The 288,358-nt window shown below is 39.7% G+C and overlaps 2 protein-coding genes and 1 non-coding gene across 10 annotated transcripts; 2 read left to right on the top strand and 1 right to left on the bottom strand.

Moving 5' to 3' along the window:
• Window positions 1-55,968: 55,968 nt before the first annotated feature.
• On the top strand, window positions 55,969-178,586 carry RHOBTB1 (Rho related BTB domain containing 1). Of its 6 annotated transcripts, none has more exons than XM_030334452.1 (12): window positions 55,969-56,120; window positions 71,463-71,562; window positions 114,901-114,951; window positions 140,074-140,275; window positions 140,656-140,759; window positions 157,848-158,033; window positions 161,230-162,209; window positions 164,030-164,148; window positions 169,969-170,119; window positions 172,930-173,018; window positions 175,777-175,882; window positions 176,405-178,586. In XM_030334452.1, exons 4-12 carry the CDS (start codon window positions 140,084-140,086, stop codon window positions 176,572-176,574), a joined length of 2,097 nt encoding a protein of 698 aa, XP_030190312.1. In that variant the 5' UTR covers window positions 55,969-56,120; window positions 71,463-71,562; window positions 114,901-114,951; window positions 140,074-140,083; the 3' UTR covers window positions 176,575-178,586. The 6 variants fall into 6 exon arrangements, with proteins under 6 accessions (XP_030190312.1, XP_030190316.1, XP_030190313.1 ...); XM_030334453.2 differs by lacking the exon at window positions 55,969-56,120 and adding an exon at window positions 57,130-57,226; XM_030334456.1 differs by lacking the exon at window positions 114,901-114,951.
• Window positions 178,587-241,234: 62,648 nt separating this feature from the next.
• On the bottom strand, window positions 241,235-273,249 carry CDK1 (cyclin dependent kinase 1). Of its 3 annotated transcripts, none has more exons than XM_030335165.1 (8): window positions 273,146-273,249; window positions 270,626-270,686; window positions 263,826-263,982; window positions 262,850-262,973; window positions 260,699-260,869; window positions 259,074-259,237; window positions 258,805-258,946; window positions 241,235-241,352 (listed from the first exon to the last, which is right to left on the bottom strand). In XM_030335165.1, exons 2-8 carry the CDS (start codon window positions 270,660-270,662, stop codon window positions 241,332-241,334), a joined length of 816 nt encoding a protein of 271 aa, XP_030191025.1. In that variant the 5' UTR covers window positions 270,663-270,686; window positions 273,146-273,249; the 3' UTR covers window positions 241,235-241,331. The 3 variants fall into 3 exon arrangements, with proteins under 3 accessions (XP_030191025.1, XP_030191022.1, XP_030191024.1); XM_030335162.1 differs by lacking the exon at window positions 241,235-241,352 and adding an exon at window positions 255,064-255,406; XM_030335164.1 differs by lacking the exon at window positions 241,235-241,352 and adding an exon at window positions 255,064-255,406 and having other exon boundaries at window positions 273,218-273,235.
• Window positions 273,250-274,646: 1,397 nt separating this feature from the next.
• On the top strand, window positions 274,647-274,753 carry LOC115527832. The gene has a single exon (XR_003973068.1). It is a non-coding gene; the product is annotated as a U6 spliceosomal RNA (small nuclear RNA).
• Window positions 274,754-288,358: the final 13,605 nt, after the last annotated feature.

Consider the following 288,358-nt stretch of genomic DNA (forward strand, 5'->3'; position numbering starts at 1 on the left):
CCTATTTCCAATCTCACTGAGACCAGAGGGCACCTTTCAAATGAAGAATCAATGTTCACTGCAGCATTATTTACAATAACCAAGATATGAAAGCAACCCAACTGTCCATCAATAGATTAATGGATAAAGAGGTGGAATACATATGCAATGCAATATTACCCAGCTATAAAAAAAGAATGAAATCTTTCCACTTGTGATCTAAAGAGTATTATGCTAAGTGAAATAAGTCAGAGAAAGAAAAATACCATATGACTTCACTTACATTTGGAATCTAAAACAAAACAAAACAAATGAACAAACAAAACAAAAAAGAAACAGATGCATAGATACAGAAAATAAGCTGTTGGTTAGTACAGAGGGGAGGAGGTGGGAGCAGGGGAAATCAGTGAAAGGCATTAAGAGGTACAAGTTTCCAGTTATAAAATAAATAAGTCATGGAGAAGCATAGGGAATAGACGCAATAATATTGTGATAACTTTGTATGTTACAGATGCTAACTAGACTTATCATGGGATCACTTCACAATGTATAAAAATATCAAATCACTATGATATACACCTGAAACTAATAGAATAGTGTACATCAATCATACATCAATAAAAAAAGAATCAATGAATGATGAGTAGTTATCAATTTTGAAAGGTAAAAACAAACCTTGGAATCTAAAACAACTAACTGAAACACCCAACTCAAAATAAAGACATTTTTATTTCAGCAATAGCATTCAGGATTTTAACCCACTTCCACCATCCTTTTTAATTTTTTTAATTTTTATTTTTTTACTTGAGAGAGAGAGCATGTGCGCAAGTCGGGGAGAGGGGTAGAAGGAGACGGAGAGAGAGTCACAAGCAGGCTCCACACCCAGCATGGAGCCCAACAGGGAACTCAATCCCTGGGATCGTGACCTGAGCCAAAATCAAGAGTTGGATGCTCAACTGACTGAGCCACCCAGGTGTCCTCACTTCCACCATTTTTAAGAGATATATTTCTTCCTGGTTTGCTGGAGGTATTAAAATGAAGACTTTAAAACAAAGAAAAATAATTCTTCTCTAAGCCAAAGAAATTAGTGCTCCTAGAATCCACATTCAATCTGACCTTTCTATAACATATTCTGGTTAGTGCCTGGAGATGTGCACAGCGGTTATGGAAGTCTCTCTTCAGTCTCATTTCCCAGACACTGCACAGGGAAGATGTCAGGGAAGCCATGTTCGCTAGTGTTCTAGAGATGCAAATAGATACTAAAAGAGAATTAAATCAGCAAGAATATCGCAGCACAGGGACTCTGTATTATTTGCCCCTAGAGGTTCAAAAGTGGAAGATAGACGAAATAGACACTGTATCTCAGTGGGCAGAAGAAACGATTCATTATCTTAGAACACAATCCCTAATGCACGTGACTTAAAAATAAAAGGAAACGGCAATAAATTTTCATCTATAGTGGGTTTGATAGATCACAACTCTGATTTCCCCTCCCCACTGAATTATTAAGGAGAAAGTCAATATGAATATGCAACACAGTTGTGTCCTGCTTTCTCTTTTTGGCAAACTGGTCTTGGCTCCTAATTCCCAGCAGCATCAATTAAAATGCGTAATTTTAATAGAATGCTTGAAAATACAGAACTGCTGCTGTAAAAATTAATTGTCTTGAGCTGATTTCCTATAGACACCGTTAATCAATATTTTGCCATCCCACAAGCAGCTGCTAGCCTTCTTCCCGTCATTTGAGAGAGAAAGGAATGTGAACAAGGTGACCACGTACTCTACAGGTGTGTGGGAGACATTTGAATTTTTAACATCTTGGAATGTAAAATCCAGGAAAGAAAATGAATAGTTTCGTATCTTAAGCTAAAGCTGAAGTTCTTAAGAAGATTTCAGAGTGATTTAGATTAAATGATTTAATTAAATAAGGTCTGAATGAAGATTTCCTGTTACAATGGTACCTAAAATGTGATCAATTGTTTGATGCCAAACTCTGGAAATTATACCCATTTATGTCAAAGAGTATTGCATATGATCATTTGGTGTGTTCAGAAATAAAATGATGCAGTTTATATCACAGAAAATGTTTTCAAATCTCTAGATCAGCATGAATATTTGAAAAGGGCACTCACTTGAGAAGAACAGGAGTCCAGGCCCAGCTCTGCCACCTCTTATAACCTTGAGTAGGACAATGTAGAAAACTAACATTTCCCCTCTTGTAGTCAAAGTTCCCCATCTCTAATGGGAGGAAGGAATCTCTAAAGGTCTAGTTCTAAAGTTCCTTGATTTAAAAGCAAAAGGCTTGGAGCATTCACACAAGGATGGAAAACCACACATATTCTTTAACAAATGCTGGATATCTAGGCGTGTTAGTTCTCCAGGCCAGTGGGTACTGTCCAATTCTGCAGCCGTGAGGCCCACATTACTATCAAACACTTGATATGTGCTGTGCCAAATACACAACAGATTACAAAGACTTAATATGCAAAAAAAAACCCAATGATTTTATATTGATTATATATGGATATGATATTTTGGATATGCTGAGTTAAATAAGTAAAATACATTATCAAGATTAATTTTACTCCTCTCTTGTTCCTGTTTTCAATGTGGCTACAATAATGTGTTAGGTTGCTTACATGGCTTGCATTCTGTTAGTGGACCGCACTGGTCTAGGTCTTGGCAGCTTAGCAGTAAGTGAAACAGACAAGTCCCCACCCTTCAGGAACTTGCACTCTAATAGAGGCAAGAAATAATGAACAAGAATAATTAATTTTAAATAACAGTGCTATGAAGATAATAAAAGAGAAATTTGTGCCTAAGTATTTTTCTGTAGATATGGTGGTCAGGAAAGATCTTTTAGCCAAGGGGACATGTAATCTAAGAACTAAATGGTAAGACATGGGAACTTGACACAGATCTGTGAGAAGAATGGTCCAGGAAGAGGGCACAGCAAGCCCCAAAATCCTGAAGTGGAAGCAAACTTGGGATGTTTGTTTTTACTGCACATTGAAACACATTTATAACACAACATTTACCAGAAGTACTATTCAGGCTCCATAATGGATTTCCCTGGCACCAAGCAGTGTTTCAGGAGCTATCACATACATCACCCCATTTTGTCTTCTCAGTGACTCTCTCCCTATGAATCTGCACAGTGTCCATGGCACAGATGAAGAAACTAAAGCTCAGACAGTGTGAGGGGCCCGCCCAAGGACATCTGATGTGGAAGAGAGAGTGGGGACCAGAAGATCCCCTCTTCACACCTCAAATCCAAGGCTCTTTGCAGTGTCCTCTGTCATCTTCACCCAAAGTACACAGCATATGCAAAAATGATTTCCTACAAGAAGTGTGATGTCTCTGCCACTCTTTTCTAGCTGTTCTTTATTGTTCAGTGGCTCACAGAAGGAGGAGTCAGTTTGGAGAAATGCAATGACCACCATCAAGTATTTCACAAACATCAAGTTTGCTCTCAGGCAGCACAGTTACTAAACAACATTGTTCATTTTTAGAAAGGAAGGAAGAAACGCTTAATCCCTTTCCCCTTCTCCTCTCTTCCTCTTAATTACTAAACATTCATCTTACTCATTACATTTGTTAATGGCTTAACAAGTATTTTTGTTTGTGGTTCAGATGACCTCAGAGAGACAGCTGTGTAGTGCGGATCCAGGAGCCTGAGAGACCTGGGTCAATCCACCTCACCACTGAAAGGCTGTATGGTCTTGAACTGTATAATCTTGACACGAAGTCTCAGTTTCTTCATATGAAAAAAAATGGCATAAAAGTACCCACTGAGAGGGTTGTGAAGGTTAAATTAGAGGATCTTGAGCAAGTACCCATCCCAGAAGCTAATGGCGGCCCCTCAATGAATGCTATACAATTATAGGTGTGACCACACTTTAAAGGGGCTTCACTGCACTCTCCTGGCAAGCTGAGGCATGGGGAGTTTGGGCCTATTAAAACCCTTGAGCATCCATGGGTTAAATGAAGATGACCATTTTTCCTTTATTCTGCAATATAACTGATATGTTTCTATAAATTAGAATCTCCTCACACTGGGTCCCAATCAAATCTATTCTCCATCAATTATCATTGGGGCAATGGCAAAATTAGAAACTATTCTTTAGTCACTGAACCCTTTTCTTGTGACTAAAGAATAATTTGGAGTTCCTAAATACTTTTAGGAACTAAAACTTCCCCAAGTATAGTCATGAACTAAAGCAGCTTCTGAAAGATTTCTTTGAGATTCCAAAGGGAATGCCCCAATACCTTCAAATAGCAGTAGCTTCAGCTTTTGGACTGCAGTTCTTTCTCCAAAAACAGAGCACATAGCTTTAAGGTCTCCAGTGATGTCCCCTTCAAGCTATGACACAAACGGCTAAGCCTGGCCCCTGGGAAAGTGCTCCCTGCTTCACAAAGATCTCAACCCGAGCAGTTAGAGGGGAGGTCTGTGAACCATGAAGTTATTGGGAGTGGGGTTGGGCAGGAAAGGGCATGGAGATATAACCTCAAACATTTTTATACCTGTATACTGATGAAACGCAAACAGTATTCCCTGCTTGATACTGACTGTGTTTCTGGGAACTTGTACTGGTTATAGAAATAACCAACAAAATCCAATGGTTTCATGGTGAGAGGATGTTTTCTCTCTTGTCTAATTGTGTGAGTTGTCCCAATGAGCAGATGTTTCTCTGTGAGGGAAGTGTATGAACTTGTTCAGTCCCAAAGACACCCACTCCATCTAAAATGCCTGACACAATCATCTGTCCATCTACCAAACCACTTTTGTTATTTCTTTTCGATTCTAAATCACAGTGTGTCAATTACCCACATACGGCTTCCCATAACCATTCCAAACTTTTCTATAAACACTGAGCTGGGGATAGGGTTTCAGAGGGATTAAAAGGTATTTTATTTATTTGCAGTGAAATGGTGTGGGGAAGTCCTTTAACATCAAGAGCAATCATAGGAGATGCTGTGGAAAGGGACATTAGCTTCTCACCACTCATGACTTTGTCTCATCGTCACGGGGGTTGAATTGTGTAGACTGTATATGAGCTTCAAGAAAACCTTTGTGTCTCCTTCCCTTATTACTGCTCTGCCCCCTTTTGTAGATGCCCCAGAATGGAAGTAAGAGGACAGCTGGCCCAATTCCTTCTTTCTGGAGCTCTGCAAACTCGCATGTGGAAAATCCTTAAGCATTATCTTAGGTCCTATGCACAGATCTAGAAATCCATACTTAGAAAGCACACCAAGGGTGCCTGGATGGTCAGTCGGTTAAGTGCCCAACTCTTGATTTCTGCTCAGTTCATGATCTAATGGGTTTGTGAGATTGAGTCTCACATCAATCTCATGCTCCACGCTATCAGCAAAGAGCCTACTTAGGATTCACTCCTCTCTCCCTGCCCCTCCCCCAACTCGTTTTCTCCCTCCCTCTCCCTCTCTCTCTCTAAAAACAAACAAACAAACATTAAAAGAAAGAAAGAAAGAAAGAAAGAAAGAAAGAAAGAAAGAAAGAAAGAATACACCAAAGACCTAGGACCAATATGGACCAATATGTCCTTAGTATAAACTTTTCTCAGAGTGACAGGGATTTCTGGGAGTGTGTTGGAAGACTCATTTGCTTCTCCACAGAGATCTGTTTCATTCTAAGGAAACATACAAATCCAGTTCACTCATATTTTTACCTTATATTCTATGTAGAATATCTAACCTAAACTTGAAGTTTTCAACTTGAGATACCAAAGAACATAGACTTCCCATTTCTTTCAGAACATAGCTGTTCTTCTAGTTTTAGTGTCTGTCTTCTCCATTTCCCATTCCTTCTTATACCTCAATATGATTGGTCCCCAAGTTGAGAGGTATTACTGCGAGGTCATTTACCTAAAATGTTCTATCAGAGTTATCCCCAGAAAGGTATAGATCTGGGACACATAGGAAGTGCTCAATAGACTTAATGGTGTAGACCATTAATGCTCACAGTCTGGCGGCCAGCCAGCTATGCGTTTCCCACCACCTTCCAACTTTATATCCAGGTAAAATATCTTCAAATGATTTTCAAGAGATCCAAAAAGGGACAGGATGCAAGATACAATTTAGAACCAGAAAGAATCATCTAGTCCAACCTCATCATCATTTTGCTGGGAAGAATATGAGGCACAGATTGATGATGACTTGTCCAATGACACTGTGTTTATAAGGCCAGAGCTTAGGAACATACGCCATCTCATGACTTCCAGGCTAATGTTCTTTTCCACTATCCAATTTACCAACCCCAGGAATAGCTCTGCCTCTTATCCTAAGACTATCCTCCAGCTGTCCATAACAAAAATTTGGAAAGACTCAGCATTGTGAACTGAAAGGACCTTTGACGTGAGATCTGGGGTCAAGTTCATCTATGTGTAAGTTCCCAGGAAATTAACAGCAACTTCTCTGAGCCCTTATTTTCTTTTTGGTCAAGTGGGGATAATACCTGCCTTTGGTGCCTGCATTCTGCATTGTTGTAAAAAAATCAAAGGATACAGGGAATGTGAAATTGCTGTGAAAAGTGTTAGGTGTAATAATCCTCCAATTCAACTGAACTAATAGGCAGAGCACTGGATGCCTGAGAGGAACAGATACAACACCTGCTAAAAGTCCCCACATCATAACATATCTGGAACTAAAGCAAAACCTCTTCCCAGCAGCTCTGGAATGGGAGGAAAACCAGGAGGGGAAAGAAAGAGGAAACAAAATCCTATAACATCATGGTGTTATAGATGACCAACTGTCCTGGTTGTCGCAATTTTAGCATTAAAAGTCACATGTCCTAGAAACCCCTCAGTCTCAGGCACACTGGGATAGTTGGTCACCCTAAAATACAATACTTTTTAAAAACCTAAAATGTGAATCACATTATATTCACTTACAGGAAACTGAAAATGTCTCAGTTAAAATTTTTTCAGTAGCCAACTGTGAACTTTACATTACCCCTCTTCAGTGAGGTCAGAAATGTGAGCCAAACCTAAGTAAAGGCTTTAAAACATATTTTTCTGCCTCTGATGGCCAATGGTTTATTCCCCTCCTTATAAAACACTATACACAGCAGAAAAACAACAGCAAGATAAAATGGGTGAGTATAGAGACAGGATAGGAGATTAGAAAACATCAAAAAATACAATTTTATAACTCTTCTGCTCTATCCAGCCAATGAGTGCCTTGCATCCTCCCTGTCTGTGTGCAAAAGTTAGGAAGCTTCTCAAAAAGATGGTTCAAGATGGCAGCATAGGAAGATCCTGAACTCGCCTCTTCCCAGGGACACAAAACATTCGACAGCTACATATTAAACAAGTCCTTATGAAAAAGACCTAGCAACTAGCTGAACAGTTCCTCCACAACAAAGGACAAAAGGGTCAGATAGAAAGGTGGGAGAGGCAGAGATGCAATCTCACCAAAAACCTTACCCCTAGCACAGCAACCCACAATCAGAAGAAATCTCACAAATACAGAACTCCCTGAGGAGTGAGGGGTTTGTGCCCCACAACAGGCACCCCAATCCTTGAGACCTGCAACAGAGAGACAAGCCCCCAAAACACCAGGCTTTGAAAACCAATGGGGCATACATCCAGGAGATGCCATAGGGCTGCAGCAAAGAGAGATTCCTCTTTTAGAGGGCCCACACACAGACTCACTCACCCCAGGACCATCACAAAATCAGCAGTTTGAAAAGCACCTAGACCATATGTAAAGGCAATTCATTTGCTAATCTTAAAGCATGTGTCATAGGGGCAAGAATCTGTTGGGACTTTCTCTTCAGACAGAGGTACTGGCAGGCACCCCTTTGAAATTCTGTCTCTACCTTGTTAGTGCTAGTACTGGCAGCTACCATTTTTGCACTCTCCCTCCAACCTGTTAGTGCTGGGGCACACACCTCACCCTGTGCCACAGGCCCACCAAAGCCACCCTGCAAGTGCCCCACCCTTGCACTGCAGTCACAGAGCTGCCAAAAACAGTGGGCATTAGCAGCCTACAAGGGACACCCTTGAGTTCCTGGGTGTGATGGCCAGTGGGAACTTCATTTCTGGGTCTCACAGGTCTGAAACTATTTGAAAGACAGTTCTAGCAGAGTATCACCCCCATGGGCACCACTTAGACAAAAGACTAAAATAGGTCCTTAGTCTTCTTGTGAAAAAGACCTATTTATTTGTCCTACAGAGTCAACCTGGTGGCAGACTTCAGTTTAATATGCAACTATGGGGCGCCTGGGTGGCTCAGTCGGTCAAGTGTCATGATCTCGCGGTTTGTGGGTTCAAACCCAGGTGGGGCTGTGTCTGTGCTGACAGCTCAGAGCCTGGAGCCTGCTCCAGATTCTGTGTCTCCCTCTCTCTCTGCTCCTCCCTGTGTTAGCGTTCTCTCTCTCTCTCTCAAAAGTAAATAATAAACATTAAAAAAATTAATAATAATATACATCTAGAGGTTATGGAAATGCTCTCAGGGAACAGAAGCTTTGTGTTCTACCTCGGTGTCACTAGATTTCACTGGCACTTCCCAGAAAGAAGCTCATACACTCATCAGGAACCATGACTTTTACAATTGTCACCAGGGGGACACCTCTAGATCATGTGGTCTGAAGATCCAGCAGGGTTTACAATTGTGGTCCCACAGGACTGTATGTATTTGTATACTTTATAAGCTGCTGCCTGAGGGATTAGCTTTCAATCAGCTTGAAACTAGGTGTTGACTGAGATCCCTTCATCTGGAATGTTGACAGGTCTTGAAACACCTTCCACAACTCAGACCTATCAAGAATAAATTAGGCTCCTTAGATAATCACAAAGTTTCAAGGGACAACCAAGAGCTATGGCAAGGTTCAATGATGAGGTTCATCTCCTACACAAGGCCACTCCTTCGAGACTGGGAGAGATAGCTGTTTCACCTAATACATAGAAACAAACGCAGAGAAATGAAGAAATAGAAGATTATGTTCCAAATAAAAGAACTGGATAAAATCTAAGGGGAAAAACAAAGCAAAACAAAACAAAACCTTAAATGAAATGGAGATAAGTAATCTACCTGATAAACAATTCAAAGTAATGGTCATAAAGATGTTCACTGAACTTGGGAGAAAAATGGACGGACACAGTGAGAATAAAGAGAGAAATATAAGAAAGTACCAAATATCAATCACAGAGCTGAAGAACACAACTGAACTGAAAAATACACTAAAGGGGTTCAATAGCAGACTAGCTGAGGTAGAAGAAAGAATCAATGATCTGGGAGACAGGGCAGAGGAAATTACCCAAACACAATAGCAAAAAAGAAAAAAGAATTTTTTTGCAAAAAAAGTAAAGATAGCTTACAGGACCTCTAAGACAGCATCAAGTAGAATAACATTTGCATGAAGGAGAAAGGAGTGAGAATGAGGCACAAAGTTATTTGAGGAAATAATGGCTGAAAATTTTGCTAACCTGGGGAAGGAAATAGACAACCAAATCCAAGAAGCCTAGAAAGTTCCAAACAAGATGAACCCAAAGAGACCCACAAAAATGTCAAAAGTTAAAGAGACACTCTTAAAAGCAGCAACAGAAAAAAACAAACTTGTGACATACAAGGGAACCCCCCCCCAAAACTATCACCAGATTTTTTTTTAATGTTCATTTACTTTTGAGAGAGACAGAGCATGAATGGGGAGGGGCAGAGAGAGAGGTAGAAACCGAATTTGAAGCAGGCTCCAGGCCCTGAACTGTCAGCCCCGATAGGGGCTCAAACTCACTGAACCATGGTATCATGACCTGAGCTGAAGTTTAGATGCTTAACTGACTTAGCCACCCAGGCGCCCCTCAACAGATTTCTCATCAGAACTTTGCAGAGAAGGGAGTGGTATAATATATTCAAAGTACTGAAATTTAAAAAAAAAAAAAATTCTAAGAATTCTCTACGAGACAAGATTAATTTTCAGGATTAAAGAAGAGATAAAGAATTTTCCAAATAAGCAAAAGCTGAAGGAGTTAATCACCATGAAACCAACCCTACAAGAAATGTTAAAGGGACTTTTTTAAACTGAAAAAAATGGTGTATCAATTACTAACAAGAAAAACATAGGAAAGTAAAAATCTTACTGGAAAAGGTAAATATTTACTAAAGGTAGTAAATTAAATCATTTAAAAAGCTACTATGAAGATTTTTTTTAAAAAAACAATAAAAGTAACTACTGATATAATAATGAGTTACAGGATACACAAAATAGAAAGGTGTAAAATATGACACCAAAAACATAAAATGAAAAAAACAAAATGAAACAAAAATAAATAAATAAATAAATAAATAAATAAATAAATAAAAGAAATGGAGCAGGTAGAAAAATGTAGAATGTACCCAGGGTACCTGGGTGGCTCAGTCAGTTAAGCACCTGATTTTGACTCAGGTCATGATCTCACAGTTTGTGAGTTCAAGCCCTGTGTTGGGCTCTGTGCTGATAGCTCAGAGCCTGGAGCCTGCTTCGGATTCTGTGTCTCCCTCTTTCTCTGTCCCTCCCCTGCTTGCACTCTCTCTCTCTCTCAAAAATAAATAAACATTTTAAAAAAATTTTTTGAAAGAACGTGTCCAAACTTAAATTGCTATCTACTTAAAATAGATTATTATGTATAAGGATGATAAATGTGAACACAAAGCAAAACTTATAGTAAATACACACAAAAAAACAAGAAAGAAATCTAAGCCAAATATTAAAAATGTCATTAAACCACAAAGGAAAAATATAAGAGAAAAAGAGAGGAACTACAAAATGTCATTAAAATATTAACAAAATGTCAATAAGTACACACCTATCAATAATAATTTTAAATGTAAATGGGCTAAATTCTCCAAACAAATGGATTTAAAAAGTGAATGGATAAAAAAAAACAGACCTATGTATATGCTGCATACAAGAGACTCACTTTAGATATAAGGACACATGGACTGAAATTGAAAGGGTGCAAAAAGATGTTCCATGTAAATCAAAGCCTGAAGATGCTGGGGTAGCTATCCTTATAGCAAACAAAATTGGCTTTAAAACAAAGACCATAAGAGACAAAGAGGACATTATATTAAGATAAAGCAGTCAATCCAAAAGAAGACATAACATTTATAAATATTTACGTACACAATACAGGACCACCTAAACATATAAAGCAAATATTAAAAGACCTAAAGGGAGGAATTGACAGCAATACAATAATAATAGAGGGCTTTAACACCTCACTTATATCAATGGAACATCCAGACAGAAAATCAATAAGAAAACATCAGCCTTAAACAACACATTAGGCCAGATGTACTTAATAGCTATGTATAGAGCATTCTATCCAAAAACATGAGAACACATTGTTCTCAAGTGAACAGGAAACATTCTCTAGGATAGATCATATGTTAAGCAACAAAACAAGTTTGAAAATAAATTTTAAAAGATTGAAATCATATCATACATCTTTCCCAACCACAATAGTATGGAACAAGAAATGAATTACAAAAAGAAAATTGGAAAAAGCACAAATACATAAAGATTAAACAATATACTAGAAAACAACCAATGGGTCAGCAAAGAAATCAAAGGAGAAATCAAAAAATACCTTCAGACAAATTAAAATGGAAATGCACCATGCCAAAATCTTTGGGATACAACAAAAGGAGTTCTCAGAGAGAGGCTTATAGCAACACAGGCCTACATGGAGAAACAAGAAAAATCTCAAATAAGAAATCTAACTTTATACCTAAAGAGGAAAAAATAAAGCACAAAGTTAGTAGAAGGAAGGAAATTATAAAAATTAAGGTGAAAATAAATGAGATAAATGCTAAAAAGGCAATAGAAAAAAATAGCAAAACCAAAATCTGGTTATTTGAAAAGATAATAAAATTCACAAACTTTTAGCGAAATTCACTATTAAAAAAGAGAGAGGACTCAAATAAACAAAATCAGATATGAAAGAAAATCTACAACAAATATCAAGGAAATACAAAGGATTAAAAGAGATCATTATGAACAATTACATACCAACAAATTGGACAATCTAGAAGAAATAGATAAATTCTAGAAACACAGCCTTCCAAAACCGATTCATGACGAAACAGAAAAATCTAAATAGACCAAATGCTAGAGAACACTTCCAAACTAATTGCATGAGGCCAGCATACCTTGATACCAAAATCATATAAGAACACCACATACACACAAAAAGATTATAGGCTAATATCCCTGATGAACATAGATGCAAAAATCCTCAACAAATATTAGCAAGCCAAATTCAACAATACATTAAAAGGATCATACATCATAATCAAGGGAGATTTATTTCAGGGATTCAAGGATGATTCAACATCTACAAATCAATCAACATAATAACTCATATTAACAAAATGAAGAATAAAAATCTTATAGTCGTCTCAAAAGATGAAGAAGAAGCATTGAACCAAATTCAACATCCATTGATGATAAAAAAATATATCCACAAAGTGGGTATAAATGGAATATATCTCAATATAATAAGGGTCATATATGCCAGGTCCATAGCTAGTTACTTGTATATACAGCATATGCACTCTTGCTACTTTTATTCAAGATAGTATTGGGAGTCCTAGCCAGAACAAGTAGGCAGGAAAAAGAGACGGCATCCAAATTGAAAAGGAAGAAGTAAAACTGTCCCTATTTGGAGGTGACATGATTTTAAATATAGAAAACTCAAAAATCTTGACCCAAAAAACTGTTAGAACTAACAAATAAATTCAGTAAAATTGCAGGGTACAAGATCACTATACAAAATTCTGTCACATTTTTATATACTAAAAGTGAACTATCAGAAAGAGATAGTAATAAAACAAACTTATTTACAATTGTATCAAAAGGAATAAAAACTGGGGCACCTGGGTGGCTCAGTCAGGTAAGCATCCGACTTCAGCTCAGGTCATGATCTTTCAGTTCATGAGCTCAAGCTCCGCATCGAGCTCTGTGCTCACAGCTCCGAGACTGGAGCCTGCTTCCGATTCTGTGTCCCTCTGTCTCTCTGCCCCACCCCACCCCTCTCAAAAATTAAATAAATAAATAAATAAATAAATAAATAAACTCAGAAAAAAATTTAACCAAGGAAGTGAAAGACCTATATGCTGAAAACTATAATACATTTATGAAAGAAACTGGAGAAAACAGAAATAAATGGAAACATATTCCATGCTCATGGATTGGAAGAATTAATATTAAAATGCCCATATTACCCTAAGCAGTCTACAGATTCAGTGCAATCTTTATCAAAATTCCAGTGGCAATTTTTACAGAAAAAAAACAAATAATCCTAAAAGTGGTATGAAACTACAAAATATCTCAACAAGCCAAAGCAATCTTGAGAAAGAAGAACAAAAGTTGAAGACATCATGTCCCCAATTTTAAAATACATTACAAACCTATAGTGACCAAACAGTATGGTATTGGCATAAAAACAGATATACAGATCAATGAAACAAAGCCAGAAATAAACCCACACTTATGCAGTCAATTAATTTATGACATACGAGGAAAGAATACACAAAAGAGTAAAGGACAGTCTCTTCAATTAACGGTGCTGGGAAAAAAATGACAGCTACATGCAAAGGAATGAAACTGGACCACTATTTTATGCCATATATAAAAACTTACTCCAAATGGATTAAAGACTTGAATGTAAAACCTGAAACCATAGAACTGCTAGAAGAAAACTTACGTGATAAGCTACTCTCAGTGATGATTTTTTGAACCTGATTCCAAAGGCAAGGGCAACAAAAGCAAAAACAAACAAATGGGACTATACAACATTAAAGCTTTTGTCCTGTGAAGAAAAGCATCGAAAAAAACAAAAATGAAAAGACTACCTACTGAATGGGTAAAGAAATTTGCAAACCATATATCCAAAATATATAAAGAACTCATACAACTCAGTAACAAAAGAACAAACAATCTGGCTAAATGTCAGCAGAAGATCTGAATAGACATTTTTCCAAAGAAGATATACAGGTGGCCAACAGGTACATGAAATGATACTCCACATCAGTCATCATCAGGAAATGCAAATCAAAACCACAATGAAATATCACCTCACACCAGTTAGAGTGGCTATTATTAAAAGACAAGAAATAAGTATTGGCAAGGATGTGAAGGAAAAATAACACATATGAACTGTTAGTAGGAATTAAATCTGATGCCATCACTATGGAAAAAAGTGTAGAGGTTCCCCCCCACACCCTCCAAAATTAAAAGTAGAATTACCATATTTTCCAGCAAATCCACTTTTAAAGGATTATCCGAAGACAACAAAGACACTAATTTGAAAAAGTATATGCAACCCTATGTTCATTGCAGCATTATTTACAATAGCCAAGATATAGAAATAACCTAAGTGTCCATCAATGGATAAATGAAAAAAAAAAAATGTGGTGTGTGTGTGTGTGTGTGTGTGTGTGTGTGTGTTAGAATACTACTCAGCCATAAAAAAGAATGAAATCTTGCCATTTGTGCATGAATGGGCCTTGAGGATATTATGCTAAGTGAAATAAATCATACAGGGAAAGACAAACACTGTATGATTTCACTTCTATGTGGAATCTGAAAATCAAAACAAAACAAGATAAAACTCATAGATGCAAAGAACAGATTGGTGGTTACCAAACAGGACAGAGTTCGAAAGATGGGTTAAATGGTTGAAGAAGACGAAATACAATCTTCCAGTTATAAAATAAGTAAGTCATGGGGATTTAATGTACAGTATGTTGACTATAGTAAAGAATACTGTATTGCATATTTGAAAGTTACTAAGAATAGATCTTGAAAGTTCTCCTTATAAGAAAAATGATTTATAACTCTGATGGATGGTAACAAGACTTATGTGGTGATCATTTTGCAATGTAAACAAATACAGAATCACTATGTTGTACGCTCCAAACTAATATAATGTTATATATCAAGTATATTTTGATTTAAAAAAAGAAATTTTTAAAGTTTTAAAAAGAAGTTTATCAAAGCTTAGTATCCAATATGTTATTTTATCTTACATTTGCTCCCGTTTTTCTAAAAACTACAGAAAAATGCAGTAACTGGTTCATGACAGCATGGACTATCCCTAATATCTATATCTATTTTTTTAAGTGCACTTTTAAAATGGAGGATTGTAAAAGGCATTGTTTCAACTCGATTTATTCCAGTTGGCTTTTCTGGTCAAGGCCCTTAGAGCGTGTATTCTCTTGGCCAAGACTAGAAAGAATGTCATCATCAATATTCTAAACTATTCATCCCAAGTTCTAAATTAGGATCAGGCAGTCTGCCTGAATATACACCAATTCTGAAACCTATTCCAAAGAAGCAATTTTGCAGTGGGCAGAATAACTTCTTTAGGACTGTGTGCAGAAAGCATACCAAGATAAATGAAAGGCTTTGGAAAACTTCTGGTGTGCAACCACATTCAGAGTTTTCACCAAATATTTATTCTGGTGCCTCTATCTCCTTTTATTTCTTTTTTTTTTAATGTTTTATTTATTTTTGAAAGAGAGACAGAGCATGAGCGGGGGGAGGTGGGGTGGGCAGAGAGAGAAGAAGGCACAGAATCCGAAGCAGGTTCCAGGCTCCCAGCTATCAGCACAGAGTCCGATATGGGGCGCAACCTCATGAACCAGGAGATCATGACCTGAGCCAAAGTCTACGCTTAGCTGACTGAGCCACCCAGGAGCCCCTGGCTCTTCCATTTCTTTATCACAGATTTTTGAACATATGGCTTCAGGACATTTTCTCTATCTTTCTGACTCCTTCACCATCTCATATTCCAGTTTTGCAAGTGAAGACATATATGAAAATGATGGGTGGGGTTTTTTTGCCCTTCAAATATGAGGAAAATTAGAAAATAAAATATACTAACACAGCAACACTCCTAAAGGACTTACATACAAATCTTGCAATGAACTCTATTGACATACAACGTACAGCAAGCCCCTGAGATTTTGTCCAGCATTATTCTTTCCACAATCCTTTTAGATCACATACAATTATGCCCACATAGAGCTAAAAATAGTTTTAAATTCCGATGAGGTATAGAAGCAAGATAAAATGACAGGCATAGTACACTTAGTAAAATAATCAATAGTACCTCATACATCTGTACTTTCAAATCTCCTTGAGAAGAATGATCTATATATACCAGCGTGGATTATTGGCTGGGGAGAAGAAAAGAGGGCCCTCTTTACCCGTGATGAATTAAAAAAGATCATAAGAACATTTGTCTTTAAAAATAAATCCAGTAAAGTATACACTACACATTCCATCATCAGGCATATGTTTATGATGTGCCTTGACAAAAAGGTGTTTTGTTATGTTTTAATTTTTTAAATATCTTAGCTATGGTTTATTCTTCCATGTGAAATCCACATGGGCCTCTGGGCCTGTGTATACATGCAACCTCATGTTAACAGCACTTATGAGAGTACTTACTATTATAAAGTCCTAAAATTTTTACAAATGTAAATTTAATCATATTAATTAGTATTAAGAACAGTAGGTACAATTCTTATCCTTATTATAGAGATGAGAAAACTGAGCACAGAGAGGTTAAGAGACTTTCCCAAAGTCACAGAGTTAGTAAGTACTGGAATCAAGATTGAAACCCAGACAGTTCGGCCATGATCTTCACCACTGCCTCAACAGGCCATAGCATTTGCTGTCCATACTAGAGACACCTGTTGTTTAGTCTTTCAAAGATTCTTGCCAGTCTCAGTGCCTTTGACATGTTCTCTTTGCCCGCAGAATTCTTCCCTGCTGGCACCTTCTCACCATTTCCCTCCGAGCCTAAATGCCTTGTACTTAGGAGATCTTCCCTGTGCCCCCTCTAAAGTTAAGTATCTCTTTTCCATCCTTCTATCTTTCTGTTCCTTGTTTATATCTCTCTACCATTCATCGCAATTTATAATTAGTTTCTTTCTTGTTTCTGTCAGACTTCCCCACTAGAACATTCTCCCCATGAAAGGACTGCCTATCTTCATCACTGTAGTTTCCCCAAGTACTAAGCACCGTAACTGCCTCATAGTCAAAATCAATAAATATTTGCTGAATAAGTGAGTATTTAAAAACTTTTACAGGGGCGCCTGGGTGGCGCAGTCGGTTAAGCGTCCGACTTCAGCCAGGTCACGATCTCACGGTCCGTGAGTTCCAGCCCCGCGTCGGGCTCTGGGCTGATGGCTCAGAGCCTGGAGCCTGTTTCCGATTCTGTGTCTCCCTCTCTCTCTGCCCCTCCCCCGTTCATGCTCTGTCTCTCTCTGTCCCAAAAATAAATAAAAAAAAAAAAAACGTGGAAAACTTTTACATAGTCTGAACTAATCGCCTAATTGGGACAACTTTGGGGCTAACTTGAAGCTATGTCCAGGTGCAGATTTAAATAAAGAGGTTCTGGGTCAGGATTATTTAGAAAGTTTCTAGCATAGTCCATGAATATGGGTCCAATCTCAACACTTTTTAGACATCCTACTTCCTGCAAATGGTGAGGGTCCTGTAACAGCACAGCACCCTGCATCAATGTCCAAATGCTGCCTTGACTCACACCGAACAACTGGTAAATTCAAATATAGAAGGAAGATGCTTGGCTGGAGGGGATCCAATCTTGTAGCCCCTGGCCTCTTGTGCTGCCTACAGATGTATGTTTTTGCCGTAGAGTCTAACTTTTATATAAAGCCTACCTAAAAGTGTGGTGCTATAAAGGCAATTAGGTCCCCAATTACTTCTGTCAACCTCGGAATGATGGTAAAACTAGAAAGTCTCACTTTTCCAAAGTATTGTTACATAATTATCTTATCTGAACTTCCAAACTGAATAGCTGCTAGTCTGGAGTTCCACTGGGCAGAAATTACTGCTAGCAATTACCAGTGTTACAGGTCTTGCCTGAGATCAGAGGTCCCTTTCCCTGGTCTTCAAGCCAACACTCTGAAGTAGAGACATTTTTAACTGCAGGGTCTGTTTGTGCTCACAGCGCCCTGCAAAGCCATGCCATCCCTCTGCCTGGGCAAAAGTCAGGCCAGCCCCAAAACAGCACTGATTAACAAGTGAGCACATCAGTTACAGTCATGGCTGGAAACAGATGAGACATTCAAACTGTGTAATTTAAAGAGAATTGAGTAAAGGAATTGTTTACAAAATTAAGGTCAAGGTCTAAGCAATCAAAAAAAAAAAATGAAAGAAAGAAAGATGTAGTGCAGTCCTCTAGGACTAGCAACAGCAGGTGCCATTAGCACTCCTAGACATAAACGGGCAAGAGCAGCCAGTGGTTCCCGGAACCAGATTCCAGAACGATTAGCTGTGGAGGCAGGTATCTGGAGGATGCCATCTGACAGGGAGTTGTGGCCTTCAGAGGGATGCAGACAGCCTGCGGCAGCCATGGCAAGAAGGAAGCAGGGAAATGAATAACCCAACCTTCTCTTAACTCACACCAACCACTGATCCAACCCAAATGGGACCCAAAGTTCTGAGAAATCATGTGATTAAATAATGTGACCACAAAAATATCCCCCACACACACCCAGTTATATCTTACAGCATCGCACAGAAGTGGTTCTTCACAGTACAGACTTTGAAAAAAACTGGAAAAGATGACTTCTGTCATCTCTTCCAGCTCTAGCATTCTATGACTCTGGCCAGTAATGAATGGGAAGGCATAGGACATGTGCATCTAAAAGCCAAGTAATGGCACTGTCACCTTGTGTTAACCAATATTACTTGCAGAATTATAGCCAGTCCCAGGATTCCATTCGGTATGGAGTCCTTGGCCACTGGATTAACAACGTGTGGGGAGGGGGTGTCTTTTTGGATAAAATAGCTGAAATTCATCCAAATTTCTTTTTTAAATGAGGCTGGAGGTTACTGAGAATTCACAAGAACCTATTAATTGCCTTCCCAGAATCATGATTGTGACAAGGAGTTCATACCAGATGCTCCTAAATATAATGAGACTAATTTGTAAATGTTCCCATAATGCACTGACTCTGAAGGAGCTCGCTGTCAGGGGAAAGTTTCTTCTGACCTCAGTTAATGACCTCCTTACATCGTGAAGCATGAAGATTGATAGATCTTGTAATTTTATCCCTGTTAATTTAACTGCAGATGCTATTCTTGGGCAACTTGGTGATCACAAGATTTGAAATATTGATAAGAGTCTATAGGACGGCAGTAAAGAAATAGCGGTTTTTAACAGACTGTGAAGGAACTTACAGCTTGTTAAAGAAAACTGGCTGCAGCTCAAAAATGCATGGGAAACTGACAGAGTGGGAAGCATTTAAGATAGAGTCAAGGAAGTAAACCATAAAATTTATATTTATGAAGCCAGCAATACCAAATGAGCAACAGGAACCAATGTGGCTGAGTGTGGAAGAGAAGACATATACACCAGCAGAGAAGCAAGGAATATTAGAAAAATAAAAATGCATGTGTATACTATAATATTTAACCACCAAACATTTGCAACTAAGAACTGTGGAGAATACCTGTGACTTGGTGGCTTTGCCTGGGATGGGAATGGACTGCCCAGCACCCAAGCCACCCCAGCACCTGGGAAGGGTTTTTACTGGTTATCCCTATTTGTCTCCTGCACCCTGCTTCCCTCATTCTGCCCCCATGCTGGCTTCTGGGACATCGTATATCAGAACTCCCAGTTACCGTGTTAGGAAATTCAATTGCACAATCCACAGGGCTGTGAAAGATAACAGCCTTAGTGAGAAGAAGTCCTGAGTAGAAGGATATACTTTTTGTGCAGAATAAATTTCTTTCAGGCATTGCCATGTGATGTTGTTTTTTTGTCCAAGCTGTAACCCACCCCTAATGTACAGGGGAATTATAATACCCAGGCAAGGGGAAAAAATTGTTCATAATTATCAGATAAATTCCTTGCCATTCTATTGAGATATAAAGTATTATCTCCATCTCAGAAATGAAGAAACCAAAACAAAGAGATTTCAGCACATTTCAGCAATGTGACCAGCCCGCTGGGTTGTGGGGAGTCACCATTGCAGCCCAGAGGGAGAGAACCTATACATTTTAATCACTTCTGACGGCTTTACCCCCAAGGACTTGAGAAGGGAAACAAAGCAATTGGAAACGGTACCTTGAGTTCTTCTCTCGTCTCACCATTACCCATTTCTCTTGACTACCCCAACAGTAAGTGGAATTATAAAATAAGTATGGAGGAAAAGGGGAAGAGAGCACTGGCATACAAGTAAAATGGCCACTGGTAGTTACAGAGCCCCAAATCTGTGCTAGGGAGAATCTGGTGGCTGGGGCTTTTTGGGGAAGTGATTTAGATCTGCACAGAAGGGAAGAAATAGAATGACCTCTCCTGAGGTTAGGCATTGTAACACAAAAGCAACAATATTGGACTAAAAGTCCAGTGGGTCTGGAGTCTAACCCCAGCTCTGCTATTCTCAAGGTTTGTGTGACCATAAGCAAGTTGCTAATGTGCCTCCTGCATCTCAGGTTGTTTGACAAAGAATGGAAGTTCCTTCCCAGTTCTGTCTCCGACCCCTCAAGCTCCACTCATAACTGGTTTAAATATATTTAAACCAAATGGCTGAGCAGAATTGAGCTTTTAGAAAGAGTCTCCCTTCACACAGCTGACAAACCAGCTTCCTGTGGTTTCTGTTAGCAGGAAGCTATCCTCAGCAGTATAAGCGCCATGGATCTCAACCAGTATTTCTCGTTTTTCTAAGTTCTCTGAGATAACTGAGTTCCTGTCTGTCATGATTTGGGGGGCGACACTTTGCCTGAAAGGGGCCCAGGGTGAAAGTTCTCACACTTCCTAAAAAATCCAAGACAGGATGCTGTAACATTGAAGAATTCTCAGAAATCCAAAATCCCACACTGCTATAATGGAGTCCAAGTATCTACTCCATGTACGAGAGCTCACAATGAATACAGTTAATAGACTATTTTTGTCAATCTGTTTTCTTAAAGTTCTGAATGTCTTGGATTCGATATTAAAGGTTTCCTTTGTTCCCTTGTAAAAGACATTGCCTGACAAGCCCAGAGAAAGGTATAGTGACATGTTTTTATAGAACATATCACCAAAGCTTTATTATGAAGCTTGAAGAATTAGGTTTTTGAATATATATTTTAAATAAATAGAAAAGTAATGATGGGCTCCCAACAATTGTAAAATTAGAGGTTCCAACATTATTCCAACAGATGGCATCTTGCTTTGTGTTATCGTGTTTGAGTTAGCAACAGTCTTCATTATACAGAGATATTCTTCATTGTGTGATCTTCATAATAGGGATTAAGGAAAGGATATAAATGCAGTAATATAGCAGATCTTATTGTTGGAAAGTGCTCATTTACTTCTAACTTGCAGCATGACTCTGTTGCTTAAAAAATGTTTTCCTGCTGTTTTTTAGCAGCAGGGAGAACACAACACATTGTTGTTAAGGTTGTTGATTCTAACTAGCTTTCATTAGGTATAAAAACCCATAAAGAATCAATAAATACTTTGTGTTTTTCTAAAGAGCATTCAAGGGTGGGTACTGTTAATATGCTCATTGTGTCCAAACAGTATTAGCCCAAGAGAAATAATGAGGAAAAACATGAATAGAAAATGGAAAATACTGTTAGTAATGCTTTCCATGCAATAAAGCATTTCAAGTCAATAACTTGCTTACTACTTACAGGCCAGCACAATATTAAAAAAAATTCCCTTACATAACTGGCCATCTATGTTTAATGGGATTTTCTGTACAAATATTACATGGTCCCTGAAGGAGCTATTAGCTGTTCATGGCAACTGTCCATCTTGATCCTATTCCTCTAAGCTAGCCTTACCCATCCCCACACCACAAAGATAGTGGCCAATTAAAAAAAATGCTATGGCTTCTTCAGCTCTATCTCGGCATTGCCTACTGACCCTGCAAGGCTGATTACAACATAATTGATATGTTAGGTGCTCAATAAATGCTTCATGTATAGGAATGAATCGTCTCTAATAACTGTCTCGAAATTGCTTGCTTGTAGTAAAGTTGGGATTGATAAGAATACTATTTGTAGACAGTTGACTGAGACAATAAACTCATTGTTTATTATTCTAAACATTGTTAATATCATGATCCTTTTGAGAAAATGATAAAAATAATGAACTCTCTCCCCAGAAAAATTCACACACACACACACACACACACACACACACACTTGCTTTCACATACAATTTTATGTGGTTCCAGAAATCTTTTAAAGCATAGCAGATTCGAGGTTAAGGGTCCCTGACCTTCCAAAGTAATAAAATGGGCCATGAAAATACTCATGAGCAATAGTGAGCAAACAATGACAAAATTCTTTGCAATGTTATATAATTCACTTTTTTATTAAAAAAATTTTAATGTTTATTTTTGAAGGAGAGAGAGAGAGAGTGTGAGCAAGGGAGGGGCAGAAGAGAGGGAGACACAGAATCCGAAGCAGGCTCCAGGCTCTGAGCTGTCAGCACAGAGCCCGATGCAGAGCTCGAAACCACAAGCTGTGAGATCATGACCTGAGCTGAAGTCAGATGCTTAACTGACTGAGCCACCCAGGTACCCCTATATAATTCACTTTTCAAGGCTATCCATTGTATGGATCTTACAGGGCATTTGGATTTGGAGTCTGATTATTTGGTTCTCAAAAGTATTTTCCAATCTACCAAAGACAGTAAGTGTCTTGAAGTCAGGAGGTCCATATCTTTGAATCCACAGTCTCTGCCTCATAGCTGACCTTTGGTATATGTTTGGTGTGTGTGCTGGATGAATATATGGTTCTCTTGCCACTTCTGTAAATAGCTATGCTTCACTTAAGTGTTTGCATTTAGGTCATTAAATGCTTGCATGGAAGTGCAAAAAGCCTCTGTCAATTGAAGATTACTCAGAAAAGAAGATAAAGCGCATCTCAAATTGTAATGTGAGTCAATGGGAAAAGTGATTTACTTTACAAAAATGAAATTTATACAAAACTAGTGCATAAATCAAGATCTCCTCTCTCTCATGAATAATTTGAGTCACCTAGTATAATTTATAGCCTTTGTCATGAAGCCAATTTAAAACCCTATTCCAATTTTAGTATGTCTTCTGTTGAAGCTAGCACAAATACTGATGCAGGAAACTTGTCTGAATTGCATAAATATTTTTCTGGAGTAAGGGATGTGAGCTCTTCAAACACTGGGCATTTTGTTTTGTTTTGTTTTGCTTTTTAGGTCTTTGTTGAGACAAATTTTGAAATCTGCAACATCATTGTCACAAAGAATTCTTGTTATGTGAAGGTTATACATAGCTAGTGGCTCCAACTAAAGATGCAAATAAGATACTGAGGGGAGTAACTTCACTCTTCTGGAAATGCTAGAAAATTCCAACGTCCTGATTTGTGGGGAAATATTCATGAGAAAGGATTTTTCCTACTCCTAGCAGGAAAACCTCATTATGGTACAATCCCCTTTACCAATAAGCCTCTCTGCTTTGAGGTGCCAAACTGATTATCCAGGAATTTAGCTTCCTCTATGTATTAATTAGTTTGCTAGGACTGCTATAACAAAATACTGCAGACTGTGTGGCTTAAACAACAGAAACTTATTTTCTCCCAGTTGTGGAGGCTCTAAGCCCAAGACCAAGATGTCAGCAGATTTGGTTTCTCCTGAGGCTTGCAAATAGCCATCCTCTTGCAGTCTCTTCACATGGCTGTCCCTCTGCCACACACCCTAATGTCTCTTCCATTTCTTATGAGGACATCAATCCTATTGGATTGGGGGCCCACCCTAAACAGTGTCATTTTACTTAATCATTTCTTTTAAAGAGTATAATTCCACCTACCATTACATTCTGAGGAACTGGGAGATTAGACTTCAACATATAATTTTAGGGGAGAGGCACAATTCAGTCCATAACACTCTGAACTCCAAGAATCTGGCAGCTTGACTTCTCATGCTCCTGTCTTCACAGATCACCTCTGGCTAAGCCTACTGTCCCAAAATCAGGTTTAGCATGACTTCTTTCTGATTCCAGGGTCCATGGTGTCTCTGAAGCTATTAGTTACTTCCACTTGCTTTTCTACCACTGCCAAAGTAACCAGGGGCGAAAAAAGAGTTCTATGTAGAATTCTGAGTCACTTGCTTATTCTACTGAACTCTGTGTGTGTGTGTGTGTGTGTGTGTGTGTGTGTGTGTGTTCTCCTTGACATAGAAAACAAACCTCCAGTTCCTTGTTTAAATGTAAGCATCAATAAATCTGTCACAGTTTCTCTGACATTGGCCATAGAAACTTTTTTTTTAGATATGTCTCCCTGAGCAAGGGAAAGAAAAGCAAAAATAAACTATTGGTATTACATCAACATAAAAAGTTTCTGCAGAGCAAAGGAAATAATCAACAACAAAAAAAGACAACCTACTGGGGGCGCCTGAGTGGCTCAGTCGGTTAAGCGTTCAACTTCCGCTTGGGTTGTGATCTCGCGGTTGGTAAGTTCGAGCCCCGCATCGGGCTATGGGCTGACAGCTCAGAGCCTGGAGGCTGTTTCAGATTCTGTGTCTCCCTCTGTCTGTCCCTCGGCTGCTTGCATTCTGTCTCTCGCATTGTCTCAAAAATAAATAAACATTAAAAAAAAAGACAACCTGCTGAATGGGAGAAGATATTTGCAAAGCATATATCTAATAAGAGATTAATATCCAAAAAATATAAAGAACTTATACAACTCAACACACACACAACAACAACAACAACAACAAAACAAATAACCCAATTTAAAATGGTCAGAAGACATTAATAGATGTTTCTCCAAAGATGGCATCCAGATGGCGAACAGGCACATGAAAAGATGCTCAATATCACTCATCATCAGGGAAATGCAAACCAAAATCACAATAGATATCACCTTGCACCTGTCAGAATGGCTAAAATCAAAAACAGAAGAAACAACAAATGTTGGTGAGGACATGGAGAAAAAGGAACACTCGTGCAATGTTGGTGAGAATGCAAACTAGTGCAGCCACTGTGGAAAACTGTATGGAGGTTAAAGTTAAAAATAAAACTACCTACGATCCAGTAATCACACCACTGGGTAAATACCCAATGAGTACAAAAACACTAACTTGAAAGGATATATGCACCCCTATGTTTACTGCAACATTATTCACAATAACAATTATGGAAGCAGGCCAAGTATCCACTGATAGATGAATGGGCAAAGAAGGTGTGGTATATATAAACAATGGGATATTACTCAACCATAAAGAAAAATGATATCTTGCCATTTCCAACAACATGGACAGACCTAGAAGGCACAATGTTAAGTAAAATAAATCAGTCAGAAAAAGACAAATACCATATGATTTTACTCGTATGTGGAATTTAAGAAACAAAACAAATGAACAAACCAAGAAAAAATGAGACAAACCAGGGGATTAGGGGTACACTTATCACGATGAGCACTGAGTAATGTATAGAATTGTGAGAGAGAGAGCAAGCATGTGAATGTGAGTGGGGAGGAGGAGGGGCAGAGTGAGAGAGAGAGAGAGTGAGAGAGAGAATCCCAAGCAGGGTCCATGCTCAGTGTGGAGCCAGATTCAGGCCTCCATCCCACAACCCTGGGATCATGACCTAAGCTGAAATCAAGAGTCAGACGCTCAACCAACTGAGCCACCTAGGTGGTCCATGGAATTGTTGAATCAGTATATTGTACACCTGAACTAATATAACACTATATATATATATATATATATATATATATATATATATATATATAACACTATATTTAACACTATATGCTAATTATACTGGAATTTAAAAAAATAATAATAAATAAGTCATTCACAACAATTCCATTTACATTTGTGTATAACTCAACATTAAGAAGAGAACTGTGGAAGAAATTCCAACAAAAGCAACCGAAAAGGAAGAGCCAAACAGAAGGGAAGAGAACAGTGAGAGAACAATGTCAAAGGAAGAAGGAAAAAGGAGATTCACATGCTGCACAGGCACCTTGAAGGATGTTCACCAATGAAAGGACACAGAGTTTGGAAATTAAGAAATCGCTGATCATCTTAAGAGCAGTTTCAGTGGAGCAGAGTGGAATTTGGCAAGCCAAATACAGTTGGTTGAGAATTTAGTAAGTAGTAATTAACCAGAATAGTGAGTATCACACAATATTTTCAAGACACAGAGAGAAGTAAGACAGTAAGCAGCTTGAAGCATGGCCGGTAGGACATGAAGCACCAAGAAATGAGTTTGTAAAAAGGGGTGAACATGGTTGTAGGTTCGGGATGGGGAGGAACTGTAAAGAAATTGAGGATTAGATGAAGAGAGAATATAAAAAATGGAGAAAAAGACTGTCCCAGGGATGAAGCACAGACTAGGACATACTAGGAAAGTGTGTGGAAGACTCGATAAAGAAGAAATTTCACATCAGGGGAGAACAATTGTCAGCATGGTAACAGGAAAGACATCTGAGCTTTTCCTGGGCCTGGTAACACCGGGTAATTTTAGCAGCTCGCATTCAATGACCATTTGATACGAGACATGACATGCTTCAGATGGCAGCTGGGGGAAGGAGGCCTTTTGGGAACTGGACTCATCTTCAAAACATCATTCTGCTGAAAAATTAATTAAGCAAAGAGTCAATTCACCAACTTTATCAGTTTATTTGTAATTTCTTTCTCTTAACTGTAAGTTTACAGCAATTAGTACTAGATGAGATTTTACAGATATTTGAAGATGTGGGAAAAGTTTTGGTTGACTGATTTTCATTTTGTTCTTTATACCACCATTTTAAGGAATATTTAATCGGTCAAAAGCAAAGAATCATTGAGTGCTTTAATCTATTTATGAATATATGTGATATTCAGAAAAGTATATTTAAATACCATAATCAAATCTCAGTGTTTCCTATGGAGTTTTAGGTTATGTACCTAAAACTAATATACCTTATTCCCTTTGCTTTGCCTACTTTGCCCCATTTGAGACCCTTTTGCCAAAATACTAAGTAGAAGAACCCACTCACATTGTTATTATAGCAATTAGGAGCCAAAATTTTGTATGTAATGTAGTTGCTCTTATTACTTCACAATTACTTACCCTCCTAAAACAAGGACAGTATCCCCACGATGCAAAGGATCAATGAACCTGTCAGCTATCGAATAAAACTCATCACAAATAATTGTCCTTTGTATTTGTGCATCCAATGCCATCACTAAAATTTCTGCTGTGGTCTTCAAAACCTAGAATTTTTTAAAAATATGTACATGTCCATCATTTAGTGCATAGCTGTGTTACTTGGGCTCTTTATGACTGCTGGAAGAGGCAAGTTCAGGATTTGCTGCAAGGGTACTGGGGACCTAGGGTAGCATCAGCTACAACGTCACGAGGTGGGAGTGGTGGGGGGGACCTGTAATTCCAAGACAAGATGTGTAATCAGCTCCATAGAAAGATCATTGGAGCCCAGGAGAGACCTGAGCAGCACTTATAACTAACGTATTATCTGATCTCTCTATCACAATTTTGTATTTTGTATTTAGATTTAGATTTAATGTAGCTCAAATCTGAAGTCCTAATCACACGGTCCTTTAAAATAATCTTATCTCAGCAGCCTCACTTTCTTTCTCATCTTTGAACGGTTTCAACCTTTCCTTTTCCTGCAACTGTCAACAAGTCTATGCTTTTGGATGTTTTACAGGGGAGCATAAACATTCATTTCCTAAATGAGCACCAAGACAAATTTTATTTAGGCTTAAAAACTACTTCTCGCTAATGAGAGAAAAACAAATTGGATTATATACGCAATTTATAGAGTCCTTTGGGGATGGAAGAGGGTACCTCTTGACCCATCCATTTCGATCATGGGCCTCATAAGGAGTCTGGTTCATGGCCCAGAACCGGAATGCCGGACCACCACACCCATAATGTCAGCCACAAAGTATGTAAATAGCACAGTTCTCCATAGTGGTGAAAAACTGATATAAGGTCTCCCAAGTTTAAGTTCTGGTCGCTAAGATGTTCATATACCTTAATACTAATATCTGACATGTTATTTAATCTCTTTCTGCCTTTGTTTTATCTTTCATGAAATCAGGTGAGAATTGGATGAGTGTGTGTGTGCATTACTTATATATATGTATATACACATACATGCATATACACACATACACACATTTATATACACAGTTGGCACATAATATACACTCATGTTAGTGGTTTTGAACACACTAGAAAAGTCTCTAGATCACAGCTTAAGATCACACAGCTTAAGTTCTTCCCTTCTTGCTTTTCAGAAGGCAAATCTCAACAGTTGAACTCAAATTAAATGCTATTATTTCTGTGATACATAATTTATTCAATGATTCAAGGAATATTTATTGAGTCATGCTCAATAAATGTCATGCTTTGTACTGAATGATAATAAAATGTAGTGAAAAATAAAATGGTGCAGTCTCCACCCTCGAGGAGTTTACAGTCTAGAAAGGAGGATTTCAAACTATAAATAAAGCACAATTAGAATTCATGTGATGGATAAAAGATTGGACACAGTTGGGACAGACTCAAAGGAAACACAGATTTACACTAGCAGATCTGCTGACCAACTATCCTCATACCCTGGGACACCCCTCAGTCCCAGGTTTGCCTAGGACTGAGAGGTGTCCCAGGATAGGAGACTTTCAATGCTAAAACTGGGATATTCCCAAGCTAACCAGGACAGCTGGCTCTCCTCCTAACAGGGAAGTCCCACAAAGGCAGGTATCTGCTTTATACTCTGGAGCATCTCCAGCGTGAGCCCCTAGGAATGGAGTACAATGGTTAAATATGCGGGTACTCTGGGGTCAAACAACACGTGCTCAAAGCCAGATTCCACTCACAAGCTGTGTAACCTCAGACACTTTACTCTTTCTCTCTGAGTCTCAATTTCCCCAAAATAGTGACATAGTTGATAAGTCGATGATAAGGATTAAATTAAAAATTAATATAGAGAATTATAAGGATTAAATTTTTAAAAATGGATGCAAAGCTTTCTACACACTGCCTGGCACACTGTCCCATTAATTTTGCTACTAATGGCCACTAATTTTGCTACTTTGTAGACCCTCAACAAATATTTGTTGAATGAGCATATAATTGCATATACTTTCACAATTCTATCGTGTTTCTGACAGTTACAAATGTGTTTTTCCTTTGGAAGTTGGGTATGGAGTAATGAATATGACACCCCCTCACACACAGCCCACCACATCCATCTCAGACCACTCCTCATCACAGCTCTCCTTACACCTTTCTACATTCTTCTGGATCTGGTCATATTCCTTTGGAGTCTCTACATCACACCAAGGCATGTCTTAAGCAGAACACTTCATTGTCCTGGTAATAGACAGAGTTACATTCTCTCCATCCCTCCCTAACCCTCAGCCCACCTCCTCAGGATGTCTGGTCTACCTTGTAGTCATTACTACTGTTAACATGGGAAATATTTGGTTGACTCAGCCAGGATCCAAGGAGTGAGCAGAAAGTTCCCTTCAGGAAACTCTCTCTCCCTCTCAGGAGAGGACCACTTGTACTCTTTCAAGGGTGTGTGGAAATGTACAGCCAGGAGCCAGGTCACATCTAATCTCTTAGGAGAGAGAGGTTGAGTTTCATCGGGAAGCAGGTTGACCTGGAACCAAACCAAAAATATCAATATGGCAAGGGGTTCACTGTCTAAATGAAGCAGCCAATGTGTATTATATAAAGAGTAATTCTAACAGGAAGCATTTTAGCTTCCAAAATAAAAGATTTCTAGACTCCTAGGAAAATGTAGGAAGTATAGAAGGAAAGACTTAGAAAAGTACAGAAAATACATTCATAATGCCCATGATTTTTCAGAGTTCTTCTAGGAGCGTGTTAAAACTATCCCAAAATTCTGCAACCACACCAAAACGCTGATACCACCCTTTGGAATCTCATCCTCCCACACAAACGTATACACACACCCTATGAAAGTCACTGGTGTTGCAATCCATGCAATATGTGTCTCATTTATCAAGAGTGATTCCAATCGGAAAGCAAAACAGGGATTCAATGACTGATAGAATGCTGGACCAGGAGACTAGAGATGTTAGTGTCAACCCAATCCATTTGTGACTATGGCAAATCCTTTACTTCTTTGTTCTTCTGTTGCTCTAGCTCTAAAAGGATCATGGCCATCTCTGTCCATTTCTCCTGCATAGGGGATTCATAAAGAGGAATAAGATCAAATGCATGGAGGTATTCTTCAGAATAGAACTTATGCATACCTTATATTATTAATAATAAAAATTGGATTCAATAAGCCTGCTTTAAACAAAAGGCCAGGCAAGGGCAATTTCTCTGTAATAATGCCAGTCTTTTGTATCATGTAGACTTTGGAAATGTGAAGATATTTTGAAGCAATAGGAGGTGACTGTATAATCATTCTCTGTTAAATATTTTCAAGAGCCTTGCTCAAGTTAGTTTTAACTTTATTTAAATAATCACTCAGAGCTTTAACACAGATATTAATTTTAAAACTCCGTTTCTATAGTAGATATTATATAAGCTTATTCTTCCTTTATAAAGCATTCAGTGCACATTGAGAGAAACAAGTAGTTTCTGATTATAAAGCATATTGAAAAATACAACTATCATCAGATAGTGTATGTTGGATAAATAACACTCAATCATGTGAGTCAGCCAACTACTGTGGATACAAACACATTTTTTGAGTCATGCTGGCTATTAATCAGTGGTAACACCAATGAACAGAATGAAAAATTTCACCCCAAACTGACTGTTGAAGTGTTGCACATAATATTGCCCATTCATTCTCCATGTAATTAGTCACACTGCCAGCTTTGATAAGGGGGTTGGGTTTCCTATATCTTTTCTGGTTTCTTGTGTACTGAACAGAAATTGCATTTGCTTTCACTTCTGCTTGTGATTGGAAACTTTGCTGACATGAATGTCACACCTGGAATAACAGGTGGAGCTGTGCTCTCAGTCTTTGATGAGCATATCAGTCCAGTAACAAGCAAACACTGTCATCAATAAGAAGTACACACTTCTGACTCACTGTGCCTGATAGCATTCTTTAGAAGAATGTCAGCAGTAAGGGGTCAATATCTTAATCTTACAGAAGAAAAACCCAACTTACCACCTGGCTGTGCTACTTAGATCTGCTACCTATTCATGTCCAGGTTCCTACTAGTTTGCTCTCTTGAGTGTTAGAGATCAGACAGAATTAGCAATTGATCAGTAATTATTGACAGGGTGTCCTTGAGCTGAGCACTGATTTTGTCTATGTGGATTTTGATTTGATTCCCCTGTGATATAAGATACTTTTCATACTCTCAAAGAGATTATGATCTAGTGGAGAAGTCAAAACAAATATTTGGAAAATTAAAAGACCATGCAAATTGTAATAATATGGCTGAAGTGTAAGAATTGTCTAAAGACAGTAACTGAATAAATGCCAAATGAATGATATTAAGGTCAGTGGTTTAGAAACAGTGCTCCAGGTAATCCCAAGTATTCAGGTGGGGGGAGCTCCCAAGGCAGCAGCAGAAGAGAAAAGAAGCTCCAAATGAGTAGGACTTCAGCCAAGCCCCCATCCACAACCTAGATTCTACCTCCGCCAGAGTAACTCTTGTGTTTGTTTTTTGTTTTCTGGGTTTTTAACTTTTTATAGTGGAAATTCACATACAATTTCATATCAAGAAAGGGATTCAGATTTGTTTTTTTTAAAAAAGCCATTGATGTATTTTTAAATGCTATGAATTTCAAAATTGCATAGTGTAATCACTAGTGTGTTTTCAGTAGGTTTTCTTGGTGGAAGAGAACAGAAGACTTGCCAGATGAAGAAGATTTGGATAGTCAGATGGCTTCCAGTTTAGTGGTTTATATAAAAACATTAAGATACTTAAACAGGTGGAAGTCCAAAGAGCTGGACTAAAGTTAGAGGACAATGCCACTTGCCCATAGGCTGTAGTGCAAGACAGGGAGAAGGGTGATTTCAGAGGTATCATCTTGGAGAGGAGCCATATCACGATCAACACAGTCATCATTTCATTAGAATAATCCATGTACACACATACAGGGCAGATATAAGAAAGCTCAGAGAAGAGAAGAAGGTTTCCCAGTAAAGAGGCAGAGACCTGAGGGGCTCTATAGGGAGTTAGTGTGGGTGGGACTGCTGGCCCATCTAAGGCAAACATAAGAGCTAGATCGGTTTCAGAAGCTAAGAGCAAGAGTCCTGGCTTGCCAAGAAACAATAGAAAAGTGAAATACAAGGACTAGGTCCTCTTCTCCCCCAAATCCTTTAGCCTTGAATAAAGTAAGCAGCAGAGAAAGCTCTAGAAGATGTCTTGATTCCACTTCTGCCTTCAGCTGACCTTTGAACCTAGCAACCAGGAGATATCAATTCTGCTTTTTTGTCTAAAGAGACGGAGTTGTAGGAAGTCAGAAACATTCCTCAGCCCTTACAGCTAACAACAGCAAAATTGGTGTGCATTGTCTGAACACAAGTGATATATTTTTTGAAATTACACAAATAGAGCTAAAGAATATTCAAGCACATCATAAGCATTCTTGGGCTACAAGCACAAAACATGGATAATTCAAGCATAAAAAATTACTAGAAGAATACCAGAGTGTCTTGCAGAATTAAAGATGAGGAACAAGGATTGGGAAGGGCAGAACAGGGCTGAGATGTGGGGACTCTCAACAGCAGAAGTCTAAGGAGCCCCCTCTGTAGGGGCTGCCTTTTAGGGTTTCCACCTGCTTGCATATCTGCATTATATAGAAGATTCACTTTTGCAGATTCTCCAAAAAGAACGGCTAGCTGTTACCAAGGAGTTTTAATCTGTGCTGCAGTCACCTATAACAAAGGGAAAGGGTAAGTGGAGCTGGAGCAACTCTGTGAGCGGTGACGCCTCCACAGTGTGCAACTATTGCATACACCATTATTCCCTGGTCTAGGAGTCATGGGAGAAGCCATCTATGGGGTACTGGAATCCAATGAACTTAGTCAACCAAATATAGTAGTCATGATGGCCGCCATTTTGAAAACCAGAAATAAAACAAGTTGTTCTGCTTTGAACTATTTAGTAGAGCCTAATATTAAAACGAGTGCTCCTCCAATGGGTTCTTATGACAGTGTTTATGCCACTATTGTACATACTATTATAATTACCTGTTTACCTTTGCCCCCACCCCCACCCCACAGACTAGAAGCATCTCAAATATAGGGGCTGTTTCCTGCTCACATTTGCATTTCATCGATTAGGTGATCAATAAACATTTCTTACATGTAGGGAAACCATGCCTGTCAGACTCAGGATGGGCAAAACTATTGGTCAGGAAAGGTATATGTTCTTCAGGCAGAGGTTGTGAGTAAAATAACAGTAGATTACTGGGAGATGAGACCCTTGATCCAAGATTCATGCTGTGACTGTGGTTGGAAGGCTAATTAGAAATCAGGCAATACAGTCAGCTTGTGGGAGGCAGACCTCCACAGCACAGGCTGAAGCAAATGAGCCTTTGGAGGTAGTCCTGGTCCCTCCCCATCCTGGCTCCTAAGGTAAAGCCTGGCTGATCTTATTAAATGTTTGGGCTATGTCTCCAAACTGGTTCTGCAACATCATATGCTGGGTCCTCTTCTTCTTCTTCTTCTAAATATTTGTCCTAAAATGGGAGAAGTAAATGTGGAGGTGCTATGTGATTCCCTTGCATCCTCTACCCAAAGAGAGATAATTTAATATTTTATTTTCTGTATCAACCATCCATAAACTGTTCATGTAAAGCCTGATTTCCAGGCAATCTGATTATGTCTTCTACTTCCCAAGGGGGTTTCTTCCACTCTACTGGTGAGAAGCTTTCCTCTTGTTAATCAAGGATCATGTTAATCATACCCCACCCCCACAGATGGACTTGAATAGTAGCAAAACCATCTCTAGTCTGGCTACCACTGAGGCCCACTAGAGACCACGGCTTCTTTGAAGAACGTTGCCAATATAGCTGACACTTCCCCAAATACTAACAAATCTCCAGGTCATCAGTGATCATTCTCAGAGTTAACAGATCATGTATCCTTGTGGATCACACATCTACTCAGAATTTTTTTGAGATAAAAGAACATGGATTATAACACTGCGAGCTCTTTATGCAACTTCTTAACAACTCTGTTCATGCTAATTAATTGCCAGATCTTTGGAATATGATCAAAACCAAAGTCCCCTAGTGGCCAGGATGAAGGTCCACAGCTGATGCAGAAAACAGAGAGCCCAGAAGAAATTTCATCTGTCCTGGCAAGGAAACACAAAGAGAGAATCTGGGTCAAAAAGCAGACAGCTTCTACAGTAACATTTGCATCAAAGAAAAGGCTGAAACTATTATTAACTATAGAATAAATACATAAAATGTAACAATATTTGAAACCAAATAGCAACTCTGTCCTTTAAAAAAAGCATTATATTGCTTTCTTGGGAAGCATATATCTAAAATTACAATAATTCAGATTGCTTTCACTCAGAAACATTTTGTTAAAAGATTGCCTTACATCATATTTGAAAAACATAAGCAGACTTTTACCAAATATAGAAACAAAGATCATAAACTGAAAATAGAAGCCAGAAGACAGACTCAGTGGAAACTACAGAAATATTAACATTGTATTAGATTTGGCAGTGAAGAAATAGAAATATATCGTGATTTACTACCTTTACAAAAGAATAAAAAATTAGGTGAAAAAAATATTCAAACTATCAGAAATAGCAAGACACTTTTTGGCAATACGTAAGGAAGAAGATTTATTTAACTTTGGAGAGGGTTGGCAGAAAGGGACTAAAATGAGAAACAATAATACCACATATTAACTTTGTTCTTAAACATCTACATTTAATGTATCAACTTTGGCTGTTGTTATATGCCTTGGCAATTCAATAAAGTTACTGGAATGGAAAATTGAAAATTTTTATTGTGATATTTCCAATTTCTCCACTAGTGGAATAGTTTAATAATAAGCCATTGCATATGCTTTCAGCATTCTCATTAAAATGAGTGAGCTACCATTTTTCTTTCTATTCCTAGTTATCAGCAACTTTATTTACCAGTGCATATTAGGTAGGACACAAAGCTCAGCTAACCATTTGTGGTTATAGTTTCTGAACAAGCAAGTATTACCTATTGCAAAGGCATAAGGTTTAAAGCTGAAAGGAATCCTAAGTGGTTTCATATTCCGTATTTCATAGAATCAATGAAGAAACTGAGGCTCAGAATGATTAAGTAACTTGTCCCAAGTCAACAGCTAGTCAATAGCTGAGCAGATGTCATCCTTCTAAAATGTTGTATTACAGTAGACTACCCTAGAATCCAAATTATTTCAGGAGTAGCCATTGAACATAGGCCTACAAATTCTTGTCTGGCAAAAAAAGAGAAAAAAAGAAACAGCCAAGGAGGATACTTAATTTATTAAAAGTCTACTTCAGCCTCTACCTTTACTTGGAATGGTTATTTTTCTTTTAGCTTTTATGAATCTGCCCCCAGTTTTTACATGGTTTAATGTTTTATAAAATGTCTCTCTGCTTTCACACATCAGAGTCGTGCAGAATACTGATGACTCCCTAATTTGTAAGGTGATCTCTTCATAAAGCCGTGTTAATTCCTTTGTTGGTCTTTGCAGAGTAAATCTACTTATAATCTGGTACCTGCAATTAAATTGCTCATATAACAATTTATTTCCCTTTTAAGCAACAATCTGGGCACGTTTCTTTGGCTCAAGCACTACATAAACATTTATATTAACTATTAACCCTCCTGAGGCAATGGACTTGATGGAAACAGGAGCAGAGTGGAGCTGAAAGAACCAGGGGTGGATCCAATTCTCAGTCTGGTTGCCAATAAGCCATGTGGCCTTGAACAAATCATTTATCTTCCCTGAACCTTTCTCTGTGTGTAAAATGTAGGAGGTCATTTTTATGACCCCTAAGATCTAAAACCCTGCATTTCCAAACTGATCGTTTTTAAGCCACCCTTAACAATAATTATTATGTTTACACCCTAAGCTTCCATCCCGTTTACTTCCATGCACCTGATACATATTTCAGTCCTACCATTGAGAAAAGTAAATAAACTGCAATAAAATGTGACGTCTCCCCTACTATTCTGTGAACTCCATAAAAGGTTAATTCATTTTTATAGGCTTAGTGCCTGGCAGACTTGACATTCTATGAATGTTTGATATACGGATGGATGGATGGATGGATGGATGGATGGATGGATGATTGCCACAGCATAGCAGTAAGGAGAACTTAAGTATAAGTTTACATTGCCTCTGTAAATAGCCTAAAGATCATTGTCCTGAACCTCATCAGACACTTATATGTAAGTTGACTTTTTTACAGCATAATGCTCATAGTACATCTCTTATACATAATCTCTTCTTGCCTAATCTTAGCCTGTTAACTTCCCTTCTTGATGATAAGCTTGTTGAGAGCAAGAGATGTGTCTCATTCGTCCCATTCTGTACCTATTCATTGCACTTACCTATAAGACTTTTCATCAATTTAGCTAGTTAAATGAATTTTAAAATTAGTTTCAGTAGAATAGTAGCCAAATAAAATAAATGATACATTTTGTATCAAAGTATAAATCTTTTTGGGGTTGGGGGCAGAGGTTTGGAGTGAATTATCTGGGATGATAAAATTGTGACTTTTTTGTCCTTTTACCTTTTATTAATCTCAAAATTTCACCCCCTATAAAAATCATTCATTCTTAGTGACTTTATTTTGCTTCATATGTGGTCAGCTCGTAATTAACATAATATAATTAGGTCTAATGTAATCTAGGAAGATCTCACAGGAGAGGAAGCATGAAGAACCCTTTATTCAGCTGCAATTCAAAAAAAAAAAAAGTCATGGTAGAGAGGTATTTGCATGGTTTCAGTTTATATGAAATCCAGTGGCATTGCAAAAGTATTCATTCCCCTGACCTTGCATTCAAATCATCTCCACGTTGCTTCAATAGATTCTTTGTCAAATGTTAAGAGTCCACACTCCAGAATGATACAGAATAGCAACAGCATATTGACTCTTGGTGGGATGTCCTACCCTCTTTTGACTTATTATCATGTGGATTACAGGATGTTTACTTTAGTAAGATGTTCTGTTCTCAGATGGATGCCCATTTCTCTGGTCAAAGGAGGATTTCCATTCAAGCAGTTCTCCTTTTCAGGCAACATAAGTTCCCTGATTGCTATCTCATCACTTTCAGATTCACAATGTCATTCTGGCATAAACAATGTATATGAACACATACATAAAGTTAATATTTTCTAACTCAGTTTTTTAATAGTCATCACAATCTAATTATGCTATTAATCCATTATAATTATACTCATTATTACAAATATGATTTGTTCATGGGGATCTTCATTATTATAAGCAGTACATTACTGTTATAAATGTTATCAATAAACCATAACTGTTAGAAACACTCTTAATGTATTTACTCTTTGTTTTATCAGGTCCCACATAATCCACATGGGCATATATATGTCTATATAAACTTCAAAGGAACCAGATAATCTCTTACTCCCAAAAAATTACTGTCATGTTAATAAAAATAATAGCTGAGGCTTATGGAGCATTTGCCATGTGCCGACACTAAGTGTGTTAACACAGATGATTTCATTAATGTTCCAGGATCCTATGAGGTAGAAACTTATATTAGCCCCATTTTACGGATAAGAAAACTAAGGCTTATACAGGTTAAATAACCACTCAAATGTTAAGAGCTAATAAGTGATGGAGATAGAACTGGAACTCAATTTCACTTCAGATTACTGTTTGGGATAGCAGATGAACCTGCTCATCTATTTGTGTAATTATTTCTTTAACTTTAAGTTTGCATGTCACTTTTAAATTCTGTCTTAAAACCAGAAGTATATACAGAGTGCAAGTTGAAATGTTTGCAATAGGAATTACAGGCTATCAAAAATATAATGAATATTATTACTGCAAAATTAGCAAATATAATAAATCAAAGTAGGAGAACAATGCAAGTATTATATAATTATCAGCATAGTTTTCTGTGAATGTGCTGTTGACTGATTAATTTTACAATTAGTAAACTTATTAACTGTGTACCTTAGCAGTTTTTTTCTTTTCAGCGTGTAAGGTTTAAAGTTCAATTTCTTTCCACAAAGATTAAAGATTTTCCAGCGCCAAAAGATAATAAGGCAAAATTGATTAAAAGTAAATTTAACCACAAAGGTTTTGATAGTACCACATTCCATCCCATCCATTTATGAATTGATTTTTGTAAAAAAGCAAATATGCAAAATCTAATATTCATCGTTCCCTTTATTATTTTCCATTTGCTGTAGTCCAATTAGTATCACATTCATAAGGATCATGTGCATAAAACAGATATGAAACCACATTCCCTCTGAAAGTTTAAAAGCATTTTAGAAAATATGTCTAACACATTATCTTAATGAAGACAGCATACAAATCAGAAATGTTTCCTGGCTTTATAACCTAAAGCCAAAACAATATGAAACTTAAGAGCTTTCAAAACTATGAAATCTAAAAAGTTTAAATATTTATACTGGGAAGCCAATAAGTACTTTGAGAATATGAGAATTCACCCAGATAGCCTTTAGAACAAAACAACACATTGTGATCCATTTCAAAACTGCTGCTGTATTTACAAATCAAAAGCTTACTGAGGGTTGTCATATTCAAGACCTTATAAAGCATACTCCATGGAAAGCGCCCTCAAAGAGCTATCTTTTGGACTCTCAGGTTTATTTTGTCTGTTTTTAATTATGAAAATAAAACAGACACCTGTTTCACAATATTTAAAGAAAGAATTAGTATTTCTTAGCCTATTTTTTTTATTACACAAAAATCCAGGTGGACATATCAGAACCAAGAACTCAATTTTTCATCTAGAATTCCTTATACTCAGATCTTCTGAGGCCTATGGGAATACTACATTTTTATCTGCAAAACCATCTACTAAAATTTCCTTTCAATTAAAATAGAAATGATACTTAGCAAAAAGGGTGATTACATGAGTACACTTTTAACAGGCATATTGCTTTTAAAAAGAAACTGAAAATGGGGAGCAAGGATGACACAGTGACTGGTATGAGCTTAGGGTCCGTTAGAGCCACACTCCAATCCTGGTTTTGCCACTGACCAGATACACCGCCTTGACTAAGTCATTTGACTTGATTAAACCTCAGTTTTCCTCATCCAGAAACTAGACATAATTATGCTAATTCCCTAATAACACTGCTGTGAAGGTCAGGTAATATAAGCAAGCATTTAGCAGACTCTTGGAAACAAAGCACATATTCAATAAATGGCAGTTAGCCTCACAGTTAGAAAAGAGGTAAACAACAGGTAAAAGTAAGATGTCATTTGTCACGGATGCTGCAACAACACAAAAAAAAAAAAAAAAAAAAAAAAACATAACAGAAAGCAATTAGACGGCCGTTTCTACTTCCCTGGTGTGTTAGTGTAAAACAACGAAGCTTGGGCTGGACTAAAGAAGGAAATGCAAGTATCTTTCTTCACCACAAGCCATGCAGTTAGGAGATGGGCAATGAGAACTTGACCTAACGAAGAACCACATGCTCTGAGGAAACTGTGGATAATTAACTTGTTAAATAATTCACTGAAATCAACCACTTGTCATGCTGTCAACCGCTTGGTCACGGCTGAAGAGGCTGTGTAAAACAATGATGCTTACAATTCAAAACTCGTACAAAATTCCTTACTTGACCTCAAAGATCTTATTACAAGATTGAAATTAGGGTTACACCATGGCACACACGTTTAAAAAGGGGGAAATGACAATATCTTAGTCATTGCTTTATACCTAAGATTAACTATAAGAATGAAACACATAAAACTCCTCTTGTAAATTAAAAAAAAAAGTTAAATATCAGTAATCTCATATGGCTCAAACTAATTTTCTGGGGTTTTTCATGACACATCATTCTAAGTTCAGGGTAGCTTTGCCAGTCTACCATAGCAGGATGTGGACTAGCTTCAACCTTTTCAGAGTCCCTGTAAAAAGTGGGAAGGTTAGGCAAAATCGCAAACACAAAACCAATTTTCTACAGGACGTTAAAGAATATAAGTAAGGTGACATTATGAAAGTAGAGTCGGCTATGTCACATCTGCATTAAAAATATTTTTTTTTCATGCAATCCTTGAGTACTCCACCAATTCTCCAGGGGCCAGTAATCCAATTTTTACAATATAAATTGACACAAGTTCCAAGGCCCTCTTTTGAATAATATTGAGCTCTGAGCTAAATCCCTGTTTAAAAAAAATTCAATTTCAGGGACTAATACACACAGCTAGTCCACACTAAGATCAGATGCCTCACTCACACAGGTGCCCTCACTTCCAGGCACACTTGCAGGTCGGTATGACCATGTGGGTAGTTCTGGCCAATGAAGTGTGAAAGAGACAATGAGTATCTTCTCAGTGCTAGAAGAAAGCAAAAGGCCCATATGGTTTTCCTTACTACACCGCAATAATCAAGGAGGTCTTGAATTGAGATTACAGAGGCGCAAGATCAAAAGAGCTTGGATTGCCAAGGCACCTCAGACGGGATAACTGCCACAAAGAGTCAGACAAACCCAGTGGGTCCTTGTTTGAGCAAGAAATAAACTTTTATTGTGTTGAGACATTGAGAGCTTGGGCTCGTTTGTTACCACAGAACAGCCTAATGTAACCTAACTGGCAGAAACAATTTTGGAACTATCTGTAACCTGCCAGAGCAAGTGGGCTCACCCCTGCAGAGCCATCACACATCACAGCTGGATCTGGTAACAGACCAGACCTCCCCTGCACCCCATCACAGTCGTACCTCTCAGCTAGGCCCTGCCAAGCCCCACACTGCAGCCCCAGGCGACAGCCCCACCTAGCCCTCCTGCTGCTCCACAGCAGACCATTGGGCACAGTGGACACAGAAGACAACATCTGAGTGCCCAGCTCTGATGATCAGAAGGGATTGCACTCCTGGGCTCCATGCAGTATCTCCTACACAAGGCTACTCCTCTAAGACTCACAGAAGTGGCGTGCGCGTGGGTGGCTCAGTCGGTTAACCGTCCGACTTCGGCTCAGGTCATGATCTCACGATCCGTGAGTTCGAGTCCTGCATCAGGCTCTGTGCTGCCCACTCAGAGCCTGGAGCCTGCTTCAGATTCTGTGTCTCCCTCTCTCTGCCCCTCCCCTGTTCACACTCTATATCTCTCTCTCAAATAAATAAACATTAAAAGTTAAGAAAAAAAAAGACTCACAGAAGTGGCTCATTTCTAATACATAGAAACAAACACAGAATCAGGCAAAATGAGGAAACAGAGGAACATGTTCCAAACACAAGAACAAGACATAAAAAAAAAAAGACATTAATGAAATGGAGATAATCATAATTCAAATAATGGTCATAAAGATGTTCGTCAAACTCAGACAAATGGATGTACACAGTGAGAGCCTCAACAAAGACAGAAAATATTAAAAAGTTCCAAACTGAAGTTAGAAGCTGAAGAGTACAATAACTGAACTGAAAAACATACTAGAGGTTTTCACAGCAGACTGGATGAAACTGAAAAGCATATTAGTGAGCTGGAAGACAGCACAACAGAACTCACCCAGACAGAACAGCAAAAAGAAAAAAAAAAATTAAAGGGGCTCCCTTAAGAGACCTTTGGAAAAACATCAAACAGAATAACGTTTGCATTTAGGGGCCCTCGATAGAGATAGGGAGAAAGGGCCAGAAAATTTATTTGAAGACACAACGGCTAAAATCTTCACTAATCTGAAGAAGAAACACACCTAGGTCTAAGAAACCCAAAGAGTTACAAAAAAGATGAGCCCACAGAGATCTACAACAAGACACATTATAATTAAAATGGTAAAAATTATAGATAAAGAGAGAATCTTAAAAGCAGCAAGAGAAAAACAATTTATTACATGCAAGAAAAACTGATAAAATGATCAGCAGACTTTTCAGCAGAGCCTTTGCAGGCTAGAAGACAGTGGCCTGACATATTCAAAGTGCTGAAGGGAAGACAAGTCCAACCAAGAATTCCCTATGTGACTGCAGAAAAATGAACCTGGACCACTTTCTTACACCATACACAAAAATAAACTCAAAATGGATGAAAGACCTAAACAGACAGGAAGCCATCAAAATCCTACAGGAAAAAACAGGCAACAACCTCTTTGACCTCAGCTGCAGCAACTTCTTACTTGACATGTCTCTGGAGGCAAGGGAAACAAAAGCAAAAATGAACTCTTGGTACCCCATCAAAATAGAAAGCTTCTGCACAGTGAAGGAAACAATCAGCAAAACTAAAAGGCAACCAATGGAATGGGAGAAGATATTTGCAAATGACATATTAGATAAAGGGTTGATATCCAAAATCTATAAAGAACTTAACAAACTCAACACCCAAAAAACAAATAATTCATGAGGAATTGGGCAAAAGACACGAATAGACACTCCTCCAAAGAAGACATCCAGATGGCCAACCGACACATGAAAAAATGCTCAACATCACTCATCATCAAGGAAATACAAATTAAAACCACAATGAGATACCACCTCACACCAGTCAGAATGGCTGAAATTAACAACTCAGCCAACAATAGATGTTGGTGAGGATGTGGAGAAAGAGGATCTCTTTTGCACTGCTGGTGGGAATGCAACTGGTACAGCCACTCTGGAAAACAGTATGGAGGTTTCTCAAAAAATTAAAAATAGAACTACCCTACAACCCAGCAATTACACTAGGTATTTATCCAAGGGATACAAGTGTGCTGTTTTGAAGGGACACATGTACCCCAATGTTTACAGCAGCACTATCAACAATAGCCAAAGTATGGAAAGAGCCCAAATGTCCATCGATGGATGAATGGATAAAGAAGATGTGGTATATATATACAGTGGAGTATTACTCAGCAATAAAAAAAATGAAATCTTGCCATTTGCAACAACTTGGATGGAACTAGAGGGTATTATGCTAAGCGAAATTAGTCAGAGAAAGACAAATATAATATGACTTCACTCATATGAGGGCTTTTAAGGTAGAAAATAGATGAACAGAAGGGAAGGGAAGCAAAAATAATACAAAAACAAAGAGGGCAACAACACATAAGAGACTCTTAAATACAGAGAACAAACTGAGGGTTGCTGGAGGGATTGTGGGGGGGATGGGCTAAATGGGTAAGGGGTATTAAGGAAGACACTTGGGATGAGCACTGGGTGTTATACATAGGGGATGAATCACTGGAATATACTCCTGAAATCATCATTGCACTATATGCTAAATAACTTGGATGTAAATTTAAAAATAAATAGATAAATAAATAAAATTAAAAAAAAAAGAATTCTCTATGTGGCATTCAGAATTGAAGGAAAGATTAGAGTTTTCCAGATAAACAAAAGCTAAAGGAGTTTATCACCACTAAACTAGCTTTACAAGAAACATAAAGGACTTCCTTCAACTAAAAATAAATGGCACTAATTAATAACAGGAAAATATACAAAAGTAAAAATCTCACTGGAAAAGGTAAACACAGAAAAGTAGTAAACCAATCACTTAAAAAGGTAGCATAAAGGTCAAAAGACAAATATAGTAAAATTAACTAAATGTACAATAATTAGCTAATGGATGCATAAAATAAAAAGATGCAAAATGTTACATGAAAAATATAAAAGATGAGGAATGTGTTCAAATTTAAATTGCTGTCAACTCAAAACAGACCATTATATACATAGGAAGTTATATGTGAACCTGACAGTAACCACAAAGCAAAAACTTATCGTAAATACACGAAAGTAAATGACAAAGGAATCTAAACATAACACTAAAGAAAGTCACCAAATTGCAAGGGAAGAGAGAAAAAGGAAGAGAGGAACTACAAAAACAGCCAGAAAACAATTAACAAAACAATAATAAGCCATTAAGTATTTATTATTAACAATACTTATTAACAATAATTGATACTTATTAAATATCAATAATTACTTAAAATGTAAATAAATTAACCTCTCTAATCAAAAGACAAAAAGTGGCTGAATGGATAAAAACGAACAAACAAAACCCCCAAAACTCATCTATAACCTCCTACAAAAGATTAACTCCAGATGGAAAGAACACAGAGACCGAAAGTGAAGGGATAGAGAAAGATATTCCATGCAAATGGAAATTAAAAGAAAGTTAGTGTAATTAGCAAAATGAAGGATAAAAAACATATGATGATCTCCATAGATGCAGAAAAGGTATTTGACAAAATTCAACATCCATTCATGATAAAAATTCCCAACAAAGTAGGTATAAAGGGAACATATAAACATAATAAAGGCCATAAATGACAAACCCACAGCTAACATCATACTAAACAGTGAAAAATCAAAACCTTTCTGCTAAGATTGGGAATAAGACAGGATTCCCAGTCTTGCCACTTTAATTCAACACAATATTAGAAGTTCTAACCACAGCAATTAGATAAAGGAAAAAAGAAAAGTAAACAAGAAAAGTCATCCAATTTGGAAAGGAAGGAGTAAAACCCACTATTTGCAAATGACACGATACTGCATATAGGAAACCCAAAAGACTCCACCAAAAATGTATTAAAATAAATAAGTAATAACTCTATTCAGCAAAGTAGCAGGATACAAAATCAATATACAGAAATTTGTGGTGTTTCCATACTGAATTAGCAAATTATCAGAAAAGCAATTTTTAAAAAGATCCCATTTAAAATTGCATCAAAAAGAATAAAATACCTAAGAATAACTTTAACCAAAGAAGTGAAAAATCTATACAATGAAAGCTATAAGATTCTAGTGAAAGAAAGTGAAGAAAACACAAATAAATGGAAAAATATTCCATGCTCATGGACTGGAAGAATTAATGTTATCAAAATATCCATACTACCCAAAGTAATCCAAAGATTCAGTGCATTTCCTATCAAAATTCAAATGGCATTTTTTTTTTACAGAATTAGAACAAATCATTCAAAAATTTGTATAGAACAATCTTGAGAAAGATCAAAGCTGGTATCACGATCCCGATTCTGAACTATACTACAAAGCTACAGTAATCAAAATAGTATGGCATTGGCATAAAAACAGATCCACAGATGAGTGAACAGAAATGAAAGCCCAGAATTAAACCCACACATATACAAAGAACTGATTTATGATAAAGGAGCTATGAACATACGTGGAGAAAGGCCAGTCTCTTCAATAAATGGTGCTGAGAAAACTGGATAGCCACATGCAAAAGAATGAAACTAGAACTATCTTACACCATACACAAAAGTTAAGACCTGAACCACATATTTCTAAAGGAAAACATAGGCAGTAAGTTCCTCAACATCGGTCTTACAATACTTTTGTGGATGTGACTCCAAAAGCGAAGGAAACAAAAGCAAAAGATTACATCAAACTAAAAAGCTTCTGCACAGCAAAAGAAACCATCATCAAAACAAAAAGGAAACCTACTGAATGGGAGAAGATACTTGAAAATCATGTATCCAACAAGGGATTCATACCCAAAGTATATAAAGAATCCATATACTGAATAACAAAAATGCAAACAACCCAATTGAAAAAATAGGCAGAGGAACTGAACAGATATTTTTACACAGAAGACATACAGATGGTCAATAGGTACATTAAAAGATGTTGAACATCACTAATTATTAGGTAAATGCAAATCAGAACCACAATGAGATATCACCTCATACAAGTTAGAACAGCTATTATCAAAAACGCAAGATATAACAAGTGTTGGCAATGTTGTGAGGAAAATAGAACCCTCATACACTGCTGATGGAAATGTCAATTGGTACAGCCACCATGGAAAACAGTATGGACATGCCTTAAAATAAAGAACAGAATTACCATATGATCCAGCTATTCCACTTCTGAGTACTTCTTTAAATTTTATTTACTTATTTTGAGAGAGAGAGAGAGAGAGAGAGAGAGAGGCAAAGAGGAAGAGGGAGAAAATCCCAAGCAGGCTCTGTCCTCAACATGGGGCTCCATCTCACAACCATGAAATCAAGAGTCGGACACTAAACCAACTGAGCCACCCAGGCTTGCCACCACTTCTGAGTATTTATCTGAAGAATACAGAATATTGATTCAAAAAAATAAAATGTACTTTTATTATAACTGCAGCATTATTTACAATGGCCAAGAAATATAAACAACTGGGGCGCCTGGCTGGCCGAGTCGGTTAAGTAGCCAACTCTTGATTTCAGCTCAGGTCATGATAACATGGTTGTGAGATAGAGCCCTGCGTTGGTCTCCACACTGAGCTGGGATTCTTTCTCTCCCTTTCCCACTCTCTCTGCCTCTCCCCCACTTGCACTTGCTCTCTCTCAAAATAAGTAAATAATTTTTTTTTAATGTAAACAACCTACCAAACTCTACACCTGAAAAACAAATAATCCAGTGAAGAAATAGGCAGAAAACATGAATAGACAGTTCTCTAAAGAAGACATCCAGATGGCCAACAGGCACATAAAAAGATGCTCATCATCACTCCTCATCAGGGAAATACAAATCAAAACCACACTGAGATATCACCTCACGCCAGTCAGAGTGGCTAAAATGAACAAATCAGGAGCTTATAGATGCTGGAGAGGATGTGGAGAAACGGAAACCCACTTGCACTGTTGGTGGGAATGCAAACTGGTGCAGCCACTCTGGAAAGCAGTGTGGAGGTTCCTCAAAAAATTAAAAATAGATCTACCCTATGACCCAAGAATAGCACTGCTAGGAATTTACCCAAGGGATACAGGAGTGCTGATGCATACGGGCACTTGTACCCCAATGTTTATGGCAGCAGCACTTTCAACAATAGCCAAATTATGGAAAGAGCCTAAATGTCCATCAACTGATGAATGGGTAAAGAAATTGTGGTTTATATACACAATGGAATACTACTTGGCAGTGAGAAAGAATGAAATATGGCCTTTTGTAACAACGTGGATGGAACTGGAGAGTGTTATGCTAAGTGAAATAAGTCACACAGAGAAAGACAGATACCATGTGTTTTCACTCTTATGTGGATCCTGAGAAACAACAGAAGACCATGGGGGAGGGAAAGGAAAAAAAGAAAAGTTAGAGAGGGAGGAAGCCAAACCATAAAAGACTCTTAAAAACTGAGAATAAACTGAGAGTTGATGGGGGGTAGGAGAGAGGGGAAAGTGGGTGATGGGCATTGAGGAGGGCACCTGTTGGGATGAGCACTGGGTGTTGTATGGAAACCAATTTGACAATAAATTTCATATTAAAAAATAAATAAATAAAAAATAAAAATGTAAACCACCTAAATGTCCATTGACGGATGAATGGACGAAGAAGATGTGGTGTATATACACAATAGAATACTACTCAGTCATAAGAGACAATGAAACCTTGCCATGTGTGACAACACAGATGAACTCTGAAGGTGTTATGCTAAGTGAAATAAGTCACATGGAGAAAGATAGATGCCACATGATGTCATGCATATGGTGGAATCTAAAAAAACAAAACAAACAAAAGAAAACAAAAACAAACTTGTAGATACAGAGAACAGACTGGTGGCTACCTTTGTGGAATCAGATTGGGAGGTGGGTGAAATGGGTGAAGGGGGCCAATTGTATGGTGATAGATGATAAATAGGTTTTAATGGTGATAATTCTGGAGTACATAGAGATGCCAAAGTATAATGTTGTGCACCTGGAAAAAAATTTGTAACTCATAGCATCCTCCCAGCTACCACCACCACACACACTCCTTCCACAAAAGATTTGGGTTTGTGGTTGTGTGGTTTTGGTTTTGGTTTTCCTTGGTTGGTTCAGTTTTAGGGAAAAGTTATTTGGGGTTTGAGGCTGAAAATTTGAAACTGGGATCTGAGATAGGTCTAAAACCCCCAATCTTATTTTCTAAAACATGTCTAGAGAGGATTGAATCAAAACCTTTAGAGGCCAGAACACTGGAGATACTGTGTTTGGCCCTGACCCCTCCATCCATATGTAATTAATTCAGTTTGATGAAGCAAAATCACATATATGTGTAAGAAATTCTAACAAAGTTCTGACTTCTTTCTCATGATAATTATGCTGTTCTTTCTTTTTCTTTTTCTTTTTAAACATCAAAGATTGGGGCATCTGGGTGGCTTGGTTAAGCATCTGACTTCGGCTCAGGTCATGATCTCAGGGTTTGTGGGTTCGAGCCCTGCATCAGGCTCTGTACTGACAGGTCAGAGCCTGGAGCCTGCTTCAAATTCTGTGTCTCCCTGTATCTCTGCCCCTCTCCCACTTGTTCTTTCTCTCTCTCTCCTTCTCTCAAAAATAAACATTAAAAAACAAACAAAAAAAATCAAAGATTAAATTGTTTTCAATAGGGCTTTGTTTGCCCATTATTTGCTAGCGCCTATATTAAGTTAGGACCAACTACCATCAAGTGATTAAGTTAGGTTTATCTGACCTTCAAGTTTCAGAATGAAATTAGAAAGATAATAAATATAAGAGGATAGTTTACAGAATAATCAAACTGGGCTTCTTTCAATTATTTCAGACAGGATACATAAAATATCCAAAATAGTTTCAAATTTTAACCAACAAAGTAATATAGGGTCCAGCTACTAAGACAATCTGTTTCTAGACTTGTTCCTGGGGTTTTAAGCCAAATAGGATTATCCATGTACAATCCTTCCAATAAAAATGGGCTCAGGGCACTCTGATCCATCGCTTTGGTGGCAATTGTCTTAAGCCTTCTACCTTTGTTTCTTCCTTGCTTCTTGCTCCCACCTGCTCTACCCAACTTCTGAACTTTGTAGGTTTGTGCTTTTGATTTTAATCAAAGAATTTTCTTCCTGGCTTTTTAACCCTGGCATACCCTAGAGCTCAGAGTGTACTTGGCATCTAGCCCACCCTGTTCCTTTCCCATCTGAAGGAAAAACTATTATAGCTACTATTTAGTGAGCAACTGTCATGTGTTAGGCATATGATAAGCACCTTGTATACATCACCTCAACTAATCCCCACAACAGTCTTCACTGGTCAGTATTTTTATCACTGTATTATGATTAAAGCAACCAACGAACTGGAGAAAGGTTATTCAGCAAGAGGCCAGAATTTAATCACAGATCTCAATCCTACCCTTTTAGCTTAAACTATTGCTGCTTCCATATTTTCATTAAAAATAAATATTTACTGACAGGGCTCTTGGGTGGTTTAGTTGGTTGTGTCAGATTCTTGATTTCACCTCAGGTCATGATCCCAGGGTCGTAAGATAGAGCCCCACATTGGGCTCCACATTGAGCACGGAGCCTGCTTGAGATTCTCTCTCTCTCTCTCTCTCTCTCTCTCTCTCTCTCTCTGCCCCTCTCTCTTGTTCACACTCCCTCTCCCCTCTTCCCTGCTCACACACACTCTCTAAAGTGTGTGTGTGTGTGTGTGTGTGTGTGTGTGTGTGTAACTGAGCACCTAGTACGTTCCAGGTTCTGCGCATTCTAATTGAGATCATATCATAAAGTTGCAAGCAAATAGATAATATCATTTCTGGAAGCGATAAGTGCTATGAAGAAAAAAAAATAAAGTAATGAAGAAGGACTAGAAGGGTGGGTGGCAACATAAGATGAGAGGAGGAGAGGAATATTGAAAAGGAGCCAATCATTTGAAAATCTGGGCTAGAAACATTCCAGACTGAAGAACATCCCATTCATAGGTACAGGGTCAGGAATGAGTGTGCTGTCTTCAAGAAACAGAAGGGTGTCTGGTGTTACTGAGGTTAGTGACCCAGGGGAAGATATGTAGAAGAGACGAAAAAGATAGGCATGGCCAGGTCCTACAGGGCCTCGCTGCCAAGGCTAAGAGAGCTGAATTCCACATGCAATAGGAGCCATATTTGAAGGAGGAAGTGCCACGATTACCACATAATTTTTTAAAGCACAGATAATGCATCAGTTTTAACAATGAATATGGAGACACTAGAAAGACATGCATGCATAAGGTACTCTAAAAGGCCAAAGCACAAAAACTCTAAAAGCAAATGGATTTTCTGCATCCTCTGAAATCAGTTCTATCCCAGGAAATATGGAGTTCGTGGGAAATTCAAGGTCAGATTTTAATTTACTAATATTTAGTTATACTTAGGAGTGTCATCTCTTCAGGTTGGAGATGTCCTCCCAAGGTGAAATATCCTCTCTTGTATTGGCATTGTAAAGTAATGGTTTCAAAATTCCAGGCTCTACTGTTTCTCCCCACAAAGCATGTTATAGGTGGAAAATGGATAACACTACCACCATCAAATAATTTTATTAAGCACAGCATATTGAGAAAGAAACATACAGAATCCTCCAATCAAGGACTTGTCTTCTTTTATGGAAGGAGAAAATATGGTGCCACCTGTACAAAATCCATCTGGACAGACATTACAGAGATATATTTTACCATCCAATGTTATCTTTTGTAATAAAGCCCAAAAGGCATAGTACTGTAAAAATATAAACTTTAAAAATTCGAGACTTTGTTAATAAGAAAATTAAATAAAATTTGTTCACAATCCATGGAATTTGGTTATAGAATTTACAAGTCACAATTGTAGGACTACAGATAAATTTCCAAATTCCTTTCAGAAATATTCCACCCTACTGCAACTTTCAAAGTTTGGGAGGGGGGAAATATCCAAGTTAGATAAGATTATGAAATTATAGCATTTTCTTACTTTAATCCATGCCATAAAATCTAATATTAACTAGCTTATCAGGAATATCATGAGAAATACAACTAACAAGATTAAAATCTGGAGTCTAGAGCCAGAAATTCAAATGTTGGGGGAAAACACAAGAACTAAGGTGTGTTCCAGAATAAATATAAGTGCCCTAGAAGTAACAAAGAAAAAATATTCAGCGTATTTTAACAACTAAACTGCAGGGTAACTTCTTGCCCCTGGGAAAAAGAAAATCTTTACTTTCTCATAAAAGAATAAAGAACACACACATTTCAAGAGCCATAAAAGCTGTAACTAAGGAAAGCCCATCTGGGCAACTAGATTATCTTTACAATACACTCTTCACTATTTTATTTGGTCCTATTTTACGTACCTCAGGAAATTAGGTTTCCATCACTCTCAAAAATTTTCTACCAAACTATTAGATATTATTGCTAAGTAGTAACCAATAATCCCCACCAACTAGTTTAAAATATTCTGCCCTCCTGTGTCTTACTGATATTTTTATTACTATTTTTCATTAAGACTATATTACCAAAATAATATTATTTTGTGAAGGTTAAAGTTCTAATTAGGAAAACAGGAGCTGGCAGTGGTTTAGTGCTGAGTTAAATTCTGAGACCCCAAGGAGAAAAAGAAAATAAATAATATAAAAATAAAATAATCTCTAAGGCCTCATCTCACCCTTTATTAATCGCAAAATAAATCTCTAGGAAAGAATGATCTCTTCGCCTTCGTGGGCACCCTTTGCGGTAGGGGTTTTTGGAGGAACTAAAACACCCTGGGCTGCCAGACACGTGTGTATGGATACAGTGAGGAATCGTCCAACGTGTCCTACTTTCTCTAACTCATACTTGGGAAGAAAAACAACATTCTCACCCAGCTCATTCTGCGGTAGCATATCACAACGAAAAGTACTCAGAATGAGAAGTCAGAAGGTTCAGAGCTTTGACCGCAGGCAGGCCCTGTGGTATTCCAAGCCTCAGCTGCTTTTTTCACACAATGAACTGTAGTCCAGCCTCCCCTGACTCTCCAAACGTTATAGTGTAATGATACTCATCTAAGAAAACAGAACTAAACAGAAAGTCCTTCTAGTAACAATATGCTGATACCAATTGTTACACAATGTTGTGGCTCAATAACTGAAAATTTATAAATTTATCCTGCAGATAAACACGGTTAAGTCTTAGAGTAGGGAGAAGAGAAGTTTTCAAGAGCTTGCAAAAAACAGGGAAAACCTTTCTTATGGGTGAACAGTCAGAAGAGTTTGACTGGGTTTTCATATTATTTCAAATCCCAGGATCTGTGGGTACATTCCATTCTAAGAGAAAAGTCAACTAATTTAAAGAAGACAGGTGAATATAAAGTCATACTATTATAAGCTATTGTAATTCAAAACTAGAATAACAAAGTAAGCCAACACTCCAAAGTAGACCCCAAGTTACTTTTATTTGGTAAGTTTAATTTCTGCTGCCAAATACCATAGTAAATTAACAGGGCTTCTTCTCCTCTTATTTCCCTTGAAACTGTGGAATGATCAAAAGAGAAAACAGAAGAAAGATATAAAAAAAAGGTACTGGATATACCCTGAATAGGTATTCTCTGATTAATTAGTTGGTTTTATTCACTTTTTTCTTTCAGGAGCAGGGTTTTGGGTTCTAATGAATTATTTTACCCCTGGTTATGTAAATCAGTATTCGCAAACACTTTTGATAGACAGTCCATCAGTTAAAATGTTCAGTATATATCCCCAATATTTATTCATTTATTAATTTATTAACCAGATAACTTATTGCATATGCCAATATACATTATGAAATATATACATAAATAAAAGTGTTAAAAATCACTTAATGATGAACTAGATATTTATTTTATGCTAGTCACGGTGCTTCATTTTATCATTAGCCTATGACTCAAAGTATAATATATACTTAAGGCAAGGCTCATTGTTAACAGAATTAGATTTAAATCCATATTTCATAGGCCTTCTTGATCATTTCAATGAAAGAGAGAAGCTGATTTCTTGGTAGACTGAATTAAGCAAATCATCAACTTTGTTAACCTCCCATTATGTCAAAGAATTCTTACTGCAGTCAGAGAAGCTTCAATTCTACCAATTTCCTGTTTGCTTATGCTTGTATTATTAGTATTATCTTCTTTACAAAAATCCTTTGAAGCCACTTTTCTATTTTGTAACTGCTGGTTTAGTTAATACTGAATAATAGAATCCTTAATTCCTTAAAAGAACAAACATAAAATCAGTAAGACGCAACACAATGTAATTGAAAGAAGAGCAGGAATCACATGTTAGCTGCTCTACACTATGGATTTCCCAGTATTTCTTCAAGATTCCTCTGTGAGGGAGGACAGGAGACAAGGGACCTATGGGCAACTGGGAGGCCAGTATCAATCTGCATATGGTACACTTGCAAGAGCTTAGGTTTTATGAAATTAAAAAAAAAAAAAAAACATAAACAGAAGTTCAAAGTTTACTCCCCACAGCCTATTTTGGAGATAAAGTGTATAAGCAGTTGTAGTACATAAGGAGAGCTGTTACCTGAAGCATTTGCTACTTTACTTGAATATCAATGGGCCATGATTATGTTCTAGGCACACCACAGCTTAAGAGTCCTTCAGCTTGACCAGTAGGAAACTTTTATGGAGTTTAGAGGCTGTACTCTCTTGAAACAGCACTTTTCACGATAGTGACTAGACCATTCTTATTCCTTCGAGCTTCAGTCATTCATGCCCTCAGAAACAAACAACAACAAAGTTATAAAAGGCATTTGTTTGTGTTAAATACGTAACTCTATTCTTGTGTCCAGGTAAGATTAATCTTCAAACCTCAATGATCCTTGGAGGTGCTCCAAAGTTTGTTCATTGGCTAAAAGTTACACCATCACACCATTTTGTGCATTAGTAATCTTGAAATGATTAGCTATAATATATAATATAATGTATGAGTGTAGATGGTATCTAAACTCTTTCTTTAACATTCTTCATAATTTGTCTTAGTCTGCTGACGCTGCCATAACAAAATACCATAGGTGGGATGACTTAAACAACAGAAATATGTTTCTCACAGTTCTAGAAGCTGGGGAGTCCAAGATCAAGTTGCCTGTGGGCTTAGTTCCTGGTAAGAATTCTCTTCCTGGTTTGCAGACCATTGCCATCTCACTGTGTGTTCATATGGCCTTTCCTAAGTACTAGAGCGAGCTCTCCAGTGTCTCTTCTTATGAAGACACTAATCCTATCAGATCAGGGCCCTTCAATTATAACCTCATTAACCTTAATTACTTCCATAAAGACCTTATTTCCAAATATGGTCATGCTGGAGGTTAGAGCTTCAACATAGGAATTTTGGGGAGACATTCAGTCCATTACATAATTTATACGCTTTCTTTCAACAAATATTTATGTTTTGTCTTCTATGTGCATGACACTATAACCGTTGTTCTCATTTTAGAGGAGACACAGCAAACAATAAATGTATGCATGTGTATGTGTGTGTGTGCATGCACATGCATGTGTGCACATGTATATTACATTAGAACAGGTGGTCAGGGATTACCTCTCTGACATGAGGACAAGGGAGAAAATATCTGATGTTACTGAGGAGCAAGCCTCTAAATATTTAGAGAAAGTGTCTCAGGCTCAACGACAAAGATGCAGGAGCCTAAGGGATGAAAGAACAGCAGAAAGGCCAGTGAGGGTGGCAGGACTGGGGAGGGGACAGTGATGGAGAAAGAGGTAAAGAGAGGTGGGGTGGCAGACATGTAAGGCCTTGGTGGCTAAGGTCAAGTTTGAACTGTCACCATGGAAAGTGACTGAAAGTGATGGGAAGCCATAGGGTGGTTTTTGAGCAGAGGATTGGCATGAGCTAATACACACACTTTTAAAGGGTCACCCAAAATTCTACATGGATAATAGACCATAGTGGCAAGATTAAGAGCAGTAAGACAAGTTCAGAGCCTTTTTCAGAAATCCAAATGGGCACTGCTGGTTTGGAAGAGGGGTAGTTGGGGTTAGACTTGGAAAACATTTTGAAGCTGGAGCTATCAGGATTTCCTGATGAACTGAATATGAGATATGAAAGAAAGGATAGCAAAAAAAAAAAAATCTTTGCAGCATTGAAATAATTCTAGGGTTCAAAACAAAATAGCAATCTAAAAGACCATTTGGAGGGTGTCCTCTCCTAGCACTCCATACTTCCACATACAACTTTTCATAGGTGCATTAATTATGTCTGCACTTGTCTATTTAGTAGCTATCTCTCCCCCATTAGAATGTGAGCTCCTGGAAGGTAGGACTTACATCTCTCTATCTAGTTCACTCTTACATCACCTGCACCAAGGTCAATGCCAGGCAGTTTTTGAGACCTCATTAAATACTTATGAACGAATATCCATAAGCTTTGAGCAATCTTGAAATTATATCTTATAAGTAGCAATTGAAAGAAATAGGGTGCTAAGAAGGCAGTATTCTCATTAGATGGCAGGTAGGACTATAAAGATTCTGTAATGTTTTCTAAGTTACCTTTTTCTAGTATTTAAATTCTAAGACACAACCAATTGTACTACACCAAAAGGATGTGTCTCCTATCAGGTGGTTAACACATTCTTCTGTAAATGGAGTTTTACCCTGATCTGATATCATAACCATATTATACATTTAATCTGTTTAATAATTCTTAGAAAAGTATTTCTGCTAAAAATAATACATACCACCAACCTTCTGTAATTCAAACTCAAGCAAAACGGCAAAACTGAAGAGTGAGGTCTACAGATAATTTTCAAATCTTATTTTCAATGATTGCAGGCTGTGTCTGCCATAAACTTTTATACCAGCTGTTAAAAGCTATTCAAATTGTTTTTGTTGCATTTCATTTTCACCACTCCTCCATATAGCGAGGTAAATAGACTGAAGACTAAAGATAGAAAAAGTTGTGGAGATTTGGGGGTGTAAAGTAGTGACTGGCCTATATAATCCCCGTCACTAAAAGGTTGGAATTATTCAGACGTGACCATACTTGGAACTTGGGGCAGAGCTAGTATGTAATGTACTGGTTTCCAGCAGTAACTTTTTATTTAAAAATTAAGTTCCTTTAACCGTTCTGCTGAAATGTCACTCGGTTGGGGTTTTGAAAGGGGAACGTGCAGACGGCTGCAGTAATGATAGAGACTCTTTGTGTAAACTACCCAACACGACACCGAGTGATGTGTGGTTTGTGATGTCAGCAGAAACCGCAGATAGAATCGCCTGGGTTTCTATCTCTTTGCTAGAGAACGTCCCTACAAGAAAAGGCTGACCCTTGACACCGCCAGAAACTTTCCCCAGACTTGGCCTCCATTGGTAGAAGGAGTCGCCCCCCTGCTGGCGGGCGCCCCACGAGAGTCCCAGAGGTGGGTCGTGGGGACGCCGACACTGGGGCGAGGTCCCTCCGGCCCTGCACAGACAAGGGCGGGGCCACACGCACTTGGGCTGGCAAGGGCTGGGGGGGAGGGGGCCCTGGGGGGGGGGGCGGCGCAGCAGGGGGCCAGCCGGGGGCGGGGGGGGGGGAGTGGGTGGGCGGGGGCGGCCCAGGGCCACGCCCGAAAGTCTCAGCAGGCCGCGAGAGTGGGGAGGGCCCCGCAGCCCCCGCCCCGCGGAGAGGCGGTGGCGGGCCGCAGCGAGGTGGCCTAGCCGGGCGGTGGCTGGAGGGCGGGGGGCGCCCGAGGTGGGAGAGGGTGGGGTCAGGCGGCCTTACATAGCCAGAGCGGCCGCCGGCAGCACCGCCAGCAGTCGCCGCCGCGCCTCCAGCGCCCGCAGGTAGAGTCGGCAAGGGCAGGGCGGGGCCGCGTCCGGGGTGGGGGGGGATGAGGGACGCTCCTGGGTGGGAGGTGTTACTCAGAAGGTCCCCCTGTGTGCGCACCCATATTATCCGCAGACGCGAGGGCTTGGAGCATCCTTTTGCACCTCTGAAAGGGGCAGGGGTGGGAGTGACCCGGTTACCTTACGCTGACCTCCTGACAGCTGCCCAGCTGCACTGAGAAAGCACAGGGCCCCAGAGGGTGCTAGCTTCCGAGATACTTCGGGTGTTTTCTGCACCCTCCAACCTAACTGTCCAACACACACACACACACACACACACACACACACACTCGCTCGCGCTCTCTCTCTCTCTCTCTCTCTCTCTCTTCCCACCCCCCTCCGCCCCCCGCAGGCAGGCGGAATTGGGGGCCTGAGGGATTAGAGGGATAGAGTCACTGTCAGTCAGAAGAGATTAGAATCTGGACAGGACATGTCCAAGCTGGAGTCTTCAGAAAGTAGGTGCAGCATCTGTGGCTCCTCGTGTCCAGCCCTCAGGTGATGTGTGATTGATTTTTCTTGGTTTGTTAGCTCTGAAAGCCCCAGGCTGTAAAAGGTTTGGGTCAACAATGAGACTGATCCACGCAGGCTTCCGTGCCCTGCTCTCCAACATCTCTGGTATCTGGAGGAGGGGCAGATTGGAGGATCCGAAAAGTCTGAAGTGAGTGTTCAAAGGAGCTTAGCGTTTTTAACTTGTGACTTTTTGAAAAAAGGAAATACACTCTTTTAGTTTGAGTTAGGTTTATTCTTTTAATATACATGCATTCATCTTAAGCGAACTGATGATGGCATTACATAGTGAGTCCAGTAGGTATGGCATCATTAGAACTAAAAACCAAGTTTACTGTGTAGTTCTAGAAAAATTGCTTCCTTACGTGTTTTTCTATGTCTCTATTACTGGGATGCAGCTTTGTTGGGAACGCTGTCAATAATCACCTTGGTGTCTGTGAGGTTTCCCCTGGTGTTGGCCACCTGACCCCAGACAGAGCCCAGTATGTACCCTTTTTGTAATACTGTGTTTCTGGTGGGCACGAACCTGCTTCCAGGCCTCTAGCCTTGGTCCCTGGTGAGAGGAAAAAAGTATCAAAAATGTGCTCTTGGCAAGTTTGGGAGCAAGGGAGAATGCTGTAGATTTTTTTCCCCATTAAAGTTTTCACGAATTGGCAATTTAAAACCCAAAGCATTGTTTACCACCTGTCAGACTCACTCGTAAGTGTAAGGATTAACTAATAAAAGATTTGTAAAATGCTTCCTGAATATAAAATTCCATAAATATGCAAAATAGTAATAATCCACCCATTGTTAAATTTATGTAGCTGCTTCTGCCATGCATACAAGATGATTTAGAATGCATGTTTCCTGTCAATTAAACAATGAGTTTGGAGTAAAATAATGAGTTCAATTCACATCCTATGAAACTTTGAAATAAAATTTCTCCCATAAGGCACCATCGGCAGAGAATCATAAAGTAAGCAGCATTTCAAAAATTTATATATGGAATGGCACTTACCTTATGGCTGGGGGGAAAGGGACCCAGTGAACTTCTGAAACCAAGAAATATTCAGCCCTGGTTCGAGTGTGCCTGAACCATAAATATTCCCTTATGTTTTGGGGAATTCTAAGGAGAGAGCAAACAGATTTTGTGGCCTTATAGATAGTCCACTTTAATCCACGAAATATGCCTCTCCATATTTTAAGGCTGAAGTTCAATCTGTGGTTTTGTCCATAATGAAGAAAATCTTTATAGTTACTTGGATAAATTATTCATTCTTCCAATACCATGGGCTTGGTTTTTAAGCATCCTTAATATGAGCAATTATTTTAATATCCTGCAGATAATTAGATTAATTTGTTCCCAGTGGATTGAGTGACATGGTAACATCATATTTTTCTCTTTACATGTATTTAATAATAAAGTATGTCGTTTTTCTGCTTACTGGTTTCCTAAAGTAAAACCTGCTTCTTACATGCTAATTTTAAGTATAAATATTACTATGGATGGTCTTCGCTGTCTTATGAAGACAACTCTAGATTCACCACTAACAGATTAAGCTCTGAGCAAAACCATGAAGTTGGGAATGTCTTTCCTTGACATCGTCCCACCTTCAGTGGCCTTTTCTTCTCATTTTCTCCACTCAGCTCTCAGATGGACAGCCGCTAAACAGGCCCCAGCCCAGTATTCCAGAACTTCTCCTATGCCAGCACTCTTCCTTTATCCAAGTAACTTAACCTCTGCCCTACTTATTTTCCAACAGCTTGGTATGGGTGAAAGTGCACTAGGTGAAAAATCAAAAGAGTTTGCATTTATCAGGCAGCTATGATACGTCAGGCACTGCGCCACCTTATGTCATTAAATCCCTGATGCAGCAAATGTCATCCATGTTTCACACAAAAGAAAACTGAGTCTCAAAGAAGCTCTGGTCCCCAAGGACAAGCAAAGAGCCAGGATTTGAAGCAAAGCATTGTGGTACTTACTGCTGCATTGTGAGCCTGATCCCTAAGAAGGGCTTATGTTCTAGACTAAGGCATGGAAGAGTTCTCCCACTATCTGGCCATTTGACCTTAAACCCTCTGGGCCTTTGATTTCCTTTCTCTAGTTTTGGATTAAATGATCTCTCAGAGATGGAAAGGATATTTAGATGCCAACCACATAAACTATTCCTCCCACGGGCTTCCAGAATGTTCTTCCCTGCCCTGACCTTTCGTCCAACCCCCTCCTTGGTCTTTTTTCCTTCCTGTGGGTCCAAGTATATATCACCTCCTCCAAGAGACTTTTCCTAAATACTCTTCTGTTGTTTTCTAGCTCAGGCCTAGTGATCCCTTCCAACACTGATGACCAACTGCACTTACTTTATTTACACATCAGCATATATGTGGTTGGTGTTTTTATCTTCTCCTCCATCATTCCCACCATCAGACTGTAAGCCATGTGAGACCAGAGCTCCTCTTGTCTGACTTTTTCCATTATTGTATTCCCAAGGTCTACCACAGTGACACAGAGCACATAGTTGGTGATCAATTAGTGTATGTTGAATAATTATGAATTATATGATTATAATTCTATAATGAATAATTATTTCCTACAAAGGACATGTGCTAATGGCCAATATATTGTCCCATCCCTGGGAAAACCTAAATGAAGTATCACCAATCTTACACTGTTACAGTGAGCCTGAATTATGAATGGGGATCCAAGTATAGCAACAGAGACGGCAGGACAACCCTGGGACACACAGGACAAGCAGACACACTGAACATGGTCCAACCCCCATACTTTACAATAGAGAAATCTGAACCTCAGAATGATAATAGAAACTTGGGTTTAGAAGGGCATTGGAGACCATCCAATGGTCCAAACCATTGTTTTATTCATGAGGACACACAGAACATAAAATATGTAACAGATACATCCTGACTTCCAGAACAGCACACCTTTCACCAAGGAGTCAAAAATCTTGGGGACCACCCAGTGAACAGGGGAAGGGAGCTTTAGGCAATGATGCTTTTTCCCCCCAGAAATTCCAAAGAGGCTTAGGTTTCCCAGACCAATCCTGGATAGCAACATTAGTACACAGCAGAACATTCTACTTCAGATAATCTAAGTTTTAAATTTTGTATGGCCTGTATAAATTTCAGTAACTCATTTACTATTTTAATGATCCACCAGGCAGACTTTTAATACCTATCATTAGTTTACCAGTTCTGTTTAAATGCTGGAGAGCTCCAAATGGCAAAACGGCAGTGCTGAGCACTTACCACTACCATGATAGATTCAAGATACATTTAAAAGATGATTGATATTTTGAACTCCAAATGATGATGGCTTGTTTTTAAGGACTAAAATAACTTTTCTTCTCTAACTTAAAGAGCAATCCTTGCTAGAGTATTACATCCCATAAAAAAGCAGTCCTTAAACTTTAGAGGGCATAAAAATCATCTGGAAGGCTTTTTAAAAACCCAGATTGCTTAGAGCCTTTCTGCACATTTCTGAATTAATAGGTCTGAGATTGGACCCAGACAACTGCATTTTTAACACCTTTTGAGATTTTCTCAATCAAATAGTCTGAAGACCTCACTTTGAGATCCAGTAATTATTTTAGTATGTTTTGATTTTCCCAGATTCCTTACAAAACGTTTTTTTTTAAACAAAGATAATTGGGGAAGATGTGTAATGTGTTTCAATCTAGCAAACAGCATACTGGGTATGATGCGAATCTGTTTCCTTGTAGCCAAAGCCATGTATGTAAAACCATGATATAGTTACTACGTTTGATACTGGCCCCAAATCAGGAACATTCCAAAATATTTCTATTGGACTGCAAAAGTAAATCAGGAATTAGCAATAAAGGTTAAGTGTTAAGTTCTGTGGAGCAATAACGAAGCCCCTGCCCTCTAGATGACTATATTCAGTATAGTAGAGAGATACGATTAATATCCACAAAACATTCAAGGACAGGGTTGCAGATCAAGCACAGGATGCCCGGTTACATTTGAATTTCAAATGCACAAATCAAGTTTTAGTGTATAGGCATGTCCCATATATTTTTACTTGCTAAATCTGGGAACCTTGCTCAGTGAACATTAGCATTTAATGTTATTAGCTTCCAGGACTTGGGTTGGGGCGGCGGGGGGCAGGGAAGGGGGGGTAGTAATGCTAAGAGGTTGTTAAGTTTTGAGAAACTGATAAAAGCTCTGAATGTGCTCCTGAGAGCACTTTCCGACAGAACGCTCATACTATTCCATGGACCCCCCACCCCACCCCAGGCTGCCAAAGCCCTTGTGGACATCAGAGTCATCTGCAGTGTAGACAGCAGAGGCCAGCTCTTCAGACTACTTAGGTTGGTGAGTCTGGAAGGTAGCTTGGAAAAGTGGAATGTGAACTGGGCCATTAAGAGCAGAAGAGTTTAGCTGTATTGTGGGTTTAAGAGACTTCTTAAAGCTTTCACAGAAGGCAGGTTCCTTTAGGCTTTGAGGGTGTTTAGTAAGGAATATGGAAAAATTAGCTTGGGCTGGTTTTTGAAAGCCCAGCTTGTGGACAGCCTTAAATTCTAAAGGGTTTAGACTGCCTATCCTGGGAAAAAGTGTGTCCTTACTGATGTGTCAGTTAGGGATGAGGATCAGACAAAGGGAGATCACAGAGAGAAATTGCAGGCAGCTTCAGCTCTAGGGTCAGTAGGCCTGGTGTAAGCTCCTCCATTAACAAGCTGGGAAGCCTTCTGTGTGTGTGTGTAGTTTCCCTGGGCCCCCATCTCCTAAGCTGGGAATTGGGAATAATAAAAGGAGCTGCTAATAGGGTTGTAGTGAGGGTAAAATGAAGTTGTACGGTGCTTGGCACAGTGGGTGACACAGCATAAATATGTGATAATATAACATAATATAATCAGGGTTCCCCGGGGCTATGATCCACTGCTCCTGCTGCTACTGCCCTTGTTATTATTGAAGGGGGCGTGGTCGCCCAGCAGCCTGCAAGAGCGGTTTCAGGGGGAGTAAAACAAGAGAAAAATGATTGTTTGATCTGGATTTGGAGAAAGCTTTAAAATGTCCCTTTTCCAAGTTAAAATTTCTTTATCAAAAATTGTGAAGGCAGAAACTGGTTAGTAAAATAATGTTTGTACTTCTGAGGATTTTAAACTAAATACATTCAACTCTTCATTATTTTTCCTAGAAGAGGGAATATTAAGGACAATCTAAATCATATAATCTGATCCCAAGTCAAGGAGACGTTTTTTTTAATTGCATGTGTTACTCTTAATAGATTTGCCATCTTACCTATATCATTTTGGCTAATATTTAAATTAATTTGCACATAATAAGCTCAGACTAATCATTCAAAATGCTCCCCAAAGCCATTTAAACTGCAAAGCAGATGAGTTTATCAGAAATAATTCACGAAGCAACCTGCCTCCACAGAGCTGACTGAGAACACCGAAGACGGGACCATAAGGGCTCTGGGGTCAGACCGTTGAGGTTCCCATCCCTGCTGCCTCCTGTGACTAGCTTTGTGACCACATTGCTTTGCTTCTCCAAACCTCAGTTTCTCCCAATCTGTAAAATAGAACTAATAATCTCCCTTACCTCCAAGGGCATGGGCATAGAGTTCTCACGTGGTTTCCGGTACCCAGTTAAGCGTCACATAGAATTCTGTGACCTCAGTGTCGTCTTCATCTTATCAGTATATTATTTAATATATGCATAAAGAATTTATTTCAGGAAAACATCTAAAAATGTGAGAGATATTTATGATCTTTAGTCACATCTTAATTTATTTATTTATACAGCAAGGGCTATTTAGAGCATTTTCCAAACCACAGAGTACAGTGTTCTTATTTCAAAGAATTTCTAATCCCAATTTTCATTATGTGTTGCTTTCTCCAGCTCATCCATCTTCAACTTTTACAGGGTGATTGGTGCCTTTCTAGAGAGCTTTGGGTTTCAAACTATATATTAAAGCGTCTGGGCCCTAGAATTTAGTTGGCTCATAAACCTACAGTACAGAACAATAAGGATTGGTTTAAGGTACATTATAGTTACATGTATGGCAGTTATATTTTATTTGGTCTGTGCTGAGCACCTTGAGGGCATGTCCCATTGTGCCTTCAAGACGGTAGACTCAAATATTTATTGAATGAATTTAGTGTATAGTAAAATACATCGCGTTCTTTTTCTGAGGATACTTTTCCCTCACATTAGGAATTTTAACTCCTAAAAGAATGAAAACAAGGAAAAGACTTCTAACTTTCATGCATAAGATCATTAGTCTGATATTTCTAGACTGAAGTACTGAAAGTGAATTCGGAGATCTACCATTCATATTTCTGTTTCCTAGAACAACATTTCCCTTAAGGTCTTCACATTAGCTGCTCCCTCCATCTCAAATGTTCTCCCCTCAGATATTGCTTATGTTCATTTTTTTGTTGTCTATTCTCATCCCCACTGGACTAGAAGCGCCCTGTGGTCAGAGGTCAAGCCTACCTGTTTACTGCTGTCTACTGCTCTAAATGCTACTGAGTATCTATTACAGTGCCAGGCACTTACTAGGCAGTCAGTAAATATTCTGTCAATTAGCTGAATGTCAGAAGACCAATATTTGGTCTTCTACTGTCACCCCACTGCAGAGCAGTAATTTTTTTATACCTTTTGGGTCAAAATCACCTTTCAGAATTGGATTAAAATCATGAAGTGCCTCATTAATGAAATTTTACATGCTCAAAATTTTGCACATAATTTGAGTCCATGGACCACAGGTTAGGAATCCCATTCTAAAAAAAAAAAAAATACATATATATATATATATATATATATATATTTAATATTTCAGTTAGATTTTCTTTATATATATGTATATATATACATATATATATACATATATGTATGTATATATATGTATATATGTATGTATATATATGTATATATATATATAAAGAAAATCTAACTGAAATATTAAACTAAATATCACAAAAATTTAATTACTACGAATCCCAATGTGTTAATATTCATGCATCTATAGTAATACTATCGTAATAAATTATATGTTGCCTTGGGAAAATTGTGCAACCCTCCAAAGGGAAAAAAAGGCTATCTATAAATGTTGAATGTTTTATTTATATGCTGGAAAGGATTTAAGGCTTATAGAGAAAGGCTAATAAAAATACATACTGTACAGCAATATAAAATATATTTCAAATAGGTATGAAAAAATAAGTCAAAGGAAAAAAATAAGGCTAAGAACGTAAGATGGGGCCAGTAGAGAGATTCATACTCAAAATTTATGCCATGAAATTCAACACTCTTGCTAGAAGATAGTAACAAATTTTGTTCTCAGTTTTTTAGCAGCCAATGTGAAGGAGAAAAATATAATCAGTTATGTCTTGCAGAGGGCCATATTTTATATATACTTAAATATGAATACCTGTATGTGTATTTAACAGCAAACTGGTTCTTAAAAGAAGGAAGTTTTATTATCATAATAAGGAATGGTGATTATATTTCCAACGTTTGTTTATGGCAAGTGTCTTCGTACCTGAGCTTGAAATAACCTATAAGAAATGTTCACAAATAACTGGCACTTTGGACATTTATGATTAAGATGTAATAACCTTCTGTTCTTTTTGTTAGCAGGCCTTACAGAAAGAAGCCTCCTTAGGGCAGTAAGACCGCATAGAACTAAGAAGGGGAGGGGTGGGGACAGATGAGGAAAACCGTTTTCTCCTCTGTCTTATACCCCATCACTTCCTGCAGCACCCCACCCTTTCCTCTGCTGCACACTATTTAAATAAGGTGCCTGAAGCTCTCTTTCTCCCCTTTAAGGCATATGCACCTAGGATGTTGACTAATATAAGTTATTCCCCCTAACCTTAGTTTCCTTGGATAACAGTCTGTCAGGGACTTCTACGCCTTCTCTGAGAGAGCAAATACAATAACTATCTTCTCAGAACATTATGTGGATTTGTGGCATTCTCTGAGGGGCTATAAATGGATCACATTGACAGCTTTATTTGTCATTCTTAAATGGAATGTGTTTTTCCCCCTTTGAGTTAAATCAAAATCAGATGGCATTTCTTATTTCATTGTGGAATGTTTTTAGTCTCATAATTGCAAAATTACATTCATAACTGATACTATGCTAATTTACAAAATTTGTGTTTTATTATTGGGGAGTTCCTATTTGGAAAGTAAGTGAGGGAAAACAACTTATGCAACATTTTCAGTTTGCCTATTTATTGAGATCCTGATATAGTTGCTAGAATTCTGTCGCCATATGGAAGTAGAGACAATTATATTGCATGAAATGACATGGATTTTAGAAGGAAGGATATAAAAAGGCATAACCAGCAGAATATCCACAATCCAGAGACTAAAACATTCTTGAAACCTCTTCTCTCTTTTGCCTCCCCAGCATGTCCCTGGTCTCAGTCATCCCTTCCTCCCCTTGCAATGGCTCTTGTTCAACATATGCAGGGGCAAAAATCTCAAGAATAGGGTTGGCAAGTACTACTTTCATACCATGGCATACTTCTTACATGCTAAAGCAGTTGCTTGGGCCCAAGTGAAGTTTTTCATTCAAAAAATCCCTATCAACCTTAGCTTGACAATAGCTAGGCCTCCAGGATCCTGTGAGTCTTCTTTAACATATGAATATCCTTTTGGACACTTCCTCTAGTCTTTACCTCCCCTAACTCCCAAGTATACAATCAATTGCTCTTCAGAATCCCAGGGCAGCTCTTTCTGCCCATGGGTCCTCTCCCCATGCTTTAATAAAACCACCTTTTGTACCCAATTAAACAAACAAACAAACAAAAAAATCCCCGTCACTTCCATCTACCCACTACTAAATCTGTATGAGAAAGGAAACCCTCCTACTTTAATTTCTTAAAAATTAAATCCTCTAGGGGCACCTGGGTGGCGCAGTCGGTTAAGCGTCCGACTTCAGCCAGGTCACGATCTCGCGGTCCGTGAGTTCGAGCCCCGCGTCAGGCTCTGGGCTGATGGCTCGGAGCCTGGAGCCTGTTTCAGATTCTGTGTCTCCCTCTCTCTCTGCCCCTCCCCCGTTCATGCTCTGTCTCTCTCTGTCCCCAAAATAAATAAACGTTGAAAAAAAAATTAAAAAAAAAAATTAAATCCTCTAAAAGTTCCCAATGCTCTTTTACTGATCTCAATACTGTGCTTATCTTTAGAATTTTCAAACGCTATGCAATGGGTAGGCTTTTCTCGCTGAATTTATATGTGTTTATTTTCATACTCATTTTATACACATGCCTTTGATAAAGTCAACTTTACTGAGTACCCACTATGTCTGGACTCTCAGCATACAATGAACTGCATCAGGTATCCCCTGCCCTCATTGGGCCTACAGGCTTGTGGGGAAGACAGACAATAAAAGGATGACACAAATAGGTATGAAACTGACACTCTTCTAAATATGCCACAAAGAAGAGACACAAGGTTCTGGAAAATGAGATCTAAACGATAGGAGTCAACTAGACAAGGAGTACAGGCAGAAGGCATGACGTGGAAGGGGTGGAAAGCCATGATGTATGGAAAGCAGAAAGAAGAAGCAATGTGAGAAACTGGAGGAAAATCAAGTGGTTGGAGTACAGAGGGCAGGGGTGAACAGCTGGAGTCTAGAGATGTGATCAGGGGCCATCACCATGAAAGGCTTTTTAGCCATAGTGAATAATATGTATTTATCCTAGGGACCAATGTGAAGGTTGGGGGAGGGGAAGGGAGATTGTAATTAGTTACATCATCTATTCGGTATTTCAAAAAAATATTTCTGGCTAGAATGCAGAGTATGGGTTGGCAAGGGGAATAGTGATGCAAACCAGTTAAACATTTTCAGCATAGAGATACTGATAGCATGGCCAAGGGGAGGAAGGATGAGATGTTCATGATTTCTAAAAAGTGAATGGATTCAAGAGACATAGAGGAGGTAAACTGACAGGCCATCTTCTGCAATATTTATGTGGAGCCCATGAGAAGTGTCAGGTAACGCTAGAGGAGAAACAAGTTTGCAAAGACAGATGCTAAGTTCAGTTGGACATGTGGAGTTTGAGTTCTTCAGGAAACATTACAGGACAGAGCAAAAAAGACATTGGATTATGGGTGTGGAGCTTGTCAGAAAGCTCTACAGTTTGGATATAAACTCGTGACACATCTTTAATTCATAGTTGTGGATATGATGGATATGATCCATAGATGGATATGACTGCCTAGAGAAAGATTATAAAGTGAGTGGTAGAAGAGAATGCTAGGACCAAAGTCTTAAGAAATTCAAATCCATGCATCCAAGTAGTGAAGGATGAGCCTGTAAAGGATGAAATAAGGGATAGTGAGAGAAATAGAAGGAAACCCTGGAAACTGCTGGATCATGGCTGGGGGGTGGGGAGGGGAAGGGAGCAAGGATTTCATTTCAGGAGGGTGGGAGTGGTCAGTTGGCTTGAATGTGGAAGATTGAGAACTGTTTATTTTATTTAGCAAGAGTGGAGAGCACTGATCAGGAGAGAATTGTTTTGAATTAAAATAAAAAGAAATCAGGGGTGCCTGGGTGGCTCAGTCGGTTAAGCGTCCGACTTCAGCTCAGGTCACGATCTCGCGGTCCGCGAGTTCAAGCCCCACGTCGGGCTCTGGGCTGATGGCTCAGAGCCTGGAGCCTGCTTCGGATTCTGTGTCTCCCTCTCTCTCTGCCCCTCCCCCATTCATGCTCTGTCTCTCTCTGTCTGAAAAATAAATAAACGTTAAAAAAAATTTTTTTTAATAAAATAAAAAGAAATCACTAAGTGATACGTATGGGAAATAGAGTTATAACTAGTTCTATTTGTGGTCATGCCTGTTTGAGAATATTTCACATTTCATATTTTACATCTCTCTTAACATGATACTTGGGGAGCCAGCATGATAGACAGGAAAGTCATTTTGACATGCTGTTGACCATTATAGAGAAGAACTGGGGTGGATTTTGACAATAGAAGAGTCGAGGTCCTGGGGTCTGAACTGGAGAGAAAATAGGAACCTGAGAGCAAGGAACACTACCTGTTCCTCCACCCAGTGGTGCTAGTGTGACCAGGGTAAATAAACCAAATGTTCACAAAGCAGTGTTGACTCGCCTCACCCACTTGCTGGCACCCCTGTGTTGGAGAAGGAGGCTGTGGGCTGACATATTGTATGGCACATTCTCGGCAATTTCTTTGAGGTGAACTTCAACTTCTCTCCCTGCACGTGCTACCACACAAAAGTCTGAGCATGCCCACTGGCGGGGGTGGGAGGTGGGGAGCAGCAGGGAAACCGCAGAGTAGAAGTTAATACCTCAGCCAGGGAACGCTGTGAGGAGACAAAGGTCAGATTGCAGAGGTGTGAGCTGCCAATGGGAGGTTAAGAAAAGAAAGATGACTATTGGTAATTACTTGCAGTAGTCTGGCTAGAAAGATGAAGCAAGAGATTGGAGGGCAGCTGGAGAGAGGTAACTGGATGAGCAACCACTTAATCAACAAATATCCAAATATCTTACATGTGTCTAGTGCTAAGAAAGGCACCAGGAAGAAATTTTCCAGCCTTAATGGAAGATCTGCCATAAGATCTATTTCTCGAATGCATAATGACTAAATATTTTGTGATCTGATTCGTTGAAACAAATGCAACATCTTCCCTCAGACATAAACCTTGCTTGATCTTTATGAAATGATCAGATAAGTTTGTGTTAAGATAAAAAAGAGAAAAAGAACATGTCTACCTGTACTTTTTTTTTCCCTCATCCTCTCTCCTTTCATTCCTTCTGTGTCCCAAATTTGGACAGTTCTGTTACTATCACTTATTCAGGAAACATCTTCTAGAATGGTGTTCTTAAGCCTATGTTCAGAGCGTCTCATAGTACTATTTGATGTTTAGAAATCATCTAATGTATAATTCATAGAGCACTCACATATTGGAGTATTGAATATTACTACCCCATGGAAGTTAGAAATGTGAATAAAGCGGTATTCCCCTGGCCAGATTATAAGCTTTATGAGGGTTCTTGGCCCTGCTCTATTTAGAACTATCGAAAATAAAGTCAGAGTACTATAAATGGGATTTTTGTAGTTAGGTTGCAATTAAGGATCCTTGGGTAGGCAGAGAAAGGTACAATAAATTCTTACACAAGAATTCAGGAAGATCCCTGAAAGAGGTAATATTGGAACTGGGTGTTAAAAGATGAGACTTTCAAATAGCAGAAAGCTAGTAAGCAAAATCGCAGTGGCAGAAAACTACTTTTTGGAGGAGCCAGAAGAGCGAGGAGAAATGGTTTGGTATGGTTAGAGAGGCTGTGTGGAAAGCAGTAAATGCACAGATCTGGGATCCTGGAAAGCTCTGCTGAGGAGTCCTAGACTTGATCCTACAGTGACTGGAAGTGTTAGAAGTTTTCAGGCAAGTGGGGAAGCATGAGGTTTAGGAATAAAACTGGGACCATCAGGAAAATTACGAATCAACGGGGACTGGAAGCAGGGAGTACATGAGATGGGAGGCCCCTGTCTGGATGGGAGATAGATGGTGGATGGTGGGTGAATTTCTGCCATGACGACGGCCTTGAACACGGAAAGGGGAAGTCGAGCTTCTTGTGCACGAAGTGGTTATAATCAGTTGGAGGTGTGTGTTTGGAAGGTGTGGTGATGGGGTAGAATGAAGAGGACGCCAGGTGTTCAAGCCAGGGAGAGAGACAATGCCACTGGTATTAGGTATGAAAGAAAAGCAAATTCAGGAGATGATGGGGATGAGGATCTAGCTAGAAAGTGTGAAAAAAGGTATTAAGACGTTTAAGTCATGGGTGTAAATGAAATTGGTTCTAAGTGGAGAACCTTGGTGAAGGCCCACATTTAAGGAAGGGAGAAGGGCCAGAAGGAAAATTTGAGGCATTTCCTACAAGATTAGAAGTGAGATTTCAAGGAAGCCAAGAAAAACCTTCAAGGAAAAGGACTCATGTTGTGATAGGTTTCATTTATAGAGCTGACCCTTGAATAACATGGGTTTGAAATGCAGGAGTCCACTAATATGCAGATTTTTTTATAAATACAGTACAGTACTATAAATGTATTTTCTCTGCCTAATGATTTTCTTTCTCTAGCTTATGTTATGAGAATACAGTATATAATACATGTAACATATGTTATCTGTGAGGCTTCCAGTCAACAGTAGGCTATTTGTATTTAAGTTTTGGGGAAGCCAAAAGTTATATGCAGATTTGTGACTGCACAGGGTCAGCACCCCCTAACCCCTCCATTGTTCAGGGTTCAAGTGTATAATCATTTGGTTGTATGATTCTTTCTTCCCTTCTGGATTGGCCCCAGGAAATGGGCTGTGCAGCTGCCAGTGTTGTATCACGTCTAGGTTCACACTTCAGGCTTGCAGCTCTACCCACTATTTACTAATGAGCAATGACTGGCCTAGAGTCATCAGCAGTCAGTGACTTCCTTGGGAAACTCCTCCCAACTACTGAGAGTGTGTGTGTGTGTGTGTGTGTGTGTGTGTGTGTGTGTGTTAGGAAGGCACAACAAGGGAGGAGAGCCGGGTTTATATTTAGGATTTCCATAATTGAAGCTTCATGTTTGTCTCTAGGAGTAATACGATTTTATAGCAATAACAACTACCTCCAAGCATAAGTATTGTTTTGCCCTTCATTTTTCATGGTAGGTAGTCATTCCCGCTTTTGTTAAATAGTTGATTTTATTTCACTGTTCGTGTATCCTGTTTTCCATGAAATTTTTTTCCATGAATTTTGCGTCAGGAATATTTCTTTGAGGGAAGTAATGCATTTTTTCTCCTAACAATAGGTGTTATAGAAGAAATTATGTTCTCCTTTTACCTAAATTTCCAAGAAATTCAAATCCAAATGGTAACTTCAATTATTTCAACTGTTGACCAATATATAGGTAGCGTAATGAACTTCCTTTCTTTTTCACTCTCAACCTTGTTATTTTTATTCATATTTCATGATTTTTCTTTTTGGAAGTCACCCCAAATCCTTAAGATGAAAAGCCAGGGCATAAATAAGTACGTTCACTATTAACTAAATGTCTTTCCAGACATCATCTCACTTGATTGTCAGAACAAGCCATTGACTAGCTGGTCTTATTACTCCCACCAGAGCCATGAGGGAACAGAGTCTCAGTGAAGTTAAGGACATAAAGTTCAGCCAGACAAATACTGAGTGGAATTCAACCCTGGGGCATCTTTCTCTAGTGGCAGAGTGGTCATTTCAGCCTATGTGGCTCAAACTTCTGTGGGCAGCTGGCCGATGTGTACATGGCATATGGCTGGCTGGGATAGCTCTTGTTCTGATGAAAACTAATCACTGACATATGAAACTAGTCTTGTTTTGAGCAGTTTTCTTCTTGATGATGAAATAGTCCATATTTGTATGTCCTCCCCAGATTTTATAACATTCAAGAAGCACATGAAAGAGGCCTCTCATCCAGTATTCTTGATTAAGTTATGAAAATGGAATTGAAGCTTATGTTCCCCCTTCGTACGGTAAGTAACTATGAATTTGGGTAACAGAATTGCCTTTCCCCTCCTCCTAATTTCCTCATAGTATTTACAAAAGAAATGGAAATGCTCCTGGTATGAAGGTGGCATGACTTGTGAATACTATCCAGATTTGTCTTCAGAATATTTCATTAAAAAGGAGAATTTCCATTTTTTCAGTTCAGTTGTGTTTTTTATAAATTCTAGTTTAACATGTTTTATCTGGTTTAGAATTGGAGTCATTTTGAACTACATACGAGTTTTGGTAATTAACATAACTCTTCTACCCACTTTATATACACTTGTAATTCTCTAGTGAAAACTGACATGTGGACTCTGAAAAGTCATGGCCACATACAAGGAAGGTTTAGAACTGCCAGGTTGCTGTGCAGGGGCATTTCTCTTCATCCCAGAAGCCCTAGCTTGGAGCATCCACCCCCATTTGGCCTGGGCACTAACTGTCTTTAACTGGAAAGACATATCACCTTGCAAGTGATTAGAACTGACTCATCCCACATGAACAAAATCAGGTTTTAAAGAAAGGGCAACATTATCAAGTTCTTCTAGGTATTGTGCCTGAAGGATTTAAAAATGATTTGAGACAGTTGATTCCTTTGTCTACGTACAAAATCATGTTATTTTCACTCTTCACTATATTTTATTTTTCTTTATATGTGCTAATGCATGTTTAAAGGAAAAATTCTAGGGGCGCCTGGGTGGCGCAGTCGGTTAAGCGTCCGACTTCAGCCAGGTCACGATCTCGCGGTCCGTGAGTTCGAGCCCCGCGTCGGGCTCTGGGCTGATGGCTCAGAGCCTGGAGCGTGTTTCCGATTCTGTGTCTCCCTCTCTCTCTGCCCCTCCCCCGTTCATGCTCTGTCTCTCTCTGTCCCAAAAATAAATAAACGTTGAAAAAAAAAATTTAAAAAAAAAATAAATAAATAAAAAAATAAAGGAAAAATTCTATATGTATAGTTGTGAATATTCATTAATAAATTTCATTCATTGTAACAAATTAGGGAGGGAGGCATATGTGAATTTGTGGGGAGGCTGAATTATAGATAACTTTTAAATAAATGTGGCTTTTATTCTTTAAACTACATGTAGTAACTTCAACAAAACATTACAAAGTAGAAATCCTTAAGGAGACCTGTAATAATAAATCATATGAACATTTTGTTATTAGCATATAGATTGGATGTGTGTAGGAGCTTGTAAAGTGCCTGAGGTTCACTGAAAATAGTTTATTCTGTGTCTAAAAAGTGTATGCAAGATTGAAAATAAATGTTTAAAACACCATATATTACCTACCTATAAGTAAAGTGTTTGCAAAGCAAAGGTAAACATCAGCCCAGCTCATGAACAAATTATCAAAAGATTTTAAATTTATTGAAGCCGTAAATTAATGAGATATTACCATGTGTGCATAAATAACTTAAAGAATAAAATTTGCTGATCCTTCTCTCATATGGATATTTGTGCTAATGAATCAGGATCCTATTTACTCTATTAGTCCCCAAAGTAATTGCTTATTTGAAGAAGTTCTGTCTTATGGGTTTTCAGTTAATTAAATCCATTTGCATTTTATGCACACATTTTAAATTCTCAAGTCCTATTTTTCATAAGCCAGATTCAAATATGTTCATGTAATAATACCTCTCATTAAGGCATTAGTCTTTCATTTTTAAAGGAACTTTCAGAATAGCCATATGCATAAAATGGTTATTAATGAAATTCAATCAATATTTTAGAAAAGTCAACCCATTAAATGTTTTTTTTTTTAGTTTAAATTTTCCTATTTGTAATGGTGATTACTATGCTGAACATACTTCCAATTTCTAATTTTTTGGTTAGCTTAATTTATTCAATGATTTTTTTTTTTTGCTTTGATTTTGCATGGCAGTTTTTAACTTCTAATACGCCTTTAGAATTACAAGCGACCTTTTCTCAAAGGGTGGTTTTTTTCAAGGTATGTGCATATTAACTGATTGATCTTGCCAACCCAGTTGGGAGATCACTAAAACACGAAGCAAAGCTTTTCTAAATCTAATACTAAAGAACAAGTATAATAATTTAACAAGTTAGGGATATTTTTTAAGGGTTTGTTTTCTCTTAGTTTTCAAATATTTGAGAAGTTGTGAATTAAAGTGCATAAGTGATAAAAATTGTAAATGCCTTTGTTGTATCCAAACTGTAGAAATTTTTCCGTGCTGCCCAAGTTTGGAAGCTTGAAAATGCTACTGAATTTAGGAGAGTAGAAAAAGTAGATGGAAGAGAGGCCAGGAAGCGCCTCACAGGATATACACAGTGGGCCCAGGATCTAAGACCCAAGTACTTGGCAAGGCCAGATGCTGGGAAAGGCATCCAGGGGCACAATCTGGAAAGGTGATCTGGAAATCCAGTTCTGAAATCATACCTAACTGAACTATCTCTAGATGGTTATTACATGTCACCCCATTTATAGTTTATCTAGCTTATTAGTTCCTCTTTGCAAAAAAGACACAAAATGCAGAGTCTGGATACATTTGGGTACCAATTCCAGCCTAAGTTTATAGCAGAATCAAAAAAGGATAGAGTATCCAAATGGACAAAGAAAGAAAAGGAAGCAAGGGAGGGAGGGAAAGAGGAAGGATATCCTAAAATCAGGATAAGTATGAATTATTTTGACCTTTTTGGCAATATTGGACAATAATGTACTTTTATTGACATCTAACATGAGATATAAGTATAAAATGGAGAACAATTTTTGATACACTTTAAAATTCATACACTTTATAGTAAAAGAAGCAATTTTCATTCAATTAAGTTTTATTAATTCATTTAAGTCATGATCTATGTAAAGCATAATGCCAATAGTATCCTAAGAAGATAACATTTTCTTTGTAGTTGGAATCGCCCTAAGGAAGCATTTCTTCTCATTTAGACAAAGTAGAAATAAAGCACATGTATTACCACTCGTATAAATTTTTAATACTGAATAAAATATTAGTGTTTAGTGTAATATTGATTCTCAACGTAATACTCCTCCATAATAGCATGCTAATTGGTTAGAATTAAATCAGACAGATTCAAAAACCCTGAGAACAGACCATCTAACACTTGTAATTTTTTTTCATTAGTTTCCAGAACTCCAATTAAAATGGAATTAATCTGCCAAATAAAAGGCCATGGTGCAATAAAAGTTCCACGTACTATGTCATGTGCATGCCTTCCTCCCTCCCAGGGCCACACCCCACAACAAGATACAGAAGTGAAGATCACTTGTGAGTTCGAACCACATAGTAACAGCCTTCAAAAGAGGCAGGCAATCTATGTGCATTCCAGCTCTATAATTTATTAACTGTGAGACCTTAGGCATTTTACTTGAAACTCACAGAGCCACAGTTTCCTCATCAATAATATTACTAGTCTAATAGTACCAACCTCCTAAAGTTATTGAGGAAGTAAAACAGAGGTTTGTTTAAACTAGGGTGATTTTTTTTTTTCCCACCAGGAGACATTTGGTAATGCCTGGAGATGATTTGGCCTGTCCCAACTGGAGGCAGTGGGTGTGACATGGGCATTTGGGGAGTAGAAGCCAGGGACGATGCTATACAAGATGCACAGGACATCCCCCCAGAATAGAGTCCACTGGTCCAAAGGTCAATAGTGCCAAGACTGAGAAACACTGGAGAACAGTGAAGTCATGTATGTAATGAGCATGATGTCTGAAATACAGTAGGCCCTCAAAAAATATTAGTATAATTACATTGTTATTGTTGTCATTATTTGTTTGATAAGAAACTCCAAATCACCCTGGTGGTATCAGGACTGGGTACTACAAGCAATTCAGTAAGCCCATTCCAGTACAATAATGCCTATCTGCTAAGTCATCAAATGGACTGTCCAATTTTTAGGTGCCTTCAGGAATGGACTGACCCACTTAATGCCTGACTAGTCTACCAAACTCACAGATAGGATTGTACCAAAGTCCATGGGCTATCATTTAATTTGTACCTTCTTAGAAATTAGGAAAAAAACAGGAAAAGACAAATAAAAAGTAACTTATTGTACCAGGTGACTATTACTTTCTAACTCTTGCTATTAGTAATGGCTCATGAGTCTCCTGATGATCATTTTTTTTAACGTTTATTTATTTTTGAGACAGAGAGAGACAGAGCATGAATGGGAGAGGGTCAGAGAGAGAGGGAGACACAGAATCCGAAACAGGCTCCAGGCTCTGAGAGGTCAGCACAGAGCCCGACGCGGGGCTCGAACTCACGGACCGCGAGATCATGACCTGAGCTGAAGTCGGACGCTTAACCGACTGAGCCACCCAGGCGCCCCTTGATGATCATTTACTTTACAAAATAAGTTGATGTCTGGACATCATTTGTCTGGCAAATGGAAATATGGTCTTCTGGTTAACATAAGATCTTGACTATATATGGTACACAAATGTTATCAATTTTAAAACAAATTGAATGCAACAAAATAGTTTTAGCTTTATGTTAAAACAGTTTAGAGAGGGAAAACTCTTGCTTAATGCAAAACCTTCAAGGTCAAAGAGACCTGAGTTTGAATTTCAGCTTTATGACCTTCAAGCTGTGTGACCTTGAATGGTTTGTCTTCTCTGAACTCAGTTTCCTCATCTGTTTAATAGGCAGAAAATTATGTCACAGGGTTGTTGAGAGAATTAAATGATACATGCAGCATTTGACATTTATCAGTAGTGAATAATTATTACCATTTCTTCTGGAGACCTTGCATTGCCTTGAGGTTGTTATCATAGCCACTGGTTTTTATTGTAAGAATGGTAACTATGATGTGTAGATACTTTTTATTAACAGAGGAAGCCCAAAATAATCCATAGCCTCAATAAACAAAAAATCTTAGACTTACTTCAATAAAAGTGATTTAAGAAGAAAAAAGAAAAGGTACATATTATACATGGAATTTCCCAGTGAGAATTTTTTTTAAGGAAAAGATGGATTTCCTAAATTAAAGAATGAATGATGTGCACATCTTTCCGGCATATTTTAATATAGTTGATAATCCACTTTTTAATTAGCCACCTAATTATAATTCAATAGAAATTTCCCTAGGTGAATGTAGTAACCTACTTCAGAGAGAGAAATGGAGCTCTGAGTGGGCGCTCCTACTGTGAATTTTGACACTTTTTCAGGTTCAATTTGTTCTAAGGCTAACTGGCCCAGGAGAGATGGGGAGAGCTGTGTTTCATAACCTAATAATTCCCACTGCCAGGAAGGTTGACAATAAGGCCAAGTTCGCCTTTCATTGGTATTTTTATTTTTCTCTTTTCTTTGTTCCCTGGAGAAGACCCAACTCTTTTTTTTTTTTTTTTTTTTGTGCTCCCATCATTCAAATGTTTTAAATTTGAAAACAAAAACATTTATGCATAATCCAAACTACACCCTCCTTCATTTTCTTGGGAGTTTGGTGTCTTCTCAACTCAGGTTTCCCTTACTTCCAGCTCCTGAGAAGCAGGAGGCTGGAAGACATGTGAGGAGACCATCTCAAGGTTTAATTCCACAACCCAGACTGTGCCAAGGAGGGAGATTACTTTTTAATCTATTCCTTAGCAATAGATGTTTGAATTTCTCAATCCTTAATATACTTTTTATCATTAGTTGCCCATCACCTTAGTCTAAAATGTTTTCAAACTCACCAACTTTTGCTTTATTAATTGATTAATAAATTGATTGCTTTATTATATCTCTCTTCCAACCAGTTTTAGCTTTGTGTAATTACAACTTCAATATATTTGAATGTAATTGTATACTATTGTCTCTCATTAATTTCTGGCTCATATCCATTAAACATATACAGACAAGAGAGGTGAACTTCTCACTTTAATTATTTCCTTGCTTTCACCCCTTGCCTCCTACAGTCTGTTTTCAATAAAGTATGAGTCAGATAATTTTGTTCCTTGACTCAGAACTCTCCAGTAGATCCACTTCAATCTGAGTAAAAGCTAGAGCCTAATGATGGTCCTCAATGCCATATATGTGACCACCATAACCACCATCTCCTGCCCCAACTCGTACACTCACTCCACTCTAATTACTCTGGTTTCCTTACAGTTCTGTCGGTATACCAGACATATCTCTGTCTCAGGGCCTTTGCACTTGCTATTTCTTGTCTGAGACAGTCTTCCCCCAGGACTACACATGATTTACTCTCTCATCTCCTTCAAGTCTTTGTTCAAATGTCAACTTCTCAATAAGACTTTCACTGACCACTCTTCTAAAAATGCAACCCCTTCCTTTAAAAAAAAAGGGCGGGGAGGCTGGGTAGCTCAGCCAGTTAAGCATCTGACTTCGGCTCTGGTCATGATCTCGCAGCTCCTGAGTTCAAGCCCCACATCGAGCTCTCTGCTGTCGAGGCAGAGACCACTTGGGATCCTGTCTTCTTCTCTCTCTGCCTCTGCCCCTCCCTCACTTGCACACATGCTCCTGCACTCGCGCACTATCTCTCTCTCAAAAATAAGCATGTTTGTTTTTGAGACAGAGAGAGAGATGGGGGTGGGGAGAGGCAGGGAGAAAGGGGGCACAGAGGATCCAAAGTAGGCTCTGCACTGTCAACAGAAGAGCCCAATGTGGGGCTCAAACTCATGAACCATGAGAACATAACCTGAGCTGCAGTCAGACTCTTAACTGATTGAGTCACCCAGGCATGACCCCAAAATTTTTTTAAATAAAAAATAAATGAAAAAAAATGTAACCCCTTCCCACACTATTTTCCTTCCTTGGTTTATTTTTCTCCATAATACTGGTCATTCTCTAATAATTTCTGTGGTCTTCTTATTTATTTATTTTCTGTCTCCCTCCACTAGAATGTAAGCTTCATGAGGGCAGCAATTTTTGTTATTTTTGACCAAGCACCTACTCCAATGCCTAGTATCTGGCAGACACTTGATAGATATTAGTTAAACTGAATTGAAGTAAAATTACACACTTATTGACCTTATTTCATTTCCCTCAAAGCTTTCATTTCCCTTCTGTTAGTCCTTATCTTCTCGTGTTCTGCCATTATAGCTCCTATAGGACATCTTTGATCCCCCAACCCCCAGGTGGATTTTGGAAATGGAAGAAACAGTTTAACTGTGCTTCCTTTTCACTGATCACTGACAAGCTTTACTGGGATAAGTTTGCATTTTAGCCATATTCCTTTCCTATTAGATGAGGAGATTGTTATCACCAAAATGGTGAACTGACCGGGATAAATTAGATTCCTGATCAGAACACTCCTGGGTGAATCTTGATGGAAAAGAGAGGGAGAGAGGGAGAGAGGGAGAGAGGGAGAGAGAGATGGAAATGCTAAGCTCTATAAATAGGTATCCTTTTCTTAGCACACATGTTCCTAGCATAAATATTAGATCCTTAAACCTGATTCAAGAAAATACGTACTTCCTGATGACAAGAAAGCCATAAATATAGTTCATGACCAAAGATTAGTCACTGTTTATTATTGCTGGTGACACATGATACGTTGGGGAGATCTGGCAATATTTCAGACATCTCCAGTCAGCCATTTATCATTTCACAGTGGAAGATGAGGAGGTATTTCTATATTAACAGCCCCTGTAATAAGGGAGTGAGTGAAGAAACATCTGATGTGTTTTATCATTGAGAGTCAAAGGGACACTGACAATGTTAAAAATGTGCTGAGTAGATTACAGGTTTTGTACAAGTTGGTCTTCTAAACAAGAAGACTCCTTTTTCAAAAAAGTAGTAGAAGAAAAAAGGAACTATGTTCTACGTTGCTTACTTCTCCCTTGTGCCCCTGAATGATATTTCTAGACTTGAGAAACTGTTTCTGAGAAACAGAAGCTTGATTTGTCTCCAAAGCCTCTAACATTCTAGGCAGCAATGATGGTCTGGAGACCCTGCTGCTTCAGGCCATGCTGCGGTCCCAGCACAGGATTACCCTGCAGTTATGCAACAGAGACTCAAGGCACCTGCCCTCCACCCAGTGTAACAATGTTTCCCTATTTCAACCTAAAATTTAGAATAAATCAAGGCACATAGCATGTTAACAACTTCCACCTGATTAAAAAATTCAAGCCTATGTTCCCTTCATAACTACTATGGCCATGCAAGTGAAAGACATAAAGCTCTCTGGGAGAGGATTTTAAAAAGGGGCTTGGGGATGTGAATGGCCAAGAACTGTATCTTAGAAATGGTGGGAGTGAGCCACTGAAAAGTTTTTTACATAACCAATAACTTCTGCAATGCTCTGCAGAATTCTGAAGATACCATTAAAAATTAAATAAAAAGCCTCAGCTTGGTTTTGTGTGTGCTTCAATAGGCAAAAAGATATATTTAATGCAGAGGGTGTTGAATCTGAATTAGTACAAATATTATTAATTTAATGTTCATACTGCATTTTATGGTTTATAAACTGCTTAGCAATAATTTTATATATTTTTCCTCACAGCGCCACTGTAAAATATATCGGTATTTTATTTTTCCCATTTTATAGATGAGGCAACCTTTAATAAGTGATCTATTTCTTTCCTGTGCATATTGGTTAACTGGTAAATGATTAATTTATGTCTGCATGAACTTCATCATGCAGAGTATTTATTTTAGTGTGAGTTGGTATTTATTTTACCGACAAAGCATTACAGTATCCAATTATATATGCATGTTTTAAAGGCAGTAAAGCAGTCACCAGTAGTTAATGCAACATTAAGTCAGAGATTTTAAATCCACAGTAAGTTCTGAGTGAGGGTATTTAAATCAAGCAGCGCCCTTTCTCCCTGCTCTCATCCATGTGGGTAAGCAATGGCCCTTCTATAAAATGACCACATGGCATCCGATGTGACATGGAAAAGATGTGCTGAGATTTTCAGAGCTTAAAATCTTAAATGAAGAGAAATACCAAAAGGTTTATAATTACATCTGGCAAAAGTTCAAGAGTAAACAAATCTTATCATTTATATCTGCCTATAGAATAACTTGCAATTGGGGGGCTTCTACCTTGCCTGTTTTTTCTTCCCTCTTTCTTATGTGCCTCCATTTTTTCCTTTCATTTTCTTTATCAGTTCTCCTTCACTAAGATGGTTGTTGTGGCTGCTGGTATGAACAAGTATAAGTAACCCCACACGAGTGATATATTAAGGCTTAATAAAAAGGATAACGTGTCTACAGTATTTGCATTCTCTCTCCATATTGCACTCTAGTGAGCTATCAGCAAAACTGCTTTTCAATGGGTGTGGCATATGAAGTCCAAGGTTCTCAAAATGCTCCCTAAGCACTAACTCAGCAATACCCTCTAATATCATTTCATACTTTACCCCTATAGAGGACAAAGCACCAAGAAGTTCATTCATCCATAAGTCAAATTTTTTAGCTAATTAGAAATATAATTTATTTTCACAATAACTTATAACATATAATTTTCCCTTATTTATTGATCTCAAGACTCTTAAATTTAGCCAATAAAGCTAAGGATTTTTAAAATTCATTGCAAAGATTCCAGCCCTAATTTCACATGCAAAAGTCTAAATATTGGCATGTTAGCTGTCAAAGGCAGATGATTTAAAACACATTGTGTGTGCTGGATACTTAAATGCTTCCAGATTCAGAAATTGTCTCTTTCAAACTTAAAATGTACTTAAAGACCCAGGAAGTGATACCAATTTTGTGAAAATATTTATATTATTAAAAATTTGGGGGTCGCCTGGGTGGCTCAGTTAGTTAAGCATCTGACTCTTAACATCTCACAGTTCATGGGATCGAGCCCCACATAAGGCTCTGCACTGACAGTGTGGAGTCTGCTTGGGATTCTCTGTATCCCTCTCTTTCTTCCCCTCCCCTGCTCACACTTGCGTGCTCTCTCTCTCTCTCTCTATCTCAAAATAAATAAATATTATAAAAATATTTTGTACACACTGAAATATAAACTCCATTACATCAGATCTACTAGTAAGATAACATATTATGAAGTAATATTTTTTAAATTTATGTGATTTGCTATGGGACCTACTGAACAGTATCTATGTATTCAGGACACAGATGTTTTAAAAATAAATCTGTAAAACAAGGAGCATTACCAGAGAGGAATGTCACTGAAGTACCATCCCCAGACTTCCTGCTTAGAGATCAGTAATAAAAGGAATCAGCACCCCAGTGTGCTATTTTCTAACTCAGAATTAGATGGACTTGACCCTTAAATAAGCACAGTGGATTATTTTCATATAATGATTCCCACTCTCTCTCTCCATATATATATATATATATATATATATATATATATATATATGTGTGTGTGTGTGTGTAAATGCACACACACGGAGATTTTAGCCTTACTCTGTTATAAAAATAGAGAAAACATGTGTAATCAAAAGAAACATTTCAAGTATTAAAGTATAAATTAAATGTATGAAATACATAAATTTCTTCCTTTTAAAAATCGTTCCATCTAATAAAATGTCCAAATGGAGTGCTATCATAGTTTCCTTACATGCCACAGTTCCAATATCTAATACCCCAAGGCTTTTCCCAGTCCAAGACTTTCCCAAAGGCATTTATTATTCCCATTTACATTTATTTGACCCGTATTGCAGCTTCTAAATTGGATACATCATCTTCCCTGAGAACTTGGTGTCCTTACATAGCCTTACAGGAGAACTGTGAGTTATATCACTTTCTGATGCAACAATGAACTAAATGGGCAGAAAAGCGTAAGACTCCCTCACACTTCCTTGTTTTCCACCACCCACCCCTCACATAACATGAAACACAAGTGAGTGTCCCATTATTGTAAATGTTGAACTGGGCTTGATTCCCAGTTCTCAGTCTCGTAATCCCAGAATCCATTATTATGGTGTTTCTGTTTTCATCAATTGTCATCTTTTTATATAATTCTGTAAGCTTTTGCCAAAAAGAAACATTTCGAGGAGGGATTCTTATATGGAAAAACTGAAATACAATGTTCATGCTAAGGAAAAACATTTATTCTTTTTTAAAGAGAGAACTTTTCACCAAGTATCATGATTTTCCAGAACTGCATAGATGGAGAAGTTGCTGAAACTCAATCTTGCTTCCTGATAAAGTCAATATAGCATTTACACAGTTATTACCTAGAACTTCCATGAAAACTAATAAAAAGTATTTCAGGTTAAAATTTCAGCTTCTAGTTTACACTTAACTAAAAATCTCTTACAAGTAAGCATTCTTGTCCATCAGAAGTTGGTACAGAAGAAGGAAGTTCAAAGGAGTAAATATGGGAAGTGCCTTTCCAGCCCTAATAGGGTAAGAAGATCCTGGCCCGAGAACATGGATCTCTAGACCATGGAGCAAATATATCCCTGAAGAGAGAAAAATCCATTAGGTTGTCATGGCTTTGAAACATCAGCCATTTACACTTGCCAGGTCCTGAACACACATTCACTTGGTAATCAGTTCATTGATTAGAATTCTTCTTCTCATCTACTTATGTGTATATATCTATACCTACAGGGAGAAAATACAGCAGTCAATATAACTCATTAGGTTGATGGATATATTTCTTATTATAAGTTAATATATTGGGATTTTTCTGTAAAGACGCTTTTTAATTACTATAAATATTGTCAATGAGATCATTTTAAAATTATAAAACTCTCAGCCACACGTACAGAGGTAAAAGTTCCATTTCTGGAACATGAGACTAAAAAGAGTCATTTCTCATCCATATTTGCTTTTAAAATATAGCCACTCCCATACATGCTATCACAATGCCTTCCCCACCCCACAGGAAAGGGAACTAATGCTTGTAAGAAATGATAGTCGATAGTCTTACACACTATCCTCAAAGAAAGTTATTTGTTAAGGTTCACCCAACCAGTAACTAACAGAGATTAAAACTCAGGTCTGATAGATGCCCTTTCAACTAAACTTATGTCTTTACTTAGAATCCACTAATAGCAACATAGGCTGTGACTAGGAGAAGCAGGTAGGTACTCCCTGGCTGCTAGAGAAAAACACTGATCCTACTGGCTGTTTCCTCTAAACAAGCCTAAACCCAAATCTCCCATCCAAGAAGTTGGTGTTCTCTATCTGGCGCTTTTATCTTCATGGACATGTGCAGAAACCTTGTCTGATGATTTAGCTATATATATATTTTGGAGTCTGATTTTTAAAGTAATTCAACACAAAGACATTTGTTCATAGTAAACTTAAGAATGGATTGTATATTACCAGGGAACTGGAAAAGGAAAGAGAAATGATAATTATTTTACCAAGCAATTTCATAGCTGTCTTTCATTGTCTATTCATATCTCTTTATTTGGTCTGGCTAGTTATGAAACCAGCTCCCATTATTACATTTTGTTAATTGAAATATAGCTTTAATTGTTCCCAAGTATACTTTTATATTTTTTACCTAAAACTAATCTGAAAAAGGTCTTAAACCTATTTAATTGGAGCTGGTAGGAATAGAGGTGAGGGCACTCCTAAATTAATTATAAGCTTGGTGAGACAGAGATGAAATATTTTCGATTTTGACCATGCATGTTAGGTATTAGGAGAATTATATTTCATGTTATGGAGATGAACAGAAAATTCTGGAGATGATTTTTAAATCTTAAAGAATCAGGTATTGGGGTGCCTGGGTGGCTGAGTCGGTGGACCATCCGACTTAGGCTCAGGTCACGATTTCGCGGTTTGTGAGTTAGCACCCTGCGTCGGGCTCTGTGCTGACAGCTCATAGCCTGGAGCCTGCTTCCAATTCTGTGTCTCCCTCTCTCTCTGCCCCTCCCCCGTTCATGCTCTGTCTCTCTCTCTCTGCCAAAAATAAATAAACACTTAAAAAAATTTTGTAATAAAAAAAAGAATCATAGGTATCAAATATTTATCCAGTCAGTTTGACTTCATTTAATGAGGTCATCCTTTCATTTTCCAGGAAACTATTTTGCTTAAACTAGTTCCAACATTAAAATCTTTCTTTAAGAAAAGATTATCACTAAAGATTGATATTGTATAATACAAACAGGAATTCATTTCAGTGTTTAGCCTACCTCCTCAATTTGAGTAAATTCTTCCTAATATCTAAGTAAAGTCTCTCCCAAAATGGCCCGTATCTTCTCCTCTGCAAGTAATGTAGCACTAATTTATTCTCCATAGTCTTGGTTCTTCATCCTTGTAATGCTTAGTTTGAATCTATATTCTCTGCGTCCTCCCAGGCCTCCTTTCTTAATGGGTGTCTCCGTGTTTCCAGATGTCAGGGTTGTTTCTTTGGAGTATAAAACCCAAAGGGTGTTGCCCTCCTCACTGTAGCTCTGATGCTTCTATGATATAACCCCCTAAATATTTTTTTCAAAATTCCTTCAGAAATTTACATATTAAAAACAAAGAGCAAACAAAAGAAGGCTATCTCAGATAAGGCTCAAATGGAGTTTATGCCAAAAATTTTCAAGAAGAGTATGAATACTTTTCTTTCTTGGATGCTATTTTGAACGGTGACAGGATGAACTAAGTGACCTCTTGATGATCTTCCAGCCCTGTGACTCTGTGATAATCTTAGCTTCCAGCATTTCATTTTCTCTAAACACTAAAATCTAATCTGCCCTAAGATATGAGAGTGTTTAACAGATGAAAACCTTTTAACGGAGGAAAGATTCTGCTTGTTTTCTTGGAAGTAATTTTCTTAACAATTGCTTACATTTATATTCAAGGCAGCCTATATTGAATCATTAAATCCAAAGAAAATCATAAAAGAAAAATTAGCAGACATATTATATAATGACATGCAATTTATTTCTTGACTTTTGCCTTTATTGTTCTGCATTAGAAACATTTACTCCTGTAGACGTGGTTAAAGGATTCATGAACCCCGCTTTCTTAAACCTAAAACCATTCTTGCTTTCTATACCACAATTGTTTCTACTTAAAAAGGAGAGGTATGTTAGTACCAGTAGACATTTTACTTCCAAGCGAGGCTACTTTCTGAGCGGGGCAGCCATAGAGCAAATTACATCTGACAAGTCCGTTTAGTAAAGATTAGCTGTAGTTAGATTAAACAGACCTTGAGCCTGCCATTTAATCCACCACTACTGGTTGTGTGTGCCCAGCCAGTGATGATACTTGCAGGCACAGAAATTAGATTATTAGTTTTCATTGCTTTTTAATCAGCTGTTTTTGAACCAGTGGAAAACTTTAGACATAAAGTGAAAAACAGCCCTTCCACATAGCAAATGGATGATCTACTTGACTCTAGATTCAGGTGCTAATATTATTAATTACATTATCAGTACTACTAATGATGATGATAAGAGTGTTACATAAAAACTCGCTACCCTGAGCTAATCTCTGGCAGAGCTTTACACAGATTATTTATATTGAATCCTCAACAACTGTTCTCTGGAGTTTTACCAAAATAAAAATGGTGAGTTATGCATATATTCTGGGACATTTTTTTTCTGATATTGACTCGGAGCATCCATGAGTATTTTTCAATGAGTTGTTCAGCATTCAGTTGATTATTTTTTGTTGTTGTTTGGTCCAACTGCAGTTTGGATGATATAGAATGAACATAGAAAACCATAGCATTAATCTTGGACTGTAAAAGCCCTATTTGTATTGTGACACAAATATAAATGTAAAGCAAGCAGAAAAAATGCTATGTAAGCTCTTTTCTGAGCTTAGTATTGTTAGAAAATATTTAACTCTTGTGTTGTTTGGTAGCTTTTCTATTGTGTGTACCGTAAGTGCAAAAAGAATTACACTAGAGTTAAAAATTAGTCTGAAATTTCATAGTGAACTATTTTTATCAAAAACTTATCAGTTCCTCCAGTAAATGGGCAGTACTGAACTTTATACAATTGCCAAGAACCAAGAAATATAGAATTAATATTAAACACAGATCTGAGTTGTATTGATCAGCAAATACTTGATATAAGCTGCTAAAAAGAAAAGCCATGTATTATCATATTCCTTGTCTCTTGAATAAATACATGTCTTATGGGTAGAATAGTGGGTTTATATACCTACAGAGGGTAGCATTTGGTTGTGCCTAATGTAAGGTCTGCCTGCCACTCACATCATGTAAGTAAGCCCCACTCCATTCAAAACTAGGAAGTATTTTATTTTATTTTATTTTATTTTAACATTTATTTATTTTTTGAGAGAGAGAGAGAGACACAGAGTGTGAGTGGGGGAGGAGCAGAGAGAGAGAGAGGGAGACACAGAATACAAAGCAGGCTCCAGACTCTGAACTGACAGCACAGAGCCCGACACGGGGCTGGAACTCAGAGACCGTGAAATTATGACCTGAGCCGAAGTCGGACGCTTAACCGACTGAGCCACCCAGGTACCCCGTAAACTGGGAAGTATTTTTAATGCAATGTGTATAATTGGAATAGAACTGTCAACAACCACAACCTATGTTTTTTTGAAAAGCTGACACTATTATAGGCAAACAATCACGGATCACCATGCCATTCTGCTAAATGACAGCAAGACTCACCCATAGCACTGAATGCTCGCTCTGCCAGAAACCATTGGAGACCACACTGGAAATGGAGTTTCTGGGTGATGGTTTTACCCCATTGGCCTTGTATGTATCAATTAAGCAGTTGCCCTGGTTGTCCAGTTCTTCCCCTGCTGACATCATAACTCAGACTGTTAAAAATGTCTGCAATCCCATCGTCTGCTCTCCAGGGCTTTCATCTTGAGATGGAGAAAGGGACTGTATGGTCTCGCTTACTCCATCTCCCCAACTTCTAAAAGTACAGCCTGACGGTTACCAAAAGAGCTAAGTCAATGCCACTGTACAATAAATGGTTGGCAAGCAGCTCTGGAACTAAAAGACTCTTAAGGTTGAAGGGTACCTTAAAGGTCATAAATGATGATCCTACACTCTTCTGATGATTGAAGTGATATTCAAACACCACTGATGATAGGAATCAATCTCTTGTCCTCCCAACTTCAGATTGCTCTAATTGATACAAAGTCCTTACATTAACTATAATGTGGCTCTCTGCAAATTCCACTTACTGGTCTTTAATGTAACCTTTGGAACTAATGAAATGTTTATGTCCTCTTTGATACCCCAAGAAGTTCCTTTCCAATGCTTCCTCATTCTCTCTGGTTTCCTTCCTCAATGCCCTTGTCACTTTCCTCTCAACATGGTCCAATTTTTTTATGTTGTTTATTTTTGAGGGGGGAAGGGGCAGAGAGAGAGACAGAATCCCAAGCAGACTCTGCACTGACAGTACAGGGCTCAAATTCACAAACTGTGAAACCATGACCTGAGCCAAAATCAAGAGTCAGTTGTAATGCTTAACTGACTGAGCCACCCAGATCCCCTGAACATGGTTCAATTTTTTAACATTTCGCAACTCCAGAGTATGATTGGGACTTGCACAGGATAAAACACAATTCCAAGCACTGTCTTGCTATTAATACTGAATTTGCTGTTGTGGCAACTATATCAGAGTGACACTTGAACTTCCTACGTGCTTCTCAAACATCTAAACTAAGTCACATGTACCCCATCCGGTACCTGTGTAGCTGGGTTTTTGTCTCCTTGTTTTGGACCACCATAGTAGATTTCATTAATGTTACCTCATTAAATTTGTTCCATCCTACCAACTTTAATGTTTTTTCATGAGGAATGAAGAATGAATTCTAATCCTGTCATCTCACTTATCCACTATGTAAAATCCTAACTAGTATCATCTATAAATCTGACTAGCACATTCTCTATTTATATTAATACCTCATCTTTTTAAAGTGTATTTATCTATTTTGAGAGAGAGACAGCATGAGTGGGGGAGGGGCAGAGAGAGAGAGAGAGAGAGAGAGAGAGGGAATCCCAAGAAGGTTCCATGCTGCCAGGGCAGAGCCTGACATGGGGCTTGAACTCATGAACCATGAGATAAGATTATAAGCTGAAAGCAAGAGTCAGATGCTTAACCAAGTGAGCCACTGACATGCCCTAATACCTGATCTTTTTAAATGTTGACAATAACAGGACTGAGGCATCACTATTAAAAAAATACCCTTTCATGAGCATCCGTCTTTGGTTCAGGTCATGATCTCATGGTCCTTGAGTTCAATCCCCACATCGGGCTCTGTGCTGACAGCTCAGAGCCTGGAGCCTGCTTCGGATTCTGTGTCTCCCTCTCTCTCTGCTCCTCCCACATTCACACCCTACTCTCTCTCTCTCTGTCTGTCTCAAAAATAAATAAACATTAAAAAAAAGAAGAAGAAGAAGAAGAAATGCCCTTCTAGGTAGCCATTAATCATTCATTTCTATTCCCTAGGGGTGGCTATTCAACAAAATTGCCAACACCCTGGATTTTTACCTCATATCTTCACCTTAGCCAACAAGACACTACACAAATGCCTTGGCAGATATCCTGCAGAAATCCAGATATACTAGTTACCCCCATTGGCTAATCCATTAACCCTTTCAGAGAAGGAAATGATGTTCATCATCTACATGATCTATTTCATGGTGAATCTTTTGGAATCCAGCTGTAAGCCTTACCACAGTGATTTGAGGCTCACAGATATGTACATTTTAAGAATCTGCATCCCTGCCCCTTTAGAAATCAGATTCACATTTGCCAATCTCCATTCATGCTTCCCACAGTCCCGACAGTCCCTCAGAAATGTCAGCAGGGGTGTCACAGGTTTCATATGCTGCAGGGGTCTCAGCTTATTCATTGACCCTAGCACCTAGCACAGTGTCTAGAATGGAAGAGGCATCCTACTATTTTTAAGGACTCAAAATACTCAAGTTAAAATACTCAGTCAAAAATATCAGCTCAGATCATTGATTCCAAGGTTGTGAGACTGAGCCACACATCGGGCTCCACACTGATGGCCTGGAGCCTGCTTGAGATTCTCTCTCTCCCGCTCTCTGCCCCTCCCCCGCTCCCTCCCTCCCTCCCTCTCTCTCTCTCTCTAATAAATAAACTTTTAAACAAAGGAAAAGCACAGTCCAAACTTGATATTTGGGTGTTTATATTCATGTTTTTAAAACTCTAAAATAAGAATCTTATAGGTCAGAAGACCATATTAATTTGTACACCACATTAGAATTTTGAATTGAACCAAGAACACTCTCACAACCGATCACATGCCACACTTTCTTCCTGTGGTTGTAAATGACATCCCCCAGGTTTACAGAAAGATGGTCTGGATTTCACCTGGAGACATCTGGGCACTAGTGTTCCTGCTGAGGCTCAGAAGGAGCCATATTTGAATTGTTTGGGGGTGTGGAGACATTAAAGAATATAAGAAGGCAAAGCCGGACTTTGGAGGAGAAGGGAGGGAGGCTTCCAAGTCGTTCCATGAGGTCTCATCCCTCTGTGCCCCTAGCACTGCACCCTTTCTCTGTTCCTCTGTTCCCTTTTGTTCATCTCCAGGGCCAAATTCTCTTAGGACCTGGCCCCTCCTCTGCTAGCATAATATAACCTACAGCTCTCCTTTTATCACACTCCTTAGGGAAATTTAAGCCAGAAGGAAAGGAGAATTTCAGGTGGAACACGCTAACAAAGAAGGTGATGATGACAAATCTCACATTTCAATAAAATCCTGGTAACTGAGATTTGAGATACTCAAAAGAATTACAGAAACACCAACACTGTCTCTTTGCCCCAAGGTTGCTGTCATTTCTGAGGAACTGAAAAAAAGTGATGTGCAGGGACACAGCTCCCACTACCAAGAGTCCTGGAAGGCATGGAGAACGTGGGCATCCTCTTACACCCTCTCTGTTCATCTTGTCTTCCCTCTCAGCAGAAGCAGTCTGTCATCCCCAGTCTCTCCTTGACACAAAGAAAACAGAAGTCCTACAATTCTGCTCTCTTTCTAATCCATCAGTGTTACTGTCACCTCTAAGCTACATGTCCATCTTTTATTGGAACAACGTGTTCCATGAGCTTAAAAAGCAAACAAAAAATAAAACAAAACAAACACACAAAAAAAGCAAACATGTATCCGGACATTCTTTTCAACAGGTCTCAGGTCGTCTGCAGGTTTCCCTTTATATTTGCTGTCCTCCTGCCTGGACAACCCTTCACCTGACTTTTCCCAAGGCCAGTTCATAGTATTCAAGCCCCTGACGAAGAAATGCCATCTTTTCAAAGACGGCCTCTCGACCACCCTGACTGAAGCAATCACACTGCGTTCCTCCCTTCCCCTACTCAGCCCTGGTTTTCTTAAAAGCACACACTACTGCATGCAATTAAAGACACACCTTCTTTGTCCTTCTCCCCACCTAGAAAAAAGGCCTCTAAGAACAAGGACTTGGCCTTATTCACATCAGTGTCCCCAGTGCCAAGAACAGTGCTGCTACCCAGAAGTTTCTCAATAAACATATGCCCAATGCATGAAGTGATAAATACTCAGAAATGGGGAAAAAAGTGGTTTCTTCTTTGTCTTCTCTTTCACTTCAGAATTATGTACAACTAATTTCTAGAAATGGCTAATAATGGTAGAAATGGCTCATTTTAAAGTAAATTTTTTTTATTCTGTAGAATATAATATAACCAGCAATGCTTTGATAATCTGAAAATTTTAGACAAGGTAAAAAAATAAAGTGGTAAAACTTAAAATAAGTTACTTATGTGGCCCCTGGGTGGCTCAGTTCGTCCGGCAGCCAACTCCTGATTTGGGATCAGGTCACAATCTCACAGTTCGTGAGTTTGAGCCCCACATTGGGCTCTGCGCTCACAGCACAGAGCCTGCTTCAGATCCTCTGTCTCCCTCTGTCTCTGCCCTTTCCTGACTCACACCTGTGAACACACTGTCTCTCTCAAAAATAAATAAATGTTAAAAAAATTTAATAAAAGAAATTACTCACAATCCTAATACTAGGGAAAACTGATCTTAAGAGTTTGGGAGTATGTTTAGAATTTCTGCTAACTTCTCAATCTTTTCAAGTCATCTTCCCTTTCAAATTCTTGTGCTGTAGAATTCTTCTAATCTGTTCCCTGAACTTTTAAAAATCTGTTCTCATAAATTTGCCATATTTGTCTGATATTTTTCAGACTTTCTATCCCCATCACAGTTTTTAAAACTACATTTTTATTGTTCTATAAAATTCCTGTTACTTCCACATGGCCAGCCAGTTTCCCCCTCATGAACTAGAATTTCATTTTTTTCTGAAATATCAGTTCTCTCAATTCAAATTTTTAGACAATAAAATTGCCAACAAGGCAGGTCAATAATATATCGGATGTCCTTAGTTTAACTGAAAATGAATTCCAGCATAGCTGGCTAGAGACTACCATTGATACGGTATCTCACGAAATACTTGTCTCATTCAGTCTTAAGACTATTCTACCATTATGGATATACCATAAGAATTAGGTAGTGGGAAAATACTCACAAAAGACTTCCAAGAAATCTTCATTCACTCATCCATCCAATGATTAATTATTGAAGACCCATTATGTGCCAAAATTGTTTGAAGCACTTGAAATACCAAAATAAAGGCAAAGAATGCAGTTGACCCTTGAACAACATAGGAGTTAGGGGCACTAACCACCCCCAACACACAGTCAAAATTCCATGAGTAACTTTGGACTCCCCAAAAGCTTAACAACTTATAGCCTGCTACTGACCAGAAGCCTTACCAATAACATAGTCAATTAACACATATTTTGTATATTATATGTATTGTATACCGTCCTCTCACAATACAGTAAGCTACAGAGAATATTAATAAAATCATATAGAAAATACATTTACAGCATTGTCCTACATTTATCAAAAAAAATCCATGTTTAAGTACACCCACACAGGTCAAACCTGTGTTGTCAACTGCACACTACTAAGGAAAAGCACACAATTATTTTACAAATAGTTACTGAACACCTACTAGGTGCCAGGTGCTACACCAGGCACATAAGCAGGAAGGAATCGTAATGTCAAGGATACAGACACACTTGGGTTTAATTTCCACTACGTGCTAGCTTAAGAATTACTGAATAGTTTATTTCATCTATAAACTGAGAATAACAACACAGGCTTAAAGCACTACTATGAAACTTGAGAAATTAAATCGTCCAACATACTATAATCCAAAGATGAGCAAAATTCCCTATTCTTGAGATACTTGAAATCTAGTAGATAATATACATAAAAGGTAAGCATTCAATAATACTTGTTGAATACAATTAAATACAGGGCAAAATGTGATACTGTAATTATGCTCTCTTCTGAATGGTAAATTTCTTTGTACACTTAGAATCCTTAATATAGTATGTTATGAGTGATGGAATACTCAACAAATGTTAAATACATGAACAAATAGATGTTTTGTAAGCAATTCTGCAATATTGCCCTAAAATGATGAAATTCTCTCTTAAAGCCAAATATTTACTTCCAGAAACTTCATTTTGTATTAATCATATAAATTATGCTTCAAGATTCTAGAAATGAAAGCAGATTAATTTCTGCCTGTAAAGTAGGATTACAATAGATATTACCCCCAATTTTTCAAGTTTTATATAAATAAGTTTGATCAGAAGGTATTTCAAATTGGATCTGCCATGTGAAAATCACAAGCTCATATTTGCTCTTCACTTTGAATTAGTGAGGCTTCTTTGTCCAGAAATGAGTTACAATTACACAGCGTTGGAAATGTTTGTACATTTTCCCTGTATGAACTAACTTTATAAAGAAAGACTGAAAGGGCTGGGGTTTCTGGTTTCTGCTGCAAGTACAAACAGTGACTAACACGTTAGTCATAGTAAACAGCTGTTCCTTAACAGGACAAGAAATAACATGTTTAAAATGCTGCAGGAAAATTAAGATAGACAAAAGAAAGAATTTTTTACGTGTTGAAAGTAACTCTAATTCAGGCAATCCTAAAAAAGCATGCAAATGTAAAAATATTTTTGGGATTATACAGCTAGCCTTGAAGTAATTTTAGTTTTTAATTATGTCCTCCTCAATAAAAGTTGGATAGATGAGATGATTCTCCAAGGTCTTCTCGGATTTCTGGCAGTTTAAGAGACTTTGCTTATTTTCAATATGTCCCCTAGAGGGCAGCGGTGGCCCAAAACACAGGAAAAGATTTTTTTTTTTTTTTTTTTTGGTCAGTCCTGTATCCTCTCTGGCGCTAGCCTCTACTGCAGTCCCTTTGCCATTTCTCACACACCTGTCTTCTGTAAGCAAGTTGACAATGATATTTCTGAGTGTTTATTTCTGAGTACCTAACTAGCAAAACCATTAAATATTAGACAAGAATGTTGCATGAAGTATGTTTTTACAGAGATTGAAAGAAAAGAAAGTGTATATATCACTTAACACACATCCACATCCTAACTGTCCTATCATGCACGTTTCATGCATTTTGGAGTAGACAATGGCTTGAGATGGTTGGGAAAAAAATTATAAGATGTGTCAAAGCAAAGAAATCAATTTTTTCCTTTAGTTGGTTTGAAATAAACCATAATATTACCAAATACCTATTCATTCATTTATTCACTCAAGAATTACCTAATGTGTAAGAACCATATATCAGGTGTTGCATTTAGTAATGTGTGGAACAGAGAAACTACTTCAGGAACCTTATAATTAAGAAAGTGACACTAAATTACGTGATACAGGGAAAGATGACACAGTAATGTACCCAAATAATTACGAACTGTGGTAGCAATGTAACATCAAAAATTGTTGCGCCTTTTACAAACATTCTGGCTTTCTCTTGGAGGCCCACGGGTCTGAAGAAATCCTTGTCCTGTTCCAACAGAACACATAACTTTATATTTAAAAGGTGATGACGAAACCACAGGAAGCTTCCTAAGTAGGAAGGGAGAGCCTGAGTGAGCACTTTACTAATGCTGAGGTTTTCTTTTTTAGTTAATGTTGCTGTTTAAATATTTTATTCTGCTCAGAGGCATTTTTATGCAAAGGGTGCAACTTTCAAAAGAGACTTTTGCAAGGTTGCCCTAAAAGCCTCTTATAATACCTGTAAATTTATCTTCTGGGATCTCTTTTATTGTATTCAGATTATTTGCTGATTAAACTTTTTATTCACTTTCATCTTGTGAAATTGGGAGCAACATGCACTTCAAGTATGTGAAGAAAAAGATTAATGATGTCAGAATTATAATTCAGTCAATATTTGCTAAGCCATTTGGGTTTTCTGTATAGAGCAGAGGATAATGAAAATTGTCTACCGATACAGCAGTGAGTGGCTCTGAGAACATTCTTGCCATAACTTTTAGTCAACCCAAATGCTGTGGTCTGTTTATGTGGCTGCTTGTTTATGCAGATCACTGTGGCTGGGAATTATACATATTTGCAATACTTCCTGGGAGAAATCTACCATATCTGTACCTGTGGCCTTCAGTCTGCATTACAATCAAGGCTTTATTGAGATGCTAGAAAATGGACTTTCAGTCCTAACAATATGTCTGGTAATCATTTATGATGTTCTAACTCTAAGGAATGACGTATTTGTTTAAGTACATTGAAACTGGTGGATAATTTAAGTGAAGTTACTTTCAAGATTTAAAGTAGCAGGATCATAGTACTGTCAGTGAACAGGTTAGGCTGACGAAGCCAGGACTAACCCAGGGAACAAAATTGTTACCACTGGACCAGGAACCACAGCATATTTAAAACTATTTCTATTTGCCCAGAACTGACTAAGCCAACTGTTATTTCCAGAGCTATAGTAAATCATCTTAAGACCTTATCAAAGGACAGATAAGCTTCTAAGTACTTGTCAAGTGGAAAACTTCTTTAGAAAAAAACAGAAAATTATAAGGATCTAGACATTTACACTAGACATTTTATGAGGAGAAAAAAACACTACATAACTTGCTTCTTTCTGAGGGTGTGGAAATTTCCCCTAAAAGTCAAAAAAAAAAAAATTGTTTGTAGAAAGAGTATAAGAGCTAATTTGGACTCCTAACTTTATTTTGCATTTGCAATTTGAAATGAGTCTATAAAATGGCTACTATTAAACATTAATCATTCCTCTCTCCTCTGCTCTTTCTGTGTGCTCATGTTTAAAAAGAACATATAACCATTGGGTATATTCTGATATATTATCTGTTGTAGGAAAGTATCTCCTGTTTCTATTGGAAGCCAGGGAAAACCAGATGATTTTCATGTTATTTCCAACAAGAATTAGACCACTAACTGCACATAATCAGCAGACATTTTCTACCATGTGGTTCATTTTGAAACTTTCTACTCACAGTAGTCCTACCACTGGATGTCGGGTGCAGAAAAATGGCCAGTTCCCTTAAAAACATTATAAATGATCACTACATTTAATGGCACTGCAATAACATATCCACAGAATAACCTATCTTGCTTAGAATTTACAGTTTGTAAAAGCACTTGCACACAGAGTAATGCACTTGAACTCATGCTGATCCTAGGTGGGTGTAGTTAAGTCCATTCCAGACATTTCTAAGAATTAGAAAGCTTGGGGGAGTTTCCCAAGGTCACATAGCTAGAAAATAGCTGAGCTCTTTCCAGACAAGGTCTCTTCACTCGAGTCTAGATCTACGTGACATTCTAGTGAGGCTGCATTTACCACATGGTTGTGTTCATTTTCTTACACCAGGCAGCCTACTTAGATGTACATGTAACATATGCACAGCGGTGCTTTTATTATGTGTAGGCAACACACAGGTCTCCTTTTTAGGGAGGAGGAAGCAGAGCCCCAACAAGGCTAAATAATGCATCCAGAATGACACAGCTAGAGAGCGGTGGAGTCGGGGTTCCAACCTGGGGGTGTCCGGCTCCAAAGCCACGTGGCTGCCAGTAAAGCACTTTTCTTTCCAATGCCACCTATTCTAGACTGGGCTTTCCCTCTCCTGTGTTCTACTTTAACACTCTGTCAGGCAGTTCTTTGCAGACTTCTTTCTGCCTCACTGTTGTGTGTTTTCATTGAATACAAGGTTTCCTACATGGCCCGGATGACGTTGGTGTGGGCTGTTTTGCGTATAACTTGCGTAGAATGGCACAGTGTCCCTTGAGCATCAACAGAGGACAACTGAAGTAATACAGGAAATCCCAGGGCCCTCTGAGAATGGCAGCCACCCCTCCTTTTTCTCTGGTTGATTGAAGGCTTATAAGAAAAAGAGGGTCTGAGTAAAGCTCACTTGACTCTCTGAGTACAGGACAGAGTCATGACTCCCCTACCCACAAACCCAACCCCAAGTCAGTAGAAAAATGAGGAAGGGCTACAGAAAGAAGTTTGAAAAAAACTTCACAATCCTGCTGTCGGCCCTGTTGACACCATGGTGACAGGGCGTCTTCCTGAAATGGCCAGTTCATGGGTATTAGAGGTGATAAACAATGGAGTAGTAGCCAATGGCGCCTAAGGGTACAGGCCTATGGGAGTAGCCAAGCTGCCAGTACAGCTGATGAGACCACAGAAGGTGCATTCCAGCTGTAGTCACCACAAGCCCTTCACAACGTGGGCTATAACTGCCCACAAGTAAGAAAGACTCCAAAGTGCACAGTAGGGGCATGATCCAAAAGTAGTATCATTTACATTTTGCTTATGAGTATTTTCAGTTTTAATACATGGTCCAACCAAGTAGTTCAAACTCTCAGATAGATACTATGAAAATGGCTCTCAGAAAAAGCAGTCTAATTTATTTGATTCAGTATGTGAAGTTGCAAATGCAGGTGATTAAATTTCTAGTTCTCAAAGGGAGTACTTTGTTCCTGTGAACAGCTTATTAACAACTGGCAAAAACCACATGTGTGTCTGTGGACAGCAAATTCTGTTGAATTACTTAAATACACATACTATTTGATTAAATTCACCACCATAATCAATAGGGGGGTCTGGTTGTCACATTAATTATATTCTATAGAAATTCTATGGACACATCATTTAATTAGATTTTTCACTTAGTACTTATCAAAATACAAGAAATGCCATCATAGTTTTTTGCACATGGTAATGAAAGCATAGGTACATTACCAAGATTAAATCATGAAAGAATATCTACCCTTCTGTTTTCCTTCCTGCTAAAATTATCTAGCTTCTTACAGTACCACCTGTGATGATAGGCAGGCTATGCAGAATTTCAAAGCTTTCCACAACACCTACCAATCTCCATGTCAGAACAAATTAGTATTTCCAGTCTACTGTTTATCATTGTGGCATTTTAAAGCCTAATAGCTAATTCTTAAAAACATTAATAACATCTACTTTTATTGAGAGCTCATGTTCAGTGAATGTGTTAACAGCTCCACTTATATGAGCTTATTTAATCTATAGAGAAACACTTTGAGGTTTCTTTTCATTATACAGATGTAGAAACTGAGGCACAGGTCACATAGATGGTATAGAGCCAGGATTGAAACCTAGATCTGACTTATTTTATGGCCCACCTAGGCTAATCTGTTTATTTCACAGACACAGAAATGGACCCAGAGGAGTAACCTGTCTTTCCACAGGACACACAGCTGGAGAATGGAGACAAAACTGGGACTCGGGTTTCCACCAGTTACCTTTATTGTCTTGAGCCATCACTATAGGCCTGAGCTCTTCAGCTTTTTATTCTGTCTTATTTCTGAGCAGCCAGGCTCAGAGACATGTAAACAATATCCGTTAGCACTGCTGCCTGTGATGTGTAGTGCAATCACATTTTTAATGGACTCTGTCTGAGTCCTATGCTTGTCTGCATTGCTCTTAAAGAGGTCTGGAGTAAATCTATTGCTCACTTGGCAGTCAGCACTTGGCACAGTTTCTCAAGTGGTAAAGTTAGAGGTCTGTGGATTTTGCTTTCTCCCATATCTCTGGAAGCTTCTCCTAGAGAATGTCATCCTTAGCTCCCTATTCCAAGGCCAAAATCTATGACTGCTTCAGAAAAGGTCTTCTACCCTAAGCAGCACTGATCTGGCCATGCCTTTCCCTTGCTTTAAATACTCAGATAATAGGTTTTTATCATGAATGGGTTTTGCATTTTATCAATTACTGTATCTGTATCTATTGAGATGATCATATAGTTTTCTATTCTACTAATATAGTGATTTACTTTACTGGTTTTTGAATGTTAAACCAACCTTGCATTCCTGTTCACTTGGTCTTGATATGTTGTCCTTTGTTAAATTGCTAGATTTGCTAATATTTTTTTATTTGATAATATGTTCAGGATTTGTGGGTATATGCTCATGATGTCAAGTTTTGTCATGAGTATTGATGATGGCTTCATCTTGATCCAAGTGGTGGTCACATAGGTATTGACAGATAATGAACATAAGTTATAGACATTCCACTGTATGCAAACTACACCTCATTTAAGTACAATTTTAAAAGTCACTCATATAGTTTCACTGTGTCCTTAAGCAAGTTCATTAGAATGACATCCAAGGGTTCTGTTTGTTTGGATAACTGGGTAATCTTTATACTTCACCTTGCAACATGGCCACACAGATTACTTTTAATTACTGAAAACTATCATACTGTTTCCTACTGTCAGAACTTTGCTAATGTTCTTCCTTCTGCACAGAATGACTCTCCTCCACACCTCTCTCTTCCTATGAGAATCCCTGTCATCCTTCAAGGCCTAACATTAATGATGTTCCTTCTGGGACATTTCTTGGAAGATTCTGACACCCTTACCACCCACAGGCAGAATGTGCCATTGCACATTGTCCTCTCTGTTGAAAATATGGTCGATAGTTGATATTTTGTGAGATTTTCTCAAATAAAAATATTTTAGAAATTCATATGTAAACAATATTTTAATTCCAAGTTTTTAAAGATCCAGTTATGCTTACTCATCAGAAGTAATGTAGCTCCTCTGACCTGTGTAATATCAAGGTCCCAAACCCTTTAAAACTAAAACCTGTTGAGTTTCTTCTGCAAGATGGCCAGCTCAGAAATTTTGGAATTTTTTGGAGGGTTTTTTTTTGGCTAAAGTTTATTAATTAATTTTTGATAAAGAGAGCAAACAAGTGAGAGCAGCGGTGCAGGGGCAGACAGAGGATCCCAATCAGGCTCTGTGCTGTCAGGGCAGAACCCCATGCAGAGCTCCATCTCATGAACTGTGAGATCATGACCTGAGCCGAAATCAAGAGTCACATGCTTAACCAACTGAGCCACCCAGGTGCGACATAAATTTTGGTTTTTAAAAGAAATGAGAGTTTAGCATTTTTCAGAAAACTTAGGATTGCATTAGCATGCTTTTAATACACTGTGCTTGAAACTAAATGTTTTCAAGTTTCGATTTTATACATATAAAAATGGAAGCAAGTCAAGTTCCCTGTGATTTCTTCCTTAGAGGTGCTTGACTTTTCCACCCCCTTTAATTTGGTATTAGCCTTTTTGTTCCCTGCACTGACTCTTTTAACCACATGTTTTGAGGATCCAATTACTGACTTTTTAATCCGATTAACAGTGAAATCTGTGTCTGTTCTGGCAAAGCACAGAAAATACACTCACAAGTGGTATCTGCTCACAGTAAGTCCTTCCACTTTGCAGCAGTACTATATAACAGGTATGAATTTGGGATTGAATTTAGACTTAGGATGTTAATCCTTGAAGTCGTCTTTCTAGGGATGTGACCTTGCACAAGTGACTGACCTCCCTATACCTCAGCTTTCCCACCTGAACAAGAGGATAAAAGTACCTCACAGGGTTGCCTTGAGGATTACATGAGATAAAGCATGCAAACCACTAAACAGTGTGTAGCCATGGAGTAAGCAATCAATAAATATTGTTGTGTTATTATCATTGGACAAATTATTAAGAAAATCAGTTACTCAGAACTGGACTACTAAATTTGTGATTATCCAAAAACTTTGTGGTGTTTTTTCTTCCCTTCTATTACTTACTCACTTGGACCTGCATCATTCTCAGTACCATATAGCATTTGATTCAGGTTGGTTTGGAAGACAGGAGGAGGAGGGAATCTGAGCTGACTCCTAACACTTAGTGGTGGGTACAGCACAGCACCAAACTGTTTGGGAACAGCTGAAGTCATTCAGAAGAGCACTGTCAGCCTATAAACAAATGAGTCCCAACTAAAACTTTTGTAGAATCCCACGTGAGAGTAATTTGATGTATCCATTGAGAAAACTAATGGCTAAAAATTATTATGAATTTAATAACGTGTTTAAATGAAAGATACGTCATCAGCCACAATAGCATACTTTAATTGTTAAACCAGCAAAATTCTTTTCCAAACAACAAACAAACTTGGTGCACATGTGGGTTCCTATCTCTTATGCAATCAAAAACTGGACTCTCCTGAGTATCTATCACTGACTACAAGTTATAGACCACAAATGTAGACTAAGAAAATGCTTTCTAATACTGTGTCAGTGCTTCTATATTACCCTAAATAGTTATACTGCTTTATAATCAGCACTGCTGGTGTATACTGGACTGGCAATTTAAATGAATGTATTTGTGCTATGTAATGATAGCTGGCAATTATCTGTGGTTTGGGGTAACCCAGGACAGCTATTCCTTGAATAATTGACCACAGTGACCCACATGTCTGCCCAATCAGAAGGAAGCCTCCACATCAAGTTCTTTGAAATTAATGCCCCACCAGTACACTGTTTTTCTATTATTTACTTTGATGTTCAGGAAGTGCATTATTCAGTGGAACACTGGATTGTTGATAGGTATTCTAATATCAAAAGAAGGGTTCCTCATCAAATAAATATGGGCTATTCAGCATAAGGCTATTTTCCTCTTATCGTTGCATAATTTACTGTCACATATAAACATCCTGAGAAGTCTTGCAATAAGAAATATAACTTTAAGAAGAGGACAAAATGCAAAGTATTTCCCAAACTTACTTGACCATTTATAAACAAAGTCTATTCCCCTTTATTAATAGAGTTTCACTCAGGACTGCTCCAAGAGAATTGGGAAAAGCTACTTGATTAATATATCTCCTATTTACTATTAAATTCACTATTTGATAATTCCAAAAATATTTTTGTCTGCTTTCCTTCCATCCAGTTTTTCTTCCTGGTCCTTATCCTTTCCAACCCATTACATTGCCAGATATAGCAAATTAATTAATTAAAATAAGAACAGGATACCCAGTTACATTTGAATTTCAGACAATCAATAATTTTTTAATATAAGTATGTCCCAAATATTGCATGAGACACTGAAATGTAATTGGGTGTCCTGTATTTTAACCCCAAGCCAAATGAGGACTATCAGTGAGTAATTAAAGGAACTCAGCTTAATTTAGTAATAAGTACATGCAAGGAACTCATTCAATGCTTGCTGAATGTTTCTTGAATCTTTCATAATAACAAAAGTATGACACACTTTTTGAAACAACTATATTTGGCCTTTTTATAATAATTCCAACATAAGTAGTGAAGTCACTCTGGAACGCAAGACTGAAATAAATTCTTATGCTCCAGTGTGAGCGCTTGATTTTATAGATGAGGAAACTGAGCCCCGAGAGAAGTGACTTGACTTGCTCAAGGAAATTCTCCCACAAGGAGTTGATAACTGTCAGTCTCAAGTTCTTGTTACCTAACTTGCAAGCCAACAAGGCTATCTTTATCATTATGCACATATTTGGTAGGGCTTAAAAAAGGTGATGAACTAGTTAATCAAGTGTTCTAAATTATAGTTGCTAACTTTACCAAAATATAGTTGCTAATTAAGTTAGCTACATTTTAGTAATGAAGCTTAATAAAATCAGAATAAAACGGAATACAATTAAAATAAATTTAAAGCTTTAATTATACTGCATATAAGCTAATGTTTCCTTCATCAGTCAGAAGGTGGTTCAGTATCTCCCAGTGTCTCAGTCCCCCATTACTGTATAGTATGCAAGAGTGCAAATTTAAAAAGAATACCAGGATGTCTTTTGTGTGCCTACTGTTTCTATTTATAAACTATTGTGCAGGACATATATGCTTATTTTCATCCATTAGTCACCTCAAGTGTGTTATTGAGAAAAAACATCAAGCCCAGCAATAATCTCACAGTACAAGCAGTAGTGCTTATACGAGCACAGTTTTTGTTCTATAGAAAGCAGAAGAACCACTTCCATTCACAGATGATACATCACCTTTACTATTAAAAAGAGGTATCGTTTGGATTGGACTATTGCAAACTGCTAGGAAGACACTCAGGTACTGCTTTGTTGCCTGTGGGTTTTGCATTTAGTACCCATCATACAAATACCACTGTCCCTTCAGGTGCTATGTGACTCAGAGAAAGGAGTGAGGGATGCCACATCTTCAACAGGGATTTCAGGTTGGCCAAGAATGAGGAAGAAAGAAGCATCAGTTTCAAACTAATGAGTTCTTACGTATACAGCTTATTCCCTCACTAGATAGATGTGGAGATAGATGTGGATATTTAAACATCAAGAAATACCCTTCACTTGGTAATTGAGAATGATAAGCTCACTAGGAGCCTAAGTCCCTGCCTTATCTGTATTACCCATATATTTAAATCAGACTTCATAATCACATCATCTGTTAAAATGAGCTGGGTTTTTCCTGCATAACCTTCCCCTCTTATCTCATCAACTTGACATTGCTGGCACAAGGTGAAACCATTATAGTATGCCACTTGTTCCATTAGGAAGTAGAGCAATATTTTAATTTCAAGAAATATCAAGAAATGGACTGGGGATTGCATCGTATATTTTTCCATGAATTATGTGCTTTCTGTGACATGGTGGTGGTGAGGCCATATCACTCATCCACACCTGACCCACAGGTATTGGCCATCTTGTCAAGGACCCTGGGAATCCTGAAATTGTCGTCCCATAAAAATGAGCACCCTTCAACTCTACTTAACCTTTAACCTACCAGAGGTTTCTAAAATACAAAGTATTAAGGCAGTTTACCTGAGTTTGATATTAGAGTTTAAGAGACGCTGTGGCCCATTAGTGTCCAATGACACAATGCAATGTCGTACACTGTCATACATACAGCATTACTTTGAATAAATAAGGAATCATAAATATGAAGTGCTAATTATATGGAAGTAGAATCTTTATCAGGAGTTCCTATCTTAAAATGAATAATACTTAGGGCACCTAGGTGATTCCGTTGGTTAAATGGCTTACTCTTGATTTCAGCTTATCTCATGATCTTATGGTTCCTGAGATCAAACCTCATGTTGGGCCCCATGCTGACAGCAAGTTGCCTGCTTGGGATTCTCTGCCTCTCTCTCTCTCTGCCCCTCCCCCTCTCAGGCTCACGCACGCACTCTCTCTCTCTCTCTCTCTCTCTCTCTCTCTCTCAAAATAAAATAAATGAACTTTAGAATGAATAATACTTAAATAGGTATTTTACCTCTGGCAAGTGATTTGACCTTTCTGGTCCCCAGTTTCTTCATCTATAAAATGGGGATGATAGTGGTACCTCTCTCATAAAGTCACTGTAAGGATTTAATGTCAATGTGAAAGCATTTAGCACCATGCCCAACACATAGCAGGTGCTTACTGAATACTAATATAATTATGGATTAAAACGTCTGGTGGTGATCTTGGTGTTTACTACTATTATTTGTGCATACTAGTACCTTATCTTTTTATTTTTACACTTTAATCTTTGCAAAACAGTTTCAGGACCTCAAAGTGCCTTTTCACGAATGACCAATGTAATGTTGGCCGTGATTACAGTGGAACAAATGAAACCATGAAGGGTAGTTTTCCCTTAAAATTGCAGCTTTTTCACAAGTAACACAGGTGGCCTGTATATATGAGTAGTTAGAAGGTAGAACTAAGGTACAAGCTTTCTCATGTAACATTATTGAAAACCATTCAATGTGGGCCTTCTTGCCCACCCTGCTGTTCAAGGCTCTGTAGGAATGGAAACACAAGGACACTGCCATGCCCTTCAGCAAAATCTCAGTGTTTTCTAAGACTGACAGGAGGGTGGGAAGTGAGAACCTGTGCCTGAGCCCAGGACTCATCAGCTTATGTTTACAGGCTAAGGGATTGTGCTCCTTCAGTATCGATCTTGACGTCTAACTGCTTATCTCACTCACATGTGATGCAGCTAACTACTTGTCCATAAAGGGGAGTTGACCAAGTGGTACATTAGAGGTCATGTGAAATATTACAGCAAACATAAATATTTACAGCGCTAAGGAGAGACTCAGTTGTGTGCACAAATACAGCTGCTCTTGTCTCCAGGGCCAGGAGTCAGCTCCTCTGTGTTTTCAGATAAGGAATCATTATGAAAAGAGGGCAAATGCCAATGAAGGAAAAGCCTCCACAACTCAGCTTTCTTCCTAGGGGCTGACTGGTGGGTCTGCTTCCAGGCCACTTGTGTTTCTTACAAGCCTGTATCCATACGTAAGTTGTGTAGTGGTATCTGCACACAAGTTAGTCTACTGTGCACTAGATTACCTCAGAATAGTTACTTCCACGTGGCCAGACGATCAGGTTAGAATTCTGGTGCCCCTGTACTAACGGAGAGCAAGTCACTGTCTAGGAAACTTCATTCCCATCTCTCATATTTGAGATAATTCTCAAGCTTGTCATGAAGATTAAGTGACACGTATATTAGAGATGCTGGGTAAGCAGAAAAATGTGACACGAACATAGGTGGAATTATTCTTCTGAATTGGGCTGTGTGTGTCTGTGTGGCCCATTTATTTTTCTAGTTTCTGAATGTAGTTTAGCTCACTTCTATGGATGGGAGAAAATGCAGCAATTGCAAATCACTGGCAGAGCAAAAAGTCAAATCTCAAATATTAAACTTTCTACCTTATGGAGAGAGTTTGGTGGAAGCTATTATGTCTAATACTTACAGTCAGCACTCAGAGATGAGTTGTGGGAATGAGATAGTTCCTATAGGATTGATCTTTGGCACTCCCAAATCAAGTGATACTCTGCTGCACAGTGCTTTTGAGTGGCCTCATGATGAGTCCATTTTTACATTTACCAGTGTGTACAGAGCTTCATATTTACACTTTCCACAAACATTTGTTCATATAGTCCTCTTAACAACTTCTATAAAGTTGTGTTTCTTTTCCTCATTTTATATATGGAACTTTGAGATACAATGGACAAAGGGATGAGCACAGAATTATGTGGCTCGTTGATGGGATAGCCAAAATACAATTATATTTTCCTACTGTGTCCAGTACACTATGTGTGTTTGGGTTTTCTGGAGTTTTGGTGGTGGTGGGTTTTTGTTGTTGTTGTTGTTTTCACTCGTTTCATGAAGAGAAACAGTTTGGTATTTTTTGTATGAAACAGTTGGTCAGGCAAGATAGCCTTAAATATGTTATGATACATAAATATTGTCATATACTTTTCACTAGGTAAATCTTAAGTCTAGCATTAACACATTTTTAATATTAGAAATATAGCTTATTCCTGAAAGAAATACCCCTTTCACGTGCAGATTTTTTTTCACGTGCAGATTTTTTTATCATATTTACTTTAAAAAAAATCAAAGATACACATTGTGCATTAGACTGTTGTGTTTTTCTGCTTACTAGAGGTATGATACATGTTTTCATAGTTGTTTTTTTTTAATTTTTTTTTTTAATTTTTTTTTTCAACGTTTATTTATTTTTGGGACAGAGAGAGACAGAGCATGAACGGGGGAGGGGCAGAGAGAGAGGGAGACACAGAATCGGAAACAGGCTCCAGGCTCTGAGTGAGCCATCAGCCCAGAGCCCGACGTGGGGCTCGAACTCACGGACCGCGAGATCATGACCTGGCTGAAGTCAGATGCTTAACCGACTGCGCCACCCAGGCGCCCCTGTTTTCATAGTTTTATGAAAGAATCATACCTTTACTTTAAAAATCATACTTAAAAAAATCAAATATACACATTGTGCATTAGATTGTTGTGTTTTCCTTCTCTCTAAAGGTATGACATATATTTTCCAATTAGTAATGCCATACTAAAGAAAGACCTGCAGATAACCACAAAAGCTATTTTTTACCTCCTCTTACCTCCTCTGCTGAGCTAGACCAGCAGAACACCATCTTGGTATGAGAGATTCGGGCAGGAAGAAATGTAGTTAGATTTGCAGAGCTTGCAAAAATCACATTTTTGCCAGACTCACCTCAAGCCAACAGAAAACCTAATGAACGGATCCATAAAGGATTTTTTATTATTATTATTTTAAAGAGAGAGAGGGAGAGAAGTGCAAGCAGGGGAGAGGGGCAGAGGAAGAGAGAGAGAATCTCAAGCAGGCTCCATGTTCAATGCTGAGCCAAACAGAGGCCTTGATCCCACAACTCTGGGATCATAACTTGAGCTGAAATCAAGAGTCAGCCACTCAACAGACTGAGCCACCCAGGCACCCCATACAGAAAGGATTTTTATGCAAACCTGCACAAATATATTTAACATGCTATAAAAAAAAGAATACCTTTGTGTCAATTTCCAGCACATAGCCTATATCCATTAGTGCCCAGTAAAACAGGAACTCCAATATGAAAAACATGTTTGCCTTCATAGAACTAAAAAGTACCTAATATTTAATGTTTCTATCTTTAAAAGGGTATCATGAAAATTCCAAGATTGGATCCACTAGATTATTTTAAGTATTCATGTATTCATCTGTCTGTCCATCTACCTATACTTTCTATATCTATCTATACTTAAATGGCTCTTTAAAAAAAAAAGTTTCTCAGGGGCACTTGAGTGGCTCAGTCGGTTAACTTACGACTTCGGCTTAGGTTATGATCTTGTAGTTTGTGGGTTCAAGCCCCGTGATGGGCTCTGTGCTGACAGCTCAGAGCCTGAAGCCTGCTTCATATTCTGTGTCTTCATGTCTGTCTGTCTCTCTTTCTCCCCCCTTCCCCTGCTTGTGCTCTCTCTCTCTCTCTCTCAAAAATAAACATTAAAAAAAATTTTTTAAGTTTCTCATACAGACTAAATTAGGACAAACAGTGATAACTGGACCACAAACCCAAGACTAGGAGTTCATTTCCACTTGTAGTTTTTAGGTAAAGGATATCTCTTTCCGTTGATTCCCACAGACAAGATTTCCCCAAAACAGTGAACAGAAAGTAGAACCTTCAGAGATCTCAAGAACTGGTTTGAGTAACACCTGAGATAAATTTCCAAGTAGTCAAACACACACACACACACACACACACACACACACACACACAGCTTAGCTACTTGGACTTAAGGGTTTTTACTTTTATCCAAGTGAAAAAGCTATGAACATACAGATTCATGCAAAACCTGCCTGTAGTATATGGGACAGAAAGGATTCACTGACCTCAGGTGTCTCCATTTCATTGATGTATCAACTACATGAAAGCTAGGGATGGGCCCCTACCCTCCCTACAGAATGCTGGACAACATCCGGCCTAGGAGTAGTCTGACACCTTGGAGAAGTATCTACTCTGGCAGAAGAAGTACTAGAATTCCTGAATACAGAAAATCTTTCAGGAGAAACAGAGATGCCAGAAGGCTCAGGTCATTTCCTTTCTGAGCCTTCAATGTTTGGCATTAATGAAGAGACCCACACCAGGGTCCATCTTACCTGCCTGTCATCATTAGCCGAGCCGCACCCAGCCTTTTGGACCCCACTGACCAGACCGACCCCACTGCCAGGTAGTGGGGGCTAGAGTCATGGTTCTTCTAGCATGCAAGATGTACAAGCAAGTCGCCATTAAACCACCGCTTGAGGCCAGGGCCCAGAGACCCTATTCTGTTCGGGAGTCCAGAAACGTTTCTTTAAAAGCCAGAAAACCCAAAAATGTGGGTCAGTAGATCAACTATGCCACTAGCATTTTCACAGTGCAGCGGACTTGTTGGCCGTTACGTGAGCTGCCGTGTAACTCCAGGAATCTGCTCCAACAGCTGTTTTTTTTAGCATCTTTCTACCAAACGCACCTGTTCTTAAAAACATGGGTGAGTTCATTCCCTTCCACGTGTTCAACACTTGGTAGTACTTGCCCATGAAATTTCTCTGGAACACCTGGAACTCGCCACCCAGGATACTATTCTCCAAATAGCAACGACACCCTCCCCACGTCCAAGGGGGATGACGCCTACCGCGCAAGGCGGTCCTCCTCAGGGCGCCCACGGCTGGGGCAGCTGCCTCGCTGGGCCTGGGCGCTGGAGGAGCGTTTGCGCCTGCGCGGCGGCAGGGTCTGGGCTTCTTGGGCTGCAGCCCCGTGCGCTGGCGCTGGCCGTTCTGAGGCTGTTACCCACCGCTGAAATGCAGGTTTGTAAAACCCTGAAAGGGCTGTCACTAGAGAGGTTTCATGTAAGTTACTTCATGTAACTGTCTGAGAATGTTCTCTATAAAACTAATGGCAACAGAAATGTTGAACAATAGTGTTGGCATCAAAATTAGAATTGTCTTGCGGTAGTATTTAATTTGCACTTTGAAAATTCTATTATCATAGCATATATTTTTGAAAAAACTCTCAAAACTCAGTAATTAAAAATAGTAATATTCCGATTATAAAATAAGCAAAAGACATGAACAGGTATTTCAGCAAAAAAGGGATATGGATGGCAAAAAAGAACAAGAAAAGATGTTCAAAATCATTAGACATTTGGGAAATGAAAATTAAAACAATATGTTGTCCCAACAAAATTACTGAACAAGTGAGTTTTTAAAAAATAGTGAGCCTGGGTGGTTCAGTTGGTTAAGTTTCCAACTTCGACTCAGGTCATGATCTCATGGTTAACGTTCCAGCCCTCAATAGGGCTCCACAGTGTGGAGCCTGCTTGGGATTCTCTCTCTCTCTCTCTCTCTCTCTCTCTCTCTCTCTCTGTCTCTCTCTCTCTCTCTTTGCCCTTTGCTTATGCATGTGTGCATATGCTCTCCCTCTCTCTCAAATAAATAAACTTAAAAAAAAAGAAATTAAAAAAATAGTGATAATACCAAAGGCTGGTGAGAATGTGGAGAAACTAGATCTCTCAAACATTAGTGGTGGAAATGTAAAATGGTACTCTGGAACGCTGTTTGACAGTTTCTTAGCATATGACCCAACAATTGTATTCTTTGGCATTCATCCCAAAGAAATAAAAACCCACGTTCATACAAATGTCTATATACAAATGTTTACAGAAGTGTTATTGGTAACAGCAAAATACTGAGAATTACTCAAACATCCTTCAGTGGGTAAATGGATGGACAAACTCTGATGCATCCATGCAATAGAAATTTATTTAGTAATAAAAAGGAATGAGCTAGTGATACATGTAACACCCTGGATGAACTTCAAGGGCATTATGCTTCATTAAAAAAAAAAAAAGTCAACTGTATGCTACCGGTTAATTTAACAGTCTCACAGTGGCAAAACTCTGGTGATGAAGGACAGATTAATGTTGGGGGGGATGCAAATACAAAGAGGTAGGAAGAGGAAGTTCATTTGTGATAATGAAACAGTTCTGTTTCTTGCTTGTGGGAATTTTTTTTAATCCTATGACTTTGGTAAATATTTAACCATAAAAGCTAGTCAAAAGTTTTTACACCACTTTCAAGCAATTCCAAAAGTGTTTAAATACACAGTGTTGGTTTAATTAAGCTTAAGTACCAATTTTGAATATTTATTAAAAGCTAATAGTATTGATTTTATTACCATGCAACAATTTTAGTATTTAAATGTGAATTATTTTGTGGTAATAAGAACGATACACTCATGGCAGTGACTCCAGGGATTCTTTGTGTTCCTTTTCGCTCTTGTTGGCATAATATAGTCTGTATTTTTTGCTCATTTTCTCCCACTTTTACAGAATCAGGGGTTTTCTGTGTAACATTTGGGAGCTACAAAGCACCATTATGACAATCTCTTCCTCAGATCACTGCTTTTGTTTGAAAGGACTTCCTGGAACAGTGACTTTTCCTCTGCCTTATCTGATTTACCATTTACACCAGTTTATTTTCCTGAAAGTTCTTCCTGTCAGTTTCCCTCAAATTTAGACATCAAACTGGGTAGTTCCATGATGACTATTTGTTATTTAGCTCCTATTATAAGAAGCATCTTCTGGAAGACCTAAGTGAGCCTCTGTGTCCCCTGGGGGTGGATGGCAAATGGTAGGTAGCCTGTCAACTGGGTATGGGTATCTTTGTATAGGTATCTTTCTGGTCCTAGTACTTGCTTGTGCTTAAGCATGCTGCTTAATTCTTTTTTAATTTATAATTGAGGAAATGAAAGAAAGGATGTCAAAAAGCAAGTTAATGATAAAAGAAGGTCTTGGCCAGGCTAACGCTGTCAACATCGTTAAAAGAAGGTCTTGGCCAGGCTAACAGCTGTGCAAATGCAGCTGTCAAAATCTAAAAAACAAAAACAAACAAAACAAACACCTACTTCTGCATGCCTCAGTTTCTCATATATAAAATTGTTATGATGATAATAGCACCCACCTCATCATTTGTATTAATTGAGAAAATTGCTTTAAACCTCCTAGACTATCACCTACCACATATGAGTGCTGCAATACATGTTGGTTCCTGTTTCTTTTGAATTTCTACCCTATTTCTTAGTCCCCAGGGCAGTTTGAAGAGAAATAGCTTGCAATAAAAAGGACTGATTGCCAGCAATGAACAGGGTTAATTAACTTTTCCCAAGAAATGTGTTCCTGAAAAGAATCTGTATTGATTAAACCTTTCAAAATAGGGTCATTTTTAAATAGACTAAGGGAGGTCTGTTTTGGGCCAAGTAAATGATCACCTCCTCAGGTCTCTGTCTTGAAGTTCTTAGAGTAGATCCCCATGTTTGACTTTTCACTACCCTCTCTGTCTTCTGGATATCAAAGATTATGGACCCATGACTCCATTTCCAAAGACAGTTCAATGGGGATGGCTTGAACAAAGCAGTTGCCCTTAAAAGGCTCCCTTTTCCCTAGCTTTTCAACACCTTAGGAACACAGTACCTGAAAACTCCTTGGGGACTAAGGGCACATTGTTGCCATCTTTGTATCCCCCTTGGTACACAGCCATCTAGATTTATAAAATGAATAAATTCCTAAGGCAGGTGAACACATCAATACCTTTATCCCCCAGTTCTTTATAGGCCAAGACTAAGGAGGTTTAAGGCACCCTAATTTTAGCAGACTGAGTGAAAGCTCCTTGAGGGCCAGGACAAAGCTGGCTGTGTTCGTTGTCACTCTCTTAGAGCTTCGCAGGGTACCTGACACTGGGTGAGCACTCAATAAGTTTTTGTTATGTGAATGCATGAAAACTACCCCTGGTCCTGTCCTCAGGGGTCACGGCCAGCCTAGAAGAGGGGGGAAAGTTCATGAGGAGGAATGCACTGTCCTGGCCTTCCAAGAATACTGACAACCCATGAGCGCCCGACGCCAATTTCACTTCCTCACTCAGCCATTTGTAGGAGGTCGTAAATCCCCTCCTTCCTCGGTTCTGGGGACAGCCAAGTCGTGCTTACGCCCCCTGCGGGGACCCCAAGTCACAGAGGAAGGTAACCCAGAGGGGGGAGCCCGGCAGCACGTGCAACCTCCCAGGAGAGGAGGAGGCTGGGCTAACGCAGTCCTTAGTCAGCAGCTGGGCTCGCTTTTGAAACAAAAGCCAATGTCCTCCCTCGGAGTCCGCGGCCGGTCAGCTCCTAGGGGGAAGAAAGCCATGCTGCCCAGCCGGTTAGTGGCCCAACTTACTTTTCCAGAGCCTGGGACAAAGGGCCATCAGTTGTAGGGGTGTGGGTGGGGCGCTGGGGAATAGAGAGGGGGCACAGGTCGCCCTGACCCGACCCTCCCTGCCGCGTGGGAGAAGGGTCGGGGTCTCCCCGCTCTGCGCCTGTTTGTCCCGGGCAGCCCGCTTCCCAGCCCGGGCCCCCCCGTATCTGCGTAAAGCTGAGGCACCTTTGCCACCGGCGCCCCAGCGCACAGACACACCAGGCCCTGGTTTCATGAATGAAATCCAATCGTGTGGATATAAATAGCCGCGAAGGCTGCTAACGTCACAGTGCGAGCGGCGGCCGCCACGGCGGCGGAGCTCGGGGCCGGCCGCTGGGTTCCGCCAGGCTGGCCCGCCCGGGAGCGGGGTGGGGGCACAAGCAGGCGGGGAGGGCTGGGGTGGCAAAGGGCGAGCCCCTCTCCCCCGGACCGGGAAGAGCGGCCGCGGCGCCGGGCGAGCCCGAACCGGGAGGCAGTGCCATGCTGCCTTTGTGCAAAGTTGGGCGGCGGGCTGCACGCGGCGCGCAGGGGTCCCGCACACCCGCGACCGCGCGCAGTCGTGGCTGCTGCTGAGTGGCGGGGACCCCCCCCACTCCCCCCACCCCTTGAAGGCGGAGAGAGCTCGCGTCTCGCTCGGCTTCTGGGTAGGTTCTGTGTCGTGAGTGCGCTATGGTATGAAACTTATTCTTGGAGCAGCCGCCGCGGGGCCCCCCTCCCCACCGCCCGGGCCCCAGCGGGGGGCAGGTGGGGGCCTCCGGGCCGCGCCAAGCGGCCCGCAGCGTCCCGAGAGAGAGTTGTGGGACCGAGCTGCTGTGGGAGCCGCCCTCGCCTCTCTGCGAGGCCGGGAACCCTCACGGCAGAGGCAAGCCGAAGAGATTTCTAGGAGCGCCCGCACAGCCGCACCCCTTCTTGGAGCTGAGAAAATGTACAACAGGCACCCTTAGCAGGCTGGCGGCGCTAGGGAGGGGGTGGTGCCGCGTCGACGACAGGGCTCTTTTCCTTCGAAGAACAGTGGTGGGGAGCCGGAGGACCTGAAAAGGTGGATCGCTAGTCCCTTTAGCGCTTGCACCCCCTGGAGAGTTGACGGGTCAGCCCACAGTTTGGCGCTCCCCACCCCCAATCCCGTGTCTATGGAATCTGTTGTGAGTTGCTGTGACAACAGGAGGAGCTGCCATGAGGGGCTTGCAAAACACCTTACCTTGTTTCTGTGTGCTCAGCTTTCGGGGAGAACAATGGCGTGAAGGGTGGGGAAGGGGAGATGTGCAGACAAGGGAATCCAACACCCTTTCGAAAGAAAGATAAAGGAAGGAAGGAAGGAAGGAAGGAAGGAAGGAAGGAAGGAAGGAAGGAAGGAAGGAAGGAAGGAAGGAGAAGTGGAAAGAAGGCACAACTATGTAAAAATATATCATTAGATCCTACTTTTAGCTGAGCCTTTTCTATCCTCAGCAGTATCAAACATCTCAACTGAGGAGCAATGTCAATATTTAGACTTGGACAAGCCAGAAAGTTAGAAGGGAGCGCCAAGCGCAGGGTTTTGACTTGGCTTTGCACGTCAGCACACAAGCTGTGCCTTTTGAGCTGACTGTACACATTTGCTGGGGGAAAAATTGCATGAAGGTTGATATATATACAAAGACATCCAGGCCTAGGAAGATCCAGGAAGTTAAGACCAGAAGAGCCGCCTTGACTTTGAACTCCCCCGAACCTGTTCTGTTCATGCAGTTCTGCTGGACTCCAGCCAGATGCTCAACTTGAGGTTTCTCTAGTTTGGGGCTCCCTCATCCTCAACCAGGGCTATGCTGTATAGTTTACACTGGCCTGTGTATCCTCTCTAAACTGAGGAAAATATTGTTATTGGTAGTTTTCATCTTTGTATAAAGTCCTCTCACTATCAGCAGATATAAATAGCCAATAGGCTGTGTTTGTGTGACCTCCTACAAGCTCCAGGCTTTTCTAAACATACATTGATAAGTTTGTTTACAAACACTCTTTAAAATTTGGAATTCTGTTTCCTTTCCAATAACTTTGTGGATGCAGAAGAGTCACTGGTTGGTAGAAAATAAACATGAGTTATTTTCGGTATAAATAATGTCTGCCTACTGCTCTGCAGGTGGAGTAAGCAGTCAATTATTATATGAGGTTGCCTCTGAGATTCCTGGATCATATGCAGATATAGTGGGAAAGGGGTTTAACCAGTTCCTCTCAGTGTGGAAGACTTTGAAATGATTATTGGGAAACAATAAAATCATGGTCAGTATTCTTCTGACCTTGCCCATTGATTGTTTTTATCCCAAATTTTGAAGGTAGTGCAAATGTAAGTATGTAGTGCTGTGTGTGATCACAGAGGTAAAAATAGAAACACAAATAATTTGATGTCATTCACCCAATGACGAGTTTTGTAAGTTATAAACTTATAAACTATACAAATATAACTTGAAAGGAAAAACCTAGAAGCATATGGTCTTTTATTTATGATAATATAGCCAAAAAATGTTATTTAGGAAGAGTAGTGTGTCCACGTGTATGACTTCTGTATGGTAAAATGCCTGTAAGGTTTTCCTTGTTCCCATCCGTGGGTTTGGGCCAAGTGCTTTTTTTGTATCATCCCCAAATGCTCAGAAATACATTTTTCACAAATGCTACAAAATGTTAACCTAGCTATTTCAGGATGTATTTGACCCAAAGAAATGCCACTTTAACACTGGCACTTGGCAAAAGTAAAGCGGATTCTGCCCTTTCGGGGGGTGGGGGGACAGAAAATTATGTGTTGAAAATGTTAGTGGTTGTCCATGTGCTTCTGGACAGAAGTAAGTCTTATAAAGTGTTTCTCTCTTCTATGTAGGTGAGCCCAGCTGTGAGCAGGGTGTTCTGTTCTTCACTTCCAGCAAGCCAGGTCAGTGTCTTTGTGCAAACCCATGGCCATAGCTCGATGACATCTTGTGTCTAATTCTGAGCATGTATTTCAGAACAGGTTTCTTAGTCATTTGTCTTAAAACAATTGACTTTAACATTTTTTTCAGGGACTCAGTTATGAACATCACAAGTTCAACGATTAATAAAATTATTCTATTTACTCTGTGAGTAAAATGGCACTAAAATGGACCTTGAATAGGTTTGTACTTTGACTTTTTTTTTTTTATGTTGGGATCAGAGTGATGCCAGAATCATTGAGGATACTGGGGATCTGGGTGTTTGATTATTAAAGTTTTACTTCTACCCTAATCTTAACACTCTAGAGCTGGAAGAAACTTGATATAATAATAGCTCTCTTTTTATTTTCAGTTAATGTGCTGCATTCTTTACATTTATGTTCTCATCTGCACCTAAAAACAAAAACCAACAAAAAACCCTGTGGAGTAAAACCACTCTCTTGATCCCCATAAGACAGGTGAAGAATTGGAAGTGTAGAGAGGTTAGATAATATATTCAATTCCTACTTTTAGTAAATGGAAGAAATAGGATTTTTTAAAAATCCCATCTTACTCTAAAACCTAAACTTTCTAGTTGAAAAATTCTTCTCCAATAGGGAAGTTGGGGCAAAGAAAGGTTAAGTGACTTGCCTAAGATAACATGGTGATTACAGTTCATATAATAACATGAAATGGCCCAACTGCTGAAAAAGAATAAATACCATTCTCTTAAATAAAACAGTGAAATAATAAGTATTCATGTGTACTTTCTGGCATGGCACTCTCTAAGATTTAAGAAAGTTTTTATCAGGGGGTCTGTGGTCTTAAGGATCTTACGAACAGATTTAAAAGGCAAGATGTTAAACATCCACATATGAAAAGTTAAAGAATACATCAAGATCATGCATGCCAAAAGGCTAAATTGGGAGGTCAGTGGTACATTTACGAGAAGTTCAGCATTTTCCATTCTGTGGGATTACTTTCCAATTCCTTGTATGCATGGAAGAAAGTCCAAGCACATATTTTGTCTGGATAGATGATAAATGAGTGCAAGTTTAGGAAAAGACAGAAGGCAGAATTTCAACCCAACAGGGAGAGATTATGCAGTCATCTAGAACTGCTAAATTACAGTATCTCATACTCAAAGGTGTTATTGCTTCAAAAGCATTGTAACAAAATTGTGAGCTGTTTGAATCTGCACAGCATCTTTGAGAAAGCTTTACTATTTAGCATGATACTTTAAAACACTCAATTCCTTTTGGAACCTCAATTTGCCTAAAATGTGCCATGTAGATAGATTTGGATGCATAATAGATAAATCCCAAGCAAAGTCCTGAAAATGGCCAGTAAAGATTAAGCAGGACATTTTCCATTTTTACCAGGGTTGACAGCCTTCTCTTCCCCTCTTGCCTATTTTTGCAAAATAATTTGTAACAGTTGTTACAATACAATATAATAATCCTTCTTAGGGAGTATTATATAAAAATAATTAAAAATGAAATGGAGAACAATTGATAAAACCTTCATATATCATCTTTTTTAAAATGTATTGGGGCGCCTGGGTGGCGCAGTCGGTTAAGCGTCCGACTTCAGCCAGGTCACGATCTCGCGGTCCGTGAGTTCGAGCCCCGCGTCGGGCTCTGGGCTGATGGCTCAGAGCCTGGAGCCTGTTTCCGATTCTGTGTCTCCCTCTCTCTCTGCCCCTCCCCCGTTCATGCTCTGTCTCTCTCTGTCCCAAAAATAAATAAAGGTTGAAAATAAATAAATAAATAAAATGTACTAATATCCCCAACTCAAGCTAATAGCCCTAAAACCTTAATTAGCTAAGAGATACTTTTAAGCATTTAAGGGGTTGTTATAAGCTGTCCTATATAACAGCTTTGTCCTGTATAAGCTGTTATATACTGTATTATTACAGAATAGATCATAAGAACACTGAGAAGATCCAATTACAGGTTAAGACCTCATCATCAACTGATATTTGGTTAACTGTAAGATTGATATGTCATAAAAATATCAATATAGCAACTATAAACCTGTAATTATTTAAAAAGTAAAAATAAGAGAGCCTGTCTGGCTTAGTCAGTAGAGCATGTGAGTCTTGATCTTAGGGTCCTGAGTTCACACCCCATGCTGGGCATAGAATTTACTTTAAAAAATCTAAATCTATGGGGCACCTGGGTGGCTCAGTCGGTGGGCATCCGATTTTGTCTCAGGTCATGATCTCATGGTTTGTGAGTTTGAGCCCCACATCAGGCTCTGTGCTGACAGCTCAGAGCCTGGAGCCTGCTTCAGATTCTGTGTCTCCTTTGCTCTCTGCCCCTCCCCCACTTGTGCTCTGTCTCTATCAAAAATAAATAAACATAAAAAAAAATTTTTTAATCTAAAAGTAAAAAAGTAAAATTATACTCTGAATCATAAGAGACCAAAAGAGACCTTATAATTAGCATGTTATCCCTGGTAATAATTTAATTGGCAGTCATTCATTTGCTTTATTGAACTTCAGAAGGCTTTGGTTAATATGCTTGACCTATTTCAAAACATGGGTGGAAACACTTGAAATTTTATTATGTTTTTCACTTGGGAAATTTACCTGTAGTAAATAGGAATTTTAAAAAATCTTTTTGGGGTGTCTGGGTGGCTCAGTCGGTTAAGTGACCGACTTCAGCTCAGATCATGATCTCACGGTTTGTGAGTTTGAGCCCTGTGTCAGGCTCTGTGCTGACAGCTCAGAGCCTGGAGCCTGCTTCTGATTCTGGGTCTCCCTCACTCTCTCTGCCCCTCCCCCCCTTCAAAAATAAATAAATACTAAACAAAAAAAAATTTTTAAATCTTTTCTATTGGTCTTCCTTTTGGAAAACAGGCAGTTCAGTCTCATTATTTGAAGGTCTCACTCTGGTTTCATATAAATAGGGTTCAAAAGAGTACAGGTGATCTGAATTTGGTTTTTGTGTTCATCTTCTTTTCTCTACTCAGGCTTCTCACCAACCTCACAACACCAAAACAAAACTTGGGGAAGGAAGGAAACATAAAGTCACAAAAGAGTGACTTATGTTGTATAGAAAGAGGCTGGAGGTGGGACGGGGGGGAGGGCCGAAGCGGGGAAAGCTTTGGTGTGGAGGCCAAGAGGCAGTCACTCAAACAGATGGGATGTGTATGGACTGGTTGTTTACATGTCAGCATCAGAATTTTTTTTGTTAGTTTATAAACAAAGTCTCCACCTCCTCTTCCTGAAACCCTATATTCCTTGTGCACAAAGGGCAGAAATCGGGAAATGGGCAAATAAAGAACCTGATATGAACTGTGGGTGTGACAGCCCCTCTTTCCAGGTGCCCCAGGACACTTCTCTCTTCAAATACTCCCTCCAGCTGTCCCATCAAGTATGTTAGCATGTCTCTGGTAAGGTTTTATCCACTAAGGGGTGAATTAGGAAGTTTTACAAAGAAAGAAAGGGATGCCAGTAGGTCCAGAAGAAGCAATTACATGTCTCCATTCTGCACCTTTGTTAATTTAGTGCCTAGACACACGTTAATGCCAAATTCCCAGTGCTAATGAGGTTACCATCTCAGGCTCCATCCCTCTGTGAAGAAAGTTCCTTTGAACTGTTACTCAACCATAGTCCAAACCCCTAATGAGCACTAGAATAACAATAACCAGCAATTAATATGCTCCTACTAGATGCCAGACATTTTACTGCATTTCAATTAATATTCATTATCAATTCCAATTTTGTGGAAGCAAAAAATGGAACTCCAGATATGCTAAGTTGAAAGAGCAACAGGAAGTAGAGCTTGGATTTGCACCCAGGTCTGCTTAAGAACTTGAACATACATTTGTTTTAGATGAATTGCTAAGGGGGGGGGGGGCGGAAATCACTATAAAGCATTTTATCCCAGGTTAGCTTTGCAGATTGTGGAGTACAGGGGTTAAATAATTGTTGTTATGGGTTTTTTTTTGTTTTGTTTGCTTTGTTTTTAATCTGACTTGAACTACATAGCTGGCTTGTTCAGACAAGTTTGTTAACCTTCCAGGTCATTTCTAACATGTTTTGATGAAAGTCAAATCTTAAAACAGTTGAGTTGTGAAGGGTAGAATCATGGATCCAGAAAGGTCCTCAAAGATACTTAAGACAACTTCATGTAAGTGGAAAAACCTACCACCCAAAGAGGTGATAGAGCTTACCCCCTCTCATAGTTAATATCTAATGCATCTGGAAGCAAACCTGGGTCCCCAAGTCTGAGCCCAGGACTCAGTTCTAGAACATAACACTGCCGGAACTGTGCCAAGTCTTCCAAAGCCTCCAGCATAGCCAAAATTACAACTATCAAGTATGAAATCCATCTGAAACCTAAGATACATCCCAAAATGGGTGATAAGAGGATCTCGGGGCACTAAGAGAAACCTGATTTCTGTTCATTGATGGTGGTGTAGAACAGTCTTCCTGCTTACTTAAAGCATAGCAGCCCCACACTCCCATCCCTACCACTCTGTCTTCGTGGAACGATCAGTTTTAATCAAGTATGGAGCTTTTCAATTTTGTCTGTGGAGCTCTGGCTCTTTACAGACTATGTCTGTAAATCTTCTTTGGACCTCATTTTTCTCATCTATGAAATGCAGACAGTATCACCTCTCTTAGAGAATTATGAGGATGTTATGAAATGACACATGTAAAGCACATAGTAGTTGCTCAGTAAGGGATAGTTCTCTTCTAAGCCTTTCTAGAGTATTTCAAGGGGAAATGTTAATAACACACTAGGGCAGTCCTATCATTTTTCCCCTAAATGAACTAGAGTTGTTTGAATTTTGATATTGCAGGGGGTTATTACAGTAACCTTTTTCCTTGGGTAAAAACACATGCCGGGGTCTCTTGGGGTACCAGTGGCCCAGTCACAACTACATTTGTTCTCTTTGTACTCTAGGGTTGCTATGGTTTACTTGAATTATTTTATTGCTTCAGTATCTGCCACAAACTAATACCAAGCTCCTCTTGGAGATTTGTGGCTCCCATTTCCTTCCGGAACTGTTTAAGTATCTAACACGTTTTCCACACAGACCTTTGCATCTCAAAGCAACTACTATATTTTCAGCCGAGTAACGAAGAAATACTTTCAGAGAATATTACCGCCAGTAGAACATTTTTGCTTTCAATTTCAAAATACACGAGACTTTCCTACCGTCGTTTCAATTAACTGTAGCATTAAGTATTCTCTGTGCTCTGGCCCTAGCTTTTCCTTTTGTCCTATGTTGCTGACTGATCTATGGATAGGAAAAACATAAGCACTACAATTTCCCCCTTTTACCCTCCATACTTGATAACTACCCTAGACTAAATTACATCTCTGGAAAGTATTTCCTCACACTCCTCTCCCCAGCTGCCGCACTCTGTCATGTGGCTGTCGCTGCCCTGCTTTGGATTTTTGGAACCAAGTCTTTGGCAACGTGTCTTATTCATCACATACATGGAGGGAAGCTAGTGTTGTGATTTTTTCCTTCTTGTACTTCCCCCCCCTTTTTAAATTACTAATCCAAGTGGCCCAGAATAGCCTTTATTTTCCTGGTGGCACAGTCTCCCTTTCAGTGTTTGACAAAGCTATATTGTAAGAGGCACGTCCTTTTCTTCAGGTTTATGTATAGCAATTATGTGTCTTTTTCCTTTGCTATGAAGGGGCTGAACTGGTGCTAGACTGACCCTAACCTTATTACTAATCCCAAATCGATTATATAAATTTCAGTTCATACCAAGGAGTTTATTTTTAAAGCAGTGCTTCTCAAACTTTTTAAAATTTGTTTTTAATATTTTTATTTATTTTTGAGACAGACAGAGACAGAGCATGAGCAGGGGAGGGGCAGAGGGAGAGGGAGACACAGAGTCTGAAGCAGGCTCCAGGCTCTGAGCTGTCAGCACAGAGCCCGACACGGGGCTCGAACTCACAGACTGTGAGATCATGACTTGAGTTGAAGTCAGACGCTTAACCGACTGAGCCACCCAGGCGCCCCTCTCAAACTTTAATTGTGCATGCAAATCCCCTGGGCATCCTGATAAAATGCAGATTCTGATTGAGGAATTCTGGCGTGGGATTATGAATTTCTCACAAGCTCCCCATAGATGCCAAAGACCACATCTTGAATAGTGAAGGTCTAAAGTGTAGGTTTTGCTATATCTTATGCTGAAACTCATGCCTTACAGGCTGCTTATTTTGTTTGCTTGTTTCTTTTTTTTTTTTTTTTTTTTGCTTGTTTCTTAAATCATAATAGACACTCATGGAATCTTAAACATGGAGGAGATGTACACAGCAGTGGGCTAGTAAATCAACCAGGTCTCTGGGGAAAAAAAGAATGTATTTATGTGCATACATAAGTCTATTATAAATTTTACTGACATAAAGAATGTATGTAGCACACAATTTACAAATAATAAAAATATATACAACACTCTTTATTGTAAATTCCGTAAAGCCAGTTGGGTTTTATAGAATGCTCACTGGTTTTGGTCCAACTCTTTTATCCATAAGCTACCTGCAGTACAATTGATGAAAGGGTGTAATTCCCTTATAAATATTGGCTGATATTTTCCATTATGTTAATAAGCAGGATAAAAGTGCAACAACAAAGGCATGTCAGAATTGTACTCATTTATCAAAGATACGAATACCTTCTTTGCTGAACCGGATAATAGTTTTTAAATACTATAACGATATTTCCGAAAGTGTGCTATTCACATGTAACACACTTCTAAATTTAATCTGCATCATTAACATTTTTTAATCATTTTCTTAAGTCAAGCAACAAAACAACAAAGCAAGCCCTGAATTGGTAGTGGTTGCCAATTTCTGTGGTATACAGACTCTCACCTCAGTCAGTTTCAAGCTACCATTGCCACTGAGTGTGGAGTTGGGGAGAGATGGCCCAATAAACACTGTGGTGAAGTATTTCCATCATACAGACAAAATTGGCATAAATAACCTCAAAATGTAGGTAACTGTAAAATGTAATGCAATAATTAGAAAATGATGAGCTTTGAGCATTTAGTACCTTTGTTTTTAGTATTTCTTTGTTTGAAACTTGATCTAATTTAATTTTTAATACTGAACCTATTTTGTTTATTTTTTTAACTGAAGTATAGTGACACACATTACATTAATTTCATGTGTACAACATCACAGCTTGACAACTCTGTACATTAGGTTTTAACAGGTTTGCAAAAATCCTGGAATTTAACAGCCAGCTCTCACGAGCTGGTAGAGGCTGGCTGTAGCACACCACTAGATAGAGATGGTCTGGTCCAGTGAGTCTCAACCTTTGCTTCACATTGGACTACCCCAAGAGAACCATAACCTAAAGCCAGTAGATTTTAGTCAGGGCCGAGGAACTGGAATTTAAAACATTCCTATTGATGTGTATCTTATTAAAAGAAAAATACGTAAATCATAAGTATATAATTTAAAGGATTTTTCACAAACTGAACACACCCACATAACCAGCACCTACATATAGAAACAGAAAGTCACCAGCACCCAGAAGCTCTTTTTAAATCCCTACCCAGTCACTTCCCAAACAAGGAAACCGCTATCTTCACTTGTAACCATAGACTCATTTTCCTGCTTTTGAGCATTTACATAAACAAAATCTCTTTAGTGTCTGGCTTCATCCCCTCAATATTATGTTTGTGAGATTTATTCCTAATGTATGTAGCAAGAGTTCATCCATTGTGTAGTATCCCAGTATATGACTAGAGTTCAATTTCTTCTTTATTCTTCTTTATTCTACTGCTGGTGGATTGTTTCCACCTGTTGGCTATTATTAATAGTGCTGTCAAGAAAAATCGTGAAGCGCCTGGCGTGAAGAACGTGTGACTCTTGATGTTGAGGTTGTGGGTTCGAGCCTCATGTTGGGTGTAGAGATTGCAATAAATAAATAAATAAATAAATAAATAAATAAATAAATAACTTACTTTAAAAAATAATATTATCATACAGGCAGAAGTACTTAAAACAAAACTAAATAAATTACCTGGAATAATTCTAATCAGCTGATATCTTGACTGCCTTCTCTACAACTCCCCCTCCTTTCTTATTTCTCATATAATATGATCAAGGCTATTGATTCTTTTGTGTGAATGTAATTTTAGTACCGTAAACCATGAAGCTGTATGTTTCCATTCATTACAGTATGTTCTCCCGGCTCTTTTCAATTTACGTTCACCAACCTCCCCTTTCATCAAGACGCTGGCTCTTGTGCACTCTAAATAGGGATGAGATTGAGCCTCACATCAATAGCATGGAGGAATAATAGATACAGTGGAGATGCAGCCAAGGCTAAATTTGGCCGCTGATCATTAGGGATCCTAGAAAGAGGCTTCAAAGAAGGGGAATTGTTTCCCTTTGTGTTTATCAAACAAAAATCAACAATGAACCCTTAGAATATTTCAGATTCTAATATTTTTAAAAATCCACTTATGTGAAGTAGACCAAGGACTCTTCTGAAAGAGAACTGAAATCTCTCAAAGTCTGATGACTTGATCTGGAAAGATTAGAGAAGGAGGTTTTCCCTGGTGTTCAGCAGGTGTATCCTTTGCCGCATTGTTCTAGGCTGAGTGGCTGTGTGGTTTTGTGTGTGTTTGGGCCGACTGAGATGTTAGTTCCTTTGATTTAAGTCAAGGGAGCTGAATGACCAGGAGCTCCAGGATAACACTGGTGATGTGGGATGGCTGCTCAGAATTTAAAGAAAGGTTTCTGGGGCAGCAGGCACTGAAAGGCACTTCACGTAAAGCTTTCAAGGTATGCAGAGCAAAGGTAGAGAGTAGACATTAGTTCCACCTAATGAAGGAAGAATGCATTCTCACATGCATAAATATTCTAGTCCCTGGTTTTCCTACTTCCCCATCTCACTTTTCTATAAAATTTCTTTGTTATAAAATAACACACGTTTATTCTAGAAAAGATGGAATATATAGATAAGAAAAATGTTTAAATCAATTATAATCCTAGTTGGCATTAATATTTTAATGTTTCTTGATGCCAAATGTTGCTGTGTATATTTAGGTACTTAATTTTTAAGGAATAGTGTTATTCTGTAAATTTTTTTGCAATCTTTTTTTCATTTAAATATGTTTATCAATATCAATGTACTCCTATAACACATTTTTGATGGCTATATACTCTCCTACTATGTGGACATTTATTGTTGTGGGTTTCTTTGTTTTTAATCAACCCCCTGTCGTTGGATTTCCAAAATTGTTTCCAATATTTTGTTTCCACAAATAATGATATGATAACATTCCTTTAATGGAATCTTTTTGTATACCCTAATTATTTACCCAGGAATAAAGTCTTATAATTAGATGAAAAGTATGGACATTTTAAAGTCTTCTGAGTACCAGTTGCACTCCAAAATAATGGTATTATTTTCCACTCCCACAAACAGTGCCTCATCCCGCTTTCAAAAAACGTACAATCTTCTATGTGATAAGTCGTAGCTAGAGTTGGAGGGTATAGGGACGTGTCCTGAAATTATTAGCTGGAATCTGTGCATTGATGTTAGCCAAAAACCTCTAATAAAATATGAGATTTTAAGGAGTCTGCTTTTTGTCCACAACACTTTTGTATTTATGGTCTAACTTGCTAAAAAAAAATCCTGGGGGAGAAAAACAAAACAGTTTTCTTCATTTGTCTGAATCAGAGCGTAACCTAATCCTAACTGGCATATTATAGTCTCCTAAATGATTAAATGCAGTTGCTTTACTGTCATCGTATCTGAACGTTTCACAGCAAGTGGTCTCTCTGGTCCTGCAGAAGCTGACCCAGTGACATCTTCAGAGAATGCTTTCAGTGAACAGAGACTTTCTTCATTAGGTTGGATTTTTAAGCATATCTGGTCTACAGACTTGATATTAGCTTTCTCAAATGAGCACTTACAACTTTGACATCTCTCTGTAGACTAAACCAATGTGTTAATTATTAATTCTTGACATATCTTCTTGATGCAGCCCTTAGCTAAGGTTTATACACAGCCCCTCCAAAATCAATGTGTAGTGTCTTTTGTTGCTTTAATTTTTTTAACTTAAAAAAAATATTTAAGGATAATGTCTATAGAGAAATGTGTTTAGATCACAAGTATACAGTTTGATGAATTTTTGAAAACCGAACATATGTAATGAGCACCTAGATCAAGAACTCGATATCACCAGCACCCCACTTTTGGACATCACCCCAGTGCACCCTCTGTGTGTTTGAAATGCTCCAGATTTTATGTCCTGGGTAAGTCATTCATTTATAGAATTTGATTTTTCACTGAACCCTCACTTTAATGTGAGCTAGCTGCAGTCAGCTTTGATCGAGCTATCTCCCTTGTAACTGAAAACACGTACAATCTGCCTTTCCAAGTAAAGATTATAACATTAAATTTGTACACTGAGTGTACATCAGTATTTATATGTTTGTGATTTGCAGGTACACAAATACATACACAGCGTGAATACAAACAGATTTGGAATTTCTTTCTTCTTAATGAATGTAAGGCTGAATTATACTATATTGATCCAAGCTTCAAATATCTTAACTACAATTGATTATCACAGAATATTTCATGTGATGTGTTTCTAAACAATTTTTTTTAATTTCTCATTTCAGTTACTCTAACTATTCCCTCTGAACACTCAAAATTTAAAGGCCAAGAATTTTTCATCTTGTGCTTGAAATATATGTGTCCTGGGTGTCCACAGCTGTCTCTCTCTGTGGTTCAATTTCTTTGTCTGGTATTCAGCTAGATTATCATTTAGATTCCCATGGGGGTTTTTTAGTTGAAAGCCTGAGTGAGAAAAAAAAAAAGTTTAACAGTCTCATGAAGCTTTATAAATACATGATTTTGAAAAATAATTTATACATCATCAAAAATCATTTATTATTGAACTGTATATATATATATATATATACTCTTATTAGAATTGACAGTCAAAGGTTAGACTTATGTACCCATTAGCTTTTTAAAAAACTAAGATATTTCTCCCATTGTAGAATACATTTAAGAATATTATTCATCCATAAAAAGTAATGAAGCATGAATATATGATACAACATGGATGAACTTGAAAGCATTTTGTTCAATAGAAGCAGACAGACACAAAAGGGTGCTTATTGTATGATTTCATTTATAAGAAATATACAGAACAGGCAAATTCATAGAGACAGGAAGTAAATTAATGGTTTCCAGAGTTGGGGGGCAGTGGAGAACAGAATGACTGCTAATGGGCACAATGTTTCTTTTTGGGATGATGAAAATGTTCCAGAATTAGATAGTGGGCATGGTTGTAGGGCTTTGTGAATGTAATAAAAAAACCTCAAACTGTATGCTTTAAAAGGATGAGTTTTATAACATGTGACCTTTATCCCAATTTTGTTAAAAAGGTAATATATTTTTGTCATAGAAAATTTGTAAAGTAAAGGAAAGTAGGAGAATGGCAACAAGTTTTAGCCCCATTATCCAACAGCAATCCCTGTTATCTGTTCAGTGCACTTCCTTCGAATTTTCCTTCTGTATATTGCTCTTGCAAGAGGAACAGCTTCCCTTTCAATGATGGAGACACAATTATTAAATTTTAAGTATTCACATAGTAATACACACCTATTCCTCCCCTACCCCTGGGGGGCAGGGGGGTGGGAATGATAGATCCAAGGAAGATCCATTTAGATGGTGGAGGGGAATAATGATGGAGATATAAGTAAAATAAGAAGATAGCCATGGCTATCATGGAGAGGTAATAGAGAAGCATCTCAGGAGAAAATATCTGCGGTCCCAAGAGGCAGAAAGACAGACAGACCTGAGCGGTTACCACAAGGGATGGAACTCTTCAGGGACACATCCCAAAGAAACTTTTTAGGAGTTTAGCTGCGAGATGCCCAATATATATCATGTCAACCACTCCCCTCAATCCTTAAATACCCATGTTGTTTCCTAGCTTTCTGAAAGTCACATTTGCGTTTCTTTTAGATGTGTCACCGTGCTAAGATGGTATTTAAAATGAAAGAACAAGGAGGCCCAAATTTATTTGAGTTACACGTATTTGTTTATTTTATCTGGTTTTCATCAACTATTTTTTAGATTGCTCTCCTGGTCTTGCCCGTAGATAGGGTAACATTAGCATTTTTCTATATTAATGCAAACTCAACATAAACATGATTGTAAATAATGACAGTCTTAATAGAAAAGACTTCTTGGGTATTTTCTTGATGGCAGGTATAGTGATTAAAATATTTTACAAGCATTATCTAATTTAATCTTTACAACAACCCATCAGGGGAGGCAACTGTCCCCAGTTTACAGATAAGGATACAGAAGTTTAGAGAGATTAAGTAATTGGCCCAAGATCAGATAAGCCAGTGCCTTAATTATTCCCTCCCTTGTCATAGATTTGGGTGGTTTTCCTTTTTTTTCTTATTCTTGATAAAGATGTGATAAATATATTTGCTTTTAAAACATTTTCTTTTTACAAAGTCATTTCCTTAGATGGATATACCAGAACATATTTTTTTTTAATTTCCAAATGGCTGAGCTTTTTGTTGTTGTTGCTGTCAATAAAACCATTCCTTTTAACTTTTTCATTTATTTATTTATTTGTGTGTGTGGCTAGGGAATTTGATTGATAAAACTTATGCTTGGGAGGGGGGTTTTCTCCTTCTGGTGGGTTAGTCAACTTCTGTAAATGTGCCAAGAACACCTGAAAAGACAGTGCACTCTCTTATCATGGAGTTTATTGAATATGAGATATCTATTCATTTATCACTTTTTTTAATGTTTATTTATTTTTGAGAGAGAGAAAGAGCATGCACACGAGCAGGGGAGGGACAGAGAGAGAGAGGAAGACAGAGGATCAGAAGCAGGCTCCATGCTAACAGCAAACAGCCTGATGTGGGGCTCAAACTCACCAACTGTGAAATCCTGACCTGAACCAAAGTTGGAAGTTTAACGTACTGAGCCATCCAGGCACCCCCATTTATCACTACTTTTTATGCTATTCAAGCCCTCCCTGTGTTGTTTTTCAGTTTTGCTTTCTTAATCTGATGTTGATTCTGATTCTTCATCTCCTACATGTAGATAATTTTCATTGATTTCTCCTTACAGAATTTGTCTTCATTTTTAGTGTAAGCTTTTTGGTCTGTGAAGGTTCATTATTACTGTTATGCTTTTACCACAAATTGCCTTTTTTTTACCTCCTAAATTATCTTTTACAGATACTTTTTCTATCTAATTTTGAAATCACAATCAAAATAACTATGCAGGTTAGTTTTATATTTTCAGTTGGTTTTGGTTTCCACAGTCCTTTTACACAGAAATAGACGTTTTTTGGTTTGTTTGTTTGTTTTAGTTTTTGATCTTGAATTATCTCTGAGTGTTTTGTCAAGTATCCTTGAGAAGTTTAATTCAAAGAAATCTGAGTTTTTGCTCCCTGAGTCTTTTATGCCTAAAAATAGTCTTATGGTTCCCTTTACATAAATAACAATTTGACCAGATTCAGAAACTTGTTATTATGTCCTTTCTCTTTCAAGGCTCTATGTTTTTCTACTGTCTTAAAATAGTGTATTGGTGAAGTGTGTGGTCGTCCATATTATTATTTCCTTCTAGAAAGAAATGCCTTTGGCTGTTAATTTTAGAAGATGTTTTGCTAAAATATTTGTAAGGTTATTATACAGTTTTTTCTGCCACTGGTATTTAAACCTTTTACTGAAAATAGATCTAGAGTCTTTTTTTTTCCTTCTTCTCATTTTTGTATTGGGAAAATTTTGTTTTATTAAATCAAGGTTTGCTCCTTTAGTTCCTCAAGAAGCCATACTATCCGGGGATTGCCTATCAATGGTCAGCCTCTTTATTATCTTCGGTTACATCATTTGCAGGTGGCCTTCCTTCTATACATAGTTTCTCATGTCTGGTCTGTACCTCATGAATCCATTTTACTACATTTTCAAAGCTCTTTACTGTTGCCATTATGCTTTTTAATTTGGCTCTCTTATATTTCACTTATCCATGGTCTTTACTTGTCTTTTGCCTCTTTATAGCCTCATGTGCTATTAGTTTGTATACCTGCATTATCTTCTTTTGTGTGATCAACTACATGGTTCAGATATTTTTAAAGAAATATTTTCTTCTGCTCTTTCTTTTTTTTTAAGTTTATTTATTTATTTATTTTGAGAGAGAGAGAGAGAAAACGAGTGGGAAGAAGGGCAAGGAGAGAGAATCCCAAGCAGGCTCCCCGCTATCAGCACAGAGCCTAATGCAGGGCTCAATCTCACAAACTGTGGGATCATGATCTGAGCCAAAATCAAAAGCTAGACACTAACTGTCTGAGCTACCCAGGCACCCCTTCTTTTGCTGTTTCTTACAGTATATCTACTTCAGTAGAAGACCTTTCCTTCATGTCAGGGTTTTTAATAGACCATATGTTAGCTGGTCTCTGTTTATTCCATCCACATAGAAAAGGATTCCTCTGGCCAAGGATTAAAGTATATTCCAAATGCTTAGATAACCTAGGCTGTGTTGGAGAGCAAAGTAGGGCTCTATAGTGACTCAGGAGCCCACTCAGTTCCAGAGTGGACAAGCAAAGCTATTCAGTCTTGTGCATGTAGAGACATCTGTGGAGGGTAAGATAAGATCACTAATGAGGGGGCGCCTGGGTGGCTCAGTCAGCTGGGCATCTGACTTTGGCTCAGGTCATAATCTTGTGGTTCATGAGTTCGGACCCCACACCAGGCTCTGTGCTGACAGCTCAGAGCCTGGAGCCTGCTTCAGATTCTGTGTCTCCCTCTCGCTCTGCCCCTCCCCCACTTGTACTCTGTCTCCCTCTGTCTCAAAAATAAGTAAACGTTAAAAAAAAAAAGTTTTCAATAAAAAAATTTTTAAAAAGACCACTAGTGAGGAGTGTCACCACTGAAGATATACCAATGGTCAGCCTTAGAGGTTGCACCCCTACCCCTACCCCTGTCACATTAACAAGATCAGTCACTTCTGTGGCAGTATCAAAACTGAAACAGCTTGGCTAAGCAGGCTGGGGGAGGAAAAACAAAAATGAGTCTTTTCCATGCTCAGTGCTGTCTACCTGGTACACCCTCAGCAAGGGGTGCTTACTGGAACTAATCCTCCCCTAGGACAGCATACCAGGTTCCTCATGACTTTCCAGTGGCTCCACAGCTGATTTCTTCCACCTCAGTCCCATGTCAGGCCAGCTCTCATTACTCCAGACTATGAGCATCTGTGCCCAAGAGCATCCTACTTACCTCCCAGCCCAGCTCTTTTCCCTGTGGAAATGGGCAGTCTGCTTGGTCTTCAGTGATGTTCTCACTTGGCTCCATGGAAGTGAATTTGGCAGAAATCCTTCCAATTTCTGGTATATGGTTACTCCTTAGCTTTATTCTGATACTGTTGTGGAGTCTGCTCTTTGTGCAGAATAAGGTTAATTTCAGTGAGACTGTGTAGCAGGAGATCCAAGGCATGTATTCCAAAGCTGTCTTGCCTTCAGGTCCAACCTATTGCCTCTTGTGATGTCTTTTAGGCATAGATTGAATTTCCTCATTCAAGATTCATTTATAAATCACTCTCCATAGGTAGTGGGTGCATGTACCTCCATTTTCCACTTCTTTCCCAGCCAATTAGTGACTTGCCAAAAAGGTTAGAAATCCCTTGAATGGGGATGTTGAAGTCCACAAGTTGATGGGAGTTTTGTGAGACACTTACATGTGAATATTATTGAGATTCATAAATTGGCTCTCCCCACTAAAGCATGACAAATGATGACATTACTTTTTTTTTCCCCAATCAAATTCAGCCCTAAGCTCCACTGTGCCTATATATGGGCTCCCTCCTGCCCCCTGCCTTATCATTTGGTGAAGGGGCCTGGTTCTTGGTCCCTGGTGGTTCCCATGGTTACTGATGCTCTTCCTGATGGGGAGCCACGGCTGGTGTGATGCCATCTGTCAAATATCGCTCTCATGATGGGCCACACAGATGTCCCTCAAGGTGTTCCTCTCACTGACTGTGGGCTTAGCCACATGCTGCTGCTCTCGAGGCCACGGGCTTAGTGATCAGTCACCAGAGATAGCCGAGTGCAAGTCTGCAATCGGATCCAGGCGGAGGGTTTCCTGAGGAAGGTGGAATCGCTGTACTTTGATATCCCACTGAACAAATATTTATTGAAAGCCACAAATGGCCAAGGCATTGAAAAGACTTGAGGATTTAAAGGTGAATAACAGTCTCTGCTGTCAAAAATGTATAATCTTGGTGAGGTGAAAGCAACTACATACACCTATAAGCATAACTGCCAATATGACAAATTGGAACTTGTTGAATACCCTAGGAATTCCTGGTATAAAGGAAGAATGTTTTCAGTGCACCTTCTTCTAAAGTGTAACTTATATCTGTCTACTTTGCTCCATCTCGACCAGTTCCTGGTCCAAGCCCCCATCCTTCTCCCCGGAGAACCTGGGGGCATCCTAACCAGTCCTCCCATTCCCCACGCTATGTTCTCCACACAGCAGTCTCAGTGTTTGCTTTAAAAAAAACATTTTTTAAATGTTTATTTTTTGAGAGAGAGAGAGCACACATGTGCACAAGTGGGAGAGTGGCAAAAAGAGAGGGAGGGAATCCCAAGCAGGCTCCGCACTATCAGCATGGAGCCCGAAGAGGGGCTTGAACTCACAAACCATGAGATCAGAACCTGGACTGTTAACTGACTGAGCCACCCAGGTGCCCCATCAGTAATGCTTTTAAAAAGCAAATCAGAACCTGTTATTCTTCTGCCTACAACATTTCAGTGTCTTCTCACTGTACTTAGAACAAAATTCAGGTTCCCCTTTGTAGTCTAAAAGGCTGTGTGTAATGTGACACCTGCCTCCTGTCCGACCTTCCTCTCTCCTGTTCCCCTGCCCCCAGCTCCAGTGGGCCTGCTTCCTTTCCCTCCTCATGCCTGGGCCCTGCTCATTCTTCAAGTAGCCAGAAAATGGGCCCTCCTCACAGAGGCCTCCCTCGTCTTTCCTGCAGGCCTCCCACCCATTATTTTCTCATAACACCCTTTCGTTCTTCAAGGAACTGAAATCAAGTCTATGATTACAACTACCTGTTCCTCCCCCCCTGATTACGAAGTCCGTGAGAGCAAGAATAGCGCCTGGCCTGTTTACCACTGCATACCTAATACTGTAGGCCTGCCACTCATGAAGCGCTCAGCCTATTATTTCTTTAATTACAACTGCCTGAGTCCTAAAGGTGCAGAACAATTTCAGTGGTGGGTCGGGGCATGAGAAAGGATGTCTGAGTAGAGTAGCAAGAGCAAAGTCACCAAAGGAGAGGTTACCTGGCATATTTGTAGACAAAATCAACCAGAATGTCTAGAACGTAGCATACAGTTTACTTATGGTGGTTCTGAAAACTAGCCTGGATTTTTTTTGTATGCATCTTTTAAGCTAAGTTTTTTATTCCTTATTTTTCAACTGGGACAGCATTTACTAAGGGCAGTGGATAGATAGCAACTTTATTTCCAATCCTGGCTCACCTTCCCCACTGACAAGTTTTAAAAAAATGGGGAGCATGATCTTGTGGACATCTCCATTATCACAGGGCTCTCGTGAGGATAATGAGTGGATGTTTTAAAAGGTGTCTCTGTATTATCTGTATTCCTGAACTTATATGCACTGTCCTTTCTGTTACTTAAACTCTTTTCCTTTCTGTTTTAATCAAAACTTTGAGTTGAAAAAAATATTGTTGATGTGAAAGGCGATTTTATGCTAGAAATATATTTCTTTAAACTTTTGATTTAGGGAAGCGCAGCCCAGCCCTGACTGCCTCTTTCCCAGATCTGGACCCGTTCTCCATTCCAGCTGAGATGTTTATATTATGCACAGAGCAGCTCCTGCCTGCCTAGGACTGGTGATTAAGAGCTCAGGATAATGAAATCTGCACAGTTGAAACTTGGCTGTTGGCTACAGTTATTACGCAACTCTTAACATTTCTCTTTTGTTTCTGTCAATAATATACAATTCCCAGTTTTTCTTTCTGAGCTAACTCTTCCAACACACAAAAATTTGTTCCACTAGTATTTTTTTTAATGACCAAGTTAAATTATTTCTCAAAGTTCAGACTATATGGTTTTCTAAAGAACAAGAAAATTTAGTGGTTGTGCAATAGCATTGTTCAAACTGTCTATGAACAGCTGAATGGAACTGGAAGTACAGAGGCCTTCTCTGGCCTTAGAGTTTTGTCTTTGAGTGGACTGCTCACCACGCTTTGATTCAAAGAGCAGGCAGAACAAGAAACACAACACAGGTCATGGGAAGAGGTGGCATATTCCGATGGTGGGTGATTTGGAGCAATTAGACAATGCTTTAGTAAGATATCATAGACAAATGATAAACTTTCCCTGCCCACCCTCCCTAATATCTGAATTTCTCATGGTAGAAGAGACTCACACATTCACCTGGACGTAAAGAGTGGCTCTGTATTGGGGCGTCTGGGTGGCTCAGTCAGTTAAGCGTCCGATTTCAGCTGAGGTCATGATCTCACAGTTCATGGGTTTGAGCCCCATGTCAGGCTCTGTGCTGACAGCCCAGAACCTGAAGCCTGCTTCAGATTCTGTGTTTCTCTCTCTCTCTGCCCCTCCCCCATTTGTGCTCTGTCTCTCTCTGTCTCTCTTTGTCTCTCTCTCTCTCGCTCTCTTTCTCAAAAATAAGTAAACGTTAAAAAAAAAAAAAAGAGTGGCTCTGTACTAAAATGCACCTATCCAGAGCAAGCAAGAATATCTTGAGTTTCATCACCCACAGTGCCTCTGAATTATTGAATTACGGAGACAGGACTCTGATGGTCATTGAGCCATAGTGAATGTGTCTGGCACTTCCTAAGAGCCTGTGTCTTAAGAGAGGAACAGGACACCAGGAAGGCCATCATCTCAAGGACTGAAAGTAGGAAAGAGTACCACCATTGGGAAGAGAAATGATTTATAAAGGAGATGAGGTCAGCTAAGTTCAGATTTGGCTATGTCACTATTCGGGTCATGGTTGTTCCTAAAAGAGGGTCACAAATAATGGGGGACCTATGGACCAGAATGAATAGTCAAAGAAAGCTTTACTAAAGTGGGGCATGGTATAGTCTTATATTCCAAGCCCTTTGGCATACCGTAGTACCCCAGAAACACTTGATGATTCATTAAGGGCATTAGATGTGCACTTTGAAGGTATAGCCACAGGAAAAATAAAAAGTTCACAAACGACCATTCTATGGTTTGCTAATATAGGAAAAATGGGGGTATATGTGTATTTGTGCTTGTGATTCATTCTCCCGGAACCATTTATGTTACAGAGGAGAAAGTAAATCAGTCTGTGTGGAGGCAGGGCAATTAGGAAAGCTTTTTAGAGGAGGTAAGATCTGAATAAGGTTTTAACGAACGAATGAAGTTTTCCAGGCAGACAAGGAGTGGTAGAGGGTTGGCTGCAGGAATGGTATATGTTAAAGGGACTGAAGCAGCCAATGACATTTAGAATTTAGGAAACCATTTTGTGGGGCAAAAGCATGCCATCATGCCATCACTGCCGTAAAAAGTTACCAAAAATGTCATGGCTTAAAACAAAACAAATGTATTATCTTATAGTTCTGGAGGTTAAAAATCTGAAATGGGTTTCATTGGGCTAAAATTAAGATGTTGGTAGGCTGCGTTCCTTCTGGAGCTCTAGGAGAAAAATCTGTCTCCTTCCTTTTTCAGCTTCTAGAGGTCACGTGCACTCCTTGTTTATGGCCCTTGGCTCCATCTTCAAAGCCAGCAATGTAACATCTTCACATATCTCTCTGACTCTGATCTCCTACCTCCTTTTTCTATATGAAAGAACCTGAGAGGGGCGCCTGGGTGGCGCAGTCGGTTAAGCGTCCGACTTCAGCCAGGTCACGATCTCGCGGTCCGTGAGTTCGAGCCCCGCGTCGGGCTCTGGGCTGATGGCTCAGAGCCTGGAGCCTGTTTCCGATTCTGTGTCTCCCTCTCTCTCTGCCCCTCCCCCGTTCATGCTCTGTCTCTCTCTGTCCCAAAAATAAATTAAAAAGTTGAAAAAAAAAATTTTTAAAAATAAAAAGAAAGAACCTGAGAGACTACATTGGGCCTTCCCAGACAATCCGGAATGAGCTCCTTAAAGTCAGCCGATTAGCAACCTTAATTTCATCTGCTACCCTATTTGCCCCATGCCATGTAGCAGAACGTATTCACAGATCCCAGAGATTAGGACATTAACATCCTTGAGGGACCATTATTCTGCCTCCCACACATGCAATACAAGATGCTGAGGATGATGGTGAAGAGAAGGTTGGCGTGATCCATCAACCCTAGGTAGAAAAGATCATCCAGGGGCACCCGGGTGTCTCAGTCAGTTAAGCATCCAACTTCGGCTCAGGTCATGATCTCACGGTTCATGGGTTCGAGCCCTGCATCGGGCTCTGTGCTGACAGCTCAGAGCCTGGAGCCTGCTTCGGATTCTGTGTGCATCTCTCTCTGCCCCTCCCCTGCTCGTGATAACAAATCACCCCAAAACGTACTGTACTTTCTCCTGATTCTGTAGGTTGGCTAGGTGATTCCTTAGCTGGGCTCACTCATAAAGGTTCATTCAGCTGGACAGTTGGCTGGGCTAGAGGATTCAGGTAGCCTCACATTATATGGCATCTGGTGAAGCCATCGGCAGGGCTGCTTCAGGTATTCTCACTGGGAATTCTCATCCTCTGTGGGGCTAGGCCAGCTTCCTCAGAGGACAGCCTCAAGACAGCATTCCAACAGCGTGAGGGTGGAGCTGCAGGCCTTCTGGAGACCCTGGCTCTGGAACTCACAGAGCATCACCACCACATTCTTTTGGAATGGGCCACGCAGTCACAAGGCTAGCTCAGATTCTAGAGGAAGGGAAACAGATTCTGTCTCCTGATGGGAGTTGCTGCCGCGCCCACGCTTCACCAAGCAGAGGCTGTAAAGATAGGAGTTTTACTTTGAGAGTAGGATTTTGAAACTCGACATTCGGGGGTAAAATGTTTCTGGATGACAACAATATCCAGCACGTGGCCAAGAGCATGAACGGCCCAAGCAGAGTGTGGGGAAGGTTAGGTGGAGCAGCCGAGAGGCTAGATAGTAGGATGTGTTGCCCTGTGGACGTGACAAGAAGGCTGAGCTGGTGGTGAATGTGGATCTTCAGGAGAGACCTGAAGTCCGGAAGGTGACAGTAATCACGGTGTGAGCACATGGGGCCGTCGTGACCACAGTCTCTAAGTTGATGGTGGGCACCAACACCCAGGGGGCAGCCACCCTGGGCCACCTCACCGAGTCCTCACTCCCCACCCACCACGTTGTCTTGTTCACTGGTCAGTTCTAAATAAACGTAACTGCTTCTGACATCCACAGTGTGCGAGTATGTCCTTCAACACTTAATGGTCAGCATCCATGTCCCGAGGATTCAGAAAAAGTATGAAATGAAGGTCAGGTCGGTTTTGAGTAAGATTACAAAGCTGCCGTGGTAATAGGTTACCAGTGTCAGTCCTTTCTAGCTCTTTCTTTTATACTTTCTTTGTTTCCTCAGATTTGTATCTAAAGGCAAAAGAGTATCTGCACTGATCGGCAGGGTTCATGGTGGTGAAATTTATTAACAGTGTTAAAGGAATAATATTTATTGCTCTCATTCTAGGTAAATGAAAGTCAGAAACCAGATAGTCATTAACCAGATGGTCCTAGGAGCTCACTCAACTGTAAGAATGCTAAATATGAATAAATTAGAGCCCATAACAAGTAAAGAAGGATAATATTGCATATTTTTATAATTATCATAACTTTATTTATAAAGGATGAACAATCAGTTTATAATACATGTGTAGCATGGCTTTGCATGCTTGGCTGTGACTTCTTACACTTAAAATAATTTTTAGATTACCACAAAATCAAATTTATACCCCAAAGAAAAGATTTTCAGTATTTGGAATCCAGAAAACCCTTCCTGGAAATTCCACGTCTGCAGTGAGTGAGCTGGGCTACGAGTGTTTAATTCTGCCCTGCCTTTCACTTCCTTTCCATGTTGTCCCCTTTGTACAGGGTTTAGCACCTTTGGCAGTCACTTGGGTTTTGAGCAGATTGCTAGAGATTAGAGGACCCATGGATGTTATTCTCACCCTTGACACAGAAATTCTTTTCAGAACTGTGCATGAGGTGTGTCTATAAATAAGTAACGATAGTTTTGTAATCATAGCCTTAATATAAAAGCAGGAGAGCTTTCATCCCCTTCAAAGTAGTCTTGTGTAAAAGCTACACAGCTCTTCCACCAATGCTGTCATGATTCAAATTATTTGGGGGGTTCCTTCAGGGGGCTGCTCTCAAAGCTAGTTTGCAATCTGACAAGAAAACCAACTGTGTGTTTTGTGTGCGTCTGTTTCAGTTTTGACTAAATCCAAACGTTCCCCCGAATTTTAAGGATTGGCTCTCCATGGCTTTTATCCATCTAAAAAAATAAAATTCACTTTCAAAAGAGTAAGATTTTCCACCACTTAGGATGATCAAAATAATGTACCTTAGTTTCCAGAGTTGTGAAGCTCCAAACAGATCCTGTTTTTCTGACACAGGGTATATACCCTACAGTAATATCACCAGAAACATATCAAATTTCTTATCCACAACAAGTGTTACCATTTTTTATCCTAGAAGCTAGAAATGCCCCAGGAAAATATTTCTAACCTACCTTTCCAATTCTATTATTGCTTAGCTAACTGTATCCAACTCCCACCCAGAAGTTTCCCTGCCTTCTTGACGCAAAGTCAGCTCTGCTCCTTCTTGCATTTATGCTTGTTTTTCACTGAATTACTCTGTGATTGCTCTACTGAAATTCGTCCTTCGTATAGATCTTCGTGGTTATTAAGTTTATGATTTCACGGCTAATCCTGGGCTTCCCCTGACTGTTTTGTTGTCCCCTCAAGGCACTCAACTCACCTTCAGCACCACGATTAGAATCCTGGGAGTCATGGGTGTGTCAGGTACATCAGTCAGTTCACCAAATCCTCACTACTTTAGTAGCCTGGTACTATAGTTCCCACTTAACAGATGCGGAAGCTATGGCTGAAAGTGCAAATGTCTTGTCCAGTGACAAAATGGCTGGAAAATGGGGAGAGTAGGATTCAAAGTCACATCTCCTCTAAGGCTGAGATTTCTCAACCTCAGCACTGTGACCGTTGGGCCCCAATTACTCAGCGTCGTGGGACCTGTACCTTGTATTAGAGTATGTTTTGAAACATCTCTGGCCTCTCCCCCAACCCCATTGTGACAGCCAAAGATGTCTGCAGACTTTGCTAAATGTTCTCTGGCAGGTATTAAAGGACCACTGATCTGATGCCAAAGTCAGGCTTTTGCCACGTTAGACTATGAAATAGGGAACTAATAAAACCATAGACTAGAAATTAGAAGAGATCAATTTGAGGAGTCACCACCTGTGGGTGATCATCAGAATTGGAGTTTTTCTTAAGCCTCTCTTTCTCCACCCAAGACCTTCAGAATCTACATTTGCTGGTGGGCACAGATATCTATTTTAAGCCTCTCTATGGTGTGTAAACCACAGACAGGATCCTGAGACCAGATCCTGACCTCACCACACATCTGTTGTTTGAATCACTCCACTCAAGTCTTGCCAAATAGTCTGTAGTCTCGGGTTCAACACCTCCTGTTATGGTGTTACAGGAGACAGTCTCATGTTCAGATGGTCCTAACTGGGAAAAAGTATTCATTCTATTTCATATTCTTTCTTCTGTCTCTCCTTCTGTACTCTTAATCTCATATTATCCAAATTATCATTTTTCTCAAATCAGTTGAATTAAACAAACACTTACCGAGCCCCAGTTATGTATCAGGCCCTACTCTGAGCAGTTTCTTTACCAATATGACCACTAAAACCATTATTGGCTCATTAAAAGTGACCATCTAACCAGTTTTCTCCTTTTAACAGTTACTTCCTCAGAGTGCCTGGGTGGCTCGGTTGCTTAAGCATGCTACCCGTAGATCTCAGCTCAGGTCCTGATCTCAGGGTCTTGAGTTCAAGCCCTGTGTTGGGCTCTGCACTGGGTGTGAAGCCTACTTTAAAAACAAAATTAAAAAACAGTAGACTTCTTCAAAAGGGCAATTATAATTCATTAAAACCTTAGAATCTTCCATGGTTGGCCAGCCATCCAGCTGCTGCCAAGAAGCAGTCTGCTCTGCGTTTTATGGAGGTTCCTGACCCCCCCGGGGAAGCACAGCTCATGACAGCTTTTTCTCTTCCTCTTGACCCCTCACTCAGCAACTCTCTTAAACCTTTCTTGATGCTTTCAGGGAGATTCCAAACTAGCTCCTCATCCTGGTAAAATCATTCTTCACCATATGCTCCAGATTTCTTAATGAAAACACAGAGAGAAAGAGAATTAAAAAAAAAAAAATACATTGCTTTATGGTGCCCCTTTTAAGAATATCGTTTTTATGAATTTGATTCATAAAATTCAAATTCATAAAATTTATGAATTTGATTCATAAAATTCAAAATTCAAAAAATAAAAATTCAGTTGGACTGTTGACTCATCTTTAAAGCAGGCTAATCCTCTCTGCTTGCACTTTTGAGCCTCCCCTAAGTCACCATGATGGTGTAGAGCCTGCAGGAAACTGCTTTTCGGATAGAGAGATTGGCTCGTTGGGAGATTGAGATGGCATGGTCACTAATATTGCCAAGGTGGCTCGTGCCCCAGTGTCTAAGGTTAAACCTGCAGGTGACCAGTGTCTTTAGTGGATCAACATGAGTAGCTAGTGAGCTATAAATGTGTGCCAGCACTCTCATTTGCCTGGATAGATTTTCAGTAGGCAGGTTGTGTTTAGAGAAAACCAAGGAGAAAATAACATGTTAACCGGCATAAACCGTTTGGGGTCAAAATAACAAGCCGGCGGTGTTTTTGCACTTGTGTGAGACATAAATAGAAAACTTGAGTTTCACTTAGGCTTAGTATGAAGTTCCAAACCTCTCGCTTATGCCTGGGCACTTCCGAAGAAGAGCCCAGACAAAGGGGAAACGGCCTGAACCCCTCTCCCCTGTGATTGCTCTGTAACTCTCTTCTTCCAGAGTTTTATAAATGGACACTGACATGGACTACGAAAGACCCAACGTTGAAACCATCAAGTGTGTGGTCGTGGGAGACAACGCCGTGGGGAAGACGCGCTTGATCTGTGCCAGAGCGTGTAACACAACGCTAACGCAGTATCAGCTGCTGGCCACCCACGTGCCTACCGTGTGGGCGATTGACCAGTACCGAGTGTGCCAGGAGGTAAGACGTACAGAGTTTCTTTAGACTCCTAAGGGCACATCACTGCTATTGCCAGTCCGGATTTGATGGCACATCCCCTGCTATTGCCAGGGAGTACGGGTAACTTGTGCATGCGAAAGAAAGCTTATGTGTTTAGTGCCACAAGAGAAAACAAAAGTAAAACGCAAACTCGGGCGTATGGCTGCAGTTTCTTGAATGAGGAGGGTTTGGGTCATGTGATTCCAGAAAGAGAATTAGGACTTAGCTCAAGTCCTGTTAGATGCAATGACAAAACTAAAGGCAGGTGGGTCAAGTGAGCCTTGAGGTGTGCTGACCTAGACATCCTTCTCCTGAGGAGCCTCTGAGTGACACTGAGCAGGACTGCACTCTCTCTCCTGCAGGTCCTGGAGCGTTCCCGGGATGTTGTTGATGAAGTGAGCGTTTCTCTCAGGCTTTGGGATACTTTTGGCGATCATCACAAAGACAGGCGTTTTGCATATGGCAGGTAAACCAAGACCAGTGTAGTGTGTTTGTACCTGAATACAATTTCCTTTTCCAAACCTGCAGCTGCTTCATAAAGCAACAAAAGCCACGTCACATGGCCTTGAAATGTGTTGGATTCTGCGCTGTGTTTAAGAAAAAAGAAAAAAAATGTGGAATTGTTTTCTGATGTCAAGAAAAGCAGTCTGCCTTGACCCTAGGTCCCTCCCAGGAAGTCCCTCATTTGAAACAACCAGTGTTAGTCAAACTGGGACGTTAGCTAGAGGTTTCTGGTGTGCCCTCCGGCCCTGGCTGCTTTGATGGCAGGTTTCCTGAATGGTACTTTATTTACCTTTTGCTAAAATGTTTTAAGTTATTTCAGCACTCGGCCACCCCACTTCAGAAGGTCTCTTTGGTCTTTTCCTGACCACATTAGCAGAGTCTGATGTTTTTCGCTTTGGGCTTTGTTATCTGAAAGTCTATTATTTTTATTTGAAGGTCGTTTTTGAAAAGAAAGAAAAATATCTCTGAAATCCTTCACAAGGCACGTTTCCAAAATGAACTGAAGCACTAATGTGTATTTTACATTAAAAATCAAGCAAAATTCCAGAAGAAGGAAAAATCAAGTGAAATCCCTGTAGTAAATCTAGAAGGACGTTAATAAGACTAGGAACATGGTCAAATTGCCTTAGAATATTCAGCAACTTCTTCTTGCCACCATAACTTAATGTCTTTCTCTCAATGAATGTGTTATAAGCTATCAAAACCCAGATAAAGAGATTTTCTTACCTCTTAATTGTAAATTAACACATTTTATCGTAAGTTTAGAATTTAGGTGTCATGAATCAGTTGTCCCTCGTTAACCTCAAATGTCCTGTTACCTCGCAGGATTGGATTAGGCAGATACTCCAACCACATGAGTTACTCCTTGGCGTTGAGATAATCATTTCTGAAAGCACCTCTAGTCCTTTTTTTTTTTCTAATGTTTATTCAGTTTTGAGAGACGGAGCACAAGCGGGGGTGGGCAGAGAGAGAGAGAGAGAGAGACAGACAGCATCCAAAGCAGGCTTCAGGCTCCAAGCTATCATCACAGAGCCTGATGTGGGGCTCGAACCCATGAACCGTGAGATCATGACCTGAGCCGAAGTCAGACACCCAACGTACTCAGCCACCTGGGAGCCCCGCACATTTCTCCAAGCCGGTGGCTCTCTAAGGCTCTGAGCAGACTTTTATTGGCATTTATCCAAGTGGTCTGAGCTACTCAATAAACTGCTGAAAGGGTTTGCCCTATTCCTAAGAAGTTGTTCACACCCTGAGAGAATCTGCCACTTCGACCAGGATGTTCGTGGGGACTCAGAAAAGGGCATCTGGGAAGTAAAACATCGATGTTAATGTCCCCTTGGTAATGAGGACTTTTGAGGTTAATTTCCAGAGTTGTAGATACTTTTCCTCTCCTTGAAAATCCTGTTTTATCATTTCTTTTCTTTCCATGGTGTTCTTGATTATTATATTAGTTGCCACTTTGTGGTTTTTCTTTTGTCCTGTTATTCCACACATACAAACAATAATAGTAAAGTGCCATTTAAGGACCATGCAGTTGGATTTGTAATATCTAAAGCATCATAAAATGATGACTTTAAGCAAAGTAAGGATGGATGTGATAGATTTCTGTGGACATTTTGCACCCTCACTTCCAAACAGCTGTCCGAAGATGATGGGCCTATTGATGAGCTTACTGAAGGTTTTGGGTTTAGCTGCTCTGGACCGTTTCATGTTGCCACTGGAATGTTACACAGCTGAAAAGAACGAGTTTTAACTTGGCCCCGAGTTTTACTTGGTTTAATGTAACGCTTATCTTTGGGTAATACAAGGGCTGCTTCACTGTCATGTGAGATTCCTGCTTAGGATTGATTTAATGGCATGATGGCCTTCATAGATCTCACACTGACAGGCATCCACACTGGGCCTTGTCCAGGTCCTGATGTATCTGGAGTCACTTCACCACGTGTCATGCCTGTGTTTGTTTATGCCCAACAAAAATAGGCTGCTCTTTCATGTGACTGCATCAGTTCAGACTGCATTGTTCTGCTCCCTTGTCTGTAAAGCTCGGTTCTATCAGCTGTAACCTGTTCCTCCTTTGATGGAAACAGGATGTGTTTTCCAAGCCAAGTTTGATTCTCCAAATGACACAGAAGGGCTTCAGGAAACACTCCCATGTTTCTGGCCCAGCTGTCCGTGGGCCTCACTTTATATGCATGTTTGTACCTTGTATTTCCTCTGTCCTCTCCAGTTCTCCACAGCCTCACAGGTGTCCTGCCACGGACCGCACTACTGGTAAAGAACAAAAAGCAGAGCTGTTCTGCCTCAGCCTCCAGCATCTTTCTGTAAATGCTAAATATTATGCAATTCCACATTGATGTAACACCAAAAAATTGCATTTTGTGGATAAGTCTGATGGTAATAGGAGTGCCTTTTACTTGGTATAGGGTTCTGGCCACTGTATTTCATTGCTTTGCAAGAGCTGATCAATTTCTTGATGACTTCCATTTTTAGCTTTGTGTCATTCGTGAAGGAAAAAAACCTAATTACAATTTCTGACAATCCATTTGGTTTGCAAACCTGCTTTTTGACAGATGTTTTTTACTGTACTTGGTGTGAATGACAAATCAGTGAGATGTGATATATTCTTTATACCTGGATGTATTTGGAACCTTTTTAAAATAATTCCTGTGATTCTTTTGGTGACAGTGAGAGAAACCAGAGCCCTACCAAGATGCCTTAGGCCTTGTCTTTGGTGTCTTCTGCCCCTAAGGACCACAGTGGTTAATAAGTTGTCCCCTCAAACATTGTCGGTGTGGACAGGCTCCACTTGCAGTGTGGATCCTGTGCGCCACGGTGGTGTCGGTCTGCCTACTGGAATTTGTATAACTACAAGCAGAAGGGTGTTAATCTTTCACCCCATTTTTCAACCAACTGGAATAATAGCTCCAGTTTATCAAAGGCTTATATGTGCCAGTCAAAATATTAGGTGCCTTGCCAACATTATTTCAGCTAATCCTTTCAGGAACCCTAGAAGGCAGAGATTATCTCCATGTTACAGGGGAGGACAGAGCTGAGTTCTTTTACTCCCGTAACTTGCCCAAGAGTGAGTTTCAGAGGCAGATTCCAACCCACCTCTGCCTGAATCCCAGCCCCCACTCTTTCTTCTGTACCAAGCTACCTCAGCCTCATTTTAAACAGATGCGGCTGCAACCCACCCCCACATTGACGAGCTGGGTGTCTCTTTGCTCTTCTGTATTTGTGCGAAGGCTTAGAACTAGAAGAGGCCTCACAAGGTCATCTAGGTGACCCCTTTTCTTCAGGAAGGGAAATCATCCATCCAAGAAAAAATGTTGAGTACGGGAGTCCTTCTGTGGATGGAGAAGGAAGGTGGCACAGCAGCCTCAGCACCACTTAACACATTTAGAATCCGTCAAACCCTGTCTTGTCTGGAGTGAATGACTCCAACTCTCGCAGCCTTTCTTCCCACCACCTACTTTCTATCCACTTTGGATGAACTTTTTCTGGCTCTTTTAAAATATCAAGAACAAAACTATACCTAGTAACCAGGACTGTGATCAGCTGCCCTTTTTTGGCAAGAAAACAGCCTCTTTTTAAAGTGGCGGCGGGGGGGGGGGGCGCGGGGTTGGGGCTGGGTGGCTCAGTTTGTTGAGCATCTGAGTCTTGACTTTGGCTCAGGTCATGATCCCAGGGTCATGGGATCGAGCCCCGCATCAGGCTCCACGCTGAGCATAGAGCCTGCTTAAGATTCTCCCTCTCTCTCCCTCTCCCCTCCTCACACACACACTCTCTCTCTCCCTCTCTAAAATAATAAAGGGGTATCACTCTCGGTTTTTCTCTCAAACTATTATAAGAATGAAATGTTCACAATTAGGCACTAAAAAGGGAGACAAGGAGGGGGGGCTCTGCCTTTCAACAGGATATCTGGGCCCCTGTCCCTCTCGTATAGTCACCCCACACGTAAATAATTACAAATTTTATGTTTCCTTTCCTTGAAAACCTCCAGCATTGATCTGTCTCAGGATCAGATAACCTTCAAACACATCATAAAGCTTGTGGCACTGAAGGTGGTGATAACAACAGCTACAATTTAATCAAGGCCGGGCCTGTGCCTGATGTCCACCACTTCATTCTTGTGGTGACCCTGCAAAGTAGGCTCATTTCACAGTTGAGCAAACAGGCACAGAAAGGGGCCAAGGTCAGTCAGCTAGGAAAGAGTAGAACTGAACTTTTCCTGCTAGTTCTGTCGGACTCCAGAACCCATACCTTCCCTTTCCACAGTGCTGTCATGGCTGGTAATGATGGCTGATGACAAGCTTACCTTAAATTTATCCCTAGTCCAGTCTAATTTGTATGCTGTTCTATGTGGACAGTGAAGACACTGAAGACCAGTATTCTCCATCTGTCACCAGCTCTAGTATGCCATTGTGCCTCGTAAATTCTTTAATACATAACAAATAGCTTAATTCTTTGTATAGCTAAACATGAGTGCTTTCATTTTCATTAAAAATAATACATCCAAGTGAACTTTCTGAGAGTGAGTAGGAGCCTTGGGTCCTTTATGTGGCATGCTTTCCCCTAAAAAAGTGAACTTAAACATGCCCTTACACCCCACAGTTTCTGGGCATATTTTCTGTTCAGTTGGAACTCATTTATTAATACAGATTATTTTCACACGCGGATTTTTCTCAAATGTTAGCTCCTATGAGAAGTGCAGTATGTGTTTTAAATGATAATATTAATCAGAGCCATGGTTCCTGTGTGTCTATTTAGATAGGTCTAGTTTCATGCTGAAGGCACATGTAATCAGATACACCATGAATACATCCCATTTTGAATGCTTGGTTGAGGCTCTTTTAAAAATTCAGGACTATGGGTGACCAGTGTTTATGTGTTTGTCTGGGATTGGCTGTACTTGTGGTTAATGGCAAGGGGAAAAGTAGGAAATGTCTAATGTGTCCAGATAGGGTGCTTTGAATGAGCTCTTCTTGTCCCTGGCACATTATAAATGCTGGGCCAGAAGTAACATTCTAATGACAATTTCAGGACAGCAAAAAGCCTGTTGGACAGTAAAATGTATCAGGTGGAGGTGAGCCTAGGCCAGGACTAGGCTGAGGCAATAGGGCACTCACATTGGGCATAAAATATAAATAGTAATAACTTTTAAAAGATAGGATCACTAATTTTTTCTTTCTGCTTCAAACTCAGTATGGCTCAGTATGGCAAGGTTACTGGTCCTGACTTTATTTAATATTTTGGTATTTTGTTCACCAGGGATTTATTTTGCCTTAATTTTGTGTTTTGTTTGTTTGTTGTTTTTTTAATATTGGGCACCTGGATTATGTAGTTTTTTGGCACCTCATTGAATTTTGCACCTGTGTTAAAGGAGTCCTACTCACTCACAGGACTGTCTTCGCTAGAGTCCTGACCCCCATGGTAGACTTGAAAAGGAGGAAAGTTCACAATGCATGTACTATATGGAAAAGTAACTCAAACCACGCTTCTAAATGTGGGCACAATGGGATCTAGGAAAATTAGTGCAACCTTTGTCCTAAAGGCCTGTGTCCTGCTGTGGCCTAAAGGTTTGCCCAGGTTACAGAAAACTGTAGAAAGACCAGGGCACTTGGGTGGCTCAGTCGGTTAAGCATCCGACTTTGGCTCAGATCATGATCTCGTGGTCCGTAGTTTTGAGCCCCGTGTCGGGCTCTGTGCTGACAGCTCAGAGACTGGAGCCTGCTTCAGAGTCTGTGTCTCCCTCGCTCTCTGCCCCTCCCCCACTCACGCTCTGTTTCTCTCTGTCTCTCAAAAATGAATAAATGTTAAAAAAAAATGTAGAGAAAAAAACAAAACAATAGAAAGACTTAGAGGAATAAGTAGCTAGACCCAGAAACAGGAACCGTTGTTCCCTAAAAGGTTGAACTAAATTGCAGGCTTAAGTATGCCCGCATATGCTGGCTATTCTGATGTCAGAGTTCTAGGGAGAGGTAAATCAGCACATTTTAGCCAGTCCCTGGATGATTATAAAGCAGGTGGTCCTCAAGGCATGCTTTGGTAAGCACTACTGTGGAATCATCATGATTATCATGCTCTTTACTGAACCTCAGCCAAAAGGGAAGAATCTCTTAAAGATTAGAGACAAAGCTTTTAAGTGAAGGAAACCAGAGGAAAGGAACACATAACTGTGTGATATCATGTCTATAAAATTCCGGAAAATGCAATCCATGGTGATAGAAAGTAGATCACTGGTTGCCTGGGAAAGAGGACGAAGAGGGAGGGATGGATTGCAAAGGGACACAGGAAACTTTGGAGGTGATGGAAATGTTCATGATTTTGATAGGGATGATAGTATTGGGGTGCGTACGTAAGTCAAAACTAATCAGACCGAACACTTTAAGTCTGCAAAGTTTATTGTATTTAAATTGTATCTCAATATTTTTTAAGTACAAGTATTTTTATGAACAAAAAAAATCTATTATGTCTGAGGAAATGTATGTGGTAGACAGCATATGTTTTAATTTATAGAATTTAGAGTTAATTCTCACTGAAATACAAATTATTTGTGTGCACTTAGGGCGGGAAATGGGACAAGATCCTTAATAGAAGAGTATGGGAAACAGGATGGTCTTGAATCTCAAGGCTCAATAATGAAACACTATCAAATTGTCCCCAAATCATGCTGATTCCCTTTTCCTAGAGATAAGCCCTCAGCTGTGTGGATCAGAGTCTGACCAAGTGGCCTGTGTCTTCGGCTGTGGTTATGTTTGTATCTTTTTCTAAAAAGATACATTGGACCAGGTATCCTGTGATAGCTGACCCCACAGTTCCCTGAAAGTTTTCTAGTTCTCTGTTTCCCCATCAAATAGTAACCGTGTGGTCTTTTGTAGTTGGTTCATTCTGGAACTGGAGGGTGCAATGAGAACCTGTGGGAATGTACAGATGACCTTGTCTGTTTTGTGCTCATTCACCTTAGCTGAGAATCAGGTGCAGAGCTGGACGAGAAGTGTCCTTTCCCTGGGTGAGGTAGCTGCACGTTGGATATGAGGCTCCACTCCGGTTTGTTTCTCTGGACTGAGTCCCAGCCTGCCTGTCCAACCTCCTGTCTTGCTCCAGACATAACCCGACATTTTAATTGTGTATGGTCTGTAGCCTCTAGGCCCACAAATGTGCATTACACCTGCATAGAAATTATACTCCCACCTGCCTATTCTTTACCTACTTAATTACCACAACTATTCTAAGACTTTAGAATAAGAGGCACAAATTCCCAGAAGTCCCCTCCATACTCTCCCCCAACTCCCTGTTACCTTCAGGATCCAGGTGAAATGTCCCTCCTTATGTTCCTCAGGACTCCTTGGCAAATCCCTCTCATCACTATGATCACACACTTGAAAGTTGGCTCCTTCATCATCTTCTTCAGTTGCCCTTATGCTATGACTCCTACTATCTGTAGAACAAGAATTTTGTCTGTCTGCCCCTATGCGTGGGCGTGGCACATAGTAAGAGTTTAATGAATGTTAGTTGAATGAGTGCATGAATCTGTCCATCAGTCTTGTACATGGCAGGCTCTTCTAAGGCATTTACAAGGAAATGCCATTGTAACAAACTCCAAACTATTTCACTAGGTTGAATTTTATGTTTGCATTTTTATAGTAAGAATCACAAATCATGTACCTATGTGAAAGTGACAAAGACAGAAAACACTGGTGCCTAACCTCTCCTTAATGAATGAGCAAATGAAAAGATGAGCTAGGAGATGAGCTAGACCAGGAGAAAAAGAATGGAGGTACACTGACCCACACCCTGAAACCCACCTTTTCTCCACAAATATTTTTAGATTTGTGAATTATTTTTGTAAAGCCTTGTTTGAAGGAGTATTCCTTTTTTCTTTTTTAATATGAAATTTATTGTCAAATGGGTTTCTATACAACACCCAGTGTTCATCCCAACAGGTGCCCTCTTAAATAGAAAATTACTTATGTCAATACTAACGATTTTCCAGTTGTAAGGTTGTTTGTCCTCTTAGTGTCATTTCCAAGATCCTTATAAGAATCATATTTTAGGGGCACCTGGGTGGTTCAGTCAGTTAAGCGTCTGACTTTGGTTCAGGTCATGATCTCATAGTTCAGTTTGTGGGATTGAGCCCCACATTGGGCTCTGTACTAAGAGTTCAGAGCCTGGAGTCTGTTTTGGATTCTGTGTCTCCCTCTCTCTCTGTGCCTACCCTACTCGTTCTCTCTCTCTCTCAAAGGTAAATACTGAAAAAGCTTTTTTAAATAATCATATTTTTAAATTTATTTATTTATTTATTTATTTATTTATTTATTTATTTATTTTAAATTCATTTGCCCAAAGATGAGGGCAGTGAGGAGAAAAATTGAAGGTGGATTATTACTGCTTTGTGCTTAACCAAAACAAATAAACAAAAATGCATCAGACTAAATGCATAGAAAGGATTCAAAAACTTAAATGTGGTGGAGATTTGTAGATTGTGCACTAAAACACCCAAACAAGATTTCCGTGATGCCAGATCATCCGGCAGACAGAAAACATGCCGTGCTCTGTACCACCCTCAGCCTACTGTCCCGCACTGTCCTTCCTGCTCTGAACTGCTACATCTCATATTGTGACCGGAAGACAAAACATCAGAAAGCTGGAATTTCTTTGTCCAACTGAGCCCTGGCCCCAGGATGAATCTGTCCTTGAGAAACAACAGTGCCAAATGAGATAGCAACAGGACTTGATTGATGAGTGGGGTCACTCGTGTTCCAGGACCTAGACAGATGCTGGCTGCTGCCCAAACACTGGTCACATGACTAGGAAAAACTGTCCATTGTGGCAGCCCAGAAAAGCATTGATGGCCTCAAAAGGTGCCATAGAGACATGAATAATGAGGCCACCTGAATAGGTAAGGAGAATAGGACATACACATTGTTCAGTATATTAACGTCTTGTGTTCTGCCTTCTTACTACCTTTTTTTCTATTACTACTTAATAACTGCAAGCTTGACCAGTTGGGTCAAATAATAGCTAAGTGTGTTAACTTTTCATCAGTTTGTGATGTTTCTATACTATAACATTCTGATGAGGAAATATATTTCAGCACTACAGTTTTCCCTTTTACATTAGGTGGTAAGAAAAAAGAGACTGTTGAGTAATTCTGCAGTGTCTTCCGAGGATGATTCTGTTACTAGCTTTCAGCAGTTATATTTCAGTTAACGACATGAGCTGGTACACCAAAAGGAAAACATCTCATGATGAGGATGTTCCTCAATTCTTATTGGCTACAACATATAAAATATATCCTGTGGTGACTTTTGAACCCATGATCATATTTGTTGGACAATAATTGGTAGTGTAAAGTTTACAGAACACTTTCACAGATATGTTTCTTAGTGAACCTTGTCAACAGTTCTATCAGTAACTTTTAATATTGGCCATTCATTAGGTTTCCAAAATCGTTCCACCACTTTATTCTTCCCCTGGAACCCCTGTGTCCCCAGCCTAGATATCATCTGAAGGACAGTGCTGAATTACAGAAAGATAAAGCAAATTAGCAGATTGTCTTTTCAACTTATCACCTTGGCTATCTTTCTATCTTACTGATTTTTGTTTTTAGTGTTTGCTATGTTTTTTTTAAAAAACAAGATGGTCTGTGAAATAGAGGGTGTTCCCTTCAGCCTTGATTCTGTGTAACACAGAAATTAGTGGGTTGAAATAACCTATTTCTTTACATTTCCTTTGCTTCTGGAGATTATCTAACTCCATGAAGTGATCATTAATACATTATTATCCCAGTGTTATAAAACTATCCAATTAGATGGGGTAAATGGATTTTTTTAGATAAATTCCAATAATTAAGAAATATGTATTAACTGGTTAATCTCTGCTGTATACCAGAGATATTATATGGTTGCCTTTCAGCAGTAATTGTCTGAAGAAATATAATAGCTCACATACTGTTTTCATTCTTTATTAAAACATATTCCATAAATGACTTACTATACGCCTGAACTCCTTTCTTTCAGACTTTAGGACTGCAGACGTATTTGCATCTACGTCCTTTATCCTTCAATATCTAGAAGGCCATTTTACTTGGTAAACAGTCATTGGGAGCCTCTTTTGTCACAAATGCTGTGTTATATATACACCATGCAAGAGGAACTAATAGGAATGGAACAAAGTCCCTGAAGAAGAAACTCAGGGTACAGCAGGGAGACAGCAACATAATAATTACAGTTCAGTGTTAGAGATGCTAAAGTACAGATGTCAGCACCAGGAACAGGGAATACAGAATCACTCAGCACAAGCTCTCTAGCATCATCCTTGACTCCTCTTGGGCATATCCCACACGTGGCCCATCAGCAAACCCTGCTGGCTCCCCGCTGCGCAAATGTAGGGAATGCGGCCACCTCTCACCACCTGCACTGCTCCCAGGCCAAAGTCCAATCGCCTCTCTCGGGATTGTTACCTTTTCACTGGTTCCATCCTTCTGCCTTTTCCCCCTGACACGCCCCCTCCACCACCACCATCACTACCACCAACACCACCACCACCATTTGGTCAGCTCTCCTGTTCAAACATAAATTATGTTATTCTGCTTAAAAAATCCGAACGGTCCACCAGTTCATTCAAAGTAAGAGCCAGACCCCATGAGGCCCTCCCTACCTCAGTCCAGCATTGCCTTCCTGAGCTCAGCTCCTGCTATTTCCCCCCCTCACCCAAGGGAGACAACCTTCCTCAGAGCCTTTGCATGAGCTGTTTCCTTTTCCACAGGGCTCTCCCCCACAGATAGCAGCATGTTAGCTCCCTCACCTCCTCAGGTCTTTACTGAAATGTCAGCTGCTCAGTGAGGCCCTCCCTGGTCACCTCATTCCAAAAGTATCTTCTGTTCCCTAATATTTCTGTCCCTCTTCCTTGCTTTATTTTCTGTTTGGCACTTGTCACTACCTAACACAGCACCTAGTGTACATATTTTTCTTGCTTATTGTCTTTGTTCTCCACTAGAATATGATGATGAAGATAAGCATGAGTGATTTGTATCTTTAGCTAATTGCTGTATCCTCAGTGTCTAGAAGAGTACCTGATACATAGTGCATTATCAGTTAATATTGCTGAGAGGAATGACTGTGTATTACTATTGGATAAGTAGCATGGGACAAGTCCTTTCACCTTTATGAATTCAGAGAGGATTGCTGAGAGGTCTGGGTAAAGTCTCTTTACCCTTTCACTTCACACTTTCTTGTGTGGTGGAATGATCTTGCTGGTTTACATAGTTTCCTTTCAAAAGAGTTAAGGAGCTTAATCCCAGAGACCTCCCATCTGGCATTCAGGCTGATATGGAGGCTTTCCTGTATCTACAGCTAGTCTTGCTCTCAGGAGAAAACATGAACAGTACAGGAAGGAAGTACCTCCATCATTTCTCTTCAGGGAAAGCCAAAAAGGAATGAAAATGAGAGGTGGTGTTGGGAAGGAATTTATTACCACAATTTCACCTTCTCCTGTTAAACAAGCCTTCTTTATGTCAATGCTTTCTGTTCCCATTGACCAGGAGTTAAATAAGATTTCTTCTAATAAATTACTTGTGCTTCACTCAATTTCCCATGCATTCAACTTTTTCTGATGATTGTATGAGATTTAAGAATATACTAAATGGAGCTTAGATTGTTCAGTATGGAAAATGGTATATTGAGTGAAAAATAGCCAGTTTCTATTGGATGATAACCCACAACCTTCTATGGTAGAGGCCAATGCCCCCTGTGATATTTGTATCGTGATAGAAGAAGCAACCGTTCTTAAGACTCAAGTTTTATCTATCTCAGGGTTTGGTGGCATTGGTGGGATGTTGATATGGCTTTCCTGCACTTAAGAGCGTGCATTGCTTTGGCTACTCAGTTTTGGAGGGTGGGGGAAAGACTGGTTTAAAGTATTGCTTCCTACTAAACGTGCAGTTATGGGCTTAGAAGAAATAGTTGCGCATGCTAATCACTCCCAAATCTGGATATATTGCAGGGTGTTTTGACAGTTTTCCCCACATAACATCTGTACTTAAGAAGCCTCACTGCTATTGGTAAAGTATTGACTTGATTTCTCTGCTCACATCCAGGGCACTGCATGGTCCTGCCCTGCTCTCCCCAGATCCCCTGCCAGGCGCTCCCCTACAGACCTCTCCATCTTCCATGAGTATGAGCTTACAGAGCCATTCATCTCCTGGTGGTTATGTTCACTGATCACTGACAACTCCCCCTGCATCTCATACACACCGGGCTGCTTCCCTACTAAAATTCTCCAAAGCCACGTGTTACACATTCCTTTTCTCTGCCATGCTCCCAGCTGTTCTGTGCTGTTTTGATCTGTTTGCATAGCGCTGTCAGACTACATGCATGAAAGGTGTGTTGTTGACTTGAATGGTTTCAAAAATGTTTCTGTAAAGAACCTACCTAAGTTGTAGGGGGAGAAGGAAGCTTGAAGCCCCAAAGGTGGAGGTCAGGGACTCCTGTGTGAACCTTTGCCAGAAGGAGACCTGTGCTCATTGGCAAAGGAAAGAAGGCCATTAAAATGTGATTGTGATCTCTACCAATATAAAGGATATAGGAGTTTCTACTCGAAAAGGAAATAATAAGCAGTACTGACATATAAAGAGGTGGGGTCCTACCACAGAATGAAAGACTTTAAGGGGCATATTAACAACGACATACTTATTGGTCACCAAGTGTTTGTCAGCAAGGAACTGGCCTTTTGGAGAAGGGCATTTGGCCATCCTGCTCACAGCTATGTGGAGGACCAGATGGAACCCACAAAAGTTCACAATGGCCTGTCAGACTGGCCTGATGTTGGGCTCTTAGATAAAGGATAATTTAGGTATTTTTCCTTCACTTAACCAGATAAGAAAATGCAAAGGCAGCCCCCTAGCCGACAGTGGTGGTGAACTGGATGGGACTAGGAAAGGAAAGATAAACCAAGAAGATAAGAGCACTTGTGTGATAGGAAAGAACTTGGAAAATCCATTCTTAACAACACATTTTTTTATAGTGACTATCTACCCTTTTTCAACCACTTCTTCAAAGGATGAATTTGGTATTTCAGATTGGAAAAGCAGCATTGCTTCTGGTTGCCTCTCTGACCTTTTCCCACCACGTTTGCTATATTTGACTATAGATATTACAAAGACAGGCCTTGGGAACTTGTACGGCCTTTGCTGTTTCAAGTCTAGCTTGGGCCAAGATATGTGGGCAAGATGCACTGTGTTCAGATTTTTTTTTCTTTCATCCTTCAATAAAGATTGGTCCCAACTTTGCACACACTTCTTATGTTATCCAAATACCTTTGCCAATTTTTTACATGCTATCTTTGGCCGGTGTTCTCCTTGAAAGATAAGTGAAAAAAAAATATGCTGTCTTGTTTGTTTAATATCTGAAGAAAAACTGGTACAACTCAGGTTGGCTTTATCAGCACAAGCATTTTTGGAGGACTTGGGCCTTCTGTGACCCCCCCCCCGCCCCGCTGCCCTCTACCCCTGTATGAAGCAAGATCCGCAATTATTTCCACACACAGATTTACTTTGGATTATTTTGTATTTAACTAATCAAAACATCATTGCATGGGCATTATTTGATGTGTTAGTACCCTAGAGACACTTTTACAGTAACGTTTTCCCCTTAGGGAAAAGAAATTACATTTTTCTCCCCAAAATAAACATTCCGTAGGCAAGCAACTGAGACCCTGCATGCTTAAGTCCTTTGTAACCCTGGCTTTCTTTAATAAAGCCACTTAGCCGGGTCCACAACAACAACAAAAAATTCCAAACCTCTTCCTACCCCTTCTCAGTATTCAAGTTCTGGAGTTTAGAGTTTTGTCTACTCTGTGCTTTGCTTCTGCAAAGAATTCTCAAATTCTTGTGCTTTCTACTCCAAATAGCTGTAGGACGCCATTTAAATCCTATCAGATTCTTTTTACAGCTGAAATAGGAACCCTGAGGTCATTTCTAGGCTAACCCTGCTGCATAATATGTGAGAATGCCCTCATCACACATTCCCCTCCCAATTATTTTTAAACTCAACTCTTCAAAGTAAAAAAATGTAACAGAGCCATGGAAGTGGAAATGCTAGAACCTGCCTTTTTCTTTTTATCTTCCACAGGAATGGCATTTTTAAACACGAGCTTGTGTCAGACACTGAACAGTCTCCACACAGGAATGAATGTTTTGATTAAAAGTTATTTAATAGCTCTAGTTCCTTGGAATTCTGCCTAAAGGGGGAGATATTCTTAGCTGCAGGTCCTGTGCCTTCCTTGACTAGATAGAAAAGAGGCTAAAAATCTACAGGGAATATGCGGTGTTCTCAAAATAGTTACTTGATTGTATATGTGTTTATATAGCAGAGAATACTGCTATGTGAAGAATTAGGAATTAGAAAAGAATATAGAATGAGAAAAGAATAAGAAGCAATGTGTCAAAACAGCATCTTTCTGTAGCTGTATCACTACATCCGCTGATTCCCCAGCCTTTTGGTTAAAATCAGGGTTAGGGTACTACATTATTAGGGCAGGCCAGAAAAATGGCCTCTATAATTTATATAGAATGTTTTCTTAACTTGCATTCATATTTCGATCAACAACAGTTAAACCAAAGACGTTGAAGCAAGTTGGTAGGTAAAATATGATCTTATTTCTTAAGTGCTTTGAGTGTAAAGTAATGGAGATATATTCTCTTAGCCCCTAACTGTGCATTAAAAAAAAAAAAAAGGAAAAAAATTTCTTTATTCCAAGGATACAAGTAGAATTTTGACTCAATAAGTTATTTTAGCTTCAAAGGTAGTGTTGTGCTCAATGCAACCTCTTCTCTTTAACTATCATCCTTTTGAGGCAAAATATTTACATAACATGGAATTATTTTTCTAGCCATCCAACAGCATTTCATGCATTGAGATATTGCTGCGACACAGTTAGAAGTCGGGCCCTCCGGACCTGTATTGGGTGACGGCATTATGCTATTATCATCAAGAGATTCCATTGTTTCCAACCCCCAAGGTCCTGTCTGTACTTGTTTACAGGTCAACCGAATAGTAACTCGTGTGTGCTCAGTGGCTTGAGTGTTATCACCGTAACCTTGGCAACCGAGCCAGCTCTGATTTCAAAACCTCACATGCTGTATCATAAAATTAGATAACAGAATTGACATTTAGCTTCATGTCTGTCATATAAATTAAGCTCTGAGAATATTTCTTTTATAGCCATGTGCTTCAATATGGAAATAGGCGCCAATTAGAACAATTTTATGCATATACATACTAGTCCACATTTAGGTGCTGGGTACATTCCTCAATTCCTCCTCTACAGTATTGAACCTCACATATTGCCATGTTAATCTCACTGTGCCAAAATTCACGGTGGCTTTGTTTTATGATCAGGATGAAGCTTATAGCAGAGCTGTATCAGATATCCTATACAAATAGGATTATGAATAATAGAAAACTCAGCTCCTAAAAAATGTAAAATTCAAAGCATTGCTGGGTACTGTTATTTATGCTGATTAGAAGTAAGGCTGTGCACAGAATATTCCACTAACTAAATCAGAATCCCAACGACAAGACAGGCTTCCCTTTCATTTATATATTTATGCATATTTTTACACATATTATATTTTCCAGTGTCTATGAATCTCTGATAATATCTTTATTTCAAGGACATTCTAAACCTGCAGATTAATACATTCATCTACTTTGAGTCCCAGGTCCTCTTTTATAATTTGTAAATATTTTAATCTCAGGATTTTCCCCTCTACTTGCTATGGTCTGATGCAGTTTTCCTGGAGTATAAATTTAAAGACTCAACTTGTGAATTACATTTAATGTAAGCACCCTGCAGTTTTCTGCATTGCAAATGATTATTTTTAGAAATTTTATGGTTGCCTGGATATATTTGTTTGTCTTCATTGATATGTAGGGGGAAAAAGCTCATTAATGATTTAAAAAGAAGGTGTTTTGATTCATCGACTTGATTCTTCTCATTACATAAACAATAAAGGCAATAAATTAACATCTAATAAAATTGTAAGAGTTTATTTCTGAATTTAGCTGCAAGATAGTCTTGAATCCTTGGGCATAATTTTTCCTGTTCTTTATATTCTTTTGCCTCAATGTTTTCAAAGTCACCATTCAGCATATTTTAACCTAGATGATTGGTTTATAATTCTTATTAAAGATACCTTTTAGCAGCTGTCAAACACCATAATTGAACAACCGTTTTATGAAACGGTTCTTTGGCCTCTAAAATGGTAAGTTGTTATGTAAAAATAGAAGATCTTTATGTCAAAATTGACTGTAAAATACTTTTCCTTTTCCCCGTTTACCTGCTGTGTCATATATACCATTTGAGAAATCTGCTTCCAACATTCTCTTATTACCCATCCATCTAACTATTGCTAGTTTTCTGTTAAATACTACCTTCTTGCCATATATCTAGTAAAGAGTCAAAATTCCTGCAAATTCAGGACATTTTCTTTTCAGAAACAGATAAGTGGTTGTGCTCTCTACATGTGTGCTTAAGTGGGAAGAAGGGCAGAAATCCTTCTGTGTATTTGCTGACCCTGTACAGCAAATACCTGTTATGTTTTCAGTAATGTTTAAACTGTTTGCTTTATCTCATTGGGTTGAGTCATCATCACCTTTCTGTTTAAACTGGTAAAAGGTAGTTCTTATTATTTTATTTTATCTTGAAACTATTTCTTGTGATTAACAGAAATAGTTCAGCATGTTGTGGCTCCAGGACTGAATCAAATTTGGGTAGTCATTTGTATTGTAAAAGAACATCTTTGGAAACTTTAATACATAGGCGTTCTGCAGTGCAATATGAAAATGAACTCGGGCTGTGTTTGGTGCTGGGATGTGGGGGCTTATCCGGCTGTTTGCATGACTCTGAGATGTATTATACTATCCTTTTTTTTTTTTTAATTGTGACATGATATGGCATTAGATGGATGGGGGAGGGGAGGAACTATAATGATAAAAGAAAAAAAAAGTTATATGGAAATACAGCTTCTTTTGTGATTTCCTTTTAGGTCTGATGTTGTGGTCCTCTGTTTTTCGATTGCTAATCCCAATTCCCTAAATCATGTGAAAACCATGTGGTATCAAGAAATCAAGCACTTTTGCCCTCGCACACCTGTTGTTCTAGTTGGCTGCCAGCTAGATCTCCGCTATGCTGATCTTGAAGCTGTTAATCGAGCCAGACGCCCTTTAGCAAGGTAAGCCAAGGGACTCAGTATTTTGCTGTGCTGGCCAAATTAAAATTTAGAGGTAACAGATGTCCCTGTAGCCTAGGGTTATGCTCTTCGGTGGTTCTGGGGCCCCATCAATCAGCCATATGCTTTAAGTTAGTTTGTTAATACTGACCCTTCTCGTGCTCACCGTCCCCTCTTAGGTGAGGAACCCATTTTTGTAAACTGGTTGGCCAGTTCTGGAAATGAATTTTATAATTGCAACCTGGTGTGAATAAAAGTGTCTTGGGGGCACCTGGGTGCCTCAGTCAGTTAACCGACCTACTCTTGGTTTTGGCTAAGGTCATGATCTCATGGTTCATGAGTTCAAGCCCTGAGTTGCACTGTCTGTGCAGAGCCTGATTGGGATTCTCTCTTTCCCTCTCTGCCCCTCCCACGTGTGCTTTCTCAAAATAAATAAATAATTTTTTTTAAGTGCCTTGAGGCACCTGGGTGGCTCAGTCAGTTAAGCGTCTGACTTCGGCTACACGAGTTTGAGCCCCACGTTCCAGCCCTGCATTGAGCTCTGTGCTGACTGCTCAGAGCCTGGAGCCTAGTTCGGATTCTGTGTCTCCATGTGTCTCTGTCCCTCCCCCACTCACACTCTGTCTCTGTCTCTGTCTCTCAAAAATAAGTAAACATTTAAAAAAAATTTTTAAGTGCCTTGAAATTTGCAAAATACTAAACAAAATAGTAGCTACTCATAGTAATGTCATTCTTGAAACTATGATTAGTTTAATAAAGTTAATGAATATTCAGATTGACTAGTCCCAGTTCTTGGCCCCCCAGAACATCAGGTTCATGCAAATACACATATCCAAGTGTTTTTAACCTTCTCGTTTTCCCCAATCCAACCTCTGAGAATATTTCAGTCCCAAAATGGTGGTGTCTAGTTTTAAAACATCATATGGACCTATAGTTGCAAAACAGGAACACTGGTATTTAAATGTTACTAGTAATTGTTTTTAAATTTTTTTTAATGTTTATTTATTTTTTGAGAGAGAGACAGAGACAGAGCATGAGTGAGGGAGGGGCAGAGAGAGAGGGAGACACAGAATCTGAAGCTCAGAGCTGTCAGCGCAGCGCCCAATGCAGGGCTCAAACCCACGAACCGTGAGATCATGACCTGCACAGATGTTGGACGCTTAACCGACTGAGCCACCCTAGTGGTGCTCCATCTAGTAGATGTTTTTTAAAATGTCACAACTTTAAAAATCAAACTGAGGGGGGATTTGTTTTACTTGTATAAAATGTGAATACCAATATTAGGGGGAAGTAAGAGTTTTTTAAAGCCCATGCCCCTTCCATTTTCCTGTCATAAAAAAAATAACTTTATATATATATTATGTTTAACTACATTTTTTGCCAGAGAGCATAGCTTTCCCAAAAGTGTTGATATTAATACCTTCCTTCAATGTTTGCCTGATAGGCTTGTTGCAATTTTGTACAGACATAGCTTTTTACACTCTCACAGCAAAAGCAAATAGTATTTTCTTTAGACAATTTCGGATGTTCTTGTTGCATTTTGGATAAATTTTCTGAAAATGTTTCATGTCGTTTTCACAGTCCCTCTATTAAATGCATGGACTAGGAATTGAATGTTAGAAGCCACATAGAGGGAAAGGGGACTCACAGTGAAAGAGAGACTGCCCCTGGCATCCAGAACTTTCTGTGTAAAAGAATATGCTGAGATAATCAGGCCTCACAACCATAGACGTGTGGAGGACAGGAGGAGAGTTACAGAGCACTAGAGGACAGCAGAGGGGACAGTCTCGATCCCATGAAGGATCTGGTATTTGAGCGCAGTCTTGATGACTTTGCCAGTTAGTGATTTCCAAGTCAGTCCCAGGAAGAAGGAGCACAAAAAGCCCAGAGAAGCAAACTTTGAAGTTAAGTCTTCTTCCCTGCACTTCCCTCTGCCTTTGCAACACCCTGCCTTTTTTCCTTGTGCTCTGTCCAGGGCTTCAGATCCAAACTGTAACCAGTATTACCGTATTTCTCCTAAGACCAGTGCCTTTCACACACATTGCCTTCAATTTTGGAAGCCAAATATTTATTTAGGAAGATCAATTCCTAAGAGTGTGTCTCAGCATCAAGTGTGTGTTTGTGAAGAATGGAACGACAAAGTTATGTTCTGGAACCTGTCTTTTACTATGCTATGCCATAGTCACAGCACTATTCTGCCTGGCCTCCCTGGGTTTGATTAGAATGTAAAGGGGCCCTGTGTGCCAGCCTGAAGGGCTGTGTGGAACCAGAGGAAATTTTTAAAAAGAATTACAGCTGAAAGTCATGCTTGTGTGATGTAAGGATGTTTCGTGCAGCAGTGGAAACTGTGGGCTGAAATGTGGAGAGTCTGAAGAAAGACAGTGCAGAGGCTAATGCTGTAGTCCAAGTGAAAGAGGCTGAGGGCGTGACTGCAGAGGCAGAAGAGAAGAGAAGCAGTTAGGCATGAAAGGAGAAGCACAGATCTGATGCAAGAGACTTAATTGGCTATTGGATGGGGACCGTTTAACTAGTCTAGGACTAGGGGCTTCTAGACTCTTAACTGCTGGGCAGGGGTCTCTCTTCAACTTGCGAATGTGACCTGAAGCAAACCCTTTAGACTCTCTGCCTCGGTTTCTTCACGAGGTGGCATGCGAATAACACCCCTAGGGTTTTTGTGAGGCTCAAGTGAGAAAAGGTATATGGATTCACTGTAAAGTTATCAAGCAAAATGTAAGCATAACGTGGTGATGAAGGTGCAGACGTCACAGTTGTGATCGTTGTAACAGCTAATATTTGTCAGGCACTCCCTGTGGACCAGGCACCGTGCTAAGCATATGATCTCATTTCAACTTCTCAGTAGTCCTTTAAGATGTAGGTGTTTATTATTCTTATTCCTATTTTACAGTTGGGAGAACCAAGGCTTAAGAAGGTTAAGTAACTTGCCCAGGATCAAATAGCAAGCAAATGGCCAATACTTCAGTTATTATAGTTACTCCTGAAAGCATTTTTTCCCCTGCAGGCCTGAGTCCTTTATATTTGGAAAGCTTGAGGTAGATCGATTTTTCAAGAGCCTTATTAAAAGTCTGAATAAGGACTTTAAAGGCACAATTCTATTAGGTGCTTTGATAGGCCCTTGTTACCATTTTTTTTTCCCTAAAATAAGGCTGATTATAATTTTTTTTTAAATACTCCATTTTAGGCCCATAAAGAGAGGGGATATTCTGCCCCCAGAAAAAGGCCGAGAGGTTGCAAAGGAGCTGGGCATACCGTACTATGAGACAAGCGTGTTTGACCAGTTCGGAATCAAGGACGTGTTTGACAATGCGATCCGAGCAGCGCTGATTTCCCGCCGACACCTGCAGTTCTGGAAATCCCACCTAAAGAAAGTCCAGAAGCCTTTACTTCAGGCACCATTCCTACCTCCAAAAGCCCCTCCGCCGGTCATCAAGGTTCCAGAATGTCCCTCTATGGGGACAAGCGAAGCTGCCTGTTTACTGGACAATCCTCTGTGTGCCGACGTCCTGTTCATCCTTCAGGACCAAGAGCACATCTTTGCACATCGAATTTACCTCGCTACCTCCTCTTCCAAATTTTATGATCTTTTTTTAATGGAATGTGAAGAAACCCCAAATTGGAGCGAAGGAGCTGGTGAGAAAGAGAAGCAGAGCAGGGATTGCCAGGGGCGGGCATTGAGCCTTGACCCAGACGAGGAGTGGGAGGAAGGAACGCCAAGGACACCTCAGGCCAATCAGTGGAAGGCCTCGAGCCAGAACCTGTCCCAGCAGGAGAGTCTGGCTCTGGAAGGCGAGAGCTCGACTCTGGAGACACAGACCTTATCAGGCTGGAGCAAGGGGTTCCTTGGCATGCACAAGGAAATGCAAGCCAATCCCGTTTCAAAGCGCGTGGGCCCTGTCACTGTGGTCAGGATGGACTCCTCCGTCCAGCCAGGCCCTTTCCGGACCCTGCTCCAGTTTCTTTATACGGGACAACTGGATGAAAAGGAAAAGGACTTGGTGGGCCTGGCTCAGATCGCAGAGGTTCTGGAGATGTTTGATTTGAGGATGATGGTGGAAAACATCATGAACAAGGAAGCCTTCATGAACCAGGAGATTACAAAAGCATTTCATGTCAGGAAGGCCAATCGGATAAAAGAGTGCCTCAGCAAAGGGTCGTTCTCAGGTGAGGGGTCCAACGGTAAAGTCATCGATCCCTTTGGTTGTGATTTATCAAACATTAGCTGTTCCCAAATAGGCAAGAGAGTAACCAGCACTAACATGTGTCCATGCTTATTTTTTTATATAACCTTCTAGTTTGCATGTATCCATCTATTTAATTCTTATCAGACTAATGGGCCAAATACTATTCCATTTTGAAGATGGGGAAATTGACAGGGAGGTTAGGCATATTGCCTCCAGGTTGTACAGTAGTAAATGGTAGAGCCAGCATTTGCACGCAAGCTGCCCTCTAAAGTACCCTCACGGCGCTTCTCAGGTCACATTCCTCCTGAGCCTGCACCAGAGCCAGAGCAAGTCAGCTTGATGTTCAGCTCCTTCAGGCTCCCTTCCCTGACCACATCTGCTCTCCACTGACCTTTTGGCCTTGAAATCCTTGAGGTGATTTTGGCAACCCTTTGCCTTCGTATCAAGGGTGCCTCATCTGTCCATTTCCCCCTCCCTATCCTTTCTCGCACTCTACCACCCTACACTTCTCTATTTCTCTTGCCTCTTCTTTATCCTTGATAACTATGCTGTATGCTGACCACAGTGTCCTCACATAATTGCTTGTTTGTTTCTACTAAATTCTGAAATAGCCTTCTGTGTGTGTGAGTGTGTGTGTGTGTGTGTGTGTGTGTATTTCATTGTTAAAATTTGACTTCCTGACTTTTATTTACATGGATACTTCCATTTTGTCTTTATCTTTCATAATGCCTTGGTAGTACATATTTAGTACTATACATTCAGTAATTGATTACTGAGTCTGTTCATTAATTTTAAAACTTATGAATAATATTTACTTGAAACATTGACCATCATGAAATAGAAACAATCATGAAAAGAAATGTTACAAACCTGCAGTAAACAATGGACCTTAAGTGAAATGGATTGAATCGCCCTCCCCTTAATGCAAAGGCATAATGACCAAATACAACATGGAACTTCAACTGGATTGTCTTTAAAAAAAAAAAAAAAAAACCTATAAATACAATTTAGAGATAATTGGAAAATTTTGAGTATGAACTAGACGATGATACTACTAATTTTCTTAGGAGTAATAATGATATGATTATCTAGAAGTATATTCTTATTTTTAGAAAACTCTTGATAAAGTAGTTAGAAGTGTCATGCTGTTAAAAATGTCTACACACATAGGGGCACCTGGGTGGCTCAGTTGGTTAAGTGTCCGACTTCCGCTCAAGTCATGATCTCACAGTTGATGAGTTCAAGTGCCGCATTGGGCTCTGTGCTGACAGCTCAGAGCCTGGAGCCTGCTTCAGATTCTGTGTCTCTCTTTCTCTTTGCCCCTCCTACACTCAGGCTCTGTCTCTGTCTGTCTCAAAAATAAATATAAACATTTAAAAAAATGTTTACACATGTATATATACACATACACACATATTCACTACGTATACACACACACATACTCATTCACCCATAGTTAAAGCAAACATGGCAAAATGTTAACAGTGTGATAAATGAGTTATCATTGTACGGTTTCTTCCACTGTTCCGTATGTTTGAAATTTTTCATAGTAAGGGAGAAAAACTATTCCTCTCCTTTATGTTACCATGTGGTTCAGAGAATTTGTATCGTGATCTCATGTGTCATCTTATATACTTACTCCTCAATCCTTGGATGACATAGAGGGATCTGGGTGTAGTGGTTGATACCAAATCACTAAGTAGAGACACAGAAAAGAGAGTAAGAGACGGAGGGTGGTGACTGTGGGTTGAACTCTCAGCAAAGCTGGCTCATGGTTATGTTTCTTCGATCTTTGGGCAGATGTGACGTTCAGGTTGGATGATGGAGCCATCAGTGCCCACAAACCGTTGCTGATCTGTAGCTGCAAGTGGATGGCTGCCATGTTTGGGGGCTCGTTTGTGGAAAGCGCCAACAGTGAGGTATGTGCCTTCCGAGAAGCCTAAGTAGTATCTTTATGACTGTGTGTGTGTTTGGTTAACCAGATGACTTCAGCTCTTCAACTGCTTCCTTGGAGGTCACCCTCTTCTTAATTTTGCTGTTATGGGGAGCCATGGTCCGCTGTTCACTCGTGGTGTGTGAGCACCTGAGTGGTACCTGCGCATCACCCTTTTATGGTCACTGCTGTCATTTGTAAAACATGATCAGCTATACTTTTTTCAAATGTCACCAAGCAAGACACTATCAAACTCACATGCAATTGGGACAGTCTGTCTTCCAGAAGTTCGGGGTGGTGAAAAGTTTCTTCGCTTACCCGCATCCTGGGCTCAGCTGAGCCCCCAACCAGATGACGGCCCTTGAGAAGCCACACCCTTGTGCCCCTGTCTTCTCATCTGCACCATGAGGGGTGCACTGGATGGCCCTCGACATCTCCTTGAGCTACAGCATCCCCCGAGGCACTGCCCCGACTCGTCTTCTCCAAGCCTTTGTTAACTGGAGGAAGACAGTAATGGAGCAAATGGTCATTCCTCTGAACACACCGCTGTCAATGCTTAGGTCTAGTGGAAGCCACTGAGTCACTTCTCAGACGCTGGCCCTATCTCCGAATAAAAGATATTCTTAGAGCAGAATAAGCAGTATCTTGAAACCATTCTGTGTTCATCTTTTTACAAACCCTGTTGGAAAAGAAAGAAAAATTCCATTCAAGCACTTCTAACTTTAGTCTAGAAGAGCAAGCATTTTTGTTGAGTTCTGAAAGTATTTTTTAACCATCTTTTTTTTAAAGGGGGACACCCCATCAAGTTTATTGTCCTAAGAGGCTTGCTTTGCTGATCTCAGCATCTCTCCACACTTTTAAAAGAAATAGAGAAAACAAGAGCTAACTTCTCGAAAGGGGCACTCACACCAGAAATCTGAGCACTCCCACAGTGACCCGGGAGCCTGCATTTGCATCCCCAAGTAGGGAAGCAGAGTCACGGCCTCACAAGCAGGGATGGCTGGGGCAGAGGAGGTCACTAGGCCACCTCCCGCTTTCAGAACAAACTGCAGCTGCTCCTAAACCAACTCCCAGCAAAAGGCTGTCTGCTGTGGGGGGAGGAGAAATGTTAGGATTGTTCTGATGACCTCGCTAGCTGTCTGCCGGCCTTTATAAGCCCGGAGGTCTGCAGCTGTGAGTAGTGAAGTCTTTCCTGTGCCACCAAAGATGTTTCCGAGCCATGTCACTGAAACTACGCCAGCGTGGTAGAGGCCGCCCAGTGAAGGGCGCAGGGCTTGAATCTCAGCTCCTCCACGTATAAGCTGTGTGGCCCTGGGCATCCTCCCTCTCTGGAAAGCAGGATAATAGCCACAGTGTGGTGGTGAAGTGCAAAAGTCAACACTCGCAGATCCTCATGAGCATTAAGTAAATGGTCGCTGCCATTAGTGTTATTTTGATGTCGGTCATGTTCATATTCTTTCACTCTCACTTCCAAGAAAATTTGGGGAAGCCACCGATTAATAAGGCTTCATATGAATGGCACTTCACCGGCTCCAGTCATTTCCAGAGATGAGGAGCCCGGAGGCTTGCTTCCCTTATGTATCCAGCTCACTGAAATGTGTGCTGATTGTGCGGCAGAGCACCTGCTACTGACCCAGCAGAGAACTTGATCAAGGTCAGGAACCCAGGCACAAAGAGACACTGTCAGAGCTGACCTCACAAATGCTAATCCCCTTTATCCCTTCCCAGAATGGACTGTAATCGTCTCCAGATTAAAATGGGCAGGAGAGGTGACCAAAACAAAAACTTGGCAGTGAACATGAATGCACTCGTCTATGGTTAACAGCCTCTCTTGGAGGGGGCCACCTGTTTAGCACTACCTCTTAGAAAGACTAGGTCATTTGCCACTTAGAACGATAGCTGAGGCTAATAGGTATGGATGGCTTCTACCCAGCTTAGAAGACAGAGACCATGGACCCAAGCAACAGGAGGTCTGTGCCAAATTCCTTTAGCCAGTGAATCAGGAATGCCATGAGCTGTTGACATGTGTGCCCTCATCTGCCCCTTCTCTTGATTTCCAGAGTAGACTATAATGGTTATATAGTTTGAACTCTAGTCTCAGTTTGACCTTGGGAAAGCGACCGGCCCTCTCCAAACCTGTGTCCTCATCTTTAATATGGGGATAACAAGAGAACCTTCTTCAGAGGGCAGATAAGTCATGAGAGTACATGTGTAAAACATGGAATTTGGTGCTTGGAACATATGAAAGCTCAAGAAATGTCAGTGACCATTGTCCTGGAGGATCCTTGTTAAATTCTTTCCATGAGTAATTGAAAGTCTTTGTCCCCTGAAAGCCCCAAGTTAAAAAAACCCCAGTTCCACACTTCCTAAACCAGCCAAGTGTGGTGGACGGGTCACGGGGAGGGAGGAACATCAGTTAAATGCTCAGTAAATATTCCATGACTTGGGATCTGTCCTTTGTAGGCCACCTTTTAACTCTTTATTGTCCTGTGAAAACCTGACTTCCCGAACCTCAAAATTCAGTCTTTCTTTCTTTTTGGCATTAACAGAATTCTCATACATATCCAGAAAGGAATAAGATATACCCATTGACATTACTTTAACATTTTTTGTCATTTAATATTTAAGAAGACATTGTATTTTACTTCTATTTTTCTCATTACTTTTAATGTAGCAGTAAGCATAATTCTCTCCCCAGAGGTGCTCAGCAAGTGGTTCATTAAAAATGCATGCCTGAATTGTAGTAAGCAATGCTCTGAATCTGGAAAACTTTCTCATCCTCTGTGAGACTGTCTCTAATTATAAGCCTAATAGTCTGAGCTGATCTTTGCAATTAAAATTTTAAACCAACGAAACTGGAATAAGAGATGTAGTTTAGGATAGCATTAGAGTCTCTTTGCTGACTCTTATTTCTTCTAAGCTATGTCCAGCAGGTAGGATGCAAAATTCTTAATTCCATTTCTTATATAGCTTCATTTATATTGTTTTTAAAGTTCTATAAAGTAGTCTCTCCATTGTTATGCAGTTAAACATAAATGTTGAAATGACAGAAACGGGCTTAAAAAAAAAGAAACATGAGAATGGTGTGTGTTCTAAACGTGTTTTTCGTTTGTTTTCATTTGCTCTAACGGTCCTTAACATTATTTGCCCAAAAAAAGCCATCACTTCAAAAAATTGTTTGCCTTATGTTACACAAGAAGGAAAAAGCAAGCCACAGATGATGATAAATGTCAGAACACTCCAGGGGCAGCTGGGGGGCTCAGTTGGTTGAGCTTCCAACTTCAGCTCAGGTCATGATCTTGAGGCTTGTAAGTTCAAGCCCTGCATCGGGCTCTGTGCTGACAGCTTGGAGCCTGGAGCCTGCTGTGGATTCTCTGTGTCATTCTCACTCTGCCCTTCCCCCACTTACAATCTCTCTCTCTCTCTCTCTCTCTCTCAGTCTCAAAAATAAATAAACGTTAAAAAAAATTTTTCATCAAATGTCAGAACACTCCAAAGACATTGAAAGTATTGGGGCAGGGCTGCTTACAGGAATCTGTCATCTCTTGTTGCTAGAAATAATTTCTTTTCACTTAGGATGTTCATTTTGTCATGACTTAGAACACAGTCTTAACAAAAAATGCTAAGGTAATATGAATATCTTCCAAATCCAGAGTCTCCATGAAGAAGAAAAAGCTGAAGGTTATCACCTCTTCCAAATCTCTCCCATGTAACAGATGAGGAAACCGAGGATCAGAGAGGGAGAATGATTAGTCAAAGGTCACACTCATTTTAGTGACAAACCCCCAGGCCTTTCCCAGCCTCTTGCCCTGGCATCTAAGACGTTGTTTTCAAAACGGCAGACCTCCCCGTAGCTGAGAGAGCAGGTTTTCACAGAAAGCTCTGCGACTTTTTATATTTATGATCACTAACACTTTATCACACTTAGGACTTTGTAAAATGTACATACCTTCACTACCAAAATGGTCCAAATTTTAAAGTTTCACAACTTAACCTTCAATTATGTATAAAATTGTACTAATCCAAACACGATCTGCATAAGATAAATGCATGTGTACATAAACGTATATGTATGTAAGCATATGCACAGGTACAACTGATATTAGATTCACTGGAATAGGAATTAATTACAATACAACAGCTTCTTTATTTTAAAATCACACCAGTAACAGTGTCTACTTGCCAGGTTCTATCTACTGTAGAGGTTGCCTAGAAACTTGAAATGAAGACCTTTGTCAAATCCTTGATGGTAGTGACCCATACAGCTTATTTACCAAATCATAATTGTTTTCATTGACTATGTCTGAAAGGGGGTGTGTGTGGAATTTTCTTACTATTTCTGGGAAGTTCTTTGGGCCTTCCCTCTGATACATAAAGAGAAAGCTCTGTCTGAAAGGACAGTCCCTGTCTGAGGTGGCTGGTGGCCATGCAGGAGAATGACATAGAAGGCTGAGATAGCTTAAATGATTCTGGAACCACAACACTAGAATGCATTGACCATGAGACCCATGTAGATTGTGGAGAGAGAGAGAAGGAGGGAGAGATTAGATGTATAATAGAGATGTAATCATCTTTCTGTGGTATATAGAGGTTTGCTAAGCACCAGAAATCAGAAGTTTATAACTGTTTATCCTTCTCAACTTAAAATCTGATTCTTAAAAACTGTTAGTGAAATACAGTACTTTATTATACTGTGAGCCAAACAAACCTTTGTTCCTTGCCGTGAAGGGTTTCTTGTACTGCACAGTGGCTCTGACCACAGACCTTAGAATTATGCTCCCTAAGTTCAAATCCCAGACACTGACTAGCTCTGTGACCTTGGATTTGGGACTTAACCTCCCTGAGCCTCAATTTCCATACCTGTAAAATGGCAAAAATAATAGTCTCTTCTTCCTGGGGAGGATATAAGGATCAGAGTAGATCACAGTACCTTGTGTATAAGAAGCCTTCAATTTTTATCATTATTATTCCAGTAGCTAATACCAATGGTACTGTTCTGTACTGTGCCAGGGTCCGTCTTGTAGAGTTACTTAGAGTCTCTATGCTGCCCAGCAGTGTGCATCCTCATTGATCCATGCCTTGGTTCTCTAGTGAACTCCAGCATATATTAATATTAGCAACAACTACAGGTACTCAGGAGACAGATTAGGTAAATCCTACAAAGAAGATGCCCAACCAACTATTCCCCAGATGTCCCAGGTAAGGATTTCTCTGGGTTCTCTGAATCTACTGATACCTGATAATGTTCCGATAATTTTGAATCTATGCGGTCGTGTCATAGGAAAAACAATGAAGTGTGTATATTGTGTTAGCCGCTATCGATAGAACGTTGGAATCGAGCCAGTCACTGTGGCAACTAGGTGGTTCCTCATCCTCTGTTTTGACATCTTAGAGAGCTGGGCTCTATCGTGTGTCAGCAACAGTGTGGTTTGCAGCTCCCCCCAACACCTGTCATGTCGCTAGGAGATTTCTTTCCCCACAATAGAGTATTATAAGGTACTTGGCAAAGAGAGCCCATAATGTCATCATACATTTACAGCCCATTTGTCTGATTTATAAGTCCAAATAGCCATTTAAAAATTCCAAATCAGGCTTTGTCAGGCAGCCCCACTCTTTTGTCATCTACAAATCACACTGTTATGTGTAAAGCAGTAAATAGTGAATGACTTCTATACACAGCCTCAAAGCAAGTGTCCCAGACTTGCCAATATCAAATCGTGCAGTTGAGATATTTATAAGCAGTGTAGCCTGAAAATGTACCCACTGCTTTCTTCAGCAGAACTTAGCTTTTTAAATAACGTTTCAGGTGTATCTCCCGAACATAAACAAGATGTCAATGCAAGCAGTATTGGATTATCTTTATACCAAGCAGTTGTCACCTAACTTGGACCTGGACCCACTGGAATTAATTGCCTTGGCAAACAGATTTTGCCTGCCACACTTGGTTGCACTTGCAGGTAAGGCCGATGACTGGGGGCCATGCAACGTCTGACTGTCGGGCTTGTCAAAATTACACTTAAACAAAAATAACGTTTCCAGGGAATAACAATTAATTTTGTATCACCCAACATAAGACTGTCTTGTTCAGGGTGGTGGGAATTGATCAGATGTATCAGACAGCCCAATTCAATTCCACAAATATTTTCTTAAGCACCTACTTTGTGCTAGGCCCTGTTGGGTGATGCAGTTATCAAGATGAGTAACGCATGATCCCTGCTCTTGAGACCGATGCTCTATGCACTCTGCCTCATTTGTGGACCATGGAATTTGAAATAAAACTATTGTGTCCATATTATCCCCATAATGTGTGCTCAGACACAGTCTCTAAGAAAGAGGCAGTAGGAGGCAGTGGCTAAGAACATAGGCTACAGAGCCAGATTTCTCGGGCTCAGATCCTGACTCCACCATTTCCTGGCTAGATGACTTCACACTTAACCACTGTGTCTCCGCTTTCTCTCTCTTTGGAATGGGGACCATGTTATTCTACTGTAGAGTTGTTACGAAGATTAAGGAGTTAAGATATATATATAAAGTTCTCAGAACAGTGTCTGGCACCTAGTAAGCATTATGTAAGTGTTTTTTTTTTAAAGCTATTTTAGAAAATGTTCTGACATTGTCAAGAGCATTTTGGGAGAAAGAAAAAAGGGGGACTTGGCTTCACTTCTCAAAATCTATGTGTCATTTCTGGATTTGTTCGGCTGGTAAGCTGAAACAGGTCTAAATAGGATATATATATTCACATACTTTTTTTTTTAAATGTAAACCTTCAGCTTCATTCACTGCAGGTGTCAGTTAGCAATCTGGGTGTTTGTCACTACGTTAGCTGATGCCTGTTAATCGTGAAAGCAGAAATAGTGCCAGTTTCATACATTGGCCTGCCTGTCCCCCTCATGCGGAAAAGTGCCTGAGCATATTAGCTTCCCAGTAAATACCTGTTGAATCATTAAGTGAATGAAAACGAATGTCAGAACAAACTAACTGGTCTTATCTGCACTTGACTTTCTGGCAGTGTCTTTAGAAAAGAAAATGTATTCCTCTGGACTCCAGGTTTCTACCAGGAGATCAAAGTCCTCCTTGCCTTGCTTCTTCCCCCACTGGAAAGAAAGAAAGAGATTGTTGAAGCATTGCTATTTGACTTTTTAAAAACTATTTTTAACCAGTACACCCAGAGTGTACTTATTTTTTAAATGCTAACTCTAGTAGGCTGCAGGAAGCAGTTCCTTTTTTCAGAGGTAGAGATTCTGATCCATTTGACTATCCAGTTTTTACAAGTATTTATCCTCTGAGGATGAACTGATTTTTTTTTAAATAGTCAAAACCAATTTGGAGCCAGATATGCTGAAGAAGGTTTGTGATTAATCTTAAAATAATGCCATTTCTGCTTAAATATTAAGTATGGTGATGAAAACATGGGACTGACTTCTCCGTGAAAGGAACTGAATCAAAGAGAGCTTCTCGGGTAAACGACAGACTTCTGTGCATCTTTCCTTTTGTTATTAAATACTATCATTACTATTATGATTAATATAGAGCTTCCTAAGAAAATTCCCTTAATCATTTATAGTGTTTGGTTAGTACAGAGTGTTTAGAACATGTTTTTTTTTTTTTTTAAATCAGTTTGTGGCGTGAAAATGCTTTGCAAACCTACATGTTAAAGGAATGTCAAGAAATGTTGCTATTAACTTGAAATTAAAAAGTCCAATGACTTCTTTGGAAAATTTAGTCCCAAATAGTTCTTTGTCAGTCCAGCCAAGGAAGATTGTGCCAAAGAAACCATTCAAACATAGATCTCGTATTGACCAGATAGAGGCATGTTGACTAAGACGTACTTAGAGCCAGAACAGAAGGTAAGCATGATTAAGACAGTTTATTGGACTAGAAGAATAGATGCAGTGGCTAGAGATGAAAAAAGCACCTTGACATCAAGGAGCTAGAAATGGGAGCCTAGATTGTACCCACACAGGTCAATCCCAAATGCAGGTGATGGCCCCAAACAGAGGCAAAGACAGTTCAGTCTCAGAGCCACTATTCCAATTCAGCTTCAAGCCTTGGACGCAGCTCCCAGGCTTAAGTGGCTCTCCCAACCATATTTTTGTTACCTCTGGGTGAAGGTCTCCCCAGTCTTTAGACTCTAAGAAGCTGAGCAATAAAGATGTCACCCATCTTCAGCTGTTGAGACAGACATAGGCATTCAAATTTTAATTCCCCATATGGATCCATTCCTCTGATACTCAGTCCCTCCACTGTCAGAGACTGTTGAGAATTGGAGTGATAGGAGTGGAGAAACTGTGAAACAGGAAGATAGCAGAGAGTCTAGAGGATTCTATGAAGGCGCTGGATTCTCCAGAGCAGAACTATCCGATAGAACTTTCTGCAGGGATGGAAATGTTCTGCATCTGTTTTGCCCAATATACATGTGGATATTGAGCACTTCAGTGTGACTGAGGGTGTGAATTTTTAATTTTAGTTCATTTTAATTTAAGTTGAACTTGTCTCATGTGGCCGGTAGTTACCATACTGGACAGCAAAGGTCTGGAGAACTCTGGCTATTTCAGAAGTGCAAACGAGTGTCCCACAGTTGTTGGTACAGTGGCTGGAGACCAGAATTCCCCATGCTGACAGGCTACCCTGAGCTGAGTTCAGATGGCTACCAGAGCTGTGTCCCATACTTCCTCTCCAGTTAGGTGGTCCCAGACCAGACCCCCTAGGCGAGATGTCTGGTTTACAGGGTATGGTTCAACTTTCTCCCGTTCTGTCTCTTCCCCAGAGCAGTATGCTGTTCAGGAGCTGACGAAGGCCGCAATGAGCGGCGTGGGCATCGACGGGGAAGTGCTCTCTTATTTGGAACTGGCCCAGGTCTGTAACAGTTTGCCTTTCACCTTTTCAGTGTGTTCAACCAGTTCATTTAATGCTGATAAAACATTCCGCTGTTGCATCTGTCTAAATAAAGATGTCACCACTGAGTCACAGAGGGCCCTGTGTACACTGAGAAGATCTGAGAGTTTCACGTTTCATGCACCATTCACCCTGCTGGGCTTCGTTTGAGAAAACAACAAGGACCCTGCCCCACACCAGCCCCATTGTCCCCCGAGGCACCAGCTTCACATGTGGGAGAACAACGTGGGGCATGATAGGGGAAGGTTTTGTCTCTCCTTGTTTGAATTCTTGGACACATATTGGCCAAGATCAGACAGTTTCTAGAACTCCACGAAGCCCTGTAATGCCCTACATCTTACTGCAGCTCTCCTGGGGTTTTCCAAAATCAGTATTTGTTAATATCAATATTGTGATTCCATAATCCCAGTACACACTTGCACTCTTCCAGCGAGGACCCAAGATCCAGCTCCAGCTTTGTCATGCATAACTTACTCAAGGCACAAAGCTAAACTCTGCCTCAGTTTCCTTATCATCCTGTCAACCTTACAGATTATTTTGAGAATCAAGTGGGAAAGAATGTCCAAGAAAGAGCAGTGAAGAGTAGAAGCCCTCTCACAATACAAGGCACCCATGCGGGATGCTTACTCCCTGGCATAGACTTCACTGACAATGAGTTTACGGAGGAACTAAGAAAAAATTCTTCAGTCCTTTGTTCAGCCCACTGGCTTTGGTTTTCGCTCCCTTTCTGTGTTAGGGCGGTGGTTTACTAAGTCTTAGATCCTTCTCAGTTAAGGGAGAGGAAGTGGTTTCAGGGAGAAGGGGGAGGAAGTAGCAGGCCGAGATGGCTGGGATTCCCAAGGGGAAAAGGCAGAAGAGGACTTTACAGCAACCTGCTCATTGTAACTTACCATGCAACAAGTATTTTTATTTTCTCCCCACATATCAGACACCACCCTAGACAAAAGGACATGTGGCTACAAATGGTATGGGGCAATCATAGGCAGTGAGAGAAATAGAAGCATGAATTACTAAAATCCAATGGGAAACACAGCCTAGTAGAGGTTACAATTAAAACCAAGAACAGACATCTGTTGCAGTAGGATTAGCAAGCTCCCATCAAAACCAGGGGTGCCTGGGTGGCTCAGTAGGCCAGGGGTCAACCTCGGCTCAGGTCATGACCTCACAGTTTGTGGGTTAGAGCCCCGCATCAAGGTCTGTGCTGACAGCTCAGAGTCTGGATCCTGCTTCGGATTCTGTGTCTTACCCTCTCTCTGCCTCTCCCCTGCTCACGCTCTGTCTCTCTCTGTCTCTCAAAAATAAAATGTTAAAAAAAATTTTTTTTAACTGGTTGTCCATACTTGGAATCTGAGGTCTTTTGAAACAGGTCTAGAGCATAGTTTACAACTTGTGCTCTCTCCAATAAATACTCCTCCTGGAGAAAAATGAAATGACCCAGAATTCCATATAGGGCGAGGCCACTTGAGGTAATGATTTGCAGTTGTGTTGATTTGCTCTGTGTCCCTGCCCTGACATGCGTTGGCAGGAAGAGTTGAGGATGGCATCTTCCATATCTTAGCTCATTCATTATACCCTAGCCTAGTGGCATGCTGGGCTTGTTTCACAATGAGCCTGGGGACAGGTGAGACCCTGATCTGTTGTTGCATTTTCCAGTTTCCATGGTGTAAATCCCCCCACCTTAACAACGTGAAATTGCTGAACTCAGAGTAGGGAAGAAATAGGCACAACTGACTCCCTTGGGCGGGTGCAGGCCAACTCCAGGACACCAGTGCCCTAATCTTACTTTCCGAAAGAAACCTGATTATCAGGAGAAGTTGGAAGCATCAGCCAAAATTGTCTATAATGTTGGGGTTGCAATTCTCAGAATTTCTTGAGAGTTATTTTGTTATTTGAGTTATTTTCTGAGGACTTCGCCTTTCTTCTGGGCCTTTGTTCACGGTAGAGACGTGGGTAGAGAGGAAGCACCCTGTCACTTTCGGGGCTTCACCCAATCAAAGAAACCTCAGGACCAACAAACTGAATGGATGTCTGAGAAAGATGTTGACAGAGTGTGAGGTGTGGAGTAGACCTGCCAAATTTGGGGAGAAATGGGGAGGTGACTGTCGATCCTTGAGCACGAAGTCTGTTCTGATCACAGCTCCCTCAGCTGCTACCTCCCCAGGCACCTGCTCAGAAAGGAGATGCTGTGAGTGTCGACTCCCTGCCACCCTGCCCACACCACCCCCTCTTCTCAGGTAACCAAAGGACAGGTATAGGACAGTTACACATTTGCAGTCTCCTATTTCAGATCTTTGGCCCCAGCAAGTTGAGCTCTGACATGCGACACAGAGTGCTCCATGGCCTAGGCTTCCCTAAACAGAGTTGGTGTCCCTGTTCCACTGCTGGCTGGCACCTTCCTGAGGCCTTGGTCATTTGTCGCGAGTGGGCCAGCAATGGGGGAAGCTGGGAGATAAGGCGCGCTCTCAGCTCCTGATCTGGCATGGTGATTATTTTCGGTGCACCTATCACAGGGGCAAGGAAGGGGTGTGCCAAACACTATATTTGGCTGGCGTTGGAACCATGGCCAAAGTCAAAACATTGTAGTCAAAACAAGAGGTTTACTGAATTAGTCACACGGGCCCTTTATCTCTTTCACCCCTCTCATGGCTTCCTATTCTTTGTGGCCCCACTTTAGAAAGCAGAGTCTGACCCCCCCCCCTTTTTGGTCACTTCCCTGTAGTTCCACAACGCCCACCAGTTGGCCGCCTGGTGTTTGCACCACATCTGCACCAACTACAACAGCGTTTGTTCCAAGTTCCGCAAGGAAATCAAATCGAAATCTGCAGGTGAGACTGTGGGTCCCTGTGTGTCCGGCTCTCATCACCTCCAACCGAAGCATTTACCTCTGTGCCCTTGGGAAGGTCCATGAGCAGCAGGCAGCTCATGGAGAATTCCTTGTGACTGGCTGGCAGTCACATGCATGTGACGTGACACAAGGACTTGTGGGTTGGGAATTCTCTTTGAAGAACTTCATCCTTGAGGGATTTGGGTGGAGTGGGGATCGGGGTTCCCTGCTGCACACCCTGCCAAGGTTGTTGCTCGTCCTTGTGTAGGGGGGCATGCCTAGGGCCAAGCCTACACTCTGAAGTAGGTGGTCCTGGGTTCAGGTTCTCTGTGCCCGACTACTTCAGGCAAGTGTGATGGTAACTCTCAAAACTTGCCTGTCACTATCTGCAAATGGTCCTACACACCGGGCTGTTGAGAGAATACATAAGAGAGCATATATGAGAAGCATTAGGCACAGAACCTAGAATATAGAAGCATTCGATGAACCAAAAGTATTATCATCTTCATCTTTCCTTCATCAGACAACCAGGAATACTTTGAGCGGCACCGCTGGCCCCCTGTGTGGTACCTGAAGGAAGAAGACCACTACCAGCGCGTGAAAAGGGAACGAGAGAAGGAAGACATTGCACTAAATAAACATCACTCGAGACGGAAGTGGTGCTTCTGGAATTCATCTCCAGCAGTCGCCTGAGGAGGAAGAGAAACAAAAATCAGTAATCTGACACACACTTTTAAAAGCACTACTGTAAAATTAGTCCTATTATTAGAGATAAGTCGTAGTTCAGGTTTCAGGCACTGATCTTCCTCCACTTTTGTGCATTTATCTTTGTTGGGATCAAAGCACAAGCCTCCCCATCAATGAGCCTGGACAAAAAGGGAAGTTGACGCTCACTGCATTCCTTAAACCTATATGTATATTTTTTGTTAGAAGGCTTAATAAACTTTAGTCCATTATTCCGTTTGTTTTTATACAAAGGAAAAAAAAATCCAGCTTTCATGTTTCAAATTCCAAATTGGAAAATATTTTTATATGGTCTCTTGTATTTTGTTGAAATGAAAATACTATGTATTACTTTATTTTACAGGCCACAAATTAACCATGAAGTCACCCTGTGATTCTCTGCCCACATGACCACCAAGCATTATTACATAATTAGAGGGTTATCCTTTCGTTGTAAAGTAAAGGGTTGGAATGAAATTCCCCCAAGCGCAAGTTAGAGAGTGTTTAATCTTTGTTCTGCTGAATAACATTGGTATAATTACCAAGTCAACTCCAAGAATGTGTATTTACAATATTTGCCGTGTAAGTGCTAGTAATTATATGGTTATATGTGCCATGTAAAATACAGTGATATCAAATCTTCTGTTGTTTAAAATGTCCAGATTCAAGAGGATAATCTTTATAATCATTAGAAGGGCTTATTAAATCCCAGCATTATCCAGGGCAAACCCACCAGTGGACCTGAATACAAAAGATACCATAAGAGTGTTGGTGTTTGGATTGCTGTGTTCGGGTTTGTGTCACGCAGTATTCCTTGATCTTGCCATGCTTCTGCATGCAGATTCTCTAATGACTTGAATCGAGATGGGCGAGGGAAAGATCTCCAGACTTTGTCCCATCGTCTTTCCAACCGAAACAGGCTTCCTCAGGTCTCTCACCTGCAGCCAACTTCACTTTGTAAGACACGCATTTTTAACTCTTCCCAGGGAAAATTCATGCCACTGTAGAAGTAGGCTGAGGCAGACCACCCACCCCTACTGAGATTCAGCGGGGCCTATGAAAGCGCAAAGCTGGAGGCTGGGTCGTCTGAGGTCCCTGCATTCTCCAACGCAGACAGGAATCTTATTCCAAGAGTCTAGGAAATGGTGCTATTGTGAGTTAGTCCTGACCCTTTGTCATTCTGAGTTTTCAGTGTTAAAATAGAAAGCATTGAGCAGGGGAGCTTTATAGAAGCAGTCAATCATTGCTTCTCTGTACATTAAAACGTTACAGCACTCATACAGAGCATTTTAAGGCGACAGCTCCATACTTGCCATGGGATGTTGTATGGCGGGGGCTAGGGCTTATTTTGTTGAGAGGTCAACTTACTGATGCTAAAGGCTGTTGATTTTTTTTCTAGTTGTCGGAAGTTAGAAGAGAGTTGAGTCTAAACCCAGTGTTGACAACCATATGCATTTGAAAATCTATCCAGATTACGGATGGACATTTATTTACTGGCAGTGGATACACACCAGATACAAGAGTTTGGAGAGGCCCAGAAATGCATCACCCTCTCATGACAAAGGAGAGGGCACTAGAGTAGAGATGGATGGTTGTAAATGCTTTTACTTTAACTTTTGGTCAGTGGGGCTGTAAAGCATTAACAGAAGGAGAAAGGAGACAGAATGAGAGGATAAATGTCAAGACTCAGGACGATTTGACATATATCCCACCATAAAATGGCAACAGTTGAGTTTTTAGTGAATGGTCAGAGTTGAATTTATACAACCAAAGCTCCCATGTGATTGTAATCTTGCCAAAATATAATGGACATGTAAATGAACCTGGGGAATAAGCAATAATATCCACTAGTGTTTGTCATCAGCTACTGTAACCAAGTGGCTGGTTCATTTGGTTGATGCTGATTATGGCCTTTAACCATGGTGGTTTGTTTTCGTGTTTTTTATTTCACAAAAAGCCAATAAAACTGTTTAGCTATAAAATGCCTCCTTTTTGTTTTTAAGGACTACCAAAATATCAAGTGTATAATTTTAATAGCTTTAAAAAAAAAAGTCAAAATGATAAAGGTGCTGGGTCATGGGGGCTGTGTGTGCTTCCATAACAAGGCATGTTAATGACCGTCATCTTTTTGGTATTGCCAGCAGACAATCAAATGCCAAATGAGGGATCTGGCTCTTTGTCCTTGGATAATACAGTTATGTCACTAGACATGACAGAGCATTGGAAAAAGCAGAAATGGTTTGGGGGCTCCTGGGTGGCTCAGTCAGTTAAGCGTCCAACTCCTGATTTCAGCTCAGATCATGATCTCATGTTTTGTGAGATCAAGCCCCACATTGGGCTCTGTACTGACAGCCAGAGCCTGCTTGGGATTCTCTCTCTCTCTCCCTCTCTCTGCCCCTCCCCAGCTGGTGCTCTCTCTGTCTCTCTCAAAATAAATAAATAAACGTAAAGAAAAAAAGAAATGGTGTCTCTACCCTAATGGATTTATTATAGTCTGGGTTTGGACAATTCTTCCAGCAATTAAGTGAAATGTTGCATTTTGGTCTTATGAAGATCAATATTTTCTTTAGAAGCAAACCTAAGAAAGACTATGGGAAAATCTGTAAACAATTTCTAGACTTCTAGTTAGTATAATGTCTACCCAAACTCAGAGGAAAGAAGGGTCTCCAATGAGATCTCATAACAGCACTCTTCTGAGTGGCATATCTCCTATAACTCCATGGAAAGGAGTTGACAACTATACAAAATAACTGCAGAGAAAAGACAGTGAGATTTCCAACACCTTCCCACACCTTTCAAAGGTGGGTAGTCCATATCATGACACCATTTACATAATATATACCAATGAAGTCCTACCTATAGGAAGCACTGATCTAAGTTTCTCCCAGAGGAATGTCTGGCAAATCATCAAAGATTTCAACATTGGCATTATAATACCCACAAATCCTACTGGTTCAGAGGTAACTCAAGTATTTTCTTTATGGACATTCAAAGGCAAGAATTCAGTGTTGCTAGGATTTTTTTTTCACATTTGTTTCCATTGTATGGTATATCAGTTATCAAAATTCAGTTTTCATCACTGTGACATTGACTTCTACTAGTCAGAGGAAAAAATAAAATGAATCCTGAGTTTCAAAACTATTTTATGAGTATAGCATTTCTGAAATGAATGCCTTTCTGCAAGCTAAAGATTTACCAGGCTATTTCTTTTCTTTTTATTATTTAAATCGAAGTTAGTTAACATATAGTGTAATAATGATTTCAGGAGTAGAATTTAGTGATTCATCACTTACATAGAACACCTAGTGCTCATCCCAACAAGTGTCCTTAATTCCCATCAACCCATTTAAGCCGCCCCCCCCACCCATCTCCCTTCTAGCAACCCTCAGTTTGTTCTCTGTATTTAAGAGTCTTTTATGGTTTGCCTCCCTCTCTGTTTTCATCTTATTTTTCCTTCCCTTCCCCTATGTTCATCTGTTGTGTTTCTTAAATTCCACATACGAGTGAAATTATATGATATTTGTCTTTCTCTGACTTATTTGGCGTTTTTTTTTTAGAGCATAATATACTCTAGTTCCATTCACGTTGTTGCAAATGGCAAGATTTCATTCTTTTTGATCTCTGAGTAATATTCCATTGTATATATAAACCACATCTTCTTTATCCATTTATCAGTCAGTAGACATTTGGGCTCTTTCCATACTTTGGCTATTGTCGATAGCACTGCTATAAACATTGGGGGGCGTGTGCCCCTTCAAATCAGCATTTTTGTATCCTTTGGATAAATACCTACTAATGCAATTGCTGGGTCATAGGGTGACTCTATTTTTAACTTTTTGAGGAACCTCCATACTGTTCTCCACAGTGGCTGCACCAGTTTGCATTCCCACCAAGAGTGCAAAAGTGTTCCCTTTCTCCACCTCTTCAGCAACATCTATTGTTTCCTGAGTTAATTTTGGCCATCAGGCTTCTTCTTGAATTGGGCATTTCTTTAATCCAATACTCTAATTGGATGCTAGTGGACAAGTAGCAATAACTCCTCTTATCTAGAAGAATGTGACTATTGCCTTAAAGATACAGAGAAGGGGCACCTGGGTGGCTCAGTCAGTTAAGCATCTTGATTCTTGATTTTGGCTCATGTCATGATCTCATAGTTTGTGATTTCAAGCCCCGAGTCAGACTCCATGCTGACAATGCAGAGCCTGCTTGGGATTCTCTCCCTCCTTCGCTCTCTGCCCTTCCCGCACTCACTCACACTCTCTCAAAAAAAAAAAAAAAAAAAAAAGATATAGAGTTAAAAGTTAACCAAGGAGAATGTGTTTCTGTTATATGCGTAATGAAGAAGCAGCTCAACAAAGCAAACAAACAAACAAAATGCTAAAGATAATTTTAAAAAAGAAAGAAAAAAAGAAAAACGGAGAACAAGCACTGACCAAAGCCACACTTCAAAGTTGCAGTAAGCACTCTGAGACACAGATGTACTCTGTTTCAAAATGCCAAGTTTTGAGATTACTCCATATCTTATGGCTGAATTTATTTTCAGATGAAGACTTTGCTTTCTTGAATTTCCAGTTAGAAGGCAGGTGATGTATGCAACATGTAAAGACACTGGTGTGGCAACACTGGTGACTTGTAAACGCAATGCTTCTAGAAAGCTGTTCTGTTCCCTCTGGCTGGACTTGAAAACTCTATCTTGTGCCTTTAAATTGTATGTGTTTACTTAAACAATTTAGATTCATGGTTTTTCACTGGGTTCATGTGTAGGTGCCTCATAAGTTAGGTATTATCTGACTACAGTCTACAAAATATGGGAATAATTTAGGAGCAGTAACTCTTGGGTAGAAACCAACCACATAGTTGCACATCCACAGGCATGAAAGTGGTAGAAACAATGATAGGAGACATGAAGTGACTTGTCAGCAATCACTCCTATTGCTCACAAAAATTTCTAGGAACACAACGTCTCAGTTACACAATATCCAGTAGAATGTAGATGAAATGGGTAATACACAAATGCGGCCCCATGCAAGGAGTATTTGAATCCTTTGAGTCTGAACACATTCTCAATCCAAAGACGAGAATGGTTAGATTTTTGCAGGCAATCATTGAGGAAAGAACTTGATTCCCTTCTCTCTCTCTGCTTGGATGCCCACGGTGAAAATAAAGGAAACCTCATTTAAAACGAAGTCAGGAAGCCCTGAAGGGGGTGCTCTCACACATGTACCACTCCGCAGCCTGCATAAACAGCAGAAAGAAGAATTATCTTGACAAGAGAGGCATTTTTCACATAAGAATTTCATCTCCTGCTTTTAAGAAAAACAAGGAAGATCCCTCCCTGCCCCAGCAACAGCGCACTAGCCTCCTACCTGCAGCCAATGAGAAACACTACAACCTTAAACTCTTGTTCTTCTCCAATGAACTGCTGTTTAAACAGCGGCCTTCAATTTCCTCCTAAAACCTAATAAAAGCTGACCTTCCCTTTGCCTGTGGTTCATCATAGCTTGCATGTTCTGAACTGCAACTCCACCGCTGTTCCTGAATAAACTCATTTTGCTAGGAAGTAACTGGCTATTTTATTTTTTAAGATTGACACAACCAAAGTTTGGGCATTTTATTATTATTATTATTATTATATTATTCCCTCCCAGACTAATAAAAAGAAACATCCTTTTGCTTTGATGATTCATGGTGGTTCCGATCAGAGTGGGTATCTACCCAGGGGATAAGCTTTTGTGTGAAAAAATACACAACCTCCCTAAGCTTTAGTCATCTAAAACATGGGAATGGTTTTCACTTTTTTGGGTGCAGATTAAATGAGATGATTTAAGCAAAGCACTTGCACAGTTCCTGGCATATAGTAAGCCCTCAGTAAATGAACCTGTGATCTAAGCGCGTTGACTACCAAGATAAGAAATCTGAGAGAGTACAACACTGCATGTTTCAGAATAGAACAATGTGGGCTTTTCCTCTTTTCCTTAAAACCTTGCTGCTTAATGCTTCATGACAGCGATTTAAAAATTAGACAATAAAAGCTATGGGAAAATAAAAAAAAAACAAGCCAGAAAGTAAAGGCAGGTGATGGCAATATGGAGGAAGGTATAGCACTTTCCACAAGGGCTCCTGCCTCCCTAGGCTGCCCTGTCTCTATAGAATAAGGGCTGCACTACCCCAAGGCCAAACTTGGCTTGAATCTCTGATTCCTTTGGAGCATTTTCTCTTTCATTCCTCCCAGTCACCTTTTTTTCTTATTTTTGGATGTGAAGAGTCTAGTTAACCAGGCTCCTCAATGCCCTGAGTGCTTAGCATTATCAGCTGCAGTCCTACAAGCCCCTTCTCTTTCATAATACCCACTCCCATAACATGTTCAATATATGTCTTTACGTGTGTGGATATCCTTAGATACAGTGCTGTTTCGGGTGTGCGATCATTAATTTCATTGATCCATCTTTCAGGCTCCACATTGTTTTTGGAAACCCAGCCACATAACACTGCACCCAGTCCTATGCCTCCCATAGCTGCATGGTTTTCCTTAGATCATATCCACATTTCACTCTCCAATCCCACTGGTGATGGGAATATTAGTCAATCCTCTCTCCCTGGCATTGCAAACGAACCTCCTCACACACACCCTGGGGTCAAGATCTAAAAAACAGATTCTGGGACTCCCTCCAGATGTATAAACCAAAGCCTCTGAGCTGATGGACACATGTGGGAACTCACTGGTGAGTGAACTCAATGATGAAAACCCTTCCCTGCTCCCAGGAGTCGGTTGATAGGATTCTATAGAATTCAAGACTCAAAAAACCTGCAAGGCTCTGACACAGCCCAGACACTTGCTGTCCTCTGGCCCACAAGAAGAGAAAATGGGCTTAACTCCCTGCCACCTGAGAGGCTTTTAAAGAGGCTCTCCTGATGGTGAAAGCTGTGGCCTACTGGAATGAGGTAGTCAATCCCATCTGGCTCTGGCATTTTGTGTCCTGTGACTCTCACGAAACGCCAAAGGACAAGATGGCCTCTCAGGAGCCCCTTGAACACTAACATCCCTGATTTTCTGCCTTAAAAGAATCCTTGCTGGGCTTGTGCATGCTAATTGAAGGTTGCCTTCTAATTTTATGTCACATGAAGTCTAAAGGAAAAGTAAACTGCTAGTACAAATTCAGTAGATTGTTCAAACTGTCTCAGAGACTTTCAGTTTCTTTATGACTCTTAAATTCCCTAGAATCTATCAACTTGAATATAAAACTTCTCTTTTTCCTAGTTTCCTACCTTTGGTGGTCAGCCAAGAACAACACCTCCTAATTCATCAGATGGAGCATGTTCAGGCCACTGTGATTTCCCTCCCAGCCCTACCCCCACTGGGATGCTCAGACTTCACTGTCACCACTGTCAAGACAGTCTTTTACTTAGTGAATCACAGAGATCTCTTTAAAAATAAGCATAGATGGGATGCCTGGGTGGTTCAGTCAGTTAAGTGGCTCAGGTCTTAATCTCATGGTTCGTGAGTTCAAGCCCCATGCCGGGCTCTCTGCTGGGCTCTCTGCTGTCAGTGCCTGCTTTGGATCCTCTGTCTCTCTCTCTCTCTCTGCCTCTCCCCTGCCTCTTCCACCATCCCACATTTGTGTATGCTTTCCCTCTCTCCCTCTCAAAAATAAAATAAACACTAAAAAAAAAAAAATACAAATAAGTAGTCATAGTGGGTCCTTCTTAACTCTAACCTTCAACTCTTACAGAAATGGGCTCACCAATCTTTAATAATAATAATAAATAATAATCTGGACTATCTCCCCAGAAAATTCTGTACTGCTGGTTACCCTTGCTCTCATTTTGCTTACATTTGTGTTGAGAGCCTGAGTGGTGAGACTGCTAGGATGAACTCTCACACACTCTCCCAATAATATTCAAGTGTTTCTTCACAGTGCCATAACTTGGACTGATGTTCCAAGCCTAGGCACCAATCTACCAGAGTCCTAAATAACTGATGTGAGAGCCATAATAATAATACGTCATTTTTCATATATATCATGGCCAATCACTATGATAAATACTTTACATGCATTTATCTCATTTAATTTTCACAACTTTACCTTATGGGGAAGGTATAGGACTCCCCAGAAGCAGACCCTGAGATGAAGATTCACATCCTAGTGATTTATTTAGGAAGTGCCCTTAGGTGAGACCATTAAGAGGAAGGAAGGAAGGAGGAGGGGACAGTTTCAGGGAGTCCCACTCTCAGCTAGATCTCAAGGCATACCCTGGAGTATGAACTACACCTCAGAGTTGGATTTCTTATTACTACAATGGTGATCAAAGGCTAAGTGCTCTGGGCAGGGGAGGGGGAGGGGATAATTGTAAATCCCTGACAATTTAAGGTTCTCTGGCATCAGAGAATTGAGGGAAGTGGCTCCAGAAGCCTGAAGGAAACCCTCCCATGAGAGTCTCAAGTATGGGCTGTTAAAGGTAAGTAGAAGTCATGGAGGGGACATTCAGAAGAGTAAGAAGGACCCGAGGGCATCTCGGAGGAGAACAGTCTAATCTGCCTACTAACCTCTATTTTGAACTTCTGAAAAAACACCTGTTCAATTTGATGGGCACATTGATGGAAGTGTCATGTGCCGGTGAGTAAATATGGGTGAAAAATTTTGCATCCTCTTTTGCTTCTGTGTCAAAAAGCTACTGAAATCATTCTGAACAACATCAAAAGATAAATTCACCTGGATTAACTTGCCAAAATTACAGAATCTCAAACATAATCATCCTCCCACAAATGTACACAAAGCCTTATTCGAAAGGGCATCATTGAATTTTCCCTCGATTATGCAAAAACAAATTTAATAATTATTTACTTGAACCTAAACAAATTTCTGTCACACAGCATTTTATACACATGGCAATTTCTGGAAAAGGCCCGAGATGGCAATTCTGATTCTCCCTTGATATCCCCACCATCTTCCGTGCCCCACCCCCCCACCCCCACCACACACACACACACAGAATCAGTCCAGGAGAGATGATCAAAGGCTAAATAAAGATTTAAAGTAGACTTTTACAATTTTATGCCAATACGAACTGCTTGATTTTCATGGCGTTCACTGCCTGATTTTTATTGAGCCTACCATAGGACCCAAAGTAAAGTCATTGCCTGGAGCCTAAGCAGTGGGATCTATACCTGTCTCCTAAACAACAGAGCATTCCTCCAGCTACCCAAATACTAAGCAACCTTTCCAACTGCAGCATAGGGCAGTGTCTCCCATTGGATCATTTTTCTGGTTTTATCCCAACAGTTCATTGGGGAATAAAATGGTTTTATTGATCCCTATATCTATTTGCAACTCACTGAGATGAGACGTATAGGGAGGGGTAAATATCTGAGCTCATCCCAGTGGAATATCTTTTTGTATTCTTTTCATAGGTTGGGTTATTTTTGCTGGACGGATGTATTGGTAGTGGGTGGATGATGTCTCTGTGTGATGGTAATTTTTATTGGAACTAGTTCTTTCCAAAAATGGTATTTATCTTCAATTTCATTGAGAGTGTTCTTCTTGATTATGCATCTCCTGAAGCAAAAATGATTGCATTCATAACCAATTAGGATATATCTCTCCTGTCTTAAAAACACTTGCCCTGAGTGAGGCCCTCAGCTGACAGCCAGGAAAACATGCTTCTATTGAGAAAAACTTGACCCAAAGTCCACCCAGGAAATCAGGGCCTTCCAGGTTGAGGACTATTCCAAATCTCATTTGCCCTAAATCAAATGAGCAAATTCCCAGCAAAATCTGTCAATGGGGTCCCTTTGATCTTCAAGTCTGAAGGAATGCATTACAGCTGTCACTTTTCCACCCCACCTTCTCCCTCACCCCAAGCCTGACCTCTGCTTCTAGGACTGGCCCTGTAGAAATTCCATTTGCGCCACATCATACCAAAAGCAAGCAGACGATGCAAATGAAGGTCGGTGCTTTGTGGTGGGTTAGGTGGAGAAAGGTCCGCTTTTCAAATCCTACAAAGCTTCATATTGAATACCTGGTAACCCCACATCTCTGGCATCAGACCTGACTTTTTGATCCATTGTATTTGCCAGGAAGTAGCTTCCTTTCATTCAGTCTTCAAAATTTCTTGTACTCGTGTGGTGCAAAGTATTCACCTCTTATCTTGGGAAGCCTCATGATCACATGCTGATTAAGCTCTCCTTCTACCTTGGTAAAGGGTTGATCCAATGATTATTACAATCATCTAGAACTTTTTTAACTTCTAGGTGCTAAAAACAGTGTGTGACTGAATCTATGGCTCCAGATGGTATCTAGTATCTGGTTGGACACACCCAAATAACAATAAGATAATAAATGAACATGTCAAAATTAGATCAGGTATAGAAAACAGGTATAGATCAGGTATAGAAAACAGGTTTAATTTCATCTGCTCAGATCAGTAATGCATGATTGTATTGAGTTATTCTGAGGTATGATGCAGGCTCCAGGGCAAAGAGTGTTGGGACTGTTTAAAAGTGTCTGACGTCAGCTGAATGGATAAAGAAGTGGTATATACATATATATATATATATATATAGAGAGAGAGAGAGAGAGAGAGCATTACTTGGCAATCAAAAAGAATGAGAGCTTGCCATTTGCAACAACTTGGATGGAACTAGAAGGTATTATGCTAAGCGAAATTAGTCAGTCAGAGAAAGACAACTATCATATGACTTCACTCCTATGTGGAATTTAAGATACAAAGCAAATGAACAGAAGGGAAGGGAAATAAAAATAATATTAAAACAGGCAGGGGGACAAAACATAAGAGACTATTAAATACAGAGAACAAACTGAGAGTTGCTGGAGGGGTTGTTGGTGGGGAGATGGGCTAAATGAGTAAGGGGCACTAAGGAAGACACTTGTTAGGATGAGCACTGGGTGTTATACATAGGGGATGAATCACTGGAATCTACTCCTGAAATCATTATTGCACTATATACTAACTTGGATGTAAATTTTAAAAATAAATAAATAGGTGCTCAATAAAAAAAGAAAAAGAAAAAGAAAATTTAAAAAAGCGTCTGATATGACTCCGGGAGAATGAACTAGTGGTAATTGTCAAGTTTTATTTATTCCAGAAACATTTATTGTACAAATACCTTTATAATATGTGTAGGCACTTCTCTGTCAATGTCCCTATCACTACAGAGTTCACATTACACTGTGAGAAGCCTGTAGTGACTTACCAGGTAAGTGCTATGAAGGAAAAAAAGAAGACTATAGAAAATATTCAAGAATAACATTTTAAGGCAAAATGGGTGAAAGTGGTCAACAGATACAAACTTTGAGATATAAAATAAGTCAGTCCTGGGGATGCAGTGTATAGCATGGTGACTATAATTAATAATACTGTATTGTACACAATGGAATATTATTAAGCCATCAAAAAGAATGAAAACTTGCCATTTGCAATTATGTGGATGGAACTAAAGGGTATTATGCTAAGTAAAATAAGTCAGAGAAAGACAAATACTGTATATGGAATTTAAGAAACAAACAAAAATGAGCAAAGGAGAAAAAGGAGAGAAAGAGAAAGAGAGAGACAAACTATAGAGAACAAACTGATGGTCACCAGAGGGGAGGTAAATGGGGGTTTGGGTGAAATAGGTGATGGGGATTAAGGAGTGCACTTGCTGTGATGAGCAGGGGGGATGTATGAAAGTGTTGAATCATATATTGCACACCTGAAACTAATATACACTGATGGAGCACCTGGATGACACAGTCAGTTAAGCATCTGACTCCTGATTTCAGCACAGGTCATGATCTCAGTCGTGAGATCAAGCCCTGTGTCAGGCTCCATACTGAGTGTGGAGACTGCTTGGGATCCTCTCTCTCCCTCCCTCTGCCTCCCTCTCTGTAAGCTAACTATACTGGAATTCTAAATTAAATTTAATTAAATTTAAAAAGAAAAAATAATAGAAATACTGTATTGCATATTTTTAAATTGCTAAGACAGTAGATCTTTTTTTTTAATTTTTTTAATGTTTATTTATTTTTGAGAGAGAAAGAGCATGAGTGGGGGAGGGGCAGAATGAGGGAGACACAGAATCCAAAGTAGGCTCCAGGCTCTGAGATGTCAGCACAGAGCCTGATGTGGGGCCCAAACCCACAAACCATGAGATTGTCACCTGAGCTGAAGTTGGACACTTAACCAACTGAGCCAGCCAAGTGCCCCAAGACAGTCAATCTTAAAAGTTCTCAACACAAGAAAAAAATTTGTAACTATGCATGGTGATGGATGTTAACTAGATTTATTGAGATGATCATTTAGCAAGACATACAAATATTGAATCATTATGTTATACACCTGAAACTAATATAATGTTATATGTCAATTATATCTCAATTTTTTAAAAATACCATTTTAGACAAAGGTGGTCAAGGAAGTGCTCTCCAAGGAGTTATTATTTAAGTAGAGATTTGAACTAAGTGACTCAGAAGTTCAGAGAGAATATGGCTTCACAATGTTTAGAGATTTCACTAAGACCTGGAAGCCAGGGGTAACCAAATGGCTAGGGGCTGGGATCATCTGGACATAGCTACACTCACATATTTGGTGGTTAATGCTGGCACTTGCCTAAGACCTCAGCAGGGCTGTTGATTAGGACACCTATGTAGGGTTTCTCCATGGGGTCCCTCTACCTAGACTTATTTGGGTACCTGAGTTCCAAGACTGAGTGTCCCCACAGAAGAAGGTAGAAGTATAGGGTATATTTTTTATTTAGTCTCAGGAGTCGTTTCCTCCAACCATACTCTATTGTTTGAGGCAGCCAAAGGTTCAAGTTCAAAGAGAGAAAGCATAGACTCCACCACTCAATGGGAGGAGCGTCATGGTCAACTTAAAAGAACAACACATGGAATGGGAGATACTGTTGCTCCCATCTGCTGCAATATCTTAGAGTGAAAGAGTTGGCTGGTTTTTCACAGCTGGTGTTTGACTGGAGGAAGGAGAAAAGGGAGATGGAGAGGCAATGAAGCATACTCGACACCCAAAGGGAGCAAAGGGAGGGAGGGTCAGGGCTCAGAGCAAGCAGGAAATGCTCTGTCCCCACTTACTTTATTATTTGACATCTTCCACATGCAAAACTACTGCCAGGGCTGCTCCCTGACCTTTCCAGCCTGATTCCAACATTAACCCATGTAACCAACAGGAACTGCATACACCTCACCCAAGCTCATCAAGATGCTTACCTCTCCAGCTGGGACAGCCACCATATTTTAGCAGCTTCAACTGTCTAAAGATTATTGACCCCCCTGAAGCCCAACTACTTTCCAAATGGATCTCTCAGATAAGAAACAACCTCTTTAAAGTCATGTTCTCTCATTATCCTCACACAAACTCTCCAGAGAGAGTCTGAACTGCTTGAGCTAATGGCCTTTGGTGCAGTAAAATTTCAAAAAGCAAGTATTTCTTCATAAACAATGATAGCAGCAACAATATTCATCTTCAGTGGAGAAACCAGAGAGCCTAAAAGTCAACATGAAATACCAGTGGGGTGGCGCCAGGGTATCTTGAGTTTTTAAAGCACACTGGGTGATTGTCATGCTCATGGAGGTTGAGAACTACTGTGCCATCCAATCTGTCCTGATCCCCTTCCTGACCACTTCTTCTCTTTTCCTGTTGTGTTCCAGCCTCACTGGTCTTCTTGATGTGCCCTTAATAGGCCACATGTGTTCTTTTTTTTTTTATGTGTGTTTATTGATTGATTGATTGATTGATTTTGAGAGAAAGAGCATGACTGGGGGAGAGAGAGAGAGAGAGAGAGAGAGAGAGAGAGAGAGAATCCCAACCAGGATTCACACTCAGCACCAAGCCCGATGTGGGGCTCGATCTCACAAGATAGGAAGATCATGACCTGAGTTGAAAACCAAGACTCAGACGCTTAACTGACTGAGCCACCCAAGTGCCCCACGTGTGTTCTTGTCCTATGGTCTCTGCACATACTTTTGCCTTAGCCATCAGATGTCCTTCCCCAGTTACCTGCTTGACTAACTCCTCAATTCCAGGACCTGCACCGGGATCACAAAAGCTTCAAGAAGCAGTACTAGGTTTCCATGGAGGTCCCACCACAAATAGGCTTCTTTGAGTTTCTATCCATGTGTATAACCATCTTCAGGGAACTAAAAGCCGCCACCTCAAGTTAGAGATGGAAAAGAAGTCAGCCTTGAATTTCTGTGATTATACACACCACGTCTCACTTGTCTGCTTTATCATCAGAGCAAAGCAGCAGTGATTCAGCTTCCTACTTGTCTCCTTCTCTGAAAATGGCCCCTCGATGGTTTATAGGTAAGCTCATTGTTGTACCTTCAATCAAACCCTGGTCACAACCCAAACCACCTCTAGCTGCTCCTCTCTCTGATTCTAAGGCAGCTATGTGCATGTCAGGAGTAGAATGGGAGGCAGCAGCCAGCAGAGATATCAGCTATGAAGCCCAGTGCAGAGATGAGGACCAGAGGAGGGGAGTGCCGGAGAGGAAAAAGGTCTCCCTTCCCCCAGAGTAACCTTTCCAAAAATAGGCATCCTGTTTTTTTTAATCAAAATCACCAACTCATATGTATTCTTCGGCATCTGGCACCGCAAAGTTCCAGATGTTCTGCAGTTGCTCTCACAAACTTCAACAGGAATGGATATTCAGATCATTCAAGGGGAATGGGAACAAGGCGGACTGCATCAGAGCCAGGTGTCAGAAAGGATATTCATCCAACAGGTTTCCTGGAACCATCCAATTGCTGACTTGCAAGCACCTTGGGCCCAAGCTCTTCACAGTGGTATAACTTTCTCATCACCGTGGGTACAACCGTTTTGGAAGGGAACCCTCAAGTCCTGTCCATGTTTGAGCAGCATTTTCTCACCCCTGTCATGATGGTGAAGTCTTGGGGCAACATTTCTTGAGTTTCTCTCCGCCTCCTGTTGTCTCCTGCCCTACAGCAGTGGTGGACATGGTCGGCGGGAGTGTGACACTCACTAAACAGGGTTGTTCAGTCTGGCTCTTCCTTGCCTTGAGGAAGTGCAGGAAGGGCCAGGAGTCTCTTCTATTCCCTGCAACAAGAGACCCTCTGGATCAGGACTTTGGAAGGCAGCCTAGAGGCCACCATTTTCTCAGGGGCCTTCCTTTCTCAGCCAGCAATGGATTGAGCAGCCTGCAGCCCACCCTGAAGCCAGCTGGGTAAGTGTGCCCTAGCCCACCGTGCCATGCAGCGCTCCCCACCAACAGGGGCTAAAGCGGGATCTGAGAAGCAGCAGGAGGCCCTCACTTGGGCCAAGGCCTCCAGACAAGGTCTTCCAATCCAGCTTCACTGAGAAACCCTGAAATTCAGGATTATTGGGCAGCTGACCCCACTACTGTAGCTGAGACCTTGTTCACCTTCTGGCTGCTTATACCTTTTCTCTACTCGTTAGAACCTGGAAGCAGGAAGAGGTGACTAAATGGCTTCCTCAAGCACACACCTGGTACCTTTTGTCCTTTCCACTCACTGAGAGCATGGCATTGCCCTACAATTAACCCCGTTTCCAGGTGAGGAGGCTGTGGCTCGGAGAGGATAAGTCATTTACCAGAGGTAGGACTCCAGTCCGTCTGATTCCTAAATCTATCCTGAAATGCTCTGCTGTACAACTTCCTGCTTGTTTCACAAATAAGAATACAGACCCAGAGAGGCTACATAGCTTAGCGAGTTTCCAACCTGGGTGCCTGAGCAGGGATTCTAACTCATTTCAGTATTCATTCACTGAATCAGTCATGCCCTCCATGTGTTTGTCTATTTACTAGATTTAGACAAATTTATCCTAAAGTTCTTAGAGATAGATAACAATGGCCATGTGCTATAGATCGAGTGCTTGTGTCCCCCCCCCCCCCACCACCTCCAAATTCGTAAGTTGAAACCTATCCCTGTTGGGATAAGAGGTGAGGCCTTTGGTGCGAGTAGGTCATGAGGGTGGAGCCCCATGAATGAGATCATTGCCCTTATAGAAGAGACCCCAGAGAGTCCCCTCGCTCCTCCCTGTATAAGGACAACCTTTGATGAGCCATGAAGGGGTTCTACCAGACACAGAATCTGCTAGTACCTTGACCTCAGACTTCCAGCCTGCAGAACCTGAGAAATAAATTTCTGCTTATAAGCCAGCTGTCTGTGGCACTTTTGTTATAGCAGCCCAAACAGGCTATAACAAAAGAGAACCCTGAAAACAGGAGAAAGCAATAGCACATGAATAGCATTATTGGATATTAAAATATCTAATATTATAATTCACACAGTTAATGCCAAGCCCAAGAACAGACAGAAAAGTGGCATAAAATAGAAAGTATAGAAACAAGCACAACAGAGTATGTTTGCTCTGTGATTCAAGTTGTCCTCACATGGGTGGGAAAGGGATGGAATTTTTAATAAATGGTGTGGAGACAAACAGATAGCCATTTGAAAAGAAAAAATAAAACATATCTGTACTTCTACATCATTTTTCACCTTACAAATCTCAATGTAAAACAAAACAAATATAACCAAAGAACGAATACAAAACTGTGGGTGAGTCTCTTAACAGGGGAACAACATTTATTACTGATTACTTTCAGGAGACAAAAGAAAACAACTGATAGTTTCAATTATTTAAAATAAGAGTTGGGGGCGCCTGGGTGGACGGTGAACGTCTGACTCTTGATTTTGGCTCAGGTCATGATCCCAGGGTTGTGGGACTGAGCCCCAAGTCGGGCTCCGTGCTGAGCATACAGCCTGTTTGATATTCTCCCTCCCTCCCTCCCCTCCACCCTCTCTTTCTCTCCCTCCCCCTCCCCCGCTCACTCTGTCCCCTTCTCTCTCTCAAATAGAAAAAAATGAAATGAAATGAACAAATAAAATGAGAAATGCATTCATGAAGCTCCTGAGGGCCAGAGAATGTGACACACCCCAATGTACAGAGTTGATGTAAGCGACCAAGTCTCAGGCCCGTTTCTTGGGCCTTTCTCATATATTTGAGCATGCTCCCCACTGCGATCTCTGGCACTGACAACCCTGCTGTTCTCGTCTCGAGTTTGTATCTGCAGACTGTCTCTCACACCCACCAAGCCCTGATCACTGGGTGCCCAGAGCTGCAGTGTTAGGTTCCAGGGTCCTTGGCATCAAATGTGCATCTCCTTTCCACCTCACTCATTGGCTAACGTTTAACCTGTGATGGGATTCTGAAGCCGTCCAAAGTTCACCAGTGCTGTAATCTGCACGGACAGGTAACAGATGAGCCCTGCATTGGGCAGACATGGGCTACATCTTTGTTCTCTGGAGAGGCAGGAGGTGAGCTGGATGCAGTATCTCACCAGGCACCTCTGTTAAAAAGACACCTCATTAGGAGAGATAACAATGACACAGGAAACCTATTCCGTGCCCTCAAGTGTGTTGGCAGCAAATTGGGAAACGAGGAAGATGGAAGGGACCTGAATGGTAAACCAACCACTAGTCTTACAGGAAGCGTCAGTGTGATCCCAGTAGGAGATCCTAGGTAATCAGTGCCAGCCTCTCTGGCCAGCACGTGCTGGAGCCCAGAGAGGGGAGAATAAGAAGCAGAGTAAGCGAGGCTCTGTATCACCAAGGCATATGGCTAGTGGGAGAGTCTCACCTGGGTGCCATTCAGTTTATCCCCATCCCCTGACCAAAGACATCTTCCACACGCAGTACTTCCTGTATCCAGTAGTACACAACACGGCTGCTCTAGCCTTCGCGGCTCACAGCAGGCCCTGTGGTCTCGGTTGTCACTTTGGGTGAAGACTCCGAACCATTGCAGATTCCCCCTCATCCTGGTCCAGGAAAGCGTGCCCTCGGGTGCTGTGATACCGGGAAATCCGGCATATGGTGGTTTGACATCCTGATTCTTGAATGACGAGTTAAAACTAGAATGAACAATGAGATACCACCTCACACCTGTCAGAATGGCTAAAATGAACAACTCAGGCAACAACAGATGCTGGCAAGGAGGCAGAGAAAGGGGAACACTTTTGCATTGCTGGTGGGAATGCAAGCTGGTGCAACCACTCTGGAAAACAGTATAGAGTTTCCTCAAAAAATTAAAAGTAGAACTATGACCCAGCAATTGCACTACTAGGCATTTATCCAAAGGATACAAAAATGCTGATTTGAAGGGGCACATGCACCCCAATGTTTATAGCAGTGCTATCGACAATAGCCAAAGTATGGAAAGAGCCTAAATGTCCAGCAACTGATGAATGGATAGATAGATATAGATATAGATATAGATATAGATATAGATATAGATGATATAGATATAGATATAGATATAGATATAGATAGATATATACACACACACAATGGCAGTCAAAAAGGATGAAATCTTGCCATTTGCAACAACGTGGATGGAACTAGAGAGTATTGTGGTAAGCAAAATAAGTCAGTCAGAGAAAGACAAATATATGATTTCACTCACATATAGAATTTAAGAAAAAAACAGATGAACATGGGGGAAGGGAAGAAAAAGAAGATAAAAAGAGGGAAACATACCATCAGAGACTCTTAAATAGAGAACAAACTGAGGTTGCTGGAGGGGTGTTGGGTAGGGGATGGGCTAATGGGTGCATTAAGGAGGGCACTTGTTGGGATAAGCACTGGGTGTTACATGTAAGTGATGAGTCACTAAATTCTACTCCTGAAACCATTGTTACACTATATGCTAACTAACTTGGATTTAAGTAAATTAAAAATTTTTTAAATATTTATTTATTTTTGAGAGAGAGAGAGATAGAGTGAGAGCAGGGGAGAGACAGAGAGAGAGGGAGACACAGAATCCAATGCAGGCTCCAGGCTCTGAGCTGTCAGCACAAAGCCTGACGCAGGGCTCGAACCCACAAACCTTGAGATTATGACCTGAGCCAACCGAAGTCAGATGTTCAACCAACTGAGCCACTCAGGTGCCCCTAAATAAAATTTTTTAAAAACTGGAGGTGAAGTTCCAAACCTTCAGTCAAGCTCTTTGGGATCACAAGGCCAAAATACACACAGCCTACAGATCCCAGCCGCGAGGGTTTTGTTTCAAGGGTCCTTAGGCATATAGTGCAGGAGGCGAGGTTGAGGACGAAGTAAATAAGGGGAGCATATAATCCCCTTGCCTGCCCTAAGAACTTTGGACCAGTCCCCTGTGGAAAAGAGTGCTTTGAACAGACACCAAGCAGCTGCTTTCATCACACATTCTGACCACAAGCAGCAGGGGCTCTGAATGACAAACAGAAACTTTGCCCATGGCATGCTGGAGCTGACCCACACCAGTTTAAGAGAACCAGTTGTTAAAATTTTAGGAATTTTGCAAGCCATTTGACAAGTTGGTGGCTTGAATGAGTATGGGAGTATGTGTACCACGGAAATTAGAAAACACTACAAAGCAGAGATTTCTTTCTTTTTTTTTTTCCTTCTCTATGCTTCCTAACAGATTTTTATGGGACCTCTTAATTCTGAAGACAGGGAGCTCCCTGCTCTCTATGTTGGCCCATCCCACTCTTGGGCAGCTCTAGTTGCTGGAAGCTCTTTCTCACACGAAGCAGAAGTTTGTTTCTTTATCATTTCCCCTTGCAGCCTGTTTGCTCACGGGGACCTCCCGGTGCTGATCCCAGTGGACACCACACAGGCTGCTCCCAAGTTCCCATGGAGAGAACACTACGCACTGCCAGAACACGAGACGTTCATCGCCGTTGGGCCGTCTCCCCTTGCCCATGACCCCATCCCGGAGGGTCTTTGCCCAAGTTTGCTTGTGCTCTTGAATGTTCCACTTGCAAAGTCTGTGATGACAAAACCACATTTCATCAAACTGTGTTTCTCTCTCCCCTGCCACTTAGAGTGATCTCCATTATTCTTAAACTCTTCCAATAGTCTTAATGCCAAAAGCTGCCAGAGGGGGGCAGAATCGATTTTGTGGAGTGCTTTGCACACATAAGATACACTAATTTTTTCTCTGAGAGGATCCTACCCAGGGCTAGGTGTCAAGTGGGGCTAGGCAGTGCAGGGCATCAGGTTTCAAAGCCACGTTGTCTTGAAAACCATGGAGCTTTGAGATGGGGCCAAGGGCAGGGGGAGAGGAGCACAGAGCAAACTGAGGCCTCCTCCCCAGGGGGCTCTCAATGACCTTGTCTGCATTGGGTAATGAGACTCCAAAGGCTTACTGCCAAATTCTACTCTGGCCAGCTTTCAGCTGTAGAAATATTCAAACAATATTTGTATAAATGGATGCCATTGAGGAGGTTAAGCCTCCAAATAGGCATGCATCTCTGGGCTCAACTTCCTCTGCAGAAAAGGAGGCGGGGCAGGGGTTGGGGGGGGTGGGGAAGACAGGCTTCACAACCAGAGCTGAATCCCTGAGCTCCCACACCAGCCCTGCCCCTACAGAAGTGACCCCACGTCTCTCAACCTCTGTTCCCTCATTTATAAAATGGGTGAGTGTGCACATTAAATGGTAAAAACCATGGGAGTACCTACAGTGGGACTCGGAACATAGCAATGCCCACTGATAACGGTAGCACCCTCTGATTATCAAGAACTTCTTATCAACCTCTTCTGAGCATTAACTGGGGCTTTCTTTATTCACTCAGCTGAGTAAATCGCTGCTGAATCTCCAGCCCTTGGGGTAGGCAGAATAATAAGAGGCCTCTCCCCAAAATATCCATGCCCAACTCCCCAGAATCTGTACGTGTTACCTTGCATGGCAAGGCGATTTTGCAGATGTGATGAAGTTAGGGATTGTGAACTGAGGAGGCTAGCCCAGATTATCCAGCTGGGCCCACTGTGAGCCCAGGGTCCTTACAGGTGAAAGCAGGGAAGTGACAGTCAAAGGAGATGTTAAGACCAGAGTACAGGTCGAAGTCATGCAAGGCAGACTGGTGGATGACAGGCTGCTGGCTTTGATGCTTGAAGAAGGTCATGAGCCAAAAAATACAGGTAATCCTCTAGAAAATGAAAAAGGCACAGAAATGCCTTCTTTTCTAGAGCCTCTAGGCTCTAGCCGACACCCTGATTTTAGCTGGGTGAAACCCAGGTCAGATTTCTGACCTCCAGGAGTGTAACATAGTAAATTTGTTTCAGTTGCTCTAAGCCACTAAACGGTGTTACAGTCCTTAATCCCTCTTCGCCCTGAGAGACCCACCAATCTCCTCCTCCAGTTTTGGGGATCTTCATGATCTCCCAGCTTGGTTCTGGCCCTACTGAATAGCAGAGCCACCCAACATTGTCAAGATGGACAAAAGATGTTAAGTCTGACTTGAGACAGAATGACAACAGGTAACATCGAGTATGTTTAAGTACCTTACATGTAATTTAAGTCATTTAATCCTTACCACATCTCTATAAGATAGGTACTTCAAATACCCCTTTTACAGATGGGAAACTGAGGCACAGAGATGGTAAGTAATTTATTCAAGGTCCATACTACCAGCAAGTGTCAGGATGCAGATTTCAACCCAGGAAGCCTTATTTCAGAGTCCACGCTCTGAACCACTGTCCTACACAGCGCAAAGTTGCACACCCACCTCAGGGCCCTCTCAAGGTCTCCCCTGCAGAGACTCACCCCAAAGGCAAGACTTTAAATTTACAACAGCAGTTTTCTGGAGGCTGAAGAGTGGTTGGAAAGAGGGTGGAAGCCAACCTACCAATCCCATTTCTGAAATGCAATCACTGTCAAAGCCCAGAAAACTTTCCAAGATACTTGGAAAGGACTATTGGAGATAGAGTGCTCCCTCACATCCAAATCTCCCCACTCCCACACCAGGCTCTGCTTTTTGCCGGGCCCCAGGAAGAGGCTCCAGTCATCTCCAGTGGCTGGGCTGGTGTGGGTGCTCCATATAACAGGGCACCTGCCACCCTCCTGGTTGCTGCAGGGGGGCCCTGACATAGGCATCAGGCAGGAAGAGTGTAGCAGTGTGGATGATGGGTTATTAGAAGAGTTAACATTTGAAAAGTGTTCAGAACGTTGCCTGGCCAATTTATTGATTCTCTTTCCCCAGAAAGAAGGGTGCTGGAGGAAGAGTTATATAAAGCAGTGTTTCTGAAACTTTAATATGCATATACACCACCTGGGGATCTTGTTAAAATGCAGACTCTAACTTAGAAGGTCTGAGATGGAGTCAAAGATTATGCATTTTTAACAAGGGGATGCAGATACTTCTGGTCTGTGCACCAGACACTCAAGTAGATGGAATGTAGGGCACAGAAAACAGAGCAGGAATCCCATCTCATGATGGAAAGGGGCCTTGAAGGCCCAGTGTGTACCCTAACCACAGTTAGAAGTCTGGACTCTTCAAACACTTCTCCCTTTCTGGGCAAGCAAGTTCAAGCAGGAGTCATTGCTCGGCCTGGCCAGGATAGTGGCAATGGGCCATTTTCACTGTAGGCTGGCCATGTCTCAAGCAGGAATGAGACACTTAGCCAGGCAGCCAAGGAAGGAGTTGACCAGTAGGAGCTTAAACCCTTCAAAGCCTCCGCATCCCCTAACAGAATAAACGCCAAGCTCCTTGGGATTCACACCCATGTGGACACAACTCAAGGTCCTGATCTCCTTTCCACCACACCACATGGCTTCCCAAAGACTGCTGGCTTAGGCGGCCTCCACTTGGTCAAACACCTATTGCTAGGAAGTCCCAGATGGCCTTCTGTGCTCATGCTCAGGCAAGAGCCTCTAGGCCCCCCACAGCCCCTCCATTAGTCCCCTCCATCATCGAAGCCCTCACTTCTCAGAGTGCGGTCTGTGGCCCAGCAGCACTGGTATCACCTGGGAGCTCATTAGAAATGCAGACTCTCAGGACCCACCCAGACCATCAGGATCAGAAGCTGCATTTTAACAAAACCCCTGGCGATTCGCGTGCACGTTAAGGTCTGAGAAGCACTGGCCTAAGCCGCTTCTATTTCTGTGTTTGCCTCCCCTGCACACTCAGCCCCCATCTCAACTTCCCTCTCCCAAGCGGGTCAGCATGACCTACATACCGAGTGTAAATTTAGCCTCCTTTCTGGCTCTCCTTGGTTACCTCTCTTTCCAGAAGCTTCCAATCCAGTGCTCCTCTTCCTCTATCAAGGGTCAGTTCTGCAACCCCACCCATCCCCAAGTTAGCCCAGAACATGTCAATAGCCTTTATTTAGGAAATCTCTCCAGTACTTTTTTTTCTCTCTAAACAAGAAATCATTTGCCTGAAGACTTAAATTGTTCAGACAAGCTGCTGTGTGCAAGGCCGGGGTTGTGCTAAGTTTTCCACTCCAGCCTGAGATCGTCCGTATACCAGGATGAGTCTGCCTTGGTGGGACAGAAAGGGAGGCCACCACGTGGGGACAGTTCTGTGTCGAGCTCTTGTCCTTGAATCATTTTGGGTTGTAACAGGGAGAACACAACAAAATTACAGTGGCTGCCATTCCTCACGAGGCACCAGCCAGGCTGACCCGGGTCGTCCCAGGGCAGGGGGCATTATTCGAAGGAGTCCATTTGACAAATGAGCCCGCGGAGGAGGGTTCCTTTAAGGCCTCAAGGGCCTGAAGATACATTTCTGACTTCACCTGGAGAAATGGATGATCCTGCTCCCTTCTCAGACCCCATGGGAACACCACTCACAACTCTTGACCAGGAATCCTTTGTGTGCATTTTGGTTGTTAATGCAGTCTGTCAGTTTTGCCCAGAACATAAAACTACATGCAGACATTTGTAATATAAATACAGATACTTTTATTAAAGGAAATAAAAACCAGTTCACCAAACAAAGATATCACAGATCATACGTGGGTCTGTGTCTTTCCCATCTCAGTCTCATAAGTCTAATATAGACACTCCCTGATTTTGACTATTTCTTGTTAATTTCTGATACCTTTATCATGTGGTTTAATGAAAGTTACTTAAATCTTTCATTTATTTAGCAAACGTTTATCGAGTATATACTAAATGCCAGGTACTTGACCGGGTGGTAAGAACATAATGATGAGTCACTGAGGGCCCCACAGTCTTGCAAAGGGACAGACAGGTAACAAATCCACAGTGTAGTGAGGCCTGCAATAAAGAGGTGTGCAGAGTACAAAAAAAGAATCCTTCTTTTTTTTAATTTATTTATGTATTTTGAGAGAGAGAAAGTGCACGCAAGAGGGGGTTAGGGGCAGAGGAAGAGAGAAATAATCCCAAGCAGGAGCCACACTGCCAGTGCAGAGCCTGACATGGGGCTCAAACTTACGAACTGCGAGATCATGACCTGAGCTGAAACCAAGAGTTGGATGCTTAACTGACTGAGCCACACAGGCGCCCCTGAAAAAAAATCCTCAGTCATGAATAGTGGGATTCCCCAGGGAGTCCTTATTGTAGTGATTATTTCAGGAAGTACTGAGTAACACATCTGCTCTAGGATAAAAATCATTGTCACTTGCATACATGTCTTATGCCACCTCTATGTTTATGGTGGCAATGTATTTTCATGGCATCTTCCATAGCTGTCACATTGTCAATAACAATAAATATGTAGCTTCCCAAACCTCTTGAGAAGGCGCCAACAATCCTCTGTAGGTTCCCAACATTACCCAAGTTCCCTATTCTTAGCACATTTTTTCCTACTGATTCAGGACCAGTGCCAAGATGACAAGGATAAGATCTATCATCCTGGAGAGCAAGATTCACAAGGACTAGGTGGGTGGCATGAGTGCCAGCCACACGGGCCAAGTTCAGAGTAGGACTCCAGATCCAGCATAGGATTGCCATGCACTTCAAGAGCCTGCAGCCCAATGCTATTAAGTGGGCGAATGGGGTATAAGTAAGGGAGAAAAGTTCACCCAGGGCTCCAGGGTCCCACTGCAGGTCTGCACACCCAATCAAGACACCAGCACTGCAGCCATGAGGAAGCAAGCCCCTGCCACCATACCTCCCACATGGATTACAGACACACAACCTTGTATATTTTGATATGGTTTCCTTGTTGCTACTTTGGGTTAAGTCTACACACTCCTGGATAGGGAGTAGAGAGATAATTTAACTTGTCCAGGAGCTAGGGCTGATATGTGAACTCAAGTGTGTCATTCCAGTTGTCAGACTCCCAGAAAGATGTAGCTCCTCAGACAGAAAACTGGAGGTTAGACATTGAACCTCAGATGGGTAGGAAAATAATCATCATGACACTACTAGCAAAAGTAATTGAGAGATTGCTACATACCAAGCACTATCATAAGTACTGTACATATAGGAACTCATTTAAAGCTCACAAATTTATGAGGTAGCACTCACTACTTTTATAGATGAGGACATTGAGACCCAGAGAAGTTAAGCCCAAGGTCACCCAGCTAGTTGCAGAATCCACCACTCAGGCTCTGAACCAATGCACCACACCGCCACCCTGGGAATTCTCAGCTTTTTCTACAACTTGGAGTCTAGAATCTAAACTTCTAGGAGTCCCAGCATGCATGAAAGAACCTCCAGATGGAGTGAGACAGATGGCTTCTGTCACTAGGAGGAGCTAAGCAGGAAGCAGAAAGTAAGCAAGCCATATCTCCTAAATTACTGGTTCCTGAACCACATACTGCTATGCCCAACTCCAGGCATTCTGAATCAGAACCTCCATAGGCGGGGCCTGGGAATTAGTACTTTCATTCTCTCCAGTGATTCTGTCGCACCCAGTCCAAACAGCAGCATCTGGGAACCATGTCATAAGACTACATGCTATTCTGTGGATCTATTTCTCTTCATTTTCAGGCATGTCATAAAGTTTCAGAAAATTGGGGTATGATTTAGAGGCCAGGGAAGATAGAGGAAGCAATTATATGAATTCCCCCAAGGGGTAGATAAAACTCAAGGAATAAGATTTAAGGCTATCAGAACTAGTTGCCCAGAAATAGAGCCAGAGTAGTCTGAACTGACAGTTGAATGGGTAATGTGGCCCAACACAACGATCAGATGCCATTCCGCATGAATGTTATTATGTAGGAGCAGTGAGTTCAGTCTCAACTCACCATTTGTCTTACCACACACACCAAACATATACAATTCCAAGGTTTTGCATAGTCTTAATTGGAATCACATCAATGCCCAGTTTCTATCTAAGTATAATTGGAATTATATATTTAACAAAATGGTCCCTGAAAAGATAGGTTGATTAAACCTAACATATGAAATATCCTATTATAAAATCATTGTATTTCATGGTGGCATTTGTCAAGCCATTTTTCCCTCTCCCAGCACATTCTAACCACCTGTTATCAGTTGAATTGTGTCCTTCCAAAAGATGTTGACGCCCTAAACCCCTCAATACCTATGAGGTGATCTTATTTGGAAGTAGGGTGTTTGCAGATGATCAAGTTAAGGTGAGGTCATTAGGGTGGGCTTAACCCAATATGACTGATGGCCTTATGAAAAGGGGAAATCTGGACACAGAGACACACATACAGAAAGAATGCTGTGTGAAAATGAAAGCAGAGACCAGGATGATACATCTACAAGCCGAAGAACGCCGAAGACCAGCAAACCACAAGAAGCTGGGAAAGAGGAATGATACAGATTCTTCCTCAGAGCCTTCAAAAGAAACCAAATCTGCTGACAGGTTAAGCCACTCCATCAGTGGTCCTTTGTTACTGTCGCCCTAACAAACCAATTCGGCATCATATGACCCCAAGTTAATTATCAACCAACTGTACAATTCATATCATGAGGAACCATTTAGCTAGGCTAATTCCAAAGTGCACCCAGTTTTGAGAAGCAGATTTTAGAATCAAGCATATTGTGCATCATATCCTTAATATGAAAGACACAGAAAGAAAGAGACGGACGGGAAATAGCAGTCTCAAATTCTTCACGAGTCATTGGTTGTCACCAGTTTGGAGACGAACATATGTGGAGAGAAGATTGCAGGTAAAAAGTATGCAACCTTGGGGAGGAAAAAGTATTTTCCCTTTACCCTTCTAGGTTTTTGGATGAGACCCCTCTATAAACACACACACACACACACACACACACACACACACACACAGATTAACAAGAGAAAAAAACAAACAAACAGAAGTTTAATAACACATAAACCTCCCAAATACATGGGAGATACCCAGGAAAACTGAGTAACTTTCCAAAATGGCCCAAGCCACCATCGTAAATACCATGTCCAGCTAAAGGCAAAAGAAAAAAAAGAAAAAGATGCTTGGAAGGGAGACAGGAAGGGCCAGTTATAGGAGGTTACCAGGAAAAACAAGGTAAACTAGGGTGTGGTTCTTATGTAAATTTATGTCTGTTGCCTTCTCCATTGATCAGAGTTTCTCAAGATTTGGTCATCCTCCTCTTCCAGGTACAGACAGGGAGATACCCTTACAAATGGAGATTTCCTTTATAAATATAAATTTCTTTTGTCTGCATTTCTTAAAATAATCAGCCTAAAAGAACCCATATGCCAAAGAGGCATATTTGCAGGTGGCAAATTCTTCTCTCCTTTACCCCAAATCCCAATATTGTTGTCTGATGAGCTATATTCATTACATGTGAAGTACCAGAATTTCTTTTTGTGACTTGAGTCCTAAAATCTCAAAGAAGGTGTAGCTGGGACACAGGGGTGCGAGAGCACCTGGATGCAGGGGTCCCAAAAAGATGAGGTTTCACCACTCACTGCCAACAAAATGTAAAAGCAGAGAGATAGGCAGTGTGGAAACCAGAAAGGAATTTATTTCAGTGAGACAGAGCACAACTCTATCCCATGACCTGAGATTGTAACCAAAATCTAGAGTCAGACTCTTAACCAACTGAGCCATCCAGGCGCCCCCAAATGCCTATTTTCAAAGGGAATAAGGTCCTAGGTACCTCTCATGACCACACCATGAAAAATGTAAATCGTATGACCAAATGGTTTGGTAAACAGATTGCTTTAGCAGAGGACCTCACAGAGCTGTTGATATGCTAATGTGCTTTCTAAAGCCCCCAGAGGAGACTGGAGTGTGGTTCCCTTGACCAGAGCCTGGAAATCACACACACTGGAAATATGGGATTCAATTTGTCTAAGGCTTTTTTAGCACTGATCACAGGAAGGGATCTTCTTTTTGCCCACCACCTCTTTGAGTACTATCTCCCAACTTGTTTGATCATGGAACTCTATTCTTTGAATGGTTAGTAACATTTTGAAGGAAATTAGTTTGAGGTTAAGGTAGCCAGGTAAAACAGTTACCAGAGAAAACCAAAGAAAAAGTAGTAAGTAACCTTCATTAGAAACATTCCATTTTCAATTCAAATGTAACTAAAATTGTTGTTCACTTAAGTTGGGTATATAATTACTTTCTTCTAACAAATGTTCAAAAACTTGCAACGAATTTGTCATCAGTTGAATTTAGGTTCATATGAGATGGGTTAAATTAGATGGTAAATTAGAGAAAAGAGAAAAAGACAAAATGCTGAGGAGTACAATAGATGAGCTGGTCTGATACACTGTAGCATTTGATTTCATTGGAAGGATGCTTTTGTGAAGTAATTTAACAACATGTATTCAGAGTCAAGAAAATATCCTATACCCTTTTACCCGTTAATCCCACTTCTTAGAAATAATTCGAAGTCTGGAACCAGGACAAGAGATGAAGGAGGGGCACTTTCCACATAGATACATTCACTGCATTTTTATTTTTAATGGCAAAAATTAGGGGAAATCTAGATGTTTTAGCCTACAAGACAACAGTTAAAGAAATTTTGGCACATCTCCTAGAAGGAATACCCTGTAACCACCAAAATTTTAAATTAAAATGTGGGATATGTAGCAACACAAGAAAAAACTTATTTTATAATAAGGGGAAAAAGAGCATGATAAAAAATTGCATAACATTATGAAAACCATATGTCCACAAACATTTGTAAAAAGATGAGTTCTTGGTAAGATTATAGATGAATTTCTTTTTGCATTTTTCTAAAACTTTGTAATATTATTATATTACATTTAACTTTTAAAAATATTTTAAGAATATAAAAGCAGTTTGCTGCCAATATACCAGTATACGACTAAAGAAGTATCCGTATACATTTTTAAACCCAAATGAATTTCTGACAGGGTACAGAGCACATTTCTCAAATATTCTCCCACTCATCTGTAACCTCATTAAAATTCTATGACATTTCCAATGATATAAATTATCTTTCAACTTGAAAGGTATGCCAAGGCCTTTAGATAAATATAACCATTTCTGGTGCCCAACATGATTATTTTAAGTAATTTTACAAAATCCATTCCGCTCCTGCTGCACCTGGTAATTAAGTTCAAACATCCTGAAGAAGGGCCGCCTCATCTCCCTGAGGCCCAGAAAGAATTTCAATTGCCATTTAAAGCTTCCAATTAGCTCACAACATAAAATTACAATTTACTTTTGATATTTTTTCCTCTGGGCCTAATTTTTTTTTTTTTACTACTCTTCTAACCCATATTGTAATTACGCCTGCTCAATCTGATGTGAAACGTCCCCTTTTTCCACACTGGGCTTACGGAAGTACAACCTGCCTAGTCAGTCTCTCTCCTCTTTAACATACCTGTTGGTGGACACAAACAGGAGCTCTGTCCTCCTACGACTCTCCCAAAGCACCAAGGACCCACCCACCCCTCATCAGCTGTATCACTCTCTCAGGGGGTGGGACCCCAGGTTATACCTCTAATACTTGTGTCCACTTTTCAAACGTGATTTCCAGAATGGCCCCATTGTAATTCAGGGACTGGAGGTAATATTGAAATTTATCTTCCCACCACATGGGAAGAACAAAGCCACCCCACTGTGGTGGGATAGTCTACTAAGGCATAATTTGTTTTTCCTATAACCTTCCCTCTTGCTGTTTTAAGCAGATGGCCACACCCTTCATAATTCCTTGCCTTAGGGATGGTCTGCTCACCCCCACCCAGAAATAGAAAGCTGGCTGAAGTCAAGTCTGCCTAAATACTTAAATCATTAAAGAGATACAAATCTGAGAGAGGAGAAAACAGGGTTTGAGAGCAGTGAGAATGAGGGAAGATGACCTCCTGAATCTAACCACTCTCCCCATCTTCACCCTGGAGGCCCTGGTGACAAGTGTATGGAGGAGACCGCAGCCCCAGGAGTTCTGGGAAAGGGTGGTTCAGAACCAGGCTGTTCTTTTGTCCCAGAGGCAATAGGTACCTGTGTTCTGGACACACACCTATCCCTACATTCAGTAAAGAACATTCTGAGCATCCTCTCTGTGTATAACAGCTTTTAGGCCCCAGGGAAATATGTCTCCCCATGTCTTGTTCTAGTTCCTCAAACTAGCTGTGTCTGAATGCCATGACCCTTTGTGGGCTGTCCTGATGACAGTGCCAAAGAGACACACTGCTTGGGAGCGTGGGGAGGACTGGAGAGGAGGAGGAGTTGAGGTAAGAGAGAAGACAAGGAAATGTGGCAAATCCTTTCTTTCAACTAGCACGAACGAAGTCAATCTTGCAGATGAAGTATTAGTTCCCAGAAGTGTGAAGTGGTCTTTTCTTGCCTTTCTTCTTGTCCCAAGTTAGAGTTACAAAGAAAGCCAACAGTCAGAGATATATTTGCAATATTTGCACACAGTAGCTCAAAACCGTTGTGCAATGTTAAAGGATTCATGTTACTCAAGCTTCTACACACGGTCTACGTTGTTACATGCACAAAATGGGGTCTTAATTTAATGCAGGTCAATGAGAACACTGGACACTAGAATTGTGACTAGATTTTTTATAATTTAATAAGGTTTAATTAAAATTTCAAAATTAATTTAAAATTTAAGCTATATTTACATATCCTTGATTTCTAATTTTTGATATTAGCTAGGATATGTATATTTTGCTATCTTTTGATAGATAATGTTTAAAATCTTAAAAGCAAAATAACTTTTTGAAAACATACAAATATTGCTAATTTCTTAAAATTCACATTATCTGGGGCGCCTGGGTGGTGCAGTCGGTTAAGCGTCCGACTTCAGCCAGGTCACGATCTCGCGGTCCGGGAGTTCGAGCCCCGCGTCAGGCTCTGGGCTGATGGCTCGGAGCCTGGAGCCTGTTTCCGATTCTGTGTCTCCCTCTCTCTCTGCCCCTCCCCCGTTCATGCTCTGTCTCTCTCTGTCCCAAAAATAAATAAAAACGTTGAAAAAAAATTAAAAAAAAAAAAATTCACATTTTCTTAGTTCTACATTTTTTGGCAAAAACATATTCAAATCTCATTTTTGTGATCCATTGGATCATTACTGCAATAGAACATAAATTATGTGAAAACCTTAATTATAAGTGATTTTTGCTGACATAATGAAAGAAAAATAAAGTGTATGGAAAAAAATACATAATAACTCATGGCATACATATGTATATTTATTGTGTTACTCGTCTAATCATCACCAGCCCACTAACAGAATGCCCAATCATGCTCAAGAGATTTTTTAATTCATTTGTCTTTTGGTATTTGACAATTTTCAATCATAAAAACTATAGCTTTAAACATGTTTTGATTTGGTCATTATGAAGATATATTTGTCACAGTGGAAGGACAGAACACATCTTAATAGCCAACTTGATACCTTGATTTACTACTTCATCATTTCTATTTTTATTTATTTTTTTAACAAGAGAACATCACATTTCATTTCCTATGTGTAGGGAATCCACCAAGATGCGAGATCTCCATGACTTCTTCTTTAGATATATGGTATGAAATGTCCATGCCCTGCACATGGGAGGTTAGGGGAGGCTCTGCTTCCCAACCAACCCACTTCCCGACACAAGCCCCAGAACAGAGTCTCTGGCTCCGAATGGGTCACATGACCCTGAACCTATGAACTGTTCTCTGAACAACTAAATGCAATGCTCCATTGGTGAGCCTGGAAAAGCCTGTCCTTCTAGAGTCTGAGATGGAATTGGCTCCCCTTGAATGAAGTGTATGTGCTAAGAAGGGTTATTCCAAGAGGCAGATCAAGCTGTGTGAGTTCTAACACGATTTCAGTTGGGAGGGTCCAAGGTACTTTTTAAGAAAAAGAAGACAAAACACAAATTCAAAATTAGATAGTGAAAAAAAATTCAAATGAGGAAAGAAATAACAAATCCCAAACCCCAAAAAGCTGACAGGTATCACAATTATCATAAAATCCTACCTGACATTTCTCTGTAATTGTTTTTTTTCCCCTATACTTTTTTGGCTGAATACACTTCAATCACTTCTTCATACAATAATGACTTCAGAATATCATTTTTAAAGGAGAATAGAAAGATAATTCAGTCCTTCTTCTATGTTGAATCATGGTTGATCAATATTTGTGGGGCTTTTTTATCACTGATAGTTTGAAAATGTTCTCTTAGCTTCCCAATGTGTTTCTGTGTAGTTTTATGATTATTGCCAAATTTGGGACTTCTGTCAAATTTCTTGCACATATGAGCTGGATAATTTCAAGACATTTCAAGTTTTCTTGCCCCAACCTGATATCTTAAATACTCTGATTTTGACACTCACTACCAGTTGCTGTCAGTCAGTCTCTCTTTTAGTTTTTATCTTAATTCCAGTGGGTTAGCATACAGTAATATTAATTTCCAGTGTACAATATAATGATTCAGCACTTCCATACACCACCCAGTGCTCATCACAAGTGCATCCTTAATCCCTACCACATATTTCACCCATCCCTCTACCCACCTCTCCTCTGGTAACCATCAGTTTCTTCCCTCTAGTTAAGAATCTGTTTCTTGGTTTGTCCCTCTCTCTCTTTTTTTTCTTGCTCATTTGTTTTGTTTCTTAAATTCCACATATGAGTGAAATCATACGGTATTTGTCTTTCTCTGACTGACTTACTTTGCTTAGCATTATACTGTCTAGTTTCATCCACGTCCTTGCAAATGGCAAGATTTCATTCTTTTTTATGGCGGAATAAAATTCCATCGTTTATACATACACGGCATCTTCTTTATCCATCCATCAATTGATGGACATGTCGATGTCCTCTTGTCCTGGCATCAGCCACCACAGTGGGCAGGAGGAGTAGTCCTGGAAGACAAGGATCACATCAGGATGCTAGCAAACACTGAACTATGACTGACTATGAACCACAAAAATACATCCATTGGAACACAAACTAAATGTATTCCCAACTCAACTTCTCTTAACTGGGTTAAAAAATATGCTTAGGGGTGTCTGGATGGCTCAGTCAGTTAAGTATCAGACTCTTGATTTCGGCTCAGGTCATGATCTCATGGTTCGTGAGTTCCAGCCCTGCCCTGGGCTCTGTGCTGACAGCTTGAAGCCTGCTTGGGATTCTCTCTTCCTGTCTCTTTGCCCGTCCCCCACTTGCATTCTTGTGCTCTCCCTCCCTCTCTCTCTAAAAAATAAATCAACATTTTTTAAAAATATGTGCCTACAGCTCTTCTATTACCTTGAACACATGGGGAAGTGTGAATGAGGAAGGTCAGAAGGGAAAGAGACAGTGTTCTTAATCAATTGCAGTTAAAATATCTCGTTTTTACACATTTTACAACATGCATGGCTTGGTGACAAGTTGCTAGGGCCCCTCACAGTTGTCTTGCAAGGGGACTGTGCTAATGACAGGCTTGGAGGGTTAAGTTTCAGGAGCTTCACAGCATACCCACCTCTGGGTATTTCTGATGCTGTTTCCTGAAGAAGGGGAAATGGATCCTGGCAGGTCAAAACTGTAGCTGTCTACTACAATCGTTTTGGCTTCTATCGTTTCCACCACTCCATTCTTTCCCCTATGAATAAATATATCTTCCACAAAAGATTTTTGCCACCCTCAATTTTAATAACTTCGGTTTTTGCTTTTGCTCTGTTCTGCCTAAAAGATCCTGCACCTTTATTTGACCAAGTCATTCCCATCTCATGAGGCCCAGCCCAGCTGCTGTCTTTTTTGTTTCTCATCTCCCCATCCCAGGGCTTTCAAAATCTGGTCCTTAGAACACTAGCTCCTCCTTGAGATGCTCTATTTAAAAAGAAAAAAAATAATAGTAATGTTCTGGTTTTGGAAGAAGTTGCATGATTTTTCTGTCCCTCCCTGCCCCCCATCCTCTCCAGTTCAAAATGTAAAACTTTTCCAAATCCTTTCATATTGCTCCTCTTCTACTGTTTACCAGCGAAGAAGGAAATTGAAAGAAGCAACTAGAAGCTGTTTTAATAGTCAGACTTAAATTCGATTTGGAATCAGCACAGAGAAATTATTTCTGAAGGCCCTTAACCAAAAAGGACTGGAAAGTATATTAAGTAAAACTCAGAAAAGAATCAACCATAGCCTGATATTAGCATCTTTGAAAGAGGAAATACACAACAGCATTCTTAATAATGTCTAATAATTCCCACAGCACAGGGGCACAAATAATGTTCCTTCTGAATGACAATGTCTCAGTTCCAGTTCTTGTCCTCCAACCTGGAATAAACAAGGACCATTCTCTGAATGTCCTATTGTTAACAACTACAAGGGCAGAAGGCATTTTAATTTCAGAAGATTCAAGTTCAAATCATGAGTCATCTTCTCCATTTCAATCACAATTCCGGTATACTTCTTATTGGTTAAAACGAATATGTTTTTACTGCAGGAAAAAAAAAAAAAAAGAATCTAAGCAAATTGGCACATACACTTTCAAAAATTTAATCCACACGTGTTTTGGTACCAGCATAAATAAGCTTGGCCCAATTTTGCACTGTCTTTGAAGACAACAATAGGGCTTATCTTAAAACTCCCTTGACCATATTATAAATATATCACATATCACAAATCCATATTACATTATTTCGCTTGCAAGAAGCCAGTCCAAATATTTAATGTGGATAGCTCTGAAGAGCAAAATTCTCTGCAGGTAGCAAGATGTTGATCAGAGCTGCCTGCTAGGTCGGAGCCCAGTTGTGAAACCAAATCTGGCCTCCACAAGGCCTCTGGAGTGATCTTACTCCTGCTTTACTTTTGGCCATTCAGTGGCCCCCCCTAGTACCTTCAGAAGAAAGTCCAGACCAGCAACACCCCTCCCATGGCCTAAGCTCCTCTCTTCTGTAGCCTTATTTCCCACCATTTTCTCCATATAGAACCATTGTAAGTTTCCTGCATATGCTTTTATATGTTTTAAATGGTTTTGCCCAAACTGCAAAATACCCTCCCAATCCCCCACCATCCTTTCTGCATCCTCTGACTCTCCCTGCTGCTTCAGCCTAAAACCTTACCTATCAATCAAAGCAACACTTAGCCAAGCAATTCCACTCCTAATTATATACCCAAGAGAAATGAAAACATGCCCATATAAAAATCTGTCCATGAATGTTCATAACAGCTTTATTCATAATAGCCAAAAAATGAAACCCAGTTGTCCATCAACTGATAAATAAATAAAATGGAGGGATAGCCATACAATGGAATACTCTTTGGCACTAAAAATAAAGGAAGTACTGATACATGCTACAACATAAATGAATCTTGAAAACATGAAAATGAAGGAAACCAGTCACAAAAGACCACATGATACAAGATTCCATTTTTTTTTTTTTTTTTTTTTTTGGTAATCTCTACATTCAATGTGGGGTTTGAATTCATGACCCCAAGATCAAGAGTCACATGCTCTACCAACTGAGCCAGTCAGGTACCTCTACAAGATCACATTTACATTAAGTGGCTAGAATAGGTTAATCTTTAGAGAGAGAGAAAATATTAGTGGTTGCCTAGGTCTGGAAGGGTTGGGGACAGGGGGAAGTGCCCGCTGGTCAGTATGGAATTACTTTTTGGAGGTAACGTAAGTGTTCTAAAGTTGATTGTGGTGGTGGCCGCACAACTCTATGAAGATACAGAAAGCCATTCAACTGTGTACTTTAAATGAGTGAATTGTAAGGTATGTGAATTATCTCTCAATAAAGCTGTTACAAACAGCAATGCTCATGCATCACCACCTCTGGGAAACTCTCTCTGACTTTTCCGAGCACATTTTGTCATTCCATCCGCTCATTACCTCTATCCTTGACACATGAATTTCACCACCAATTTATCACAATTAAGAGCGGTCATTTGCCAAGTACTTCATACCCGGCATCTTTTTTTAATATTTTCAATAAGCCTGTGAGATTAGTATTGTGAGCATGTCACTTTGCAGCTCGGCACATTTCGAAGTGTTTTGTTATCCAAAAAGACTGTTTCTCAAAGACAGCAGTTGCACGAGGGGACCCACACCTCTAATGTGGTCCAGTGGAATCTTTTTTGATTCAAGTCACAGTATTTTTAAAAACTTTAGTTGATAGAATTTTTAAAATCTGGCGATTTTATGTGAAAGTCCATTTTGATAACCTACTATGAAATTCAGAGAGCCTAATGATAAGATTCCACCAAAGCCTTTAAGCCTGGAGAGCCCTCTCTAACTTATCACAGTCCTTACTTCTCCCTAGTGTCTCATATTGAGCTTGCTTTACTAATCGATGCTACCTGCACAAGGTAACATAATAGGGTTTATACGCAACAACTCACCCTGGGCAAGAACCATGTCCTAGTCATATTTGCATTCCCGTAACACCTAGACAGCACGTGATAAGTAGTATGAGCACAATAAATAACCTAGAACTGTTACTTTTCTTACTCTGTAAGTGAGCTATATTCTGGAGCATGTTCCTGACCCTTTTATTATTATTTTTTTCAGCTTATCAGCCAGTAAATCCCAAGTACAGCCTTGCATTGAGCTCCTGGTTGAAATCAGTTCAAAGGAGGTCAAATCCTGGCCTTCCAGGAAAACCAGGGGAAGTAAGATCTCACAAAGCCATTAGCAAATGGTACAAAACATAATTAACAAAATGTAAGATGTACAGATTATAGCATTGGATGTCCTGTCACTACCCCAAGAAAAATTCAAGTTTAGTAAGCTTTAGAAAAAGCCCATGTATGTAAACAATAAAATCTTACCATTTTGATTACCTGAATAGGGCTGGGGTGGTCCAGTGTCAGACTGACCTATAAGTCTTCCATGAGGGTATATTTTGCCAAGCAAAGTAACAGCCTACATGGAATTCATAGGGGTTTGTTTAATCTATTTATGAGGAAAGAAAAAATTGAGGCTTTTACTGAATCTATTATTGCTCATATGCAAATTATACTGATTAAAAAGTATCTTCATTTACTTCCAATACTTCCAATAAGACCCCTGGAAGCGTTTTATTGGCACCTGGTACTGACTTCAGTGACTATATACTGAGCTCTGACTCAGCCTTTAACCAGTTCACCGGTGGTGTGGAAAATTAGCCCACTTTTAGACACACAGCTATATTAATCATGTACATACATTGTGCTACAATTAGTCATGCACATACCGCACATACATCTAAGCTAAATCTTTTTTTATTTTTTTCTTTTTTATTTAAAAAAAAAATTTTTAACGTTTATTTATTTTTGAGACAGAGAGAGACAGAGCATGAACGGGGGAGGGTCAGAGAGAGAGAGACACAGAATCTGAGACAGGCTCCAGGCTCTGAGCGGTCAGCACAGAGCCCAACGCGGGGCTCGAACTCACTGACAGCGAGATCATGACCTGAGCTGAAGTCGGACGCTTAACTGACTGAGCCACCCAGGCACCCTTAAGCTAAATCTTTAATTTCCTGATCTTTTTAGATAAGTATATCATTTTAATTTTAAAATATTCGTACTCACAGAAAATTAGAAAGAAAAAATAAATGTTTGGTAATTTCAACCACACAAAGACTAGCATTTAACATTTTAGTACCTTTCCCTATAGTCTTCTTTTTATGCATATTTTTGCATAATTTTAATCATAAAGTAAATCACTTTTACACATTGCTTCCCATTTAAAATTATAACTTAAATTCTTTAATGGCTGCATAATATTGCATTGTGTGTATGTGCCCTAATTTATATAATTAGTTCCCTATTATAGGGCATCTAAGTTATGTCTTATTTTTCAGATTCGTTAATAATGTTGTAATTATCTTTCAGTAAGCAACTTTTTTCATATTTTAAGTTGTGTCCTGAGGGTAAATTCTCAAGAATAGAAGTACAATAAAACCTTGGTTTGCGAGCATAATTCGTTCTAGAGACATGCTTGTAATCCAAAGTGAATTTCCCCGTAAGAAATAATGGAAACTCAGATGATTGTTCCACAACCCAAAAATATTCATACTAAAATGATTACAATACTGTAATATAATACAAAATAATAAATAAAATGTAAAATATAGAGAAAAACAAAATATAAAGAAAAATAAACAAATTAACTTGCAGGCACCCTTGAAAACCTTCGAAGCTGGTGTGAGGGAGATAAGAGAGAGGAGGGTTATCGTATAGGACAACTTTCACTATCACTAATGGAATCACTGATATCTGTTGGCTCAATGAAATCCTTTTCGAGCAACATTAACAAGGAACCTATCCAATGACACATGCTTTTGCTTCCTTTTGAGGATTTCATGGAAATGTGATATTGCAGTGACCTTAAACAGATTCATGGCTCGCACTGCTACAACCTTATTCAGGTGGTGCTTTTCTACAAAATTTTTTACTATTTCCCACATTTTACACATGTCCTTAATCTCATTTACAGTGAGGGATTCTCACTTTCTCTCCTTTTTCTTCTCCTCCTCTGCAGACAAGATGCAGACTTCTGATAAAATCTTGCAATTTCGGCCACTCGTGTACCTCGTTGGTACTTCTCACTGATTTCCTTTCCTGTTTTTTTTTTTTAAGTTTATTTATTTATTTTGAGAGAGACAGAGACAGTGCAAGTGGGGGAGGGGAAGAAAGACAGGAGAGGGAGAATCCCAAGCAGGCTCCACACTGTCAGCATGGAGCCCAATAACGGGGCTTTGGCATGGGGCTTGAACTCACGAAACCTTGAGACCATGACCCAAGCCAAAACTAAGAGTCCGGCTCTTAATCAACTGAGCCACCCAGGCACCCCTCAATGGTTTCCTTCTTAGCTTCCACCATAATCATTTCCTTCTTCTTACCCTCTTTCTTTTCTACCTTTTTCTGCATGGGGGCCATTGCATACACTTGCATGAATGTTGACTACAGTACAGTATTAATAAGCCCTTGTCATACACTGTATTTAATGTAACTGGCAGTAAGGCTGAGGAAAGGCTCTATATCTGCAGGCAGCCTGACCTAGAATGAAGCAAAGCATTCCTCAGCTTACTTTTGTGTGGGAAAACAAAGGATTGTCCATAAGTGCTTTGGGGTGACAAAAAATACACTAGTGCCAGTTGTGGGCACCTTCCAAAGTGCTGAAAAATCACTGATTTCTGCCAAACGCTGTACCTGAGACGAAGCACTCGAGCATGGAAGATGATCATCCACAATCCTGAAGTGAGAGAGAGATAGAGACAGAGACAGAGAGAGAGAGAGAGAGAGAGAGAGAACCATTGGCTCAGTTGTGATCATGTGACATTCGGCATCATGTACTACTGTATTGAGAAACATCGCTTGTTTATCAAGTTAAAATTTATTAGAAATGCTTGCTCATCTTGTGGAACACTAGCAGAACAAGTTACTCACAATCCAAGGTTTTACTGTACATTGTTACAACCTTTATTTGTATTCCCAAACTTCCCTACAGTTTGGATAGATTGCTATTCCTACCAGCAATGGCGGGCGGGGGGGGTGGGGGGGGTCACCATTTCATTTTCTTTTTTTTTTTTTAAGTTTATTTATCTATTTTGAGAGAAGACAGAGACAGCACGAGAAGGGGAAGGGCAGAGACAGAGGGAGAGAGAGAATCCCAAGCAGGCTCTGAGCTACCAGCTGCAGAGCCCGACATGGGGCTCCATCTCACGAACCGTGATATCATGACCTGAGATGAAATCAAGAGTCAGATGCTTAACCAACTGAGCCACCCAGGCACCCCTCACCAACCCATTTTCAATGAAGATTTTTCTCTTCCAGATTATCTGCAGTTGTGATATACAGGACTGGCTATAGACAATCTGGAGAAATTAGAGAAGAATGTCCTTGGTGCCACCTCACTTGCTTTTCACTCCTGTTCATGCAGTCGCCTCTATACACGTCTCTCCTGCCCCTCTGGGTCCCCTTCTCCTTCAGGCCTGCAGTGCCTCTGCCTTCTCCACCCGAACCCCTCCTGGACCTGCACACTCCAGTGAGCAGCTAACTGCCGGAGCCAGATGTAGGAAGGAATGGCTAAAAGGGGAGGTGAGCTCATTTGAGAGAGGATTTGCGTCTGCAATATTCCTAGGAGCCATAAAGCTGAGGAAAGCCCTGGGGGTAGCCAGGAACTTCCTGGGGCCCTTGAATCTCACCACAGAGAAAGCTGCTGGCCCATTTTGAAAGAATTGTTTTGGAGGAGAAAAAAAAAGAGAGAGAGAGAGAAAGAATTGTTTTAGTTTTAACGGCCTTTATTTATTTTCCTGATTGTAAAAGTAATATATGCTCCCTATTAAAAATCTGGAAAATATTATCTCCAAAAGAATTAAGAAAAAAAACAGAATCACCAGGATTGCATCACCAGCTCAACAAATTTAGCTGAAAGCCTCTGAATACCCCATACCCTTGTCTTGAGCTCCTGCGGAGTCTGTAGTCCACGGGAGAAGCTGAGTCCTGCCTGTTCCTTTTTGATCAGCTTCCAGAAATTTGTATTCAACCAGGTCACCAGAATTGGAACCAGGAAAAGCAATTTGATCCCATGTAAGCTCAAAAGGTTTTGGAAGCCCAGACCAGCAGCTCTTCCCCCTCCTTACTTAGAAGATACACGCTTCCTGTCTGTGTTCAGAATCCAGTGGCATTTCCAGGAATTCAACTACTTTCCTCTCTTTACAGAGGGAGGGACAGTGTAGAAACCCAGGCTCTTGAATGGGAACTCAATTATTGGCATCCATGTCTTTATACTGTTTCCTTTGAGTATAATTATCAAGCACTTTCCGTTTTGCTTCTGGTTTGTAGTACTCGTGGCCAGACATTTGACTTAGGTCAAGTTTCTGACCTTTTCTTATGCAACTTAGTTTTCCTTGGATTCACACAGCTATCAAACTACTTTGCCCTCGGGAAACAGCATGGTGCAACAGTTGAGGGTACGAGTCTTATGACGGAGCGCTGTGTGAGTATGGCCATGGTCAAATAGGCACTTTGGCCCATGGCTGATGAGATGGTAAAGGGTACAAGTCTTTTGAAAGGCAATTTGGCACTATCTATCAAAATTACAAATGCATATGGCCTTCAATTCACTAACCCACTTCTAGGATTTATCCCACAGATAGACCTGCACACATAGGAAATAAACATGTGTTTGATATTTACTGTACATTTATATTGTTATAATTATATATTAATTTGCATTTGAATTTTGTATTATAATTATGTGTTGTGTGTGTATATATATATATATATATATATGCATACATACACACACACACACACACACACTATGTATATATATATATATATATTATAGCAAAAGATTCAGAAATAACCAAAATGTCCATCAGGAGATTGGTTAAATAAATTACAATATGTTGGCATAAAATACTTTACAGATGTTTAAAAAGTGGGAGAACCTCTATGTACTGATATAGTAGACATTTAACATTGCATATATAATTTATATTATATGAAAGAAAACAGATTTTTTTAATTTTTTTTTTTTTTGACAGAGACAGAGAGAGCACATGTGCTCTCTTTGACAGGGAAAGGGAGGGAGAGAAGCTTAAGTTTGCCCCACGCTCAATGTGTGGAGCTGGACACAGTCTCAGTCTCATGACCTGAGCCAAAATCAAGAGTCTGACACGTAACCGACTGAGCCACCCAGGCACCCCAATAGATTTTTTGTAACATGTGATCTATACTATATATTCATGATGTATCTTCTTCATATATAATATGAGAAAGGCAGCTTCGAGTAGAGGTTAAGAACACAGATTCTGAAGCCAGACTACCTGCATCTGAAGCCTGGTTCCACCTCTTCCTAGCTGTGTGATCTTAGGCAAGTCATTTAACCTCTCTCTGTCTCAATATAATCATTTTATAAAATGGAGATAATTATCATTCTTACCTCACAGGGTTGATGAGAGCATTCAATCTGTTGCTATTCATCAAATGCTTAGACCTAGATCTGGCACACAGCAGGGAAGCACCATGTAACTGTTAGTTACTTTTATATTCCATTAAATGAAAAGGACAACATTTTGGGGTGCGTAATTTGCTACCTTTTGTGTATGAAATGGAATAAAATAAGAACTTGTGTTTGTATTTGCTTTTCTTCTCATAGAGCAGCATTGGAAAGATATATGAGAATCTAATGAGAGTGGTTCCCTGCAGGAGGAGAGGTCATGGTGCTGAACACAGGAGCAAACTTTTTAATTGCATACCTTTGAATATCCTTTTGATGTTTTTGAACTACATGGATTTAATGCCTATTCAATAAGTTACTTTTCTTATTTTTTATTTTTTAAAGTTTCTATTTAAATTCCAGTTAGTTAACACACAATGTTAGTTAATCACAATATTAGTGATTCAACACTTTCATACATCACCCAACACTCATCAGGACAAGTGCATTCCTCAGTCCCCATCATCTATTTCTCCCATCCCCCACCCACCTCCCCTCTGGTGACCATCAGTTTGTTCTCTATATGTCAGAGTGTGTTTCTTGGTTTGCCTCTCTCTCTCTCTCTTTTTTCCTCTATGCTCATGTGTTTTGTTTCTTAAAAGCCACATATGAGTGAAATCTTACAGTATTTGTCTGTCTCTGACTGACTTATTTCCCTTAGCATAGTACTCTCTAGCTCCATCCATGTCGTTTGCAAATGGCAAGATTTCGTTCTTTTTGGTGGCTGAGTAATACTCCATTGTACACATATACCACATCTTCTTTATCCATTCATCCGTCAATGGACACTTTGTGTCTGTAATTTGGCTATTGTAAATAATGCAGCTATAAACATCGGGATCTATGTATCCCTTTAAATTAGTATTTTTATATTCTTTGGGTAAATACTCAGTAGTGCAATTATTGAATCATAGGATAGTTCTATTTTTAACTTTTTGAGGAACCTCTGCTCCGACTTCCACAGTACTTGTACCAGTTTGCATTCCTACCAACAGTGCACTAGGATTCCTTTTCCTCCAAAAAGAAATTTTTTTTATAAATTTTTTTAATGTTAATTTATTTTTGACAGAGAGAGAGAGAGAGACAGAGCATGAGTGGGGGAGGGGCAGAGAGTGAGAGGGAGACACGGAGTCCGAAGCAGGCTCCAGGCTCTGAGCTGTCAGCACAGAGCCCGACGCAGGGCTTGAACACATGAACCATGAGATCATGACCTGAGCTGAAGTCGGACACTTAACCGACTGAGCCACACAGGCATCCAAAAGGAAATTAAAAAAACAAAAAAATAAGTATGGACCTAGGATTCAGGATGGTCTGTATGCTAGCTCTGCCTCCCACTAGCTCCAAGACCTGGCACAAAATTACAAAGTTTGTGACATCTTCAAGCCTGAGATTCCTTTCTCCATAAAAATCTTATCCACAGGTAATCAAGATACCCCAGTAACCTGTTTGGTGTAGGGCCAGCCGTGGCAAATGCTCAGGAAGCATTACCACTGGTAGCACTTACTGTTCACTTCCACTTCCTCTCAGGTGCCCCAAAGACGCTCATTCTCTTGCTCCACCTGCTGGCATTCCAGAACCTGAGACCAGAATACCCAGGGATGGAAGAGGAAGGCCAGACCTTAGGGTGAAATCAGCACAGGGTTCAGAACCCAGGTAAGTCCATTATTACTAACAGCATGGACTTGGGCAAGTAGCCTCAGTTTTATCATTTGTAAGGTGATGATGATAACATCAATAACCCCCATCTTGTAGGGTTAGCATAAGGACTGGAAATGATGTTCGTGAAGTGCCCAGCACAGCGCAGGGGAGGCACTGAGTCTGTGGAAGTTACTTTAAGATGAAAGAGAGGCGTGGTGGGAAGAGAGATGGAAGGGCTCTTATTCCCAGCTCCCGCTCTTCCTATGTGGTGGATGGCTTGGCTCCTGAAGGCTTGTTTGTTACCCAGTCTCGTGCTCTTTTAGCCCCCTGAAAGACAGAGAGCATCTGCCACGAGTGGACACATTCTCATTCTCGACGACGCTCAACAGAACAATTTCTGTGTAGGTTTCCCATCAAGAAAGACACTGCAGGGTGAGCTAAGTGACAAGTACAACAATCCCACTTTGTGAGCACCTCCTGTGCACCATTGTCCTTGGCATTGAAGCTCCAGGCACAAAGCAGACAAGGCTCCAGTTTTCAAAGCACCTACATCCGATGGACCATCAACAAATACGCTCAGGGAATGAGGACCATGTCTGTGGGGAGCCGCCTGAGTGAGATGGTCATGAAGGGAACTTGGGGCGCTCAGGTCATTGGTTTGAATACGTTATTTTCTTACTGAAGATTTTCTACTCTCCAGTTCTCTGGAAGATTGAGGACTTCAGACACATTTCTCATCTAAGGAGGAGGAGGGGAGAGGTCAAATTAGCAATCCAACCTCACCAGTTAAAATCCTGTCGCCACTATTCACCAGGGCCTGTGCTCTGAATCAACATGATAGCAAATAGGCTGGAAGATCGCTAATTATCAAGGTCCTGACACTCGGGGTCCCTCTGCTCGTTTTGGCATTAACCGTAATATCGATGTAATGTCATTGCAGAATTAACCATAATATCATTTTTATGTCTTTGCAGACTTTTCCTATTTTACTTTCCCTCTTGCTGAGAGCCATGTGCCGCTCTATGTATAATGGAGTCAGGATTTTACTACCCTGGATGCTAAAGGTCACATTTTTGGCAAGATGTGGATAAGCAAAACCCCATGTGTGTCTATAAAACTAAATAGTAATTCCAAAGTATCTCTTAGTATGAGCCGGGATGTTTCCCAGATTTTAAAATATATAATTTTAAATTCATGATTCTTTTGAGAAATGCAGAAAAGTAAAATAAACCTCCCCTTCAAATACAAGTGCCTCAGGGAAAACGAAGTTTTATGTAAATAGCTGCAGGTGGTGATGTAGCAGAATCACAATAGCCCCCATAAATTTTGGAGTTCTCCAAGTGGGCTGAAAATTTTCTAATTTTCCTTTAGTTGCAGCTGAGACATCTCTTTCTCTGGGAAGAGATCATTCTGTGATCTTCCCAAGACTGGGTTAGCTACCCACCCCTCTGTGTTCCCTTAGCAACCTGAACCTTTATCAAATGATTTCGAAAACCTTAATTATCCTGTTTAAACATAAAGTTCTCTTTTTCCCTTGACCTTATGGGCACAGAATCAGGTGAAAACTAATCCTTGGTTTGTAATGCGTTATCATCACTGGTCTATGCTTGACCCTGTTTTATAATCAGTGTTTTATTTTATCTGGGTATATATTTATCTGTAATAGTTCTGCCAAGTAGAAATATAATGGAAACCACATATATAGCTGTAAATTTTCTAATAGCTCCATTTTTTTTTTAATTTTTTCAACGTTTATTTATTTTTGGGACAGAGAGAGACAGAGCATGAACGGGGGAGGGGCAGAGAGAGAGGGAGACACAGAAACGGAAACAGGCTCCAGGCTCTGAGCCATCAGCCCAGAGCCCGATTTTTTTTTTTAATTTTTTTTTAATAGCTCCATTTTAAAAAGTATAAAGTAACAGATGAACTTAATTTTAATAATGTACTTTATTTAAACCAATATATCCAAAAGATTACCACTTCAACATATAATAAACATTATTAATCAGATATTTACATTCTTTTCTTTCTATATGAAGCCCTTCAAAATCTGGTATGTATTTTACATTTACAGAATATCTTAATTAGATCTAGTCATATTTCAAGTGATCACTAGTCCTATGTGGCCAGTGGACAGCACAGATTTATACCATAACCAACTTCCATGTGTGTATGACCAAAACAAGAACTAAAATATCACCAATAACTTATATATACCTGTAAACTCTTCCATCACCCTGCTTCTTGTCAGATGGTCTGCTGGTTCAATTAGATGTTAAGTTCATGGAGGACATAATATGTGTATTTACATAGATAGTTGTGTTTTATTGTCATCTCAAAGTGTGTTCCCCAGACCCTAGGAGTCCTGGAGACACGTTCAGCTCACAATATTTTTCTCATACTATTGAGACATTATTTGCCTTTTTCACTATGTTGACATTTGCACAAATTACAAGAGCAATGGCATGTAACACTGTTGGCACCTTAGCACAAATTAAGGTAGTAGCCCCGTGTCGGACTGTAGTCATTGTAAAGTACAAGTTTTACTTTTTTTTTTAAGTTTTTTTAATGTTTATTTATTTTTGACAGAGAGAAAGAGAGAGACAGAGTGAGAGCAGGGGAGGGTCAGAGAGAGAGGGATACACAGAATCCAAAGCAGGCTCCAGGCTCTGAGCTGTCAGCACAGACCCCGACACGGGGCTTGAACTCACAAACTGCGAAATGATGACCTGAGCCAAAGTCAGACGCAAAAACAACTGAGCAATCCAGGAACTCTGTGAAAGTTTTACTTTAAGATGTTCTTGATTAACCAGTAAAATGTATTAATTTTATTAAATCCTGATCTTCGAATGCCTGCCTATTAAAAAAAATGTTTAATGTTTATTTATTTTTGATAGAGAGAAGAGAGGGACAGAGCAGGAGCAGGGGAAGGGCAGAGAGAGAGGGAGACACAGAATCCAAAGCAGGCTCCAGGCTCTGCTCTATCAGCACAGAGCCAGACATGGGGCCTGAACCCCCAAGCCATGAGATCATGACCTGAGTCAAAGTCAGAAGCTTAACCGACTGAGCCACCCAGGCGCCCCAACTGCTTGCCTGTTTAACCTTCTGCATGACAAATGGGAAGCAGGCACAGAGCACTCTCCTGCACACTCAAGTTCAGTTGTCCAGAAGAGCACCTGTGCACCAGTCTGCGTTGTGGAGCTGCACTCGTGGCATTTCACTGAACACTACTTGTACTTGAAACAACTGACAGATACACCATGGTTATTCAGAAGTGGGAATTTAGTGGGCATTTCCCCAAAATAAACAAAGTAAACCTGTCACTTCAGAGAAAACAACTGATGGTATTTGTTGCCAATAATAAAAATTTGAGCATTTGAGTGAAAACTCAAATTTTGGGAAATTTATATCCACTAATGTGAGTTTCACAGCTTGTCAATGTCTGTACACTTTTCTGAAGAGGTCAGTGGTGTTATTAACAAATGTGGTCTTTGTCATTGTTGTTGTTGTTGTTGTTGTTGAAAGAAGTGGCAACATTTAGAAGATATGTGTAACTCAGGGAGCCAATTTTTTTCAAGTGACTAGTGTACAATGTTAACAAAATCATGCCTGGGTAAAAGATCCATCCAAAATGCATGATAAGCCAGTAGATTTTACTGTAATGGAGAACAAAATGTTTATTGATAATGGTTTTAGATTCTACACTGTAGCTAACCTTTAAGAAACTATCAATTACTGAGTTTTGGGACAGTATCAAAGATTATCCACAGTCTTGAAAAAGCTACTAAAATACCCCTTCTTTTTCCAATTACATATGTATTTTTTTCTTCATCTTCTTCAACCAAAAACATATTGCAACAAATTGAATCCAGAAGCAGGTATGAGAATCTAGCTGCTCTCTATTAAGCCAGAGATTAAAGAAGTTTGCAAAAATGCAAAACAATGACATTATATTCACTAATTTTTTTGTTTGGGAAATATAGTTATTTTTCATGTATTATGTATATTACTATGTAACAGGTTTACTATTGTTTTTTTTTTTTAATTTTTAATGTTTATTTACTTTTGGGAGACAGAGAGACAGAGTGCAAGAAGGGGAGGAGCAGAGAGAGAAAGAGACACGGAATCTGACACAGGCTCCAGGCTCCCAGATGTCAACACAGAGCCCGATCCAGGGCTCGAACCCATGAAACGTGGGATCATGACCTGGGCCAAAGTCAGACGCTTAACCGACCAAGCCACCCAAGTGCCCCTATTATTGCTATTTTTAAATATATTAATAATTCAACATTTTTAAATTTCTCCATTTTAGTTTCTAATACAGTAAACACTGATAGCTATAACTAAAATAAAGAACAGCTCTTCGATGTTTATTTATTTTGAGAGAGAGCACACACGTGTGTAAGTGGGGACGGGGCAGAGGGAAACAGGGAGAGAGAAAATCCCAAGCAGGCTCCATGAGCTCCCTGACACGGGGCTCAATCTCACAAACCATGAGATAATGATGTGAGGCAAGATCATGACATGAACTGAAATCAAGGGTCAGACACTTAACCGAATGAGCCACCCAGGTGCTCCAACAAAAGCTTTTTGAGACCCTCAAAAATGTGTAAGAGTGAAAAGCATTCCTAAGATCAAAAGTTTAAGAACCACTAGCCTAGCACATTAGCCTGGCACATTTCATATTATGATATGATATGTTATGATATTTAGATTATATATTATATATAATATACAATATATATTATAGCTTTCATATATTTACTGTCACCCTAATAGGTGATCAAAGTTAGTAACACCAGTGATGCCACAAATCAACATCATGTGCTTCCCAATGTAATGCACTAAGAAAGACACAATATCATGTCTATGGTATTCCTAACAAAAATGCACATCCTGAATCTAACCATGAAGTAATATCAGACAAACCCAAACATTGACATTCTACTAAATATTTTGCTTGTACTTTTCAAAAATGTCAAGATCAAGACAGACAGAGAAAAACCAAGAAATGGTTTCGGTTTAAAGGAGACTATAGAGACATGACAAGTGAGTGCCATATATCACCTGAGACTTTCTTTTACTATGAAAAAACATATACTAATGGCCATTGGAAAAAACTGAATAAAGTCTGTAAATTAAGAAAATAATAATGTCTTAACGTTCATATTTTTAATTTTGATCATTGTGCAACTTGTGTAAAAGAACGTTCTTGTTTTAAAGAAATAGTGAACAGGAGAAAGGTGTCATTTCTGCTATTGATTCTCAAATGGTTCAGAAAACAATATGAGAGAGAAGAGAGAGAAAAAAGCAAACAAGCTAAAATGCTAATATTTGGAATCTGGGGAAAGGAAATTCGGAAATTCTTTGCATTATTTGTGCAACTTTTCTTTTAGTCAGAAATTATGTCAAAACCAGGAATTAAGAAGGAAAAAAAGTTTACTAAATGAATCTGTAAGTAAATATTTGCTGATACCCCACCTTCTCCAGCTTCTGGGTTTAGACATTAGAAGGATTAAACAGGAAAAGGCAGTCTCTTAAGGTTGTTATTATATCCTTATATTGCTTTCAGGATTTGTGTTAAAAGTGCCTCCAGAGTTCACCTCCCTTTGTCATATCGCTTGAAAGGGCCTTTAGAGCCCTGAAATTGAGATTTTTATTGCATGGACTCCAAATTATTTTGTTTCTACTTCCATGTGGTGGGGGAGGATCATTTGCCAGCCTCTAACACGGAGCATGGAGAGAAAAGAGTAACTATGAAATGACTCTGGGAAGAAATAAGAAAGGGACTGCTGTCCACTCCGAGCGTTAGCCATCAGAAGTTGGGACAGTTGCGGGGCGGGGCGGGGGAAGGATGTGAACAGAAGCCGCTTCTCCAGCCGAGGACGCTCTGGAGGACAGGAAAGGGGTGGGACCCCGTATCAGTGATTCTTTGTTCCACTTCTCTGGTCTGAAAGTGCTTCGCGTGTGGCTTCGCTGCTTTCAGGGTGAAAAAGGAGTCCGGGCCATCTAGGATTGGCTGAAATGTGTGTGGTTAAGAGTCTAGCCTTGTTGTGTAATTAGAAGCAGATCGTGAGAGTGAGCGAAGGGCTTTTTTTAAAACAACACGCCTGCAGCCTTTTCTTAACAATTCGACTCTGCAAAGCTGGCTTCGGCCGCCTCCCCCTAGTGGTCCTGAGCAGGATCGCCGCGGCCCGAGGAGCCATTGTGTCTCTGGCTGTGCCTTTTTCTGTTCAGGACCGCGTGGGGAGCAGTGGTTTCTTGTTTGAAGAGCAGGAGTCTTATAAATTAGCTAATCTTACCTGGGGTGAGGACATTAAAATCTAGAGAGGGTGAGGAGATCTCTTGAGAGCACAGGTGCATCAGTCAACTTGAGCCCAGTCCAGAACCCCCTCCTAGGACAACGGGGGAGCCCACTGTCTTCCCAAACTTTGTGAAAAATCCCAAAGCCATGTTTAGAGAAAATCAAAGCCCTTCCCCATTACTGTGGGCCACCTGCAGAGCCCTGAGCACCCCACCCAACACATTTCCTACTGTTCTCCCAGGCCCCTTGGGCTACCCCTGCCCTGCTTTAGTTTTAGTATGTGTAGCAAGCATCACTGCCTGACATTAGATTCTGCGTCTATGTATCTAGAGGTTGTCCGTCTACCACCTTAGAATATAAGCTCCATGAAGGCTGTTTCTTCTTCATTGCCGTCTCCCCAATGCCTGTCTCCTGGTAAGCGTATTAACTCCCCATGGCTGCTGTAACAAAGTGTCACAAACTTTAAAGCAACAGAAATTTATCCTTTTACTTTTCTGGAGGCCACAAGTCTGAAATCAGTTTCACCAAGCCAAAACCAAGGGTTGGCAGGGCCATGCTCCTTCTGGGGGTTCTAGACGAAAATGAGCCAGTCTGTGTCTCTTGTCAATTCTGATGGTGACTGGCATTCCTAAACTTGTGACTACAACCTTCAAGGCCAACATCTGCAAATCTCTCTGTTGATTCTCACATTACCTTCTCCTCCGTGTGTGGGCATCAAATCTCCCTCTATCTCCCTCTCTTCTTTTTTTAAGATTTTATTTTTAAGTAATTTCTACACCCAATATGGGGCTTGAACTCACAAACCCTAGATCAAGAGTCACATGCTCCACTGACTGAGGCAACCAGGCGCCCCTCTGTCTCTCTCTTATAAGGATCCTTGTGATGGCATTCAAGGCTCCCCAGATAATCCAGACTAATCTTGCAAATCAGGAAATTGAGGTCCTTAGAGGTTAATCGAGTGCCCGTAGTCAGATAGGCAGTAATCATAGCTGCAGGATTTGAACCCAGCCAGTCTGACTGGAGAGTCCTCCCATCACCCTGTGCAGGAGTCTGGTGGGTACTTGTACTCTTGGGGTTTGTGCTTATGAAGTAGCCTTCACTAAATCCTATGCTGGACACTGCAGGGATACAAGGAGATCGAGGATTGGTCCCTGTCCTCCAGGATATATCCATTTATTTGTAAAGAAGGCATAAGTCAGAAAATGGTTGCTCTTGTGTGGAGAAGTGCTTGAGAGAGCGTGAACAGGCTACTGGAAGCTTGTGATGTCATTGCTTAATCTGGTGCTAGTTACAGTAGTGTGTGAAACACTTTGTAAAAATTCATCACTACACACTTGTGATTTATGTACTTTTCTTTGTGTATATTATCTTTTGAAGAAGACATAAAAATTTAGAAGGCATAAAATCAGAACTCTGGGAAAGGTAGGACCTGCAAGAGAAGCCATAAGGCAGTCTCTCTGACAGCCCTGGATGTCCAGGCCATTCCCTAGCCTTCAGGCTAATTGCCTGGCTAATTAAGGGCTATGAGGTAGGAGAGTGAGGGACTGAGATTTTTCCAGGGCCTTTCCTACCAAAATTCCCAAGGTGAGCTCACCTCAAACTCAGTTTGGCTATAAAGTATCTTAAGTAACATTCTAAAATGTTGCCAATAAGAATGAACTACACCCCCCACCTCCAACACACACCAGAGAAGTCTACTATCTCCCAAATTTGGAAAATCTTGAGCTAAACAAATTTAGATTCCTTTTCTATTACAGGACTTTGTCAGAGCCTTTACTATATTAATGTAAACTATAAGCCTTCAAGAGGAGACTTTCTTGCATTTTTCCCCAACTTAATTTATTTTGGAATACTTTGTTTCCTTAACACTTTCAGGGTTAATGTTCTAAGGAACACATTTGAGGAAGTGCTATTGTAGAATACTGATGTTCAGACCCATATCATTCAAAGACCACAGAGACTGAAAGTCATCTTTCAAAGCATTCCTTATGGTATTTCTAGGTTATATTCGCTGTCCCTCAACAAGCCAGGAGGGTTGGTTCAAAAGAGCAAATGAAATATACCATAACCTAAGTGTCTGGATAAATGATGGGGACAGAAGACACCTGGGGAGTGGAGGAGGGTTGGAGTGCAAAGGGAAAAAATTACAATGACTTGAGCTCCAGGTTATCCTGAAAAGTTGGGAGTTAAGATACTTTTAATTGCAATGAATTGCAACCACGGAGTGGTTTGGTTGAACAAAATGACTATTTACTATAAGGATACTGGGCTTTCTCTGGAAACCAAAGAGAGGATGACTCCGGACCTCAAGGGCAAGTTGGACCTGGATGCCATCAAAGCTCCCTCTCTGTCAATGCTCCTCAGTGCCCCCTTCATTCTTACCTCTCCCCGGACACCTATGTTTTTGCTTCTCAGTTGGCAAGATGGAAACTATGGTGACCAACAGTTCCAGAGTCTACATTGCCACTGTTTGGTCATCTGAGGAGAGACTCAACTAACTCAGTCCCAAATTCCTGATGAAGGATTGGGGTCGGGCTGCTAGCCACTGCTAGAACACTGGGTGGTCACATCGCCTGCCAGTCACGCTGTGACCATGTGGATGGAAGGATGCATGTGGACACCTGCGTATGAGGCGGGAGCCCAGCACACCATCCGATAGACGGCTCTTCAAATCCAAGGGTTTCTTGTGTATATAGTTGCTTTCTTAAAGCACCTTCTTGGTTTCTACGTTCATAAAGAAATATAAATTTTTTGGTGACTCGGGAACTTTCAGTTCTTCAGAATCACAATCCAGAACACCAGCTCGCCTCTACCAACCTGTAGATGTGACATATGGAGGGGACACTGCAGACTGTTCTAGCTATATGTGAAAACCATTTTACCCAAGTAACATGAAAGGAGCTTGCATTTTAAAAAAAATGATTTGTTTCCTTCCCCTAAAATTTGAGTCTGTGAAGGGAAATTTGGTTAATTAACAATAGTTGTTTTTGGAAACTTGTTCTTTGAAGCTTCACTGGGCAGGATTTTGGCTGTTGTCAGCTACTATATCCTCCATATTTAATGCCATCGTTCTGAAATAGATTGAGTTCAGAAGTATTTTTCTCTTGCTTTGGAGATTTTGCATACTGGCCCAAATGGGTTTTTATTTTCCATTTTAATTTATACAGTATAAATACAATGTTGGACTTCTTTGGAGTTAACAGTTTCACTGTGCAGATGTTTCTTGAAAGCCTTTTGAATTCATAGTGTTGGTTTTAAAAACATTTTTTTTATTAGCCTGGATGCCTGCCAGGAAAAAAAAAGTACTATTTCATTTTGCATAGAACTGTAAGATTCTTTCCTTGCTCTTTCCCCACCCCCAGCCAGCTACGTGATTACTAGGATTAAAAAAGCCATAGTGACATCTTGTGGTCAACCACCAGAGACACAGCACAAAGGGGTCATGGTGGGATGACAGACGTGATCTAGTTTGCTCTCCCACAAGTATTTCTTAATTTACTTTATTTGCTTTTTATTTACCATTTGGCTCAAGTAAATCACCCTAGATTTCCAGGTTGTTTTGCTTTATGGAAAATCTCAACTTTGCCCCCATAAAAAGGATAAACACTCTGTGTTCTGGAAAGGAAAGGAAGGCCATAACCCTTGCTTTTTGTTGGGCCCCCTGTAAAAATAGTGTTGCGCAAGTTACTCAGTAATAAGTCTGAAAAATATTCAAATCTTTTTCTTAAAAAATGGACAAAAAACAGTGTACAATGATTTTAAGCGCTTTCATTTATTATTCTAAGCTTTCAGAAACTAAGTGATTAGTTCACTTGTTTAGTATTTAAATGAAAACATTAAATAATAATTCTCTGATCTTTATGTCCACTCCCTAACTAGTGTCAGTGGAGACATCTGCTTGCATAATGCTTGACTTTTTTTGAATTTTTTTAATGTTTACTTATTTTTGAGACAGAGTGTGAGTTGGTGGGGGAGGGGGCAGAGAGAGAGAGAGAGAGAGAGACACAGAATCAGAAGCAGGCTCCAGACTCTGAGCTGTCAGCATAGAGCCCAACGTCAGACTCGAACTCACGAACTATGATATCATGACCTGAGCTGAAGTCAGATGTTTAACCGACTGAGCCACCCAGGCACCCCTTTAATTCTTGACTTTTAAAAGCAAAATATACCAAATATTATGCAGCAATAAAAAATTATATTACCAGAAATTTCATAAAACATAGAAGAAAGAAATGATCTAATGTTAAAAAAACAAGACACTAAATTATTAAAGTATGATCCAATTACATATCGGTGTGAATATGGGTGTTCATGTCTACACAAGTGTGGATGTAAATGTCAAAATCAAGGTCCATGGAGGAGGGTGTAGACACAGAAATAAGCCCAGAATAATATACTAATAAACATTTTCTGTTTCATGTCATTATAACTAATATTTATTTTCTTATGTTTTTCTCCATTTTCTATTTTTTCTTAAATGAGCATATGTGAAAGATCATAATCAGGAAAAATATTCAGCACTTCTTCTTAAGGATCAAGTTTCTATTTGTTTATGGTTAAAATATCTCCATTTGAGGATGACACCGAAGCATGAAAAAAAAATTCCTGTGAAATGAGATGCATGTCAATGCACTGAGATGAGAGAACCTGAGTGAGTCACCAGACCAACAGCAAGAGTTGAAATACTTGCAATTCCAGAAACATAAAGGCCTGTCCTTTTAGGTGCCTTCTCTGTGGAGCTTAGGGAACAGGGCCACTCTCTGCAGGAGAAGTTTGCCAAGGCCTTGAGAGAAACTGAGTTTGTCTTTGGTACAAAATGTGCATCAAACTATTCACTACATAACGTATGCCAGGTGCTGTGCTAGAATCGTGAAATATACTAATTCTAACACTGAGAGTTCTGCAGGGTATTTATAAAGGTGAGAGAAGTGCTAGATGGAGAAATTAAGTGCCCCAAATCACACAATTGGCAGGCTGGGATTCAGACTCAGTCTCTTTGGACTCTAAAGCCCTGACTCTCACCATCCTTTTCAGCACATGGAATACTCCACATAAACCCTTAGTGTCTCAGCTCTCTGGAATCACAAGATCAAATTGTGATCGTCAGCCACTGAAACGTACCGAGAGGAATCCCTGGCAGGTACCCCTCAAATTCTTGTTAATGGTAAACACCTACATGCATCTGCTTCTCACCTTCCCATGGAAGAATCGGTTTTCTGCTCTACTCCCCAGGAAAGAGTAATAATTACTTCTGGTTGCCTCTTCTCCATCACTCACTCAAACCCATAGGCAGAATGGTATTATATCTGATTTGTTATATTTGTGAGAGTCTGACATCCATTGGATCACTAAACAAGGGGCAGGACCTCTGCACTGTAAAGGTAATATAAGCCAGCAGTCCCCTCTATGTCAATGTGTTATACAAAGCCAATAATATATTATCTTCTTAAACTTTATTAAATAAGCTGATTCTGAAGTTTAGATGGAAAAATAAGCAAGCAAAAGTGGTCAGGAAAGTCCTGAGAAAAATTACCAGATTTTTTTCCAAATCAAAAATTAAAGCCTATCGTAAATCTATAGCGATTGAAAAATGTATAGTACTGGGGCGCCTGGTGGCTCTGTCGGTTAAGCGTCTGACTTCAGCTCAGGTCATGATCTCACAGCTCGTGAGTTCGAGCCCCGCGTTGTGCTCTGTGCTGACAGCTCAGAGCCTGGAGCCTGCTTCTGATTCTGTGTCTCCCTCTCTCTCTGCCCCTCCCCCACTCGCACTCTGTCTCCGTCTCTCTCAAAAATAAATAACCATTAAAAAAATGTATAGTACTGATACATGAATAGAGAGATGGATGAAAGAGAGTATAAAGTCCAGAAATAGACCTAAAAGCATCTGGAAATTTTGGATGTGATAAATTTAATATACTTTAAAGATAATATCTCAAATCAATGGAGAAGATAGAAAAGATTCAATTAAAGGCTTTGGGTCAACTGGATGGCCATCTAAAAATAAAGTTGAATCCCATACCTTATACCTTATACCAGGAAAAATTCCCAGTGGTACAAAAATGTTAAGAAAATAGCATATTACAAGTGATACAAGAAACAATGGGAGAATTATTTAATAATCTCAGAGTGCAGAATATCTTTATATTTATGACATACCTAAAACACAAAAGTCACAATGTTCTGTAGGAAAAATAAAGACAAATAGCAGAACTGGAAGGAAAAAATATTTCCAATAGAAACCATGCTGGTTAACCTAAATGTATAAAGAATTTCTAGAGACCAATAAGGAGCAAACCAATGACCCAACTGAAAAATAACCAAATGATATGAACAAACTGTCCCCAGCAACGTAAAACCTATAAAAATCGGTTGAACATCACTCACAGTAGGAGAGATACATACACTTTACGACTATTGAGAAGTATCATTTTGTACCTAGTCCCTTGGCAGAAATCAAACTTCTGTAAGAGACTGTGTTGGTGGGGGTGTGGGGAGGCAGGCATTTTCCTATGTTGCTGGCGGAAGTAGGAATTAGAACAACCTCTGTGAAAGGCAATCTGCAAATGTACATATCCTTTGACCCAGTTATTCCTCTTCAAGAATTTATAGAACAAAAGATGCTCTCATATGCAAAATGACTTACATCATTGCAGCGAGAAGTTTAAATAGCAAAAGGCTGAAAACATCAACAGAATGTTGGTTAAATAAATTATACTACATCAGAACACTTGTACAGCTATTAAAAAAAAGATGAAGCTCTTTATGGGTTGATATAGATAATCTCCAAGATATATTGTTAAAGTAAAATTCAGGACTTAAAATAGCATGTGGAATGTGTTATCTTTTTTACACATCAAAAAAGGAATATGTGTGTGTGTGTGTGTGTGTGTGTGTGTGTGTGTACAGTCTATCACTGGAAAGAGTGCTGGCAGTGGTTAGTTAAATATCCAGAAAGAATGGCCTCTGAATGTCCCACATGATACCAAGGCTGTGCTCTCCACCCAAAGGCCAGGGGACACTAATGGCAGAGATGTGTGAATGATACCCTCAGGGAGACCTGAGCACTCCTTAAAGTGTCCTCCAAAAAAAGGGGTGTTCTTTTCAAAACATATGAACTTTTATTTTTATCTTAATTGATACAAATTTGCCATTGTAGTCAATAATACATTTACATTAGTCTTTAAATAAAAATTATTTCTTTTTCCACAAGAAAGACACTATATGGAGCTGAGGTCCCAGACACTCAGATATCTGAGCCTTCTCCCCATTTTGGCAGCATCAGAGAGTGCCTTGAGATCCATTCTCAGATGTTTATTTTATGTTTTAAGTCTCTAATTTTTCTTTCATTTATTTTTTGATAATGAATTTTTTATTGACATATAATTGACTTGCAATATTATATTAGTTTCTTGTGTGCAACCTAGTGATTCAACACATGTATAATTGTGAAATGATTCCCATAGTAAGTCTAGCTACCATATGTTGCCAAAGTTAATACACCATTATTGATTATATTCCCCATGCTGTACGCTACATTCTCATGACTTACTTATTTTATAATGGGAAGCCTGTACCTCTTGATCTCCTTCATCCTCTTTGCCCTTCTTCCCAACTCTCCTCCCCTCTGGAAACTACCAGTCTGTCTCTGTATGTATGAGTCTGGGTTTTGTTTTGTTTTTTAGATTTTACATATAAGTGAAATCTATGGTATTTGTCTTTCTTTGTCTACCTAATTCACTTAGTACAATAACCTCAAAGTCCATCCATGTTGTTCAAATGGCAATATTTCACTATTTTTTGTGGCGGAGTAATATTCCACCTTATTGTATAATGCTACAATGAACATAGGAATGTATGCATCTTTTCAAATAAGTGTTTCATTTTCTCCAAATACTAGATACCTAGATATCAGTTCAGATAGATGCACAAAAGTGAAATGCCGGGTCATATGATAATTCTATTTTTCATTTTTTGAGGAACCGCCACACTATTTTCCACAGTGGCTGCACCAATTTACATTCCTGCCAACAATGTACAAGGATTCCCTTTCTTCCTCCACATCCTAGCCAACATTGGTTATTTCTTGTCATTTTGATACTAGCCATTCTGACAGGTGTGAGGTGATGTCTCATTGTGGTTTTGATTTGTATTGCCCTAAGGATTAATGATGTTGAGCATCTTTTCATGTATCTTGTCCATCTGTATGTCTTCCTTGGAAAAATGTCTATATAGGTCCTCTGACCATTTTTTAATCAGATTGGGGTTTTTTCTGTTATTGAGTTGTATGACCTTTTTATATATTTTGGACATTATCCCATTATTGGATATATGAATTACAAACATCTTCTCCAATTCATTAGCCTGTTTTTTTGTTTGACTGATTATTTCCTTCACAGAACAGAAGCTTTGCAGCTTGATGTAGTCCCATTTGTTTATTTTTGCTTTTGTTGCCCTTGCCTTTGGAGTCATATCCAGAAAAAAAGAAAGAAACATTATTAAAGACCAATGTCAAGGAGCTTAACATCTATATTTTCTTCCAGGTGTTTTATAGTTTCAGGTTTTATGTTCGGGTTTTTAATCCATTTTGAGTAAATTTTATGTATGGTGTAAGATAATGGTCATTGTTTTGCATGTACCTGTCCAGTTTTTCATCACCATTTATTGAAGATTGTTCCTTCCCATTATATCCTTGCTTCCTGTGTTGTAAGTTGACAATATATGCGTGGGTTTATTTCTGGTCTCTCCAGTATGTTCCACCGATCTATGTGTCTCTTTTTATGCCAGTACCATACTGTTTTGATTACTATAGCTTGTAGTATAGCTTGAAATTAGGGAACGTGAAACCTCTGGCTTTGTTCTTCATACTCAAGATTGCTTTGGCTATTTGGGGTCTTTTGAGATTCCATACACATACAAATTTTAGATTTGTCTCAGCTCTGTGAAAAATGCCAAAGGAATTTTTATAGGCATTGTATTGAATCTGCAGATTGCTTTTGGTAGTATGGACATCTAAAAAAATTAATTGTTCTAATCCATAAGCATAGAATATCTTTCCATTTATTTGTATCTCCTTCAGGGGGCTCCTGGGTGACTCAGTCGGTTAAGTGGCTAACTTCCACTCAGGTCATGATCTCAAGGCTTGTGAGTTCCAGCTCCACATTGGGATCTGTGCTGACAGCTCAGAGCCTGGAACCTGCTTCAGATTCTGTGTCTCCCTCTCTCTCTGCCCCTTCCCTATTCGTGCTCTGTCACTCTCTGTCTCTCAAGGATAAATAAACATTAAATTTTTTTTAAATTAAAAATAATAACAATATTTGTATCTCTTTCGATATCTTTCACACATCTTATAGTTTTCAGTGTACAGGTCTTTCACCTCCTTGGTTAAATTTATTCCTAGGTATTTTATTCTTTTTGATGCAACTGTAAATGGGATTTTTAAAAATTTCTCTTTCTGATAATTACTTGTTAGAAACAGAACAGATTTTTGTATATTAATTCGTATTCTGAAACTTTACTGAATTCATTTACTAGCTCTAACAGTTGTTTAGTACTCTTTAGGATTTTAGTATCATGTCATCTGCAAATAGCAACAGTTTCACTTCTTCCTTTCTAATCTGGATGCCTTGTATTTCTTTTACTTGCCCAATTGCTGTGGCTAGGACTTCTAATACTATGTTGAATAATAGTAGCAAGAGTGGACATTCTTGTCTTGTTCCTGTTGTTAGAGGAAAAGCTTTTAGCTTTTCACCATTGAGTATAATATTAGCTGATAGGTTTGTCATATATAGACTTTATTATGTTTAGGTACATATCCTCTATACCCACTTTACTGAGTTTTTATCATAAATGACAGTTGATTGGCAGTTGTCAATTGATTTTTCCTGCATCTATTGATATGATCATATGTTTTTTATCTTCCATTCTGTTAATATGGTGTATCATTTGATTGATTTGCAAATGTTGAATCATCTTGTATCCCTGGACTAAATCCCACTTGATCATGGTGTATTTTTAGTGTTTTATTGACTTTTATTGAGGATTTCTGTATCTATTTCATCAGGGGTATTGACCTATATGTACGTGTTTTTATTTTTGCTTTGTTTTAAATTTTTTGTAATGTTTATTTAGTTTTTGAGGGAGAGAGAGACAGAGTGCAGGTGGGGGATGGGGCAGAGAGAGAGGAAGACACAGAATCAGAAGCAGGCTCCAGGCTCTGAGCTGTCAGCACAGAGCCCGACACGGGGCTCGAATTCACGAGCTGTGAGATCATGACCTGAGCCGAAGTCAGACGCTTAACCGACTGAGCCACCCAGGCACCCCATTGTTTTTGGTTTTTCTGGTGGTATCCTTGTAGGGTTTTAATACCAAGGTAATGTTGGCCTCATAAAATGGGTTTGGAAGCGTTCCATCCTCTTCAATTTTTTGGAAGAGTTTGAGAAGGATGTATTAAATTTTCTTTGGATATCTGGTAGAATTCACCAACATACTCACATCTTTAACCTTTGTATGCTTGATATTTCCTCCTGAATTCCAAATAACAACAACTACAAAAAATGAATTTGCTGCACACCAGGCAATTTGATTAAATGCTCACAGCAATCCTAGGATGTAAAGATTATGACTATCCTCATTTTTTAAATGAAGAGAAGAGGCTCAGAGTAGTTACATGTTGCCCAGCATTACATAAGCTAAAAAGGAGAAAGGCTGAAATTCTACCACAGATTGATCAGACACCAAAGATATTTCTTTTTCTCTGTATCTAACAACATTCAATTCTCTCTACACTGTTCTCAATACCCACTTAGGACTGTGTCTGTATTTGGTTCTCTTTCTGGTCCTTATCCTTGACATATTAAACCTTATGCATTCCTCTGGGTACAGTGGCTACAAATTCTAGTGGTTCTCAAGCCGAGTTGTACATCAGACACTTGGGGAGATTATAAAACACACCTATGTCCAGAATGCATCCCCCAGTTGCTGTTTTAACTGGTCTAGGATGGAGATTAGGAATCAGAATTTTCAACCCCTTACCTCCACTCCAGATATGTTTTATTCAATTCTGTATCCCTGGTGCCTAGTAGGCATTCACTAAATGGCAAATGAATGAATAAATGGATTGATGTATGAGGGATGAATAAATCGTGAACTTTAGGGTAAGGTAGAAGCCAAAACTAATTTTGACAATAAAACAAGAGCCGTTTTGAAAGACAGGCTAGGTGGAAGTTGATAAATGCAGAGTCATTTTGATCTCCTCCGGAAGGCTGGACAAGAAGGAAGCTGCATCCATGTAACCCCGTCCAGAGCCCCACACAATGGAAAACTATAAATAGTGGCCCTGATCACATGAGCGTTATGTAATACAAGTTTCACAGAACACGGCTGCCTTTATCACTCAGGCTTAAGTTGCACTGAAATGGAAACTCAGCTGATGCCCTATGTATTAATTTCTCCAAAAGATGAAAGTCTCCAGCTTTTTCCCAGACCATGTTCAAGGCAGATTGCTAGGGCCTTTCTTGCCAAAGAACCCCTGCCATCTTCGCAGATAACAAGGAGGCAATTTCAGCAGAAGAATTATTTTTATTTGCAAAGATAGGACCAGAATTTCCCCTGATCAAGTGAAAAGGCAGTGCATATCAGGTTTTCAGACACTTGGAAACACAGGGTCACAAGGTCCAGAGAGGAGTTAGATATGCAGACTTGTGTGTATGGTTCCAGAGAGGTCACCCTGTGTGTTCCTCCAGTAGAGATTTGCTGATCATTCGAAAACCTTTTGCAAAACACACAAATCCACTCTGTGCCACTTAACTCTATTACAAGGGCTTGTCATCTTCTATAAAATGATAGGGAACCCTCTTTGCCTGGGAAAGGAATCCCAGAGCAACCCTTGAATACACAATTTATTCTCACTGCTTAGTAAGGGGGACTTGAAAATAAATTTTTCCATGAGGCAAAGGCTAAGTATGTGATAGTAAAGACTCATACAATATTCTCCTTTTCCTCTTTGATACACAACTAGCCCTCACTTCCCTGTTCTTGGAGTTGGGCAGGGCCACATGACTATGTTCTAGCCAACAAAGTATGAGAAGTAGGTGTGCCACGTCCAGACCTGGCCATGCACATTTCTCCATGTGTTTATTGACCTCTGGGCAGCTGGAATAGAGATGCCTCCTAGGGCAATTCTGGAAACCATGAGTTAAAGACACTGGAGCATGGCAAGTCTGGATCCTTGAATGACTGCCTTTGGGAAAGCTGTCCTGCGTTCTTCCTTCTCATTACCCAGTGCTGCCATCACAGCAAGAAATACATTTCGAGGGGAGCCTGGGTGGCTCAGTTGGTTAAGCATCCCACTCTTGGTTTTGGCTCAGGTCATGATCTCCCTGTTTGTGAGATCAGAGCCCTGAGTCAGGCTCTATGCTGACAGTGCAGAACCTGCTCGGGATTCTTTCTGTCCCTCTCTCTCTCTCCACCCCTCCCCTACTAGTACTCTCTCTCTCTCAAAACAAATAAATAAACATTTTTTTAAAAGAAACAAACATCAATTGTGTTTGAGCTATTATACATTATAGGGTCTGTCTCTTCCAGCAGCCAGGCTTCCTTATCTAGTTATAGATGTCACCCACATGTCATGACTCTAGCATCAAGGAGAGGAATCCTTCATTTCTTCCAAAGAAGAAAAGATCCCTCAGAACGGCCTACCCAAAAACTATTTTGCCAGCCTATCTTTGCCCTCAGGAGGCCCCAGTGATTGATAAGCTCAGATTTCTTATCTGAAGCCAGGTGTGGATGCTTGCAAAGATCATCTGGTTTATATCTAATATAGATGAGCTTTTCCAAATTCCATCTCAAAACACATATTCTATGCATGGACTTTAGTAAACACCAGAACCAGAAGAAAAGGATACTTCAAGTAAAATTCATAATATGCTACGGATGGATTTCTGGAACAAACAAAATTGAAATTTTTATCAAACCGATCACATGTCAAAAAGATAAAAAAGAATCTGTCTTTAAAGATCTTTCTGCAATTCAAACAATCACAAACCACATTCCCTAAGTACTTTTTGAATTATCATGGACTAGTAATCCTTTTAGTGAAACGAAACGTGTATTTTGCATAAGCTATCAATGATTTCAATGATATCCAAGATGCAAGCTAAGGTGGAATGGAGAAAGAAGAAAATGGAACACTTAGACAAAAGTGAGAAATGATCTACAGCCCAGAAATTCACCATGGTACAGCAGAAAGGATTTCTAGGCCAGAAAGCAGGCAGAGTGGTCAATGTACAGACACTGGGTTAATGAGAATTTACACTTGTCAGTGAAGCTGGTAGAATGCTCTGGGGCTGACACATGGGGGGCCCTGCTGGACATCTGTTACCAAATGTAAGTGTCTGGCAACAGAAGAGGTGTGGGAACTCAAGAAGTCCAACTGATTTTTCTCCAACTCCAGCTAGGTGAGGAACAAGGAGTGAAGGGCACTTATTTGGGAAAATAGGTGAAAAACAATTACAGAAGAGCTCCCACAACAAATAAAGTGGATTCTCCGAGTGTGAGGGGGGAAAAGCAAGCTCTTAAAACTCAGGATCCTGACAGAAAGGAAGAGCTTATTCAGTGAAGAAGAAATCTATCCCTCCTCTGTCTGAGACACAGTCTGCAGGAACTTACTTGAACTTTACCACTCCAGAAACCTTGTGTAATACTCTCTTTAGCCATCAGGACAAATGTGAATTCAATGACTTTGGAAAGCTGCCCAAATGAAGCTTTCAGCAGAATTTTATATACTTTGGGAAAGGAGAGCCAGTGTAGCTGTGGCTTTAGAGCAGTGAACCCCCACTCTTTTTTTTATTTATTTTGAAAAAGCAGGCACATGGACAGAGAGAGAGGGAGAGAGAGCACAGGGTTAGAGAGAGAATCCCAAGCAGGCTCCTGCACCATGAGCACAGAGCCAGACATGGAACTCGGACTCACAAAATGTGAGATCGTGACCTGAACCAAAATCCAGAGTTGGATGCCTAACTGACTGAACCACCCAGGCACACCAAAACCCCAAGTTCTTGACCATCAATAAAATACTACTGAGTATATATGTGTATGTATTGATTCACAAAGTATGTATGTGAACTACCGTGTATAATACTAACACGTTATATATCACATGAAACATATTCCTGGTAAAAGAAATGTTATAAGGCTACATGAAAATAGTATCTTCCTGTACCCTAAATGGGTACACCATGTTGGACGCCATTACCTTCAATCCTGGTCCTAGAAAAGAGACCTTATCTTCACAAGAGTGATTTGGTGTCAAAAAGAGATGAAAAACTCTTGGCTGGTGCTTTAGCTAAGAGACACCTTTACAGAGCTGTCCCCAGTTGTGCCTAAGTGGAAAGTGTGGATTGCATGTTATCTATTGAAGTCTGTTGCCTGAGTAACCAGAAGAATCATGTGGAAACAGAGCTCCTTAAGGGAATAACTCATGTTTTATTTATCTGTCCTCCTCTAAGGGCTAGCAGGGTGTCTTACACTGAGGATAGGCTGGGTACTCAGTGACGCCTGTTGAATTCAAACATGAATGAGTAAATGACTGAACAGTTGAGCGAATATGCGAAAAACATTTTTAAGCCACAGGAAAAACACAAGTAAGGTATAATTCTCACTTGTCAGTGAAATATCTCCATTACTGGGAGAATGCACATCTTCTGCCTTGCCTTCAACTCAGTTGAAGTTTTAACTTCTCATCAATAGCTCTTCTTCAAAGGCCTTCAGGGTCTAGGCACGTACCACCGATGCCTGAAGACCAAGTAAAACAACAGGGACAAGTGGTTAACTGGAAACTGGCAAAATGGAGCATGCATAATGTCTGCTGAGGGTGACCATTTTTACCTCTGTTAGGCTAAGTGTTTTCCTCTCTGGGTGTCCAGGGGTTTTGTCACGTGTCCCAACTACATTATTAACCTAAAGAGATCTGGGAATGTAGGGTGTTTCTTCCTCTGTCCCCACAGTGGTCTGACGGAATAAAAACTAGACTTAGGGTCCAAACCTTAGGCCCAAACTCTCCAATGCAATTAGCTAGATGGCCTTTGACAAGGCATAGCCTCTGTGATCTTCAGTTTCTTCAGGTAGCCAATGAGAATAGCACTACTTGCCTCAAAGGGATGTTCGGAAGAACAAACAAGACTTTTGCAAACTGTGATAATGTGTATAAATGTAAGGACTTACAGGTAAAATTAAAGTAGTGAATAAAATACCTGTTGAAATGCATCAAATAGATGATGTAATTCTATACTCTAGGCACAGAATCGATGTGTCTCTATTTAAGACTCCTTTTAAAAATAACATACACAGATGGGCATTTGGGTGGCTGAGTCAGTTAAGCGTCTTACTCTTGATTTCAGCTCAGGCCATGATCTCATGATTCATGAGTTTGAGCCCTGCATCAGGCTCTGTGCTGACGGTGAGGGGTCTGCTTAGGATTCTCTCTCTCCCTCTCTCTGCCCCTTCCCTGTTTGTGCTCTTGCTCTCTCAAAATAAATAAATGAACTTAAAAAAAATTAAAAACTAATCTAAAATAAAAATAACATGTAGAAAAAAAATTTTAAAAATAGAGCAAGTTAACACACACATCAACACATTACATTGTTATCACCAAGGAGCTTGAAAATTTTGAACATTTATGATTTTAAGGTAAATAAGCAAGCATTGATGAATGTTTTTCCACTTAACAGCTTAAAGTGTATGTTTATTGTATTTGTGTTTTATTGGGACATGTAATACATCTATTATAAAATATTGGGTCCTAAACACTCTAATAGTTGTCACTGAAATATTTCTGGGTAGTAGAATTACTCTTAAATTTATTTTCATCTTTGTGCTTTTCTCTATTCTCCAAATTTTCTTCAATAAACACAACATACAACCTTTTTTTTTTTTTTCTGATTCTTAAATATTTTAAAAAGAAAAAAATACCACCCACGGACTGGTGGCTGACCAGAGACCTTTTTTTTTTTTTTTTTAAGTTTATTTATTTATTTTGAGAGAGAGGACAGGGTTGGGGAGGCAGAAAGAAAGAACAGAGAAGGGGAAAGAAAATCCCAAGCAGGCTCTGCACTGTCAGCACAGAGCCCTATGAGGGGCTCAATCTTACAAACCATGAGATCATGACCTGGGCTGAAATCAAGTCAGAGGCTTAACCAACTGAGCCACCCAGGCATCCCTGACCACAGACTTTTAAAACTGTGGTAGGAGATATGATAAAGAAAAATTATCAAAATGACAGTCAATTTGTAGGAACAATCTAATTAAATTAAAACGTGATATAAAAATTCTTTATCAAACACTTCTTAGATCTGTTTTTTTGTTGTTGTTTTTTTAATGTTTATTTTTGAGAGAGAGAGACACACACAGAGTGCGAGCAGGGGAGAGGCAAAGAGAGAGGGAGACATAGAATCCAAAGCAGGCCCAGAGCTCTGAGCTGTCAGCACAGAGCCCGACACGGGGCTCGAATTCACAAACTGTGAGATCATGACCTGAACCCAAGTCAGACACTTAACCGACCAAGCCACCCAGAGGCCCCGTAGAGCTGTTGTTAAAAACAAAAAACAAAAAAACAAAAAACTGTATAATATTCCACTTTGGTGTAAAACAGGGAAGTGTAACAAGATACATTCATCTTTGCTTGAAATGATAGCGGGGAGGATGGCAAGGAGTGTGAGATGTAGGTTAAACATCTGACTTCCACTCAGGTCGTGATCTCACGGTTTGTGGGTTCAAGCCCTGCGTCGGGCTCTGGGCTGAGAGCTCAGAGCCTGGATTCGGCTTCAGATTCTGTTTCCCTCTCTCTCTGCCCCTCCCCACTCACATTCTGTCTCTCTCTCTCTCTCTCTCTCTCTTTCTAAAGAAATGAACCAACATTAAAAAAAATTTTTTTAATAAAAAATAAAGAAGCAAAACTGTGTACTTTTTGTTATATTGTTTGACTTTTTTAAATACCACATGCAAGTAATAACCATTCTAAAATACAGGTTTTATAAGAGCTCCTAACCTTTGTTCTGGGGAGCCAGTCCTCACAGTGGGTTTGCTGCCATTGCCAGCAGAGAGATAAATGTGCCGGCCTGTGTGGCCAGGGAAGCACCAGACTGATCCTGAGCTCAGTTTCTTCAGCCTGCTGAGGGGTCGCGCTTGGAATTATCAGCTTCCTGTGGCAGCACGAGGCTCCGAGGCTCCGGCTCCACACTGCCTGTGTGTTCTCTGTTCCAACCCAGCATGGCTCTTGCTTGCCAGTTGGCTACATTGAACATAGTTGGTTACATTTCAGAAACTTGCCCTGTCCAATAAACTTTCCAAGACAGGCTCAGTTTATTCAGGCTTCAGTTTATTCAGTATAAACTGAAAGAAACTAGGCTTGTGTTCAACTGAGTCTGAAGTACATTTGAGGTAGAAAAGCCTGGCAGGTGCCCCCCAGTGAAGCCATGCATTCTCCATGCTCCAGCTAGGGTCTGCAGCAAACACAGCCTCATACCTCCTCTTTCGAGTCCATCCATGAAGTCTAAAGGGGAACACTGAACTATGGTTTCTTGACTAGCTGGCTGCAAGCCACTTCTCTGCACATGCCCTGTCTGGGGGATTTGGGTTGTAGAAGTTTGCCAACACAAGCAGTCTGGTAGTCCAACTTAGCTCATGACTGGTGGATCTTGTCTTATCAGTGATGTTCTATGCCGCTCAGAGAAATATTTGTGAGAACTACATTAAAATTAGAAATTGTGTTAATGAAGAAAACCATCCACTGAAAAATGTTAAGATAAGACAAAGAATGGGAAAAAATATTTGGCACACACGTAACCAACAAAGAATTAGTATGCCAGCATGAGCAAGTCCTATAAATCAATAAGAACCAAACAATCTAAAAATAGGTAAACAAGCAATTCACCAAAAGGAAAATCTGGATGGTCTATAACATACTGAAAGAACCTCAGTTTCAAGAAAACAAAACTAAAATTTCGTGGACTATTATTTCAAACCAATTAGATTAGCAAAATTTTAAAAGTCCAACAATACTTAATATTGGTTACTATTATAACAATGGGAACACATACACTGTTGTTAGAAATATAAATTGATAGGGCACCTACCTGGGTGGCTCTCTGCTGTCAGCGCACAGAGCCCACTTTCAGAGGCTCTGTCTCTCTCTCTCTCTCTCTCTCTCTGCCCCTCCCCTGCACTTTCTCTCTCTTGAAAATAAATAAACATTAAAAAAAAAAAAGAAATACATGGGAATGCAAGCTTGTGCAGCCACTCTGGAAAACAGTATGGAGGTTCCTGAAAAAACTAAAACTAGAACTACCCTATGACCCAGCAATTGCACTACTAGGCATTTATCCAAGGGATATAGATGTGCTATTTCGAAGGGACACATGCACCCCCATGCTTATAGCAGCACTATCAACAATAGCCAAAGTATGGAAAGAGCCCAAATGTCCATCAATGGATGAATGGATAAAGAAGATGTGGTGTATACAATGGAGTATTACTCGGCAATCAAAAAGAATGAAATCTTGCCATTTGCAACTACGTGGATGGAACTGGAGGATATTATGCTAAGTGAAATTAGTCAGATAAAGACAAAAATCATATGACTTCACTCATATGAGGACTTTAAGAGAAAAAACAGATGAACATAGGGGAAGGGAGACAAAAATAATACAAAAACAGGGAGGGGGGCAAAACAGAAGAGACTCATAATATGGAGAACAAACTGAGGGTTACGGGAGGGGTTGTGGGAGGGGGGGTGGGCTAAATGGGTAAGGGGCACTAAGGAATCTACTCCTAAAATCACTGTTGCACTATATGCTAACTAATTTGGATGTAAACTTTAAAAAATTAAAAAATTAAAAAATTAAAAAAAATAATGGATAGAACAACTTGACAGAAAGTCAGCAAGGAAATTGAAAGGTAAATGAACTACACTATAAACCTACTAGATCTAACAGACATTCAGGAATTCTTCTGAAGTACACATGGAACTTTGTATATGCCAAAGATAATTGAAAACATATATTCACACAAAAACTTGTACATGAATGTTCACAGCAATATTATTCAGCATAGCCAAAACAGTAGAACCACCCAAGTATCTATCAGCTGATTAGTGGAAAAACAAATACTTTTTTTATAAAATGGAATATTACTTGTCCATAAAAAGGAGAGAAGTACTAATGTATGCTACAACATGGATGAATCTTGAAAACATTATGCTCTGTGAAAGAATCCAGACACAAAAATCCACAATATATGATTCCATTTATATGAAACATCCCGAATAGGAAAATCCATTGAGACAGAAAGTAGACTAGCAGTTGTCATAGGCTAGGGTAAGGATGAAATGGGGATGGCAGCTTAATAGATGCAGAGTTTCTCTGGAGGGTGACAAAAATATAAAAATGCACATTAATGATGGCTGTATATCACAGTGTACATACTAAAAACTCCATAGATTATAAAGTGTTTAAATGTGAATATTATGTTCTTGTGAATTTTATCTCAGTAAAAAATAAATTTAAAAACTTAAGCAAAGAAAAAAAAAGAAATATAAATTGGTGAGGGGCATCTGGGTGGCTCAGTCAGTTAAGCCTTCTATTCTTGATTTCTGCTCAGGTCATGATCTCACAGTTCATGAGATCGAGCCCCAATTCTGGCTCTGTGTTGACCGTGCAGCCTGCTTGGGATTCTCTCTCTCCCTCTCTCTCTGCCCCTTCCCTGCTCATGCTTGCCCTCTCTCTCTCAAAATAAATAAATAAACTTGAAAAAAAAAAATAAATACAAATTGGTGCACCCAATTTGGAGAGCAATTTGAACATAAGATATACATGACCTACGTATTAGGATGTAACAGAAAAACAAAAACTGTCCCAAGTACTGAAACAGAAGGAATTTAATGTAAGGAATTGGTTCCCTGGGGCCTGAAAGCATTATGTCAAAGAGCAGTGAGGGGGCACCTGGGTGGCTCAGTCGGTTAAGTGCCAGACTTTGGCTCAGATCATGTTCACAGTTCATGGTTCGAGCCCCGCGTCGGGCTCTGTGCTAACAGCTCGGAGCCTGGAGCCTGCTTCAGATTCTGTGTCTCCCTCTCTCTCTCTGCCCCTCATGTTCTATCTTCTGCCTCTCAAGAATGAATAAACGTTTAAAACAAAAAACAGCAGTGAGGCACCACCACAGGAACCCAACAGGAGCCCACTACAGACCCTGGGGCTACGGAGGTGAAGGAGAGGAGCTACCGAAGACCAGGGGGCAGGAGCTGCGTGCGTGCTGACGGCTGGCAGAATGGAAGGGACCCAGTCCTAGCAAGAGGGAGATGGACATTCTCATTCCTCTCTCCCCACCTTCCCCACTCTCTCACCAGCGCCTCCCACTGCCTAAACCGGGAAACAGGCAGGTGACACGGGATGGGAGGCGGGGCCATGGCACCCACGTGGATCAGGGCCTGGAGACACAGAGCAGAGGAGGGAAGGATAAGGAACAAGTCTGCCAAAAACAAGACAAAAAGCAAAAACACCCAAACCCCAAACCCTTACACACAAGCAGATGGAGACATATACAGTAAAACTTACAGTGACACTGTTCATAAAAGCAAAACATGAGAAACAAGTCTATTAAGAGGAGAGGATAAATTGTCGTAGAGTCACACAATGGAATATTCCACAAAAGTGAGAGCAAATGAACTATAGTTACATTCATCAACATGGATGAATCTCACAAAGCCAAGCAAAATAAATCTCATTCTTTAATATTTATATAAAGCATAAACGCATGCAATATGGCAATGATGATTATAGACAGACATGTTATATAGGGATAAAGAAAAGTTGAAAAAGTATAAACACATCTTCTGGGGAAAGAAAGGGAGATGTGAACAGGAAGAGATCTGAAGGTTTCATATGTAATAATGACGACACTGGGTGATGGATACATGGGGCAATGTATATTGCTGTTTATAGTTTATATAAAAGTATTTCATAATAATTACATTTAAGTGTTACAGAAGAGCTTGAAAGAATATGAGCGATGTGGACCTGACTATTCTAAGCGGCAGGAGACTCCATTATCTTGGTTTTGGAGGCAGGGCTGGGTGCCATTTGGCAAGACCCGCCCGAGAAAGCCCCTGCCAGCTGTCTCTACCCGCTGGACCCCATCCAGTTAGGTAAACAGTCAGTCCTTGCCCCTGCAAGCTCCAGACGTGCAGGGGCACCGTCAGTGGTACTCTCCTGACTGGTCGGTAGTACTCCGGGTAGAAGTCACGCCCCCCTGTCTGCTTGTTTTCTCAGGCCTCAGCCAGGCACTTGTTCTGTGGCAGGAGGGCAAGCAACATGTTCCAGAGCTCTTCAAGGGGTCACTCTGCACCCCTCCTTCATTAGGCCTGGGTTAGATGGTAGCATTCCCAAAGCACGGCACAGCTCTCCAGAGTCACCATCCCCAGATCTCTCTTCCCCACTCTAAACCTTTTTAGTTCTCTTTGACTAGATCTAAGCAGGGCCAGCTTCACGGGTGTGTGACCTGTGCAGTCACACAGAACCCCGCACTTTAAAGGGCCCTGTGCTTGGTTTAATGCTCTGCTGTTGCCCTGTGGAATTTTTTAACGATTTTTGAGCAAGAGGCCCACATGTTCATTTTGCACTGGGCCCTGGAAATTGTGTAGCTTATCCTGGGCCTAAGAGCTGTGGGACAGGTTCCTACAGCCATTTCCTTGTAAACCTGCATACCAGATATGGTAGTTCTGACAACTCAGATAGCTGATAACTATCTTACTGGTCTAAGTCACAGCAGGCAGCAAGAATCCCATTCCTATGGCCACTTCACTTATTTACTTGCTTATAATGGGTCTTCCCTCTAAGGATATGTAAAGTCCACCAAGACAAGACCTATTTAGTTGAATACTGTGTCCTCACGTCCTAGCTCAGTATCTGGCTCATATGTTCAGTAAATACTTGTTGGATGAACATTTATAAAATATTACACCTAATAACTTTATATGAAAATCATATGCCAGACTTTATACAGAGGAAATATTCTCAAAGAATCAGCATAATACTGATTTTTCCACAGAAATATGTGTAAAGTAGGGAGATGCTTTCTCGAAATCTGCAACTAATACATAGTTTTGCTGTAATGCTGTAATTTTTCAAGATAGCCACTAACCATTTATAAAATACTTGCTCTAAAATGTACCATGGGAGTTGTTTGGCCTTCTTTGTGACATTAAAGCCCATCTCAAGCTCATTCCAAAATACCTACTTTTCAGCACCAGCAATGGACCCCCCATTTAATGAGTGCTCATATAAGATTGCTCCAGAAAGTAAAAATATTTCAAATGACAAACAGTAAACGTTAAAATAAGTACAGCATTGTAACCACCACAGCCTACAGGAGTTCTAAGTCAGGGAGACCACAGCCTGGCTCACGCAACAAAGGGCTGCACATATTACCAGCCAAAGTACAGTGCTGCAATAGCATAAAGCAGTTCAACCAGCTTGCCAACTTTAAACTTTCAAAAATTGGGGGTATTTGCGTTATTTCACTTTCTATACGGATTTAAACGTAACTTTATATTATTTGACATTTGCATAATCAAATTCACACAAATGGAACCACAGTATATGTCACTAGGTTATCTGAGTTTTAATGTGTCTGTAAATATAAACACTGCTTTAAACTGAACACAATAAAGGGTGGATGGGGAATAAGCAAAGAAGCAATGACTTTGTCTAGCACCAGATGACCTAAAGTGGTTTTGGCAGCAAAATCAAACAGGAATATCTCTTTGAATTCATTTGCTCTACATGGCAAGAGAAGGAAGAAGTAAAATATCTAATACCTAATATTTAAATCCTAGACAAAACATTTCGGTATAAATAGGGAAGTGCTTTATTTACTCTGATCCAAGTCAAAGGTAGTTGGATAATTAGTTTTCTTTAAACAACATTCAGCTTTGCTGACATCTCACTTTCCAAAAGCAGCTGTTAGCCAAATATAGTATTGTTTATTCACTCCCCGGAAGGCTGTTTTTAAAAAGTGCTTCTTCTGGTAAATATGTTGCATCACATAATTGGAGATAACAGGAAAAGTAGGAGTTGCTGTGTGGATTTAAATAAACATATCCTCAAAAGTCCAGTTTTCTGTTTGTGAATAATTCTTTTATTTTTTGCCACTAAGGCACACTGAATTATTCCCTGATTTTGGGTCATGTTAGGAAATATTCCAAACATGACCACACATGAGATATTTCTCTTGAAAAATAAGAGATGGAAGTTGGACCCTTTGCCTTTTCCCCTTATTGTACACGTCAGCTAATGTATGTTAGCTATTCCAGTGCCAGAGACCTTACCTCATACCTAAATTGCAGTTGGATAAAGTTTTATATTTTTTAAGAAAGCCATCTATTTAAAAATACCTGTAGCATCTAAGTCCCAAATTATCCTGTGAAGAGGAAAGAATGAAAATTGCTATTGCTTTTGCAAAGAACACACTCAGTCCCTATCATTTACAATGTGTTTGGCTTGCATGTGCTACTTACATTGTTGGCTACTTCAGTTTCTAGGAACTGAGAATGTATGTAACTTTCTCTGATCTGACTGCTATTTTCTTCTGACCACTTGGGTTTTCTCCTGCCTAAATATTTCATCCTTAAAATACATTTCTTTCTTGACTCCATTATTGACCCAAATTCACTGTCAGAGCCAATGTAAAAGAGAGTAGGAATCTCTTTAAACTGGAAATCAGAAAATCTAGGCTCTAATTCTTACTCCATTGCTGAAATCCATGGTTTCTCCTTGGGGAAAATAAGGATGAAATTGATGTCCAAGAGATCCTATTCAATTCTGAAATTTTTTTATTTCACTCACTAGTTAATATGATTTATTGCTGAAAGTGGGTGGGGTCACACAGTGAATGCCAAAATTTGGGGCATGGAAGGGAAGATGTTTGTTCTTTAGGCTTATCCAAGCTGCTGTGACCTTCTAGACGCATAGCTAATTAAGAGCTCCCAACATACAATTCACATTGCATTTGTCATCTACTTCTTGCGGTTTTAGATGGATGCTGACAGGCCAAAAAATGTTCTGTGCTTACCTGGGAACTTGCAATCTTTTCATGTTCTGAGCCATTTTTCCATTAGTGCTTGTGCATGAGAAGTATTTCAAACAAGAAGCCAAAATGCACTTCTAAAACTATGTTCAAATTCTAGCAAGATTTAAGATGGAGCAAATGCTCTGCTTCCCATTTGGATTCGTGAAGCAGTGAACACACTTCATGACAAACACATTTATATTTTCTTGCACATAAATATGTTTGTCATAATACCAGAACCATTGAGACAAATTGCCATGTTCAGCTGGGAATGTATCTTTTCTCTCTGTATTATAAAGAATGTGTTATGGTACAATTATTCTTGTGGTTTTATAGTTCAGGGCACTTTTATAGTATAGGAAGCTTCTGTCTACTGAAATAACATATGCTACTTAATTACTATAAAGCTCTTTGCAAATATAAAGAACTACTAATACCCATTAGCAAATAAATTTTCTAAATACATTCTGCTTTTGTTATTGTATGATTTCCGTAACAGAGAAGTACAGAATGGTTTTGACATCCTATCTCAAGGAAAAGAATGATTCCTTGTAGAAAAGTAGATCTTACAGATTTCTACTCCTGACTGGTAGGTACCCATAATATAAACATTTCCCCAAAGTTTATAGGTTCTTTGAAAGGCCAAAAGGCATACATTGAATATCAGTACCATTCCACCCAACCAGTACTAGAAGCTGCAGTGAAAACTGATTATGAGCAATAAAAAGCTTTTCAAGAAGATATTTAATTACATAAACATTTCTAACTACAAGGGTGCTTATATCGAGGGCTCCTTTAAAATTATTCATCCAGTTTTGTGTTGGTATCGATAGCTGCATTAGTCAGGACTCTGAGGTTTAAACAGAACCTCAACTCAAACCAGATCAAGCAAAATCAAAACAAAACCCACAATCCCTACACCTACAAGGAACACTGGGTAGCTCAGACAATTTTAAAGCAGCACTGCAGGAACCAGGGCCAAGACCAGAACCAGGGACATCCTGGTCCCAGGAATCTACCACTTTCTCCACTCAGGGAGCTCCAGAGTTGGGGGTGGGGCAGAGGGGTGAGGGGGAGATGGCTCAGGCTCCCAGTCATGTTCTCCCAGGTTGACAATATCAGCAGAAAGAGGGCTTCATTCTCTCAAGGTTCCTATAGCAAAAAAGGATCCTGATGTGTCTTAGTTCATTTGCCCAATCCTTGAACCAATTACTGCTGTGGTATTGTATACTGTAACTGATTGCATCCAGGTCATCCTTAAGAACAGAATGGAGAGCCAGAATTAAGAACCCCAGTAGGACCACAGGCAGTAGTGGGGCTCCCCTAATAAAAGAGGGTATTGCTACCAAAAATAGGATAGGAGAATGGACTGGACTTAAAACTGAACCTTACTTTGGTGACCTTGGTCCTTTCAATCTTGAGATGGAGGTTTCTGATAATCTGTTAATGAGTGATCTGCAAGCCTGCGGTATTGTTTTTGACAACCGTGAGCTTGGTGCTCCTTGGCATCTGGGCTGCCTTGGCTTTAGTTATTTGCCTACCTTCTGAAATTCTTTCCTCTTAAGCTTTTGAAACTAAATAAATACATTCGTTATGGATTGATCTTGGGAACCAACATGATGCCATGCAAAGAGAACAGGGGAAGTCAAAAGCCCCAGATCCTTCCTTGCTCTGGCATTTACTAGGCTTCTGACCCCTGGAAGGTTACTTCGGCAGGTTCTCAGATCTTAGTTTTTTTTTTAATTTTTTTTTTTCAACGTTTATTTATTTTTGGGACAGAGAGAGACAGAGCATGAACGGGGGAGGGGCAGAGAGAGAGGGAGACACAGAATCGGAAACAGGCTCCAGGCTCTGAGCCATCAGCCCAGAGCCTGACGCGGGGCTCGAACTCACGGACCGCGAGATCGTGACCTGGCTGAAGTCGGACGCTTAACCGACTGCGCCACCCAGGCGCCCCTCAGATCTTAGTTTTATCATCTGTAACATCAATGCCCGTTCCAAGGTTGCCATGAAGAGGAACGTATGTAAGGCACAGTGGCTGCTCACATGTTCAATTACCGAAGGTGAGGTACCACCACCTTTAGGCAAACTTAAAGAATCGTGTCTAATGCTTCAAGTACTAGGCCGAGAGCTGGACAACGAAAGGGTAAGACATGGCCGCTGCCCTCACTGGACTTGCATTTTAGTAAAGGAGAAAACAATAGAGGGAACATGAAAAAAACTGCTAAGCGTGCAAAGAAATTACCATGTACTAGAACTTCACCTATACACTCTCCCATCTAGGGTTGCTTTTTAATGGATTTAAGCACCAGTTACTGTGGCAGAAAAACAGAACTGCCCAGTTTTTTGTAATAGATTGAAAAGAGGACATTTAGGGCATCCTAAATGGACACGGCAAAATACAGGCAAAAATGGACATGTCCTATATATGCAGGATGCTTGGCAACCCTATCTCTATCCTGACAACCATCCTACAATCCTATTTATATAGTTATATAAATATATTACATATATTTACATAAATAATAAATCCTATGATCTCCACTGTACGAGTTAACAGACTCAGAGACACTGGGTGACTTGTTCAAGGACACAGAAATGGCAGAACTGGGAACCAAGCCCTAATCTCTCTGGCTCTAAAGCCTGGAATCTTTATACCATTCACTTTTCTCCACAAAGACAATGGAAGGTTTAGGGTCAAATTCCATTTTTTAAAAAAACAATTTATATATATGCCATGTCCCCGTGTAAATTACCAAGATTTTATTGTACATTATGTATTAATCTCTGCATCATTATTGCTTGTATATTTAAACTTAAAAAAAAAACCCTATGGCAAAGACTAGGGACAATGCTAACATAGGGCAATTGTCACAGTGCTATGCTCAAGTATATGGAAGTCTTACATTGGTGACAAAATATATAGCTATCTCCTGTCTGTCATGAAAAAGTATAGACTGAAACAGAAATAGAACAAGTTAAAGATACTGCATAATGCCATGAAGTTTTAAGACAATGAAAACTAGATGTCATTAAACTCACCACTAACTGATGGTAACGGGCTGCATCAGAATCAGCCTGGGGAACTTCTGAACAAAGTTTCCCGGGATACATTTCCCAGTTTTCAACTTCAGAACTGCTCAAGAGTAGGGCTAGAATTAGTTTCAGGTGTTTCTAGTGTACAACAGACTTAAGAACTACTGACCTAGAGACATGTTCCATTTTAAAATTAATCAGAAGCAAGAGAGCACAAGCCAATTTAAAATATGTATGAGATGAGGGAGGACCCAATTCAGTAGCTTTCACCCAGCTACTGAAGCTGACATAAACACTTTACACAGCACTACACAAAAAAGTAGGACACTCATTATAGCAATCGATCACACACACTGTTCTACCATCTCGTTTCCCTGATTCACAATGTAGGTTCTAAATTGATGACTTATTGACTTTTCAAACAATTAGACTCCATGCATCAGTGAGGTTGCCTTCTGCTTCTACGAAATCCACAAAGCCTCAACCATTTGTAACCCTCATGTATCTAGACATTACTGAGACAGAAGTACCAAGAAATATTTACTCATAAGATGCGCTGAGTTTCTATTCTACATGGTGAGGAGGGGAAGTTGTGAACTACTATAGAGTTGCAATCCACAATTTGAAAAACTGATGCAGTTCAACACTTCACTTTATAAGTAAGAAAACTCAAGCCTAGGGGGATGTCATTTCACCATCTTAATCAAATCTTTTGTGTGACCTTTCATTTACCAAATCCCCACCATGAAATCTTAACTCTTAACAATGTGACCCCAAATGACTTCCATCCCTAGGTTCTGCACTCTCTTACTGCAGACTGACTGTAAGTCAGACTTGAAAGCCAAGATGAGCAGCTCCTTTGTCTAGTTATTACCTCTGACCAAGGCATAAGAATTCACTTAGACAAACAGCTTTCGTAACCTACCTAAAAATAGGCTAGTTCATAAATTTTCTAAACTGTTCTTCCCTGCTGTGAGCAGCCCTTGATCTTTGACTGTAAAACCTAGCAAACTTTGGCATGCTCTAATGTTAGTTTTATAGGTTACTGTAAACCTCTATAAATTTAGCATCATTTCTCAAATCTCAATAGTTTTCTCATTCTGAATGCTTGAACATTTAGGTCACAAATTGAAATAACAGCAGAAAAATACTCATCTTTAGGCAGGTTGTACGGTTACCACTTGGCAAGAAACAGACAAAAATTTAAACAGAGCATAAAAACACTTCAAAGCTTTATGAACTTTGAACTTAGCACACTTTCCTAAATTTTGGTGGTTCCAACTACAGGAAAACCAGACTCTAAAGATTTGAGATGATTTAAGCTAACTCAAAATTTTTCCAATTCCTGACATCAGTACTAGATTTATACTTTTATTATGGTAACATATAGTTGTTACAGTGAGATCTATAAACATATACAGAATTATTATATTTAAATTCATATAGAATATTTACATTTTTAAGTTACAGTTTTGAAATCAGAAGATGAAGTACAGCTTAAGTTTACGACAAAGAAAAACACAAAACAAAAGATAGACAAAGCTAACAGTAAAAATATAACTATCTGTTTTTGATACGTGGAAATGCTCAGAAAGCTACATCTTCTTAATCTGATTGTCCAAATCATTAAAATATGGATGATTCAGTGCCATTTTGCCAGAAATTCGTTTGGCAGGATCATAGACCAACATTTTCTGGAGGGGGGGGGGCGGGGAGATAAAAAAGAAAAAAGGTTTTGACTTAAGAAATGAACCATAAAAAAATAAAGCTTTAATTTTTCTACCAATAAGCCATAAGCTAATAATTTTAATAAAAATTACTACCAAATGAACATTTCCATTAGTTCAGTACCATACCACATAAATGTCTCAATCCTCCATACTTCACCCTCTAGCTCTTATTCCTTAAATCGTAGATACCTCAATAACCTCTTTCTGCTATAAATTATGCTTTAAGACACAAGCATTCTTAGTGAGATAGAGATAGTTTTAAAACCAGGACATAAATTTAAGAAAGATATCTAGTTAACTATATTTACTTTGAGAATTAAATGGCCATCTGAGTTATTTACAACATTCTTGAAATGGTGGCAATTAGCTATAGTGGTTTCTAATGTAGCTTCCATCAAGTTCCAAATAAAAACAAAACCAGAGCACAATGTGTTATAAACATAGTTAAAATGAGAGACTAAATGAATGATGGTCAATCTAGTATTAAACTTAATTTACACATAACCAGAAAAGACTGCATAAAGTTTAATGCTGATCTTAAATTTTATCTTTAAGAAACATTAATCTTAAAGAAAATCAAATCAATAAGCAAACCAGACATACTTTTACTATCTAGTTACCCTTTGAGCTGCTATTACATATTTAGCACTATATTAAGTACTTGACACATACCGTGTTACACAATCCACACAACAAAGTATTGGTCCCATTTTACAATGAGGACACTGAGGCTCAGAGGTTAAGCGGCTTGCCCCAGCAATTCATAAAGCTAAGGAGTGGTAAAGCTTAAATGTGAAACCAAGTCTGATGTTTTACAGTAGTGGTTCTCATCTGGCTGAGATTCTGCCCCTCAGTGAACATTTGGCAATGTCTGGCATTTGGCAATTGTCACAACTGAGAGGAACATGCTACAGGCAGGTATAGGGCAAAGGACTGGAATGTTGTCAAATATCTTACAGTGTACAGGACCGATCCCATTAACAAAAAATGATCCAGTCCAAGATGTCAATACTAGCTAGACTAAGGAATCATGATTTACAGTATTTGAGTTTCATTGACTGAAGTGAAATTCTTTGTGTTCAAGAATTACAGAAGCTAAAAAGACAGATACAAAAGGCCTTCTAAGTCAAATCAACAATATTGATACATAAAATATCTGAATGACAGGTAAAGGACTTGGGATTTCACTGTAAGCAATTTGGAAATCTGAGCTGAATTTAGAGGCATAATGATTTATACATTCTGAAAGGAGACCAAAGACCAATTAGAAGATTTATAGGATAATATCACAATATTACATTAGCCAAGATTCATAAAAATTAGTTCCATCTAAAAGCTTAAGATTTAGGGGGCATCTGGGTGGCTCAGTTAAGTGTCTGACTTCAGCTCAGGTCATGATCTCACAGTTCATGGGTATGAGCTCCGTGTAGGGGGTCTGTACTACAGTTTGTGGGTTCAAGCTCTGTGTCGGGCTCTGTGGAGTTCTGCACCACTGGTGCAGAGCCTGCTTGGGATTCTTGCTCCCTCCCTTCTCTCTGACCCTCCCTCACTGTGCTTTCTCTCTCAAACTAAATGTACTTAAAAAAAAAAATAAACAGAAGTTCGATATTTAGAGGCGCTTGAGTGGCTCAGTCAGCTAAGAGCCTGACTCTTGATTTCAGCTCAGGTCATGATCTCAAGGTTTACAAGATCAAGCCCTGGGTAGGGCTCTGCACTGACAGTGCAGAGCCTGCTTGGGATTCTCTCTCTGCCTCCCCGCCCCCCCCACGTGCACTCTCTCTCAAAATAAATAAACTTTTAAAAAAATAAACAAATAAGGGGCGCCTGGGTGGCGCAGTCAGTTAAGCGTCCGACTTCAGCCAGGTCACGATCTCGCGGTCCGTGAGTTCGAGCCCCGCGTCAGGCTCTGGGCTGATGGCTCAGAGCCTGGAGCCTGTTTCCGATTCTGTGTCTCCCTCTCTCTCTGCCCCTCCCTCGTTCATGCTCTGTCTCTCTGTCCCAAAAATAAATAAACGTTAAAAAAAAAAAAAATTAAAAAAAAAAAAAAAAACAAAAGCTCAATATTTTTTTTTATTTTTATTTTTATTTTTTTTAAATATATGAAATTTATTGTCAAATTGGTTTCCATACAACACCCAGTGCTCATCCCAAAAGATGCCCTCTTCAATACCCATCACCCACCCTCCCCTCCCTCCCACCCCCCCATCAACCCTCAGTTTGTTCTGTTTTTAAGAGTCTCATGCTTTGGCTCTCTCCCACTCTAACTTTTTTTTTTTCCTTCCCCTCCCCCATGGGTTCCTGTTAAGTTTCTCAGGATCCACATAAGAGTGAAAACATGTGGTATCTGTCTTTCTCTGTATGGCTTATTTCACTTAGTATAACACTCTCCAGCTCCATCCACGTTGCTACAAAGGGCCATATTTCATTCTTTCTCATTGCCACGTAGTACTCCATTGTGTATATAAACCACAATTTCTTTATCCATTCATCAGTTGATGGACATTTAGGCTCTTTCCATAATTTGGCTATTGTTGAGAGAAAAGCTCAATATTTAAATACTGTTCTAAAAACAATTTTCCTAAAGCAGGCCTAGGACAATTTCTTTTTTATCCTAATAGATTTTTTTGGCCCTATTTTTAAAGAAAACAACTATTAGTTGAGAGTGGCAATGTAGTAGTAAATGCAATTTTTTTTTTTTATAGTTACTGCTTTTTTTTTTTTTTTTTTTGAGAGAGAGAGAGAGAGCAGGGAAAAGGAGCAGAGGGAAAGAGATAATCTCAAGCAGGCTCCATGCTCAGTGCAGAGCCCTATGAGGGACTTGATCCCAAGGATCCTGGGGTCATGACCTGAGGTGAAATGAAAAGTCAGACATTCCCCATGGATTTATAAGAATTACATTATTCCTCCTAACCTTTCTGATGTAGAAACAAGGCACAAAGTAAGAAATGAGAGTTCATGCAGTAAATGGTTTTAATAACTAAAAATATCAAGCAATAAGGAAAAACCTATGTCTCGGATAAACTAAAAAGTAGTACACACTGGGACAAAAAGTTAGAAGGGAAGGCCATTACACACCAGCAACTTAAATAAAGGTGTACTAACCCTGGCCTTGCCTTCACAGAGCATCTTCGCTATGTAAGATTAAAAAACCAAACAAATAACATCTAATTCTGAATCCTCCTCTCAAAACTATAATGTTTCTTGGTATCTAAAATGAAGCTAGTAACAAAATAAACATTAACAGTCATAATAGCTATGTGCCTAGCACAATATATATTGGCTTTCTATTTCCCAGGTAAAAGACAGGAATTGAGTACATTCAGAATCAATAATGTTGAAATCAGTATAAAGGGTCTTCTTACCGAGAGCAGATCCAAGCCATTTTCATCCAAGTTTTTGACATGCGATGCCAGACTTCCTGGTTTCCACTTGGGAAATGTATTCTTATAGTCCTGTAAAGATTCCACTTCTGGCCACACTTCATTATTGGGGGTGCCCAAAGCTCTAAAAAGCCAGAGAAAAACAAAAAAAAAATTATTAAAGCATACATATAATCTTATTGTTAAACATGTTGCCTTATTATTATTTCATCTGAAAACTTCTTAAAAGCTTAAATATAAGGCAAAAATACCTGAAAATTCTGAAGAGTTGATCAATTTCTGAATCCCCATGGAAAAGTGGTTTCTTAGTTGCTAATTCTGCAAATATAGTGCCTATACTCCAAATGTCAACTGGAGTTGAGTAGCGAGCTGACCCCAGCAGTACTTCTGGAGATCTATACCAGAGTGTCACTACCTATTACAAAGCAAATTTTTACACTGAATAAAAACACCTTTAAATAAATACATTAAAAATTTTTTTTACTTAAAAATTAAATTAAATATTAAATTTAAAAAATACATTAAATACCTAAATATAAACATTTATATTTCAGTAGGACTATCCTTTAGAAAGTTCCATTAATTCCTCTGATAATATTGTTTGAAAGTCATTTAACTATACACAATATAGTAAATGGAAGATAAATATTTCATTCCTAAGTTCTATTCATTAGGTTAAAAAACACTATACAAACATACCAACGCTTTTCTTGCTTTTCAAATCATTAGAGGAAAAGGATAAAAAAAAAATAGTCAAGATAGCATTCACTTTTCAAAAAAAACAAAAAGGCAATTGATAATAAATTCAGTGTGGCACCGTACAAATGAATGAATACTGCTTACATGCTAACAATGTTAAGTCAGGGACTCCTGGGTGGCTCAGTCAGCTAAACGTCTAACTCTTGATTTCTGCTCAGGTCATGATCTCAGTTTATGCATGAGCTCAAGCCCGGTACGGAGCCTGCTTGGAATTCTCTCCCTCTCTCTGCCCCTACTCCACTAGCACTTGCTTGTGCTTTCTCTCAAAATAAACTTAAAAAAATAAAAACATAAGTCAAATAACAGTGGTCTAGGGCTAATCTATTATTTTACTATCTATAATTTGTCACGGCAAAAATATCATCTCTAACTTAAGCATCTGTTTAAGCCAATGGGAACCAAATAATCTTTATTTATACAGCTATGGGAAAAATAATAAAAAGGGATGATAAAAAGAAGCCAAGACATCTAACCAAATGAACACTGTTCTAAGTTTTGATTTGAAGATAGTCTTTGGGATCAGGGATAGACAACCCCACAGAAGACAGTTTTCCAGAAGCTCTCTACTATACAATTCAATATTCCCTTTCTCTCCAGAAATAACAAATGAAATGCCATGTCATCTGTATTAACACTGAAAAACATTATAGTAGCTTCTAAATGTACCTGAAACAGTAACCCTTAGGTAAAAAAACCTGTCTTTTAACCAATTTGTGTACCAGATGATCCAAGCAGGAGACAAAAAAACACACAGGAGATTTGCATGGGTAAAGTTTACTAAGAAAGATTCTTAACTAAGAGAGGGTTAGAATAAAGAGACTGACTAATAAGAAATAATAATTTCTAGAACTGTAGCAAGGATAACCCCTTCCTCCTGCAGTGCCTCTCCAACACCATCCACTGACATCACACCTGCTGGCAAAGAAATAATATTTAAAGGTCTGAGTTAGATTTTCACATAACATGCAGTGAAGGGTGAGTTTGGAGCTGAGAGGCAATAAATTAATCCTGCACAATGGAAACCTTTATTATTTCTTTCTTGACTTAAAAAACAAATACAGAAAACAATCCAGCAATCACACATACTCTAAAACACAAAAACCACTATTCTACATACCTCATGTGTATATACTCTAATAGGTATTCCAAAAGCTCTGGCGAGGCCAAAATCAGCCAATTTAATTGTTCCTTTGTCATCAATCAATAGATTTTGAGGTTTTAAGTCTCTGTGCAAAACTCTTCTGGAGTGGCAAAACACAATCCCTTGTAGAATTTGGTACAAGTAACTCTGGAAGAAGGAAACATAAGTTAGAAACTTAACTGTACCACACAATAATTTTCTAAATAATCTTCGTGGGTTTGTTTCAAAGATATAAGAAATTATAATGCAGGTAAACAATTTAACTGCCACAAAAGCTTTCAGGCCATTTGAGACTAGCAAGCAGCATTTGGGGTGAGAAGCCCACTGATATGCTAAGATATTCACCTTATGGACACATCCATATGAACTCATTTAGTCTTCTACTATTTTTCATCTCTCAGTCTTTTTTCATCTCTTATTCTTAAGTCCTAATTAGTTTTCTGTATAGAAAGTTTTTTAAACTTTTATCTATATACTTATAGCAACTCTAATTTTATTAAGATTTGTCCATCTCTATTTCTTATTACATATTCATTTCCTCTTTAGAAACCTTGGTCACAGATTCCAAAAGAAATAACAAACAGGATATTATGATTATATATTTAAATAGAGACAATTATTGTAACATGCTATTTATTAGTTCAGAGAAAAGTATTATACAAGACAGGTGTTGCCAAGACAACATAATTGTCATTTGAAGCAACATGAATATTACAGAAATCTGAAGTATACATAGTAACAATATTGACTTATAAAGTTCAAAATTATAAAATAATACATAAAATCAACTGTTGGAACAAACGGCTAACCATTAAGATCCCTAGTTCTTTATACCAAAATAAAACTTTGATCCATCCACACAATTTAAAACAAACAAAAGGGAGGTGTGGCAACCTACTAAAAAATATTGTCAAGTATTGTTCTAGCATACACGATGTTTGAAAGACATATAAGCTAAAGTCCAAAAGTTATGTATAAGACTGTTAAATATATGATAAAAATTATTAACAGTATATGCCATTAACAAGTCAAAACAACAAAAGAAAAAAGGAATAAAGGGAGTATTATCAACATGTTAGCAAAAAGGACCTTAGAGACCAGTGAAAAAATATCCTAACAGAAACATCAATGAAGATGTTTATAAATGGCTAAAAAATGAGATACAAAATATTTGCCTTTTTCACATGATGGACTGATAAAATATTTAAAAGATTGATAAAGCTAGGTACTAAAACAGTAACTGTTACCCACCACAATGAGTAAACTGCTACAAGTCTTTGGAGGGCAACTGGCACTATCATGATTTTAAATGTAAATAAACATCTTCAACTCATTGATTTAAGTTATAAGAACTTATCCTATAAAATTGCAAATGAAGATCAATATACATAAGGATTCACTGCAGCATTGTTCCTAAGAGCATGAATCACCAAGCTGGAAAACAATTTCAATGTTTATTAGTATGGAACTGGTTTAAATAATCAGATCAAACAGGTAAGGCTATATGTTGAATGTTTCACAGTAAAAGGGTTTTACAGTTTTGTAAAACAGCGTATGTATGTACACAAAGTTGACATGCAAGTGTCTGTAAGACTATTAAAAAACTAACAATGGGTACCTACCTCTGAGAAGTGGTTTGGTAGAGTTAGTGTAAAGATAAGACATATCCACATATACACTTCAGTGCTTTTAAAAAAATTATACATTTATAATTTAGAAATTATACATTTATAATATAGAAATGTCTATTGTAAATTAACCAAAACATTCAAAACCAGAATAAAATAAAACCACTTGCCATCATTACCTTACCCCAAGCTTTTGTTACATTGTTTCACACATATGTGGCCCTCAAATAAAGACCAAAACATCCTAGCTTCCAACAATGGAATACATACCTACTGGTTTTGTTGTCTCAGGCACAACTTTTCACTCTACAACTAGAAGCAGTATCTAGTAATAAAAGGGGTAACAATCTAACCTATAGACTGTGGAAAAAAAATCTTCCTAGTTCTACTTCCTAACACTCTTTCCAAGGATATTCCCCCAAAACACAGAACTTCTACAGAATAGACCCTTTACACTCACGATGGATAAATACTAATAAACGTTAAGTAAGCTTTTTACCTTAACAAGTGAAGATTCCATGAACTGACCAGGAGGGATGGAATCTAAGTATTTCTTGAGATCCATGGAAAGGAATTCAAAGATGAGATATAACCTGGAATCTTGCATAAGCACATCTTGAAGACTGAAAAACAAAACAATTATATGGAAAAAAATATCTACAAAACATTTTTGACCTCTCACAAAATAAAACTTCCAAAAACTTAACGGTGGCTATCACAGAAAGTGAAGCTTTAAGAAATGTTCTGTAACAACAAAAAGTACATACTGTTTTCAGAAAGAAGAGATGGTAGCTTCCCTAGTAATGAAAACCTTAGTTCTAAACTAGAATTTGAGAAAGGACTCTCAGGGCAGCAACTGAAAATTACGTAATATTATACAGAAGGTACTAACTGTCAAACCACTTCTATTACAAAAGAACATTTCTAGGTTGACTACTTGTTGCTCAGAGTTTGTTTTTTCATTGAAGTGAATTACAGAAATAAATTTTAAAATTTATTAGGAACACTTAACAGTTGCTCATTATCTCCAACCCCAGAAAAATGCAATTTAACCGTAACTTGGCCTGTTAGGAAACACCCTCCCTCCCCGCCAATACCAATCCAAATAGTTAAAAGAAAGAAAAACACTTTTCTTTTTCATCTGACAGAACTACCCGTCTTAGGACTCTGATTAAGAGGTCTTCAAGGACCAAAGTTCAGACTGGTATAGGTGATAATGGTCTGTGAAAAAGGATTTTTTTCTCCCTTGGCTGGTTTACCTTGAGTTTTCAGCTCCCAATACTAATCTCTTATCACCCTGCTCCTGTTTTAACAGCCCATTTTTCCTATGCCTGGCACCCCCAATTAACAAAAATAGTAGGGTTCTCTTCTGCTCAGCAATTAGACCAGATATTAAGCAAATGTAAAAATTTCTACGTTGAAATTCACACTTGAAATAGTATGCGGAAAATGGTTTAAATTCAAATATACCATACCTGACTATATTTGGATGACGAAGTTCTTTTAATAGAGAAATTTCCCGAATCGCAGTACTAGGAACCCCTTCCTCTTCACTTTCTAGTCTGATTTTCTTCATGGCTACCACTTGACCTGTAGTTTTGTGTCTACCCTTATACACAACTCCATAGGTACCTGAAATAGACAAAGAAAATGTCTACTATACGACACCCTCCACAAACTAAGATTTTACAAAATGACTCATCTTGTAAAATGTCACGTGATAGAAATGTCTACTGTGACCAGCTAGGAAGTATCATACTCATGATGATACTCTCATCACTTCCAAAAAGAAATTGCGGGTAACTACAACCTATCACATCTATAGTTTAGAAATAAAGTTCATGTAGTCATCACAATTTTCCCATACATTTAAATAACAATTTCCCAGCACATTTTAGAGAAGAAAACAGATCCTTTGCAGATCAAAATTTATCTTTCAAATATCCAATCTAACAATAAAGCAGGCATAAAATACAGGGTGAGGATTTGGGCTGAGGAATTATTAACAGGAGTCACTGTGACACTTTCAGAAAACTTTGTATAGACTGCTTTATGCATATCAAATACATACTCAACCCTTATCTAAAAAAGAATGGGGCTAAAATATTTTATTAAATATTTATTAAATATGGGGCACCTGGGTGGCTTAGTCGGTTTAAGCATCTGACTTTGGCTCAGGTTATAATCTCAAGGTTCATGAGTTCAAGCCCAGCATCAAGCTCTCTGCTATCAGCACAGGGCCTGCTTCAGATCCTCTGTCTCCCGCTCTCTCTGCCCTTCTACTGCTCATGCTTTCAGTCTCTCAAAGATAAACAAACATTACAAAATATATATTTATAAAATCTATTAAAGTTCACAATATCTACTATATAGTAGGAAAGCCTCCCACCCATTCTGAAGTTAACAAGAACACTGATTTGGATATATAGGCTTCAGATAAGGAGTAACAATGTCAATATAAGGGATCTTGGGCAGGAGAAGGGTGGATACAGAGGACAGAAGTGGCAATATTAAGGGAGGCAGATTAGTTGATTTAAAAAGTTCATATACAGGACACATTTAGTCCCCAGATTTAGTGCGTTTTAAAACTGGAGTGGGTGGGGTGCCTGGTTCAGTAGGTGAAACATGTGACTCTTGATCTCAGGGTCATGAGGTCAAGCCCCATGATGGGCGTGAAGCCTACTTAAAATTAAAATAAACAGGGGCACCTGGGTGGCTCAGTTAGGGATTCGATTTTGGCACAGGTCATGATCTCACAGTTTGCGAGTCCGAGCCCCAAGTTGGAGTCTGTGCTGACAGCTCAGAAGCTGGAGCTTGTTTTGGATTCTGTGTCGCCCACTCTTTCTGCCCCTTCCGTGCTCATGATGTCTCTCAAAAATAAACATTAAAAAAATTTTTTCAAATTAAAATAAATAAATAAAATCTTAAATAAATACAATCTTTAAACTGGAATTGGAAAATTTAGGGAGATCCTGAACTGCTTGACTATACATAAAATTTTACTGAATACCTTATTATTCTTCTGTAACATCAGTATAACTTCAAAAGTGATTAGAGTACATTTTTCTAAAGAGATCTATTCTAGTTTTTACTAGTTTCTCCAAAGGTAGCAATGTTTTTAAAGAGGCTAAGAACTACTATCAAATTATCTACTGGCTTAATTAGATTATTAGAGATGGTTTGGTGAGTGGCAAACTGATGTTATATAAACTTTGTTCTAATTTTGTTTTAAGATTTTATTTTTGAGTAATCTCAACACCCAACATAGGGCCTGACCTCAGAACCCTGAGATCCAAAGTTGCATACTCTACCAAGTGAGCCAGCCAGGATCCCCTAATTTTGTTTTAAAGAGAAATTCTAGGGGTGCCTGGATGGTTCAGTTAACTGACTTAGGCTCAGGTCATGATCTCATGGTTCGTGAGTTCAAGCCCCATGTCAGGCTCTGTGCTGATGGCTCAGAGCCTGAAGCCTGCTTCAGATTCTGTGTGTGTGTGTGTGTGTGTGTGTGTGTGTGTACGCGCCCCTCCCCCACTCATGCTCTCTCTCAAAAATAAACATCCAAAAAAAATTTTTTTTTAATTCTATACAATAGTGGGTCTTCCTAAATACTGGTGTCATTTTAAAGACAGAATCTGACTAAAGAGCCATTTCACATTATTTTGATTAAATCTGGATTAACTGTGACTCTTGGACGACCAAAGTCATTCCAGATTTTAAAAACCTCAATTTTATGGATCTTTACAACCATCTTTAAAAATTGGTAACTTTCTGTACACTTAAAATCTGTCCATTTTTTGGGTATAAATCATACTTGCATCAAAAAACACAAAAGTAGTTAAGTCAGAAGCACAATCACCTGGCACACTGTGAAAGCAGACTCGGGAAGAATCATCACTTGCATAAATATAATATAAGCAGTTAATGGTAAATTCAGGACTAAATTTTTCCCCCTAATATTCTTTCTTTCCTTCAAGTGTACAACCTCATCAAGGTCTAAAATTTACTCATAACAATTAATTAACTTATAGCCAACACTTAGTATTTACCCAATTTTAGAAATCACAAGTGCTCTATGGTTCTCTTCTTTCTCTTTTTGAGCCATTACCCCTCATAACTACTGGTACAGAGCTCTAGTTAAACAGACCAGAATGATTCTACTAGGCAATTACCAAAAATTATTTATAAGATGCATGCATGGTATGTACTCTGAAATGAATTAAACATTATTAAATTTTTAAAAATATTATAGTCAAAGTTATGGAGACTCTAAATGCTAAGCACAAAACCTTTATGTAACACGTTTATTGAGTGAATAAAGGCCAAGTTAGGTCCCACATCATGGATATAGCTACCATGATCCAAAAAGATGTTTTCTCATGATAGAGTTCAAAAACTAAAGTGACAACACTCAGATCTTTGTAATTTAGAACCCAGAAAATGTCTTTGTAATAACTGAAATGAGGAAAGTCTATATTTAAGAAATGAATCAGGTTGTCAAAATCTAAAAGTGTTGGGGCGCCTGGGTGGCTCAGTCGGTTGAGCGTCCGACTTCGGCTAAGGTCATGATCTAGCGGTCTGTGACTTCAAGCCCCGCGTGGGGCTCTGTGCTGACAGCTCAGAGCCTGGAGCCTGCTTCGGATTCTGTGTCTCCCTCTCTCTCTGACCCTCCCCCGTTCATGCTCTCTCTGTGTCAAAAATAAATAAAACATTAAAAAAAAATTTTAATAAAAAAAACCTCAACGTGTCAAGATAGAAAAAGTAGGGGAACTATTCTAAGTTAGAAAAGATTAAGGAGATATCAATCACTAAATGAAATGCAGAACACTGACTAGATCTTCAGAAGATACATGCAGAAGTATTCGAAGTAAGACATATCTGCAGCCACCCTGGAAAACAGTATGGAGGTTCCTCAAAAGTTAAAAATACAACTACCCCTCAACCCAGCAATTGTGCTACTTGGTATTCATCCAAAGGATACAAAAATGTTGATTTGAAGGGGCACATGCACCCCAATGTTTATAGCAGCACTATCAACAATAGCCAAAGTATGAAAACAACCCAAATGTCCATCGACTGACGAATGGATAAAGCAGATGTGGTATACATATGTACAACGAAATATTATTCGGCAATGAGAAAGAATGAAAGATTGCCATTTGCAACAATGTGGATGGAACTAGAGTATATTATACTAAGTGAAGTCAGTCAAAGACAAATATCAGGATTTCACTCACGTAGAATTTAAGATACAAAACAGATGAACATAAGGGATGGAAAGAAAAAATAAGACAAAAACAGAGAGGGGCGCAAATCTCAAGAGACTCTTAAATACAGAGAACAAACTGAGGGTTGCTGGTGGAGTGTTGGGTGGGAGAAGGGCTAAAGGGGTGAGGGGCATTAAGGAAGACACTTATTGGGATGAACAGAGGGTGTTAAATGTAAGTGATGAATCAGTAAATTCTATTCCTCAAATTATTATTACACTATGTTAACGAACTTGGATTTAAATTAAAAACATAAAAAGTAAAGCACACCACTACAACTTACTTTACACTGGTCAACAGAAAAACAATATGCTAAAACACAGATAATAAAGTAAATGTGACAAAACTAACATCTTGGTAAAAGGTATTACAGGTTCATTAAATTTATCTTTCAACTTCTCTGTATGTTTGGAAATAAAATAAAAAGTTGAGGGAAAGAAATTTAACTTTTCAAATCAGTACTATAATGTTAAAATTTGACCAGGTATCTGGCAAAAAGCAAAAGAAAATACTGTGTGAAAGATATCATCTAGGCCTTAAATTATTTGTACAATTTATTTTTTCAAAAACAATGTCCACCAAAGGGGCGCCAGGGTGGCTCGGTCAGTTGAGCGTGTCCGACTTCAGCTCAGGTCATGATCTCACAGCTCGTTGAGTTCAAGCCCCACATCAGGCTCTGTGCTGACAGCTCAGAGCCTGGAGCCTGCGTCAGACTCTGTGTCTCCCTCTCTCTCTTCCCCTAACCCACTCACATTCTGTCTCTGTCTCTCTCAAAAATAAATAAACAGAAAAAAAATTTTAAGAAAAAAAAAATGTCCACCACATAATCTAAAACTGCCAGGCACTGGAGTAGTCAAAACAATACAAGCCAGAAAAAGAAACAGGAAAAGACACTAAGGGAAACTGATGTTATTATCAAATATTTGACTACATCCAATAGTGCTGGACACTACTGCCAGGCACTGTTCAAACAGCTGTGAACAAGACAAAATCCCAAACCTCACAAAGCTTACTTACAGTGTAGCAAAGAAAAAGGATATTAAGGAAAACAAATTGAAAGAATTGCCATTGCCAAAGGCAATGAACAAGGCATATGAGGAGGTATCATGTAGAAGAATTGGGGAGGCTTGTAACTTCAGTAAATAGACTACATTTCAGATTACGCTCTGAACCACTTCTATTTGTAGTAGCAATTACAGTACCTTCCTCAAGAGTCAAATCTGTAGTCTCTTGCATGTTAGGAGTTCCAGAGTTTCAAAGAAAAACACATTTACACAAAAAGAATGTTTCTTTTTATTCCAAACTAAAAATCAGAACTCATTAAATTCTCTGAAGACTTAAGAAAAACTCAAAGCAGAAAACATTAAGTCTGTTAATCAAACCTATTTTTAACTCAGAAACAAGACTAGCTTAGTTGACCAGGTGTTAATAAAGTATCTAAGTGATTTTTTTAAAAAATCATCTAGGGGCGCCTGGGTGGCGCAGTCGGTTAAGCGTCCGACTTCAGCCAGGTCACGATCTCGCGGTCCGTGAGTTCGAGCCCCGCGTCGGGCTCTGGGCTGATGGCTCAGAGCCTGGAGCCTGTTTCCGGTTCTGTGTCTCCCTCTCTCTCTGCCCCTCCCCCATTCGTGCTCTGTCTCTCTCTGTCCCAAAAATAAATAAACGTTGAAAAAAAAAAATTTAAAAAAAAAAAAATCATCTAACATTTGTAAGTTAAGAACAAGAATCAATCTCTAACCCAACCACCACCCAAACATATCATTAGTATCTTACTAAATTCTTTCCAGTATTCTGCCCTTGGCTTTTTAGTAGTACTCCTTGTACAAGTATAGTTTTGGAGAACACTAACAATACACTAGTCAGAAACATCCCTGAAACAGAATCTACATACATAGGGGTGCCTATGTCGGTTGAGCATCTGACCTTTGATTTCAGCTCAGGTTGTGCATTTTCTCACGGTTCCTGGAATTGAGCACCGAGTTGTACCAAAGCAGAACCTGCTTGGGATTCTCTCTCCCTCTTTCTACCCCTCCACTGCTCATGCTCTCAAAAATAAAAAAAATAAATAAATAAACAAAAAACAAACCCTATATAAATTAGACTCTAATAGTATAAGTTGTACCATTTATTCCTATAGAGTTTAGAATGTTAATACCAAGACTTTTATATAGAAACTTAGATGCTCTTGGGGCGCCTGAATGGCTCAGTCAGTTAAGCATCTGACTCTTGATTTTAGCTCAGGTCATGATCTCAGGGTTTATGGGTTCAAGCCTGCATAGGGCTTTGATGCTGGCCGAGCAGAGCCTGTTTGGGATTCTCTCTCCCTCACTCACATGTTCTCTATCCTTCTCTCTCAAAAATAAATAAACAAACTTTAAAAATTAAAAAAGAAAGTTAGATTTTATGTTGGGGGGAAAAAGGCAAAGGGATATTTTTACCCATCACTTATGCCATATAAACATTCTTTAAAAACTTTAATGAAAGTACCACAGAAAGGGAATGAATAATTATACATAAGAGTTATTGGTTTAGAATTGTTTAAACATGTAAACAAGACAGATCATTTAAATCTAGGGAAACTATATAGAAAACTTCTTTAAATTGGCTTAATAGCCTATTGTAGCAGCTTAGAAAGGTTAGGTAAAAATATTTACCTTAAAAACAATTGTAGGAGATTAAAAGTACACTGTTAAACCTAATTCTACTGCCCTAACCTTTCCCAACACACATGAGTTATCAACAGTCTTCTCAAATTACAAATACTGCTTTAAGTGTTTCATATTTAAGATAATTGGGGGGAAGAGGGTTGCCAGGTAATCATATCAGAATAATTTCAATTCTCTTGGATATGAACATTTGTGTTTAAGTTACCATGTAAAGAACATATAATTAATGCACATTAGCACAGGATACCATAAAGATTTGATTTTAATATTTACATGTCTTTATGTCACAGATGTTATAAGCATTACAAAATCCTTTTTTAAAACTTGGGTATTAAAAACACTCACCTTCTCCGATTTTCTCTATTTTGGTATAGTCTTCCATAGTTAATCGTAGATATGGTAGATCCTAGAATGAGAGGAAAAACTAATTTGATCACATGATCACCTGCCACTATAACTCAAAAGGTGGTTTAAAGTTTGTAATGAGATACAATGTGTAAAGCATTTTCCACAGTCTCTAGTACAGTGTTAATTTCCCATTAATATTAGTTACGTTAAAACAACACTTACAGGGGCACCTGGGTTGCTCAGTGGGTTAAGTGTCCAACTTCGGCTCAGGTCGTATCTCAGTTACTGAGTTGAGCCCCAGGGCAGTCTCAGTGCTTGCTGACAGCAAAGAGCCTGCTTGGGATTCTCTGTCTCCCTCTCTCTCTGCCCCTCCCACACATGTTTGCCTGTGTGCTCTCACTCTCAAAAATAAATAAACATTAAAAAAACCAAAACACTTATAAAGGAAAGGACTTCTGCAATTAAGATTTTCCCACCTTTCTTGGCTCTTAAAACATCAGAAGTATTTGTGTATCTTAACCAGTATAGTAGTTGCTTCTTCCAAACAAATTAACACTCAAATTTAGACACAAACTTATCTATACACCCCAAACAAAAAACAAAAGTATGTTCTCTTTACATAACACTTCTAAGAAGCACTAATGTGTGCTAGTTATACACCCAAACACTTCCATAAATAATATTTGACTGAATTTGTATCGCTTCATATTTTTTTGAAGAGAATTCAAAAGAAACATTTTTTTTTTTTTAATTTTTAACATTTATTCAGTTTTTGAGAGACAGAGAGAGCATGAGTGGAAGAGGGGCAGAGAGGGGAGACACAGAATCCAAAGTAGGCTCCAGGCTGAGCCCGACGCGGGGCTTGAACTCACCAACCGCTAGATCATAACCTGAGCCAAAGTCAGATACTTAACCAACTGAGCCACCCAGGCGCCCCAAGAAACAGTTTTTAAAGACACAAGTAGCAGGACGCACAGCTGGCTCAGTCAGAAGAGTGTACAATTCTTAATCTCAGGGTTGTGAGTTCCAGTCTCATGTTGGAAAGAGCACATTTCACTCACTCACACACACACACACACACTGGGTGCAGAGATTACTTAAAAATCTTAAAAAAAAAAAAAAAAAAAGACACCAGTAGGGAGCTAATGTGGCCATACTGCTCACCCATTAGCAAGACTGTTTTAATGTCTGCTAAAATGCTGACAAGACACTCAAAACTTCCACAGCTGAGAAGTTTGCCGATGAAACATAACTTCAGAAGCCCAAATCATAATTCCCTTGATTTCCTAACACACTCCTCTCCTCACTGATAAGATCATATATGTAAAGGTGACTCTGAGTGACACTTTAAGTTCTATTTCTCACATTCATCTGCAAAATTATCCCAGAAGTAGAGACAAATCTTTTTAAATGAAGAAAAAATTGCACTACATTGTCATGAGGGCCAATCTTAAATATTTTTTATTTTAATGTGACAAAATAGCAATAATTAGGATAATTGCCTTTTTTTTACAATATCCAGATTTAATATGCCTAATGAACAATAAGACTTTGAGCTCTCTTTGAACAAATGGCTAAAACTTCAATTTCAAAGTTGGGCTTAATTACCCTCCCTCCATTTTCCTGTTTGTAACAGTTTAAAATAAAGGATGTCACTTTAAAATGCCTTTTGAATATCTCCTGGGGCTGCGTACTATCAGCAGGATGTAAAATGCCAATGGCTTCATCTCCTAGCCAGAGACCTCCAGGTCTTTAAAGGAAGCGGGACGTGCACATGACCAACTCTAGTATTAAATAAAAATACTAACACATACATATTTGTATCTATCTCTACGCATTTCTTAGCTTTCCACTTTGCATTGTACGTAACAGCCACCAAGCATAAAATTAAAACGAAAAATATCCAAATTCCCTCTGGCTCTATGCCTCGGCCAAGTGTTTTTAAATGCCTTGGGTGCACAAAGGCCCTGGGCACGGAGGCAAGCCCGAGAAGGCCCACAGGTTAGTTCGGTGTTCCGGGACGGCCTGGGTTTGGGAACCGGCGTGGGTATCTGGCCCCGGAGCCGTCTGGCCTTCCGCCCCCGAAGGCTAGAGCAGGGCGCACAGGGGACAGGCCGGAGCCGCAGGGCCTAAGACGGAGCCTGGCACTCCGCGTCGTCGAACCAATGCAAGGGTTTGGCTTCAACCAAGACCCGAAAGCCTCCTCAGCCAGGTCGGCGGCATTTTTCCGGAACAGCCGATCGCGACCCCTGACTGCAACTCCGAGGCCAGGGCAGCCCCAGCCCTCCCCGGTGTACGTCCGCTGGGTCTGGGCTCCCGTGAACCTTCCTGGAAAGCCGGGGCCAGGCCCGGAGCCGAGTGGAGGCCCGGCCTAGTCTCCACAGGCCCGGCCTGGCCCCGCGCAGACCCCCGCTGCCCAGCCCGGCCTCCTAATACCACCCGGTTCCTCAGCACTCCTTCTCGGGGGCCTCCGAGCCGACCCCCGCCGAGCACACACCCCTTAGGCATGACCCTGACCTCAGCAACTCTACCCGGCTTATTATCCCACGACGAAAGCGGCAGCAGCTACCACGTCAGCGTCACTCTCACCTCAACTTCCAAGAGCCAGCTTTGGAGTTAAGTGCAAGCTGTTTCAAACTCACCGCGCTAAAGGGTCCGGGGCCCACCAATCAGATAGCCCGTAGACTTTCAAAGGAGCCAATCGGAGCCCAGCCACGCTTGGGCGGGCCTTACCGGGTGGCTAAAGCGCGAAAAAAATGGAAAGGGCGGCTGGAGAAAAAGCAGGAGGGCGGGCGCCAACTGAGTCTTAGCGCAGGCGCTTTCATTCAGCCCAGAAGAGTGTCGTCCTACTGTTTCTAGTCGTCGGAAATCTACCGTTCACCCTGGGTCGGGTACTTCCCCTTCTAGTATTGGCAAAAATAAAACTTTTTGCACTCAAAGTGATACTACATATACATTTAGATTCCATTACTTTCACTTCTAATACTTAAAGCTAGCGTATATTTATGTTTTTCTAAGTCGGTGATTTTCCAGCTAGGCCAAAGAAGGAGCACATTTCACACATGCATGCATACATATACATATATGGATATATAGATATACATATATATATGTATGTGTGCATATATGTATATATGCATATACACACACACACAGATATATATACAGATATATTCACTTTCTAAAATGTTTAGTGTTTTATTAAAGATTGCATTTATTTAAAAATTAAAAACAGGGGCTCCTGGGTGGCTCAGTCAGTTAAGGGTCTGACTTAGGCTTGGTGAGTTCGAGCCCTGCATGGGCTCTCTGCGGTCAGCACAAAGCCCGATTTTGGATCCTCTGTTCCCCTCTTTCTCTGCCCCTCCCCCTCTTGCTCCCTGTCTCTCTCAAAATAAATAGATAAAACTTTAAAAAAATTAAAATTTAAAATTAAAAAGTTTTAAGTTAAAAACAAAATTTTACATTTTTAATTTAAAAAAATTTTCACATCAGAATTTTAGTTGATTTTTTAAAACACAAAAATTCACAATTCCATGAAAGGAAAAAAAAAAAGATCTAAATTATACTTTAAATAATCCAGTATCCAAAACTTTCTCTTTCATTGCCCTCCACCATATTCTTAAGAGAAATTTCTGCACTTGAACTATCTTTAAGTCTTTAAGAAAATATGAGTAAAATAGAACTAGGAATAATAAGAGTCCCTTAGTAAGAATTTCTCTTTGGCCTACCCTTAATGGGATGTAGAAGAAAGAGTGACTACCGTGAAATCTACAAATATGTATTAGAAGACTCAGATTATGGGGTGCCTGGGTGGCTCAGTTGGTTGAACGTTAGACTCTTGATTTCAACTCAGGTCATGATCTTAGGGTATGTGAGTTCAACCATCAGGTCAGGCTCTACACTGGCAGCAAGAAGCCTGCTTGAGATTCTCTGTCTCTCTCTCTCTGTCTGCCCTGCATGCTCATGCTCTCTCTCAAAAACAAATAAATAAACTTAAAAAAAATAAGACCCCAATTAGATGCTCTTATAGATAGCACATTTACTAAAATTGGAATGACACAGAGAATATTAGCATGGCCCCTGGGCAAAGATGGCATGTTCCATATTTAAAAAAAAAAAAAAAAAAAGCAGCAGCAGCAACAGCACCAGATTAGGGTAAAGAATAGAGGTAGTATATCACATGCATTTAATTTAAGTGTTTAGTACCTTTTTACACAGTGAGCAGTTTGTGTCATCTGGCACTATTTGTGGTACTAATGCACAGCCTTAACAATGTTATGCTCCTAGGTGGCAGAGCATTTGGGATTCACAGTGGAGGTAGAGGGTTGTGAAATCTCTGCCTGAACCTAAGAACTTTTAAAACTTACTTTTAAAATCCCAAACTCACATTCTAAATGAAGACTGACTACACCAGAGAAAGCTTTAGAGAAGAAGACTGTTCTCTGCCAGTTCAGGGTACTGATTTTAATGAGAGTATATATATACATATACATATATATGTTTCTGGGAAGCCTCAGCATTCATTTTATAGCATCTAAAAACAGCTGGTAATTCATTATATCCGTTTTACATTCAGCATAAAGAAGACCACAAGCTTCCACAGCTGTGATGCTAGATTTTTCAATTTAACTCAATTATCTTTGTTTTTAAATTTTCAGGGGGTATTATAAATTCATGCTATCATCTCAGCAAATACAGTTTATTAATTATTTGGGCCAAATTGTATTCAGTGTCTCTAAAGTACTTTCCAGACACAAAATTAATCAGATACAATTCCTGCTGTAGGTGGTGGGGGTGGGAAAACACATGATTACTTAGAATTGTGTTCTAGCACTTATGCTGTAATTTATGCTATAAAGTGAAATGAGAACATAGAGGGGGAGATTATGAATTCGAACAGAGGAAGGGATATTTGAATAAACATTGGAGAAAGAATTGTGGGGGTGGGGCTTCCAAGCAGAGGAAATTCCATGAGGAAAGCACTGAAAGTCAGCTCAGATAATTCAGGGTGCCGCCATTGTAGGGTGCAGGGGGTCCTCAGGTGTTAAGCAAAGAAGGGAGTTTGGAGTCAGAATCTTGAAGAGCCCTGAATACTGTTGTAAGGGGCTGCACAGGAGAGGTACAGAACCATTTCAGAACCATTCTTGACATACTATGAAAAATGAACAGAAGAGGATAGGATGAAAAGGCATGTGCTCCTAAAAATTTCCTATTTATATTTTGATAAACTCCATTTAGGAAAAAAAAAAATATCTGTTGGCACTGCATATGTTTGTTTTGTTTTATTTTTAGAAATAAACATTGCTGTGGAGTGAAATATCTCTCCCTCTGCCCCAAATTCATATATTGAAACCCTACCCCTTAATGTGATAGTATTTAGAGATGGGGCCTTTGGGAAATAATTAGGTTTAAATGAGATCTTGAGGGTGAAACACTCACTATGGGATTAGTGGTCTTTTAAGAAGAGAAAACAGATTGCTGGGTCACTCTGTCTCTCCCTTGCATGGACACAGCAAGAAGATGCCATCTACAAGCTCAGAAGCCTCATCAGAACCCACCATGCGGGCAACCTTGATCTCAGACTTCCAGTCTCCAGAACTGTGAGGAAATACACTTCTTTGTGTAAGTTATCCAGTTTATGGTATTTGGTTGTGACAGCCCAAGCTGACTAAAGTATTTTTTCAGATGAAAAGGTTAAGAACATTTGCTTGTAAATACATAAAATACCCTGAAGGGAGATGCAAGAAACACTGTGCCTGGAGGAGAAGGGGTGCCTGGGGCACAGAGGTGGGAAGGGAGACTTTTGTGTCTTTGGAAGTTTGAACCATGTGAGTGTATTACCTAGTCCAAAAATAAATGAATGGATGTATGGGTAGATAAATGGATGAATGGATGGATGAATGAAAGAGGCCAAGCCCTCTTTTTGCTACTGGATAAAATTCACAGAAGTTGCTGGAAAACATACCCAAAAGGAGAAGACTGATCTCTCTTAACATAATTCAGAAAGTAAAGTGGTGGAAAAAGTAAGACATACAGTTTCAAGATCCTTTAATCACTGCTGAAAACATGGAACTATCATGGCTGTTCCTGAGTTAGGCATTTTTTTTTTTAATTATAAAAGTAATGTGGTTTTTGTAAAATGTTCAAACAACTCCATAATAAGAATTTGTCTTTTATAATCTTCATGCTCCAACCCTCATACCTCTAACAAAGAGACAGAAAGAGGAATTATGGTTAAGATGTTGGCATCCATACTGTAAACCCACGTGTGTCAACCTATCTCAATCTTTCATTGGAAATTCAGGAAATGAGCGTGGGGTCAGGAATAGAAATGTGTTCACCAATGATTAAGGATCAAAGGTAACAGATGAATAGATGCATGTCTTCCCATACAAGTGGGGAGCAAATCCTTAAGGTGTGATAGGTAAAGGCTGCTCTGTGCAGAGCATGGTGGTTACTAGGAATAGTTGTGAGTATGGTGGAGGGCAGAGGGGTCAGGCAAGGCTTCACCACAGAGGTGGGTTCTAAACTGAGTCTTGAAGAATGAAGAATTTCCCAAGCAGACACATGCATGAGGAGAAATTTCTGGTCCATTGAAAAGAAAAAAAAAAAAAAAAAAAGACATGTTTGATGGACTGAAATTAATTCAGTATTGCTGGAACATAAATGGAGTTTAGGGGGTTGGAGAATAAGTCAGAAAAATGATGCTATGGAGTCAGGCAATATCCACACCTAGAAGGGTCTTTCAGGGTCCTGCTAAAGGATTTGGATGGAGGATGGAATTGAAAAAAACAAAATGTGAGTAGGGAGTGACATAGTCAGGATGAGGAACGTGGGATTAGGAAGGAAAGGTCACTGAAGAGGAGATCTGAGGAGGGACAATAAGATAGCATCAGAACCAGACCAGTGGAGGCTCCACATCTATCCGAACAGGTGCTGAAACCAGGGGAGTGGTCAGTTTGAAGAGGTGGAAATAATGATGAGATACTGTAAGGAGCTAGGACAGTAAGATCTCAGAGATGAACTGGGTGTGTTGACCAAGGGAGAGAAGATCATCAGTGATGACCAGGGTATATGCTTGACAACGAGCTGAGCTGATGCCACTACCATTCTGGAGAGAGGCTAAGGGGCACTTACGGTTGGGGTAAGTGCCCATTTGGGCATGTTGATTATGAGATACCAATATGACATCCATGTGGCCTCAGATATCCAAAGGCAGATGCAAATTCCATGAGACCTGAAGTAATATCATTTGGGGCAACTTTTAAAGGAAAAGAATGCTAGATTAAGTGTGATAGGGAATATTATGAGAATAAGAAACAGTAAAATTATAAAATTTTTAAAGTTGAAAAGTACCATAAAGTCACAAAATTCATAGAAAATTATATTTTTATTGATTGCCTGACACATCCTTATAATGCTTTTTGTCCTTACATTTCTGAGGGGCAACAATTTTTGGAATCCATACTTTCAGCGTTTATTCATCCTTTCAGCTGGCAAATTCTTTATCTTTGTCTCTTTATACGAATCGCAATTTTGTAATATTTACTATGAACAGAAAGAAGATAACTCAGTCTCTCCTTTAACATGGTTAATCCAAACTGGCTTTTTATAGTTAATTATTTCAAAATGGTTTTTATGACTTCTTACCTCATTATTGATAACATCATGTAGATTTTTAGACTTTCTATCAAATTTGAGAAAACACTTATCAAGTTTCTTTCACATCTGAGCTGTTCGTATGACTTCTCTAAGCTTATGCCCTACAAACACAAGTATTATGCTAAATTCTAATTTGCATGATTCTAAAGAATTCCAGATTCCAAAAACTTGTCTGATGCATTTATGATTGTTTATGCTGTGTTAATGAGTGTATTCCTGACACAAGGGAAGTTCCATTTGGATGACATAATGATGTAATTTTACAAATCTCCAGATTGGAAGAATTTCCCACAAGTTAGCTTCTCCTCTATGACCCGCTGCCCACTTACTTACCATTCTGACAAGATCTCTGACCCTATATCTTTATCTCCAGATGCCGACAGAGTCCACAGAAAGGGTAGAAGGAGTATTTCCAGAAGCTGTTGCTATGTTAGGATCGCTGGCAATGACTTGGAAGTGCTGGAGATAACTACATGCCCCTAAGCCTCAGCTAAATGTATCCTCCACTCAGCTTCCCCTGAGCTGAATCCCCATTATGTTCATGGTCCCGTCAGTGCTGCTGGCAGGTGGGGAGAAATGCAACTGGTGGGAGTTGAACTGGAAAGAAACAATAGCTTTACAGAACTGTGGCTAAACTACTTTATTCCATACATTTTTGAAAAACATATGATTATGTGAACACCCCTCTCAGAGTTCTGGGAAGGGCCTGTGCTAAGGCAGGATCCGAACACTTAAGCTTTGTTAAATACATGGTGCATCTAACTGTTAAGCTGCAAACAATTTTAAACATAATTGGAGCCCGGAGAAGTGATCAGGGCTGTTGAAATGATCAGAGCAGTTGTTTTACTTGAATCTCTGAGGTGTTTTTAATATATTTTTTTTATGGATTCTTTAAATTTTATCACAATATTGCTTATGCTTAAGATAGTCCCTTCTGCCAGAGGTAAAAGCTTACAGTAGTTACAGTACTTCTTTAAATTTTTATCTTTTAAAATTATCCCCATGAACCAGGGCAATGGATTATGACTCAGTCTCTAATCAGTAAGTTAAAGAATTAATACAAAAGTTTATTTTTTAATGGTGTTAAACAGATGAAGTTCTATTAAAAAAATTTTTTTTAACGTTTATTTATTTTTGAGACAGAGAGAGTCAGAGCATGAATGGGGGGAGGGTCAGAGAGAGAGGGAGATACAGAATCAGAAGCAGGCTCCAGGTTCTGAGCTGTCAGCACAGAGCCCGACGCGGGGCTCGAACTCACGGACCGCGAGATCACGACCTGAGCAGAAGTCGGACGCTCAACCAACTGAGCCACCCAGGCGCCCCTGAAGTTCTATTTTAATTCAATACACTGTCATCCAAAATTATACAGGTGTATAATGTGAAAGCTGGGGTTTCACATTATAAAATACTCTGTTTCATTTTAAATGTTTCCTGTAATTGACAAATTCCAAAGAGCAGAGCTACAGTAACACACTGCTAATAGTAAAATAGTACAGATGAAACGTAATTTACTCTTTCTTCAAAAACGAGACACTTTCAGGTACCACAGGAAATTAAGCTCTTTCGGTTCCACTCACCAAATACTTGAGTGTTTTCTGTTCACCTGACATGGTTTGGGGGCTACTAAAGACACAATGATGAATTAGACTGTTTTCCTTGAGCTTGAGAGGAGGGGCCGAGATAAGAAAAATACACCAAATGACTATCCTTCTTTTAGGCTACCTAGTTAAATATCTTCCTTCAGCAGATACTTTGAACCAAGTACTAAGGGAATGCAAGTAAAGTGATGTCACATCCAGATAAGACAAAAAGGGAAAGATATCTGTTCTTCCCACATTTGATAACTTTATGGAGCCCTTATTTTATCCTAAGTGCTGGCTCAAATAATGGGCAGACAAACAAGAATCGGACCCAAGCCTGCCCTTCACAGTTTCAGAATGCAGATGGGGAAACATGGAAAAAGAAAACAAAAAAAATTTCAAAGAGAAAAGTAGACCATTTTATTCAACAAGACAAAAGAAAAGCTTCTTCCTACTCCAGGGATCTTATTTGATTCTTTCCATAGCCAATTCCAAACCACGGATTCGAAATGAGAAGTGGGAGCGGAACCAATGAAGCCGCACGGTCCCAACAAAAAGCCCACCAGGAATGGCTACACCATCACTGTAGGTAAAAGTTTAGGGAGGAGACTTCATGGCCTCTAAGTGTTTTAAATCCTGGTTCTCCCCCTTAATCTGTCTGTGGCTTCGGGCAAGGTACTTTATTTCTTTGTACCTCATTTACTCAAGTGCAGATGATAATAGTACCTGGTTGTGTTAAAATGGGGGTAATCCATGCAACATCTCCTGAGATCCAGGCCTAACCTACAGTAAAGCACTTCACATGTGTGATTTTCCCTAATCATGCTGATCACTATCTCTCACAAGAATTGCTCTGGTGATGAGTAGTGGGACAGAGACTTGAATACATTGCTTGGGGTCACAAGAGAGGTGGGAGGGAAACTTTGGAGATGGAAGATAAGGCTTCATTAATGCTGTGACCTTTACATTGGATTGGGAAGGGAAAATGATGTTTAAATGGGAATTGAAGGAGAGCAGCCTGGGCATATGCAACGGACGGCATAGTGTCAAAGAGGTATCTGGTGTGCAAGGGATTGACAGAGGGAGCTTGGTAAAGCTGAGCTAAGGGTGCGTTTGAACCAGTTCTTGAAGTACAGGCCCAACTTTGGCAAAGGGAAATGAAAGAAGAGAGTTAGTGGAAGAGGAAAAATAGGGAGCCGATTTGGAGAACACCCAGCAGTGGGATTTGGCTGAAGGGATAGCAGGTAAAGGGATAGAAGAGGGGAAAGGAGAGTTGGATCCCTATTGTGAAGAGTTTTAGAAGTCACTGTGGGGAAGTTTACCTGCAGTACTTCAAACAGTCTAGAGGGAAGGACTAAAGGTTTTTTGGTTTAACTGAGCAGGGGAGTGATAGGATCCCATTTGCAATTGAAACAGATTAATTTGGCAGTACTGAGCAGAAAGGACTAGTGTGGCAAGACAGCAGTGCAAGAATGCCAGCTGAAAGGTAATTACCTCCAGAAGTTGATTATATCTGCTGCTGGGACCAACTCTATAAAGCTAAACTTTATAAATCTCTATATACGTGGTGAATTGGTCATCTGGAGGCAATGCTGTAAAGACATTATGACTATGATTCCACTAGAGGGTAGTAGAGACAAATTGGTAAAATAGATGAAGTTGTTATCATTCCTACCTGCTATAAACCAAGTATTTTTCTTCTGGCCTATATTTTGTTATGGTTTCAGCTTAATTCAGTTAGCCCATGACTGAGAAAAATATGACAAGTACATTTAGTGGGCTGTAGTTCTAGACAAGTTAATAAATTCAATGTATCCATTTTTAGAAGGCAAAAATAAAGCTACCTGGCCAGACCAAAAAACTAGTTGGCACTTAGACTTTTTACAATAACCAATATCTCATTATGGCCTTGATTAAAAACTCTTGTTTTATTTATTTTTAATTTTTTTAATGTTTATTTATTTTTGAGAGAGAGAGCTGGGGAGGGGCAGAAAGAGAGGGAGACAGAATCTGAAGCAGACTCCAGGCTCTGAGCTGTCAGCACAGAGCCCAACTTGGGGCTCAAACCCATGAACTGTGAGATCATGATCTGAGTTGAAGTCAGACACTCAACCTACTGAGCCACCCAGGAACCCTGGAAACGTTTCTTTTAAATTGAATCCTGAACATTGCATCCAAGTTGATTGTGGTTTAAGAAAAAGATGACAATGGTAACAAAGATATAAAAGTATGATTGGTAAAGTTAATTTGGATATGTACTCTTGGTTAGATAATTTAAGCTGAAAAGAAGCATATTTTTGGTATACTCATTTTCAGATAAAATCCTAAAATATTTTTCAGATAAAATCCTATATTTTATGCACACACACACACACACACACACACACTTCCTTTTGGGAAGTAATACAGTAAGGAAAAGCCATAATGCCCATACCATTTTTTTCTTATTCTTTATTTTTTTAAATGTTTATTTATTTTTGAAACAGAGAGCACACACATGGATGGATGGGGGAGGGGCAGAGAGAGAGGGGACCAAGGATCTGAAGCAGGATCTGTGCTGACAACAGAGAGCTTGAAAGCAGAGCTGGATGCTGGGCTCAAACTCCCAAACTATAAGATCGTGACCTCAGCCAAAGTCAGCCGCTTAACCGAGTGAGCCACCCAGGTGCCCCCCCAGTTTTTTTAAACTTAATATTCCTCTAACGTTATTTTATCATAAGGAAATAATTCTATATGAATAAGTCATATACTTGAAAAAACTTATTATGTTGTAATAACATTTTCTATAATAACAGAAATTTCGAGCCAACCTAGGAGTCTATTAGGAAAATGGTTAAATAGGTAAATTACGGTATTTCCCTTAATCAAATACCACATACTCAGACACATGCACTGTGATTGCAAATTTATAAGAGCGTGAACTTATACTAGAAGGAAATAGAAACAGATTGTTCTCTTAGTGTAATGGGATGTGTGGTCATTTAAAAGCATTTCCATTCAACTAGTTTTATGTTGTTTTTACAATCACCACACACCAAAAGGGAGAATATGCTGCCACTAACATTTTACTTATAATTTCAAGGTATTACCATTTAACTAATACTTTTCCAAGCTTCACAGTGTAAAGATCACTATATATTAAACCTTTAATCAGAATAACTCTCTTCAATTACCTTAAAAAAAAAAAAAGGAAGGAAGGGAGAGAGGGAGAAAGGAGGGAACTAAAGTGAGATTTCTAGAATACACCTGCTAACATATTTACAAGCAAAATATCTCTGGAGTCAATTATAGTATTGTAAAAGATTCATGAATACCTCCCTCAATAGCTTCAGAAAAGGAAAGCAAAGAGGCTAGCAGAGCAAACAAATTTTAAATGGAATTTGTCCATATTCCAAAGTCAGATAGACATGTTCAGTCATCAAAATGTCTAAGCTGAGGGGCGCCTGGGTGGCGCAGTCGGTTAAGCGTCCGACTTCAACCAGGTCACGATCTCGCGGTCCGTGAGTTCGAGCCCCGCATCAGGCTCTAGGCTGATGGCTCAGAGCCTGGAGCCTGTTTCCGATTCTGTGTCTCCCTCTCTCTCTGCTCCTCCCCCGTTCATGCTCTGTCTCTCTCTGTCCCAAAAATAAACGTTGAAAAAAAAAAAATGTCTAAGCTGAACATCCTCTTCCATCTTTAAAAACATAAACTCCAAAACTAGAAATAAACTCATCTTCATTTTAATGGCTTCTAAACACTTGGAAAGGCAATAATCAGAATTTATAAATTACACAATGTTACAGTTGATGGAGCCTTAGAAATCATCTAATGAGAAATGAACAGTGTTAAAGCAATGTGTTTACATTTCCCCGATTTTCAGAGCTTCACATACTTATTTGTCTTGTTAAGTTCCTGATAATAAACAGTGTAACTTTGTCAGCATGTAGGAAATACATATATGTATAAATTAATAGACGTGTGTATAGATAAATAGAGAAAGTAAATCAATTTCAGTGTTTCAGTATGGTAATAACAGCTACTTTTTATAACATTCAGACATGCCATGAGCTGTGCTGAGAACTTTAAGTGGACTGTGTTTAAAGATGAAACAATGCTATTGTTCAGATGAGGAAACAGATCTAGAGGAGTTTAATAATCTGCCCAGTGTCAGACAGCTAATAAGAAGTGGAATGGAGCCTTGAACCCAGGATTTTCTGACTCCAAAGCCTAGCTTCTCTACCCCCATGCAATCTTCCACTTAGATGCAATAAAATAAATATATACTCTAACATGACAGATAATTGGAAATATTAACACTAATTTTGTTAAAAAGAAATTATATAGTCTTTTTATACTGTGTATCTTCATGACAATTTCATCCCCACTAGTGTCTTCTTAAAGAACGGAAGAAGTGTACCATTTTCTTTAAATAAGAATGTGATTAAACAAGTTTGAATCATTCACTAATGGTACAGTATTCAAAATAGTTGTTCATTATTATTGGAACACCACAATTATTAGCTTCAGATGAAAGGGATGAAAACTTCAGAGCTCACTCTTGAATAGTTGTAGGTCTGGCTTTTCTCTCATCACTAGAATTTTCTACTCGAGATAAATGGCTATTTTCAGTGTTTCCAGGGGAGCAGGCTAATGGTAGATTATGAACACAGAAGTGGAATAATGTAATCCTTGGTTCATGACAGTCTCACCCTTGGTGCATTTATGAGTACCTTTATCCATAGAATTATTAATTTATACAGTAATAAGCATCCATGAAAACCATAACTTTAAACCAAACTTTAAAACTGGGACCTTAACAATACTTTATATGGGTGTGATCCTCTTTACACTCTTTTTTTTTTTTCTTCTACCAGTACTGAAAGCCCTGGTAACTGCTATCCTTTTTTTTTTTTTTTTCTTAGTGTTTATTTATTTTTGAGACAGAGAGACAGAGGGTGAGCAGGGGAGGGACAGAGAGAGAGGGAGACAGAATCCAAAGCAGGCTCTAGGCTCTGAGCTGTCACTGCAGAGCCTGACGCGGGGCTCGAGCTCACACACTGTGAGATCATGACCTGAGCCAAAGTCGGTCGCTTAACTGACTGAGCCACCCAGGCGTCACGGTAACTACTATCCTTAATCATCATTCCTTTGCTTGCATTTTTATTTGGTTTTATCTTCTCTATGTGGTGTTAGAGAGAATGTGTATGTGTGCTTCCCCCCAACTTCTTATTTAAAAATTTTAAACCTACAGGGGCGCCTGGGTGGCTCTCACAGCTGAGCATCTGACTCATGATTTCAGCTCAGGTCATGATCCCAGGGTTGTTGGATGGAGCCCCAAGTAGGGCTCTGTGCTAAGCATGGAGCCTGCTTCGTATTCTCTCTGTTTCTGCCTCTGCCCCGCCTCTCTGCTTGTGCTCTCTCTCTCAAATAAAAATAAATAAATAATAAAAATTTTAAACCTACAAAAGAAGTTGAGAGTAGTAATAACAAAACCCATGAACCCTTCACCTAGATTCACCAATTGTTTTCATTTGGCCAAATTTGCTTATCTTTTCTCTCTCTTCATTCCTCCCCCCCTTCCTGAATTATTCATTCTCTAGTAAATTACAGACACCATGACTTTACCCCAAATGCTTCACCATGCATCTAAGAATGACCTTTTCCTTCATAACCAAAACATCTAAAGAAAGTAACACTAATTCCATAATACTTTCTAATATCCTATATACTTTCAAATATCCGTAATTTTCCCCAAAATGTCTTTTCAAGATTAAAACAAAAACCCTGAAATACAGTCAAGACATAGGAATTGTATTTATGTCTCTTTAGTCTATTTTAACACTGCTTTTTGTTTTATTTTGTTCTTGGTAATACTATTGTAAGCCAGTTGTCCTGAGACAGTGTCCACATGGTACATGTGATTGGTTTTTCATGGTGTCATTTACCTTGTTCCAATATTCCATGTACTATATACTTTCTTTAAATGTTAATTTATTTTTGAGAGAGACAGAGAGACAGAGTGTGAGAGGGGAAGGGACAGAAAGAGAGGGAGACATAGAATCAGAAGCAGGATCCAGGCTCTGAGCTGTGAGCACAGAGCCCAACTCAGGGCTCAGACAGAGAAACTGAGCCATCATGACCTGAGCAGCCCTCCCCCACGCCAATCATGACCTCCCACCCCCCCCACCCCCCCACCCCCCCCACCCCCCCACCCCCCCCACCCCCCGCCAAACCCTCAGTTTGTTCTCTGTATTTAAGAGTCTCAAGGGGCGCCTGGGTGGCGCAGTCGGTTAAGCGTCCGACTTCAGCCAGGTCACGATCTCGCGGTCCGTGAGTTCGAGCCCCGCGTCAGGCTCTGGGCTGATGGCTCAGAGCCTGGAGCCTGTTTCCGATTCTGTGTCTCCCTCTCTCTCTGCCCCTCCCCCGTTCATGCTCTGTCTCTCTCTGTCCCAAAAATAAATAAACGTTGAAAAAAAAATTAAAAAAAAAAAAAAAGAGTCTCTTATGGTTTGCCTCCCTCTCTGTTTGAAACTTCCCTTCCCCCATGGTCTTCTGTTAAATTTCTCAAGTTCCACATATGAGTGAAAATATGTGATATCTGCCTTTCTCTGACTGATTTATTTCACTCAGTGTAATACCTTCCAGTTCCATCCACATTGTTGCAAATGGCAGGATTTCATTCTTTCTCATTGCCAAGTAGTATTCCACTGTATATATAAAAACCACATCTTCTTTACCCACTCGTCAGTTGATGGACATTTAGGGTCTTTCCATACTTTGGCTTTTGTTGAAAGTGCTGCTATAAACATTGGGATACAAGTGCCCCTATGCACCAGCACTCCTGTATTCTTTGGATAAATTCCTAGTAGTGCTTTTGCTGGGTCATAAGGTAGTTCTGTTTTTAACTTTTTGAAGAACCTCCACACCGTTTTCCAGAGGGGCTGCACCAGTTTGCATTCCCACCTATTTTATTTGTTTTTGAAGAACTGATGTTTGGCATTCTATTTTTTTAAGTAATCTTTATACCCAATGTAGGACTCGAACTCAAGAGTCACATGCTCTAAAGACTGAGCCAGCCAGGTGGCCCTGGCTCTAACATTCTTTATTAATTTTTGCTTTATTTTTTTATTTCTGCTCTTATATTATTTTTTTCTTGCTAACTCATTAAGTTTTAGCACCTGACCTTTTTTTGTCTGTTTGTTTTTTAGAGATTGAGTGAGAGCACACAGCAGGGGAGGGACAGAGGGAGAAGGAGAGAATCTTAAGCAGGCCCCACACTGGGCTCAGTCTCACAACTGTGAGATCATGACCTGAGTCAAAATCAAGAGTCAGACATCCAGCCTACTGAGCCACCCAGGCCCCCACACCTGATCTTTCCAATCCAAAAATTAATATCTAAAATGTCCCTCATAGGCGCCTGGCTAGCTCAGTCGGTAGAACATGAGACTCTTAAATTGTCCCTCATATTGTATACCTGAAACTAATATAACACTGTATGTTAATTATACTGGAATTTAAAAAAAAAAAAAATCATCTCTCATAATATTATTTCTATATCCTATAAACTTTGATTATAGTGTTTTAACTTTTTGAATATATGGAATACATTAAAAATAACAACTTGGGGGGCGCCTGGGTGGCGCAGTCGGTTAAGCGTCCGACTTCAGCCAGGTCACGATCTCGCGTTCTGTGAGTTCGAGCCCCGCGTCAGGCTCTGGGCTGATGGCTCAGAGCCTGGAGCCTGTTTCCGATGCTGTGTCTCCCTCTCTCTCTGCCCCTCGCCCGTTCATGCTCTGTCTCTCTCTCTGTCCCAAAAATAAATAAACGTTGAAAAAAAATAAAAATAAAAATAAAAATAACAACTTGGGGCGCCTGGGTGGCGCAGTCGGTTAAGCGTCCGACTTCAGCCAGGTCACGATCTCGCGGTCCGTGAGTTCAAGCCCCGCGTCAGGCTCTGGGCTGATGGCTCGGAGCCTGGAGCCTGTTTCCGATGCTGTGTCTCCCTCTCTCTCTGCCCCTCCCCCGTTCATGCTCTGTCTCTCTCTGTCCCAAAAATAAATAAAAAACGTTGGAAAAAAAATTAAAAAAAAAATAACAACTTAAATGTCATTGTCTGCTAATTCTAATATCTGTGTCTGTCCTACTTTGTTTTCAGTTCATTTTTTTCTTCAATATTGGTTGTATTTTCCTGTTTCTTTGCCTGCTTGGTAATTTTTTACTATGTCAGACATTACAAATTTTACACTGCTAGGGCCTAGATATTTTTGTATTCCTATAACTATTTCTAAGCTTTGTTCTAGGGTGCAGGTAAGTTCCTTGGAAACGATTTAATCCTCTCTAGGACTGCTTTTATGGTTTGTTAGGCAGGACCAGAGAAGTGCTTAGTCTAGGGCTAATTATTCCCTACTGCTGTGGCAAGGTCCCTCTGAGTATTCTTCCTGTTGTCCCAGAAATTATGAGGTTTTCTAGTCTGGCAGGGCCTGGGTGAGCACCTTTAACTCTAATCCTT

Source organism: Lynx canadensis, chromosome D2 (genome assembly GCF_007474595.2).
Source record: "Lynx canadensis isolate LIC74 chromosome D2, mLynCan4.pri.v2, whole genome shotgun sequence".
Taxonomy (NCBI): domain Eukaryota; kingdom Metazoa; phylum Chordata; class Mammalia; order Carnivora; family Felidae; genus Lynx; species Lynx canadensis.

What these genes read in the sequence shown, in the direction of transcription:
- CDK1 (XM_030335162.1), bottom strand. Translation starts at nt 270,662, where the DNA reads ATGGAAGACTATACCAAAATAGAGAAAATCGGAGAAG. An exon ending in CGTCATCCAAATATAGTCAG is followed by an intron (nt 262,974 to 263,825) that starts GTATGGTATATT and finishes TTTGTTTTTCAG; the next exon opens with TCTTCAAGATGTGCTTATGC. An exon ending in ATGGCTTGGATCTGCTCTCG is followed by an intron (nt 255,407 to 258,804) that starts GTAAGAAGACCC and finishes CCCCCCCTCCAG; the next exon opens with AAAATGTTGGTCTATGATCC.
- RHOBTB1 (XM_030334452.1), top strand. Translation starts at nt 140,084, where the DNA reads ATGGACACTGACATGGACTACGAAAGACCCAACGTTGAAACCATCAAG. An exon ending in AGGCGTTTTGCATATGGCAG is followed by an intron (nt 140,760 to 157,847) that starts GTAAACCAAGAC and finishes ATTTCCTTTTAG; the next exon opens with GTCTGATGTTGTGGTCCTCT. An exon ending in ACACTTGGTTGCACTTGCAG is followed by an intron (nt 170,120 to 172,929) that starts GTAAGGCCGATG and finishes TCTCTTCCCCAG; the next exon opens with AGCAGTATGCTGTTCAGGAG.